Here is a 288358-nt window from a genome sequence, read left to right on the forward strand (position 1 = left end):
GGGCAGCGAGAACAGCACTGGACTATTGTACTGTAATATACTGCTCACCACAATGCAGCAGCAAGACTATGAGCACTGATGAGGATACTAGAACTGACACTGGGCAGCGAGAACAGCACTGGACTATTGTACTGTAATATACTGATCACCACAATGCAGCAAGACAATGAGCACTGATGAGGATACTAGAACTGACACTGGGCAGCGAGAACAGCACTGGACTATTGTACTGTAATATACTGGTCACCACAATGCAGCAGCAAGACAATGAGCATTGATGAGGATACTAGAACTGATACTGGGCAGCGACAACAGCACTGGACTATTGTACTGTAATATACTGGTCACCACAAAGCAGCACAGATAATGAGCACAGATATTGAGCTGATATTGAGCTGATATTGAGCTTTCCACTCAGAGAACGTAGTCACGTCCTCTCACTATCTCGACAATGCAAGAGAGAAAATGGCGGCGACGCGCTGCTTTTTATATGGAATCCGAATCTCACGAGAATCTGACAGCGGGATGATGACGTTTTCCCCCGTTCAGGTTTACCGAGTAAGGCAGGAAGAACCGATGCTGCCTCGGACCCGTGTAAACCACGTGAAGTTTGGGGGGTTCGGATCTCGGAGAACCGAACCCGCTCATATCTAGTTGGAAGTTGGAACTGTGTATGAAATCACGAGTTGGACGCAGTATGGTCTCCAATGTGAAACATTATGGTCCTGATTCAGAGGGTGCAAGCTGACTGCATGCAATGTTGTTGTTTGTGCAGTTGAGTAATTATTTGATACAGTGCATGCTCCAAATGTTCTGGAAACCCCTTCAGCCCATGCTTTGCCCTGAGTGCATACAGGAGAACTTGAGAGGCAAAGTGATTGGCGTACCTGGGCAGTGACTGCTAGGTGGTCTGAAGGGGTGTATAATGGAAGTATTGTTGTCATGACACTTGTGAGAGGGCTGTGTTCTCAGATGCAAAGCAGCTTCCACAGAGGCCATGTTCAGAGACAGATGCTACCATAGGCTGGTGCTAATGTTCATGGTAAATGCAATGGTACGCTGATGGTGGACTATCTACAACAACCGGTGGTGCTACTCAGGGACGTGCAGTGAGCTAAATGGCTCAGGAGGCACTGGCTAGCACCAGAGCCAGATTTACATGGAATATATGAACCAAAGGGTGCATGTGGGCATTATAAACAGGTGCAGCGGTATAAACTCCTGGAAATTTAGTGAGTTTTGATCAGAGATGTGCGGAAAAGGTAGGCTCTGCCTCACCTGCCATAGACTTTTTACTCCAGAGTTCTGCCTTTAAAAAGTATTAGAATAATGCAAAGAAGATAATTCAAACAAATTATTTGTATTTTTCATATACTTACAGTCAAACCTCTGGCACAAACGTTAGTATGACAGGAAAGGCTCTGCCTCACCTGCCTAACCTTACCACACGTCACTGGTGCTACTGCATGCAGGGGTGCTAAAAATGGGTGTCTCAGGGCTGGTACTGTATATCCAGCACATGCTAGTGCACTAAGGAAAGCCTGAAGCTAGCATTGGCATATTATCACAGCTGCTTCTCTGGCAACAGACACTAGAGCGGATGCAGCAGTGCCCGTCTCTAAATCTGACCATGTGCATCTGTGTTCACAACCATTTCAGTGACTCCCATGACACACCCATAAGATGGACCATATCCATCCGTCCGCATAGCCACCCCCTTCTCACCTCCCAGTCACCACCCAGGAACACCCAACACATTTTTAAGGCATTTCTGAAAGCTCAAACACAACCGCTACTCTGTGCACATGCGCAGTGTGACTAAGGGGTCTATTTACTAAGCCTTGGATGGAGATAAAGTCGCTGGAGATAAAGTACCAGCCAATCAACACGTAACTGTCATTTTTCAAACCCAGCCTGTGACATGGCAGGCAGTTAGGTGTTGATTGGCTGGTACTTATCTCCGTTGGATTTATCTTCATACAAGGCTTAGTAAATAGACCCCTTTGATATATGTGCAGAAGAATTGTGTCTAACTCAGAATCAGACCCACTGTGTGCCAGCTACGGATGGGAACCGAATGATATATAATTGGAACCATCAAGGGATTGGTTACGATGGACAACCTGCAATGGTGAGGAGCCAATGTTTTATCACCATTTCAATTTTTTTTTAAAGTGTCATACCAGTGTATTGGGGGTGGGGGCAGGCTCATTTGAGTGGCTCCTGTATATACAGCATATATGTAACTTTAAATCCCCATGTATTTAAAAGACAATTCTCAGCATGCCACGTATAGGTTTAGAACTCTTACAACCTCATATACAACAGTCTTACACATAACACACAGGGCATGATTCTGAGTCACGTGCAATCCACACGCAATGCTGATGATCACATAGTTGAGCGATTATTTGCAACTGTGCATGTGCAAAAAGTTTGGAGCACCCCTATGATACACGTTTTACTCATAGTGTATGCACAAAGGTGCTGTTATGATCGCGTCAGATGGTATCAGAGAGGAGGCAGAAAAGGGATGGACGTTCCTAAGCAGTGGCTTGTTGTGAACGCAATACAGGTCCATCTCACTGACATGTTATGTGAGTGTCATGGGCATTGCAATGCAAGCGGTTGAATTCATAGACGCACAGCTGCAAGCACAGGAGGCCATAGTCAGAGAGAGAAACTGTTTTCGATGGTGTGACTGATGGTGGTGTACAGGGACGCAGCAGTCAGTATTACAACATGCATGGGTGCTAGAAGTGGGCATCTCTGTCATTGCACATTTGGCTGGATGGATGTAAACAAGGGAGTTTGTATGTCATTTGCATAAACTCGCAGATGGGCGATAGCCAGTAGACACTGCTGCATCTACTTTTGCATGCAACACAGAATCAGGCTGAGAATCAGAATGGGGTTGTAATCGTCAGTTCTAAAAATGGCAGCTAAGCAGATCTTTTTAATGTGTGGGCAGACTACATTAGGACCAAACAATGGGCCTGATTCAGAGGTGCTGGATACAACTTGGGTCTGTGTTGCGTCTTTGATAGCAGCAGATCTGAGAACATATGAAAATTATGACAGAGCCATGTTTTGTAAAAGACACACACCATCCACTTCTCAGATCTGCCACTTGCACCACTGAGCAGCCATGCCTATTGCAGCTGAGATGCCGAGGCCAGCAGCACTTAGGGGGTAATTCCAAGTTGATCGCAGCAGGAATTCTGTTAGCAATTGGGCAAAAGCATGTGCACTGCATGGGAGGCAGATATAACATGTGCAGAGAGAGTTAGATTTGGGTGGGGTGTGTTCAATCTGCAATCTAATTTGCAGTGTAAAAATAAAGCAGCCAGTATTTACCCTGCACAGAAATAAAATAACCCACCCAAATCTAACTCTCTCTGCAAATGTTATATCTGCCTCCCCTGCAGTGCACATGGTTTTGCCCAACTGCAAAAAAATTTCCTGCTGCGATCAACTTGGAATTACCCCTTAGTCCGAAGATGCAGATGCTAACTGCAACACTCCCCAAAATGGTTCGGACATTTCTGCGTTTTAGTTGGCACTCCTTGTTACCTCCACTAAAGTCATTAGCTGTCAATCAAACTGCGTCTAAATCCACACTGTGATTGCCATCGCAAGGAAAGCGGTGCACATGCACAGACATATACCTACACAAAACAAAGCTCATGACATAAATCTGGCACATATGATATGCTTGTATTGAGGATCTGAAAATATGTTCTGAATGTATTTTCCAGTTGCACTTTACCATTTCTAGTGCCCAATTTCAAATCTTTATATATTTAGGGGTCTATTCATGAAGCAGTGAAAAGAGTGGAGAAAATGACTAGTGGAGAAGTTGCCAATGTCAACCACGGTGCACTAATTGGGGTTCCCCGCCACTGTACGAAGAAAAAACGGCACCAAAAAAAGTTAAAAAAAACCTCATGTCGACCTTTTTACATGTCGACCCAGTACACGTCGACCTAATGACCATGTCGACCTAGTGACCATGTGGACCCAATGCATGCAAACCAATAGTGGTCGACATAATGACTGTCGACCTAAGTGTGGTCCACCTAATGACCGTATCCCCATGGTTTATATGTTCACCATAATCTGAGTTGCTGAACATAATATCATAATTACATCAACGTTAAACAAAAACCGTTCTTATATGTGAAAGCTAAGTAACATTACTGGAATCTGCCATACTCAGTCTCTGTGCACATTAGAAAGCAGAAGTAAACTGTAAGCTGACATACCACTGTTTCTGCTTCCCTATTTTGGGGGGGGTGGGGGTGGGGATGACTAGTTACTATGAGTGAATAGTAAAAATAAGATCATTCTGCATTGTCTTTATTGGCATAAGACATCACGCGGATCAGTGGATAAAGAGGCAGAGCTGAAACTCACGGTGAGCAACTATAAAGAAATCTGTTGGAAAAGTATCCTGTAACGTAAATGATTAAGGGGTCTATTAAGCCTTGGAGAGAAATATAGTGGACGGAGATAAAGCACCAACCAACCAGCTCCTGTCATTTTTCAAACACAGCCTGTGACTTTGTAGCAGCTGATTGGCTGGTATTTTATCTCTTTCCACCCAGAGACGGAACTACCGCCAGTGCAACCAGTGCGTTGCACTGGGGCCCGCCTCTGTCCAGGGGCCCAAAGCATGTAATGAGTCAAACTGACTCATTACATGCCGCTGTGTGCTGCGGGCAACCGCTGCCCGCAGCACACAGCCGCCCAGAGAGCAGAGGAGCGCACTGCAGCGGCCACGTGGGAAAAGGAGGAGAAGGGAGGTGGAGGAGGGAGCAGCAGCAGCGCTTTGTTACTGGTGGAGGCGCTGCTGCTGCTGTCCCTCTGCTTCACTATAGGCTGTCTTCCGAGAACAGCCTATAGGGAAGCAGAGGGGCAGCAGCAGCGCCTCCACCAATAACACAGAGCTGCTGCGGCTCCCTCCTCCACCTCCCTCCTCCTCCTTCTCTCCTGCCCGGGAATCGTCAGAAGCTGCACAGAGGAGCCTGAGCCAGCGGAGAGGGTAAGTATAATTCTTTTTTCTTTCTTTCTTTCTTTCTTTCTTTCTTTCTTTCTTTCTTTCTTTCTTTCTTTCTTTCTTTCTTTCTTTCGTCTGCCGCAATGTGTAAAAAGGGGGGATCTGCTTGCCGCAATGTGTAAAAAGGGGGAATCTGCCAGCCGTAATGTGTAAAAAGGGGGAATCTGCCTGCCGCAATGTGTAGAAATGGGGAATCTGCCTGCCGCAATGTGTAAAAAGGGGGAATCTGCCTGCCGTAATGTGTAAAAAGGGGGACGCTGTCTGTCGTAATGTGTAACAAGGGCACACTGTCTGCCGTAATGTGTAAAAAGGGGACGCTGTCTGCCGTTATGTGTAAAAAGTGTACGCTGTCTGCTGCTATGTTTAAACAAGGGCACGCTGTCTGCCGTTATGTGTAAAAAGTGTACGCTGTCTGCCGCTATGTGTAACAAGGGCACGCTGTCTGCCGTTATGTGTAAAAAGGGGACGCTGTCTGCCATTATGTGTAAAAAGTGCACGCTGTCTGCCGTTATGTGTAAAAAGTGCACGCTGTCTGCCATAATGTGTAAAAAGGGGACGCTGTCTGCCATAATATATAAAAAGAGGAATCTGTCCGCCGTAAGGTGTAAAAGGGTCTCTACCTGGTGTATTGGTGCTACTGTGCGGCGTAATTTGAATAATGGAGACTACTGTGCACCGTTTTATGAATTGGTATTATTTTGTGGCCACACCCCTTCTCCACGAAGCCACGCCACTATGTATTTACGGCACGCACTGCCCCTGTTTTGCATGCAGGGGTGGGGCTCCGAAGCCGTTTCTTGCACACAGTGCTAAAATCTAGTTACGGCACTGTTGCTAGGTATCCATTTCTCTGGCCCTGAGCAGGTCCCCCTCACCAGATCCTCTCCAGGGGTGAGGGGGTGAACTAGGATGGGATGGGGAAGGGGGGCGGGGGGGGCAAAGCATTTTGTCGCACCTGGGCCCACCGCTCGCTAGTTCCGCCACTGTTTTCACCTTATCTCTTTCCAAAGTTTAGTACATATAACCCTAAGTATTATTTTGTTTCTGTATATGTCATTTTACTAAGTCCATAGACTTGTGCAGATTTGCTGCTTTGACCTTCTGTGTATTTAAACTTGTTGAATTTATTTATCCTAAAGGTAAATATAGCTTTAGGGATTTTTCAAATGTGTATATCCAGGAATATTTAAGTAAAGTACTTATTATAATGACAATGTTTGTGACATTTTGCATATACTTTGTCTTCTAATAGTCGATCCTTCAGATATTTGGTACACTCATAATAAGTGGAATGGAGATATAGAAGTACAGCAGTATATAGCATTATTTACAGTAAGCATTCCAATCAGGCAGAGAGATGAAGCATATGAGGTGCATGTATTGAACTCCATGTAAAGCAGAGTATACATGAGAGAAAAACCGTCAGATTATTTAAAATTAAAATAAAATTCTGCACCGCTTGCCTGCTTTAAAACAGAAAGACAAACATACATACACGTTTGACACACACACACACACACACACACACACACACACACACACACACACACACACACACACTATCTATATATATATTTTTATATATACATATATATATATTTATATCTATATATATATATCTATATATATAGTTGCAGAAATGAACCGTCACTCGTTGCTGTGTAGGAGTGCGAATGGTGCCTTCAGTAAATGAATAATAGCATGTGGAGAGACTGCGGCACTCGAAATTAATGAAAGTAAAAATGCTGTTTATTGAATAAACTCCGTCATATTCTTGCCATGCTAGGCAAGAATATGACGGAGTTTATTCAATAAACAGCATTTTTACTTTCATTAATTTCGAGTGCCGCAGTCTCTCCACATGCTATCTATATATATATCTATATATATATCTATATATATATATATATATATATATATACATATATATATAGAGGCGTTTCTAGAGAGGAGGGGACCTGTGTGCAGACTCCGTGTGTGGGCCCCCTCCTCTCCTGTAGCTGTCACCGCAGCTGCTAGCGCTCTCAGCACTGAGACTCTGGCAAGTGCCAGAGTCTACAGAGCATGCGCAGGACTCCGCAAAAATGTCAGCTGCGCCATTTTTTGGAGTCCTGCACATACGCTGTAGATCCTGGCACTGTCAACTAGATTTAAGGGCACTGTGCCAGATTCTCAGTGTGCTAGCAGCGGTGGTGACAGCTACGGGAGAGGAGGGGGCCCACACAGTCACCGATGGATGCCGGAAAGGTGAGTATAAGAGAAATGGGTGCAGTGTGTGCGGTGTGGGCCCCTTCTGGACCCAGGGGCCCATGTGCACCACTCACAGTGCACTCATTATAGATACGCCAATGTGTATATATATATATATATATATATATATATAAATATTTATACACACACAGTTATACAGCTGCACATATTAATTTTCGCGGGCCAGTCCCATGTTTTGGGCATTGTCCCACTGTCCCATCCGTGGGTTGCAGTGTTCCGCGGTGGGTATAGGGGGCAGTTGGGGGGATCCTTTCATTTGCAGCACTGCCATGAAGAGATGCTGCGTACTTGTGCACAGGTTCTATTCATGGGAAACAGAGGGGCTGGGGGCATGGCCAGCAGCTCTCAGAGCACTGAGTATGCCCCCACAGTGATGAAAAAGGTGGCGTGGCTCACAACCCCGTGAAGGTATAATAGTATGTGGTCTAAGGGTGCTCCTTTTCCTGCACTCAGGTCCTGATTCTATTTGTATGAAGCAGCTGTGCAAATCCGTACAAATAAAATGCAGATGCAGCAGGAGGCACCTCCTACATGCATCTGAGGACGCAGCATCGGATCACCGTGACTCACAATGGTAGCAGACCTTGGTAAGTCTGCATAAGTTGAAGCTTACACAGACTGGCTGTAGATTTCGGATAGCCGGGTCCAGGAAGTCTGTGTCCAACGACACAGACCATGTGCCCGGCAAGCCTACAAAATGGGGGCAACATGCCCAAGTTTTGAAGAATGGTGCCAATTGCCACCCCCCCACCACCACCAAAATACCACAGCATGTTAATCATGCTGCAGCTAAGGGTGGGGCTGGTAGCAATATCGCAAGACCTGTTCTGCACATGCGCACCTACACAGACCCACAAACATCAGATTTGTATTTAAAACCATCAGGCTTCCACATCAGGCTGCACTTAGGATTCAGAGATGGATGCAGATTGCTGCATAAGCAGCAAGATCTGCATCCATCTCCTCACACAAGGTCACCCTGCATGTGTGGCACCACCTCCCGATGCGTCCACATCGAATTAATGTTGACCCCAGGCAGCTCAGACTGGCTGCGCTGTCAGGTGCCATTTTTTTAATCGGAACAGCTGCGTGTGACATCACGCAGCCACCCCGAAAATGCTCCCGGTACAACCCTGTTTGGCCAGACAGCAAAACACAGCATCAACCCCCCCTCCCAATGGCCGCCGCTGTCAACCACCTTGCGGCTGCATCCTTGAAGAATTCCTTCCCAGGGGAAGCTTTGCCCAACCCTGGGGAGATAGGGGTGACCCCGAACCTTGCGGACGAGGAACACCTAGAGCCTTTTAATACCCTAAGGGGCCATTTAGCTGTGTTGACAAGGAGAGCCCTAACTTTGATGAAGGGTAGGGGGGGGGGGTCTGAAGGTTCATTTCCCCCCCTAATTGTAACCTTTTGGCTCTGAGGGTATGGGGAAAAACAGGGCAGTTCTTCTCTTTGAGAGGGTTCAAAGACTCAAGCCCCAGCACAGTTTTATACTGCACTGGGTGATTGGAGCGCACACCACCAAAAAAAACTAAAAACTGTACTGGATTTTGTTGTGGTGCCCATACATGCAGGACAAGCTCTACACATTACCCCTGAAATCATCGACATGTGATAGTATAACATAACTTTTCCAAGATTTCATAATAGACCACACACCATTTCTGCATTATGACACATCAAGCCCCACCCTTTAGTTATGCTACTCCCTTTTTTGAACTGTAATTTGCTTGTGTTCATTACAAAATACAACCCAGGACTGAGAAGGTTATCACAATGCTAAAGTTTAACTTCCTCAGCCTTGAGTTACTACTCTCAGTGGCCTGTACAGATCACAATGCACCATCTGTGATGGAGAACATGCTATGCACTGACTTGCCTATGAATGCGGAAGATACATTTCATAAGAGCATTCCACATTGATCTAACTTTGGGCAGAATATTAAGCCCAGAGAAGTGATAAAGTGGAAGGTGATAACGCACTAATCAGCTCCTGTCATTTTTCAAAGCAGCCTGTAACTTGACCGTTATAAGTTGATTGGCTGGTGTATTATGACTTTCCACTTTATCACTTCTCCGGGTTTAATACATCTGCCCCTGAATCCACAGTCATTTGTTCAGTAGTTCACATGCTTTAGGCTGTGTCTGTCTAAGGCACCTTTATCATGGGTGATGAATTTTTCATTTTTAACATGAACTTGAGACACAGATCAGGCAGTGGTGAATTTCCCATCAGTCACATGAGGCACCTGCATAGGGGCTTGTTTCAGGGCCGGATTAAGCCTTGGAGGGGGGCCTGGAGCAATTTAGATAGGAGGGCCCAGGGGAAGGGTGGGGGTATATATTAGATTGTGCATGCCTCCCAACATGATCCATTCCAAAAGGGACATAATGCTCTATATCTGGACTTCCCTCTTAATATATGATTGGTGTCACCTGTGTTGAACTATTTAATTGATAAGAAGGTATTTCAGTACAGGTGATCGCATAAATTAAGATGGAAAGCATTTTGTCCCTCTTGGAATGGGTCATGTTGGGAAGTATAGATTGTGTTTATTAAATTTAAACCAATGGTGTTTATTAGATTTAATCTAATAGTTTATTAATGCCTGAGTGCTGTTTATAGCCCCACCTAATTGAGAGACAATTATTGTATAAAGTTTTCTTGTAGTAGAACAAAGACAACTTAAACAACCTTAAAATACACATAGAAAAATAAAATCTATAATTTATTTTGCAAAAATGCAATTGCAGCACTACTACTTACACACTGGGATAGGACTCAGGAGGACTTTCTTGTGTGTGTCTCTCTCTAGGCCCAAATGCTCTCATCATATGACAGGTTACACAGAACCCACACACCCAGGTGGGAAGAGGAGAAACTGAGATCCCTGGGTCACTTACAGCTCTCTCCCTCCCCGCCCCCTTCCCCTCCTGTCTATCCTCTGGTAGTTCATGAAACCTGATACTCCTGGGTCCCTGCCTGCACTGCATATTGTCCTGCTCACAAACTGGTTGCCTGGTTTTGCTGCTGAACAAGAGGGAGAGCTAGTGATGTTAGTGTAACCGACTGGGCGGCCCCCTTACAAAGGTGGGCCCAGGGTACAGTATACCCTGCGCCCCCACCTTAATCTGGCTATGGCTTGTTTGTGGGCAGCACTTGGTAGCTTGTGATGGTACCGTCAGCCCGAAATGTACCTGCTAAATATTTTCACTGCACTGTAGCATACTGTATGTCTTCGCACATCTTTACTATGGCTGTTTTCATATGAAAATGATTGCTGGTGTATGCACCCACGCTGCGATCTCAAGCACAACTGGCATTATATCTACGGGTAGCGGGATATCCTCACTGTGAGCCGCCAGGTCCCTCTCTATATACACGGCAGCGAAAGCTTCTCACTCCCGCAGCCTGGCCATTGCAGCCGTGCTGCTCCCACTCACGTAAAATCGCTTGCATATGCACGCACCCTCGAATGCCACAGCATGGCACATTCTTTGTCCGAAATGCGTTCGCATCGCAGGGAAAGATGTATATTGGCACGTCTGTATCTTGAATGGAGTGTAAATGGGTGGGACATGCACAAACTACCCCTATAAGCTGCCTAATCAGTAAATATGTATACATACATACAGTAATTAAGAATAAAAAAATATCCTAGTGGCTTTTTTATTATTTGATTCAATTGGTAATCATCAAATGAGAGCTTATAACTAGAGATGAGCGCCTGAAATTTTTCGGGTTTTGTGTTTTGGTTTTGGGTTCGGTTCCGCGGCCGTGTTTTGGGTTCGAACGCGTTTTGGCAAAACCTCACCGAATTTTTTTTGTCGGATTCGGGTGTGTTTTGGATTCGGGTGTTTTTTTCAAAAAACACTAAAAAACAGCTTAAATCATAGAATTTGGGGGTCATTTTGATCCCAAAGTATTATTAACCTCAAAAACCATAATTTACACTCATTTTCAGTCTATTCTGAATACCTCACACCTCACAATATTATTTTTAGTCCTAAAATTTGCACCGAGGTCGCTGTGTGAGTAAGATAAGCGACCCTAGTGGCCGACACAAACACCGGGCCCATCTAGGAGTGGCACTGCAGTGTCACGCAGGATGTCCCTTCCAAAAAACCCTCCCCAAACAGCACATGACGCAAAGAAAAAAAGAGGCGCAATGAGGTAGCTGTGTGAGTAAGATTAGCGACCCTAGTGGCCGACACAAACACCGGGCCCATCTAGGAGTGGCACTGCAGTGTCACGCAGGATGGCCCTTCCAAAAAACCCTCCCCAAACAGCACATGACGCAAAGAAAAAAAGAGGCGCAATGAGGTAGCTGTGTGAGTAAGATTAGCGACCCTAGTGGCCGACACAAACACCGGGCCCATCTAGGAGTGGCACTGCAGTGTCACGCAGGATGTCCCTTCCAAAAAACCCTCCCCAAACAGCACATGACGCAAAGAAAAAAAGAGGCGCAATGAGGTAGCTGTGTGAGTAAGATTAGCGACCCTAGTGGCCGACACAAACACCGGGCCCATCTAGGAGTGGCACTGCAGTGTCACGCAGGATGTCCCTTCCAAAAAACCCTCCCCAAACAGCACATGACGCAAAGAAAAAAAGAGGCGCAATGAGGTAGCTGACTGTGTGAGTAAGATTAGCGACCCTAGTGGCCGACACAAACACCGGGCCCATCTAGGAGTGGCACTGCAGTGTCACGCAGGATGTCCCTTCCAAAAAACCCTCCCCAATCAGCACATGATGCAAAGAAAAAGAAAAGAAAAAAGAGGTGCAAGATGGAATTGTCCTTGGGCCCTCCCACCCACCCTTATGTTGTATAAACAAAACAGGACATGCACACTTTAACCAACCCATCATTTCAGTGACAGGGTCTGCCACACGACTGTGACTGATATGACGGGTTGGTTTGGACCCCCCCCAAAAAAGAAGCAATTAATCTCTCCTTGCACAAACTGGCTCTACAGAGGCAAGATGTCCACCTCATCTTCACCCTCCGATATATCACCGTGTACATCCCCCTCCTCACAGATTATCAATTCGTCCCCACTGGAATCCACCATCTCAGCTCCCTGTGTACTTTGTGGAGGCAATTGCTGCTGGTCAATGTCTCCGCGGAGGAATTGATTATAATTCATTTTAATGAACATCATCTTCTCCACATTTTCTGGATGTAACCTCGTACGCCGATTGCTGACAAGGTGAGCGGCGGCACTAAACACTCTTTCGGAGTACACACTTGTGGGAGGGCAACTTAGGTAGAATAAAGCCAGTTTGTGCAAGGGCCTCCAAATTGCCTCTTTTTCCTGCCAGTATAAGTACGGACTGTGTGACGTGCCTACTTGGATGCGGTCACTCATATAATCCTCCACCATTCTATCAATGTTGAGAGAATCATATGCAGTGACAGTAGACGACATGTCCGTAATCGTTGTCAGGTCCTTCAGTCCGGACCAGATGTCAGCATCAGCAGTCGCTCCAGACTGCCCTGCATCACCGCCAGCGGGTGGGCTCGGAATTCTGAGCCTTTTCCTCGCACCCCCAGTTGCGGGAGAATGTGAAGGAGGAGATGTTGACAGGTCGCGTTCCGCTTGACTTGACAATTTTGTCACCAGCAGGTCTTTCAACCCCAGCAGACTTGTGTCTGCTGGAAAGAGAGATCCAAGGTAGGCTTTAAATCTAGGATCGAGCACGGTGGCCAAAATGTAGTGCTCTGATTTCAACAGATTGACCACCCGTGAATCCTTGTTAAGCGAATTAAGGGCTGCATCCACAAGTCCCACATGCCTAGCGGAATCGCTCCCTTTTAGCTCCTTCTTCAATGCCTCCAGCTTCTTCTGCAAAAGCCTGATGAGGGGAATGACCTGACTCAGGCTGGCAGTGTCTGAACTGACTTCACGTGTGGCAAGTTCAAAGGGCATCAGAACCTTGCACAACGTTGAAATCATTCTCCACTGCACTTGAGACAGGTGCATTCCACCTCCTATATCGTGCTCAATTGTATAGGCTTGAATGGCCTTTTGCTGCTCCTCCAACCTCTGAAGCATATAGAGGGTTGAATTCCACCTCGTTACCACTTCTTGCTTCAGATGATGGCAGGGCAGGTTCAGTAGTTTTTGGTGGTGCTCCAGTCTTCTGTACGTGGTGCCTGTACGCCGAAAGTGTCCCGCAATTTTTCTGGCCACCGACAGCATCTCTTGCACGCCCCTGTCGTTTTTTAAAAAATTCTGCACCACCAAATTCAAGGTATGTGCAAAACATGGGACGTGCTGGAATTTGCCCATATTTAATGCACACACAATATTGCTGGCGTTGTCCGATGCCACAAATCCACAGGAGAGTCCAATTGGGGTAAGCCATTCCGCGATGATCTTCCTCAGTTGCCGTAAGAGGTTTTCAGCTGTGTGCGTATTCTGGAAAGCGGTGACACAAAGCGTAGCCTGCCTAGGAAAGAGTTGGCGTTTGCGAGATGCTGCTACTGGTGCCGCCGCTGCTGTTCTTGCGGCGGGAGTCCATACATCTACCCAGTGGGCTGTCACAGTCATATAGTCCTGACCCTGCCCTGCTCCACTTGTCCACATGTCCGTGGTTAAGTGGACATTGGGTACAACTGCATTTTTTAGGACACTGGTGAGTCTTTTTCTGACGTCCGTGTACATTCTCGGTATCGCCTGCCTAGAGAAATGGAACCTAGATGGTATTTGGTAACGGGGGCACACTGCCTCAATAAATTGTCTAGTTCCCTGTGAACTAACGGCGGATACCGGACGCACGTCTAACACCAACATAGTTGTCAAGGCCTCAGTTATCCGCTTTGCAGTAGGATGACTGCTGTGATATTTCATCTTCCTCGCAAAGGACTGTTGAACAGTCAATTGCTTACTGGAAGTAGTACAAGTGGGCTTACGACTTCCCCTCTGGGATGACCATCGACTCCCAGCGGCAACAACAGCAGCGCCAGCAGCAGTAGGCGTTACACGCAAGGATGCATCGGAGGAATCCCAGGCAGGAGAGGACTCGTCAGAATTGCCAGTGACATGGCCTGCAGGACTATTGGCATTCCTGGGGAAGGAGGAAATTGACACTGAGGGAGTTGGTGGGGTGGTTTGCGTGAGCTTGGTTACAAGAGGAAGGGATTTACTGGTCAGTGGACTGCTTCCGCTGTCACCCAAAGTTTTTGAACTTGTCACTGACTTATTATGAATGCGCTGCAGGTGACGTATAAGGGAGGATGTTCCGAGGTGGTTAACGTCCTTACCCCTACTTATTACAGCTTGACAAAGGGAACACACGGCTTGACACCTGTTGTCCGCATTTCTGGTGAAATACCTCCACACCGAAGAGCTGATTTTTTTGGTATTTTCACCTGGCATGTCAACGGCCATATTCCTCCCACGGACAACAGGTGTCTCCCCGGGTGCCTGACTTAAACAAACCACCTCACCATCAGAATCCTCCTGGTCAATTTCCTCCCCAGCGCCAGCAACACCCATATCCTCCTCATCCTGGTGTACTTCAACACTGACATCTTCAATCTGACTATCAGGAACTGGACTGCGGGTGCTCCTTCCAGCACTTGCAGGGGGCGTGCAAATGGTGGAAGGCGCATGCTCTTCACGTCCAGTGTTGGGAAGGTCAGGCATCGCAACCGACACAATTGGACTCTCCTTGTGGATTTGGGATTTCGAAGAATGCACAGTTCTTTGCTGTGCTGCTTTTGCCAGCTTGAGTCTTTTCATTTTTCTAGCGAGAGGCTGAGTGCTTCCATCCTCATGTGAAGCTGAACCACTAGCCATGAACATAGGCCAGGGCCTCAGCCGTTCCTTGCCACTCCGTGTGGTAAATGGCATATTGGCAAGTTTACGCTTCTCCTCCGACAATTTTATTTTAGGTTTTGGAGTCCTTTTTTTTCTGATATTTGGTGTTTTGGATTTGACATGCTCTGTACTATGACATTGGGCATCGGCCTTGGCAGACGACGTTGCTGGCATTTCATCGTCTCGGCCATGACTAGTGGCAGCAGCTTCAGCACGAGGTGGAAGTGGATCTTGATCTTTCCCTAATTTTGGAACCTCAACATTTTTGTTCTCCATATTTTAATAGGCACAACTAAAAGGCACCTCAGGTAAACAATGGAGATGGATACTAGTATACAATTATGGACTGCCTGCCGACTGCAGACACAGAGGTAGCCACAGCCGTGAACTACCGTACTGTACTGTGTCTGCAGCTAATATAGACTGGTTGATAAAGAGAAGATGTCTATGTAACTATGTATGTATAAAGAAGACTGAAAAAAATCCACGGTTAGGTGGTATACAATTATGGACGGACTGCCTGCCGAGTGCAGACACAGAGGTAGCCACAGCCGTGAACTACCGTACTGTACTGTGTCTGCAGCTAATATAGACTGGTTGATAAAGAGAAGATGTCTATGTAACTATGTATGTATAAAGAAGAATGAAAAAAAATCCACGGTTAGGTGGTATACAATTATGGACGGACTGCCTGCCGAGTGCAGACACAGAGGTAGCCACAGCCGTGAACTACCGTACTGTACTGTGTCTGCAGCTAATATAGACTGGTTGATAAAGAGAAGATGTCTATGTAACTATGTATGTATAAAGAAGAATGAAAAAAAACCACGGTTAGGTGGTATACAATTATGGATGGACTGCCTGCCGAGTGCAGACACAGAGGTAGCCACAGCCGTGAACTACCGTACTGTACTGTGTCTGCAGCTAATATAGACTGGTTGATAAAGAGAAGATGTCTATGTAACTATGTATGTATAAAGAAGAATGAAAAAAATCCACGGTTAGGTGGTATTACAATTATGGACGGACTGCCTGCCGAGTGCAGAGACACAGAGGTAGCCACAGCCGTGAACTACCGTACTGTGTCTGCTGCGACTGGATGATAAATGATATAAAAAATATATATATATCACTACTGCAGCCGGACAGGTATATATTATATATTATATAATGACGGACCTGCTGGACACTGTCTGTCAGCAGAATGAGTTTTATTTTTATAGAATAAAAAAAAAAAAAACACACAAGTGAAGTCACACGACGAGTGTTTAACTTTTTCAGGCAATCACAATATAAGTATACTACTAACTATACTGGTGGTCAGTGTGGTCAGGTCACTGGTCAGTCACACTGGCAGTGGCACTCCTGCAGCAAAAGTGTGCACTGTTTAATTTTAATATAATATGTACTCCTGGCTTCTGCTATAACCTATAACTGGCACTGCAGTAGTGCTCCCCAGTCTCCCCCACAATTATAAGCTGTGTGAGCTGAGCAGTCAGACAGATATATATAATATTATATATAGATAATAGATGATGCAGCACACTGGCCTGAGCCTGAGCAGTGCACACAGATATGGTATGTGACTGACTGAGTCACTGTGTGTATCGCTTTTTTCAGGCAGAGAACGGATATATTAAATAAACTGCACTGTGTGTCTGGTGGTCACTCACTATATAATATATTATGTACTCCTGGCTCCTGCTATAACCTATAACTGGCACTGCAGTAGTGCTCCCCAGTCTCCCCCACAATTATAAGCTGTGTGAGCTGAGCAGTCAGACAGATATATATAATATTATATATAGATAATAGATGATGCAGCACACTGGCCTGAGCCTGAGCAGTGCACACAGATATGGTATGTGACTGACTGAGTCACTGTGTGTATCGCTTTTTTCAGGCAGAGAACGGATATATTAAATAAACTGCACTGTGTGTCTGGTGGTCACTCACTATATAATATATTATGTACTCCTGGCTCCTGCTATAACCTATAACTGGCACTGCAGTAGTGCTCCCCAGTCTCCCCCACAATTATAAGCTGTGTGAGCTGAGCAGTCAGACAGATATATATAATATTATATATAGATAATAGATGATGCAGCACACTGGCCTGAGCCTGAGCAGTGCACACAGATATGGTATGTGACTGACTGAGTCACTGTGTGTATCGCTTTTTTCAGGCAGAGAACGGATATATTAAATAAACTGCACTGTGTGTCTGGTGGTCACTCACTATATAATATATTATGTACTCCTGGCTCCTGCTATAACCTATAACTGGCACTGCAGTAGTGCTCCCCAGTCTCCCCCACAATTATAAGCTGTGTGAGCTGAGCAGTCAGACAGATATATATAATATTATATATAGATAATAGATGATGCAGCACACTGGCCTGAGCCTGAGCAGTGCACACAGATATGGTATGTGACTGACTGAGTCACTGTGTGTATCGCTTTTTTCAGGCAGAGAACGGATATATTAAATAAACTGCACTGTGTGTCTGGTGGTCACTCACTATATAATATATTATGTACTCCTGGCTCCTGCTATAACCTATAACTGGCACTGCAGTAGTGCTCCCCAGTCTCCCCCACAATTATAAGCTGTGTGAGCTGAGCAGTCAGACAGATATATATAATATTATATATAGATAATAGATGATGCAGCACACTGGCCTGAGCCTGAGCAGTGCACACAGATATGGTATGTGACTGACTGAGTCACTGTGTGTATCGCTTTTTTCAGGCAGAGAACGGATATATTAAATAAACTGCACTGTGTGTCTGGTGGTCACTCACTATATAATATATTATGTACTCCTGGCTCCTGCTATAACCTATAACTGGCACTGCAGTAGTGCTCCCCAGTCTCCCCCACAATTATAAGCTGTGTGAGCTGAGCAGTCAGACAGATATATATAATATTATATATAGATAATAGATGATGCAGCACACTGGCCTGAGCCTGAGCAGTGCACACAGACATGGTATGTGACTGACTGAGTCACTGTGTGTATCGCTTTTTTCAGGCAGAGAACGGATATATTAAATAAACTGCACTGTGTGTCTGGTGGTCACTCACTATATAATATATTATGTACTCCTGGCTCCTGCTATAACCTATAACTGGCACTGCAGTAGTGCTCCCCAGTCTCCCCCACAATTATAAGCTGTGTGAGCTGAGCAGTCAGACAGATATATATAATATTATATATAGATAATAGATGATGCAGCACACTGGCCTGAGCCTGAGCAGTGCACACAGATATGGTATGTGACTGACTGAGTCACTGTGTGTATCGCTTTTTTCAGGCAGAGAACGGATATATTAAATAAACTGCACTGTGTGTCTGGTGGTCACTCACTATATAATATATTATGTACTCCTGGCTCCTGCTATAACCTATAACTGGCACTGCAGTAGTGCTCCCCAGTCTCCCCCACAATTATAAGCTGTGTGAGCTGAGCAGTCAGACAGATATATATAATATTATATATAGATAATAGATGATGCAGCACACTGGCCTGAGCCTGAGCAGTGCACACAGATATGGTATGTGACTGAGTCACTGTGTGCTGTGTATCGCTTTTTTCAGGCAGAGAACGGATTATAAAGTAAACTGCACTGTCCTCACTAGTAAACTCTCTCCACTCAGTCTCTACACTTCTACAGTAACAGTACTCCTCCTAGTCAGCTCCAGTAAATCTCTCTCAGTCTCTTATAATCTAAATGGAGAGGACGCCAGCCACGTCCTCTCCCTATCAATCTCAATGCACGTGTGAAAATGGCGGCGACGCGCGGCTCCTTATATAGAATCCGAGTCTCGCGATAGAATCCGAGCCTCGCGAGAATCCGACAGCGTCATGATGACGTTCGGGCGCGCTCGGGTTAACCGAGCAAGGCGGGAAGATCCGAGTCGCTCGGACCCGTGAAAAAAAACATGAAGTTCTGGCGGGTTCGGATTCAGAGAAACCGAACCCGCTCATCTCTACTTATAACCAATCAATGAAAATAATAAAATTAGGCAAGGGAGGGGGGGATGGGGCAGCTGTTACTGCGTGCCTAGGTGCGCACTCACCCCTAAATCCGACCCTGAGTTCAGGTACTGTAGCCCTGACAAATTAATTGAATAGTAACACTTTCCTGATTTACTTTCTCATTTGTATCAGTCTACTGTATTTGGTGAAAAAATAATAATAATAATAATAATAATAATTAACACTGGTCATGTGACTCAGTATGTTTTTGAGAACCACTACACTAATCTTATAAGCAACTTTCCGATTAAAACATTCTACTGAGCATCTACTGTGCTTGCAGTTTTGTTTATAAAAGCCTTTGCAGATTGTCATTTTTATTTGCAACTACTGCAATTCTTCTATCTTGTTTTTCTAAATGGCGAAGTGTTGATTTCTTACAACAAGCATACTCTCTGCATTCCGGCTATGATTACATCATTTCTCTAGTTTTAGACCAGCTTTTTTTTAATTCTTCTTTTTTTTTTAAATCTTATTGTAAAACGTAAAGTAACTCCTGATTCCGGTATAACTTCCATATGGTTCATTAATACTCCAGTTTCAGGAAAGCTGCAAAAGTAGTAAAATTATTAGATGGCTATATTTTCAATTATTTTCAACTATTATACTTTTATACTTGAATTGACATGCTTTTGCATTTCTTAATGCCTTTTTTGAATTATCTGCTGTTGAATTTGGCTAGTACATACAGTTTACTATGCAAATGTCATCTTTCATTCATTGTAGTGTTTTCCATATATCTTTTGTTGTGTTTTATTTAGTAATATAAAATAGTTGGCCATCCACTAGTACCGTACAGTGAGCCAAATACTGCTTTTAGAGAAAAGACAATGGTCATGTTATAAAAAAATAAAATAATATAAATAAGAGAATTGTTTACAAGCATTTTAGACATTTTTAAAACTCAAGTGAAGTAGCACCCATTGCCTGCTTTCAGGGCCAAGTTAATGTAAAGGCACACTGGGCAACTGCCCAGGGCCCCATGATTCTAGAGGCCTTCAAGCAGGGGAGGGCTAGGCTGGAGAATATCTGTTTCCAAGGCTGATGTCTCAGGAACTTCTTGGGAGCTAGGTAGATAATGCTGCCCAGCAGCTCTTAATGGCTGTCAGCATGCTGATTGGTGGATTGCTGGAGCTTTCCACGAATAGAAGTGCACCATTCTCTACCTGCTTCCCAGCATACAGCCAGACAGTGAATGGCTGTCAGCATGCTGACTGGCGGATGGTTGGAGCTATCTACCTGAGTGCTGATCAGAGGCAGATTTACTGCTATGCAACCTAGGCATCGGCCTAGGGCCCAGCGGGTCTCAAGGGACCCATGGTCAGGCCCCCTGAAATCCAGCTCTGATCTGGGGTCCTAGGGCTCAAGGCAGACTACCCAGGCGCGTATAGCTCCACGCTGTAAGGGAGCCGTAGGCGCAGGGCCGGCTCCAGGCCTACTAGTACCCTGTGCGAGAACATGTAAAAGCGCCCCCCCCCCCCCATGCCTCTGGAAAAGTGGGCGTGGCCTCATAACTTTATATTATTAGACTATAAATAAATATATTTTCACCCCCCCTCTACGCACACAATTAGTAGCCTTACACATAACAGCCACAGTAGTGTTCCTTACACACAATGTCTCCAGTGTAGTGCCAGATACACATAATGTGCAGTGCCAGATAGACATAATATACCCCCAGCAGTGCCAGCTACACATGACATGCCCCGCAGCAGTGCCAGCTACACACAATATACCCCCCAGCAGTGCCAGATAGACATGACATGCCCCCCAGTGTCACGATCCGGGTATCTGGACGCCATTATTTGCCATTTAGATGTCTCCTGAGGCTGGCTCAGCGTTCCAGGGCCGGATCTCACCTGTGTTACTGATGTCCATGCTCTACATCTCCCTCTTGTCACTCTGAGACGCTGTCACAGCGGCATCACGTTTGGCGTCTCCAGCCTCTGCGGCCTCCGCCGCCGCTCCCCTGTTTCCAGATTACTGATTGTCAGTGTGGCGTTTCATGTCTGCCGCGATCTCCGCTGTCATCCATGTGGTTCCAGTGTGCAGGTTGCCAGTGTGACGTCTCCTGCTCTCCGCGGTCTGCGCGCCATTACTGCCGAATCTCTACATGGTTTCTCAAACTAACTTTCCCTCCAAGTGCTAACATGGGCGCAGCCATGTTGGTTTCAATCACATGCCTCAGTTTCCACCAATCCGCTGCTTCTGGAATCTGCATAATTGCCCAGCCAATGCCTGCCTTGCTGTAGGTATAAGTATCCTGTGCCTGGGCCAGGAAGTGGTCAGTGCTTTGGTTGTCAAACCTTGTTCCAGTCTCTCTCTCTCCTGTGATTATTTCTCCAGGTTTCCAGCTCCTGTTACCAGCAGCCACTAAGAGACCCGCACCTGCTTTCCATCTTGCGGTGCAGCCTGACTCTGCAGTCCTCCGTGACTACTCCAGCTTCCAGCTACAAACCATCTGCTTCCAGCGATCAGCTTCCAGCAGTATCCAGCTTCCTTAAAGTGCCGGTGTTGTTCCAACGGACACCTCCATATCAGCAGTATCCACAAACCATCGGTAACCACCTTTCATCTTTCCAGTATCCACGCTCCCTAGCTTCATCCTGTTACCGGGCTGGTTCCATCCAGCATCCACTCCGTGTTTTCATCATCTGGCTGGTTCCATCCAGCATTCACAGCAGTCCTTTCAGCTACAGTGATCCAGCTCCAAGAATTACATCTGCAGACGTGTTCCTCGGCTATCCTCACTACTACAGACAGGCCTGGTAAGGACAATCCATCTATGGGACTTTAACATCTAATCCATATCCTACCAGTGCTCTGTGGCTCCAGCCAAGGTCTTAGTGATCCAGGAACTGTACCATTTTATCACTGCTTATTCTTTATTTACTGCTGTGCAAAATACGGAGTTTGTTAATAAAACTTTTATTGACTTTTAAACCCTGGTTGTCATGGTCACACCTTCGGGTGATCCTTCTCCACTACACTTACATGTCCAGCGGTCTGATTAAACCTTTTAAGTTTAAGTTCATCCCAGCCCCTACAACTGAGGCTTCCAACTGTCAGCCCAGACCCTCAGTTGTGACAGTAAGCACTGACCATATGAATCCAGCCGGAGACCAGGATCAAGCGGCCATGCCGATGCAAGAACTGGCAGCCAGACTCGAACATCAGGAGGCTGCACAAGGCCACATTATCCGCTGTCTCCAGGATCTCTCTACTCGGCTGGATGGGATCCAAACGACCCTCTGTGGATCTGGCGCATCCGGTGTGTCCACCACAGTGACACCAGCTGTAACCCCACCCACCTTACCCATTTCTGCTCCACGTCTTCATCTTCCAACGCCAGCAAAATTTGATGGATCTCCAAGATTCTGCAGGGGATTTCTCAATCAATGTGAAATTCACTTTGAGCTACAACCCGGCAGTTTTCCCAGTGACCGTACTAAAATTGCCTATATTATTTCCCTTCTTAGTGGCTCAGCCCTTGACTGGGCATCACCTTTATGGGAGAAGTCTGATACCCTGCTATCCTCCTATACTGACTTTGTAACAACATTCAGGCGCATCTTCGACGAGCCAGGCCGAATAACTTCAGCTTCTTCTGAGATTCTCCGTTTACGCCAAGGAACGCGTACTGTGGGACAGTATCTTATACAGTTCAAGATCCTGGCATCCGAACTGGCATGGAACGACGAAGCCCTGTATGCTGCATTCTGGCATGGCTTATCAGAACGCATCAAGGATGAGTTAGCTACCAGAGACTTGCCCTCTAAGTTGGATGAGCTAATCTCTTTATGCACAAAAGTTGATCTACGGTTCAGAGAAAGAGCAACTGAGCGGAGAAGGCCTTCTACTCCAAAATCTTCTGCTCCTCCTCCTCGTCAACCGTCTCCATCCAAAGATGAACCCATGCAAATTGGTCGTTCCCGTCTAGCTCCTGCTGAGCGCCGAAGACGTCTTTCTGAGTCCCTCTGTCTTTACTGTGCAGCTCCGTCTCACGCAATCAATGCTTGTCCCAAACGTCCGGGAAACTTCAAGTCCTAGCTCGCCAAGGAGAGGGCCGGCTAGGAGTAATGCTTTCCTCTCCATCTCCTCATGATTGTAATCTCCCAGTCTCGCTTCAAATTGCTCAACGTTATAGGAACGTCATTGCCCTCCTAGATTCCGGAGCAGCTGGGAATTTCATAACTGAAGCATATGTTAAACGGTGGTTCCTACCCACCGAGAGACTTTCCTCATCCATTTCCTTGACTGCCGTGGATGGCAGTAAGATTTTTGATGCTGTTATTTCTCTAAGGACTCTACCAGTTCGTCTGAAAGTAGGAGTTCTTCATTCAGAATTTATTTCTTTTTTAGTGATTCCAAGAGTCACACATCCAGTGGTTTTGGGCCTTCCATGGCTTCGTCTCCACAATCCATCGATTGACTGGAAGACTACGCAAATACTAGCATGGGGTCCCTCCTGTGCTGAGACCTGTTTGTCCAAAGTGCTTCCTGTTTGTTCTTCCTCCTCTAGGTCGTCTGATGTTCCACCTCCTCCATATCGAGACTACACGGACGTGTTCAGTAAAGCTTCTGCTGACATCCTTCCTCCTCATAGGGAATGGGACTGTCCAATTGATCTCATCCCAGGGAAGGTTCCACCTCGAGGCCGAACTTACCCGTTATCCATACCAGAGACGCATTCTATGGAAGATTACATTAAGGAGAATCTGGCGAAGGGTTTCATCCCACCTTCTTTTTCCCCAGCAGGTGCAGGTTTCTTCTTCGTGAAGAAGAAAGACGGTGGCCTGCGGCCGTGCATCGACTACAGAGGCTTGAACGACATTACCGTTAAGAACCAATATCCTTTACCCTTGATTACAGAACTCTTCGATAGGGTTAGCGGAGCAACCATCTTTACAAAGTTGGATTTGAGGGGTGCCTACAATCTCATCCGGATCCGAGAGGGTGACGAGTGGAAGACCGCCTTTAACACCCGTGATGGACATTATGAGTACCTCGTCATGCCCTTCGGATTAAGTAATGCTCCAGCTGTCTTCCAGCATTTCGTGAATGAGATCTTCAGAGACATCTTATATCGCCATGTCGTGGTTTATCTAGATGATATACTCATCTTTGCCAATAATCTAGAGGAACATCGTTTCTGGGTAAAGGAGGTTCTGTCTCGTCTCCGAGTCAATCATCTCTATTGCAAATTAGAGAAGTGTGTTTTTGAAGTCAAATCCATTCTGTTTCTAGGCTACATTGTGTCCGGTTCCAGACTAGAGATGGATCCTGAGAAACTACAAGCAATCCAGAATTGGCCGATACCCTTAACCCTCAAAGGGGTCCAGAGGTTTTTAGGATTCGCCAATTACTACAGAAAATTTATACGAGACTTTTCCACCATTGTGGCGCCTATCACTGCGTTGACTAAGAAGGGTGCTAATCCGTCCAAGCGGTCTGAAGAAGTTACGCAAGCTTTTCATCTTTTAAAGCAACGATTCATCTCTGCTCCGGTTTTGAAACAGCCTGACATCGACTCTCCTTTCATCCTAGAGGTGGATGCCTCCTCCGTTGGAGTAGGAGCGGTGTTATCCCAGAGAGCTAAAGATGGTCATCTACATCCTTGCAGTTTCTTCTCCCGGAAGTTCTCCCCAGCTGAGCGCAACTATGCCATTGGCGATCAGGAGTTGCTGGCAATCAAACTCGCTCTAGAGGAGTGGAGATATCTGTTGGAGGGAGCTTCTCATTCAGTTACCATACTCACCGACCACAAGAATCTTTTATATCTGAAAGGCGCACAATGTCTTAACCCTCGTCAGGCCAGATGGGCACTTTTCTTTTCCAGGTTCGACTTTAAACTCCAGTTCTGTCCGGGCTCTCAGAATCGCAAGGCCGATGCCCTTTCCCGCTCTTGGGAGCAAGAAAATGAGTCGGAGTCTTCAGACAAGCATCCTATTATTAATCCGTTGGCATTCTCCACGGTAAGGATGGACTCTACGCCCCCACCAGGGAGAAGTTTTGTGAAACCGGTATTAAGGAAGAAGCTCATGCATTGGGCCCATGCTTCCCGTTTCGCCGGACATACAGGCATTCAGAAAACCCTTGAGTTTATCTCTAGGTCTTATTGGTGGCCAACTCTGAAGCAGGACGTCATGGAGTTTATTGCATCTTGCCCAAAATGTGCCCAACACAAAGTATCCCGCCAGTCACCTGCGGGGCAACTGGTTCCATTATCCGTTCCCCGTCGACCATGGACCCATTTGTCGATGGACTTTGTTACAGACCTGCCTATGTGCAACAAGTTTAATACCATCCGGGTGGTAGTTGACCGATTCACCAAGATGGCACATTTAATTCCTCTCACCGGTCTTCCGTCAGCTTCCAAGTTGTCTCAAGTATTCTTTCAAGAAATCTTCCGACTTCACGGTCTTCCTGAAGAGATCATCTCTGATAGAGGAGTACAATTTGTAGCCAAGTTCTGGCGAAGTTTGTGTCAAGCCCTCCAAGTCAAATTAAAGTTTTCTACAGCTTACCATCATCAGACCAATGGTCAAACTGAGAGGGTAAATCAGGACTTGGAGGCCTTCCTCCACATCTATGTATCTTCCTCTCAAGACGACTGGGTTCAACTCCTTCCCTGGGCCGAATTCAGCCATAACAACCAATATCATTCCTCATCTTCTTCAACACCATTCTTCATTAACTATGGATTCCACCCTAAAGTTCCAGAATTCCAACCGCTTCCAGCAACTTCGGTACCAGCAGTGGATATCACCTTACGCCAGTTTTCAAATAACTGGAAAAAAGTACGAGCGGCTCTGCTCAAAGCATCATTCAGGTACAAGAAGTGTGCGGATCGGAAGCGTAGGGCAGTTCCTGCTCTCAAGGTGGGTGATCGTGTGTGGTTATCTACGAAGAATCTGAGGTTAAGAGTTCCCAGCATGAAGTTTGCACCTCGTTACATCGGTCCTTTTCGAGTTGAACAAGTCGTCAATCCTGTTGCTTACAGACTCCAGTTACCCCCCTTCTTGAAAATACCTAGAACATTCCATGTTTCCCTTCTGAAACCACTGATTCTGAATCGCTTTCACTCTGCACTTCCTCCGGCTCCTAAAGTCCAGACTCAATGGGGAGTTGAGTATGAAGTTGCCAAGATTCTGGATTCACGTTTCCGTTACGGTCAGTTGCAATATCTTATCGACTGGAAGGGCTATGGTCCTGAAGAACGCTCTTGGACCAATGCTTCGGATGTCCATGCTCCTGCCTTGGTCCGGAATTTCCACTCTAAATTCCCTCAGAAGCCTAAGAAGTGTCCTGGGGCCACTCCTAAAGGGGGGGTGGGGTGGTGCTGTCACGATCCGGGTATCTGGACGCCATTATTTGCCATTTAGATGTCTCCTGAGGCTGGCTCAGCGTTCCAGGGCCGGATCTCACCTGTGTTACTGATGTCCATGCTCTACATCTCCCTCTTGTCACTCTGAGACGCTGTCACAGCGGCATCACGTTTGGCGTCTCCAGCCTCTGCGGCCTCCGCCGCCGCTCCTGTGTTTCCGGATTACTGATTGTCAGTGTGGCGTTTCATGTCTGCCGCGATCTCCGCTGTCATCCATGTGGTTCCAGTGTGCAGGTTGCCAGTGTGACGTCTCCTGCCCTCCGCGGTCTGTGCGCCATTACTGCCGAATCTCTACATGGTTTCTCAAACTAACTTTCCCTCGAAGTGCTAACATGGGCGCAGCCATGTTGGTTTCAATCACATGCCTCAGTTTCCACCAATCCGCTGCTTCTGGAATCTGCATAATTGCCCAGCCAATGCCTGCCTTGCTGTAGGTATAAGTATCCTGTGCCTGGGCCAGGAAGTGGTCAGTGCTTTGGTTGTCAAACCTTGTTCCAGTCTCTCTCTCTCCTGTGATTGTTTCTCCAGGTTTCCAGCTCCTGTTACCAGCAGCCACTAAGAGACCCGCACCTGCTTTCCATCTTGCGGTGCAGCCTGACTCTGCAGTCCTCCGTGACTACTCCAGCTTCCAGCTACAAACCATCTGCTTCCAGCGATCAGCTTCCAGCAGTATCCAGCTTCCTTAAAGTGCCGGTGTTGTTCCAACGGACACCTCCATATCAGCAGTATCCACAAACCATCGGTAACCACCTTTCATCTTTCCAGTATCCACGCTCCCTAGCTTCATCCTATCACGGGCTGGTTCAATCCAGCATCCACTCCGTGTTTTCATCATCTGGCTGGTTTCATCCAGCATTCACAGCAGTCCTTTCAGCTACAGTGATCCAGCTCCAAGAATTACATCTGCTGACGTGTTCCTCGGCTATCCTCACTACTACAGACAGGCCTGGTAAGGACAATCCATCTATGGGACTTTAACATCTAATCCATATCCTACCAGTGCTCTGTGGCTCCAGCCAAGGTCTTAGTGATCCAGGAACGGTACCATTTTATCACTGCTTATTCTTTATTTACTGCTGTGCAAAATACGGAGTTTGTTAATAAAACTTTTATTGACTTTTAAACCCTGGTTGTCATGGTCACACCTTCGGGTGATCCTTCTCCACTACACTTACATGTCCAGGGGTCTGTTTAAACCTTCTAAGTTTAAGTTCATCCCAGCCCCTACAACTGAGGCTTCCTCCTGTCAGCCCAGACCCTCAGTTGTGACACCCAGCAGTGCCAGCTACACACAATATACCCCCCAGCAGTGCCAGCTACACATGATAGTGTTCACTTTTTAGGGCACGGTGCTGATCAGTGATCACAGGGAAGGCACATTTTTAAGTTAGGAGGGCAAAATGATGTACATACTGTAATGCTTGGTGCTCATCTACCTACATGGTAAAGGATGGACAGTGCGCGCCAATGGCGCGCAGCTAAAATTTAGGGGCGTTGCTTCGTGGGAAAGGTGCGTGGCCACATAATAGTGGCAATTCGCATTACACCACACAGTAGTGCATTTAATACACACTGCACCAGGTAGAACCTCCTAGACACTTTGCGCCAGACAGAGCACGTTAGACACTTTGCGCCAGGCAGAGCACGTTAGACACTTTGTGCCAGGCAGAGCACGTTAGACACTTTGCGCCAGGCAGAGCACGTTAGACACTTTGTGCCAGGCAGAGCACGTTAGACACTTTGCGACAGGCAGAGCACGTTAGACACTTTGCGCCAGGCAGAGCACGTTAGACACTTTGCGACAGGCAGAGCACTGAGACTCATTGCGTAGCCACAGACGCCTAGCGGGAACACTACATGATATGCTCCCCAGCCGAGCCAGCTACACATGACATGCCCCCCAGCAGTGCCAGATACAGAAATGCCCCCACAGTGCCAGATACATAAATGCCTCCACAGTGCCAGATACGTCCCCACAGTGCCAGATAAATGCCCCCACAGTGCCAGATAAATGCCCCCACAGTGCCAGATAAATGCCCCTACACTGCCAGATAAATGCCCCCACAGTGCCAGATAAATGCCCCCACAGTGCCAGATAAATGTCCCCACAGTGCCAGATATGTCCCCACAGTTCCAGATACATAAATGCCCCTACAGTGCCAGATACAGAAATGCCCCCACAGTGCCAGATATGCCCCCACAGTGCCAGATATCCCCCCACAGTGCCAGATACATAAATGCCCCCACAGTGCCAGATATGCCCCCACAGTGCCAGATACATAAATGCCCCCACAGTGCCAGATATGCCCCTACAGTGCCAGAAATGCCCCCACAGTGCCAGATACAGAAATGCCCCCACAGTGCCAGATATGCCCCCACAGTGCCAGATAAATGCCCCCACAGTGCCAGATATGCCCCCACAGTGCCAGATAAATGCCCCCACAGTGCAGATATGCCCCCACAGTGCCAGATAAATGCCCCCACAGTGCCAGATACATAAATGCTCATTACCTAGCCACAGACGCCTAGCGGTAACACTACATGATATGCTCCCCAGCCGTGCCAGCTACACATGACATGCCCCCCAGCAGTGCCAGATACAGAAATGCCCCCACAGTGCCAGATACATAAATGCCTCCACAGTGCCAGATACGTCCCCACAGTGCCAGATAAATGCCCCCACAGTGCCAGATAAATGCCCCCACAGTGCCAGATAAATGCCCCTACAGTGCCAGATAAATGCCCCCACAGTGCCAGATAAATGCCCCCACAGTGGCAGATAAATGCCCCCACAGTGCCAGATACATAAATGCCCCCACAGTGCCAGATATGTCCCCACAGTTCCAGATACATAAATGCCCCTACAGTGCCAGATACAGAAATGCCCCCACAGTGCCAGATATGCCCCCACAGTGCCAGATATGCCCCCACAGTGCCAGATACATAAATGCCCCCACAGTGCCAGATATGCCCCCACAATGCCAGATACATAAATGCCCCCACAGTGCCAGATATGCCCCTACAGTGCCAGAAATGCCCCAACAGTGCCAGATACAGAAATGCCCCCACAGTGCCAGATATGCCCCCACAGTGCCAGATAAATGCCCCCACAGTGCCAGATATGCCCCCACAGTGCCAGATATGCCCCCACAGTGCCAGGTACATAAATGCCCCCACAGTGCCAGATATGCCCCCACAGTGCCAGATATGCCCCTACAGTGCCAGAAATGCCCCCACAGTACCAGATACAGAAATGCCCCCACAGTGCCAGATAAATGCCCCCACAGTGCCAGATATGCCCCCACAGTGCCAGAAATGCCCCCACAGTGCCAGATATGCCCCCACAGTGCCAGATATGCCTCCACAGTGCCAGATACATAAATGCCCCCACAGTGCCAGATATGTCCCTACAGTGCCAGAAATGCCCCCACAGTGCCAGATACAGAAATGCCCCCACAGTGCCAGAAATGCCCCCACAGTGCCAGATATGCCCCCACAGTGCCAGATACATAAATGCCCCCACAGTGCCAGATATGCCCCTACAGTGCCAGAAATGCCTCCACAGTGCCAGATATGCCCCCACAGTGCCAGACATGCCCCCACAGTGCCAGATATGCCCCCCACAGTGCCAGATATGCCCCCACAGTGCCAGATACATAAATGCCCCCACAGTGCCAGATATGCCCCTACAGTGTCAGATATGCCCCCACAGTGCCAGATATGCCCCCCACAGTGCAGATATGCCCCCACAGTGCCAGATAAATGCCCCCACAGTGCAGATATGCCCCCACAGTGCCAGATAAATACCCCCACAGTGCCAGATAAATGCCCCCACAGTGCCAGATATGCCCCCAAAGTGCCAGAAATGCCCCCACAGTGCCAGAAATGCCCCCCCCCCCACAGTGCCAGATATGCCCCCACAGTGCCAGATATGCCTCCACAGTGCCAGATACAGAAATGCCCCCACAGTGCCAGATATGCCCCCACAGTGCCAGATACATAAATGCCCCCACAGTGCCAGATATGCCCCTACAGTGCCAGAAATGCCACCACAGTGCCAGATACAGAAATGCCCCCACAGTGCCAAAAATGCCCCCACAGTGCCAGATATGCCCCCACAGTGCCAGATACATAAATGCCCCCACAGTGCCAGATATGCCCCTACAGTGCCAGAAATGCCCCCACAGTGCCAGATACAGAAATGCCCCCACAGTGCCAGAAATGCCCTCACAGTGCCAGATATGCCCCCACAGTGCCAGACATGCCCCCACAGTGCCAGATATGCCCCCCACAGTGCCAGATATGCCCCCACAGTGCCAGATACATAAATGCCCCCACAGTGCCAGATATGCCCCTACAGTGTCAGATACAGAAATGCCCCCACAGTGCCGGATATGCCCCCACAGTGCAGATATGCCCCCACAGTGCCAGATATGCCCCCACAGTGCAGATATGCCCCCACAGTGCCAGATAAATGCCCCCACAGTGCAGATATGCCCCCACAGTGCCAGATAAATACCCCCACAGTGCCAGATAAATGCCCCCACAGTGACAGATAAATGCCCCCACAGTGCCACCCATCCATAGATGTGCCTCCCCCCTCCCCCCCAAATACCGGCGGCGCTGAGAGGGGGAGGAGTACTGCTGTCCGATGGCGGGCGGGCGGATGGCCTGCGAGTGCGGGTCCGGGTCCAGGTGAGGGCGGACGGGCGGGCGTCCTCCAAGGCGCTTGTGTGCGCTATGCGCGCTGTGCGGTGCCGGCGTCTGACGTTAGACACCGGCGCCGCGCAGCGCGCATAGCGCATACAAGAGGTCACGGCGGCCGGGCCAACAATGCACAGAGCCGGCTCCAGCCTCGAATATGGCGGCGCCAGCGCGCGGCGCCCATTAAGGGTGGCGCCCTGCGTGGCCGCTCTATTTGAACATGCCTAGAGCCGGCCCTGGAGTGAGGCACAGTGTGCGTGGGCAGCAAGTGTGTGCAGTTATGGGGGTGATGTATTTGTGAGGCTATGGGGGCAGTGTTTATGGGGGGGGGGGTCTGCCTATTTTGTCAGTTCCTTGGCCGTTTCTTATGGCACCCCTACAGACTAGTCACCCAGACTGCTGCTACCTGCCCCTGTCTCCTGCCAGCCACCCAACGCCTCCCTGAGTGTGGACTGCAGAATGAGCTCCTCCAGGACACTGCTTCTGAGCCTGTGGTTGCATTCTACTGTACTAAGGTCAGTGACTGTGAACAGCAGGGACCGCTGAGGGGGTGTCACCCACTGTACTATCTCCCTGTCACCCATGCCTCCCTGGTCACCCACTGTACTGTCTCCCTGTCACCTCTGCCTCCCGGGTCACCTACTGTACTATCTCCCTGTCACCCAGGTCACCCACTGTACTATCTCCCTGTCACCCCTGCCTCCCCAGTCACCCACTGTTTTTCTCCCTGTCACCACAGACACCCACTGTACTATCTCCCTGTAAACCCTGCCTCCCGGGGCACCCACTGTACTATCTCTTTGTCACCCCAGTCGCCAACTGTACTATCTCCCTGTCACCGCTGCCTTCCCAGTCACCCACTCACTGTACTACCTGTCACCCACTATCTCCCTGTGTGGCCATGCCCCTTTCTTGTCAGACCACACCTCTTTTTGCAGTACGTGCCGCTGTCCATTTATAAAGCTTATTCCATCAAGGGCGCCAAAATCTCTTTTCGCCATATTCTCTCTCTCTCTCTATGTCTCTCTCTCTCCATGTCTGTCTATCTCTTTATCTCTTTCCCACCACATGCCTCCCTCTCTCCTCATGTGTCTCCCCCCTCCATTCTCCCCCCTTTTAGCTGTGTGTGTGTGTGTGTGTGTGTGTGTGTGTGTGTGTGTGTGTGTAAATATATATATTTCACATTTGAACTCCAGACTATACATAGCTGAGTGATTACTGTTGGTATTCGTAGGACATTGGGATAAACTGCTAAAGACCTCTAATTTAACCAGGGTCAGGTCCAGGCACATTCCAATAGAGTGGACGAACAGGGCGCCATACTTAATGGGCGCCGCTAGCTCGCGCCGCCATATTGGAACCTGCCCTGCCTGGAGCCAAGTCCCTACACTGCAGCCGCAGCGTCCGTCCGCCGGCCTGCCTCCCACAAGCACCTACATAAGCGGCGCCAGCCCGTGAGCCAATCAGAGCTCGCGGACCGGAAGCTGAGGCTCCTGATTGGCTGCCGGACTGCGAGCTTTGGTTGGCTCATGGACCGGAGCCTAATTGGAGCACCGCCGCCGGAGACTGAGGGGAAGGAGAGGCACACACTGCACTCTCCTCCCTGCCCTCACATACATGAGCAGCCGCAGCAGCTTCCCCGCTCAAGAGAACCATCGGCAGCAGCATCAGCAGCAGCAGCAGCGTGGCGAGCAGCACTTTGGGGGGGGGGGAGGCACTGTGTGGGGACATGTGTATCTGAGACTGGGGGCATATCTGGCACTGTGGGGCATGTGTATCTGGGACTGGGGGCATATCTGGCACTGTGGGGCATGTGTATCTGGCACTGGGGGAATATCTGGCACGGTGGGTCATATATGTATCTGGAACTGTGGGGGCATATATGTGTCTGGCACTGGAGGCATATCTGGCACTGTGGGGACATGTGTATCTGGCACTGTGGGGACATTTATGTATCTGGCACTGGGGGCATATATGTATCTGGCACTGTGGGGGCATATATGTATCTGTCACTGTGGGGACATGTGTAACTGGCACTACTGAGGGGCATATCATGTATATCTGGCACTGCTGCAGGGCATATCATGTGTACCTGACATTGCTATGGGGCATATCATGTGTAGCTGGCACTGCTGTGGGGCATATCAGGTGTATCTGGCACTGCTGGGGGCATATCATGTCTATCTGGCACTGCTGGGGGGCATATCATGTGTATCTGGCACTGCTGGGCAGCATATCAGGTGTATCTGACACTGCTGGGGGGGCATATCATGTCTATCTGGCACTGCTGGGGGGCATATCATGTGTATCTGGCACTACTGAGGGGCATATCGTGTATCTGAACCTGCTGCGGGGCATATCATGTGTACCTGGCACTGCTGCGGGGCATATCAGGTGTAGCTGGCATTGCTATGGGGCATATCATGTGTATCTGGCACTGCTGGGGGCATATCATGTGTACCTGGCACTGCTGTGGGGCATATCATGTGTAGCTGGCACTGCTGCGGGGCATATCAGGTGTAGCTGGCACTGCTGGGGGCATATCAGGTGTAGCTGGCACTGCTTGGGGCATATTGGGTATAACTGGCACTGCTGCAGGGCATATCGGGTGTAGCTGGCACTGCTGCGGGGCATATCATGTGTAGCTGGCACTGCTGCGGGGCATATCATGTGTAGCTGGCACTGATGGGGTCATATCAGGTGTAGCTGGCACTGCTGGGGGGGCATCTCAGGTGTAGCTGGCACTGCTGGGGGCATATCATGTCTATCTGGCACTGCTGGGGGGCATATCATGTGTACCTGGCACTGCTGCAGGGCATATCATGTGTATCTGGCACTGCTGCGGGGCATATCATGTGTACCTGGCACTGCTGGGGCCATATCAGGTGTAACTGGCACTGCTGGGGGCATATCAGGTGTAGCTGGCACTGCTGCAGGGCATATCATGTGTAGCTGACACTGCTGCAGGGCATGTCATGTATAGCTGGCACTGCTGAGGGCATATCAGGTGTAGCTGGCACTGCTGGGAGCATATCATGTGTACCTGGCACTGCTGCGGGGCATTTTGTGTGTAGCTGGCACTGCTACGGGGCATATCATGTGTAGCTGACACTGCCGGGGGCATATCATGTGTAGCTGGAACTGCTGCGGAGCATATCATGTGTATCTGGCACTGCTGCGGGGCATATTATGTGTACCTGGCACTGCTGTGGGCATATCAGGTGTAGCTGGCACTGCTGAGGGGCATATCATGTGTACCTGGCACTGCTGCGGGCATATCAGGTGTAGCTGGCACTGCGGAGGGGTATATCATGTGTAGCTGGCACTGCTAGGGGTCATATCATGTGTACCTGGCACTGCTGCAGGGCATATCATGTGTATCTGGCACTGTGGGGGGCATATCATGTGTATGTGGCACTGCTGCGTGGCATATCATGTCTATCTGGCACTGCTGCAGGGGCATATCATGTGTACCTTGCACTGTAGCGGGGCATATCATGTGTATGTGGCACTGCTGCGGGGCATATCATGTGTATCTGGTACTGCTGCATGGCATATCATGTGTAGCTGGAACTGCTGGGGACATTTCAGGTGTAGCTGGCACTGCTGGGGACACATCAGGTGTAGCTGGCACTGCTGCGGGGCATATCATGTGTAGCTGGCACTGCTGTGGGGCATGTCATGTGTAGCTGACTGCTGGGGGCATATCAGGTGTAGCTGACACTGCTAGGGGCATATCAGGTGTAGCTGGCACTGCTGGGGGGCATATCAGGTGTAGCCGGCACTGCTGGGGAGCACATCATGTGTATCTAGCACTGCTGGGGGGCATATCATGTGCATCTGGCACTGCTAGGGGGCATATCATGTGTATCTGGCACTGCTGGGGGGCATATCATGTCTATCTGGCACTACTGGGGGGGCATATGTCTATCTGGCACTGCTGGGGGGCATGTCATGTCTATCTGGCACTGCACTACTGGGGTCATTATGTGTATCTGGCACTGCTGGAGGGCATATCATGTGTATCTGGCACTGCAGTACTGGGGTCATTATGTGTATCTGGCTCTATACTGGAGACATTATGTGTAAGGAACACTAGTGTGAGCGTTATGTCATGTGTAAGGCTGCTAATTGTGTGCGTAGAGGGGGTGTGAAAATATATTTATAATTAGACAATATGAAGTTGTGAGGCCACGCCCACTTTTCCAGGAGCGCTCACATGGGGAGGTGGGGGGGGGGCTTTAAAATTTTCTCGCTCAGGGTGCTAGTAGGCCTGAAGCCAGCCCTGAATTTTACTATTTAAAGATAAAGTCAGGACTTAATGTCCCAAGAAGCCTGCATATTATAAACTCAGATTAAAAAACATCTTTCTGAAGAATCTAAATAGGATCACTTTATATATTCTAGCACAATTGTCTGCTATTGCCTTTGGTGTACTGTACTTATCAGTCATCTATGAATGAAAGCTATCTTCTAAACATGAAAACTTAATAATTCAGAAAAGTAACACCCTTGAAGAAGTCGCCTTAGACGAAACACATTGGGTGAAAGTTCGTTTATTACTAGTACGCTAACAAAAGTGAATGGGCACAAAAGCCTGCAAATTGTTTGATATCTTTCTGGTGAAAAGACGTTTGTGAAAATTAACTCTTAATTAATTGTTTGCTAATTGTTTTAAATATGTTTTAATAAAACAACTTTTATTATTATATGTTAATATATTGGGTGTATTTGTGCATAAGGAAGTAATAGTTCATTCTCTGTTCATATATGTTCATATATGTTTCTTAATGATCCAGCAATAAGCCTGAGATAATTCTAATTAGAGCGCTCCATGAAAAAAACTATTCCGATAACCTTTTTACTAGACCCACATTGGCAAGGGGCCTGTTTTTGAGGAAGCAGCCTAAGAAATTAATTAATTAAAATTGGCTAAATGCCAATTGTTGTGGTTTAAATCTTCCACGAACAATATATTTGAATATAATTACTGTGGCCAAAATCCATCATATATTCATATAGGATAGCGCATTAAGGTATATAATCTCATATCTGGACCCCAAAAACATTCTGAGGTTTGCCACTGATTACTTTGTGTGGTGAAAAAGGGTACATTACTGTGTTTGGAATAATGTGTAAGGAGCATAATGTGCAAGAGGCATTATGGTGCATAATGTGTAGGGGCATTATGGTGTGTGGCATAATGTGTAGGAAGCATTACTTTAAGGAGGAAAACTGCTGTAATGATGTAAGGGTCATGAATCAGCAACGTAAATATAGTAGTGATGTGCACCGGACATTTTTCGGGTTTTGTGTTTTGGTTTTGGATTCGGTTCCGCTGCCGTGTTTTGGATTCGGACGCGTTTTGGCAAAACCTCCCTGAAATTTTTTTTGTCGGATTCGGGTGTTTTTTTTTTTACAAAAAACCCTCAAAAACAGCTTAAATCATAGAATTTGGGGGTCATTTTGATCCCATAGTATTATTAACCTCAATAACCACAATTTCCACTCATTTCCAGTCTATTCTGAACACCTCACACCTCACAATATTATTTTTAGTCCTAAAATTTGCATCGAGGTCGCTGTGTGACTAAGCTAAGCGACCCAAGTGGCCGACACAAACACCTGGCCGATCTAAGAGTGGCACTGCAGTGTCAGACAGGATGGCACTTCAAAAAATAGTCCCCAAACAGCATATGATGCAAAGAAAAAAAGAGGTGCACCAAGGTCGCTAGATGGCTAAGCTAAGCGACCCAAGTGGCCGACACAAACACCTGGCCCATCTAGGAGTGGCACTGCAATGTCAGACAGGATGGCACTTCAAAAAAATAGTCCCCAAACAGCACATGATGCAAAGAAAAAAAGAGGTGCAATGAGGTAGCTGTGTGACTAAGCTAAGCGACCCAAGTGGCCGACACAAACACCTGGCCCATCTAGGAGTGGCACTGCAGTGTCAGACAGGATGGCACTTCAAAAAATAGTCCCCAAACAGCACATGATGCAAAGAAAAAAAGAGGTGCACCAAGGTCGCTGGATGGCTAAGCTAAGCGACCCAAGTGGCCGACACAAACACCTGGCCCATCTAGGAGTGGCACTGCAGTGTCAGACAGGATGGCACTTCAAAAAAATAGTCCCCAAACAGCACATGATGCATAGAAAAAAAGAGGAGCAATGAGGTAGCTGTGTGACTAAGCTAAGCGACCCAAGTGGCCGACACAAACACCTGGCCCATCTAGGAGTGGCACTGCAGTGTCAGACAGGATGGCACTTCAAAAAAATAGTCCCCAAACAGCACATGATGCAAAGAAAAAAAGAGGAGCAATGAGGTAGCTGTGTGACTAAGCTAAGCGACCCAAGTGGCCGACACAAACACCTTGTCCATCTAGTGTCAGACAGGATGGCACTTCAAAAAATAGTCTCCAAACAGCATATGATGCAAAGAAAAATGAAAGAAAAAAGAGTTGCAAGATGGAATTGTCCTTGGGCCCTCCCACCTACCCTTATGTTGTATAAACAGGACATGCACACTTTAACAAACCCATCATTTCAGCGACAGGGTCTGCCACATGACTGTGACAGAAATGACTGGTTGGTTTGGGCCCCCACCAAAAAAGAAGCAATCAATCTCTCCTTGCACAAACTGGCTCTACAGAGGCAAGATGTCCACCTCCTCCTCATCGTCCGATTCCTTACCCCTTTCACTGTGTACATCCCCCTCCTCACAGATTATTAATTCGTCCCCACTGGAATCCACCATCTCAGGTCCCTGTGTACTTTCTGGAGGCAATTGCTGGTGAATGTCTAGACGGAGGAATTGATTATAATTCATTTTGATGAACATCATCTTCTCCACATTTTCTGGAAGTAACCTCGTACGCCGATTGCTGACAAGGTGAGCGGCTGCACTAAACACTCTTTCGGAGTACACACTGGAGGGGGGGCAATTTAGGTAAAATAAAGCCAGTTTGTGCAAGGGCCTCCGATTTGCCTCTTTTTCTTGCCAGTATACGTACGGACTGTCTGACGTGCCTACTTGGATGCGGTCACTCATATAATCCTCCACCATTCTTTCAATGGTGACAGAATCATATGCAGTGACAGTAGACAACATGTCAGTAATCGTTGGCAGGTCCTTCAGTCCGGACCAGATGTCAGCACTCGCTCCAGACTGCCCTGCATCACCGCCAGCGGGTGGGCTCGGAATTCTTAGCATTTTCCTCGCAGCCCCAGTTGCGGGAGAATGTGAAGGAGGAGCTGTTGACGGGTCATGTTCCGCTTGACTTGACAATTTTCTCACCAGCAGGTCTTTGAACCTCTGCAGACTTGTGTCTGCCGGAAAGAGAGATCCAACGTAGGTTTTAAATCTAGGATCGAGCACGGTGGCCAAAATGTAGTGCTCTGATTTCAACAGATTGACCACCCGTGAATCCTGGTTAAGCAAATTAAGGGCTCCATCCACAAGTCCCACATGCCTAGTGGAATCGCTCTGTTTCAGCTCCTCCTTCAATCTCTCCAGCTTCTTCTGCAAAAGCCTGATGAGGGGAATGACCTGACTCAGGCTGGCAGTGTCTGAACTGACTTCACGTTTGGCAAGTTCAAAGGGTTGCAGAACCTTGCACAATGTTGAAATCATTCTCCACTGCGCTTGAGTCAGGTGCATTCACCCTCCTTTGCCTATATCGTAGGTAGCTGTATAGGCTTGAATGGCCTTTTGCTGCTCCTCCATCCTCTGAAGCATATAGAGGGTTGAATTCCACCTCGTTACCACCTCTTGCTTCAGATGATGGCGGAGCAGGTTCAGTAGTGTTTGCTGGTGCTCCAGTCTTCAGCACGCGGTGGCTGAATGCCGAAAGTGGCCCGCAATTCTTCGGGCCACCGACAGCATCTTTTGCATGCCCCTGTCGTTTTTTAAATAATTCTGCACCACCAAATTCAATGTATGTGCAAATCATGGGACGTGCTGGAATTTGCCCACATGTAATGCCCGCACAATATTGATGGCGTTGTCCGATGTCACAAATCCCCAGGAGAGTCCAATTGGGGTAAGCCATTCTGCGATGATGTTCCTCAGTTTCCGTAAGAGGTTGTCAGCTGTGTGCCTCTTATGGAAAGTGGTGATACAAAGCGTAGCCTGCCTAGGAACGAGTTGGCGTTTGCAAGATGCTGCTACTGGTGCCGCCGCTGCTGTTCTTGCTGCAGGAGGCATTACATCTACCCAGTGGTCATATAGTCCTTAGTCTGCCCTGCTCCACTTGTCCACATGTCCGTGGTTAAGTGGACATTGGGTACAACTGCATTTTTTAGGACACTGGTGACTCTTTTTCTGAGGTCTGTGTACATTCTTGGTATCGCCTGCCTAGAGAAATGGAACCTAGATGGTATTTGGTACCGGGGACACAGTACCTCAAGCAAATCTCTAGTTTCCTGTGAATTAACGGTGGATACCGGAAACACGTTCAACACCACCCAGGCTGCCAAGACCTGAGTTATCCGCTTTGCAGCAGGATGACTGCTGTGATATTTCATCTTCCTTGCAAAGGACTGTTGGACAGTCAATTGCTTACTGGAAGTAGTACAAGTGGTCTTCCGACTTCCCCTCTGGGATGACGATCGACTCCCAGCAGCAACAACAGCAGTGCCAGCAGCAGTAGGCGTTACACTCAAGGATGCATCAGAGGAATCCCAGGCAGGAGAGGACTCGTCAGACTTGACAGTGACATGGCCTGCAGGACTATTGGCGTTCCTGTCTAAGGAGGAACTTGACACTGAGGGAGTTGGTGGTGTGGTTTGCAGGAGCTTGGTTACATGAGGAAGGGATTTAGTTGTCAGTGGACTGCTTCCGCTGTCACCCAAAGTTTTTGAACTTGTCAATGACTTCTGATGAATGGGCTCCAGGTGACGTATAAGGGAGGATGTTCCTAGGTGGTTAACATCCTTACCCCTACTTATTACAGCTTGACAAAGGCAACACAGGGCTTGACACCAGTTGTCCGCATTTCTGTTGAAATAATTCCACACCGAAGAGGTGATTTTTTTTGTAATTTGACCAGGCATGTCAATGGCCATATTCGTCCCACGGACAACAGGTGTCTCCCGGGTGCCTGACTTAAACAAACCACCTCACCATCAGAATCCTCCTTGTCAATTTCCTCCTCAGCGCCAGCAACACCCATATCCTCATCCTGGTGTACTTCAACAGTGACATCTTCAATTTGACTATCAGGAACTGGACTGCGGGTGCTCCTTCCAGCACTTGCAGGGGGCGTGCAAATGGTGGAAGGCGCCACCTCTTCCCGTCCAGTGTTGGGAAGGTCAGGCATCGCAGCTGACACAATTGGACTCTCCCTGGGGATTTGGGATTTAGAAGAACGCACAGTTCTTTGCTGTGCTTTTGCCAGCTTAAGTCTTTTCATTTTTCTAGCGGGAGGATGAGTGCTTCCATCCTCATGTGTAGCTGAACCACTAGCCATGAACATAGGCCAGGGCCTCAGCCGTTCCTTGCCACTCCGTGTCGTAAATGGCATATAGGCAAGTTTACGCTTCTCCTCAGATGCTTTTAATTTAGATTTTTGGGTCATTTTACTGAACTTTTGTTTTTTGTATTTTACATGCTCTCTACTATGACATTGGGCATCGGCCTTGGCAGACGACGTTGATGGCATTTCATCATCTCGGCCATGACTGGTGGCAGCAGCTTCAGCACGAGGTGGAAGTGGATCTTGATCTTTCCCTATTTTACCCTCCACATTTTTGTTCTCCATTTTTTAATGTGTGGAATTATATGCCAGTAATATATCAATAGCAATGGCCTACTATATATATACTGCACAAAACTTAAATGCACCACAGGTATGGATGGATAGTATACTTGACGACACAGAGGTAGGTAGAGCAATGGCCTACTGTACCGCACTGCTATATATTATATACTGGTGGTCAGCAAAATTATGCACTGTCCTCCTACTACTGCGCACAACAACTAAAATGCACCACAGGTATGGATGGATAGTATACTTGACGACACAGAGGTAGGTAGAGCAGTGGCCTACTGTACCGTACTGCTATATATTATATACTGGTGGTCAGCAAAATTATGCACTATCCTACTACTATATATATACTGCGCACAACTTAAATGCACCACAGGTATGGATGGATAGTATACTTGACGACACAGAGGTAGGTAGAGCAGTTGCCTACTGTACCGTACTGCTATATATTATATACTGGTGGTCAGCAAAAGTATGCACTATCCTACTACTATATATATACTGCGCACAACTTAAATGCACCACAGGTATGGATGGATAGTTTACTTGACGACACAGAGGTAGGTAGAGCAGTGGCCTACTGTACCGTACTGCTATATATTATATACTGGTGGTCAGCAAAATTATGCACTGTCCTACTACTATATATATACTGCGCACAACTTAAATGCACCACAGGTATGGATGGATAGTATACTTGACGACACAGAGGTAGGTAGAGCAGTGGCCTACTGCACCGTACTGCTATATATTATATACTGGTGGTCAGCAAAATTATGCACTGTCCTACTACTATATATATACTGCGCACAACTTAAATGCACAACAGGTATGGATGGATAGTATACTTGATGACACAGAGGTAGGTAGAGCAGTGGCCTACTGTACCGTACTGCTATATATTATATACTGGTGGTCACTGGTCAGCAAAATTATGCACTGTCCTCCTACTATATACTACAAGGCAGCACAGATATGGAGCGTTTTTCAGGCAGAGAACGTATAATACTGGTGGTCACTGGTCAGCAAAACTCTGCACTGTCCTCCTGCTATATAATACTGGTGGTCCCCAGTCCCCACAATAAAGCACACTGAGCACAGATATTTGCAGCACACTGAGCACAGATATGGAGCGTTTTTCAGGCAGAGAACGTAGATATTTGCAGCACACTGAGCACAGATATTTGCAGCACACTGAGCACAGATATTTGCAGCACACTGAGCACAGATATTTGCAGCACACTGAACACAGAAACTGAGAGAATGCCAGCCACGTCCTCTCACTATCATCTCCAATGCACGAGTGAAAAATGGCGGCGACACTCGGCTCCTTATATAGAATACGAATCTCGCGAGAATCCGACAGCGGGATGATGACGTTCGGGCGCACTCGGGTCAACCGAGCAAGGTAGGAGGATCCGAGTCTGCCTCAGTCCCGTGTAAAATGGGTGAAGTTCGGGGGGGTTCGGATTCCGAGGAACCGAACCCGCTCATCTCTAAAATATAGTGCTATAGATTGTTTGAGGTAGGGGCCCCAAACCGGCATTTTGCCTAGGGCCCCATGAGGTCTAATCGGGCTCTGATGTCGATAGTTATTCACTGTATGGAAGCATGTGGAGAGAGGTGCAGGACCACAGGATGGGTAAGTTAGCATTTTTTTTATTTATTCCAGTGGAAGGGTGGGAAGGGCCCAAGTGCATTGTTTTCCCAGGGTCTACAATGTTGTTAAGATGGGCCTGTCTGCTTGTCTATTTTGATTGTACTGTAGTGGCTGTGCTGGATAATGGCTGTTTATAGCAGGCATTCGGCCAGACCCTCCAACATGACCCGCCCCACAAGGTACAAAATGCTCTGTTCCTGGACTTCCCTCTTAATTTATGATTTCCATCACCTGTGTTGAACTAGTTAAATGATAAGAAAGCTGTTTCTTCACAGGTGATAGCAATAATAAATTAAGAGGGAAGTCCAGAAACAGAGCATTTTGTACCTAGTGGGGCGGGTCATGTTGGAGGGTATGCATTCCCAACCACGGTCCTCAAGGCACACCAACAGTCCAGATTTGAGTGATATCCATGCTTAAGCACAGGTGATTTAATTAGTACTTCAGTTATTTTGTTTTACCCATCTGTGCTGAAGCCTGAATATGACTAAAACATGCACTGCCAGTGTGCCTTGAGGACTGAGGTTGGGAATGCCTGTTGTATAGGGACACACTGCACAGCGATGCATGCTGCACTATACTCTGCTGTACTGGCTGTGCTGTGTCCAGACTCACAAGTTGCTGTGCTGTATAGTGAGTGACTGTGTATAGGTGGCATGCTGCTATGTGCTGTGCTATACTCTGCTACATTGGCTGGGCTGTGTCCAGACTCACAAGTGGCTGTGCTGTATAGCGACTGTGTATAGGGAGCATGCTGCTCTCTGCTGTGTGCTGTGCTATACTCTGCTGTACTGGCTGTGCTGTATAGTGACTGTGTATAGGAGGAACATTGCTGTATGCTGCACTATACTCTGATGTAAATCATAGTTTGGTGTGCTTTGTTCAAGTGCATCTATAAGTCCTGTGATCCGCGCAGTTTGAATAGAGCTGCAAGTTTAAAAATAAAAAAATAAAATATATACAGGTTATAATATATCTATTGTTTTTGTGCAAGTTGGTTGGTGCACTTTACTCAATTGCATTTTGTTCACGTGCATCTATAAGCCCTGTAATCCACGCAGATGGAACCGAGCTGCAGGTTTAAAAATAGAAAAATAATATATATATATATATATAATATATCTGTTGTTATTGTACTGGTTGGTTAGTGCGTTTTACTCAAGTGCATTTTGTTCACATGCATCTACAGTATAAGCCCTGCGATCCATGCAGTTGGAACTGAGATGTAGGTATAAAAATAGAAAAATAAAATATGATTATTATTATTATTATTATTACATTTTATTTAATGGGCACCACAAGTGTTTCGCAATACCGTACATATGGCAGACATTCGAACAATAAAGGGAACACAGAGCTTAATATTACATTAACAGAAAAACTAAAACAGAGCACAGGTAATAGAGCATGGGAGCTCATTCCAGTGAAGGGGGCAGCATAGGTAAAATCTTGTATTTGCGCATGGGATGCAGTGACCAGAGTAGAGGAGAGGCGACACCGGAGTGGGCAGGAGGGAGTATGTAGGGAGATGAGGTTGGAGATGTAGGGAACAGTAGAGTTAGAGAGGGCCTTGTACGTGAGGGTGGGGAGTTTGATGAGGATTCTGTAGAGGAATGGGTGCCAATGCAGGTTTTGCCAAAGGGGAGTGGCAGATGTGGAGTGGTGGGAGAGGAAGATAAGTTGAGCAGTAGAGTTGAGAACAGATTGGAGTGGAGTGAGATGGGAGCATGGGAGGCCAGTGAGGAGAATGTTGCAATAGTCGAGCCATGAGATTACCAGTGAGTGTATAATATATCTATTGTTTTTGTACTGGTTGGTTTGTGCGGTTTACTCAAGTGCATTTTGTTCACGTGCATCTATAAGCCCTGTGATCCATGCAGTTTGAACCAATCAGCAAATTTGAAAATAGAAAAAAAAAAAATATATATATACAGTATAGATATATATACTGCTCAAAAAAATAAAGGGAACACTAAAATAACACATCCTAGATCTGAATGAATGAAATATTCTTATTAAATACTTTGTTCTTTACATAGTTGAATGTGCTGACAACAAAATCACACAAAAATTATCAGTGGAAATCAAATAACCCATGGAGGTCTGGATTTGGAGTCACACTCAAACTGAAAGTGGAAAAACACACTACAGGCTGATCCAACTTTGATGTAATGTCCTTAAAACAAGTCAAAATGAGGCTCAGTAGTGTGTGTGGCCTCCACGTGCCTGTATGACCTCCCTACAATGCCTGGGCATGCTCCTGATGAGGTGGCAGATGGTCTCCTGAGGGATCTCCTCCCAGACCTGGACTAAAGCATCCGCCAACTCCTGGACAGTCTGTGGTGCAACGTGGCGTTTGTGCATGGAGTGAGACATGATGTCCCAGATGTGCTCATTTGGATTCAGGTCTGGGGAACGGGCAGGCCAGTCCATAGCATCAATGCCTTCATCTTGCAGGAATTGCTGACACACTCCAGCCACATGAGATCTAGCATTGTCTTGTATTAGGAGGAATCCAGGGTCAACCGCACCAGCATATGGTCTCACAAGGAGTCTGAGGATCTCATCTCGGTACCTAATGGCAGTCAGGCTACCTCTGGCGAGCACATGGAGGGCTGTGCGGCCCCCCAAAGAAATGTCACCCCACACCATTACTGACCCACTGCCAAACCGGTCATGCTGGAGGATGTTGCAGGCAGCAGAACATTCTCCTTGGCGTCTCCAGACTCTGTCACGTCTATCACATGTGCTCCTGCTTTCATCTGTGAAGAGCACAGGGCGCCAGTGGCGAATTTGCCAATCTTGGTGTTCTCTGGCAAATGCCAAACGTCCTGCACGGTGTTAGGCTGTAAGCACAACCCCCACCTGTGGACGTCGAGCCCTCATACCCCCCTCATGGAGCCTGTTTCTGATCGTTTGAGTAGACACATGCACATTTGTGGCTTGCTGGGGATCATTTTGCAGGGCTCTGGCAGTGCTCCTCTTGTTCCTCCTTGCACAAAGGCGGAGGTAGCGGTCCTGCTGCTGGGTTGTTGCCCACCTACAGCCTCCTCCACATCTCCTGATGTACTGGCCTGTCTCCTGGTAGCGCCTCCATGCTCTGGACACTACGCTGACAGACACAGCAAACCTTTTTGCCACAGCTCGCATTGATGTGCCATCCTGGATGAGCAGCACTATCTGAGCCACTTGTGTGGGTTGCAGACTCCGTCTCATGCTACCACTAGAGTGAAAGCACCGCCAGCTTTCAAAAGTGACCAAAACATCAGCCAGAAAGCATAGGAGCTGAGAAGTCGTCTGTGGTCACCATCTGCAGAACAACTCCTTTATTGGGGGTGTCTTGCTAATTGCCTATAATTTCCACCTGTTGTCTATTCCATTTGCACAACAGCATGTGAAATTGATTGTCAACCAGTGTTGCTTCCTAAGTGGACAGTTTGATTTCACAGAAGTGTGATTGACTTGGAGATACATTGTGTTGTTTAAGTGTTCCCTTTATTTTTTTGAGCAGTGTATATATATATATATATATATATATATATATATATATATATATATATAAAATAAATTTAAAATAATATATTTAGCTTTTTTAAAAATGTAACCACTTGCCTGACATGGTCGTATGCGACCATGCCAGCAAGTGGTTTATCTGACCAGGTCGCACAGGATGCAACCAGTCAGATACACACTGTTTGCAGCTGCAGGGAAGAGAACCTTCTGCCTCTCCCCACCCTGCCCCCAGTGTTTTCCGTGCTGCCATTCACTACTGATCAGTCAGCATGGCAGGACCCCCCCCTCCCCCAGCACCTGCAGACAATAGCAGCCGCTGGGGAAGTGTAAATTAACTCCCCCAAGCCCCCCCGTGTACCTGGTGACTACCCGGGGGTTAAATGGAAAGTCGTGATGGTCGCAATGTTTCCAATGGTCACAATGTTCCGACGGTGCTGACCGATGTTCCGATGTTTGGGGGGAAATATTTTTTTTTCCACATATCAAAAAATTATATTAATTTTTTTTTTACTAAAATCATTTTTGATACCATTAAATACTAGAGATGAGCGGGTTCGGTTCATCGAGATCCGAAGCCCCCCGAACTTCACGTGTTTTACACGGGTCCGAGGCAGCCTCGGATCTTCCCGCCTTGCTCGGTTAACCCGAACGAGGCCGAACGTCATCATCCCACTGTCGGATTCTCGCAAGATTTGTATTCCGTATAAAGAACCGTGTGTCACCGCCATTTTAACTCGTGCATTGTAGATTGAGCGGAGAGGACGTGGCTACGTTCTCTGCCTGAAAAGCTCAATATCTGTGCTCAGTGTGCTGCATTGTGGTGACCACCAGTATATTATAGTAGTACAGTACAGTAGGCCATTGCTGTATCTTGCAGCTCTGTGTCAGACTCAGTTCTAGTATCCTGATCAGTGCTCAATATCTGCTGCATTGTTGTGTGACCAGTATATACTATATAGTAGTACAGTGCAGCATTTTGGTGACCACCAGTATATAGTAGTACAGTACAGTAGGCCATTGCTGTATCTTGCAGCTCCGTGTCACTTCAAGTATCCATATCTGTGCTGCATTGTTGTGAGCAGTATATAGTAGTACAGTGCAGCATTTTGGTAACCACCAGTATATAGTAGTACAGTACAGTAGGCCATTGCTGTATGTTGCAGCTCTGTGTCACTTCAAGTATCCATATCTGTGCTGCATTGTTGTGAGCAGTATATAGTAGTACAGTACAGCATTTTGGTGACCACCAGTATATAGTAGTACAGTACAGTAGGCCATTGCTGTATCTTGCAGCTCTGTGTCACTTCAAGTATCCATATCTGTGCTGCATTGTTGTGAGCAGTATATAGTAATACAGTGCAGCATTTTGGTGACCACCAGTATATAGTAGTACAGTACAGTAGGCCATTGTTGTATCTTGCAGCTCCGTGTCACTTCAAGTATCCATATCTGTGCTGCATTGTTGTGAGCAGTATATAGTAGTACAGTGCAGCATTTTGGTGACCACCAGTATATAGTAGTACAGTACAGTAGGCCATTGCTGTATCTTGTAGCTCTGTGTCACTTCAAGTATCCATATCTGTGCTGCATTGTTGTGAGCAGTATATAGTAGTACAGTGCAGCAGTTTGGTGACCACCATTATATAGTAGTACAGTATAGTAGGCCATTGCTGTATCTTGCAGCTCTGTGTTACTTCAAGTATCCATGGTGGTCATTCCGAGTTGTTCGCTCGGTACTTTTCTTCGCATCGCAGCGATTTTCCGCTAACTGCGCATGCGCAATGTTCGCACTGCGACTGCGCCAAGTAAATTTGCTATGAAGATTAGTATTTTACTCACGGCACTACAAGGTTTTTTCTTCGTACTGGAGATCGGAGTGTGATTGACAGGAAGTGGGTGTTTCTGGGCGGAAACTGGCCGTTTTATGGGAGTGTGTGAAAAAACGCTACCGTTTCCGGGAAAAACGCGGGAGTGGCTGGAGAAACGGAGGAGTGTCTGGGCGAACGCTGGGTGTGTTTGTGACGTCAAACCAGGAACGACAAGCACTGAACTGATCGCACTGGAAGAGTAAGTCTCGAGCTACTCAGAAACTGCACAGAGAAGTCTTTTCGCAATATTGCGAATCTTTCGTTCGCAATTTTGATAAGCTAAGATTCACTCCCAGTAGGCGGTGGCTTAGCGTGTGCAATGCTGCTAAAAGCAGCTTGCGAGCGAACAACTCGGAATGAGGGCCATATCTGTGTGCATTGTTGTGAGCAGTATATAGTAGTACAGTGCAGCATTTTGGTGACCACCAGTATATAGTAGTACAGTACAGTAGGCCATTGCTGTATCTTGCAGCTCTGTGTCACTTCAAGTATCCATATCTGTGCTGCATTGTTGTGAGCAGTATATAGTAATACAGTGCAGCATTTTGGTGACCACCAGTATATAGTAGTACAGTACAGTAGGCCATTGTTGTATCTTGCAGCTCCGTGTCACTTCAAGTATCCATATCTGTGCTGCATTGTTGTGAGCAGTATATAGTAGTATAGTGCAGCATTTTGGTGACCACCAGTATATAGTAGTACAGTACAGTAGGCCATTGCTGTATCTTGTAGCTCTGTGTCACTTCAAGTATCCATATCTGTGCTGCATTGTTGTGAGCAGTATATAGTAGTACAGTGCAGCAGTTTGGTGACCACCATTATATAGTAGTACAGTATAGTAGGCCATTGCTGTATCTTGCAGCTCTGTGTCACTTCAAGTATCCATGGTGGTCATTCCGAGTTGTTCGCTCGGTAATTTTCTTCGCATCGCAGCGATTTTCCGCTAACTGCGCATGCGCAATGTTCGCACTGCGACTGCGCCAAGTAAATTTGCTATGAAGATTAGTATTTTACTCACGGCATTACGAGGTTTTTTCTTCGTACTGGAGATCGGAGTGTGATTGACAGGAAGTGGGTGTTTCTGGGCGGAAACTGGCCGTTTTATGGGAGTGTGTGAAAAAACGCTACCGTTTCTGGGAAAAACGCGGGAGTGGCTGGAGAAACGGAGGAGTGTCTGGGTGAACTCTGGGTGTGTTTGTGACGTCAAACCAGGAACGACAAGCACTGAACTGATCGCACTGGAAGAGTAAGTCTCGAGCTACTCAGAAACTGCACATAGAAGTCTTTTCGCAATATTGCAAATCTTTCGTTCGCAATTTTGATAAGCTAAGATTCACTCCCAGTAGGCGGTGGCTTAGCGTGTGCAATGCTGCTAAAAGCAGCTTGCGAGCGAACAACTCGGAATGAGGGCCATATCTGTGTGCATTGTTGTGAGCAGTATATAGTAGTACAGTGCAGCATGTTGGTGACCACCAGTATATAGTAGTACAGTACAGTAGGCCATTGCTGTATCTTGCAGCTCCGTGTCAGACTCAGTTCTGTTCTCCGGATCAGTGCTCAATATCTTTGCTGCATTGTGGGGACCAGTATACTACAGTACAATAGTCCAGTGTTGTTCTCGCTGCTCAGTGTCAGTTCTCCGTAGTATCATCAGTGATCAGTATAATCAGTTATCAGTATAATTACTGCGCTTTTAGACTTGTGCCCGGTTTCCGCCATAAGTGCATTGGGATTTAGACAATTGATGAAGTTATTGTGTCCCCGGTACAAAATCCCATCTAGATTCCACTTCACTAGGCAGGTGATAGGAAGATTTCACCAATTAATATCAGTGATTTATAATTATTAATTACAGTGATCTTGCCAAATAATTCTAGTGATTTTGTCATTTTCTTCCAGTGATTTGGACCAATAATACCATTGATTAGAACGAATAATTCCTGTGATTTTGTCATTTTCTTCCAGTGATTTGGACCAATAATACCATTGATTAGAATGAATAATTCCTGTGATATTGAGGTGTTTGTGTCACTTAGCTTAGCCGTCCAGTGACCACAGTGCACCTCTTTTTCTCTTTTCTTTGCATCATGTGCTGTTTGGGGACTATTTTTTAAGTGCCATCCTGTCTGACACTTCCGTATATGTCCAGTGGTACTGCCATTTGATATAATTCCTGACATTACTGCCATTTAATTCCAGTGATTTTGTCATTTTCTTCCAGTGATTTGGACCAATAATACCATTGATTAGAACGAATAATTCCAGTGATTTTGTCCTTTTCTTCCAGTGATTTGGACCAATCACCGCACCGCGAGCTCTGATTGGCTCACGGATCGGCGCTGAATTAAACTGAGACACCCGCCGGAGACTGAGGGGAAGGAGAGGCGCAGGCTGCGCTCTCCTCCCATCACACAGACAGGACGGCAGCGGTGAGCAGGGAGGAGGGGGGGGGACATGTATACCTGACACTGGGGGATATCTGGCACTGGGGGGGGGGGGGGGCATGTATACCTGGCACTGGGGGATATCTGGCACTGGGGGGGCATGTATACCTGGCACTGGGGGATATCTGGCACTGGGGGAAGGGGGCATGTATACCTGGCACTGGGGGGGGGGGGGCATGTATACCTGGCACTGGGGGGCATGTATACCTGGCACTGGGAGCATATCTGGCACTGGGGGGGACTTGTGTACCTGGCACTGGGGGATATCTGGCACTGGAAGGACATGTGTATCTGGCACTGGGGGCATATCTGGCACTGGGGGGACATGTGTATCTGGCACTGGGGGGGACATATGCATCTGGCACTGTGGCCATATCTGGCACTGCGGAGACATGTGTATCTGGCACTGAGGCATATCTGACACTGGGGGCATATCTCGCAATGGGGGCGTACTTGTGTATCTGGCACTGGGGGCATTTCTGTATCTGGCACTGTGGGCATATCTGGCACTGTGGGGGCATTTCTGTATCTGGCACTGGGGGGCAATGTATATCTGACACAGTGGGGGCATTTGTGTATCTGGCACTGTGGGGCAATGTGTATCTGACACTGTGAGGCAATGTGTATCTGGCACTCTGGGGACACTTGTGTATCTGGCACTCTGGGGACATTTGTGTATCTGGCACAGTGAGGCAATGTGTATCTGGCACTGTGGGGCAATGTATATCTGTCACTGTGGGGCAGTTTATATCTGGCACTGTGGGGCAACGTGTATCTGACACTATTGGGGTCATACGTGTATCTGCCCCTCCCCCCATATGTGTATCACGCCCCCATTTTAATTTCCCACGCCCCATGTGGTATTTGGCCACACCCATTTTTTTGCACGCGCGCCTTCGTCGCGCACACACAGTACCCGTATAACTTTTTCTCTAACGTCCTAGTGGATGCTGGGGACTCCATAAGGACCATGGGGAATAGACGGGCCCCGCAGGAAACATGGGCACTTTAAGAAAGAATTTAGATTCTGGTGTGCTCTGGCTCCTCCCTCTATGTCCCTCCTCCAGACCTCAGTTTGAATCTGTGCCCGGACGAGCTGGGTGCTGTTCAGTGAGCTCTCCTGAGCTTGCTGTAAGAAAGTATTTTCTTAGGTTTTTTATTTTCAGGGAGCTCTGCTGGCAACAGACTCCCTACATCGTGGGACTGAGGGGAGAGAAGCAGCCCTACTCTCTGAAGCTAGGTCCTGCTTCTTAGGCTACTGGACCCCATTAGCTCCAGAGGGATCGTACACAGGATCTCACCCTCGTCGTCCGATCCCAGAGCCGCGCCGCCGTCCCCCTCGCAGAGCCGGAAGACAGAAGCCGGGTGAGTATGAGAAGCAAGAAGACTTCGAAATCGGCGGCAGAAGACTCCCTTCTTCACATGAGGCAACGCACAGCACTGCAGCTGTGCGCCATTGCTCCAAACACACCTCACATACTCCGGTCACTGTAAGGGTGCAGGGCGCAGGGGGGCGCCCTGGGCAGCATATGGACCTCTTTTGGCAAAAGTACACATATATACAGTTGGGCACTGTATATATGTATGAGCCCCCGCCAAGAAAATGTATATTTAAGCGGGACAGAAGCCCGCCGTCGAGGGGGCGGGGCTTCTTCCTCAGCACTCACCAGCGCCATGTTTTTTTCTCCACAGCACCGCTGAGAGGAAGCTCCCCAGCCTCTCCCCTGCAGATACACGGTAGAAGAGGGTAAAAAGAGAGGGGGGGCACATAATTAGGCGCAAAAATCAATATAAACAGCAGCTACTGGGTTAACATTAAGTTACTGTGTTATTCCTAGGTTAATAGCGCTGGGGTGTGTGCTGGCATACTCTCTCTCTGTCTCTCCAAAGGGCCTTGTGGGGGAATTGTCTTCAGATGAGCATTCCCTGAGTGTGTGGTGTGTCGGTACGTGTGTGTCGACATGTCTGAGGTAAAAGGCTCCCCTAAGGAGGAGATGGAGCAAATGTGTGTGTGAAGGGTGTCTCCGTCGACAACGCCGACACCTGTTTGGATATGTGTAATTAAGTGCTAAGGTGAATTTATTGCACAAAAGATTAGAGAACAGACAGGGAATCTACCCATGTCTGTCCCTATGTCGCAGTGACTTTCAGAGTCTCTCAATGCTCACTATCCAAAATAATAGACACTGATATCGACACGGAGTCTGACTCCAGTGTCGACTACGATAATGCAAAGTTACAGCCAAAATGGAAAGTATTCAATATATGATTATTGTAATAAAAGATGATTTGCATATCACTGATGACTCATCTGTCCCTGACACAAGGGTACACATGTTTAAGGGGAAGAAAGCTGAGGTAAATTTCCCTCCTCTCATGATGAAAAAGAGCGGGAATCTCCAGACAAGAGACTGCAGTTTCCCACAAAGACTTCTCAGGGAGTATCCTTTCCCTACTAGGGCCAGGATACAATGGGAATCTTCCCCTAGGGTGTCACGTTTGCCCAAAAGGTAGCGCTGACTTAACAGCTATCCTCAGGGATCCTGCAGATAGCGTGCACATTCTGGTACACTACTCAGACCGGTGATTGTGTCGGCATGGGTTTATAGCGCTGTAGCAGCGTGGACAAGTACCTTATCAGCAGAGATTGAGGCCCTAGTATATATATATATATATATATATATATATATATATATGTATATATATAGATATATATTTTTAAGATGCTGTCTTAAGATATATATATATATATATATATATAAAACATGCCCAAAGAGACATTAGTCTACTGGGTTCTAGAGTCAACGCTATGTCGATTTCTGCTTGACGTGTCCTGTAGAATATGCAATGGACAGGTGATGCCGACTTAAGAGGCATATGGAAGGCTGAGGATTGTGTGGAGAAGGGATCTCGGACCTGGTCTCCACAGCTATAGCTGGTAATTCTGATCTTTTGCCTTATATTCCTGCACAGCATAGGAAAGCACAACATTATCAAATGCAGCCTTTCGATCACAAAGAAACCAGAAAGTCTGAGGTGTGTCCTTTCTTGCCAGAGGCAGGGGCAGAGTAAAGAAGCTGCACAACACAGCTAGTTCCCAGGAACAGAAGTCCTCCACGGCCTCTACAAAATCCACCGCATGTCGCTGGGGCTCCACAGGCGGAGCTAGGCCCGGTAGGGGCACGTCTTCGTAATTTCAGCCACAAGTGGGTTCACTCTCTGTTGGATCCCTGGGCAATAGATATTGTGTCTCAGGGATACAGGCTGGACTTTGAGGAGATGCCCCCTCACCGACTTGCTCTGCCGGCTTCCCCCCACGAGAGGGAAATAGTGTTAACTGCAATTCACAAATTGTATCTTCAACAGGTGGTGGTCAAGGTTCCCCTTCTTCAACAAGGAGGGGGTTATTATTCGACCATGTTGTAGTCCCGAAACCGGACGGTTCGGTCAGACCCATATTGAATTTAAAATCCCTGAACATATACCTGAAAAGGTTCAAGTTCAAGATGGAATCGCTAAGAGCGGTCATCGCAAGCCTGAAAGGGGGAGATTTTATGGTGTCTCTGGACATAAAGGATGCATACCTTCATGTCCCCATTTATCCACCTCATCAGGCGTACCTCAGATTGGTGGTACAGGATTGTCATTACCAATTTCAGACGTTGCCGTTTGGTCTCTCCACGGCAACGAGAATCTTCACCAAGGTAATGGCGGAAATGATGGTGCTCCTGCGGAAGCAAGGTGTCACAATTATCCCGTACTTGGACGATCTCCTCATAAAAGCGAGATCAAGAGAGCAGTTGCTGAACAGCGTATCACTTTCTCTGGAAGTGTAACGGCAACACGGCTGGATTCTAAATATTCCAAAGTCGCAGTTGGTTCCTACGGCTCATCTGTCTTTCCTAGGCATGATTCTAGACACAGACCAGAAAAGGGTTTATCTCCCGATAGAGAGAGCTCAGGAGCTCATGACACTGGTCAGGAACCTATTAAAACCAAAACAGGTGTCAGTGCATCACTGCACTCGAGTCCTGGGAAGGATGGTGGCATCATACGAGGCCATTCCCTTCGGCAGGTTCCATGCGAGGACCTTTCAATGGGACTTATTGGACAAGTGGTCTGGATCACATCTTCAGATGCATCGGTTAATCACCCTATCCCCCAGGGCCAGGGTGTCTTTCCTGTGGTGGCTGCAGAGTGCTCACCTTCTCGAGGGCCGCAGATTCGGCATTCAGGACTGGGTCCTGGTGACCACGGATGCAAGCCTCTGAGGGTGGGGAGCAGTCACATAGGGAAGAAATTTCCAAGGTCTGTGGTCAAGTCAGGAGACTTGCCTTCACATCAACATCCTGGAACTAAGGGCCGTATACAACGCCCTACGTCAAGCGGAGACCCTGCTTCGCGACCAACTGGTTCTGATTCAGTCAGAAGCCACCAGAATTCTTCGCTGGGCGGAGAATCACGTAAGCGCACTGTCAGCAGTGTTCATCCCGGGAGTGGACAACTGGGAAGCAGGCACGACCTCCACCCGGGAGAGTGGGGACTTCATCAAGAAGTCTTCACGCAGATTGCAAGTCGGTGGGAACTGCCACAGGTGGACATGATGGCATCCCGCCTCAACAATAATAATAATAATAATAATAATAATAATAATAATTTTATTTATATAGCGCTCTTTCTCCAACAGGACTGAAGGCGCTTTACAGACATCAAAAACAATACACATGATACAGAGGATTTAAGTAATACAACAATAGATAAGCCACACATAAAAGAAAACCTTAAGCACACAGAAAGCATAATGCAGGATTGGTGTAGGCATTTTGGGTAATAACTTCCAAGGGTTGTGTATTCCACCCTCACAGGTACCAAGTGCGGCAGCCATCTTGGGCGCTCAGCGTAGGATTACCCAGAGTGGAATAGTCCACCCCTAGAAGAGATGACACAAAATGGGGGTGATTTCAGAGTCCTACAGTTTAGAGTAGGGTTCCAACAAAACCACAAGGTCCATGTATTTTTCATCCCATCCACAAGTGTACCATATGGGGCAGCCATGTTGGGCGCACTTTGAAGGTTACACTGTGGGAGGTGAGCCATACAAGGGCCAAGTTCATATATGGGAAAACTGATGCTTATGTAGTAGTATGATGTACCCTGCATGTAGGGCACAATGGAAAGGTGTGCAATCAGTGGAGGTAAACATTGCAGGAAAAACACATGGGGGTATATTTACTAAGGTCCCGATTTTGACCGAGATGGTGTTTTTTCTTCAAAGTGTCATCTTGGAAATTTACTAAACTCAAATCACGGCAGTGATGAGGGCATTCGGATTTTTTTGGAAGTCCTAGGAAAAAATTACGAATGAATACACCATCGGTCAAATACGCCTGGAATTTGGTAGAAATCGGTCATTTACTAAAAAGTGCAAATCACAAACACTGCCGACAATAGCCAAACACTGCCGTGATAAAATACAACTCGTGAAAAAGTGCTAAAAAAAACCAGACCTGCTTTTTTTTACCGTGTTCGGATAGGCATGCACGGATCCATGAGATCCGTGCATGTTTTTCAGTGGGAAGGGGTGGGAAAGTGTTAATTTAAAAAAAAAAAAATGCGTGGGGTCCCCCCTCCTAAGCAAAACCAGCCTCGGGCTCTTTGAGCCGGTCCTGGTTGTAAAAATATGGGGGAAAAAGTGACAGGGGTTCCCCCATATTTAAACAACCAGCACCGGGCTCTGCGCCTGGTCCTGGTTCCAAAAATACGGGGGACAAAAAGCGTAGGGGTCCCCCGTATTTCTGAAACTAGCACCGGGCTCCACTAGCCAGATACATAATGCCACAGCCGGGGGACACTTTTATATTGGTCCCTGCGGCCCTGGCATTACATACCCAACTAGTCACCCCTGGCTGGGATACCCTGGAGGAGTGGGGACCCCTTCAATCAAGGGGTCTCCAGCCACCCAAGGGCCAGGGGTGAAGCCCGAGGCTGTCCCCCCCATCCAAGGGCTGCGGATGGGGGGCTGATAGCCTTTTTGTCAAAAATTGAATATTGTTTTTAGTAGCAGTAATACAAGTCCCAGCAAGCCTCCCCCGCAAGCTGGTACTTGGAGAACCACAAGTACCAGCATGCGGTGGAAAACCGGGCCCGCTGGTACCTGTATTACTACTACTAAAAAAATACCCCAATAAAAACAGAAGACACACACCTTGAAAGTAAAAGTTTAATACATACATCCACACCTCCATACACACATACTTACCTATGTTCACACGTGGGTCGGTCCTCTTCTCCATGTAGAATCCATGGGGTACCTGTTGGAAAAATTATACTCACATAATCCAGTGTAGTTCGGTCCTCTTCTTTTCTATTTGTAATCCACGTACTTTGCAAAATAAAAAAAACGATACATGACCACGCACTGAAAGGGGCCCCATGTTTTCACATGGGACCCCTTTCCCCGACTGCCAGGAACCCCCCCTGACTTCTGTCTAAGAGGGTTCCTTCAGCCAATCAGGGAGCGCCACGTTGTGGCACCCTCCTAATTGGCTGTGCGCTCCTGTAGTGTATGTCAGGCAGCACACGGCAGTGTTACAATGTAGCGCCTATGCGCTCCATTGTAACCAATGGTGGGAACTTTGTGGTCAGCGGTGAGGTTACTCTCGGTCAAAGATCTGCAAGAAATGCTCACAGAGGACCCGTGGCCTCTTCCTCTAAGACAGGACTTGTTGCAACAAGTGCCCTGTATGTTCCAAGACTTACCGTGGCTGCGTTTGACGGCATGGCGGTTGAACGCCGGATCCTAGCGGAAAAAGGCATTCCAGATGAGTTCATTCCTACGCTGATAAAGGCTAGGAAGGACGTGACAGCTCAACATTATCACCGTATATGGCGAAAATATGTTGCTTGGTGTGAGGCCAGGAATGCCCCTACGGAGGAATTCCAGCTGGGCCGTTTCCTTCACTTCCTACAGTCAGGAGTAACTTTGGGCCTAAAATTGGGTTCCATTAAGGTCCAGATTTCGGCCCTATCCATTTTGTTTCAAAAAGAGCTGGCTTCTCTACCTGAAGTTCAGACGTTTGTGAAGGGAGTGCTGCGTATTCAGCCCCCTTTTGTGCCGCCGGTGGCACCTTGGGATCTTAACGTGGTGTTGAGTTTCCTGAAATCCCACTGGTTTGAACCACTCCAAACGGTGGAATTGAAATATCTCACGTGGAAGGTGGTCATGCTACTAGCATTGGCTTCGGCTAGGCGTGTGTCAGAATTAGCGGCTTTGTCACATAAAAGCCCCTATCTGGTTTTCCATGCGGATAGAGCAGAATTGCGGACCCGTCCACAATTTCTGCCAAAAGTGGTTTCATCCTTTCATATAAACCAACCTATTGTGGTGCCTGTGGCTACTACTGACTTGGAGGATTCCGAGTTACTTGATGTGGTCAGGGCTTTGAAGGTTTATGTAGCCAGAACGGCTAGGGTCAGGAAAACAGAATCTTTGTTTATCCTGTATGCTTCCAACAAGCTTGGTGCTCCTGCTTCAAAGCAAACTATTGCTCGCTGGATCTGTAATACGACTCAGCAGGCTCATTCTGCGGCTGGATTGCCGCTGCCAAAATCAGTTAAGGCCCATTCCACTAGGAAGGTGGGCTCTTCTTGGGCGGCTGCCCGAGGGGTCTTGGCATTACAGCTGTGCCGAGCGGCTACTTGGTCAGGTTCAACACTTTTGCAAAGTTCTACAAGTTTGATACCCTGGCTGAGGAGGACCTTGTGTTTGCTCATTCGGTGCTGCAGAGTCATCCGCACTCTCCCGCCTGTTTGGGAGCTTTGGTATAATCCCCATGGTCCTTACGGAGTCCCCAGCATCCACTAGGACGTTAGAGAAAATAAGATTTTACTTACCGGTAAATCTATTTCTCGTAGTCCGTAGTGGATGCTGGGCGCCCGTCCCAAGTGCGGACTTCTTCTGCAATACTTGTATATAGTTATTGCTGCAATAAGGGCTATGTTATTGTGGCATCAGGGTTGATCTGATGCTCTGTTGTTGTTCATACTGTTGACTGGGTAAGTTTATCACAAGTTATACGGTGTGATTGGTGTAGCTGGTATGAGTCTTGCCCTGGATTTCCAAAATCCTTTCCTTGTACTGTCAGCTCTTCCGGGCACAGTTTCTCTAACTGAGGTCTGGAGGAGGGACATAGAGGGAGGAGCCAGAGCACACCAGAATCTAAATTCTTTCTTAAAGTGCCCATGTCTCCTGCGGAGCCCGTCTATTCCGCATGGTCCTTACGGAGTCCCCAGCATCCACTACGGACTACGAGAAATAGATTTACCGGTAAGTAAAATCTTATTTTTTCTACTTGCACCACTGCCCTAGCGTGAATGTGTCGGTGTATACATGTGATAGGGAATATAGATTGTAAGCTCCACTGGGGCAGGGACTGATGTGAATGGGAAAATATTCTCTGTAAAGCACTGTGGAATATGTGTGCGCTATATAAATAACTGGTAATAAATAAATAAATAAATAATTATGAGGAGGACATAACAGAAATTAAGGATTTGTGGGTGGAAGTGGAACAGGATGAGGGGGATATGTGTGTACTACTGCTATCTGACACTGATGATGTTGTTTGTGTGAGTCTGCCACCGGTGGATGCAGTTGTTGACCATGATAAGAAGAAAGCCATTGCGATGCCTGGGCATAAGACCTAAGACATAAGACATGGTTTTGCCCAACTGCTAAAAAATTTCCTGCTGCGATCAACTTGGAATTACCCCCAAAGTTAGTAGAGATAGGAACATTGGGGGTAATTCTGAGTTGATCGCAGCAGGAACTTTGTTAGCAGTTGGGCAAAACCATGTGCACTGCAAGGGGAGGCAGATATAACATGTGCAGAAAGAGTTAGATTTGGGTGGGTTATTTTGTTTCTGTGCAGGGTAAATACTGGCTGCTTTATTTTTACACTGCAATTTAGATTGCAGATTTAACTCATCACACCCAAATCTATCTCTCTCTGCACATGTTATATCTGCCTCCCCTGCACTGCACATGGTTTTGCCCAACTGCTAAAAAAAATTCTGCTGCGATCAATTTGGAATTACCCCCATGGTTTTACCCAACTGCTAACAAAGTTCCTGCTGCGATCAACTCAGAATTACCCCCCATTAGCCATCTAGGCACTTACTCCATGTTACGTCATTTGCGGCGGAGACATTACATTTATTGTACAAGATTACAATGTAATTAATACCTCATCATCAACATCATCATCAGAGGTAGTCCTTTCTAAAAAAAATGTTTTATGCGGGCCCAAACAAACCAATAATTTTAGTCACAAGTGACCATCCCTGTCACTGAAATGATTGGTTTGTTAAACTGTGCGTGTCCTGTTTAATGCATACAACATAAGGGTGGGTGGGAGCGCCCAAGGACAGTTCCATCTTGCACCTCTTTTTTTTGCATTATGTGTTGTTTGGAGCATTGCTGACTGTGACAACAAACATTTGTATAGGTTATTAAACTGCCACCCTGTCTGCCACTGCAGTGCCATTCTGTTTCCTAGATGTGCCATGTTGGAAGTTTAAGTGCCACATTTCTGTGCCGGCCACTGCTGTCGCTTAGCTTAGTCATCCAGCTACCTCGGTGCAACCTTTTGGCATAAACTGGATGAAAACAATATTGTAAACTGTGAGGTGGTCAAAATTGACTGGAAATGAATGTTATTGAGTTTAACAATACTGCAGGAACAAAAACAGTCCCAATTCTGTGATTTTAGCTGTTTTTTATGATTTTTTTTCTAAAAAAAATACAGATCCAAAACAAATACAGATCCAAAACTCGCAACGGAGTTAGAGGTAAAAAAAATAACAACCAGATCCAGGGTTCGACTGGCCCACAGTTGTACAGGGGAAACCCGTGGTGGACCCCACTGCCTTTAGGCCCAAATTCTCCTCTAGGGATCAAGTTCTAGACTATGCACTTGAGTTATACATATGTTTATACTGTATAGGGCTATGATGTATTCACTCCAGAACATTGCTGTTATTATCATGCATGCACTAGTAGTATTTACTATATATATTCATCAAGGGGCCCATGCACTCTCTAATAGCTAACCAAAGTCTCTGGGGTGGCTGACCATACCCCTACGCATGGGTCCCTACTACTACATTTCCCTGGTGGGCCCTTCATGCCCCAGTCCGACTCTGTACAGATCCAAAACACAAAGGAGATACAGATCCAAAACAAGAACCCAAAACCCGAGATTTGGGCAAGTGCGCATCTCCAATGATTATACTGGTGTAGTATGTGATGCCAGCGGTCGGGCTCTCGGCGGCCAGCATACCGGCGCTGGCATCCCGACCGCCGGCATACCAACAGCTGTTCTAGCGCAAATGAGCTCCATGTGGGCTCGCTGCACTCGCCACGCTGTGCTTGCCACGCTGCGGGCACGGTAATGCACTACGTGTGCCACGCTATCTATTCTCCCTCCAGGGGGGTCGTGGACCCCCAAGAGGGAAAAAAAATCTGTCAGTATGCCGGCGGTCGGGATTCCGGCACCGGTATGGTGGTCGTCGGGAGCCCGGCTGCCGGCAACCTGAAGACCACCCAATTATACACTGTGATCTGACTGACAGTGTCACAGAAAAATGTTAGCATAATTTTTTTTGACATGATACATTTAGCTTTTAAATTGGCAGAGGACCCCTTTACTTACAACAAAGCATAGACCACCTACAGTGTCAGAAAATACATGATTATTAGAGATGAGCGGTTTGGTTCTCAGAGAACCAAATCCCCCTGAACGTCACACTCTGAGCCCCGATCCGAGTCTGGCTAGGAACTTCCCGCCAGACTTGGAAACCAGAATAAGGCAAAACGTCATCATCCCGCTGTCAGATTCTCGTGGGTTTTGGATTCCATATAAACAATTGTGCATAACCGCCATTTTCACTTCAGAGTTGGAGAGTGAGTGAGACAGACCTCTGTCTCTCTGTGGGTGGTGGCATCAGGGGGGGTCAGTGTGTGCTCTGTAGGGGTGCTGCTCCTTTCACTGTGCTGCACCTGTGCTGTTAGGGGTGCTGTCCTGGCTGTCACTGGTGTTTCATGTGCTGTTAGGGGTGCTGCAGCTGTACATGGGTGCTGTTGCTGTCCTGGCTGTCACTGTGTTGTACAGTGGGCAGGGGCACTGTCCTCCTGTATGCTGTAAAAATTCAGGGGTGCTGTTGTTAAAATAAAAGCACACTGGTCATGTATGCTGTTAAAATACAGGGGAGCACACACTGCAATGCCCGATACATTATAGCACATACAATGCCTGTGACACATTATGCCACACACTGCAATGACCTTGAGACATTATACCACAATGCCCGTGATATAGTATACCATACACCGTAATGCCTGTGACACATACCGCAATGCCCTGCCCGTTATACCCTATGCCACACATCGCAATGCCCGTTATGTATTATGCCACACTGCAATGACCCTGAGACATTATACCACATACCACAATGCCCGTGATATAGTATACCACACACCGTAATGCCTGACACATTATGACACACACCGCAATGTCCGTGATACATTATGCCACACACTGCAATGACCCTGAGACATTATACCACATATCACAATGCCCGCGATATAGTATACCATACACCGTAATGCCTGTGACACATTATGACACACACCGCAATGTCCGTGATACATTATGCCACACACCGTAATGCCCATTACACATTAAGTCCTACAGTAAGGCTTCTAATTACTTTTCAATTACCTGCTCGTTGTCAGGGGTTTCATGCACTGGGTGTCATGCTCGTTGCCAGGGGTTTCATGCTCTTGGTTCCATGCACGGTGCCAGGGGTTTTCATGCTCAGGGTGTCATGCTCGTTGCCAGGTGTTTCATGCACTGGGTGTCATGCTCGTTGCCATGTGTTTCATGCACTGGGTGTCATGCTCGTTGCCAGGTGTTTCATGCACTGGGTGTCATGCTCGTTGCTAGGAGGTAGTCCTTGTTGCTAGGGCTGTGCTCCCAGTGCCACATATGTCCCCAGTGTACTTACATGCCCCAGTGCCAAATATAGTCGTCGTCCCCATGTGCCAGGTACACATATACCCCCCCAGTGCCACATATGCCCCCAGTGCCAGATATTCCCCCCCAGTGCCACATATGCCCCCAGTGCCAGATATGCCCCCAGTGCCATATATTCCCCCCCAGTGCCATATATTCCCCCCCAGTGCCAGATATTCCCCCCAGTGCCAGATATTCCCCCCGTGCCATATATAAGCCCAGTGCCAGATATTCCCCCCCAGTGCCAGATATTCCCCCCGTGCCATATATGCCCCCAGTGCCAGATATCCCCCCCAGTGCCATATATGCCCCCAGTGCCAGATATTCCCCCCAGTGCCAGATATTCCCCCCAGTGCCAGATATTCCCCCCAGTGCCATATATGCCCCAGTGCCAGATATCCCCCCCCAGTGCCAGATATTCCCCCCAGTGCCATATATGCCCCAGTGCCAGATATCCCCCCCCAGTGCCAGATATTCCCCCCAGTGCCAGATATTCCCCCCAGTGCCATATATGCCCCCCGTGCCATATATGCCCCCAGTGCCAGATATCCCCCCCAGTGCCATATATGCCCCCAGTGCCAGATATTCCCCCCCAGTGCCATATATGCCCCAGTGCCAGATACCCCCCCCAGTGCCAGATATGCCCCCAGTGCCAGATATTCCCCCCAGTGCCAGAAATGCCCCAGTGCCAGATATTCCCCCCCCCCGTGCCATATATGCCCCCAGTGCCAGATATTTCCCCCCCCCCCCGCCGCCGTCGCTTTTTGGAGGGACACGGAGGGCACAGCTCGTCTCTCCTGTGTCCCTCCTGCTGCATCATCTCCGGCGGCCGCGGGTCTAATAGGGGGAAGTGCCGGTTCGTGAGCCAATTAGAGCTCACGGACGGCACTTCCCCCTATTAGACCCGCGGCCGCCGGAGATGATGCAGCAGGAGGGACACAGGGAGGCGCGCTGTCCCTCCGTGTCCCTCCAACAAGCGGCGGAGGGAAGGAGATTGCAGACTGACATGCGGACGCTCGTCCGCATGTCAGTCTGCTGTAAATCAGTGGCGCCCCCGCAGCCCCTCGCCCCCAAGCCACCGCGAGGACTGCGGGGGCAGTAGTTACGCCACTGACACTGGTCCTGTATGCTGTAAAAATTCGGGGGTGCAGTTGTTAACATAAAAGCATACTGGTCATGTATGCTCTAAAAATTCAGTGGTGCAGTTGTTAAAATAAAGGCACACTGGTCCTGTATGCTGTAAAAATACAGGGGTGCTGTTGATAAAATAATATTACACTGGCTCTGTATGCTGTAAACATTCAGGGGTACTGTTGTTAAAATAAAAGTACACTGGTCCTGTATGCTGTGAAAATACAGGGGTGCTGGCCCAATCTTGCATGCTGTAAAAATTCAGGGGTGCTGCTGTTGTTAAAATAAAAGCATACTGGCCCTGTATGCTGTAAAAATTCAGGGGTGCGGTTGTTAAAATAAAAGTACACTGGCACTGTATGCTGTAAAAATTCAGAGGTGCAGTTGTTAAAATATAAGCACACTGGTCTTGTATGATGTAAAAATTCAGCGGTGCAGTTGTTAACATAAAAGCACATTGGTCATGTATGCTGTAAAAATTCAGTGGTGCAGTTGTTAAAATAAAAGCACACTGGTCCTGTATGCTGTAAAAATACAGGGGTGCCATTGATAAAATAATATTACACTGGCTCTGTATGCTGTAAACAATCAGGGATGCTGTTGTTAAAATAAAAGTACACTGGCCCTGTTTGCTATAAAAATTCAGGGGTGCAGTTGTTAAAATAAAAGCAAACTGTTCCTGTATGCTGTAAACTACAGGGGTACTGTTGTTAAAAAAAAGTACACTGGTCCTGTATGCTGTAAAAATACAAGGGTGCTGGCCCTGTCTTGTATGCTGTAAAAATTCAGGGGTGCTGCTGTTGTTAAAATAAAAGTACACTGGTCCTGTATGCTGTAAAAATAAAGGGGTGCTGCTGTTAAAATAATATTACACTGATCCTTTATTCTGTAAAAATTCTGGGGTGCTATTGTTAAACAAAAGTACACTGGCCCTGTATGCTGTAATCATTCAGGGGTGCAGTTGTTAAAATAAAAGCACACTGGTCCTATATACTGTAAAAATTCAGGGGTGTCGTTGTTAAAATAAAAGCACACTGGTCCTGTATGCTGTGAAAATACAGGGGTGCTGGCCCAGTCTTGTATGCTGTAAAAATTCAGGTGTGCTGCTGTTGTTAAAATAAAAGCACACTGGTCCTGTATGCTGTAAGAATACAGGAGTGCTGTGAAAATAAAGGGGCACTGTTCTGTGTGCTGTAATAATAAAGGGGTGCTGTCCTGTGAAATGGAGAACAACAATTTGGAGGAAAAAATAGTGGAAGATCAGGTTACCACTTCCAGTTCCTAGTACTAGTGCTGAAGATGCTGCAGCCACCAGTCATGACATTGACGATGCAATTCCATCAACGTCGTCTGCCAAGGCTGATGCCCAAAAGAAATTATCTGACGAGAAATGTAAAATTGGCAATATGCCATTCACGACACGAAGTAGCAAGGAAAGGCTAATGCCTTAGCCTATGTTCATGACTGGTGGTTCAGCTTCTCATGAGGATGGAAGCCCTCCTCCCCCTCAAACTATGAAAAAAAATTAAGCTTGTTAAAGCACAGGAAAAAACAAATGTGCGTTCAGAGATATCACAAATTCCCAAGGAGAGTCCAAGTGTGTCCGCGGTTGCGATGTCTAGGGCTGACCTTCCCAAGACTGTATGGGAAGAGGAGGCTCCAACCACCATTTGCACGCCCTCTGCAAGTGCTGGAAGGAGCACCCACAGTTCAGTTGTTGATATTGAGATTGAGGATGTCACTGTAGATGTACACCAGGATGAGGAGGATATTGAGATTGAGGATGTCACTGTAGATGTACACCAGGATGAGGAGGATATTGGTGTAGCTGGCGCTGAAGAGGAAGTTGACGATGAGGATTCTGATGGTGATGTGTTTTGTTTGAATAAGGCACCAGTGGAGACAGTTGTTGTCCATGGGATTAGAAAGCCCATTGTCATGCCTGGGCAAAATACAAAAAAAGTCACTTCTTTGGTGTGAAATTATGTCTCCACAAATCCGGACAACAGGTGTCAAGCCGTGTGTTGCCTTTGTCAATCCGTAATATGTAGGGGTAAGGACGTTAACAACCTAGGAACATCCTGCCTTATACGTCACCTGCAGCGCATTCATCAGAAGTCATTGTCAAGTTCAGAAACTTTTGGTAAGAGTGTAAGCAGTCCACTGACACCTAAATCCCTTCTTCCCCTTGTACCCAAGCTCCAGCAAGCTACACCACCAACTCCCTCAATGTCAATTTCTTTCTCAGTCAGGAACATAATTAGTCCTGCAGGCCATGTTACTGGCATGACTGACGAGTCCTCTCCTAACCGGGATTCCTCTGGAGGATCCTTGATTGGTATGCCTACTGCTGCTGCGGTCGCTACTGTTGTTGCTGCTGGGAGTCGATCATCAACCAAGAGGGGAAGTCGGAAGACTACTTGTACTACTTCAACTAAGCACTTGACTGTCCAACAGTACTTTGCAAGGAAGATGAAATATGACAGCAGCTACCCTGTTGCAAAGCGGATTACTGAGGCCATAACAACTATGCTGGTGTTAGATGTGCATCTGGTATCCGCCATTAGTGCAGTGGAATTTAGACAGTTGATGGACGTACTGTGTCCCGGTACCAAATCATGTCTAGATTCCACTTCACTAGGCAAGCGATTCCTGGCCTGTACAGGGACATTAAGAAAAGTTCCTCAGTGTCCTGAAAAATGCGGTTGTTCCCAGTGTCCACTTAACCACTGACATGTGGACAGGTGGAGCAGGGCAAACTAAGGACTTCATTTCTGTGACAGCCCACTGGGTAGATATATTGCCTTCCGCAGCAACAACAGCAGCGGCACCACCAGCGGCATCTCACAAACGCCAGCTCCTTCCTAGGCAGGATAAGCTGTGTATCACCAGTTTCTGTAAGAGGCACACCACTGACAACCTCTTACGGAAACTGAGGGACATCATCGCAGAATGGCCTACCCCACTTAGACTCTCCTGGGGATTTGTGATAGCTGACAACACTACCAATATTGTGCGTGCATTACATCTTGGCAAATTCCAGCACGTCCCATGTTTTGCACATACAGTTAATTTGGTGGTGCAGAAATTTTTGAAAAATTACAGGAGAGTGCAGGAGATGCTGTCGGGGTCCCGAAAAATTGCGGGCCACTTTTGACATTCAGCCACTACGTGCCGAAGACTGGAGCTCCAGCAAACAATCTCGAACCTGCCCTGCCATTACCTGAAGCAAGAGGTGGTAATGAGGTGGAATTCAACACTCTATTTGCTTCAGAGGATGGAGGAGCAGCAAAAGGCCATTCAAGAAAAACACAATACTGCCTAATAGCGCCTGAGTAGAATAGAAAGATGGTATTACACTTCCCCTGTGCGCAACCGTAAAGGCACTGTGTATGTGCCTTTTAGATTAGAAAGCAAAAGAAAAAGAAAAAACGGCTGTGGAGGGGGAATGCACCTGACTCAAGCACAGTAGAGAATGATTTTTTGTGTTGTGCAAGGTTCTCCAACCCTTCGAACTTGCCACACGTAAAGTCAGTTCAGACACTGCCAGCTTGAGTCAGGTCATTCCCCTCTTTAGGCTTTTGCAGAAGCAGCTGGAGAAATTGAAAGAGGAGCTAAGATGGAGCGATTCCGCTAAATATGTGGGACTTGCGGATGGAGCCCTTCATACGCTTTTCCAGGATTCAAGGGAGGTCAATCTGTTAAAATCAGCCTACGTTGTATATCTCTTTCTGGCAGACACAAGTCTGCAGAGGTGCAAAGACCTGCTGGTGAGAAAATTGTCAACTCAAGTGGAACGTGACCAATCAACAGCTTCTCCTTAATTTTCTCCCGCAACTTGAACTGTGAGGAAAAGGATACATTTTCCTAGCCCACCTGCTGGTGGTGATGCAGGGCAGTCAGAAGCAAGTGTTGACATCTGGTCCAGACTGAAGGACCTGCCAACGATTACTGACATGTCTACTGTCACTGCATATGATGCTGTCACCATTGAAAGAATGGTGGAGGATTATATCGGTGACAGCATCCAAGTAGGCATGTCAGTATGTATACTGGCAGGAAAAAGAGGCAATTTGAAAGGCCCTTGCACAAACTGGCTTTATTTTACCTAAGTTGCCCCCCCTCCAGTGTGTACTCCTAAAGAGTGTTTAGTGCAGCCGGTAACTTTGTCAGCGATCAGCGTAGGAGGTTACTTCCACAAAATGTGGAGAAGATGATGTTCATCAAAATGAATTATAAATTCCTCCAGGAAGACATTTACCAGCAGTTGCCTCCAGAAATTACACAGGGACCTGTGATGGTGGATTTCAGTGGGGACGAATTAATACTCTGTCAGCATAAGGATGTACATGATGAAAGGGGTGAGGAATCAGAGGATGAGGACGACATCTTGCCTCTGTAGAGCCAGTTTTTGGATGGAGAGATGAATTGCTTCTATTTTGTTGGGGGGATTAATTGCTTCTTTTTTTGTGGGGGAACAAACAAACCAATCATTTCAGCTACAGTCATGTGGCAGACCCTGTTGCTGAAATGATTGGTTTGTTAAAGTGCGAATGTCCTGTTTATACAACATAAGGGTGGGTCTCCCCAAAGACAATTCCATCGCCACTCCCCAAGGACAATTCCATCATGCGCCTCTTTTTTGCTTTACATTAGGTGCTCTTTGGGGCCTAGTTTTTAAAACTGCCGTCCTGTCTGCCACTGCAGTGCCACTCCTAGATGGGCCACGTGTTTGTACCACCCACTTGTGTCGCTTAGCTTAGTTGTCCAGCAACCTTGGTGCAACCTTTTGGCCTAAAAACAATATTGTGAGGCGTGAGGTGTTCAGAATAGACTGGAAATGAGTGGAAATGGATGTTATTGAGGTTAATAATACCGTAGGATCAAAATTACCTCAAAATTCTGTGATTTTAACTGTCTTTATGGGTTTTTTTTTTTTCAAAAATCATCCAGATCCACAACCAAAACCCTAAAGGGTGGTTTTGGCAAAACCAATTCAGATCCAAAACACGAGCGGATATCCAGAACCAAAACACAAAGCACGAATATCTAATGATTATACACTGCAGTCTGCCTAGCATACACTGTGGTTTGGCACCAAATAAAAATATTTTTTTATATATTTTAAATGGTTTGTTATGTATGACTCCCAACTGTCCCGAATACAGCAGGACAGTCCCGCTAATTAGAGAGGGGAAAGCCAGTGATCACCGCTGCTCTGCACTGCAAAGCTGCTGGTGATCACTGAATAGTTACTGTGTTCAGCTAAGCACGCCCTCAAAATGACAAAAATGGGGTTCGCGATGCTAGGCCCCTCCCCTCTGCCTGAGGCCCCATCCACCCCTCCCAAGGCCTCACCCCCTTTTGGATGCACCTCTGTTGCGGCAGGTCCAGACTTTCTAGAGTCGAAAGTTGGGAGGTATGTATTATTTAACTGGTGCAGAGCACCCCTAGATTGGCAGAGGACCCCTTTTTGTACAACAAAACAGGGACCACCTACAGTGTCACTCACAATAGGAGTGGAAATAGCACCAGTCTCCGGACAGGGATCTTTATAGAATCCAAAACCTGCAAGATTCCGACAGTGGTAGGATGTGAATGCAGAACCTGTGAACGCAGACTAACATGGCGGCGTATCGATACGCATGGGCTTCAGTGCTCGTGTGTAGGGGGAGCATGGAACGTTACCTCTCCTGCTGCTGCTGGTGCCACTCCTGACTGCTGGTCCATCAGCCGCGGGGAGGCTCCAGTATTCACTGCAGGATCTTCTGGCGCTGACAGCGGGCGTCTTTGTGTAAGCTGCTGGCGGGATGTTCAATGCCATGGCTCTGGTCACGTCACCAGCTTTTAGTGCTGCACCCCCGGGTGGCGATGCTGGGGTCATCTGGGCAGCGTCTCCGGCTGTGCCCCCGAAGTCTGGCGTTACATCCCAGAGTAATGACACTGGAGTCATCTGGGCAGCTGCTTCATGCGGATCTGGGGCTCCTGCAGAGGAGGGCACCCGGGGAGAGAGTTCTCATCCCAGAAAGTAAAGGGGAGCTACAGATGTGCTGAGGGGAGCATTGGCAGGCGCACCTCCTGTGGCTGCTGGCAGCACTAAGGGAGAGAACTTTCATCACCGCAGCTGGCGGAGAGGAGATTATCGGAGCCGTGGAAGGTCCAGGCACTGGGAGGTGAGGCAGAGCTGGCAGCAATATTTACAGTTGAGTTGGCACTCCCAAGAGATCTCACTAACAAGCTGGATGAGATGAGACTGAAAATTGCCTGCAACTGGACATTTTGATAATTGCTCCTTGTTGATATTTACTGAGACTTGGCTAGGGGTGAGTGACCCGGATTGTCCTTTTGAGTTGCCTGATAGGACTTTGTTTAGAGTCGACAGGACTTTGGAGTCTGGAAAGAAAAATTGGCTAGGGGTGAGTGACCCGGATTGTCCTTTTGAGTTGCCTGATAGGACTTTGTTTAGAGTCGACAGGACTTTGGAGTCTGGAAAGAAAAAAGGCGGTGGTCTTTGCATATATATCCATGATAGTTGGTGTTGCAACGTGTATCTAATTGAGACCTTTTGTTCTGCTGATTTGGAATTTATGCTTATGTGGTGTAGGCCATTTTATTTGCCTCTGGAATTTTCAATGGTTTTTGTAGCCGCAGTGTACATCCCTCCGCAAGCAAATATCGCCTTGGCATTAGACATCTTGCTTATTTCTTTTTCTAAACAGCTGACTCTACACCCGGACTTTGCATTTATTGTTGCCGGAGATTTTAATCAGGAAAACTTAAAATCTGTGTTCCCTAAATTTGTACAGATTGTTTTGGTACCATTTTGGGGGCTAATACTCTCGACCATGTTTATACATGTTTACACTCATCACTCTGGTTAATTCCCAAATATTTGTCAGTACTAGGGAGGAATCGTCCAGCCACTAGGAAAGCTAAGATTTGACCAGAGGGAGCCTTATTAAGTATGTAGGGTTGTTTTGAATGCACTGATTGGGATCAGTTTATTAAGGAGGCTAAAGGGGATTTAGGTGTTAATAACGATCTACTGGCCTCAATGGTGTCACTGTATATTAATTGCTGTATAGAAAGTGTTACTAAGAGGAAGGTAGTTCGTATTTTCTCAAATGATAAACCTTGTGTCACACGCCAGAGGCGGCGTTCGCCGCGCTTACCCCTGCATGTCTGCTGGTCTGTGTTGCGGTCTCAGCCTTCGGTGGGCCACGGGCTCTGGTGTCTGGCTGGCGCGGCTCCCGGCGGTTCTTCAGGGCAAGGGCGCCGCCATGACACCCGGCATCACGTGGGCGGGGGGCAGGCGACGTCATCAGACTGTTCCGCCAATCCAGCGGTGGCGGGAGATTCAAAGTCAGACGCCGGACAGAGCCTCAGCGCCTGAGTATCGTCTTTCCCCTGAAGTGGATGCCAGTGCTCTTGTTCCCGGCGAGAATCTCTGAAGCTCTACTCCAGTGTCTCCGGCATTTCCAGGTGCCAGTTCGCTGCACAGGTTCCAGCGTTCCCAGCGGCTGGTGTGTCTCTCTGCGGTCCAGTCACCAGTACTCCTAGGAATCAGCGTGGGCTGCGGGCTCTAATCACCGTTCTCAAGTTCTGCAAATCATCAGCGACTTAAACCTCTGCACTCAAGTTCTTCAAATCATCAGCGTCTCAGTCACTGTTCTCAAGTTCTACAAATCATCAGCGTCTTAAACCACTGCACTTAAGTTCTTCAAATCATCAGCGTCTCAGTCACCGTTCTCAAGTTCTACGAATCATCAGCGTCTTAAACCACTGCACTTAAGCTCTACAAATCATCAGCGTCTCAGTCACCATTCTCAAGTTCTACAAATCATCAGCGTCTCAGTCACCATTCTCAAGTTCTACAAATCATCAGCGTCTTAAACCACTGCACTTAAGTTCTTCAAATCATCAGCGTCTCAGTTACCGTTCTCAAGTTCTACAAATCATCAGCGTCTTAAATCACTGCACTTAAGTTCTTCAAATCACCAGCATCTTAATCTCCGTTCTCAAGTTCTTTAAATCTTCTGTGTCTTTAACCACCGTTTACAAGTTCTTCAAATCATCAGTGTCTTTTAAACATCGCTCATAATTTCTTCAGTCACCAGTATCTTTAACATTGCTCACAAACCCTTCAATGGGCCTGGACATTCCCTCATAAGTTCCCTTTATGCTATATGACTTTGAGTTGTTCTTTTCCTGCAATAAAGCTCTTCAATATTTCACCAAACCTTACTGTCAGAGTCCTGTATGAGGAAATCCTATATCAGGTCACCCCTGTTCCGGCCCAGTTGTGGTTCCTCTTCCCAACCATCGGAAGAATCCCCGAGTTCACAACACCCTCAATCTAGGTCAGTGACAGTATATTCAGGCCCCATGGACCTGGGGAATCGGAACCCAGAGGCAAGCACCATGCAGGACCTGGTTTCCCGAGTACAGAGTCAGGAAGCAGCGCAGAATCAGGTGATGCATTATCTCCAGGAATTATCTGGCCGGCTGGATCAAATCCAGACTTCTCTGGCTTCAGTGGTTTCAGCTCCAGTTCCAGTATCCGCTCCAGTGGTTGTCTCTAGCAATGTTCCGTCCTTGTCTGGAACCAGGTCACGCCTTCAGCTTCCTACTCCTCCTTGTTATAACGGGAATCCAAAGAATTGCCGTGGTTTCCTCAATCAGTGTGAGGTACATTTCGAACTCCTTTCACATAACTTTCCTACTGATCGATCTAAAGTGGCATACATTATCTCTTTGCTTGAGGGTTCAGCGTTGGAGTGGGCGTCACCGTTATGGGAGAGATCAGATCCGTTGGTTTCTAGTTATACCGACTTCATCACGTCATTCCAAAGGATCTTTGATGAGCCCGGCAGGATGACCGCTGCCTCTGCTGACTTGCTCCGTGTTCGACAGGGCTCTCGTTCAGTGGGACAGTATGTGATTAATTTTCAAACCATAGCTTCAGAACTGTGCTGCAGGGCCGGCTCTAGGCATGTTCGAATAGAGCGGCCGCGCAGGGCGCCACCCTTAATGGGTGCCGCGCGCTGGCGCCGCCATATTCAAACATGCAGGCGCTTGTGTGCGCTATACGCGCTGAGCGGCGCCGGTATCTAACGTCAGACGCCGGCGCAGCGCACACAGCGCACACAAGCGCCTTGGACGCTTCCTGGCCTCCCGCCCACACCCGCACCCGGCCGCCCGGCCGCCCGCCAGCACGCCAGCACCCGGACCCGGACAGCAGTACTCACCCTCCAACGCCGCAGGTATTTGGAGGGGGGGGGTGTGAATAATTTAAGGATGGCACTGTGGGGGCATTTATGGATGGCACTGTGGGGGCATTTATGGATGGCACTGTGGGGGCATTTATCTGGCACTGCGGGGGCATTTATCTGGCACTGGGGGCATTTGTCTGGCACTGTGGGGACATTTATCTGGCACTGTAGGGGCATTTATCTGGCACTGGGGGCATTTGTCTGGCACTGTGGGGACATTTATCTGGCACTGTGGGGCGCACTGTGGGGGCATTTATCTGGCACTGTGGGGACATTTATCTGGCACTGGGGGCATTTGTCTGGCACTGTGGGGACATTTATCTGGCACTGGGGGCATTTATCTGGCACTGGAGGCATTTATCTGGCACTGGGGGCATTTGTCTGGCACTGTGGGGACATTTATCTGGCACTGTTGGGCGCACTGTGGGGGCATTTGTCTGGCACTGTGGGGACATTTGTCTGGCACTGTGGGGACATTTATCTGGCACTGTGGGGCGCACTGTGGGGGCATTTATCTGGCACTGTGGGGACATTTATCTGGCACTGGGGGCATTTGTCTGACACTGTGGGGGCATTTATCTGGCACTGTGGGCATTTATCTGGCACTGTGGGGACATTTATCTGGCACTGTGGGGGCATTTATCTGGCACTGGGGGCATTTATCTGCACTGTGGGGGCATTTATCTGGCACTGTGGGGGCATTTATCTGGCACTGGGGGCATTTATCTGGCACTGTGGGGACATTTATCTGGCACTGTGGGGACATTTATCTGGCACTGTGGGGACATTTATCTGGCACTGGGGGCATTTGTCTGGCACTGTGGGGACATTTATCTGGCACTGTGGGTACATTTATCTGGCACTTTGGGGCGCACTGTGGGGGCATTTATCTGGCACTGTGGGGACATTTATCTGGCACTGGGGGAATTTGTCTGGCACTGTGGGGGCATTTATCTGGCACTGTGGGGACATTTATCTGGCACTGTGGGGGCATTTATCTGGCACTGGGGGCATTTATCTGGCACTGTGGGGACATTTATCTGGCACTGTGGGGACATTTATCTGGCACTGTGGGGACATTTATCTGGCATTGTGGGGACATTTATCTGGCACTGTGGGGACATTTATCTTGCACTGTGGGGCGCACTGTGGGGGCATTTATCTGGCACTGTGGGGACATTTATCTGGCACTGTGGGGGCATTTATCTGGCACTGTGGGGGCATTTATCTGGCACTGGGGGCATTTGTATGGCACTGTGGGGACATTTATCTGGCACTGGGGGCATTTATCTGGCACTGGGGGCATTTATCTGGCACTGGGGGCATTTGTCTGGCACTGTGGGGACATTTATCTGGCACTGTGGGGCGCACTGTGGGGGCATTTGTCTGGCACTGTGGGGACATTTATCTGGCACTGTGGGGCGCACTGTGGGGGCATTTATCTGGCACTGTGGGGACATTTATCTGGCACTGGGGGCATTTGTCTGGCACTGTGGGGACATTTATCTGGCACTGTGGGGGCATTTATCTGGCACTGGGGGCATTTATCTGGCACTGTGGGGACATTTATCTGGCACTGTCGGGGCATTTATCTGGCACTGGGGGCATTTATCTGGCACTGTGGGGACATTTATCTGGCACTGTGGGGACATTTATCTGGCACTGTGGGGACATTTATCTGGCACTGGGGGCATTTGTCTGGCACTGTGGGGACATTTATCTGGCACTGTGGGTACATTTATCTGGCACTGTGGGGGCATTTATCTGGCACTGGGGGCATTTGTCTGGCACTGTGGGGGCATTTATCTGACACTGTGGGGACATTTATCTGGCACTGTGGGGGCATTTATCTGGCACTGGGGGCATTTATCTGGCACTGTGGGGACATTTATCTGGCACTGTGGGGACATTTATCTGGCATTGTGGGGACATTTGTCTGGCACTGTGGGGACATTTATCTGGCACTGTGGGGACATTTATCTGGCACTGTGGGGCGCACTGTGGGGGCATTTATCTGGCGCTGTGGGGACATTTATCTGGCACTGTGGGGGCATTTATCTCGCACTGAGCGGGCATTTATCTGGCACTGTGGGGGCATTTATCTGGCACTGGGGGCATTTATCTGGCACTGTGGGGACATTTATCTGGCACTGTGGGGACATTTATCTGGCACTGTGGGGACATTTATCTGGCACTGTGGGCATTTGTCTGGCACTGTGGGGACATTTATCTGGCACTGTGGGGCGCACTGTGGGGGCATTTATCTGGCACTGTGGGGACATTTATCTGGCACTGTGGGGGCATTTATCTGGCACTGTGGGGGCATTTATCTAGCACTGTGGGGGCTTTTCTGTATCTACATATCTGGCACTGTGTGGCCATTTATGTATCTGGCATTGCTGGGGGGCATGTCATGTGTAGCTGGCATGGCTGGGGAGCATATCATATAGTGTTCCCGCTAGGCGTCTGTGGCTAGGCAATGTGTCTAACGTGCTCTGCCTGGCGCAAAGTGTCTAACGTGCTCTGCCTGGCGCAAAGTGTCTAACGTGCTCTGCCTGGCGCAAAGTGTCTAACGTGCTCTGCCTGGCGCAAAGTGTCTAACGTGCTCTGCCTGGCGCAAAGTGTCTAACGTGCTCTGCCTGGCACAAAGTGTCTAGGAGGTTCTACCTGGTGCAGTGTGTATTAACTGCACTACTGTGTGGTGTAATGCGAATTGCCACTATTATGTGGCCACGCACCTTCCCCACGAAGCAACGCCCCTAAATTTTTGCTGCGCCTTCGGCGCGCACTTTCCATGCTTTGCCGTGTAGGTAGATGAGCACCAAGCATTACAGTATGTACATAATTTTGCCCTCCTAACTTAAAAATGTGCCCTCCCTGCCCTAAAAAGTGAACACTATCGTGTAACTGGCACTGCTAGGGGGGCATATTGTGTGTAGCTGCCACTGCTGGGGGGCATATCATGTCTATCTGGAACTATACTGGAGACATTGTGTGTAAGGAACACTACTGTGGCTGTTATGTGTAAGGCTGCTAATTGTGTGCGTAGAGGGTGTGTGAAAATATATTTATTTATAGTCTAATAATATGAAGTTATGAGGCCACGCCCACTTTCCAAGTGGCCACGCCCACTTTTCCTGGAGCGCGCACGCCTTCGGCGCGTGCATTGGGGGGGGGGGGCGCTTTTACATGTTTTCGCTCAGGGTGCTAGTAGGCCTGGAGCCGGCCCTGCTGTGCTGGAATAATGATGCCCTTCGGGCTGCTTTTTGGAATGGGCTCTCGGATCGTTTAAAGGACGAGTTGATCACTAGAGATCTGCCAGATTCCTTGGAACAGTTAATCTCACTCTGTGTAAAGGTGGATCTTCGCATGCAGGAACGAGGTGGTGAACGTAGTCGGTCAGATCGGTCAAGATTCCGATCTCTTCCGTCTAAGCAAACAGTTATTCCGAGTCCAGACGAACCCATGCAGATTAATCGGTCTCGGCTGTCCCCAGAAGAACGTCAGCGTCGTCGTGAGGGTAGACTCTGCCTCTACTGTGGAGCTGCGGATCATTTTCTCAAGTTTTGCAAGTCTTGCCCGGGCAGTCCTAGCTTGTTCTGGAGAAGTCGAGCTAGGGGTTTCTTCTTAATCTTCTCCGGCAGTGGACTGTTTACTCTCTGTGTCTCTGTTTTCTGAGTCAGTAGTCAAAACCGTTAAGGCACTGTTGGACTGCAGGGAATTTTATTTCCCTTTCCTGTGCCCAGAATCTGGGTTTACAGTTACGGTCGGTCAGAGGCGTCACTAGGGTTGGTGTCACCCGGTGTGGTAACTCATGGTGTCACCCCCCTATGGACCATACGGCGCGTGCTCACAAAGTAAGATGCAATCGCATCCAGCTTATGCAAACACCTCTGCCTGATTTGACAGGCAGAGGAGTTCACAGGGTGGTGATGCGGAGTTGTGGGGTTATCAACTCGGCATTGCGGGGGAATGCCGCCAGAAATGGAGATGAGTTCGGGGCGGCCGTGTGACATCACACGCAGACGCTGCGATTGGAAACATGGTGGCGTGTTACCCTTAATCATCGATGCGATCACAATTGTATTGCGATTGCATCACTGACCGCCAATAGCACATGGAATGAGCCAAAATTCACATTATGCCTCAGTGAATGAGCCAAAAGTCACACGGAATGAGCCAAAAATAAGATTTTACTTACCGATAAATCTATTTCTCGTAGTCCGTAGTGGATGCTGGGGACTCCGTCAGGACCATGGGGATTAGCGGCTCCGCAGGAGACAGGGCACAAAAATAAAGCTTTAGGATCAGGTGGTGTGCACTGGCTCCTCCCCCTATGACCCTCCTCCAAGCCTCAGTTAGGATACTGTGCCCGGACGAGCGTACACAATAAGGAAGGATTTTGAATCCCGGGTAAGACTCATACCAGCCACACCAATCACACCGTACAACTTGTGATCTGAACCCAGTTAACAGTATGACAAACGTAGGAGCCTCTGAACAGACGGCTCACAACAATAACAACCCGATTTTTTTGTAACAATAACTATGTACAAGTATTGCAGACAATCCGCACTTGGGATGGGCGCCCAGCATCCACTACGGACTACGAGAAATAGATTTATCGGTAAGTAAAATCTTATTTTCTCTGACGTCCTAGTGGATGCTGGGGACTCCGTCAGGACCATGGGGATTATACCAAAGCTCCCAAACGGGCGGGAGAGTGCGGATGACTCTGCAGCACCGAGTGAGAGAACTCCAGGTCCTCCTCAGCCAGGGTGTGCCCCTGACCAAGTAGCAGCTCGGCAAAGTTGTAAAGCCGAGACCCCTCGGGCAGCCGCCCAAGATGAGCCCACCTTCCTTGTGGAATGGGCATTTACATATTTTGGCTGTGGCAGGCCTGCCACAGAATGTGCAAGCTGAATTGTACTACACATCCAACTAGCAATCGTCTGCTTAGAAGCAAGAGCACCCAGTTTGTTGGGTACATACAGGATAACAGCAAGTCAGTTTTCCTGACTCCAGCCGTCCTGGAAACCTATATTTTCAGGGCCCTGACAACATCTAGCAACTTGGAGTCCTCCAAGTCCCTAGTAGCCGCAGGTACCACAATAAGCTGGTTCAGGTGAAACGCTGACACCACCTTAGGGAGAAACTGGGGACGAGTCCGCAGCTCTGCCCTGTCCGAATGGACAATCAGATATGGGCCTTTGTGAGACAAAGCCGCCAATTCTGACACTCGCCTGGCCGAGGCCAGGGCCAACATCATGGTCACTTTCCATGTGAAATATTTCAAATCCACAGATTTGAGCGGTTTAAACCAATGTGATTTGAGGAATCCCAGAACTACTTTGAGATCCCACAGTGCCACTGGAGGCACAAAAGGGGGTTGTATATGCAGTACTCCCTTGATAAACTTCTGGACTTCAGGAACTGAAGCCAATTCTTTCTGGAAGAAAATCGACAGGGCCGAAATTTGAACCTTAATGGACCCCAATTTGAGGCCCATAGACACTCCTGTTTGCAGGAAATGCAGGAATCGACCGAGTTGAAATTTCTTCGTGGGGCCTTCCTGGCCTCACACCACGCAACATATTTTTGCCACATGTGGTGATAATGTTGTGCGGTCACCTCCTTCCTGGCTTTGACCAGGGTAGGAATGACCTCTTCCGGAATGCCTTTTTTCCTTAGGATCCGGCGTTCAACCGCCATGCCGTCAAACGCAGCCGCGGTAAGTCTTGGAACAGACATGGTACTTGCTGAAGCAAGTCCCTTCTTAGCGGCAGAGGCCATGAGTCCTCTGTGAGCATCTCTTGAAGTTCCGGGTACCAAGTCCTTCTTGGCCAATCCGGAGCCACGAGTATAGTTCTTACTCCTCTACGTCTTATAATTCTCAGTACCTTAGGTATGAGAAGCAGAGGAGGGAACACATACACCGACTGGTACACCCACGGTGTTACCAGAACGTCCACAGCTATTGCCTGAGGGTCTCTTGACCTGGCGCAATACCTGTCCAGTTTTTTGTTCAGGCGGGACGCCATCATGTCCACCTTTGGTCTTTCCCAACGGTTCACAATCATGTGGAAGACTTCCCGATGAAGTCCCCACTCTCCCGGGTGGAGGTCGTGCTGAGGAAGTCTGCTTCCCAGTTGTCCACTCCCGGAATGAACACTGCTGACAGTGCTAACACATGATTTTCCGCCCAGCGAAGAATCCTTGCAGTTTCTGCCATTGCCCTCCTGCTTCTTGTGCCGCCCAGTCTGTTTACGTGGGCGACTGCCGTGATGTTGTCCCACTGGATCAATACCGGCTGACCTTGAAGCAGAGGTCTTGCTAAGCTTAGAGCATTGTAAATTGCTCTTAGCTCCAGTATATTTATGTGGAGAGAAGTCTCCAGACTTGATCACACTCCCTGGAAATTTTTTCCTTGTGTGACTGCTCCCCAGCCGTTCAGGCTGGCATCCGTGGTCACCAGGACCCAGTCCTGAATGCCGAATCTGTGGCCCTTTAGTAGATGAGCACTCTGCAGCCACCACAGAAGAGACACCCTTGTCCTTGGAGACAGGGTTATCCGCTGATGCATCTGAAGATGCGATCCGGACCATTTTTCCAGCAGATCCCACTGAAAAGTTCTTGCGTGAAATCTGCCGAATGGAATCGCTTCGTAAGAAGCCACCATTTTTCCCAGGACCCTTGTGCAATGATGCACTGACACTTTTCCTGGTTTTAGGAGGTTCCTGACTAGCTCGGATAACTCCCTGGCTTTCTCCTCCGGGAGAAACACCTTTTTCTGGACTGTGTCCAGAATCATCCCTAGGAACAGCAGACGTGTCGTCGGAGACAGCTGCGATTTTGGAATATTTAGAATCCACCCGTGCTGTCGTAGAACTACTTGAGATAGTGCTACTCCGACCTCCAACTGTTCTCTGGACCTTGCCCTTATCAGGAGATCGTCCAAGTAAGGGATAATTAAGACGCCTTTTCTTTGAAGAAGAATCATCATTTCGGCCATTACCTTGGTAAAGACCCGGGGTGCCGTGGACAATCCAAACGGCAGCGTCTGAAACTGATAGTGACAGTTTTGTACCACGAACCTGAGGTACCCTTGGTGAGAAGGGCAAATTTGGACATGGAGGTAAGCATCCTTGATGTCCAGGGACACCATATAGTCCCCTTCTTCCTGGTTCGCTATCACTGCTCTGAGTGACTCCATCTTGATTTGAACCTTTGTATGTAAGTGTTCAAATATTTCAGATTTAGAATAGGTCTCACCTAGCCGTCTGGCTTCAGTACCACAATATAGTGTGGAATAATACCCCTTTCCTTGTTGTAGGAGGGGTACTTTGATTATCACCTGCTGGGAATACAGCTTGTGAATTGTTTCCAATACTGCCTCCCTGTCGGAGGGAGACGTTGGTAAAGCAGACTTCAGGAACCTGCGAGGGGGAGACGTCTCGAACTTCCAATCTGTACCCCTGGGATACTACTTGTAGGATCCAGGGGTCCACTTGCGAGTGAGCCCACTGCGCGCTGAAACTCTTGAGACGACCCCCCACCGCACCTGAGTCCGCTTGTAAGGCCCCAGCGTCATGCTGAGGACTTGGCAAAAGCGGTGGAGGGCTTCTGTTCCTGGGAATGGGCTGCCTGCTGCAGTCTTCTTCCCTTTCCTCTATCCCTGGGCAGATATGACTGGCCTTTTGCCTGCTTGCCCTTATGGGGACGAAAGGACTGAGGCTGAAAAGACGGTGTATTTTTCTGCTGAGATGTGACTTGGGGTAAAAAAGGTGGATTTTCCAGCTGTTGCCGTGGCCACCAGGTCCGATGGACCGACCCCAAATAACTCCTCCCCTTTATACGGCAATACTTCCATGTGCCGTTTGGAATCTGCATCACCTGACCACTGTCGTGTCCATAAACATCTTCTGGCAGATATGGACATCGCACTTACTCTTGATGCCAGAGTGCAAATATCCCTCTGTGCATCTCGCATATATAGAAATGCATCCTTTAAATGCTCTATAGTCAATAAAATACTGTCCCTGTCAAGGGTATCAATATTTTCAGTCAGGGAATCCGACCAAGCCACCCCAGTGCTGCACATCCAGGCTGAGGCGATCGCTGGTCGCAGTATAACACCAGTATGTGTGTATATACTTTTTAGGATATTTTCCAGCCTCCTATCAGCTGGCTCCTTGAGGGCGGCCGTATCCCTTTGGTCTTTCCCTGGAGACGGTAACGCCACTTGTTTTGATAAGCGTGTGAGCGCCTTATCCACCCTAAGGGGTGTTTCCCAACGCGCCCTAACTTCTGGCGGGAAAGGGTATAACGCCAATAATTTTCTATCGGGGAAAACCCACGCATCATCACACACTTCATTTAATTAACTGATTCAGGAAAAACTACAGGTAGTTTTTTCACACCCCACATAATACCCTCTTTTGTGGTACTTGTAGTATCAGAAATATGTAACACCTCCTTCATTGCCCTTAACATGTAACGTGTGGCCCAAATGGAAAATACGTTTGTTTCTTCACCGTCGACACTGGAGTCAGTGTCCGTGTCTGTGTCTGTGTCGACCGACTGAGGTAAATGGGCGTTTTAAAGCCCCTGACGGTGTTTGAGACGCCTGGACAGGTACTAATTGGTTTGCCGGCCGTCTCATGTCGTCAACCGACCTTGCAGCGTGTTGACATTATCACGTAATTCCCTAAATAAGCCATCCATTCCGGTGTCGACTCCCTAGAGAGTGACATCACCATTACAGGCAATTGCTCCGCCTCCTCACCAACATCGTCCTCATACATGTCGACACACACGTACCGACACACAGCACACACACAGGGAATGCTCTGATAGAGGACAGGACCCCACTAGCCCTTTGGGGAGACAGAGGGAGAGTTTGCCAGCACACACCAAAACGCTATAATTATACAGGGACAACCTTTATATAAGTGTTTTTCCCTTATAGCATCTTAATATATATAATCATATCGCCAAATAAGTGCCCCCCCTCTCTGTTTTAACCCTGTTTCTGTAGTGCAGTGAAGGGGAGAGCCTGGGAGCCTTCCCACCAGCATTTCTGTGAGGGAAAATGGCGCTGTGTGCTGAGGAGAATAGGCTCCGCCCCCTTTTCGGCGGGCTTCTTCTCCCGTTTTTCTGAGACCTGGCAGGGGTTAAATACATCCATATAGCCCCAGGGGCTATATGTGATGTATTTTTTAGCCAGAACAAGGTAATCTCATTGCTGCCCAGGGCGCCCCCCGCAGCGCCCTGCACCCTCCGTGACCGCTGGTGTGAAGTGTGTGACAACAATGGCGCACAGCTGCAGTGCTGTGCGCTACCTCATGAAGACTGAAAAGTCTTCTGCCGCCGGTTTCTGGACCTCTTCACTTTTCGGCATCTGCAAGGGGGTCGGCGGCGCGGCTCCGGGACCGGACTCCATGGCTGGGCCTGTGTTCGATCCCTCTGGAGCTAATGGTGTCCAGTAGCCTAAGAAGCCAATCCATCCTGCACGCAGGTGAGTTCACTTCTTCTCCCCTAAGTCCCTCGTTGCAATGAGCCTGTTGCCAGCAGGACTCACTGTAAAATAAAAAACCTAAAAACTTTTTCTAAGCAGCTCTTTAGGAGAGCCACCTAGATTGCACCCTGCTCGGACGGGCACAAAAACCTAACTGGGGCTTGGAGGAGGGTCATAGGGGGAGGAGCCAGTGCACACCACCTGATCCTAAAGCTTTATTTTTGTGCCCTGTCTCCTGCGGAGCCGCTAATCCCCATGGTCCTGACGGAGTCCCCAGCATCCACTAGGACGTCAGAGAAATTCACATTATGCCACATGGAATGAGCCAAACTTCACATTATGCCACACGGAATGAGACAAAATTCACATCAGGGACATAGGGACAGGGAGAGCGACAGAGAGAGGGACAGCAACGATATACAGAAGGGAGAAAGGCAGCAGTGTAAGATTACATTATCAGCAGCGGCGGTGTGGAGGAGGCTATGATTCATTGCGTAGCATTTGTTACGTTTAACAAATTACAAAATACACTGGTACTTTATGGCCTTTTTTCTCTCAGAGAGGGACGGGGTATAAACGGGAGGACTAGCATGGCTTCCAGGGCAGTGGGAGGCTAAAGTAAAAAACAGGAGCGTCCGACTAAATGCAGGAGGCTAGGCAAGTCTGGTATAAACATGTTAAAAAAAAAGTAAAATACACATACCTATTAATAATAAACACCAAATAAAACAAACAAAATAGTTCAGGCAAAATCCCGGCTCTCATTCTGAAGTACTGTTTTACTAGACATTCAGCACTGGAATTTTGCACCTGTGTATAGCAATGTAAATAACCAGCAATTGAAGTATATATGTGCACACAAAGAGTCTCTCCCCTTCCCCCCAGCCTGCTTATAATCGAGTCACTCACCATGAGCCCATGCACTCTTTCTCCAGCGTTAGCCTACTCCTCCTAGCTCCCAGACTCAATTTTTTCGCGCCAGGTCACTTCCCTCCTCACTCGTCACTCCCCCTCCCAACAGCAAGTAGCTCTCATTGTGCTGGGGGACAGGGGGAGGGATCTGTTGCTGCTGCCGCCGCCGCGCCCGTAGTGCACTAGTAACAGCTCTGCTCAGTGCAGCAACGGTGCCTGCGGTGCGAGGCCGGCAATCAAGCTCCGCCCCTCATCACGTCCGAAGTCGGCGGGGGTGAGGGGGCTTGGTGCCGGGAGGGAGTGTGAATGCTACCGCTGCGGATGGGATGGGGGTGCTAGGGTGTCACCCCATTGAAGGGTGACACCTGGGTGCGGGCCGCACCCCCCGCACCCCCCTCATGACGCCACTGCGGTCGGTCGAACGACCTATTACGTTGACTGCTATTAATGGTACCCAAATTTCTAATGGTCTGATTTCAAGTCGTACAATGCCAATCAAGCTGCAAGTGGGAGCTTTGCATCAAGAACATCTGGAGTTCCTTGTGATTCGGGAGATGCCTCACGATCTCGTTCTTGGTTTTCCTTGGCTCAAGCTTCACAACCCTCACGTCGACTGGAGGTCGACACAGATAATTTCTTGGAGTCCATTTTGTCATTCAAATCGTCTCACTCCTGTCTACCCGCTCCGTGTATCTTCCAAGTCGGATGAAGGGCTTATTCCAGAGGCTTATCGGGAGTTTTCAGATGTGTTCTCGAAGCAGGCGGCCGATCAGTTACCACCGCATAGACCCTGGGACTGTCCTATTGAGCTCATTCTGGGGAAAATGCCACCTTGGGGTCGCACTTATCCTTTATCAGTACCCGAGACTCAAGCTATGTCGGAATATATCAAGTCTAATCTGCAGAAGGGATTTATCCGCCCCTCTACTTCCCCGGCGGGAGCAGGTTTCTTTTTTGTGAAGAAAAAGGACGGAGGCCTGAGGCCATGTATCGACTATCGTGGTCTAAATGATGTCACCATTAAGAATAAGTATCCTTGCCGCTCATCGCCGCTCATCACGGAGCTTTTTGATAGAGTTCGTGGAGCCCGAGTCTTCACCAAGCTCGATTTAAGGGGAGCTTATAATTTGATACGTATCCGACAGGGGGACGAATGGAAGACGGCCTTCAATACTAGGGACGGGCATTATGAGTATATGGTAATGCCGTTCGGCCTCAGCAACGCCCCCGCCGTCTTCCAGGGATTCATTAATGAAATCTTTCGGGATATGTTATACCTAAATGTAGTGGTATATTTGGATGACATTCTGATATTTTCTAAGAATCTCACTGAGCACAGAGTACAGGTTAAAGAGGTACTTCTTCGATTGCGAGAGAACCATCTATACGGCAAGATTTCCAAGTGTACCTTTGAGGTCCCTTCTATTCCATTTCTTGGTTACATCATTTCGGGCACGGAGCTTCGTATGGATCCGGAGAAACTCTCTGCCATTCGGGACTAGACTCAGCCTCTTTCCTTGAAAGCGGTGCAACGATTTCTGGGGTTTGCAAATTACTACCGGAAATTCATAAGGGGTTTCTCTACCATTGTGGCGCCTATTACTGCCCTAACCAAGAAGGGGGCTGACCCAAGCCATTGGTCCTCTGAAGCTGTAGCAGCGTTCGCTCAGTTGAAGGCAGCCTTTATGACCGCTCCGGTACTTCAGCAACCAGACTTTTTAAAACCATTCTTTTTGGAGGTTGATGCTTCTACGGTAGGCATTGGTGCCTTGCTTTCGCAGTACGCTCCAGATGGGAAGTTACATCCATGTGGTTTCCATTCTCGCAAGTTCTCTCCTGCTGAACGAAATTACACCATTGGAGACAAAGAGCTTTTGGCAATAAAATCTGCCTTGGAAGAATGGAGATATCTTCTGGAAGGTGCTAAACACCTAATTACGATTTTTACTGATCACAAGAATTTGCTGTATCTCAAGACGGCCCAGTGCTTGAATCCCCGTCAAGCTAGATGGGCGCTCTTCTTTGCCCGATTTTCGTTTGTCATTAAGTACCGGGCTGGAACTTTTAACACCAAGGCTGATGCCCTATCCCGTTCCTTAACGGCTTCGGATGAGGAGAATTCTGTTGAAAAGGCTTTGATTCTCAGTCCAGTTTCTATTTCAGCGGCTCCCACCGCGTTGGGTCCTCCTCCTGAAAGGATGTCTGTGCCAGCTAAATTTCGACCAAGATTGTTGCAGTGGGCTCACATTTCCAAGTTTTCCGGTCATCCTGGAGTTCAAAAGATGTGGGAATTTCTACGAAGATCTTACTGGTGGGACACTATGAAGAAGGATGTTCAAGATTATGTCAACTCGTGTCCTCAATGTGCTCAGCACAAAATTCTTCGTCTGCCTCCAGCGGGGTTGCTGCACCCATTGTCCATTCCTAAGAGGCCTTGGACCCATATCTCTATGGACTTTGTTACTGAACTGCCCCTCTCTAAGGGTCATAACACGGTCTGGGTAATTATTGACCGTTTCTCTAAGATGGCACATTTTGTTCCGTTGACCGGGTTACCATCAGCTTCTAAGTTGGCTTTGTTATTTATCCGGGAACACTTCCGCCTGCACGGGTTGCCTCTGGAAATAGTCTCTGACCGGGGGGTACAGTTTACTGCAAGATTCTGGAGAGCCCTCTGTACGGCCTTACAAATAAAACTCAAGTTTTCATCCGCTTACCATCCACAAACCAATGGGCAAACTGAACGTGTCAATCAAGATTTAGAGACTTTTCTCCGTGTTTATCTCTCCCCCTCGCAAGATAATTGGGTGGAGCTGTTGCCTTGGGCCGAGTTTGCCCATAATCATCTATACCACTCTTTGACTGGTGAGTCTCCATTTTTTATTAATTATGGATTTCATCCCCAAGTTCCAGAATTACCCATTTGTCCTCCAGAAGAAGTTCCTGCTGCAGCCTCTACTCTCCGGCACTTCAGTCAAATCTGGAGTCGAGTTCATGCTAACCTCAAGAGAGTCTCCGGCCGCTATAAGTTCTTTGCGGATAGGAAGCGACGGGCAGCTACTCAATACAAGGTTGGTGACAGGGTATGGCTCTCTACCCGCAATCTCCGTTTAAAGGTGCCCACTATGAAGTTCGCTCCGATGTTCATTGGTCCTTACCCTGTGTTACAAGTCCTGAATCCGGTTGTTTGCAAATTGGGATTGCCTTCCCATCTCCGGATACCAAATTCCTTTCATGTCTCTCTTCTTCGCCCTCTTGTTTTGAACCGGTTTCATTCCAAGTCCCCAAGGCCAACCTCTGCAGAGGCTGAAGATGGTACGGACTTTGAAATCAAAGCTATTTTTGACTCTCGCTATCTTCAGAAGAATCTACAGTATTTGGTGGAATGGAAAGGTTTTGGCCCCGAGGAAAGGAGCTGGGTCAAGGCTACTGAAGTTACGGCTCCTCGACTGGTGCGGATCTTCCATTCCAGACATCCAAAAAAACTTGGAAAGTGTCCAGGGGCCACTCCTGGAGGAGGGGGTACTGTCACACGCCAGAGGCGGCATTCGCCGCACTTACTCCTGCGTGTCTGTTGGTCTGTGTTGCGGTCTCAGCCTTCGGTGGGCCACGGGCTCTGGTGTCTGGCTGGCGCGGATCCCGGCGGTTCTCCAGGGCAAGGGCGCCGCCATGACACCCGGCATCACGTGGGCGAGGGGCAGGCAACGTCATCAGACTATTCCGCCAATCCAGCGGTGGCGGGAGATTCAAAGTCAGACGCCGGACAGAGCCTCGGCGCCTGAGTATCGTCTTTCCCCTGAAGTGGATGCCAGTGCTCTTGTTCCCGGCGAGAATCTCTGAAGCTCTACTCCAGTGTCTCCGGCATTTCCAGGTGCCAGTTCGCTGCACAGGTTCCAGCGTTCCCAGCGGCTGGTGTGTCTCTCTGCGGTCCAGTCACCAGTACTCCTAGGAATCAGCGTGGGCTGCGGGCTCAAGTTCTGCAAATCATCAGCGACTTAAACCTCTGCACTCAAGTTCTTCAAATCATCAGCGTCTCAGTCACCGTTCTCAAGTTCTACAAATCATCAGCGTCTTAAACCACTGCACTTAAGTTCTTCAAATCATCAGCGTCTCAGTCACCGTTCTCAAGTTCTACAAATCATCAGCGTCTTAAACCACTGCACTTAAGTTCTTCAAATCATCAGCGTCTCAGTAACCGTTCTCAAGTTCTACAAATCATCAGCATCTTAAATCACTGTACTTAAGTTCTTCAAATCACCAGCGTCTTAATCTCCGTTCTCAAGTTCTTTAAATCATCTGTGTCTTTAACCACCGTTTACAAGTTCTTCAAATCATCAGTGTCTTTTAAACATCGCTCACAATTTCTTCAGTCACCAGTATCTTTAACATTGCTCACAAACCCTTCAATGGGCCTGGACATTCCCTCATAAGTTCCCTTTATGCTATATGACTTTGAGTTGTTCTTTTCCTGCAATAAAGCTCTTCAATATTTCACCAAACCTTACTGTCAGAGTCCTGTATGAGGAAATCCTATATCAGGTCACCCCTGTTCCGGCCCAGTTGTGGTTCCTCTTCCCAACCATCGGAAGAATCCCCGAGTTCACAACACCCTCAATCTAGGTCAGTGACACCTTGGATGAATAGCGAAGTGTGCTCCCTATTGAGAGCTAGGGATAGGGCGTTTAGAGCAAAGGATAACCTAGCCTATACAATTGCCCGTTCCAATTTAAAAAAAGGTATTCGTCTTGCTAAGGAAGCTTATTCGAACAGTATCGAAAACCATTTTAAGGAATCAGGTGACGCAAGGACGATGTGGAGAGGAATTAAATGCATATCTGATTATAAAGGTTCAACTTCTGCTAGGTCAGGTGGTCCTTCAGCTGATGAGCTAAACCATTTTTATGCACGCTTTGCAGAGGTTGAGCCTTCTATTGGTAATCCCTCTAGCTTCCATTCAAATATCTCTCTGACTCTGACTGAAGCTGAGGTTAGGAATTGTTTCAGCAGAACAAATGCCAGGAAGGCTCCTGGCCCAGATTGTGTTCTGGGCAGAGTCTTACGGGCGTGTGCTGGGCAACTGGCAGGCATTTTTAGAAACAGTTTACATTTTTCATTGAGTCAATGTATTGTCCCACTGTGTTTTAAAACTTCAATAATTGTTCCAATTCCCAAGACTGTGTCGGTCATTGGTCTGAACGACTATAGGCCGATTGCTCTAACTTCATTGATTATGAAATGTTTTGAGATAATTGTTTTGACCCATCTAAACAGTGTTATAACACTAGGATTTGACCCCAATCAGTTTGCCTATCGGCTGAACAGATCAACTGCAGATGCAGCTCTTATGGTTCTTCACAGGGTACTTTGTCACCTTGAAAATAGAGACTCCTATGTTAGACTGTTATTCGTGGACTACAGTTCCGCCTTTAACACGGTAGTACCAGCGGTGTTAATAAACAAGCTTTTAGAGATCAGATATGTTGGATTTCCTGTCGGGTCATCCGTAGACAGTCAGACTGGGCTCTGACTTGTCTTCGGAATTGGTATTAAATGTAGGAGTTCCGCAGGGTTGTGTTTTAAGCCCTTTTTTATGCTCCTTGTATACCTCCGACAGTGAGTCCAATACGGAAACGATCTCTGTGATAAAGTTTGCGGATTATACCATTTTAGTAGGTTTGATAACTAGAGGAGATGAGAGTAGTTACAGAGAGGAAGTGAGAAGACTCGCTGAGTGGTGGGTAAAAAATAACCTGTTGTTAAACGGTAAGAAAAGTAAGGAAGTTGTTATAGACTTCAGGAAGTCTAAAAAAAAACAGCATTCGTCCGCTGATATTGAATGGTGAGGAGGTGGATAGTGTTACCGATCTGAAATTCTTGGGGATTAAATTTACTGAGGACTTATCATGGTCTCTGCATATCACGTCAGTGGTTGGGAAGGCCCAGCAACATCTTTTCTTCTTACGGAAGCTCCAAGCAGCAGGTCTGCAGAAATCAACTCTTGTTCATTTTTACCACTGCATGATTGAGAGCTTGCTGACCTATGCAATCACGGTGTGGTATGATAATGCTAAGGGTTCTGACCTTGTTGCCTTAGATAGAGTGATTAAATCTGCAGAGAGGACCATTGGCCAATCTTTGCCTAGGCTGGCGGATGTGCTCACTGCAAGGAGATGATTGGAGATAGGGGTCATCCTTGTAATGTGTTTTTTTCCCTTTTGCCGTCGGGGAGACATAACAGGTGTTTAGGATGTTGAGGTAGCAGGTTGAGGAATAGCTTCTTACCTTCTGTGATTGTTAGCTTAAATTATCAGCTTTGCTCATTTTATTTATAGTGTATTTTTTAATATGACATGAGAGAACTGTATGTAATTTCGCTGTACATGTTTCATGCTGTAGTGACAATAAATTATTCTTATCTTCATATCTTCTCTCGTTTTGGGATCCAAGTCAGGCGGGAAAACCGAGCCGGACTCGGATCACTAAGTTCGTGTGGGTTCGTCTCCCAGAGAACCGGACCCGCTCATCTCTGTTAGTAACCAAACAGGTTGCTGCAGCCTTTGCCAAATAATGGTTAAAAAAACAATATTGTGAGCTATGAGGTAGTCAAAATTGACTGGAAATTACTGGAAATTAATGTTAAGTTAAAATACTCTAGGAACAAAAAAAGCTCAAATTAAGTGTGGACGCAAGGGCCCATGTGCATCGGACACATTGCACCCATGATAGAAACGCCAATGACTGGGGTGCTTTATGGGTGGAACAAGTGTTTTTAGGCTTGCAGGTGGGATTAGTCGGTCTGTTTACGCTTTTATTAGTCCTATAAATTGACCCAAATTGACTTAATGCTATTTCTATGTACCCTTATTTCAAATTGAGTACTTATTTTGCTGAAAAAATTAGCTTTTATAGTTTTTTTTTTCATTTAAAAAAAATGCATTTAATGGTCTTTTGACCCAATTTAAGTACCTCAAATATTATTAATATAAATTACTATAATATGACCTATAATACACTTCTATACTGTTGTCCTATGTTAATTAGGCATTTTTTGAGGTACAGTCTGATTTCCCTACATGCTTGGAATAGGACAAGGTGACAAATGGGAGTGCGCATAACCACGAAAAGGCAATTTTCGCACGATAGATGCAAAAAATTCATGCAAAAAATTGCCACGATTTTGCGGCTAATTTTATCCCACCCTATGTCTGTTCCAGTCAGGGGTGCAGCAAGGGCGGCTCCAATGGAGCTCTGGGTGCCCCAAAAAGCTAGAAGGTGTGCTGACACTCGCCACCCCCTCCAATTTCTATGGGCAGCTGTAGAGCAGGAGGAGGAGAGGCAGAAGGGGCGCACACTGACTTGGAGACTAAGTAGGGAACAGGCAGGCCAGAGGCCAAAGCAGACACTGACAGCCGGCACATGCCGGAGCTCTGCCTGCCCTCTGTATATGTCTCACTGTTTGTACCTGTGCACAGGGCCGGTTCTTGCCCTTGCGGCGCCCCGGGCAAAAGTTAGGGGCGTGGCTTAACATGGGGGTGTGGTCAGTCACGCCCCCCATTTGTAGCGCCGCTGGAAAAAAAAAGAAGAAAAAAAAAAGTATACTTACTGTACCCCGCTCCTGTTTCCAGACCCTGCAGACCGGCGCCGCTCTTCTCCTCGGATCTATGGGAGAGACGTCAGTCATGACGTCTCTCCCATAGCACAGCATAAGCGCTAGAGGTCAATTATGACCCCTAGCGTCTATGCCACAATGCTGTGCGGTGCGCGATGACGTCATCACCGCACACCAAAGGTCCTCTCCATGAAGGGAAACTAGACGCTTAGCGTCTGATTCCCTTCAGAGCGGGGGAGGACCAGCGCCACGAAGGGAAACCAGACGCATAGCGTCTGGTTTCCTTCTCACAGCGGGAGGGGGGGCACAGCGGGGGGACACTGCTGGGGCGCACACTGACAGTGGAGGATCTTGCCATGGTGCTGCGCCCTCCGGATGGCGCCGGCGCCCTCCGGAAGGCGGCGCCCCGGGCAAAAGTCCTGCTTGCCCGTGGCAAGATCCGCCACTGCCTGTGCAGCAGGGTTACTTCTGTCCTGCAGCACCATTCTGTGCCTCCACTGCTGCAGCATCTCTCTCTTTCCTGGAAGCTTCAGCACGCCTCTATGCCCCGGCTTCTGCAGAACCTTTCTCTCTTCCCCATCTGCTGCAGAACCTGTCTATACATTGATGCTTCAGCACCTCTCTTTGCCCCTCAGGCTGCTGTGGTGCAGCTCTCTCTGCCCCTCAGGGTTAATTTTTGTTGGGAGACAATTTTCCTGCCAGTATATTTTTGGATTGTGGGTGGAAAGTGGAGTACCCGGAGGGAAACCCATATCAGCACGGGGAGAATATACAAACTCCACACAGTTAGGGCCATGGTGGGAATCGAACCCATGACATCAGTGCTATGAAGCAGTAATGCTAACCATTACACCGTCTGTACTGCCATGCACCTATATTGTTGTTGCAAACCTTCAGCACGCACTGACCCTATTAAACATGGGGGGACCCAAAGGAAACTTTCGCCCTAAGCTCCACAAGGTCAAGAATCGCCCCTGTCCCCAGTGTAGAATATAGTCTCTCTTTAAATGTAGCATGCAACCACATGTTGTCTATGCCCCCAATCCAGTACAGGGGAGGGGAGCACCAAAAATACACTTGCATCCTGGCACCATGGTGCCTAGCTACACCTCTGGTCCCACTACAATGTATGCATATGGACATATAAACGGGATGCAGTTAGTATCCCGGTGGTCGTGATGCTGGCAATCAGCTGACCGATGCCGGAATCCTGACACCAGTCACTACCCCCTGTAATTAGTCGTAGCCGCCACCTCCACTATCTCAGCCCTAGGTGCCACCCCAGTCAGGTTAGGAGAGGGGGTAGGGGAGGGGTAAATTAGAATTAGTTACCCTGTACCCTGTCGGCATTCTAAAAGTCGGGATGCTGCAGTCGGTCATATGCCCACTTTGATCCCGTCTGCTGGCATTTACTATCACACCCATATAAATGGCTGCATTTCATCAATGTAGTATTTTTTTATTTTTTTTTATTTATTTTTTTATTTATTTATTAACAGTTTCTTATATAGCGTAGCAATTTCCGTTGTGCTTTACAATTGGAAATAACAATGATATAACAAACTGGGTGATAACAAACAGTAATAGAGGTAGGAAGGCCCTGCTCGCAAGCTTACAATCTATAGAGAAATAGGCATGTATACACAAGGAAAGGTGCTATCTATTGCATAGTTGTCCGTCAGAATGCAAAGGTTCTTGGTGGGCTGTATGATATGGTCATACAGCAATGATGAACCGGGGTCAAGAGGAAGGGAAAGTGAAGAATGAGAAGGCATGTGAGGATATGTGTGGACTGTACAGAGTGGATGCAATTTGATAGGAAGGATTATGAAAGTTATGTGGGCGGTTCTGGAATTTGATATGCTTGCCTAAAGAGGTGAGTTTTCAGGGAACGCTTGAAGGTTTGGAGACTAGAGGAGAGTCTTATTGTGCATGGTAGGGCATTCCACAGAGTGGGTGCAGCCCGATGAAAGTCCTGCAATCGTGAGTGGGAGCAAGTAATGAGTGTGGATGAGAGACGTAGGTCTTGTGAAAAGCGAAGATGTCGGGTTGGGAGATATTTTGAGATAAGCGAAGTGATGTACGTTGATGTAGTTTGGTTAATGGCCTTGTGTGCGAGTAAAAGTATTTTATATTGAATGCGGTAGAATACAGGTAAACAATGGAGGGACTGACAGAGTGGATCTGCAGACGATGAATGTCTAGCGAGGAAGATTAGCCTTGCCGCTGCATTCAAAATAGATTGTAGTGGTGAGAGTCTCGTTTTGGGAAGACCAGTTAGGAGACTATTGCAATAATCAATGTGGGAGATAATGAAAGCGTGGATTAGAGTTTTAGCAGTGTCTTGTGTTAGGTATGGTCGTATTTTGGATATGTTTTTTAGATGCATGTAACATGATCTTGAGACAGATTGAATGTGGGGAACAAAGGACAGATCAGAGTCAAGGATGACACCTAGGCAGCAAGCTTGTGGGGTAGGGTAGATAGTCGAGTTTTCAACAGTGATAGAGATATCAGGTTGGTACCTACTATTGGCCGGTGGAAATATAATTAACTCTGTCTTTGAAATATTAAGTTTGAGGTGGCGAGATGTCATCCAGGATGAAATGGCAGAAAGGCATTCAGTGACACGGTCCAGTACAGATAGGGACAAGTCAGGGGAAGATAGGTAGATTTGAGTATCATCTGCGTACAGATGATACTGAAATCCAAAAGAGCTGATTAGTTTACCAAGAGATGAAGTATAGATAGAGAAAAGCAGAGGACCCAAGACTGAGCCTTGCGGTACTCCAACTGAAAGAGGTAGCGAAGAGGAGGTAGATTCAGAGAAGTGAACACTGAAGGAGCAATTAGATAGGTAGGATAGGAACCAAGAAAGGGCTGTGTCTTTAAGACCTAGAGATTGTAGTGTTTGTATGAGAAGAGAGTGGTCTACAGTGTCAAATGCAGCAGATAGATCTAGAACAGGCCTGGCCAACCTGTGGCTCTCCAGATGTTGTGAAACTACACATCCCAGCATGCCCTGCCATAGTTTTAGCATTCCCTAATAGCAAAACTGTGGCAAGGCATGATGGGACTTGTAGTTGTACAACAGCTGGAGAGCCACAGGTTGGCCAGGCCTGATCTAGAAGAATAAGTAGTGAGTACTGGCCTTTAGACTTCGTAGTGACCAAATCATTAACCACTTTAGTCAGTGCTGTCTCTGTGGAATGTTGGGAACGAAAGCCTGACTGAAGTGGGTCCAATAAAGTGTATGAGTTAAGAAAGTGTGTGAGTCGAGTGTAGGCAAGTCTCTCAAGTAGCTTAGAGAGACAAGGGAGCTGAGAGACAGGGCGGTAGTTTGAGAGAGCACTAGGGTCAGAATTGTGTTTTTTTTTTTAAATGGGAGTAATCACTGCATGCTTGAAGAGTGAAGGAAAAATACCAGTTGAGAGAGAGAGATTACAGATGTTAGTTAAGGTTGGGATGAGCACCAGAGACAGAGCTTTACTTATTTGTGAGGGTAAAGGATCAAGAGGAAAGGTAGTAGAGAAGCAGGATGAGAAGAGTGATGATACTTCATCTTCATTTGTGGGATCAAATGAAGAAAGAGTGCCAGAGGGTTCAGGTAAAGAACGGAGCAGGTCACTGGCTGCCAATTTCATCTCGGATCTTATCGATCTTCTCCTTGAAGTAGGAAGCAAGATCCTGTGCCTTGATAGTGGCTGGTGGGGTAGGTGAGGGAGGATTCATAAGTGATTTAAATGTATTAAAGAGTCGTTTGGGGTTAGAGGCTTGAGCAGAGATAAGAGTTTAAGGTACTTCCCCTCCAAAAAGTAAGTACGGCTGTCACTTCAGTGGAACTGTTTCAGTCTCTCCCTTTCAGCTGCTTATCTCTGTATCTGTGTCACACGGCTCAGTGACGTCTCACAGCTCCCCTCTCTCCACACCTTCAACTGTCACCCCTCCAACTGATCTTTTTTCTTTTTTTAAATTAACTTTGGCCTAATTTGAATAGGATCTCACTGCCCACAAAATGGCTGTCATAAGAGTCGCCTGTAAAGCAATAGTTTGTGACCACAACATATTGGCCCAGATTTACAGTATCAAGACTTAGGGCGGGATGTACTTATGTACATCGCCGCCCAGCGCCACGATGCTGATTGCACATGTACTTACATATGCGATCAGCATTGTGGAGGACAGCTCTTCCGATAACAGCTGTTCTCCGCAATGCGCAGCAGCAGCCTTCTGGGATTCGGTCCTGGGAGCCAGTCTGCACATGCGCAGGGTGAAGGGGGCAGGCGCAAGGCATGCTGGGGGGATTCCGATCGGATCCCTCACACAGCGCTGCGGAGAGAAGCCCATTGGCTTCTATGGGGTATTGCCAGCAAAAGCTGGCGAACCCCGCCGCGGCGCTGACCTGGCGGCTGGGGTATAGTACATTAGGAAAATGCGGTAAACGGGGGTTTACTGCATTTTCCGTTTAGTACATCCCGTCCTGTGAGAGTGATAAATTTCACGGTTATAAAGTGCCAGCCAATCAGCTCCTAACTGTCATATTACATGCTGTGTTTGAAAAATGACAGGAGCTGATTGGTTGGTACTTTATCACCATGCAATTTATCACTCTCCAAGGCTTGATAAATCTGGGCCATTATCTGTGTGTGGGACAGGTCTCTAAGTGATAGCTCACAACTGCAGAGTACCACATACAGTATATGCAAGCAAAGGTATAGACTGTGGAGCCCTAATAGCACATTTCTAGGAATAGTATTTTAAGCTGTAATTGTTTTTGACTCTTAATAGATGCTGTGAAAGTTCTACCGCTAGAAACATTTCATGAGCAGTTATCAGCTAGCAGTCAGGTTCCCACCATTTGTTGCATATTTAGGTTTGCCATAATATCCCTTTAATTGGGACAGCTATAAGTTACACAGGATCTGTGGTTGGTTGATTTCGAGTCTGCAGTTTACCTGGTTTAGATCAGCCACAGAATGTGTAATTCATAATCAGGAGCAGATTCGGATATGTAAAACCAGCCTGGGAAATTTATGGAAGCAACCTATTGGAGGCAAGTTCACTTGGGGGGGGTGCGGACTGCCGGGGGGAAGGGGGAGTCCCTCATAGGGCCACATTGTTCACTGAAACCAAAACCAAAACTTTATAACCAGAGGTTTAAGTGAGCCGGAACAGGGCAGAACTGTGTTCCGTCAGTTCCATTTGGAGACGGAACCAGTTCCGCCTCCTCCGGCCCACCTAACGCGAAGATGCCCGAAGCTGCCAGGAGATGCCAGGCGCCCGCAGTGATTGTGTTACCAGAGGGTGCCCGGCTCCTTCCCTCAGTGGCAGCCGGAGGCAGGAGCTCACTCTTGAGCTCCGGCTTCCAGCTCTGTCAGTGTGCGTGCACTATAGGAGAGATGTAATGACGTCTCACCCATAGTTCCGAGGAGCGGGCGGCCAGGTGGAGGGCAGCGGTCCGGAAGCAGGAGGCGGCTGGTGAGTATTGTATTTTATCATTTAAGGCATATCTACTGTACTAGGAGCATATATACTGGGGGCATACAGTGCCTTGCTAAAGTATTCACCCCCCTTTGCATTTTTCATGTTTTGTTGCCTCACAACCTGGAATTAAAATGGATTCTTTGAAGGTTTACATCATTTCATTCATAGAACATGCCTACAACTTTGAAGATTTTTTTATTTAACGTAATGCAAACAACAAATATGACAAAATAACAGAAAACTTCAGCATGCATAAATATTTACACTGAGTGAATAATATTCCTACATAATAGTCAGATAATACGGAGATCTTGGTTGAGTATATCTGCAGATATAGGGTTAAGCCCCCAGGCCGATCGACAAGGCCTCTCCGTCACTGGGGGTCCCTAATATTGGGTATGGGTCCGGGGTGCAGGACCCCATAATGTCGGCACAGGCCGGCTACCCCAGGTCAGCACACAGGTGAGAGTTAATAGGGTTAATAAGAAGCACAGAAGTGCTATGTGAGTGGTGTGATTAAAATAATACAAAAATATATACAAAGTGATAGGGAAACTCATAAGTGTTAATAAAGTGTTAGGGTGTGCCGACCTGAAGCAGCCCAGCGATACCGACACAGGGGCCACCACACCCCACACCCACCCCACAAATAATTCCAAATATGTCTGGGTTGTATATATTTTTGTATTATTTTAATCACACCACTCACATAGCACTTCTGTGCTTCTTATTAACCCTATTAACTCTCACCTGTGTGCTGACCTGGGGTAGCCGGCCTGTGCCGACATTATGGGGTCCTGCACCCCGGACCCATACCCAATATTAGGGACCCCCAGTGACGGAGAGGCCTTGTCGATCGGCCTGGGGGCTTAACCCTATATCTGCAGATATACGCAACCAAGATCTCCGTATTATCTGACTATTATGTAGGAATATTATTCACTCAGTGTGCATTAGGGAACAATTGTTTTTTCCTTCACAGAATTACCCCTCCCTTTTAGCACCTGAGTGACATCACTATCTGATTGAGCAGTTCACCATTTTTTTGCATTGCATAAATATTTACCCCCCTAAAGTCAGTGCTTTGTAGATCCACCTTTTGCAGCAATTACGGCTGCAAGTTGCTTCGGATAAGTCTCTATCAGCTTGCCACATCTTGCCACTGGGATTTTTGCACATTCCTCAAGGCAAAACTGCTCCAGCTCCTTCATGTTGGATGATTTCTGATTGTGAACAGCAATCTTCAAGTCTGACCACAGATTCTCAATTGGGTTGAGATCTGGGCTTTGACTAGACCAGGGGTTCTCAAACTCGGTCCTAAGGACCCCACACAGTGCATGTTTTGCAGGTAACCCAGCAGGTGTACAGGTGTATTAATTACTCACTAACACTTTTTAAAAGGGCCACAGGTGGAGCTAATTATTTTACTTGTGATTTTGTGAGGAGACCTGCAAAACATGCACTGTGTGGGGTCCTGAGGACAGAGTTTGAGAACCTGTGGACTAGACCATTCCAACACATTTAAATATGTCCCCTTAAACCATTCGAGTGTTACTTTAGCAGTATCCTTCGTGTCATTGTCTGCTAGAAGGTGAACCTCCGTTCCAGTCTCAAATTAGAGGCAGACTGAAACAGGTTTTGCTCAAGAATATCCTTGTATTTAGCACTATCGTTCCCTCGATTTGAAACAGTTTGCCAGTCCCTGCTACTGAAACACATCCCCACAGCATGATGCTGCCACCACCATGTTTCACTGTGGGGATGGTGTTCTTGGAGTTATGGGATGTGTTGGTTTTGAACCAGACATAGCATTTTCCTTGGTGGCCGAAAAGTAATATTTTAGTCTTATCTGACCAGAGCACCTTCCTCCATACATTTGGGGAGTTGTTCACATGCCTTTTGGCAAACTGAAAACGTGCCTTCTTATTTTTAACACTAAGTAATGGCTTTTTTCAGGCCACTCTTTCATAAAGCCCAGCTCTATGGAGTTTACAGCTTATTGTGGTCACATGCACAGATACACCATTCTCTGCTGTGGAACTCTGCAGCTCCCTCAGGGTTACCTTTGGTCTCTGTGCTGCCTCTCTGGTTAATGCCCTCCTTGCCCGGTCTGTGAGTTTTGGTGGCCAGCCCCCTCTTGGCAGGTTTGTTCTGGTACCATGTTCTTTCCATTCGAAGATGATGGATTTGATGGTGCTCTGGAGGATCATCAAGGATTTGGATATTCTTTTTTTTAATCCAACCCTGACTTGTACTTCTCAACAACTTTGTCCCTGACTTGTTTGGAGAGCTCCTTGGTCTTCATGGTGTGATGCCGCTTGCTTAGTGGTGTTGCAGCCTCTGGGGCCTTTCAGAAAAGGTGTGTTTATACTGATAGATCATGTGACACTTAGATTGCACACAGGTGGACTTCATTTTACTAATTATGTGACTTTTGAAGGTAATTGGTTGCACCAGAACTTTTGAGGGACTTCATAGCATAGGGGGTGAATACATATGCACATGCCAATTTTCAAATTTTTATTTATAAAAATTATTTTTAGATACATTTTTCTTATTTCATTTCCCCAATTTAGACTATTTTGTGTAGATCCATCCCATAAAATTCAGATAAAAATAAATAAATAAAATTACAGGTTGTAATGTAACAAAATAGGTAAAAAGTAGAGATGTGCTGCTGGCACCTTTCGTGTTTTGTGTTTTGGTTTTGGTTTTAACTCCACTTTTTTGTTTTGGCTTTGGCTTGGTTTTGCCAAAACCACCCTTTTGTGTTTTGGTTTTGGATCTGGATGATTTTTGAAAAAAACATAAAAACAGCTAAATTCACAGAATCTGGGGGTAATTTTGCTCCTACGGTATTATTAACCTCCATAACATTCATTTCCACTCATTTCCAGTCTATTCTGAACACCTCACACCTCACAATATTGTTTTTAGGCCTAAAAGTGGCACAGAGGTGGCTGTATGACCAAGCTAAGCGAAACAAGTGTGCGGCACAAACACCTGTCCCATCTAGGAGTGACACTGCAGTTGCAGACAAGATGGAGTCAAGATGTAGAAAAAGGTTTTACAGTGCATATAGATTGGAAATAAAAATTCATTTATTAAAATAAATACATTAACAATCCATAACCACCGGCCGATTATCTGAACAACTCAATAATAATTTGATTTCTGATGAAGCCGCTGAACCCGGAGGGAGGCGGGGAAATGCGTTAAAAACTCATCATATTGTTATCCATACCACTGTCACCGAAGGTCTTCACCGCCAGCTGCAGCCCCAGCCATAGTACATCCTTTGCACGGATATGATCCTCCAGAGATGACTGCCTACAAAGGTTAAAGCACCAGCAGCCGGGAGGACTTCTCTGCAATTAAGGGCTGGAAGGAGCGGTGAGACTGAACTTTTTGTCTTGCCAGACGTTAAACTTTCATAATATATCATTCAGTTTAATGGATTCAAATTAGTGAATGAATTTCCCGTCACTCTGTGACTGCATAAGTATCGATTACAGATGGAAGTGACTTTCATTAGCTGCACAAATTAGTTTACAGTGTGCTATTTTGTTACATTTATCTACAGTGATACATTTAAGCGAGTTCAGATATTTTGCCTGTACAGGACTGGTTGCTGTTACATAAAAACTAGGCTGCATTTTAAAGTTTCTCAATTTGTTCTTATTGGTCTGTTCAAATAACTGGCCGGTCGTTATGGATTGTTAATGTATTTATTTTAATAAATTAATTTTTATGTCCAATCTATATGCGCTGTAATATCTTTTTCTACATCTTGACTTTTTCTATTAATAGGGTTGAGTAGCCCTATATTACTGGCAGCACATAGATTGGAGTGACAGAGCACTTGGCTACAAATCTTTTTGGTATCCTGTTTAGCAGACAAGATGGCACTATTCAAAAACTAGTCCCCAAACAGCATATAATGCAAAGAAGAAAAAAAGGTGCACCGAGGTTGCTGTATGACTAAGCTAAGCGACACAACCACCTGGCCCATCTAGTAGTGTCACGCAGTGGCTGAATGTCTAAAGTGGGCCACAATTGTTCGGTCCACTGACAGCATCTCCAGCACGCCCCTGTCATTTTTAAAAAATTCTGCAATTGGTGGACTCATACGGCAGTACCCCAGGACTAATACAGCAGTACCCCTGGACTCATACGGCAGTGTCAGACAGGATGGCACTTTTCAAAAGCTAGGCCCCAAACAGCACCTCATGCAAAGATGTTGAAGAGGTGCAATGAGGTAGCTGTATGACTAAGCCAAGTGACACAAACAATTCCCACTGGAATTATACGTCCAAATCACTGGAATTATATGTCCAAATCACCGGAATTAAATGGAAAAATCACTGGAATTTTACGTCCAAATCATTGGAATTATACGTCCAAATTCACTGGAATTATATGTCCAAATCACTGGAATTAAATGGCAGTACCACTGGACATATACGAAAATGGCAGACAGGATGGCACTTTAAAAAAAAATATCCCCAAACAGCACATGATGATAAGAAGAAAAAGAGGTGCAAGATAGAATTGTTCTTGGGCCCTCCCACGCACCCTTATGTTGTATAAACAGGACGTGCACACTTTAACAAACCAATCATTTCAGTGACAGGGTCTGCCACATGACTATGGCTTAAATGATTGGTTTGTTTGGGTCCCCACAAAAAAAGAAGCAATTAATCCCCCCACCAAAAAAAGAAGCAATCAATCTCTCCTTGCACAACCTGGCTCTACAGAGGCAAGATGTCGACCTCATCCTCATCCTCCGATTCCTCACCCCTTTCACGGTGTACATCCTCCTCCTCCTCACAGAGTATTAATTCATCCCCACTGGAATCCACCATCACAGGTCCCTCTGTATTGTTTGGAGGCAATTGCTGGTAAAGGTCTTCCCGAAGGAATTTATAATTAATTTTTATGAACATCATCTTCTCCACATTTTGTGGAAGTAACCTCCTACGCCGATCACTGACAAGGTTACCGGCTGCACTAAACACTCTTTCGGAGTACACACTGGAGGGGGGGCAACTTAGGTAAAATAAAGCCAGTTTGTGCAAGGGCATCCAAATTGCCTCTTTTTTCTGCCAGTATACATACGGACTGTCTGACATGCCTACTTGGATGCTGTCACTCATATAATCCTCCACCATTCTTTCAATGGTGACAGAATCATACGCAGTGACAGTAGACATTTCAATAATTGTTGGTAGGTCCTTCTGTCTGGACCAGATGTCAGCTTTCTCTCCTGACTGCCCTGCATCACCGCCAGCGGGTGGGCTAGCAAATCTTATCCTTTTCCTCGCAGCCCCAGTGGTGGGAGAAATTGAAGGAGGAGCTGTTGACGGGTCACGTTCCGCTTGACTTGACAATTTACTCACCAGCAGGTCTTTGCACCTCTGCAGACTTGTGTCTGCCAGAAAGAGAGATACAACGTAGGCTTTAAACCTAGGATCGAGCACGGTGGCCAAAATGTAGTACTCTGATTTCAACAGATTGACCACCCTTGAATCCTGGCAAAGCGAATGAAGGGCTCCATCCACATGTCCCACATACTTAGCGGAATCGCTCAGTCTTAGCTCCTCCTTCAATTTATTCAGCTGCTTCTGCAAAAGCCTGATGAGGGGAATGACCTGACTCAAGCTGGCAGTGTCTGAACTGACTTCACGTGTGGCAAGTTCGAAGGGTTGGAGAACCTTGCACAACACAGAAATCATTCTCCACTGCACTTGAGTCAGGTGCATTCCCCCTATATTCCTTTGCCTATATCGTAGGTGGATGTATAGGCTTTAATGGCCTTTTGCTGCCCCTCCATCCTCTGAAGCATATAGTGTTGAATTCCACCTCGTTACCACCTCTTGCTTCAGTTGATAGCAGGGCAGGTTCAGGAGTGTTTGCTGTCGCTCCAGTGTTCGGCACGCGGTGGCAGAATGTCGAAAGTGGCCCGCATTTTTCAAAAAATTCTGCACCAACAAATTAATTGTATGTGCAAAACATGGGACGTGCTGGAATTTGCCCAGATGTAATGCACGCACAATATTGGTGGCGTTGTCCGATATCACAAATCCGCAGGAGAGTCCAATTTGGGTAAGCCATTCTGCAATGATGTCCCTCAGTTTTCGTAAGAGGTTGTCAGCTGTGTGCCTCTTACGGAAAGCTGTGATGCATAGCGTAGCCTGCCTAGGAACGAGTTGGCGTTTGCGAGATGCTGCTACTGTTGCCGCTGCTATTGTTGCTGCGGGAGGCCATACATCTACCCAGTGGGTTGTTACAGTCATATAGTCCTTTGTCTGCCCTGTTCCACTTGTCCACATGTCCGTGGTTAAGTGGACACTGGATACAACCGCATTTTGTAGGACACTGGCGATTCTTTTTCTGAAGTATTTGTACATTCTCTGTGTTGCCTGCCTAGAGAAGTGGAACCTAGATGGGATTTGATACCGGGGACACACTATCTCCATCAATTCTCTAAGTCCCAATGAACTAATGGCGGATACCGGACACACGTCTAACACCAACATAAGTGTCAAGGCCTCAGTTATCCGCTTTGCAACAGGATGACTGCTGTCATATTTCATCTTCCTCACAAAGGACTGTTGGACAGTCAGTTGCTTACTGGAAGTAGCACAAGTGGTCTACCGACTTCCCCTCTGGGATGACGATCGACTCCCAGCAGCAACAATAGCAGCGGTAGCAACAGCACGTGTACCACTCAAGGATCCTCCGGAGGAATTCCGATGAGGAGAGGACTCCTCAGTCTTGACAGTGACATGGCCTGCAGTACTACTGACATTCCTGACTGAGGAGGAAGTTTACATTGAGGGAGTTGGTGGTGTGGCTTGCAGGAACTTGGGTACAAGAGAAAGAAGGGATTTAGGTGTCAGTAGACTGCTTATGCTCTTACCCAAAGTTTCAGGACTTGACACTGACTTATGATGAATGTGCTGCAGGTGACGTACAGTATAAGGGAGGATGTTCCTAGATGGTTAACATCCTTACGCCTACTTATTACAGATTGACAGAGTCAAAACACAGCTTGACACCTGTTGTCCAGATTTGTGGAGAAATAATTCCACACCGAAGAGGTGGCTTTTTGGTAGTTTGCCCAGGCATCATAATGGGCTTCTTCGTCCCACTGACAACAGGTATCTCCCCTGGTGCCTGACTTAAACAAACCACGTCACCATCAGAATCCTCATCCTGGTGTACTTCAACAGTGACATCTTCAATTTCAATATCAGGAACTGGACTGTGGGTGGTCCTTCCAGAACTTGCAGGGGGCGTGCAAATGGTGGAAGGAGCCACCTCTTCCCGTCCAGTGTTGGGAAGGTCAGGCATCGCAACCGCCGACACACTTGGACTCTCCTTGGGGATTTGTGATACCATCTCAGAACGCACAGTTCTTTTCTGTGCTTTTTCCAGCTTAACTCTTTTAATTTTCTAGCGGGAGGATGAGGGCTTCCATCGTCATGTGAAGCTGAACCACTAGTCATGAACATAGGCCAGGGTCTCAGACGTTCCTTGCCACTCCGTGTCATAAATGGCATATTGGCAGGTTTATGTTTCTCCTCAGACCATTAAAATATATTTTTTGGGGTCTTATTACTGAACTTTGGCTTTTTGGATTTTACATGCCCTCTACTATCACATTGGGCATCGGCCTTGGCAGACGACGTTGATGGCATTCCATCGTCTATGTCATGGCTAGTGGCAGCAGCTACAGTACTAGGAGGAAGTGGTTCTTGATCTTTTTCTATTTAATCCTCCAAATTTTTGTTCTCCATTATGTTTCTGGAGTTATATAACACAATATGCGGCACAGGAATGACTGATGGCTGATGGCCAAGACACTACCACTGGTCTGATGCAGCACAACACAGCAACATTATAAGGGATTTGTTGTTGTTGTTGTTATTATTATTATTATTATTATTATTATACGGCAGCAGTGAATATATAGCAGCAGCGTATACCACTGTGACTGCCTGGTCACTGGAATGACTGATGGCCAGGACACTACCACTGATCTGATGCAGCACAACACAGCACCACTGTAAGGGACTTGTTGTTGTTGTTGTTGTTATTATTATTATTATTATTATTATTATTATTATTATTATATGGCAGCAGTGGACATATAGCAGCAGCGTATACCACTGTGACTGCCTGGTCACTGGAATGACTGATGGCCAGGACACTACCACTGATCTGATGCAGCACAACACAGCACCACTGTAAGGGACTTGTTGTTGTTGTTGTTATTATTATTATTATTATTATTATTATATGGCAGCAGTGGACATATAGCAGCAGCGTATACCACTGTGACTGCCTGGTCACTGGAATAACTGATGGCCAGGACACTACCACTGGTCTGATGCAGCACAACACAGCAACACTGTAAGGGACTTGTGGTTGTTATTATTATTATTATTATAATAATACTGTAGCAGTGGACATATAGCAGCAGCGTATACCACTGTGACAGCCTGGTCACTGGAATGACTGATGGCCAGGACACTACCACTAGTCTGATGCAGCACAACACAGCAACACTGTAAGGGACTTGTTGTTGTTGTTGTTGTTGTTGTTGTTGTTGTTGTTATTATTATTATTATATGGCAGCAGTGGACATAAAGCAGCAGCATATACCACTGTGACTGCCTGGTCACTGGAATGATTGATGGCCATATCTACTGGGGACAAAACTACAGGGGGCATAACTACTGGGGACATAACTACGGAGGCATTACTACTGGGGGTAATATTACACATGGGCATTACTACTGGGGGCACTACTAATGAGGGCATTGCATAGGGAGCACTTAATAAGGGGCATCATTCCTGGGGACATAAGGGATACTACTGGTGGCACTGTATAAGGGGCACCAATACTATGGGCTCTACATAAGGGGCACTATAGCCCACTACAGTGGGCATTGCATTAGGGGCACTACTACTGAGGGCATTGTATAAGGGGCACTACTGCTGTGGGCATTATGTGTATTTGGGGTGCTACTACTTTGGGTTTTGTGTATAATAGGCGGCACTAATGTGTGTCATAACATGAATAAGGGACACTACTATGTGGTATAATGTGAATAAGATTGTGCTACAGTGCAGTGCAATTTGAATAACGGGATACTATTGTGTGACCACGCCCCTTTCTTTTTGAGACCACGCCCCCTTTTCCTGCGGCACGCGCAATCCCTTTATTACACAAGCATGGGGGCTGGGGGGTAAGTTCCACCACCTCTCTAGGACCACATTAAGCACTGTTTATAACTAATTAAATGTCTATCATGCGAAAACATGCCCCCCAAAAAAACGCTGCACTACACCAACTATACTACTTCCCTCCCACTATAAGGTCAATTTCTCCTCTAACTCCACCTAGCCATCAGCACTGCATGCATTACACTACATCCCACCACTATACGCTGCACTTCATAAGTACACTATTTCCATCAAACTACTGTATATGATGCTTTACACTTCCTTCTGACCACTACATGCTAGAATACACCACCGTACTACACCGCTGATGTTCCCCAACACACTGTTTCACAACAGTACATTACTTCACTATACCTATATGCTGCTCTATAATACAATATCCTGACCACTATATGCTATAATGCACTGAATTCAGTATGATATCCCGATGGACGGGATGGCGGCGGTCAGAATACCAACAGTGGAATCGCTGCCTTCAGAATCCCGACAGCCCCCCAGAAAGTAACCTAACACTCCCCTGCCCCCTACCCTAACCCTTTCTTGTGGGTGCCTATCCATCAAAGGTGGTGCCTAACCCTAACCTTCCCAGTTGGTGCCTAACCCTAACCCTCCCAGGTGGTGCCTAACCCTATCTGCTGCCTAAACCTAACACTCCCCACTTGGTGCCTAACCCTAACCCTCCCTGGTGGTGGCTAATGATAACCCTTCCCTGCTGCCTAAACCTAACACTCCCCGCTTGGTGCCTAACCGTAACCCTTCCAGGTGGTACCTATCCCTAACCCTTCCCTGCTGCCTAAACCTAACACTCCCCGCTTGGTGCCTAACCGTAACCCTTCCAGGTGGTGCCTAACCCTAACCCTTCCCTGCTGCCTAAACCTAACCCTCCCCGCTTGGTGCCTAACCCTAACCCTCCCTGGTGGTGCCCAACCTTAACCTTTCCCTGCTGCCTAAACCTAACACTCCCCGCTTGGTGCCTAACCCTAACCTCCACTTTTAAGTGTCTAACTCCCTCTCCCCGGTACCTAACCATCCCCTTCCCATCCTTGCACCCTAACACTAATTCCCTTTTAATGGCTAAACCTAACCTCCCACCCCACGCAGCAGGACCCGAGCTCGTCCTGCTGACAGAACATTTGTGATTCTGGGCGCTGGTGTTTTGACGCCGGGATCCCGACCCCATCAGTATTTAGACGCTGGACTTATGCCGTCGTTCAGGATCCCGGTGTCGGTATTCCTGGCAGCATTTTAACTGCATCCCAATGCACCACCACACTACACCTGTACATTGCTTCCCCTCCCCTAATTGCTATACTACAGAGGTAGACTACTACTGTACCTTCTACCTGTATGCTTCACTTCTCCGTTACACTATTAAATGCTTCCCTAGCAGCACACACTCCATTACTCTATATGCACACCAATACAGGGGATTCTTTTAATTTTCCGGCTATCGGATCCTGTCGGTCAGGATACCGATGCCGGAATCCTGACAGCGTACAATGCCGCCAGCCGGAATCCCAGCTAAACACGACTATCCCACACGTGGGTGTCCATGATACCCATAGAATGGGAATAGATACTGTTGCAAGCCCCGAGCCCGCAGCATGGCACCAAGCATCACCGCAGCAAGCCACCGAGCCCGCAGCATGCTGAGCACAGCAGGCCTGCAAGTGTACTCTTTGCGCTCACCCCGCTGCTGGCATACTGGCAGGATGCCGCTTTCGGGATATAGACAGCCGGCATCCTGCCCACCGGTAAATCATACTGAATCCCAATACACTACACTATTAACACACCACACACTCCAAAAATAAAACTATTAAACCACATCACAAACCAATAGTATACAGACTACCAGATTGTAACAGTTATAGAACCAATTCAGGCACTAATTTCTCAATAGATTACTATTATATTTAGTTGTTACTTAATTACAATTTGAGCTGTAAAAAATAGTCCAGCTGCATCTGTGTTCACACAGCTAGAAAAATTAAGCTGAGAGATCACCACTCTCCTGCTTCAAATATAGAACCAAACAAAAGATAATGACTGTATTGCGCATATATTAATCCAAGGTGCATATATGAATGAAATCACTCATTGACATAACAATTATCCAGTGTTTATTTCAATAATATCTGTATATAAAATTCATTAAAAACCTACATACAACTTTCAAGTGAGCTCACTTTCATTCCTTAACTATAAATTGTATACACTTTGTGCACATAAATATCTCCCGAACATGCACTTTATTAAAATGTATCTTAGTACTATGTTGAGAAAATCTTGTATATTAACCTGCAGTGCAAGAAATAAATTGAATAAAGTGCTGTCAGTCAGCTCTATAATACTGTTCTATTAATTGTAACACAGTCTCTTATAAGAAACCACACGTGGATATTCAGAAACAATGTCTCATTCCAACGTTTGCTCAATTAGCATATAAAAGCAAGTTACCGTCCCAGCTTAATTTATCCGGACAATACTGATGTATATTTCCACTAAGCACAGCAATGATTGATAACAACCTCTCACCCGTTCTTATCAGTTGTATCTGAATGTCCCAGGGTGCAGTGAACTGGAGCCACTTGTATATGGACGTATACACATATGACTCCTGCCGTCAGCTGGCTGCCCGCATCTCCACTGAAGGAGACCCGCCGGTGGTTCATTTGTGTGGAGTCCCGCCTGTTGTCCTTAGCTCCCAGCTCACCTGTGCTTGTCCGCTGTGCCTGATGATACCAAGCTACGCTGGAGCCGCTTGTATATAGACACCTTGCTGCCCGCTTGCGCCATCGACTGGCTGGCCACGTCCTTATTGAAGGGAATCTCTGAGGAAGCACCCAGGTACGAAACGCGTTAGAGGTAATCTGCTGATCATTCTACAAGTGATTATTCCACACCGGGAACCACTGTTAAAGCTGGGAGCTAAGGACGGCTGATGCGATTGTACATCTAACCGCCGGCTGGGATTCCCTTCAATAAGGACGTGGCCAGCCAGCTGACGGCACAAGCGGGCAGCAAGGTGTCTATATACAAGCGGCTCCAGCGTAGCTTGGTATCATCAGGCACAGCGGCTAAGCACAGGTGAGCTGGGAGCTAAGGACAACAGGCGGGACGCCACACAATTGAACCACCGGCAGGTCTCCCTCAGTGGAGATGCGGGCAGCCAGCTGAAGGCAGGAGTCATATGTGCATACGTCCATATACAAGTGGCTCCAGTTCACTGCACCCTGGGACATTCAGATACAACTGATAAGAACGGGTGAGAGGTTGTTATCAATCACTGCTGTGCTTAGTGGAAATATACATCAGTATTGTCCGGATAAATTAAGCTGGGACGGTAACTTGCTTTTATATGCTAATTGAGCAAACATTGGAATGAGACATGGGGGTAAATTTACTAACATTCGTATTTTCCAGTTTCAGGTCAAAGTTCAATCACGAATGACATCGAAAGTGTAAAACTGCAACTTTTTGAATTTGTTACGATGGATTTACTAAGCTGTCGTATTCGGGTTTTTCTTTTCTTCCGATGTCGATGTCATTCGTGTTTTTTTTGTGTTTTTTACGGCAGTGATTAGCAAAACACTGCCGACTTTTTTACAATTAATCTCGGCCGGATCTGTGTGATCCGTGCTGGGGTTCTATTTTTTTTATTTTTTTATTAAACACTGTAAAATTTAAAAAAAAAATTGCGTGGGGTCCCCCCTCCTAAGCATAACCAGCCTCGGGCTCTTTGAGCCGATCCTGGTTGCCGAAATATGGGAAAAAAATGACAGGGGTTCCCCCATATTTAAGCAACCAGCATCGGGCTCTGCGCCTGGTCCTGGTTCCAAAAATACGGGGGACAAAAAGAGTAGGGGTCCCCCGTATTTTTAAAACCAGCACCGGGCTCCACTAGCTGGACAGATAATGCCACAGCCGGGGGTCACTTTTATATAGTGCCCTGCGGCCGTGGCATCAAAAATCCAACTAGTCACCCCTGGCCGGGGTACCCTGGGGGAGTGGGGACCCCTTCAATCAAGGGGTCCCCCCCCCCCAGCCACCCAAGGGCCAGGGGTGAAGCCCGAGGCAGTCCCCCCCATCCAATGGGCTGCGGATGGGGGGGCTGATAGCCTTTGTTGTAAAAGAAAAGATATTGTTTTTAGTAGCAGTACTACAAGTCCCAGCAAGCCTCCCCCGCATGCTGGTACTTGGAGAACCACAAGTACCAGCATGCGGCGGAAAAACGGGCCCGCTGGTACCTGTAGTAGTACTACTACTAAAAAAATACCCAAAAAAACACAAGACACACACACCGTGAAAGTATAATTTTATTACATACATACACACATACATACATACTTACCTTATGTTCCCACGCAGGTCGGTCCTCTTCTCCAGTAGAATCCAAGGGGTACCTGTTGAAGAAATTATACTCACGAGATCCAGGGGTCCAGGGTCCTCGGGGAATCCAGGTGTAATCCACGTACTTGAAAAAAATAACAAAACGGACACTCGAGCCGCGCACTAAAAGGGGACCCATGTTTGCACATGGATCCCCTTTTCCCGACTGCCAGAAACCCACTCTGACTGATGTCTAAGTGGGTTTCTTCAGCCAATCAGGGAGTGCCATGTTGTAGCACTCTCCTGATCGGCTGTGTGCTCCTGTCCTAACTGACAGGCAGCACACGGCAGTGTTACAATGTAGCGCCTATGCGCTCCATTGTAACCAATGCTGGGAACTTTCTTGCTCAGCGGTGACGTCACTTTAGGTCAACCGCAGGGCAGAAAGTTCCCATCATTGGTTACAATGTAGCGCATAGGCGCTACATTGTAACACTGCCGTGTGCTGCCTGTCAGTGAGGACAGGAGCACACAGCTGATCAGGAGAGTGCTACAACGTGGCGCTCCCTGATTGGCTGAAGAAACCCACTTAGACAGAAGTCAAAGTGGGTTTCTGGCATTCATGGAAAGGTGACCCATGTGCAAACATGGGTCCCCTTTCAGTTCGTGGTCGGGACACCGTTTTGTTATTTTTTTCAAGTACGTGGATTACCCCTGGATTTCCCGAGGAGCCTGGACCCCTGGATCTCGTGAGTATAATTTCTTCAACAGGTACCCCTTGGATTCTACTGGAGAAGAGGACCGACCTGCGTGGGAACTTAAGGTAAGTATGTATGTATGTGTGTATGTATGTAATAAAATTATACTTTCACGGTGTGTGTGTCTTGTCTTTTTTTGGGTATTTTTTTAGTAGTAGTACTACAGGTACCAGCGGGCCCGTTTTTCCGTCGCATGCTGGTACTTGTGGTTCTCCAAGTACCAGCATGCGGGGGAGGCTTGCTGGAACTTGTAGTACTGCTACTAAAAACAATATCTTTTCTTTTACAACAAAGGCTATCAGCCTCCCCATCCGCAGCCCATTGGATGGGGGGGGACAGCCTCGGGCTTCACCCCTGGCCCTTGGGTGGCTGGGGGGGTGACCCCTTGATTGAAGGGGTCCCCACTCCCCCAGGGTACCCCGGCCAGGGGTGACTAGTTGGATTTTTGATGCCACGGCCGCAGGGCACTATATCAAAGTGACCCCCGGCTGTGGCATTATCTGTCCAGCTAGTGGAGCCCGGTGCTGGTTTTAAAAATACGGGGGACCCCTACTCTTTTTGTCCCCCGTATTTTTGGAACCAGGACCAGGCGCAGAGCCCGATGCTGGTTGCTTAAATATGGGGGAACCCCTGTCATTTTTCCCCCCATATTTCTGCAACCAGGATCGGCTCAAAGAGCCCGAGGCTGGTTATGCTTAGGAGGGGGGACCCCACGCAATTTTTTTTAATAAAATAACAACTTTCCCACCCCTTCCCACTGATATACATGCACGGATCTCATGGATCCGTGCATGCCTATCCAATCACGAATAAAAAAAAAAGGTCTGTTTTTTTTTAGCACTTTTTTACGAGTTGTAATTTTTCACGGCAGTGTTTGTTTGTTTTTTGCTTTGCACTTCTTAGTAAATGACCGAGATTCATACTTAAACAGCCGCGTTTTGACCGATGGTGTATTCATTCGTAATTTTTTACTTGGACTTGCAAAAAATTACGAATGCCCTCATCTCTGCCGTGATTAGTGTTTAGTAAATTACCGAGATGACACTTTGATGAAAAAACGGCATCTCGGTCAAAATCGGGAGCTTAGTAAATTTACCCCATTGTTTCTGAATATCCACGTGTGGTTTCGTATAAGAGACTGTGGGGTAAATTTACTAAGATTCGTATTTTCCCGTTTCAGGTCAAAGTTCAATCACGAATGACATCGAAAGTGTAAAACTGCAACTTTTTGAATTTGTTACGATGGATTTACTAAGCTGTCGTATTCGGGTTTTTGTTTTCTTCCGATGTCGATGTCATTCGTGTTTTTTTTGTGTTTTTTACGGCAGTGATTAGCAAAACACTGCCGACTTTTTTACAATGAATCTCGGCCGGATCTGTGTGATCCGTGCTGGGTATTTTTTTTTTTTTTTAAATTAAACACTGCAAAATATTTAAAAAAAAATTGCGTGGGGTCCCCCCTCCTAAGCATAACCAGCCTCGGGCTCTTTGAGCCGATCCTGGTTGCAGAAATATGGGGAAAAAAATGACAGGGGTTCCCCCATATTTAAGCAACCAGCATCGGGCTCTGCGCCTGGTCCTGGTTCCAAAAATACGGGGGACAAAAAGAGTAGGGGTCCCCCGTATTTTTAAAACCAGCACCGGGCTCCACTAGCTGGACAGATAATGCCACAGCCGGGGGTCACTTTTATATAGTGCCCTGCGGCCGTGGCATCAAAAATCCAACTAGTCACCCCTGGCCGGGGTACCCTGGGGGAGTGGGGACCCCTTCAATCAAGGGGTCCCCCCCCCCCAGCCACCCAAGGGCCAGGGGTGAAGCCCGAGGCAGTCCCCCCCATCCAATGGGCTGCGGATGGGGGGGCTGATAGCCTTTGTTGTAAAAGAAAAGATATTGTTTTTAGTAGCAGTACTACAAGTCCCAGCAAGCCTCCCCCGCATGCTGGTACTTGGAGAACCACAAGTACCAGCATGCGGCGGAAAAATGGGCCCGCTGGTACCTGTAGTACTACTACTAAAAAAATACCCAAAAAAACACAAGACACACACACCGTGAAAGTATAATTTTATTACAAACATACACACATACATACATACTTACCTTATGTTCCCACGCAGGTCGGTCCTCTTCTCCAGTAGAATCCAAGGGGTACCTGTTGAAGAAATTATACTCACGAGATCCAGGGGCCCAGGGTCCTCGGAGAAATCCTTGGTAATCCACGTACTTGAAAAAAAAAAAAAAAACGCTTACCCGAGCCACGCACTAAAAGGGGACCCATGTTTGCACATGGATCCCCTTTTCCCGACTGCCAGAAAACCCACTCTGACTGATGTCTAAGTGGGTTTCCTCAGCCAATCAGGGAGCGCCACGTTGTAGCACTCTCCTGATCGGCTGTGTGCTCCTGTCCTGACTGACAGGCAGCACACGGCAGTGTTACAATGTAGCGCCTATGCGCTCCATTGTAACCAATGGTGGGAACTTTCTGCCCTGCGGTTGACCTAAAGTGACGTCACCGCTGAGCAGAAAGTTCCCAGCATTGGTTACAATGTAGCGCATAGGCGCTACATTGTAACACTGCCGTGTGCCGCCTGTCAGTTAGGACAGGAGCACACAGCCGATCAGGAGAGTGCTACAACGTGGCGCTCCCTGATTGGCTAATGAAACCCACTTAGACATCAGTCAGAGTGGGTTTTCTGGCAGTCGGGAAAAGGGGATCCATGTGCAAACATGGGTCCCCTTTTAGTGCGTGGCTCGGGTAAGCGTTTTTTTTTTTTTTCCAAGTACGTGGATTACCAAGGATTTCTCCGAGGACCCTGGGCCCCTGGATCTCGTGAGTATAATTTCTTCAACAGGTACCCCTTGGATTCTACTGGAGAAGAGGACCGACCTGCGTGGGAACTTAAGGTAAGTATGTATGTATGTGTGTATGTATGTAATAAAATTATACTTTCACGGTGTGTGTGTCTTGTGTTTTTTTGGGTATTTTTTTAGTAGTACTACAGGTACCAGCGGGCCCGTTTTTCCGCCGCATGCTGGTACTTGTGGTTCTCCAAGTACCAGCATGCGGGGGAGGCTTGCTGGGACTTGTAGTACTGCTACTAAAAACAATATCTTTTCATTATCACAAAAGGCTATCAGCCTCCCCATCCGCAGCCCATTGGATGGGGGGGGACAGCCTCGGGCTTCACCCCTGGCCCTTGGGTGGCTGGGGGGGGGGACCCCTTGATTGAAGGGGTCCCCACTCCCCCAGGGTACCCCGGCCAGGGGTGACTAGTTGGATTTTTGATGCCACGGCCGCAGGGCACTATATCAAAGTGACCCCCGGCTGTGGCATTATCTGTCCAGCTAGTGGAGCCCGGTGCTGGTTTTAAAAATACGGGGGACCCCTACTCTTTTTTTCCCCCGTATTTTTGGAACCAGGACCAGGCGCAGAGCCCGATGCTGGTTGCTTAAATATGGGGGAACCCCTGTCATTTTTTTCCCCATATTTCTGCAACCAGGATCGGCTCAAAGAGCCCGAGGCTGGTTATGCTTAGGAGGGGGGACCCCACGCAATTTTTTTTAATAAAATAACAACTTTCCCACCCCTTCCCACTGATATACATGCACGGATCTCATGGATCCCTGCATGCCTATCCAATCACGGAAAAAAAAAGTAGGTCTGTTTTTTTTTAGCACTTTTTTACGAGTTGTAATTTTTCACGGCAGTGTTTGTTTGTTTTTTGCTTTGCACTTCTTAGTAAATGACCGAGATTCATACTTAAACAGCCGCGTTTTGACCGATGGTGTATTCATTCGTGATTTTTTTCCTAGGACTTCAAAATATTACGAATGCCCTCATCACTGCCGTGATTATTGCTTAGTAAATTACCGAGATGACACTTTGATGAAAAAACGGCATCTCGGTCAAAATCGGGAGCTTAGTAAATTTACCCCTGTGTTACAATTAATAGAACAGTATTATAGAGCTGACTGACAGCATTTTATTCAATTTATTTCTTGCACTGCAGGTTAATATACGAGACTTTCTCAATATAGTACTAAGATACATTTTAATAAAGTGCATTTTCGGGAGATATTTATGTGCACAAAGTGTATACAATTTATAGTTAAGGAATTAAGTGAGCTCACTTGAAAGTTGTATGTAGGTTTTTAATGAATTTTATATACAGATATTATTGAAATAAACACTGGATAATTATTATGTCAATGAGTGATTTCATTCATATATGCACCTTGGATTAATATATGCGCAATACATTCATTTTCTTTTAGATTGTAACAGTTACCTATTCAATGCTTCACAAAAAAAAATTCTTCCCCGGCCTAAGCTATAGCTAAACTACAGCACAAACATATATAATGCCTAAAAACATTACACTTGAGGGGCTATTCAGAGTTGGTTGCAGATTTTACTATTTTAACAAAATCTGTGACCACTAAAATCGCATGCTGGGGGCAGCCCAGCACAGGACATGGCCTCCCTGCATGTGTGGTGCCGTCCAGTGATGCAATCACAGTTCAATTGCTGTCATATTGTAAAAACCTCAAATAGAAGTTGACACCTGCCTACACAGCTTGACATCATCGGCCGGCCACAAAAACGGCCATGACATGCCTGTATTTCCTGGTGCACTCCCCTCAACGCAGCGTCGCCTACCCCTGTCAATCATAATACGATCACATCCTTCCGGGATACAATCGCGTAATGAATGATCATGCACATGCGCTGCGGCCACTGCACATCCACAGATGCCCAAAAAGCACCTGATCATAGCAATCACCAACTCTGAATAAGGCCCTTGTACCTTCTGTCTATATGCACTTCTCCACAACACTACAACCCAAACACAAAATACTGCACTCCACCATTATGCTTTACCCCTCACCCCCCCCTATTCACTGCAACAGTGCCTCTACAACCAAAATGAAAATGGATGGCCTCGACCCTCCTCTCCTCCGTCCTTCCCTAGTACACATACTAAAAAGCAGCAGCTTGTAATCGGTGATGCTGGGGTCTGTCTGTCTGCTGGGATCCACCGCAAAGTACCTTGGGGGGAGCTCCCTGTGGCTAGGCATGCTCAGCAGCCATGCGCAAAAGCTGCACTCTGCCTGGTCAGAGCTGAGCTTCGATCGTGGCAGCCAGCCGGCCGGCGGCTATGGTGAGTGAAGGGTGGCCACTGAGAGGGCAATGGGACTGGCCAGTCGAGGACAAGCCCGGGGTCCTGGCGTGTCAATACGCCCTTATTCATAGTTGTCCAAAATTAAAGGGATATCATTGACTACTTTAGCTTCTCTCTCATGCCACATCAACAAGTGGTATAATTTTTACTGTGGCATAAAAAATAGTTTTTTATGTGGAACCAACAGGATCAGGTTCCAAACTGTGCACTGGATTTATAAGGTACCTAAAATGTTTGTTACCTTATACTGCACAGGACTATGAAGTATTTTCTACAGTGCATTGTGTTATTAAGCTGATACATTATCATGCATGCACTAGCAGTACTTAAGATATATATATATATTTTATATATATATATATATATATATATAGAAGACTGGTCACGCCCCTAAACACGGGCCCCTACCACTGCACTCCCCCGGTGGGCCCTTCATGTCCCAGTCCGACACTGTGTGGGAATGAACTATGTGATGACAGCATTGTTTATGTAATGGGTTCAGATTAGTGATGTGCACCGGACATTTTTCGGGTTTTGTGTTTTGGTTTTGGATTCGGTTCCGCGGCCGTGTTTTGGATTCGGACGCGTTTTGGCAAAACCTCCCTGAAAATTTTTTGTCGGATTCGGGTGTGTTTTGGATTCGGGTGTTTTTTTACAAAAACCCCTCAAAAACAGCTTAAATCATAGAATTTGGGGGTCATTTTGATCCCATAGTATTATTAACCTCAATAACCATAATTTCCACTCATTTCCAGTCTATTCTGAACACCTCACAATATTATTTTTAGTCCTAAAATTTGCACAGAGGTCGCTGGATGACTAAGCTAAGCGACACAAGAGGGCGGCACAAACACCTGGCCCATCTAGGAGTGGCACTGCAGTGTCAGGCAGGATGGCACTTAAAAAAAAAGTCCCCAAACAGCACATGATGCAAAGAAAAATGAAAGAAAAAAGAGGTGCAAGATGGAATTGTCCTTGGGCCCTCCCACCCACCCTTATGTTGTATAAACAGGACATGGACACTTTAACAAACCCATAATTTCAGCGACAGGGTCTGCCACACAACTGTGACTGAAATGACTGGTTGGTTTGGGCCCCCACCAAAAAAGAAGCAATCAATCTCTCCTTGCACAAACTGGCCCTACAGAGGCAAGATGTCCACCTCCTCCTCATCGTCCGATTCCTCACCCCTTTCACTGTGTACTTCTCCCTCCTCACAGATTATTAATTCGTCCCCACTGGAATCCACCATCTCAGGTCCATGTGTACTTTCTGGAGGCAATTGCTGGTGAATGTCTCCACGGAGGAATTGATTATAATTCATTTTGATGAACATCATCTTCTCCACATTTTCTGGAAGTAACCTCGTATGCCGATTGCTGACAAGGTGAGCGGCTGCACTAAACACTCTTTCGGAGTACACACTGGAGGGTGGGCAACTTAGGTAAAATAAAGCCAGTTTCTGCAAGGGCCTCCAAATTGCCTCTTTTTCCTGCCAGTATACGTACGGACTGTCTGACGTGCCTACTTGGATGCGGTCACTCATATAGTCCTCCACCATTCTTTCAATGGTGAGAGAATCATATGCAGTGACAGTAGACGACATGTCAGTAATCGTTGTCAGGTCCTTCAGTCCGGACCAGATGTCAGCACTCGCTCCAGACTGCCCTGCATCACCGCCAGCGGGTGGGCTCGGAATTCTTAGCCTTTTCCTCGCTCCCCCAGTTGCGGGAGAATGTGAAGGAGGAGCTGTTGACGGGTCACGTTCCGCTTGACTTGACAATTTTCTCACCAGCAGGTCTTTGAATCTCTGCAGACTTGTGTCTGCCGGAAAGAGAGATCCAACGTAGGTTTTAAATCTAGGATCGAGCACGGTGGCCAAAATGTAGTGCTCTGATTTCAACAGATTGACCACCCGTGAATCCTGGTTAAGCGAATTAAGAACTCCATCCACAAGTCCCACATGCCTAGCGGAATCGCTCTGTTTTAGCTCCTCCTTCAATGTCTCCAGCTTCTTCTGCAAAAGCCTGATGAGGGGAATGACCTGACTCAGGCTGGCAGTGTCTGAACTGACTTCACGTGTGGCAAGTTCAAAGGGTTGCAGAACCTTGCACAACGTTGAAATCATTCTCCACTGCGCTTGAGTCAGGTGCATTCCCCCTCCTTTGCCTATGTCGTAGGCATATGTATAGGCTTGAATGGCCTTTTGCTGCTCCTCCATCCTCTGAAGCATATAGAGGGTTGAATTCCACCTCGTTACCACCTCTTGCTTCAGATGATGGCGGGGCAGGTTCAGGAGTGTTTGCTGGTGCTCCAGTCTTCGGCACGCGGTGGCTGAATGCCGAAAGTGGCCCGCAATTCTTCGGGCCACCGACAGCATCTCTTGCAAGCCCCTGTCATTTTTTAAATAATTCTGCACCACCAAATTCAATGTATGTGCAAATCATGGGACGTGCTGGAATTTGCCCACATGTAATGCCCGCACAATATTGATGGCGTTGTCCGATGTCACAAATACCCAGGAGAGTCCAATTGGGGTAAGCCATTCTGCGATGATGTTCCTCAGTTGCCGTAAGAGGTTGTCAGCTGTGTGCCTCTTCTGGAAAGCGGTGATACAAAGCGTAGCCTGCCTAGGAACGAGTTGGCGTTTGCGAGATGCTGCTACTGGTGCCGCCGCTGCTGTTCTTGCTGCAGGAGGCAATACATCTACCCAGTGGGCTGTCACAGTCATATAGTCCTGAGTCTGCCCTGCTCCACTTGTCCACATGTCCGTGGTTAAGTGGACATTGGGTACAACTGCATTTTTTAGGACACTGGTGACTCTTTTTCTGAGGTCTGTGTACATTTTCGGTATCGCCTGCCTAGAGAAATGGAACCTAGATGGTATTTGGTACCGGGGACACAGTACCTCAATCAAGTCTGTAGTTGCTGTGAATTAACGGTGGATAACGGAAACACGTTTCTCACAGCCCAGGCTGCCAAGGCCTGAGTTATCCGCTTTGCAGCAGGATGACTGCTGTGATATTTCATCTTCCTTGCAAAGGACTGTTGGACAGTCAATTGCTTACTGGAAGTAGTACAAGTGGTCTTCCGACTTCCCCTCTGGGATGACGATCGACTCCCAGCAGCAACAACAGCAGTGCCAGCAGCAGGAGGCGTTACACTCAAGGATGCATCGGAGGAATCCCAGGCAGGAGAGGACTCATCAGACTTGACAGTGACATGGCCTGCAGGACTATTGGCTTTCCTGAGGGAGTTGGTGGTGTGGTTTGCAGGAGCTTTGTTACAAGAGGAAGGGATTTAGTGGTCAGTGGACTGCTTCCGCTGTCATCCAAAGTTTTTGAACTTGTCACTGACTTATGAATGCACTGCAGGTGACGTATAAGGGAGGATTTTCCGATGTGGTTAACGTCCTTACCCCTACTTATTACACAGGCAACACACGGCTTGACACCTGTTGTCCGCATTTGTGTTAAAATAATTCCACACCGAAGAGGTGATTTTTTTTGTAATTTGACCAGGCATGTCAATGGCCATATTCGTCGCACGGACAACAGGTGTCTCCCCGGGTGCCTGACTTAAACAAACCACCTCACCATCAGAATCCTCCTTGTCAATTTCCTCCTCAGCGCCAGCAACACCCATATCCTCATCCTGGTGTACTTCAACAGTGACATCTTCAATTTGACTATCAGGAACTGGACTGCGGGTGCTCCTTCCAGCACTTGGAGGGGGCGTGCAAATGGTGGAAGGCGCCACCTCTTCCCATCCAGTGTTGGGAAGGTCAGGCATCGCAGCCGACACAATTGGACTCTCCTTGGGGATTTGTGATTTAGAAGAACGCACAGTTCTTTGCTGTGCTTTTGCCAGCTTAAGTCTTTTCATTTTTCTAGCGAGAGGATGAGTGCTTCCATCCTCATGTGAAGCTGAATCACTAGCCATGAACATAGGCCAGGGCCTCAGCCGTTCCTTGCCACTCCGTGTCGTAAATGGCATATTGGCAAGTTTACGCTTCTCCTCAGACGCTTTTAATTTTGATTTTTGTGTCATTTTACTGAACTTTTGTGTTTTGGATTTTACATGCTCTCTACTATGACATTGGGCATCGGCCTTGGCAGACGACGCTGATGGCATTTCATCGTCTCGGCCATGACTAGTGGCAGCAGCTTCAGCACGAGGTGGAAGTGGATCTTGATCTTTCCCTATTTTACCCTCCACATTTTTGTTCTCCATTTTTCAATGTGTGGAATTATATGCCAGTATCAATAGCAATGGCCTACTACTATATATACTGTGCACAACTGAAATGCACCACAGGTATGGATGGATAGTATACTTGACGACACAGAGGTAGGTAGAGCAGTGGCCTACTGTCCCGTACTGCTATATATTATATACTGGTGGTCAGCAAACTGTGCAAAACTTAAATGCACCACAGGTATGGATGGATAGTATACTTGACGACACAGAGGTAGGTAGAGCAGTGGCCTACTGTACCGTACTGCTATATATTATATACTGGTGGTCAGCAAACTGTGCAAAACTGAAATGCAACTCAGGTATGGATGGATAGTATACTTGACGACACAGAGGTAGGTAGAGCAGTGGCCTACTGTACCGTACTGCTATATATTATATACTGGTGGTCAGCAAACTGTGCAAAACTGAAATGCACCACAGGTATGGATGGATAGTATACTTGACGACACAGAGGTAGGTAGAGCAGTGGCCTACTGTACCGTACTGCTATATATTTGATAAAGCTAATTATTTATCTTATAACATTCACTATATATTGGTAAGAGACTCAATACGCAATGGGCGTACGGGGTACCGTAATGGTACGCACTTAGCGTAGCAGACGCTAGGCCGTGGTCGAGACGCACGAGCGGCACATTCGCTCACGGCTTACGCTGGGTATCGAGCACGCTATAGGCGGCCCGAGCACCGTAATGCTACGCTACTAGCGTAGCGGACGCTGTGTCCACGAGAGGAACACGAGCGGCGCAGACGCTCACAGGATGACACACAGTAAACCTTGTATGCAACACACTGAAAGGCTAAGCCTATACTGTAAACCTTGATCTAGTAATGTTAACACAATGTAACGCTGATTAACCTCTATTATATAAAAGCTGATTGAGCGATTGAGACGCTCAGAAACCCTCTATACTAGCTAGAGAAACACAGACACATTGCTGAGGTTCCAACACCTTTACTAACGAGGTTTAGCTATGTAAACAGGGGAAAACAGTTAACAGCTTATACACTACAGCACTAACATAAAACACCTAAACAGAATAACTGGACATAAATGTACAATAGCGTCTTAATCCTAAACAATAACAGTGAGAGAGAGAGAGAGTATGGCAAATACAGACAGAGAATAAGTTGGTCACAGAGAACTTACACACGTGGGGAATGATCGCTAGCGCAGTCCTGGAACCAGCTCTCTAGTTAGTCAATGATGAAAACCTTTGTGGAGAGAAGACTGAGCTGGCCCAGGCTGGCTGTTCTTATATACACAACATACAGTACACTACAAAGGGCCCTACAATCTCATTGTTCATTGGACACAGAAATCTGTCTTCACATTATAACGAAAGGTCATAGGTTGATTCAAACAGGTGGGCTGTGACTATTTCAAACTGCTCAGGTGGGAGGGAATCTCAGGATTCCCGCCGCATGGATAATGAACTGCAAATACAGTAAATGTCCATAAACTTCTTATAAACATAACTATACGCAGGAGCGATTAATCTCATTCAAACCAACACCGGAATGTTACTAATAATATACTCTTCCGTTGCATACTAAACACCACTGCTCAAAACCTGTCTGACCCTTCGTATCATGTAAAGAGGGATCTCTCTGTCCATGAACCTGTTACACTAAACAAACTTACTGATATTATTAAGGGGACCATAACCTATAAAATACACTATTTAGATTAACTATGTAATGATCGAGTCGCCCGCCAGATGCACACAAACTCTACCGTAAATGCGCATACCACGCGCCTGAACGCACGACGTGGAGGTGCCGTCACGCAACTGCGAATATGCGCACGCACGGGAGAGAATGTGCACGTGCAGCGGGCAAGCGCATGGGGTTAGTACAAGGCATCATAGGTCGTTATATTTTTCGACTTTGACATATTATATACTGGTGGCCAGCAAACTGTGCAAAACTGAAATGCACCACAGGTATGGATGGATAGTATACTTGACGACACAGAGGTAGGTAGAGCAGTGGCCTACTGTACCGTACTGCTATATATTATATACTGGTGGTCAGCAAACTGTGCAAAATTTAAATGCACCACAGGTATGGATGGATAGTATACTTGACGACACAGAGGTAAGTAGAGCAGTGGCCTACTGTACCGTACTGCTATATATTATATACTGGTGGTCAGCAAACTGTGCAAAACTTAAATGTACCACAGGTATGGATGGATAGTATACTTGACGACACAGAGGTAGGTAGAGCAGTGGCCTACTGTACCGTACTGCTATATATTATATACTGGTGGTCAGCAAACTGTGCAAAACTGAAATGCACCACAGGTATGGATGGATAGTATACTTGACGATACAGAGGTAGGTAGAGCAGTGGCCTACTGTACCGTACTGCTATATATTATATACTGGTGGTCAGCAAACTATGCAAAACTGAAATGCACCACAGGTATGGATGGATAGTATACTTGACGACACAGAGGTAGGCAGAGCAGTGGCCTTCTGTAACTGTACTCCTATATATTATATACTGGTGGTCAGCAAAATTATGCACTGTACTCCTACTATATACTACAATGCAGCCAGAGGCGTAACTAGGGTTTTTGGAGCCCAGGGTAAGATCAATAATGGCGCCCCCCCCGAATTATTTTTTTTTTTAATAAAAATAATAAATAAATGAAATGATAATAATAAAAAAAAAATACAAAAGGAAAGTATGTGCAGACGCCACCGGTGTCACTGCATATAAAGATGTCAGGGTGTTTATGTACAGATGTAGGTGCAGTGGTCGAAGTTGAATTTTTGAAGGCGGAATGAAAGAGTGCAGATAGCAATTATGCAATTATGCGCTCCGGAAAAGGGGCGCGGTCACTCAAAAGGGGCGTGTCCTTCAGTGTAGTAGGACCCCTTATACTATCTAGTACTGGTGCCCCTTTCACATTATAGCACACGGTATGAGCCGAAATTCACATTATAGCACACAGTATGAGCCGAAATTCACATTACCCCACACGGCATGAGCCGAAATTCACATTATAGCACACAGTATGAGCCGAAATTCACATTACCCACATGGTATGAGCCGAAATTCACATTATAGCACACGGTATGAGCCAAAATTCACATTATAGCACACGGTATGAGCCGAAATTCACATTATAGCACACGGTATGAGCCAAAATTCACATTACTCCACATGGTATGAGCCAAAATTCACTTTACCCCACATGGTATGAGCCGAAATTCACATTACAGCACACGGTATGAGCCGAAATTCACATTATAGCACACAGTATGAGCCGAAATTCACATTACCCCACACGGCATGAGCCGACATTCACATTATAGCACAAAGTATGAGCCGAAATTCACATTACCCCACATGGTATGAGCCGAAATTCACATTATAGCACACGGTATGAGCCGAAATTCACATTATAGCACACGGTATGAGCCGAAATTCACATTATAGCACACGATATGAGCCAAAATTCACACTACTCCACATGGTATGAGCCAAAATTCACATTACCCCACATGGTATGAGCCGAAATTCACATTACAGCACACGGTATGAGCCGAAATTCACATTACAGCACACGGAATGAGCCAAAATTCACATTACCCCACATAGTATGAGCCGAAATTCACATTATAGCACACGGTATGAGCCAAAATTCACGTTACTGCACATGATATGAGCCAAAATTCCCATTATAGAGTTAGGGGATCCTACCCCCAGAATTAACATGGCCTGTGGGGCACTATGATGAGGGGAGCCCACCCCCTTAATAGACTAATTGCAGTTTAGCAGCGGAAGGGCTGCAGCGGTTTCTCACCCCAAGCTGCGGCGCTTCTGCCACCTCCGACACTCCACATCTTCGGCACCACCCGGGATGCAGAGCACCGCACCTGGTATGCACCCTTTTCAGTGTGGTCTGCTGCGCTCCGAAGGGGTTCTTGTTTCATGCTGCAGGATCCCGATGTACGCCTTCCTCCCCGCTGTTACTGTCACGGTAAGCATTAGTATCGTTTACCGCAGAGGCCATTTTCTGAGGCATATGTGTTAAACCTCAGGAACTGAGATGCCCTTCTCACCATACAGCTGTGTGGCCGAGCCGGGCGGGGGGACAGCCAGCAGCAGCATGCTGGATATCAGCAGCAGAGGGTGCGGGCTGTACATACTTGAGGCAGCTGGTTATTCAACAGTGCTGAAAGCCTCCGGAGCCCGCACCCCCGGAGCTGCAGTACACCGGCAGAGGACACCCATCCCCCGAACCCTGCGTAGCCCAAAGCCGGAGATCAGCAGCATGTTGAATGCGGAAGCAGAAGCTGCTTATTGCCGGTCAACATGCTGCTGATCTCCGGCTTTGGGCTCCGCACGTGCCTTACAGCCCCCACCCTCGGCTGCTGATATCCGGCATGCTGCCCCTGCTGCTGGCTTTCCACCTGCCCGGCTCGCCCACCCAGCTGGATGGTGAGTGAGAAGGGCATCTCAGTGCCCGTGGTTTAATACATATCTCTCTTCGGTAAATGGCCATTAGTACATCCCACACACACTGATTACACACACACAGACTGGCCATTCCCAAATCCTACACACACCCACTCAGACTACACACACATTCTCATACTTTCCTCTCCCCCACACACACACACTGGACTGCAAAAATTTACACACACTGACACTGTTCCACACACACACAATTAACACACACTCACACTGTCCCACACACACAATTAACACACACGCACACTGTCCCACACACCAGTGGCGTGCGGTGAGGTCAGTGGCGTGCGGTGAGGCACTACAGCCATAATGTCTGCCGAATCCTGCGAATGACCCCTACCGCCACCGAGCGAATGCCCGCCACTGCCTCTGAGCCGATGCCCGCTGCCACCACCAATGGCTTACAAACTCGCCCACCATCAACTGACCCAGCCCTCCGCCACTAATTTGCAACTCAGTCCAAAGCCGCCAATGCCCGCTGCATGCCTGCTCATCATACTTGTGATATATTGTACATTTTTATAGAAAAAAATAATAATTTGTGTTTGGGACTGGGAAGGGAGTGGGAGGAGGACATGAATGCAATTTTGTTGTCCAGGGCTTCCATTAACTTAATGGAGAAGGGTCTGAATGGGTTAAAAATGTAAAAAAAAACTGCGTGAGGTTCCCCCTCCTAAGTATAACCAGCCTCGGGCTCTTTGAGCCGGTCCTGGTTGTTTAAATACTGGGAAAAAATTGGACAGGGGTTCCCCGTATTTAGACAACCAGCATCGGGCTCTTAGTCCGGTCCTGGTTCCAAAAATACGGGGGACAAAAGATGTAGGGGTCCCCCCGTATTTTTAAAACCAGCACCGGGCTCCACTAGCCAGGGACATAATGCCACAGCCGGGGGACACATTTATGTAGGTCCCTGCGGCCGTGGCATTACCCCCCCAAATAGTCACCACCAAATCAAGGGGTCACCCCCCCTCCAGGCACCCAAGGGCCAGGGGTGAAGCCCGAGGCTGTCCCCCCCATCCGTGGGCTGTGGATGGGAGGCTGATAGCCATGTAAGTAAAAAAAGAATATTGTTTTTTGTTGTGGAACTAAAAGGCCCAGAAAGCCTCCCCCGCTTGCTGGTACTTGGAGAACCTCAAGTACCAACACGCAGGGAAATAACGGGCCCGCCGGTACCTGTAGTTCTACAACAGAAAAAATACCCAAATAAAAACACAACTCACACACCGTGACAGTAAAAAATTATTAAAACACACTGACACACTCACACATACTTACCTCTATCCCACGCCGGTCACGTCCACTTGTCCAGTAGAATCCAAAAGGGGTAGCTGTAAAAATGAGAGACACATTACTTACCTACATCCCACGCCGGTCACGTCCACTTGTCCAGTAGAATCCAATAGGGGAATCTGTAAAAATGAGAGACAGATTACTTACCTACATCCCACGCCGGTCACGTCCACTTGTCCAGTAGAATCCAATAGGGGTACATGTAAATTAAAAATGATACTTACAAACTTCAATCCACAGGAGGAGAGAGAGAGAGAGAGAGAGAGAGAGAGGGGGGGGAGGAGGAGGAGGAGGAGGAGGAGGAGGAGGAGGGGAGAGAGAGATTAACCTGCTGCTGCTGCTGCTGGGGAGACCGGCACACACTGCAGGGCCACGACGGGAGGACGGAGCCGGCGGAGGAGGGGGAGAGCCGCACACCGCCGCTCCTGTCAGCGGCAGCGGAGGAGGACGGGGCGCACACTACAGACGCCAATAACCGCCGGGACAATTAACACACACACACACACACACACAATTAACACACACGCACACTGTCCCACACACACACACACAATTAACACACACGCACACTGTCCCACACACACACACACACACACACACACACACACTCACACACACACACACACACACACACACACAATTAACACACGCACACTGTCCCACACACACAAATAACACACACGCACACTGTCCCACACACACACAGTTAACACACACTCACACTGTCCCACACACACACACACAATTAACACACCCACACAATTAACACACATTCACACTGTCACACACACAATTAACACACTCACACTGTCCCACACACACAATTAACACACTCACACAATTAACACACACTCACACTGTCCCATACACACACACACACACAATTAACACACCCACACAATTAACACACATTCACACTGTCCCACACACACACAATTAACACACATTCACACTGTCCCACACTCACACAATTAACACACACTCACACACAATTAACACACACACACTGTCCTGCACCCCCCTCTCCCGACAGAAAAAAAATATAAACATAATTTGAAAGCCCGCTCACCTGTTAAGGCCCGCGCACCTCCGAGGTCGCGCGCACCTCTGAGGTTGCGGCTGCGCGCACCTCCGAGGTCGCGGTCGCACGCACGCGCGATCGTGTTCAGTACAATGTGCAGGGAGGAGGGGAGGCTCCTGGCTGCCGCTGCCTGTCCAGTGTGACAGGCACAGCAGCCGGGGAGACAGGGAGAGCGCCGCAGGTAGCCGGCGGAATCCCTGTCGCATGGGGTGAGCGGGCTGTGCCGGTGGCGCCCCCTCTCTGTTGGGGCTTCCACGGCGCCCAGGGCACGTGCCCTGCTCGCCCCGTGCTAGATACGCCTCTGAATGCAGCACAGATATGGAGCGTTTTTCAGGCAGAGAACGTATAATACTGGTGGTCACTGGTCAGCAAAACTCTGCACTGTACTCCTCCTATATAATACTGCTGGTCCCCAGTCCCCACAATAAAGCAGTGTGAGCACAGATATATGCAGCACACTGAGCACAGATATGGAGCGTTTTGCAGGCAGAGAACGTATAATACTGGTGGTCACTGGTCAGCAAAACTCTGCACTGTACTCCTCCTATATATTACTGCTGGTCCCCAGTCCCCACAATAAAGCAGTGTGAGCACAGATATATGCAGCACACTGAGCACAGATATGGAGCGTTTTTCAGGCAGACAACGTATACTGGTGGTCTGGTGGTCACTGGTCAGCAAAACTCTGCACTGTACTCCTCCTATATAATACTGCTGGTCCCCAGTCCCCACAATAAAGCAGTGTGAGCACAGATATATGCAGCACACTGAGCACAGATATGGAGCGTTTTTCAGGCAGACAACGTATACAGGTGGTCACTGGTCAGCAAAACTCTGCACTGTACTCCTCCTATAATACTGCTGGTCCCCAGAATAAAGATATGCAGCCCCCTGAAACAAAGTGAGAGGACGCCAGCCACGTCCTCTCACTATCATTTCCAATGCACGAGTGAAAAATGGCGGCGACGCTCGGCTCCTTATATAGAATCCCAATCTCGCGAGAATCCGACAGCGGGATGATGACGTTCAGGCGCACTCGAGTTAACTGAGCCATACGGGAGAATCCGAGTATGCCTCGGACCCGTGTAAAATGGGTGAATTTCAGGGGGGGTTCGGATTCCGAGGAACCGAACCCGCTCATCTCTAGTTCAGATATCAGGCTAAAATACATGGTATTATGTATTATAGGTAGTGGGCACATGGATCTATATAGTGGGGTCTAACCAGGGTTATTTCCAGGCCAGCACTGTTTACGATGCAAACGGGTACAGTGAGACTGGATGTCATCTCCAAGAGCTGGAATGCGGCTATCCCTATGCGGTGAACAGAAAAGGGGTTACTTGTTCACAATGCCCCTTAACCCAGGTTCTTCCAGGCACCAACCCGGTCAGCTACCCCGGTTGAATTGCTGAGTAACTGAACCCAGGTTCTTTTTTTGGAACCCTTTCACACGGAGCTGCAACCCGGGTAAACCCTGCAATAACCCAGCTCAAAGCGGGGGTGCAAGGGGTATTAATTAGTACCTCAGTTATTTAGATTTAACCACCTTTGCTTAAGCATGGGATATCTTTATAACCTAGCCTAATAAGCTGGGAACACACTAGACTAGACGATATATTAGCCGATACATTAATCCAACGAGGATCAGAATATCGGTCATCTACTGTTTGTTTACGCATGTCATGCGCGCTCCTGAAAGGTCACTAAAGACACTAGAGATGGGGGGGATGTTGCTAATAATTATATGCTGCAGAATGTCATGTGTCACAGCCCCCACCCCTCCAGTCGGACCCAGCATTGGCAAATGTTTATGCACTTGCTGCTCTACCGGTTTGGAGACAGTGGCAGCGAGTGCATCATGAGGCGGGTCACACCCGGAAAGTACCAGTGTACAGCTCCCAGGTGCAACCCGCCTCAGGTGGTCAGAAAGGGTTATTAGATATAGATACTAGAGATGAGCGGGTTCGGTTCGTCGAGATCCGAACCCCCCCCTCCCCCCCCCCCCGAACTTCATGTATTTTACACGGGTCCAAGGCAGCCTCGGATCTTCCCGCCTTGCTCGGTTAACCTGAACAAGGCTAAATGCCATCATCCCGCTGTCGGATTCTCACGAGATTCGTATTCTATATAAAGAGCCGTGTGCCGCCGCCATTTTCACTAGTGCATTGGAGATTAAATAGAGAACGACGTGGCTACGTTCTCTGCCTGAAATGCTCCATATCTGTGCTAAGTGTACTGCAAATATCTGTGCTCAGTGTGCTGCAAATATCTGTGCTCAGTGTGCTGCAAATATCTACATTCTCTGCCTGAAAAGCTCCATATCTGTGCTCAGTGTGCTGCAAATATCTACGTTCTCTGCCTGAAAAGCTCCATATCTGTGCTCAGTGTGCTGCAAATATCTGTGCTCAGTGTGCTGCATTGTGGGGACCACCAGTATATAATTATAGTAGTACAGTACAGTAGGCCATTGCTGTATCTTGCAGCTCCGTGTCAGACTCAGTTCTAGACAGTATCCTGATCATCAGTGCTCAATATCTGCTGCATTGTTGTGTGACCAGTATATAGTATACTATATATATATATATATATATATATATATATATAGTAGTACAGTGCAGCATTTTGGTGACCAACAGTATAGTAGCACAGTACAGTAGGCCATTGCTGTATCTTGCAGCTCCATGTCACTTCAAGTATCCATATCTGTGCTGCATTGTTGTAAGCAGTATATATATATATATATATATATATATATAGTACAGTGTAGCATTTTGGTGACCACCAGTATAGTAGCACAGTACAGTAGGCCATTGCTGTATCTTGCAGCTCCGTGTAACTTCAAGTATCCATATCTGTGCTGCATTGTTGTGAGCAGTATATATATATATAGTACAGTGCAGCATTTTGGTGACCAACAGATTATAGTTGTACAGTACAGTAGGCCATTGCTGTATCTTGCAGCTCTGTGTCACTTCAAGTATCCATATCTGTGCTGCATTGTTGTGAGCAGTACAGTATATATAGTAGTACAGTGCAGTATTGTGGTGACCACCAGTATATAGTTGTACAGTACAGTCGGCCATTGCTGTATCTTGCAGCTCCGTGTCACTTCAAGTATCCATATCTATGCTGCATTGTTGTGAGCAGTATATATATATATATATATATATATATATATAGTAGTACAGTGCAGCATTTTGGTGACCAACAGTATATAGTTGTACAGTACAGTAGGCCATGGCTTAATCTTGCAGCTCTGTGTCACTTCAAGTATTCATACCTGTGCTGCATTGTTGTGAGTAGTATATATATATATATATATATACAGTATATATATATATAGTAGTACAGTGCAGCATTTTAGTGATCAACAGTATTTAGTTGTACTGTACAGTAGGCCATTGCTATATCTTGCAGCTCTGTGTCACTTCAAGTATCCATATCTGTGCTGCATTGTTATGAGCAGTATATATACTGTATATATAAATAATTATATATAGTAGTACAGTGCAGCATTTTGGTGACCAACAGTATATAGTTGTACAGCACAGTAGGCCATTGCTGTATCTTGAAGCTCCGTGTAACTTCAAGTATCCATATCTGTGATGCATTGTTGTGAGCAGTATATATATATATATATAGTAGTACAGTGCAGCATTTTGGTGACCAACAGTATATAGTTGTACAGTACAGTAGCCATTGCTGTATCTTGCAGCTCCATGTCACTTCAAGTATCCATATCTGTGCTGCATTGTTGTGAGCAGTATATATATATATATATATATATATATATTGTAGTACAGTGCAGCATTTTGGTGACCAACAGTATATAGTTGTACAGTACAGTAGGCCATTGCTGTATCTTGTAGCTCTGTGTCACTTCAAGTATCCATATCTGTGCTGCATTGTTGTGAGCAGTATATATATAAATAAATAAATATATATATATATATATATAGTAGTACAGTGCAGCATTTTGATGATCAATAGTATATAGTTGTACAGTACAGTATGCCATTGCTGTATCTTGCAGCTCCGTGTCACTTCAAGTATCCATATCTGTGCTGCATTGTTGTGAGCAGTATATAGCAGTACAGTGCAGCATTGTGATGACCAGTATACTACAGTACAATAGCCCAGTGCTGCTCTCGCTGCTCAGTGTCAGTTCTCCGTAGTATCATCAATGCTCAGTAAAATCAGTGCTCAGTATAATCAGTGATTTATCAGTATAATTAGTCTCAGTATAATCAGTGCGCTGTTAGACGTGCGCCCGTTTTCCGCCATTAGTGCATTGGGATTTAGACAATTGATGAAGTTATTGTGTCCCCGGTACAAAATCCCATTTAGATTCTACTTCACTAGGCAGGCGATAGCAAGATTTTACCAATTAATATCAGTGATTTATAATTCATTATTAATTACAGTGATCTTGCCAAATGATTCCAGTGATTTTGTCATTTTCTTCCAGTGATTTGGGCCAATAATACCATTGATTAGAACAAATAATTCCTGTGATTTTGTCATTTTCTTCCAGTGATTTGGACCAATAATACCATTGATTAGAACGAATAATTCCTGTGATTTTGTCATTTTCTTCCAGTGATTTGGACCAATAATACCATTGATTAGAACGAAAAATTCCTGTGATATTGAGGTGTTTGTGTCGCTTAGCTTAGCCATCCAGCGACCACAGTGCACCTCTTTTTCTCTTTTTGTTGCATCATGTGCTGTTTGGGGACTATTTTTTTAAGTGCCATCCTGTCCAGTGGTACTGCCATTTGATATAATTCCTGACATTACTGCCATTTAATTCCAGTGATTTTGTCATTTTCTTCCAGTGATTTGGACCAATAATACCACTGATTAGAACGAATAATCCCTGTGATTTTGTCATTTTCCCAGTGATTTGGACCAATAATACCATTGATTAGAATGAATAATTCCTGTGATTTTGTCATTTTCTTCCAGTGATTTCGACCAATAATACCATTGATTAGAACGAATAATTCCTGCAGTGTCAGACAGGATGATAAGTACCATCCTGTCTGACGCTGCAGTGCCACTCCTAGATGGGCCAGGTGTTTGTGCCATCCTCTTGGGTCGCTTAGCTTAGTCATCCAGTGACCTCGGTGCATATTTTTGGACGAAAAATAGTATTGTGAGGCTTGAGGTGTTCAGAATAGACTGGAAATGAGTGGATATTATTGTTATTGAGGTTAATAATACTATAGGATCAAAATTACCCCCAAATTCTATGATTTAAGCTGTTTTTGAGGGATTTTTGAAAAAAAACACCCGAATCCAAAAAACACCCGAATCCGACAAAAAATGTTAAGGGAAGTTTTGCCAAAATGCGCCTGAATCCAAAACACGGCCGCGGAACCGAATCCAAAACCAAAACACAAAACCCAGAAAAATTTCCGGTGCACATCTCTGATACAGGGTTGACATAGACAGGGAAATCAGTTACATTACTTTTTGAGTGTTCTGTACTGCACCGTTACATTATTCCTGCCCCAACTATACCACAATATAAGGCACTGAAGCTCCCTGTTTTACTGTGTACTTTTTAAACTCCATGATCATTGTCTCAGCAATGTACTGTAAATAAAGTACGAGGAAAGGAAAGTTTTGTTTTTCCTTGATTGGTTGACTGTAGGGGATTTTCACTATTAATACTCTAAAATGATATACCATGCTGCAAATGCATCTACATTTATAATTTTGGTTTGGAACTATTGGCTAATCATGAAACAATGCTAATACCCTGTTATCCGTCACTGATCCACTTACAACTTCCCGGTTTTGATTCTTATTTCCTTTTAAATATTTATACAATAGTCTTTCTGTACCTCCTCCCAGCTTAGACCAGTAATGTATATAGGCTATTGCTACACAACCTATTTCCTGGCATTCTTAACCCTTTTGTGCAAATAGATGTAAAATATATTGAACAGATTAGCTATTTCTTTCTTTAACCCATTCACTACAAGGGATGAGTGGGGCACATCATTATTAAAGAAGAGCCGGTTCGGTTCCCTAAGAACCGAACCACCCCGAACTTCACGCTCTGAGTCCAGATCAGAGTCAGGCTTGGGTTTTCCCACCAGACTCGGAAACCAGAACGAGGCAAAATGTCTCGCCTGAGGAGAAACGTAAACTTCCTAATATGCCATTTACGACATGGAGTGGCAAGAAACGGCTAAGGACCTGGCCTATGTTCATGACTAGTGGTTCAGTTTCACATGACGATGGAAGCCCTCATTCTAAAAAATGAAAAGAGTTAAGCTGGCAAAAGCACAGCAAAGAACTGTGCATTCTAAGATGGTATCACAAATCCCCAAGGAGGGTCCAAGTGTGTCTGCGGTTGCGATGCCTGACTTTCCCAACACTAGACGGGAAGAGGTGGCTCTTTCCACCATTTGCAAGCCCTCTGCAAGTGCTGGAAGGAGCACCCACAGTCCAGTTTCTGATATTCTAATTGAAGATGTCACTGTTGAAGTACACCAGGATGAGGATATGGGTGTTGCTGGCGCTGAGGAGGAAGTTGACAAGGAGAATTCTGATGGTAATGTGGTTTGTTTAAATCAGGCACTGAGGGAGACAGTTGTTGTCGTGGGATGAATAAGCTCATTGTGATGCCTGGGCAAAGTATTTCTCCACAAATCCGGACAAGAGGTGTCAAGCCATGTGTTGCCTTTGTCAATCCGTAATAAGTAGGGGTAAGGGTGTTAACCACCTAGGAACATCCTCCCTTATACATCACCGGCAGCACATTCATCAGAAGTCATTGTCAAGTTCAGGAACTTTGGGTAAGAGCGTAAGCAGTCCACTGACACCTAAATCCCTTCCTCCCCTTGTACCCAAGCTCCTGCAAGCCACACAATATCACACTGATAGGTACTTATTTAAGCGAGGAAGTAGTCTGTGACCGATTAAAACATTTAAAGATTAATAAATCACCAGGGCCCGATGGTATTCATCCAAGGGTTCTAATGGAGCTTCACTCTGAACTGGCAAAACCACTATCTTTGATCTTTGAGGATTCAGTTATATCTGGTATGGTTCCCAAAGACTGGCGTATAGCGGAAGTAGTGCCTATATTCAAAAAGGGAAGTAAAGCTGAACCAGGTAATTATAGACCAGTTAGTCTTACATCTATAGTGGGGAAAGTATTGGAAGGTATTCTAAGAGATAGTATTCAGAAGTTCCTTGAAACCAATAAGGTCATTAAAAGGAATCAACATGGGTTTATGAAGGACAGATCCTGTCAAACCAACTTACTTGGCTTTTATGAAACAGTAAGCGCAAACCTAGATCAGGGTAAAGACGTGGATGTAATCTTTTTAGACTTTGCCAAAGCGTTCGATACTGTACCACACATGAGACTTATATACAAGCTACAAGAATCAGGGCTAGGAAGCACAATATGCACTTGGGTCAAAAACTGGTTAGATAATAGGAAGCAGCGCGTTGTGGTTAATGGATCTTTTTCAACTTGGACTGAAGTGCTAAGTGGTGTGCCGCAAGGCTCAGTATTAGGACCGCTATTGTTCAATATTTTCATTAACGACCTAACAGAAGGTCTAGAGAGCATGGTGTCAATTTTTGCAGATGATACCAAATTGTGTAAGGCTATAAATACAGAGGAGGATGCTGAGTCTCTTCAGAACGACTTAGTTAAATTAGAAGCATGGGCAGCCAAATGGAGAATGCGCTTCAACACAGACAAGTGTAAGGTAATGCACTGTGGTAACAAGAACAAAAATTACACCTACCTACTAAATGGGGTAAAATTAGGGGATTCTGTACTGGAAAAGGACTTAGGTGTCCTCATAGATAGCAAGCTAAGCAGTAGTACCCAAAGTAGGACTGCAGCAAAGAAGGCTAATAAGATATTAGCATGCATAAAACGGGGTATTGATGCTAGGGACGAGAGTATTATACTCCCGTTATATAAATCACTAGTGAGGCCACACCTTGAATACTGTGTACAGTTCTGGGCACCATACTACAAAAAGGATATCCTGGAGCTTGAAAAGGTACAGAGGAGGGCGACCAAACTAATTAAGGGCATGGAGACGATGGAATACAAGGAAAGGCTTGAAAGACTAGGCATGTTTACATTGGAAAAGCGGAGACTAAGAGGGGATATGATCAACATCTACAAATATATAAAGGGACAATACACAGAGCTTGCGCGGGACCTGTTTTTGGTTAGATCAACACAGAGGACTCGTGGACACTCGCTCAGGTTAGAGGAGAGGAGATTCCGCACAATACGGCGTAAAGGCTTTTTCACGGTAAGGACAATACGTGTTTGGAATTCCCTGCCCGAGGGAGTTGTAATGGCGGAATCTGTCAACACCTTTAAGAATGGGTTAGATAAATTCCTATTGGAAAAGGATATCCAGGGGTATGGTGCATAGTCATGCATTATAGTTACTATAAATAGGGATTAAATGCAATGGCTGACAGCAGCATCAGTCAGAAATTTTAGTCAAATCATCATGCATAGGACACCACAAATAGGTTGAACTCGATGGACAATTGTCTTTTTTCAACCTCAGATACTATGTTACTATGTTACACCACCAACTTCCCTAACATCAATTTCCTCCTAAGTCAGGAACGTCAGTAGTCCTGCAGGCCATGTCACTGGCATGACTGACGAGTCCTCTCCTAAACGGGATTCCTCTGGAGGACCCTTGAGTTGTACGCCTTCTTCTGCTGCCGCTGGTGATGCTGCTGGGAATTGATCGTCATCCCAGAGGGGAAGTCGGAAGACCACTTGTACTACTTCAACTAAGTAATTGACTGTCCAACAGTCCTTTGCGAGGAAGATGAAATATGACAGCAGTCATCCTGTTGCAAAGCGGATAACTGAGGCCTTGACAGCTATGTTGGTGTTAGACGTGCGTCCGGTATCCGCCATTAGTGCAGTGGGATTTCAACAATTGATAAAGGTAGTGTGTCCCGGGTGCCAAATACCATCTAGATTCCACTTCACTAGACAAGCGATTCCTGGACTGTACAGGGACATTAAGAAAAGGGTCCTCAGTGTCCTGAAAAATTTGGTTGTACCCAGTGTCCACTTAACCACGGACATGTGGACAAGTGGAGCAGGGCAAACTAAGGACTACATGACTGTGACAGACCAGTGGGTAGATGTATTGCCTCCCGCAGCAACAACAACAGTGGCACCAGTAGCAGCATCTCACAAACGCCAGCTCGTTCCTAGGAAGGATATGCTGTGTATCACTGGTTTCCGTAAGAGGCACACTCTTACGGAAATGGAGGGACATCATCGCAGAATGGCCTACCCCACTTAGGCTCTCCTGGGAATTTGTGATATCGGACAACGCCACCAATATTGTGAGTGCATTACATCTGGGCAAATTCCAGCACGTCCCATGTTTTGCACATACTGTACAATTAATTTGGTGGTGCAGAATTTTTTGAAAAATTACAGGGGAGTGCAGGAGATGTTGTAGGTGGCCCGAAAAATTGCGGAAGACTAGAGTGCCAGCAAACACTCCTGAACCTGCCCTGCCATCACCTGAAGCAAGAGGTGGTAACGAGGTGGAATTCAACACTCTATATGCTTCAGAGGATGGAGGAGCAGCAAAAGGCCATTCAAGCCTATATATCCACCTACGATATAGGCAAAGGAGGGGGAATGCACCTGACTCAAGCGCAGTGGAGAATGATTTCCGTGTTGTGCAAGGTTCTGCAACCCTTCAAACTTGTCACACATGAAGTCAGTTCAGATACTGCCTGCTTGAGTCAGGTCATTTCCCTCACCAGGCTTTTGCAGAAGCAGCCGGATAAATTGAAGGAGAGGCTAAGACGGAAGTTTCTCTTTCCTGCAGCTGCAAACTCTGTTTATCTGACTGGTCGCATCATGTGCAACCAGGTCAGATAAAGCACTTGCTGGTGGGGTCGCATCTGATGCGACCATGCCAGGCAAGTGGCTAAAGGGATAGTATGGCAAGCCTCAATATACACCCAGTGTGCCTGATTATGAGATGTAGTAAAGCTAAAAAGAGCAAGTAACGGGGCACCTGGACAAACCATGTCGCAGTGCACGGGGTGCAAATACGTTTATTATTTTGCATGCAGGGTAAGTACTGGCTGCTTTTTCATGTAGTACAAAAATGCCAGGTAGCTTTATTTTTACATTGCAGTTTATATTTGAGTTTGGACACATATATCTTTACATCTTAAGGTGCATACATACTGTGCGATTTTGGCAATGGCGGATTATGGCTATACTATTAATAGCTCATTGTAGATTGCAATCTTTCTAGTCAAAATTGACTGCACAGTCTATTTTTTCTTGCGATACCAACCACGCGAGAGCGCGCATCCGCAACGCAAGCTGTTTATACATGGATATATAGTCCATATCGGTAGTTCATATCGCACCTTGGGGGTAATTCAGACCTGATCGCTAGGAAGCTAGTTTTGCACTGCTGCGATCAGATAGTCACGGTCAGGGCCGGTTCCAGGGCTTCTGGCGCCCCGGGCGGCATTGGGGGCGTGGCTTCATACAGGGGGCGTGGTCATTCACGCCCCCTGTACAGACTGGAATGATGCGCGGTGCGCGATGACGTCATCGCGCACCGCACATCAAAGGTCCTTTCAACGAAGAGAAACTAGACGCGTAGCGTCTAGTTCCCTTCGTGGAGAGGACCTTGGCCGTGCGGTGCGCGATGACGTCATCGCGCACCGCACAGTAAAGGACCTCTCCACGAAGGGAAACTAGACGCGTACGCGTCTAGTTTCCCTTCCCAGCGGCCAGCGGCAGCAGGGCGACAGCGGGGGCCGGGGGGCACACACTGCAGCAGCGGATCTTGCCCTGGTGTGGCGCCCTCCGGAAGGCGTCCTGCGCCCTCCGGAAGGCGGCGCCCCGGGAAAAAGTACTGCTTGCCCGTGGCAAGATCCGCTACTTGTCACGGTACAGGGGAGTGTATTTTAGCTTTGCAAGTTTGCGATCGCATGTGTCGCAGAGCTGTACAAACAGATTTTGGGCAGTCTCTGCGCAGCCCAAGACTTACTCAGCCGCTGCGATCACATCAGGCTGTTCAGGACCAGATTTGACGTCAGACACCCTCCCTTCAAACGCTTGGCACGCCTGCGTTTTTCCAAACACTCCCTGAAAACAGTCAGTTGACACCCACAAACACCCTCTTCTTGTCAATCTCCTTGCGAACTCCCATGCAAATGGATCCTTTGCATAAACCCGTCGCTGACCGGCTATCCCCATGGCTGCAGTTCGTTGTGCCTGGGCATTGCTGTGCATACGCACAGGCAGTTCAGATCTAATCACCCGCTGTGCGAAAACGCACAACAGTGATCAGGGCTGAATTACCCCCCTTGTGTATGCACCTTTATAAATGGAAGTCTGTTTGTTTGTTTGTTTGTTTGTTTATTTGTTTGTTTGACTGCAGGAGATAAAGTCCAAAACCACTGAAGTGATTGCGATGCAGTTTTCATCACTTTGTAGGTCATTTCCCCATGCAGATCTTAAGTTACTGTAAGTATCATCACAATCGGTTGTCAGGAGGCTGTGGGTGGGGACTATATATATAAAAAGGTGTTATAATTAGAGATGAGCGCCGGAAATTTTTCGGGTTTTGTGTTTTGGTTTTGGGTTCGGTTCCGCGGCCGTGTTTTGGGTTCGACCGCGTTTTGGCAAAACCTCACCGAATTTTTTTTGTCGGATTCGGGTGTGTTTTGGATTCGGGTGTTTTTTTCCAAAAAACCTAAAAAACAGCTTAAATCATAGAATTTGGCGGTCATTTTGATCCCAAAGTATTATTAACCTCAAAAACCATAATTTCCACTCATTTTCAGTCTATTCTGAATACCTCACACCTCACAATATTATTTTTAGTCCTAAAATTTGCACCGAGGTCGCTGTGTGAGTAAGATAAGCGACCCTAGTGGCCGACACAAACACCGGGCCCATCTAGGAGTGGCACTGCAGTGTCACGCAGGATGGCCCTTCCAAAAAACCCTCCCCAAACAGCACATGACGCAAAGAAAAAAAGAGGCGCAATGAGGTAGCTGTGTGAGTAAGATTAGCGACCCTAGTGGCCGACACAAACACCGGGCCCATCTAGGAGTGGCACTGCAGTGTCACGCAGGATGTCCCTTCCAAAAAACCCTCCCCAAACAGCACATGACGCAAAGAAAAAAAGAGGCGCAATGGGGTAGCTGTGTGAGTAAGATAAGCGACCCTAGTGGCCGACACAAACACCGGGCCCATCTAGGAGTGGCACTGCAGTGTCACGCAGGATGTCCCTTCCAAAAAACCCTCCCCAAACAGCACATGACGCAAAGAAAAAGAAAAGAAAAAAGAGGTGCAAGATGGAATTGTCCTTGGGCCCTCCCACCCACCCTTATGTTGTATAAACAAAACAGGACATGCACACTTTAACCAACCCATCATTTCAGTGACAGGGTCTGCCACACGACTGTGACTGATATGACGGGTTGGTTTGGACCCCCCCCAAAAAAGAAGCAATTAATCTCTCCTTGCACAAACTGGCTCTACAGAGGCAAGATGTCCACCTCATCATCACCCTCCGATATATCACCGTGTACATCCCCCTCCTCACAGATTATCAATTCGTCCCCACTGGAATCCACCATCTCAGCTCCCTGTGTACTTTGTGGAGGCAATTGCTGCTGGTCAATGTCTCCGCGGAGGAATTGATTATAATTCATTTTAATGAACATCATCTTCTCCACATTTTCTGGATGTAACCTCGTACGCCGATTGCTGACAAGGTGAGCGGCGGCACTAAACACTCTTTCGGAGTACACACTTGTGGGAGGGCAACTTAGGTAGAATAAAGCCAGTTTGTGCAAGGGCCTCCAAATTGCCTCTTTTTCCTGCCAGTATAAGTACGGACTGTGTGACGTGCCTACTTGGATGCGGTCACTCATATAATCCTCCACCATTCTATCAATGTTGAGAGAATCATATGCAGTGACAGTAGACGACATGTCCGTAATCGTTGTCAGGTCCTTCAGTCCGGACCAGATGTCAGCATCAGCAGTCGCTCCAGACTGCCCTGCATCACCGCCAGCGGGTGGGCTCGGAATTCTGAGCCTTTTCCTCGCACCCCCAGTTGCGGGAGAATGTGAAGGAGGAGATGTTGACAGGTCGCGTTCCGCTTGACTTGACAATTTTGTCACCAGCAGGTCTTTCAACCCCAGCAGACTTGTGTCTGCCGGAAAGAGAGATCCAAGGTAGGCTTTAAATCTAGGATCGAGCACGGTGGCCAAAATGTAGTGCTCTGATTTCAACAGATTGACCACCCGTGAATCCTTGTTAAGCGAATTAAGGGCTCCATCCACAAGTCCCACATGCCTAGCGGAATCGCTCCGTGTTAGCTCCTCCTTCAATGTCTCCAGCTTCTTCTGCAAAAGCCTGATGAGGGGAATGACCTGACTCAGGCTGGCAGTGTCTGAACTGACTTCACGTGTGGCAAGTTCAAAGGGCATCAGAACCTTGCACAACGTTGAAATCATTCTCCACTGCGCTTGAGACAGGTGCATTCCACCTACTATATTGTGCTCAATTGTATAGGCTTGAATGGCCTTTTGCTGCTCCTCCAACCTCTGAAGCATATAGAGGGTTGAATTCCACCTCGTTACCACTTCTTGCTTCAGATGATGGCAGGGCAGGTTCAGTAGTTTTTGGTGGTGCGCCAGTCTTCTGTACGTGGTGCCTGTACGCCGAAAGTGTCCCGCAATTCTTCTGGCCACCGACAGCATCTCTTGCACGCCCCTGTCGTTTTTTAAAAAATTCTGCACCACCAAATTCAAGGTATGTGCAAAACATGGGACGTGCTGGAATTTGCCCATATTTAATGCACACACAATATTGCTGGCGTTGTCCGATGCCACAAATCCACAGGAGAGTCCAATTGGGGTAAGCCATTCCGCGATGATCTTCCTCAGTTGCCGTAAGAGGTTTTCAGCTGTGTGCGTATTCTGGAAAGCGGTGATACAAAGCGTAGCCTGCCTAGGAAAGAGTTGGCGTTTGCGAGATGCTGCTACTGGTGCCGCCGCTGCTGTTCTTGCGGCGGGAGTCCATACATCTACCCAGTGGGCTGTCACAGTCATATAGTCCTGACCCTGCCCTGCTCCACTTGTCCACATGTCCGTGGTTAAGTGGACATTGGGTACAACTGCATTTTTTAGGACACTGGTGAGTCTTTTTCTGACGTCCGTGTACATTCTCGGTATCGCCTGCCTAGAGAAGTGGAACCTAGATGGTATTTGGTAACGGGGGCACACTGCCTCAATAAATTGTCTAGTTCCCTGTGAACTAACGGCGGATACCGGACGCACGTCTAACACCAACATAGTTGTCAAGGCCTCAGTTATCCGCTTTGCAGCAGGATGACTGCTGTGATATTTCATCTTCCTCGCAAAGGACTGTTGAACAGTCAATTGCTTACTGGAAGTAGTACAAGTGGGCTTACGACTTCCCCTCTGGGATGACCATCGACTCCCAGCAGCAACAACAGCAGCGCCAGCAGCAGTAGGCGTTACACGCAAGGATGCATCGGAGGAATCCCAGGCAGGAGAGGACTCGTCAGAATTGCCAGTGACATTGCCTGCAGGACTATTGGCATTCCTGGGGAAGGAGGAAATTGACACTGAGGGAGTTGGTGGGGTGGTTTGCGTGAGCTTGGTTACAAGAGGAAGGGATTTACTGGTCAGTGGACTGCTTCCGCTGTCACCCAAAGTTTTTGAACTTGTCACTGACTTATTATGAATGCGCTGCAGGTGACGTATAAGGGAGGATGTTCCGAGGTGGTTAACGTCCTTACCCCTACTTATTACAGCTTGACAAAGGGAACACACGGCTTGACACCTGTTGTCCGCATTTCTGGTGAAATACTTCCACACCGAAGAGCTGATTTTTTTGGTATTTTCACCAGGCATGTCAACGGCCATATTCCTACCACGGACAACAGGTGTCTCCCCGGGTGCCTGACTTAAACAAACCACCTCACCATCAGAATCCTCCTGGTCAATTTCCTCCCCAGCGCCAGCAACACCCATATCCTCCTCATCCTGGTGTACTTCAACACTGACATCTTCAATCTGACTATCAGGAACTGGACTGCGGGTGCTCCTTCCATCACTTGCAGGGGGCGTGCAAATGGTGGAAGGCGCATGCTCTTCACGTCCAGTGTTGGGAAGGTCAGGCATCGCAACCGACACAATTGGAGTCGGACTCTCCTTGTGGATTTGGGATTTCGAAGAACGCACAGTTCTTTGCGGTGCTACTGCTTTTGCCAGCTTTAGTCTTTTCATTTTTCTAGCGAGAGGCTGAGTGCTTCCATCCTCATGTGAAGCTGAACCACTAGCCATGAACATAGGCCAGGGCCTCAGCCGTTCCTTGCCACTCCGTGTGGTAAATGGCATATTGGCAAGTTTTACGCTTCTCCTCCGACAATTTTATTTTAGGTTTTGGAGTCCTTTTTTTACTGATATTTGGTGTTTTGGATTTGACATGCTCTGTACTATGACATTGGGCATCGGCCTTGGCAGACGACGTTGCTGGCATTTCATCGTCTCGGCCATGACTAGTGGCAGCAGCTTCAGCACGAGGTGGAAGTGGATCTTGATCTTTCCCTAATTTTGGAACCTCAACATTTTTGTTCTCCATATTTTAATAGGCACAACTAAAAGGCACCTCAGGTAAACAATGGAGATGGATGGATTGGATACTAGTATACAATTATGGACGGGCTGCCGAGTGCCGACACAGAGGTAGCCACAGCCGTGAACTACCGCACTGTACTGTGTCTGCTGCTAATATATAGACTGGTTGATAAAGAGATAGTATACTCGTAACTAGTATGTATGTATAAAGAAAGAAAAAAAAACCACGGTTAGGTGGTATATACAATTATGGACGGGCTGCCGAGTGCCGACACAGAGGTAGCCACAGCCGTGAACTACCGCACTGTACTGTGTCTGCTGCTAATATATAGACTGGTTGATAAAGAGATAGTATACTCGTAACTAGTATGTATGTATAAAGAAAGAAAAAAAAACCACGGTTAGGTGGTATATACAATTATGGACGGGCTGCCGAGTGCCGACACAGAGGTAGCCACAGCCGTGAACTACCGCACTGTACTGTGTCTGCTGCTAATATAGACTGGTTGATAAAGAGATAGTATACTCGTAACTAGTATGTATGTATAAAGAAAGAAAAAAAAACCACGGTTAGGTGGTATATACAATTATGGACGGGCTGCCGAGTGCCGACACAGAGGTAGCCACAGCCGTGAACTACCGCACTGTACTGTGTCTGCTGCTAATATATAGACTGGTTGATAAAGAGATAGTATACTCGTAACTAGTATGTATGTATAAAGAAAGAAAAAAAAACCACGGTTAGGTGGTATATACAATTATGGACGGGCTGCCGAGTGCCGACACAGAGGTAGCCACAGCCGTGAACTACCGCACTGTACTGTGTCTGCTGCTAATATATAGACTGGTTGATAAAGAGATAGTATACTCGTAACTAGTATGTATGTATAAAGAAAGAAAAAAAAAACCACGGTTAGGTGGTATATACAATTATGGACGGGCTGCCGAGTGCCGACACAGAGGTAGCCACAGCCGTGAACTACCGCACTGTACTGTGTCTGCTGCTAATATAGACTGGTTGATAAAGAGATAGTATACTCGTAACTAGTATGTATGTATAAAGAAAGAAAAAAAAACCACGGTTAGGTGGTATATACAATTATGGACGGGCTGCCGAGTGCCGACACAGAGGTAGCCACAGCCGTGAACTACCGCACTGTACTGTGTCTGCTGCTAATATAGACTGGTTGATAAAGAGATAGTATACTCGTAACTAGTATGACTATAAAGAAAGAAAAAAAAACCACGGTTAGGTGGTATATACAATTATGGACGGGCTGCCGAGTGCCGACACAGAGGTAGCAACAGCCGTGAACTACCGCACTGTACTGTGTCTGCTGCTAATATAGACTGGTTGATAAAGAGATAGTATACTACTAATATTATATATACTGGTGGTCAGGTCACTGGTCACTAGTCACACTGGCAGTGGCACTCCTGCAGCAAAAGTGTGCACTGTTTAATTTTAATATAATATTATGTACTCCTGGCTCCTGCTATAACCTATAACTGGCACTGCAGTGCTCCCCAGTCTCCCCCACAATTATAAGCTGTGTGAGCTGAGCACAGTCAGATATATATATACATTGATGCAGCACACTGGGCTGAGCAGTGCACACAGATATGGTATGTGACTGAGTCACTGTGTGTATCGTTTTTTTCAGGCAGAGAACGGATATATTAAATAAAACAAACAACTGCACTGTCTGGTGGTCACTGTGGTCGTCAGTCACTAAACTCTGCACTCTCTTCTACAGTATCACAGCCTCAGGTCAATCTCTCTCTCTCTCTCTCAACCCTAATCTAAATGGAGAGGACGCCAGCCACGTCCTCTCCCTATCAATCTCAATGCACGTGTGAAAATGGCGGCGACGCGCGGCTCCTTATATAGAATCCGAGTCTCGTGAGAATCCGACAGCGTCATGATGACGTTCGGGCGCGCTCGGGTTAACCGAGCAAGGCGGGAGGATCCGAGTCTGCTCGGACCCGTGAAAAAAACATGAAGTTCGTGCGGGTTCGGATTCAGAGAAACCGAACCCGCTCATCTCTAGTTATAATGACAGAAATCCCACTAACATAATTGGACACACCAGATCATATGATCGTGTCATTTTTCCCAACTATAGCATGACTGTCACCAAAACCCCATCGTATAGCCACAGCTGTATCACTCCACAACTGGCACAACTGTCAGCAGAACATCTCTGCATCATTGACTGCAGCATACTCCTGCCTCAAAGACAGCAGCACATCCCTGCCTCACTGACAGCAGCACATCCCTACATAACTGACAGCAACACATCACCGCCTCTCTGACAGCAACACATCACCACCTCACTGAAGTAGCACATCCCTGCCTTACAGACAGCCGCACATTCCTGCCTCAGTACAGCAACACATCCTTGCCTCACTGACAGCAGCACATCCCTACATCACGGACAGCAACACATCACCGCCTCACTGACAGCAACACATCACCACCTCACTGACAGCAGCACATCCCTGCCTTACAGACAGCCGCACATTCCTGCCTCAGTACAGCAACACATCCTTGCCTCACTGACAGCAGCACATACTGACCTCACTAACAGCAGCACATCCCTACCTCACTGATAGCAGCACATCACTGCCTCACTGACAGCAGCATATCTCTGCCTCACATATATTAGCACATCCCTGCCTCACTGACACCAGCACATCCCTAACTCACTGACAGCAACATATCCCTGCCTCACTGACAGCAACACATATCTGCCTCACTGACAGCAGCACATTCCTGCTTCACTGACAGCAACACATCCCTTCCTCAATACAGCAGCACATCCCTGCCTCACTAAATGCAGTACATCCCTGTCTCACTGACGGCAGCACATTCATGCCTCAGTGACAGCAACACATCCCCGACTCACTCACTGCAGCATATTCCCACCTCACTGACAACAGCACATCACTGCCTTACTCACAGCAGCACATCCCTGCCTCACTGACAGCAGTACATCCATGACTCACTGATAGCAATACATCCATGACTCACTGACAGCAGCACATCCCTGCTTCACTGACAACAGCACATTCCTGGATCATTGACAGCAGCACATTGCCGTCTCACTCACTGCAGCACATCCCCACCTCATTGACAGCAGCACATCACCGCCTCACTGACAGCTGCACATCCTTGCCTCACTGACCGCAGCACATTCCTGCCTCACTGACAGCAACACATTCCTGCCTCACTGACAGCAGCACATCCCTGCCTCACTGACAGCAGCACATTCCTGGCTCACTGACAGCAACACATCCCCACCTCACTCACTGCAGCACATCCCCACCTCACTGACTGCAGCACATCCCCGCCTTACTGACAGCAGCACATCCTTGCCTCACTGACAGCTGCAGATCCATGCCTCACTGAAATCAACACATCCCTGCCTCAGTGACAGCAGCAAATTCCTGCCTCACTGACAGCAGAACATCCCTGTCTCATTGACAGCACATCCCCGCCTCACTCACTGCAGCACATCCCCACATCACTGACAGCAGCACATCCTTGCCTCACTGACAGCTGCACATCCATGCCTCACTGATAGCAGCACATCCCTGCCTCACTGACAGCAGCAAATTCCTGCCTCACTGACAGCAGAACATCCCTGTCTCATTGACAGCAGCACATCCCCGCCTCACTCACTGCAGCACATCCCCGCCTCACTCACTGACAGCAGCACATCCCCACCTCACTTACTGCAGCACATCCCCGCCTCACTGGCAGCAGCACAACCCTGCCTCACTGGCAGCAACACATACCTGCTTCACAGATAGCAGCACATCCCCGCCTCACTCACTGCCGCACATCACTGCCTCACTACATTAACACATCCCTGCCTCATTGACAGCAGCACTTTCCTTCCTTACTGACAGCAGCATATTCCGGCCTCACTGACGACAAAACATCCCTGCCTCACAGACAGCAGCACATCTCCACATCACTGACAGCAGTATATCGCCGCCTCATTCACTGCCTCACATCCTTGCCTCAATGACAGCAGCACATCGCCACCCACTCACTGCAGCACATCCCTGCTTCACTGACAGCAGCACATCACCGCCTCACTCACAGCAGCACATGCCTGCCTCACTGATAGCAGCACATCCCCGACTCACTGACAGCAGCACATCCTCGCCTCACTGACAGCATCACACCCCCGCCTCACTTACAGCAACACATCCCCACCTCACCTCACTACGGCACATCTCCGCCTCATTGACAGCAGCACATTCCTACATCACTGACAGCAGCACATCCCTACCTCACTGACCGCAGCACATCCCTGCTTCATTACAGTAGCACATCCTTGCCTCACTGAAAGCAGCACATCCCTTCCTCACTGACTGCAGCACATCACCGCCTTACTGACCGCAACATTTCCCTGCCTCACAGACAGCAACACATCCCTCCCTCACTGACAGCAGCACATCCCTGCCTCACTGACAGCAACACATCCCTCCCTCACTACAGCTACACATCCCTGCCTCACAGACAGCTGTACATCCCTGCCTCACTGACAGCAACATATCTTCGCCTCACAGACAGCAGCACATCCCCGCCTCACTCACTGCAGCACATCCCCGCCTCACTCACTGACAGCAGCACATCGCCACCTCACTTACTGCAGCACATCCCCACCTCACTTACTGCAGCACATCCCGACCTCACTGGCAGCAACACAACCCTGCCTCTCTGGCAGCAACACATCCCTACTTCACAGATAGCAGCACATCCCCACCTCACTCACTGCAGCACATCACTGCCTCACTACAGCAACACATCCCTGCCTCACTGACAGCAGCACTTTCCTTCCTCACTGACAGCAGCATATTCCGGCCTCACTGACGGCAAAACAACCCTGCCTCACAGACAGCAGCACATCTCCACATCACTGACAGCAGCATATCGCTGCCTCACTCACTGCCTCACATCCTTGCCTCAATGACAGCAGCACATCACCACCCACTCACCGCAGCACATCCCTGCCTCACTGACAGCAGCACATCACCGCCTCACTCACAGCAGCACATCCCTGCCTTACTGATAGCAGCACATCCCCGACTTACTGACAGCAGCACATCCGCACCTCACTGACAGCAGCACATCCTTGCCTCACAGCAACACATCCCCACCTCACTGACAGCAGCACATTCCCGACTAACTCACTAGGGCACATCTCCGCCTCACTGACAGCAGCACATTCCTACATCACTGACAGCAGCACATCCCTACCTCACTGACAGCAGCACATCCCTGCTTCATTACAGTAGCACATCCTTGCCTCACTGAAAGCAGCACATCCCTTCCTCACTGACAGCAGCACATCACCGCCTTACTGACCGCAACATTTCCCTGCCTCACAGACAGCAACACATTCCTCCCTCACTGACAGCAGCACATCCCTCCCTCACTGACAGCAACACATCCCTCCCTCACTACAGCTACACATCCCTGCCTTACAGACAGCTGCACATCCCTGCCTCACTGACAGCAACACAACCCCACCTCACAGACAGCAGTACATCCCCGCCTCACTCACTGACGCACATCTACGTCTCACTGACAGCAGCACATCGCCACCTCACTCACATCAGCACATCCCTACCTTACTCACAGCCGCACATCCTTGCTTCACTGACAGCAGCACATCCCTGCCTCACTCACAGCAGTACATCCATGCCTTACTGATAGCAACACATCCATGACTCACTGACAGCAGCACATCCCTGCCTCACTGACAGCAGCACATTCATGGATCATTGACAGCAGCACAATGCCGTCTCACTCACTGCAGCACATCCCCACCTCATTGACAGTAGCACATCAACACCTTACTGACAGCTGCACATCCTTGCCTCACTGACAGCAGCACATCACTGCCTCACTGACAGCAGCACATCCCACCTCACTGACAGCAGCACATTCCTGCCTTACTGACAGCAACACATTCCTGCCTCACTGATAGCAACACATCCATGACTCACTGACAGCAGCACATCCCTGCCTCACTGGCAGCAGCACATTCCTGGATAATTGACAGCAGCACATTGCCATCTCACTCACTGCAGCACATCCCCACCTCATTGACAGCAGCACATTACTGCCTCACTGACAGCTGCACATCACTGCCTCACTGACAGCAGCACATATCTGCCTCACTGACAGCAGCACATCCCACCTCACTGACAGCAGCACATTCCTTCCTCACTGCCGGCAACACATCCCTGCCTCACTGACAGCAACACATCTCAGCCTCACTGACAGCAGCACATTCCTGGCTCACTAACAGCAACACATCCCCACCTCACTCACTGCAGCACATCCCCACCTCACTGACTGCAGCACATCGCCGCCTCACTCACTGCAGCACATCCCCACCTTACTGACAGCAGCACATCCTTGCCTCACTGACAGCTGCAGATCCATGCCTCACTGATAGCAGCACATCCCTGCCTCATTGACAGCAGCAAATTCCTTCCTCACTGACAGCAGAACATCCTTGTCTCATTGACAGCAGCACATCCCCGCCTCACTCATTGCAGCACATCACCGCCTCACTCACTGACAGCAGCACATACCCACCTCACTCACTGCAGCACATCCCCGCCTCACTTACTGCAGCACATCCCGGACTCACTGGCAGCAACACAACCCTGCCTCACTGGCAGCAACACATCCTTGTTTCACAGACGGCAGCACATCCCCACCTCACTCACTGCAGCACATCACTGCCTCACTACAGCAGCATTTTCCTGCCTCACTGACAGCAGCATATTCTGGCCTCACTGATGGCAAAACATCCCTGCCTCACAGACAACAGCACATCTCCACACCACTGACAGCAGCATATCGCCGCCTCACTCACTGCATCACATCCTTGCCTCAATGACCGCAGCACATCGCCAGCCACTCACTGCAGCACATCCCAGCCTCACTGACAGCAGCACATCACCGCCTCACTCACAGCAGCACATCCCTGCCTCACTGATAGCAGCACATCCCCACCTCAAAGACAGCAGCACATCCTTGCCTCACTGACAGCAGCACATCCCTGCCTCACTTACAGCAACACATCCCCACCTCACTGATAGCGGCACATCCCCGACTCACTGACAGCAGCACATTCCTACATCACTGACAGCAGCACATCCCTACCTCACTGACAGCAGCACATCCCTGCTTAATTACAGTAGCACATCCATGCCTCACTGAAAGCAGCACATCCCTTCCTCACTGACGACAGCACATCAGCGCCTTACTGACTGCAACATTTCCCTGCCTCACAGACAGCAACACATCCCTCCCTCACTGACAGCAGCACATCCCTGCCTCACTAACAGCAACACATATCTCCCTCACTACAGCTACACATCCCTGCCTCACAGACAGCTGCACATCCCTGCCTCACTGACAGCAACACATCCCGCCTCACAGACAGCAGCACATCCCCGCCACACTCACTGCAGCACATCTACGCCTCACTGACAGCAGCACATTGCCACCTCACTCACTGCAGCACATCCCCACTTCACTCACAGCAGCACATCCCAGCCTCACTCACAGCCGCACATCTTTGCCTCACTGACAGCAGCACATCCCTGCCCCACTGACAGCTGTACATCCATGCCTCATTGATAGCAACACATCCATGACTCACTGACAGCAGCACATCCCTGCCTCACAGACAGCAGCACATCCCTGCCTCACTGACAGCAGCACATTCCTGGATCATTGACAGCAGCACATTGCCGTCTCACTCACTGCAGCACATCCCCACCTCAATGATAGCAGCACATCACCACCTAACTGACAGCTGTACATCCTTGCCTCACTGACAGCAGCACATCTCTGCCTCACTGACATCAGCACATTCCTGCCTTACTGACAGCAACACATTCCTGCCTCACTAACAGCAACACATTCCTGCCTCAATGACAGCAACACATCCCTGCCTAACTGGCAAGCAGCACATCCCCGTCTCACTGACAGCAGCACATCCCCACCTCACTTACTGCAGCACATCCCTGCCTCACTGGCAGCAACATATCCTTGCCTCGCTCACTGCAGCACATCCCTGCATCACTCACTGCAGCACATTGCCTCACTCACAGCAGCACATCCTTACCTCACTGACTGCAGCACATCCCTGCCTCACAGACAGCAGCACATCCCTGCCTCACTGACTACAGCACATCTCCACCTCACTGACAGCAGCACATCCCACCTCTCTGACAGCAGCACATCGCCGCCTCACTCACAGCAGCACATCATTTCCTCTCTGACAGCAGCACATCCCACCTCTCTGACCACAGCACATCACAGCCTCACTGACAGCAGCACATCACCACCTCACTGACAGCAGCACATTCCTGTCTCACTGACAGCAACATATCAATGCCTCACAGACAGCAACACATCGCTGCCTCGCAGACAGCAGCACATCCCTGCCTCACTGACTGCAGCACATCTCTGCCTCACTGACAGCAGCACATCACCGCCTCACTGACAGCAGCACATCCCACCTCTCTGACAGCATCGCATCGCCACCTCACTCACTGCAACACATCCCCACCTCATTGACAGCAGCACATCACCTCCTCACTGACAGCAGCACATTCCTATCTCACTGATAGCAGCACATTCCTGTCTCACTGACAGCAGCACATCCCTCTCTCACTCACTGCATCGCATCCCACCTCACTGACAGCAGCACATCACCGCCTTACTCACTACAGCACATCTCCACCTCACTGACAGCAACACATCACCGCCTCACTGACAACAGCACATCCTTGCCTCACTGACAGCAGCACATCCCTGTCTCACTGATAGCAGCAGATCGCTGCCTCACTGACAGCAGCACATCCCTGTCTCACAAACAGCAGCACTTTCCTGCCTCACTGACTGCAGCACATCCCCATCTCACTGACAGCAGCACATCCCCTCCTCACTTACTGCAGTACATCCCCACCTCACTCATACAGTACATTTAATGTTTTTACTGACTCATTTATTTTTAGCACTTCCTTGTTGTTTTTTCTGACCCTACCACCTACACCACCATTTCCTTCCCTAAACACTGTTTGCTGGCTCTGCTGTTTTGCATATTATTTTTATATTTACACTTTCCACAGGTCCTAATTTAAACTTTCTGTCAATCTCAAACATCTTCTCTTAAGCACAAATGCACATTGGACATTATTTAAATTATTTACAAACATTTTCTTTAAGAAATGCAGCAATGAGAGTCATACTCCTGTAGAGTCTGTAGCAGATTAATAGATTCTCAACCACAAATTAAGTTCTATATGCTCCTTGCCTTAAGATGTCAAATCAGAGGACCAGGTCCCTTAAACAGTACAGTAGCTCATACCGCTTTTATACTAAAATCGCAGGTCGCAGCCAGGAGACTGACACAGGTGCTACCCGGTTGAGTCCCACATCAGCCCCCTTTCCCACTGAAGTCTCTAACTCGGCATATTGCAGGGTTGGTGACATCAGCAGTGATGCGGCGGGGGTGGCGCTTGGAGATCACATGATCTCCAAACGCTGCCTTTACATCACTGTGAACGGGCAGCCGGGTCAATATGACCCGGCTCCCATTTACACTGCACAGTTTGTCGGGTTCTAACTCGTGTTCAACCCTGCAAACTACCCGAGTTGGAATAGTGGGTCACTCGACCCGGATTATTCTTATTTGACCCATTCTCTTACTTCCTAGAGGATGCTGGGGTCCACATTAGTACCATGGGGTGTAGATGGCTCCACTAGGAGCCACTGGCACTTTAAGAGTTTGAGAGTGTGGGCTGGCTCCTCCCTCTATTTCCCTCCTACCAGACTCAGTTTAGAAAATGTGCCCGGAAGAGCCGGTGACAGCTAGGGGAGCTCCATTGGAGTTCTTTTAGTTTTATTATTTTAAATAGAGTTTAGGCACAGGGAGGCTGCTGGCAACAGCTTCCCTGCTTCAAGGGACTAAGGGAGGGGAGTAGTGTCCGCCCTGCAGGGTCTGAGCCACTATTTCCGCTGACAGGACACTGAGCTCCTGAGGGGATCAAACGTTCCCCGCCACAGGGGATCGCTCACCCCAGCAGCATGCCGCCACCCCCTTACAGAGCCAGAAGATCAGTGGCAAGTTAGTCACTGGCCCCCCTGGCAGGTGAGGAGCCGGTGTGAAGATTGCGGCAACAGGTTATGTATGGAGCGCAGTACTAACTGCACTCAGGGGCTCAGTGGTACATAGTGCGGTGCTGTGAGGGGCGCCCTGAGTCAGCGCCTACACCCTACACTGACCACCAAGCCTGTCAGGGTCCCAGGATCGCTGCCAGCACTTTCCTCAGGCCAGTATAATCTTCAGAAGAGCGGGAAGTCAGCGCCATGAAAGGGGGCGGAGCTTTTCCACAGAGCGGACCCAGCAACGTTCAGCGCCATTTTCCTGCCTGCAGAAGCGCTATCAGTGAGAGCTGTCCCTCCAAATCAACTCCAGCTATCTTATACGGTACCAGGGGGTTGAAGAAGGGGGGGAGGCTTTATATCTGTATTGTGCAACCTATTAAGGTACACAGTAAGCGCTGGTTAGGGGTCTCCCTATCTTGAAGCGCTGTGTGTGGGTTGGCTCCATTCTCTGTGTCTCTCTTGCCATTCTTGGGGGAAAAGCTCTCTCTGCCCTTCCCTGTGTGTGTGTGAGGTGATTGTGGTCTCCATTAAGCTATGTCCATGGACTCTGAGTCATATGCTGCAGAGGATATGTCCTCTCAGGATGATCCCATTCCATGTAATCAGGATTGCACTGTGTTAGCGCAGGTCCCTGCAAGGGAGCCTGAGTGGTTAGCCTCTCTTAAAAGTATGATTTCTCAGATTTCTACTACAGTTGCACAAAACGAGTCTGCAACTCAGGTTTTACAGAACTCTATGGCAGTATGGTCCGGTTCTGTTACCTCAGGGCCCTCTAATGTACGCTCCCAAAAACGTGCTCCTGCCCAGATTATGCAAGATGACACGGATACCGATTCTGACACGGCAGGCGGTGATGGGGATATGCTGCAGGGGGGCGGCATCTCATGCAAAAGGGGTGCAGTTGATGATAGAGGCCATTAGAGATGTGTTGAATATCATTGATACACCTGAGCAGATTGAGGAGGCTTACTTCACTGACAATAAGAAAGCCTTGCTAACCTTCCCTGCGTCTAAAGAATTAAATGCTATATTTGAGAAAGCCTGGGAAATCCCGAAGTAAAAATTTCAGATCCCTAGAAAGGTTCTAGTTGCTTTCCCTTTCCCTGAGGAGGATAGGAAAAAATGGGAAAACCCACCCATAGATTCTCAAAAAAGGTGGTTTTACCTGTCCCCGTATCTACCGCGTTAAAAGAACCGGCTGATCGTAAGATTGACACTACTCTCAAATTCATATACACAGCTTCAGGGGCGATACTACGTCCTACTATTGCCTGTGCAAGGCTATAATAAAGTGGTCAGGCACGTTACTTGAGGATTTAGATACAATGGATAAAAGTGACGTTTAATTGTTTTTACGTAACATTCAGGATTCTGCAGGATTTATGGTGGAATCCATGAAAGACCTGGGTTCGATGACTGCAGGGATATCCATGCCTGTCTCTGCTCGTAGAGGACTGTGGCTGCCCCAGTGGTCTGCCGACACGGAATCCAGGAGAGGTGTGGAGACCCTACCCTACACAGGTCAGGCTCTCTTTGGGGAAGCATTGGATGCGTGGATTTCCACGGCTACAGCGGGTAAGTCACCTTTTCGTCCCTCAGCTGCACCTGCTACGAAGAAACCTTTTTCTTCAGCTGCATCACAGTCCTTTCGGGCTGCTAAAACACGAAAGGCCAAGCCGTCCAACACCTTCTTTAGAGGAGGTTGGCCAAAATCCAAGAAACCTGCTGCTGCGCGTTCCCAGGAACAGAAGCCTGCTTCAGGTAAGCCAAAGTCCTCTGCATGACCTGGAGGTGGGCCGGTGGGGGCGAAACTCAGACATTTCAGCCACGTCTGGGTGTCATCCGGCCTGGATCCCTGGGTGCAAGATATTGTGTCCCAGGGATACAGGCTGGAATTTCAAGATCTCCCTCCTCACCGATTCTTCAAATCAGGCTTGCCAGCTTTGCTGGCGGACAGGGCTATCCTACAGGAAGCCATCCAGAAGTTGGTGGAGTCATAGGTCATTGTACCAGTTCCTCCCCATTTGCAAAACAAGGGTTACTATTCAAACCTTTTCATGGTACCGAAACCGGATGGTTCGGTCAGGCCCATTTTGAACTTAAAGTCACTAAACCCCTTTCTGAGGGAGTTCAAGCTCAAAATGGAGTCTCTGAGGGCGGTGATATCAGGTCTGGAGGAAGGAGAATTCCTGGTGTCCCCGGATATCAAGGGTGCGTAACTCCACATTACGATTTGGCCGCTGCATCGAGCTTTTCTCCGATTCACACTGTTAGACAGTCATTTTCAGTTCCAGGCCCTGCCATTTGGCCTCTCCACAACACCGAGGGTATTCACCAAGGTGATGGCGGAGATGATGGTTCTCCTCCGCAGAGAGGGGGTGAACATAATTCCGTATCTGGACGATCTGCTGATAAAGGCATCGTCCAAGGAGAAGCTGTACTTCCTCAGCAGACACGATCTCCATCCAGGGGAGTGGGGACTCCATTCGGAGGTGTTACCAGAGGTAACAGACCTTTGGGGAGTACCTCAAATAGACATGATGGCCTCTAGTCTCAACAAGAGGATTCGGCGGTATTGTTCCAAGTTGGGGGACCCACAAGCCATGGCAGTGGATGCCCTATTGACTCCGTGGGTGTTCCAGTCGGTGTACGTGTTTCCTCCACTTCCACTCATTCCAAGAGTTCTAAAACTCATAAGTTCAGGAAATCCTCATTGCTCCGGACTGGCCAAGAAGGGCTTGGTATGTGGATTTTCTGGATCTACTGCTAGAAGAGCTGAGGCCTCTCCCTCTTCGGGAGGACCTGCTACAGCAGGGGCCGTTCACCTATCAAGACTTACCGCGGCTACGTTTGACGACATTGAGGTTGAACGCCAGATATTAGCTCGGAAGGGCATTCCGAACCAGGTTATTCCTACCCTGGTACAGGCTAGGAAAGGAGTAACGTCTAAACATTACCATCGTATTTGGAAGATATATGTATCTTGGTGTTAATCCAAGAAATTTCCTACGGTGGAGTTTCAACTGGGACGGTTTCTCCTCTTCCTGCAAGCAGGTGTGGATATGGGCCTGAGGTTGGGATCCGTAAAGATCCAGATTTCGGCCCTATCCTTTTTCTTCCAGAAAAAGTTGGCTTCCCTCCCTGAGGTTCAGACGTTTCTGAAATGGGTTCTGCACATCCAGCCTCCCTTTGTGCTGCCTACGGCGCCCTGGGATCTTAACGTGGTGTTACAGTTCCTCCAATCAGATTGGTTCGAGCCTCTGCCGGAGGTTGAGGTCAAGTTTCTCACGTGGAAGGCTGTCACTTTGTTGGCCTTAGCTTCTGCTAGACGTGTGTCAGGGTTGGGGGCGTTATCTTGTAAGAGCCCCTACTTGATCTTCCATGAAGATAGAGCTGAGCTTCGGACACATCAGCTGTTCCTTCCGAATGTTGTGTCGGCATTTCATATCAACCAACCTATTGTGGTGCCAGTTGCTACTGTCTCCTCAATTTCATCAAAGTCCTTGGATGTTGTAAGGGCTCTGAAAATCTATGTGAAGAGGACTGCTAATCATAGAAAATCAGACTCTCTGTTTGTCCTATATGATCCCAAGAAAATTGGGTGTCCTGCTTCTTTGCAGACGATCTTTCGCTGGATCAGGTTCACTATCCAGCATGCGTATTCTACGGCAGGATTGCCGTGTCCTACGTCTTTTAAGGCCCACTCTACTCGTAAGGTAGGTTCTTGGGTGGCTGCTCGGAGTGTCTCGGCTTTACAGCTTTGCCGAGTGACTACTTGGTCTGGGTCGAACACGTTCGCTAAGTTCTACAAGTTCGATACTTCGGCCTCTGAGGACCTTCAGTTTGGTCAGTCAGTTCTGCAGGAGCCTCTGCGCTCTCCCTCCCGTTCTGGGAGCTTTGGTACATCCCCATGGTACTAATGTGGACCCCAGCATCCTCTAGGACGTAAGAGAAAATAGGATTTTAATTGCCTACCGGTAAATCCTTTTCTCGTAGTCCATAGAGGATGCTGGGCGCCCGCCCAGCGCTTTGTGATCCTGCAGTGTTTACTTAGTTCAGTACTGCTTAGTTCTTGGAAGTTCAACATCCCACAGAAACTTCTGCTTCTCTTCTACTCCGCGATTGTGGAGTCGGTACTGTGCTCCTCGATACTGGTATGGTACAGCTCCAGCAGCGCGAGGGACAGATGCAGGCTCCAAAAGGTGGTCAGAACCACAGAGAAGATCATCGGGGCCGACCTTCCCTCAATCCAGGACCTGTACCTGTCCAGAGCTAAAAAGCGGGCAACACAGATTGTAAAAGACCAGCTACACCCCAGCCACAGCATGTTTAACTTGCTTTCTTCAGGCAGGCGATACAGGGCCGTCCCCGCCAGGTCCACCAGAAGCCTCAAAAGTTTATTTCCCCAAGCGGTCCATCTGCTGAACTCCTGAACATTGACTGACTAGACGTACAAGTAACAACTCACTTGTTGTGTCCCTACGGTATTCCTATCTGTATGACTTTACTTGCCCCCCACCTGCTTATCTGTTACCTACTTGGCTGTTGTATAGCAAACCGAAGACAAATTCCTAGTATACGCAAGTATACCTGGCCAATAAAGCTGATTCTGATTCTAGTTTATGTTTGATAATGTACCAGATTGGTGACTGCAATCCACTGTAGTGAATACACCATAGTCTAGTGCAGTATAATGTAACATATGTATAATGTATAATTAAAGTGCACAGCCTGGAACCTGGCCCTAATGTACTAAGCCTTAAAAAGTGATGAAGTGGAGAAGGATAAAGAGTGATAAAGTACCAGTCAATCAGCTCCTAACTGTCATTTTTCAAACACACTCTGTAACATTGCAGTTAGAAGCTGATTAGCTGGTCATTTATCACTCTTTATCCGTCTCCACTCTATAACTTTTTAAGGTTTAATACATTTGAGCCCTTATCCCTATAGGAGGGGGTGGGCCATCAATGAGCAGGGGCCACCAGGGGTTTCCCCCATAGGCGTGCGCAGCACATTTTATTAGGGGGTGCACCATCGGAGGGGTGTGTCTAGCACCGCCTTTTGGGCGTGTCTAGCACCATCTATTGACTGTCAACGCAATATAAAATATCCACCCTTGTACCAATCCTAATAAAGCAGATACATTGTCAGATGTTGTGGTGTGCACCAAAGAAGCACTCCTGATGGTACTCACTGCAATTATACTGCTCCTCCTCAGCCTGGTCTGGCTACCCCTCTCTTTCCCCTGCAAGCTGCAGCAGCTTACTTACAAGTCAGTCACTCACTGACACTGACAGTTGCAGACTAGTACTGCTGCTGCTGGAAATAGAGTGACGTGCCAAAGCTGCTGCCGACCGCCTGCCAGTATTGAATTTGTCTTCCTAAGAGGAACGCTGGCTGCATGCTGATCCTCATCAGTGACAGATGGCATAGCATAGAAGGAGAAAGGTGGCGGGTGGGCATGCGAGCAGCATGACGTAATCACATCACATCATGCTGTTTTTGTACATGGAGGTGGAGCCGGGAGTTTGAAACCCAGTGGCAGTGGCACCCTTGATTAACCCAGGCATCCAGTCAGTAATGCAGTCCTGACAGGGTGCAGCGCAGAGGGGGCAGTAATCAGCCTGCTCGGCGATCGCTGCATCAGGCATGTGAGATTGGGGTGCCAGACATTAGGGGGTGCCTGTGCGCACCAGGCACCCCCCCTGCGCACACCTATGGTTTCCCCTATAGCTCCGTGGGCCAGTCCGACCCTGATTAGCGGATACTTTTAATGGGACAGTTTTTGCACCTACCAGGAGCACTTTATATAGCAGGGCCATAACTATCGGTCTGCCAGTGGTGCTTGTCACACAGCGCAGATGCACCCGCCTGGCCGCTCTGCCACCGCTATACTGTGGGGTTAGCCCGGCCACTCGCCCGCCGTCACCGCTCAGCTGCAGTGCATTGCCCGACTACCTCTTCTCACATCGGTAGTCAGACAACACCGCAGCTCCCCTTCCTCACCTCCCGTCTCCCCCTCCCCCCCCCCCCCCCCCTCATATTCTGGGAGAGATTACCTCTCTCCCAGCCCACCCCTACCCTGGTGTAATGTTTGTAAATGGCACTACTGTGCAACATAATTTGAATAATGGAGACTACTGTACAGGGTAATATGCAATGGTATTATTTTGTGGCCCTGTTCCTTCCCAATGAAGCCACGCACCAATATTTTTGACACTCACTGGCCCTATTTTAAATATGAGAGGGGTACTGATGCTGTTTCTTGCAAACAGCGCTAAAATGTCTAGTGATGGCACTGTTATACAGTATGGGAAAGCAGATTTATAGGCAGAAATGAAATTGCCCCATGTAATACTGTTACAATCAAAAGAAAAACTAAATTAAAAAGTGCAATATAGACCTTCCCCTTTTCCAATTTCCTAACTTCATTAGGAAAAGCCTGTGGCTTCAACAAGCATTATTTTAGGAGAAAAAAATTGAGTGGGTGGTTCTAACACAGTAACAGTCAAACTTTGACGTGACATATTACTATAGCTTGCATGTCCTTTAGCCTGTGTGTACTGTACAAATACCTTGCAATTGGTTGCAAATTAATTTTCCCAAAAGTTGAGATGTGAGTGTGGACCTATTTATGAATGATTGATCAAATTTGCATTAAACAAAATGCTTTTTGTAGTTAGTAAATAACCAGCAATACCTGTCTGGTCTATCTTTTCATAACTACAATACACTCATCTCCATAAAATACAAATTGTTTTTATATGTCTGTAGCTCCATTAACCATTGGGGAAACTAATTCTGAAAAGGTGAAAAGCCACATTGCCATGGTAAATAGGTGTATCACTTCATCTCATAGATGTAAGGGGTCACTGCAGGATTATAACATTGCTTTCTTTCATGCCAATTAATGCTGTTGTCTACATTTATAAAGTATATTAATTTGCCTATTTGTAAGAGGGGCGGCGGTGCGTGTAGTGCCTGCTGCCGCGCAGGCGTAGGTTCACCACTTACCAGGCGCCGCACTCTCTCACCTTCAGGTACCGGAGCCTTCAACGGACCTGGAAATCTTCAGTCGGACCCGGACACGATGACCTAGGAGGAAGGAAATTACTGAGTGGCGACCTCCTGACTGTGGACCGAAACGCCCTCCGGAACCAAGGAAAATAGTGCTTTCGGGCTAGGTGAGGGTCATCCCAGGCGTTCGCCTCAGAGCCCGAATTTCACCTATTGGCACTCTCGCACCAGGTGGAAATTCTACCTTGCACCGGCGTGCAAGGCTCACCGTTCGCCCTGAAGGAAGGGAGACAGATAGGGACACACAGACAGATGTTACTCACCGTCCTACGTCTTGTACTCCGATCTTCTCCACTTACAGGTCCCTGTAAGGAGGCAAAGAGAGAAACAGCCGTGCAGGGCCTAACTCTAACCTAGTGTGCATCCGCTACACTAGCTACATAAACAAGGCCCTCAAACTGGCTCAAGTGTGGGTGGTGCAACACAAACTATGCACAAACTTTAAACAACACTTTGCCCTGCACGGTAACAACACACATACCAGAGTACAACATCAAATGGTGCTATTCCTTTAAATTCCTACCTACCGCTGGAAGGGGGTGGGCGCCACACAGCCTGCCCACCTCCTGTACGCTTCCTTCTATGGGGCTCAGGTCAAGCGGACCTGCCTACCTAAACACCTCAGGGTGGCCTGGGCCTAGTGCCCGGTGCCACCTTTATTCACCTCGGGGGAACCGCTTATCACCTGGGCCTATTGCCCCCTATTTGCACACAGGCCGTAGGCCTGACTTCACCCACGGGCCTAGCGCCCGCCTAACTCGTCACTCGTTGGGTGACCTGGGCCTAGTACCCAGCGTCACCTTATCTCCACCTAATTGGCCAAAATACACTAGGGCCTAATTCCCTCTAATGCCCCACAGGCCTATTGCCTGATATGCCCCTCGGGCCTAATGCCCGCCTAACCGGTGCCGTTGAGGTGGCTTGGGCCTAATGCCCAAACCACCTAATCAAATGGTGGCCCCAACCTCCTATCTGCGCCCCAGGCCTAGTGCCTGAATTGTGGCCCCGGGCCTAATGCCCGTCCCTTATGGTCTAGGGAGGAAAGGAGAGGGGGGTGGAAGTAGCCTCTCTGAGGCCTCACCTGCTGCGGGGGTCTCCGACGCCCTCTTCTGCCGCTGACCCGTCCTGGCCAGCAGCGCCGCCTCCGCTCTTCAGCGTCCAGACGCCGCTGGACATCTTCCTCCTGCAGGCCGACGTCTTCTGGCCTCTTCAGCGGCCACCGGATCTCTTCCTCCAACGGCCGCCGTCTTATCCTCTCGACCCGCTCTTCTTCTTCTCCGCTCCCGCGCGCGGTCTTCCTTCTCCGGGTCCCGGCCGCTCCTTCTTCGGTGCTCTTCCGCGCGCTTCGTGTCTTCAGCTCCCGCCCGGCGTCTGACGTCAGACGCCGGAGGCGGGGCCTATGACGCGGCGAGCGCAGATTGGCTCGCCGCGTCCTTCTCCGATTGGCCGCCGCTCCGGGAGCCGCGATTGGCTCCCGGAGGGCGCCAATATTTGAATGCCTCCGGTCCGGTGCAGGGAAGAGGCTAATCCCTGCACCGGACACCCGCCGCTCCTGCACACGGACAGGCGCTGGGGACAGACAAGCTGCCCCAGCGCTGCCATACACACTCTCCCGCAGGGGACACAGATCCCCTGCATGCTGCTGCTGGGATGTGTCCTGGGGTACAGGACACATCTCCACATATTCAGCTGTGTGAACATGTACTGAGTTATAGTGAACAAGGTGCTGGGGAATGACCGCTTATGAGACTGCTGAAAGTATCACACCACTCCTTTAGTATTTTTATTAGAGATGTGCATCTGGCCATTTTTCGTGTTTTCCCCCCCCCCCCATGTTTTGGTTTTGTATTGGTTTTGCCAAAACCACCCTTGTGTGTTTTGGTTTTGTTTTTTTTAAAAATTTTTAAATTATAAAAACAGCTAAAATCACAGAATTTGGGGGTGTTTTTGTTTTTACAGTATTAGTAACATCAATAACATTCATTTCCACTCGTTTCCAGTCTATTTTGAACACCTCACAGCTCACAATATTGTTTTCATCCAGTTTAGGCCAAAAGGTTGCACTGAGGTCGCTGGATGACTTAGCTAAGCGACAGAAGTGGGTGGCACAAACACTTGGCACATCTAGGATGTCATCTCAATGTCCTGACTGTTATGTTCTTCATTTGACCCAAATAAACTGGCTGTATGGAATGCTATTAAGCCAGTTTTCATGGTGCTGACTACTTGTTTCAATAAAACAGTTACAGTCAGTGGGTTTGCGATAGAGTTTAGTATGTAACCTATGATCCTATGTAAATACATTGGTCTAGGAATACTATCTCCTTATAGCTCATGGTTATTGTAAGTTTGATGTTAAAACTATTATTAAGGGAGTCACAGAAAAATTCTAATTCTTTCATACTTCCTTTCCGACACAAACAACAAGTCATCAATGTATCTCCACCAGAGCACCAGGCCCGTCCCCAGAACGCCACCTTGCCACATTCTTAGATCTTCCCAACAGGCCATGAATATGTTGGCATAATTGGGGGCGAACCTGGTGCCCATAGCAGTTCTGATAAACTGTAGGTAGTAGACACCATTAAATGTGAAATAATTATTAGTCTAGAATAAATCTGCTACTTTTATTTTAGAAATATTTCAAGTCGGTTGAGTATTCAGATTGATCTAAAAAATATTTCACTGCTTATATTCCTTTATCTTCTTGTATTATCGTATAAAGAGTTGAAACATCAGTACTGATCAAAATGTAATTTTCTTTACAAAATATGTAATTTAACTAGATTAGTACATAATCAATGTCTTTAAGATAAGACTTAGTTTTTCTAACCAATGGTTGCAGGTAATGGTCTATGGATAATAAATTGGACATAATGCTGTTACTACCCAATATAATCAGTCTTCCTGGAGGGTGCAGTGGATCTTTGTGTACTTTCGGCAAAATATAGATAGTAGGAACTGATGGATATTTAGTATTAATATATTCATGTTCAGATTTGGTAATAACATTTTTAGATAATGCCTCATCTGTAAGGATCAGTAATACTTTACGGATTTTAGCAATAGGATCGCCCTTCAGCTTCTATAGGTGTCACCTTCACTTAATTGATGGTCTATCTCTGCAATATAGTCCGACTTATCGACAAGGACTAATGCACCCCCCTTATTGGCAAGTTTGGCAAGTTTGATGATTAATTGGTCATTCTCCCTTAAATTTCTTAATGTCTGCCATTCCTTTTTGGTTAAATTACAATTATTTTGGGGTTTTTTTCGGATTTTTTCAACATCATCCAATACTAATTTGTTGAAGCAATCCAAGAAGCTTCCTTTTACATGGGATGATAAAAGGATGATTTAGGTCTAAACTGTTGGCCCGAGGGAACTTCAGTGTCATCAGCTAGACCATTATCCTTAGTTGCAAAAAACTTTTTTACAGTCAACTTACATAAAAACTTTTGTAAGTCTATGTAAAAGTCAAATGAGTCAGTCTGACTGGTAGGGGCAAATTTCAAGCTTCTTTTAAGAACTCTTTCCTCATCACCAGTTAATACCCTCATCACCTCATCACCAGTTAATACCAAATATGACATTAGAGAGCTTATAACATGCAATTCTAAAAATGTGATACATGCAATCGAATGCCAATGCACTCTTTTCTACGTTGGAAAAACAACTAGATGCCTTAAACAAGGTTATCTGAAAACTTGTACAACATTAAAAAAGGGTTAGAAACTCACCCTTTATCATCCATCTCATTTTAAACTTGTACATGGAAGTAGTTCGAGTGGGATAAAATCCTTCTGGGGAATACAGCTGATAAGCCCGACGTGGCATAGTAAAGATATAGAAATACATTTGGCAAAATCAGAGATGCATTGGATTTATAAGTTAGGCATTCTGATTCCACAAGACCTTAATAGCTACTTTGAATTAAAGTGCTTCTTTTATGAGCCTCCTCTATTCTCTTTTATCATGTATTAGCTGAGATTTGTAAATAATATACATATTTTAATGAACATATTTTAATTATTTTTCTATCCCTGTTTCAATTGTTTATGTACCCATTGGACCTTACACAAATGGACCACTAAATTTTGAGCACAAAGACTGTATTTTGTCTCCTCCGCTGGCAGAAGTGGTGGTTCGGTTACCAAGCAATGGAACGCAAACAGGAAATTGTTCTAGCAGTGTGGAATGCAGAAACGTCACTTCCTGTGATGCACTTCCTGTCCGGACCCCTTTCTGGATTCGTTTGTATTAGAAGCTTCATTCCGCTGTCAGCAGCAGAGCTTTGGAATGCAAATAGGAAGTCTTGATAGTGGCGTGGAACGCAGCAACGTCACTTCCGGTGACGTACTGCCAGTCCGTATTGGAAGCTCCATGGAGCTCTTCAGGTGGTCCTTATTTTGGAAGAATTGTGTTGGGTATATAGGTAGGTTTGTGTAATACTATGTCCCATGTTTCTGAAGAAGGTATCTAGACCGAAAGCACGTTTAAGCAGAGGGACATATTCTTCCAGTTGGACGCTGTACTTTGGACTCCTGGACTTCATACTGCAAAGGAGCTTTTTTCTTAGTTTCCGAGACTGAGAAGGAATCCTTGCTGTTTACATCTGGCACTCGCAGGTTCCGGGACTTGGGTGACAAGTGTCAATACCAGCGGGAAGCACCTCTTTTGGTGATATATGCTTTTTAGCATTATTTGTTTGTGAGTGCAATTATCTATTAAATTCTATCTGCTTTTATAGACTGTATTGCACTATATATGTATTTTTTAAGCCTATAGCACCATGCTGAATGCGGGTCTGGGACTGAGGGTCGACAGCACAAAGGTCGACGCCAATTGGTCGACACACCTTAGGTCGACGTGGACAAAAGGTCGACATGGACAAAAGGTCGACAGGAACAAGGTCGACATGGAAAAAGGTCGACATGAGTTTTTTATGTTTTTTTGGTGTCGTTTTCTTCGTAGAGTGACCAGGAACCCCAATTAGTGCACCGCGTCCCCTCGTATGGCTCGCTTCGCTCGCCATGCTTCGGGCATGGTGCCTTCGCTCCGCTACCGCTTCACTCGGCACACTTTACCGTTCCAATCGTAGTCCACGTGGATCGTTAAGTATGAAAAGGTTCAAAAAAAGAAAAAAATTGTGAAAAACTAATGTCGACCTATTTCCATGTCGACCTTGTTCCTGTCGACATTTTGTCCATGTCGACCGTTTGGCCATGACGACCTAAGGTGTGTTGACCGTTTGGCCATGTCGACCTAAGGTGTGTCGACCTTTGTGCTGTCGACCTGGTGTCCGGATACCGCTGAATGCATATTGGAGTCTGTAAGATACACTACATTAAGACTTTTGAGAAAAGGGAAAGAACCAGTGGAAGACGCTGTTCATCATTGGTGTTATATGCCTTTCATGTTTTTATTTATGTGAGTGCAATTGTGCATTAAATATAATTTCATTTTGAAACGGTATTGCACTATATATCTATTTCTTCAAGTTTACAGCCTCACTACGCATGTATTCTGGGATATTGGATCATATCATTTATGAGGATGATATGCACAAATTATTTCCATATACTGTATGTGAGTGGACCCTTTAAAAAAAAACCTAATTTGCTCATCATCTGGGTTGCACTGTTTTTTCCTTTTCTGTTCAGTTTCAGAACTAGGGAGAAAGAATTATTGTTACAAAAAGAATTATATATTTCAGAGTGTGCATTGTTTTTTTTTTTATGTGTAAGCATTCCCCTTTTTATTCAAAAGGTGCATTAGTGGAAAAGTAGCGCCACATGTTTTTCACTTGTATATGAAGACAAAGAGCATCCCTTTTTCAGATACAGCTGACAGAGAGAAAACACCCCTTTACAGATAAAGCTGACAGAGTGAAAGCACCCCATTACAAACACAGCTGACAGAGAGAGAGAGAGTACCCCTTTACATATACAGCTGACAGAGAGAGAGAGCACCATTTTACAGATACAGCTGACAGAGAGAGAGAGAGCACCCTTTTATAGATACAGCTGACAGAGAAAGCACCCCTTTACAGATACAGCTGACAGAGAGAAAGTACCCCTTTACAGAAAGAGCTGACAGAGAGAAAGCACCCCTTTACAGAAAGAGCTGACAGAGAAAGAGCACCCCTTTACAGAAAGAGCTGACAGAGAAAGAGCACCCCTTTACAGATAGAGCTGACAGAGAGAAAGCACCCCTTTACAGATACAGCCGACAGAGTGAAAGCACCCCTTTACAGATACAGCTGACAGAGAGATAGTACCCCTTTACAGATACAGCTGACAGAGAGAGAGAGAGCACCCCTTTACAGATACAGCTGACAGAGATAAAGCATCCCTTTATAGATACAGCTGACAGAGAGAAAGCACCCCTTTACAGACACAGCTGACAGACAGAGAGAGAGAGTACCCCTTTACATATACAGCTGACAGAGAGAGAGAGCACCCTTTTACAGATACAGCTGACAGAGAGAGAGAGAGAGAGCACCCTTTTATAGATACAGCTGACAGAGAAAGCACCCCTTTACAGATACAGCTGACAGAGAGAAAGTACCCCTTTACAGAAAGAGCTGACAGAGAGAAAGCACCCCTTTACAGAAAGAGCTGACAGAGAAAGAGCACCCCTTTACAGATAGAGCTGACAGAGAGAAAGCACCCCTTTACAGATAGAGCTGACAGAGAGAAAGCACCCCTTTACAGATACAGCCGACAGAGTGAAAGCACCCTGGCCCTCATTCCGAGTTGATCGGTCGCAAGGCGAATTTAGCAGAGTTACACACGCTAAGCCGCCGCCTACTGGGAGTGTATCTTAGCATCTTAAAATTGCGACCGATGTATTCGCAATATTGCGCTCACAAACTACTTAGCAGTTTTAGAGTAGCTCCAGACTTACTCTGCCTGTGCGATCAGTTCAGTGCTTGTCGTTCCTGGTTTGACGTCACAAACACACCCAGCGTTCGCCCAACCACTCCCCCGTTTCTCCGGCCACTCCTGCGTTTTTTCCGGAAACGGTAGCGTTTTCAGCCACACTCCCATAAAACGGCCTGTTTCCGCCCAGTAACACCCATTTCCTGTCAATCACATTACGATCGCCGGAGCGATGAAAAAGCCGTGAGTAAAAATACTATCTTCATAGCAAAGATACTTGGCGCAGTCGCAGTGCGAATATTGCGCATGCGCACTAAGCGGAATTTCACTGCGATGCGATGAAAAATACCGAGCGAACGACTCGGAATGAGGGCCCCTGTGAGGATATTGGGTTCAAAATCACTCAGTCACGGTGGTAGATGAAAAACCAACAGTGGTTTATTGACAGAATAGGTTATAACACAGCTCAGCACACTTCTGTGATCCAATTCTACACGACAATCCCTCCTGGAGCTCCTGACAGAACATTACTTCTTAGTCAGTCTCCTGCCTCTCTCTCAACTTCTCTCTCACGTCCCCTCTTTGCTATTATCAAACCTTTGTCTTTCCTACAATAAGGCGACACCCCCAGACAGTTTCAGAGCAAACCTAGTTTCACATGTACAGGCATGTCCCCTAGGCCACAATAGATGTTAATTAAAGTAACCTTACTTAATCTGATTGTGTGGCCTGGAATCCATTGTGTGGGGAAGAATGAGGGGGGTGTATGGCCTGACATCTGAGACTGGCTGTATCTACACAACAGCAAACACACAGGTTATCTGCGCAGTCATATGGGGGGACATTATTTGACAAACTATAACCCGATAACCAATACATTCATATATATACATCGAAAACATAACTGTACCCTTGTATCAATAACATCATACAATATAATACAATATTGCCTAATACATAGCCAAATACAGATCAACAATCAGTGTAGTCCATGGGTCAGACCAGGGCTAGGGAAGTAGCTGAGTGTCTTTTACCACTGTGTGACACAACGCGCCGGCTGTGTTGTCACATTTCCTCCCTCTACTTCCAAGCCCGGTGTCCTGGGTGGCTTAAGCTTGCTGAGAGTAATGGTATTCTCCTGTACCCTGGGTATTTGTAGCGAGGAATTTCCTGGGCTTGCTCGGCGCTTGGTCTGGTTCCTGCTGACGGGACAGGCCATCTGCGTTCCCGTGATCTCTGCCCTTTTTTTGAGAGATAGAGAAATTGTATAGTTGTAGGGCTAAGCTCCATCTCAGCAGTCGTCCATTGTCTCCGGCAGTGCGCTGTAACCAACTAAGGGGACTGTGGTCTGTTACCACTGAGAACTCGCGCCCGTACACATATGCCTGCAATTTCTTGAGTGCCCAGACTATGGCCAGGCACTCCTTTTCAATAGTGGCATAGGCTATCTCACGGTCCATAAGTTTTCGGGAGAGAAAGGCAACTGGGTGTTCACAACCATCCTCCCCTACTTGGCTCAACACAGCTCCTATTCCACAACCTGAGGCATCTGTTTGCACAATGAACCGCCGGCGGAAGTCGGGGGCTGCTAACACTGGGGATTGGGACAAAATGTCCTTCAGCTGGGAAAAAGCCTGCTCACACTCTGGGCTCCAGTCAATTTGTCGGGTGTACTTTTTTGTTGTTAGGTCAGTCAGGGGTTTGGCAATGGTGCTGTACTGGGGCACAAATTTACGGTAGTACCCTGCTGTTCCAAGGAAGGCCCGCACCTGCTTTTGGTTAGTGGGCCGAGGCCATTTCAGGATGGCCTCAATTTTAGCTGGCTCTGGACGAATATGGCCTCCGCCAACCCTATGCCCGAGGTACAACACCTCTGCCATCCCCATCTGACATTTGTCAGGTCTGATTGTTAACCCTGCCTTGCTGATCCGTGCCAACACCTGGGCCACATGCTGCAGATGCTCCTCCCATGTCTGACTAAAAATGGCTATGTCATCAAGGTATGCCTGGGCAAAGTCCTGACACCCTGTCAGTAGGTGATATATGGTACGCTGAAAGGTGGCTGGGGCATTCTTCATCCCAAAGGGAATGGCAGTAAATTCAAAGAGCCCAAATGGGGTGCTGAATGCAGACCTCTCCTGTGCCTCCCTGGTAAGGGGTATCTGCCAGTATCCTTTGCTAAGATCCAGAGTGGATACATAGCGTGCCATTCCCAACCTGTCTAACAGCTCATCTACCCGGGGCATGGGGTATGCGTCTGTCACTGTCACCTCGTTCATCCTCCTATAGTCCACGCAGAAGCGGGTACTGCCATCTTTCTTGGGCACTAGGACTACGCTGGCGGCCCAGGGACTATGGGATGGTACAATAACACCAAGCGCCAGCATTTCATCGACCTCCCTTTTGATCATATCAATCACCCTGGGGTTCACCCGATAAGCGGGTTGCCTAGTGGGCCGAGCCTCCCCGGTATTGACATGATGGGACACTACATGAGTGCGCCCTGGCCTGCTTGTGAATTGTGGCCTCTCTACCTCCAATACCTCCCTCATCTGTAGGGCCTGGGTTTCTGTTAATTGCGAGCCTATGGGAACCGCCTCCACTCCTAGGTCCCTCTTGGTGGCTGCTAGAATGTCAGGGATGGGGTCAGTCTCTGGGTCATCCATAGGTGGGCAACAGATTGCCACCGCCCCAATCTCCCTGGTGACATATTTCTTTAACCTATTTATGTGGTAGGTACCCACCCGCTTCCCTGTTTGGTCTAGGGCAATAATGTAATTTACCCGTCCCTGCCGATCCACTACAGTATAAGGCCCTGCCCAGGTCGCCTGTAACTTATGCTTTCGGGCAGGTACTAGCACCATCACTTTCTGTCCAACCTCTAGTTCCCTGTCCTGCGCTCGTTGGTTATAGTACCGGCACTGTCTTTCCTGCGCGCCCAGGGTGTGGTCATGCGCAAGCTGCATCAGCCTGTGCAGTTTCTCCCTCATTTGGACTACATATTCCAAGATGGGAACCTCAGGTTCCTGAAATGACCCTTCCCAGCTTTCCCTGACTAGGTCAAGTGGTCCCCTTACCCTTCGGGCATATAGTAACTCAAAAGGAGAGAATCCGGTTGAATCCTGCGGCACTTCGCGGTACGCGAATAATAGCTGTTGCAAGGACTTCTTCCAGTCTCCCCCCTCCGATTCAGCAAATGCCCGCAGCAACTGCTTTAGGGTCGAATTGAATCTCTCACAGAGACCATTAGTCTGGGGGTGATAAGGGGTGGTGCGTAAGGGATGGACCCCAAAGTTGTCCCATACTGTCTGCAGCAATTCCCCTTGAAATTGCGTACCCTGATCAGTAACTACTTCTTGGGGAAATCCTACGCGACTAAAAATATCCATAAGAGCCTGGGCGATATGTTCAGCATCTATGGATGCCAGTGCCACTGCCTCAGGGTATCTAGTCGCGTAATCAACTACAGTCAGTATGTATCTCTTTCCTGTTCGGCTCAGTTTCTTAAAAGGCCCCACAATGTCCATGGCCACTCTCTTAAATGGCTCACTTATGACAGGCATGGGTTGTAGGGGAACCCGGCGTGGGGGTCCCCCGAGGCGTTGGCAGACCTCACATGACTCTCTATACTGTTTTACCTCCTGGTTAACCCCAGACCAGAAGAAATGTCGCAGCAGCCGGGCACGGGTTTTCCGAACCCCTAAGTGGCCTACTAAGGGAATGTCATGGGCAAGGGCCAGCAACCGGGCACGGTACTGCTGTGGAACAATCAACTGTTTTCTTAGGACCCCGGGCTCTAATGGGTCTGCTTTTGCTGGCACCCGGTACAGTCTCCCCTCCTCCCACATAATGCGATCCTCCTGAGGCCCCCAATCTGTTCGTCCCGCTGCCCTGCGGAGGCTAGCTAGGGAGGGGTCGGTCCGTTGGGCTTCCCTAAAGGCTACCCTATCTACTTCCCCCAGATTCTCATCACAGTCAGGCAAGTCTGGTACAGGGTTACTTACCGCCAACGGTTCAGGGTTTGTGGCTGTCACTTCCACAGAGTCTCCTGGTGCTGGCATGAGAGGGTCCTCATGCACTGTCTCCAACGCCTGTGCTTGGCTTCGGGTGATAGCTCCCACAAAGTAACTAGCCAATCCAGCACTCAGATCGTTGCCCAGAATGACGTGAGTGGGTAATCCATCCAAAAGTCCCACATTTACCTCTCCAGAGTCCAGGCCCCAGTCCAGGTGTACCCTTGCCATAGGTATTACAGTGATCTGCCCTCCTGCCATGGAAATTTTAACTTTCCTTTTCTTCAGTATTTGGCAGGGGGGAATTAATTCTGAACGGATAAGGGTGATAGAAGCTCCAGAGTCTCTCAACCCTTGCAGCTCCTTCCCATTAACTTTTACAGGTTGTAGGTGGGTCTTCATATTATCCAGGGTGGATTTCCCAATAGCTGCTACCACCTCTACTTGGTATGCTACTTCCTCCGCCTCTGGCGCATCAGGAAAGTAGTCCGCCTCGCCCGTTCCAAATGATTCGTGGCACACAGCCACCCGCGACATGGCAGATTGGGTACCTGGGAATGGCCGTCTTACCCGTGTACAGTCACGAAGTAAATGCCCCACCTGGTCACAGTTGTAGCAGCGTCGGCTTGCAGGTGACGCTGGTCCCCGAGACCTTGAATTTCTGGCTAGGGAAGCTGGGGTATGTATTGGGGCCGGCCGGTGGGGGAGCAATGGTAGATCACGATCCTGTTGGGGCCGTCGGAGGGTTGTCCTCTCCTCTGTATTGGCACCTCTCCACCGAGGCCTGTTAGCTGTGAACTCATCTGCTAGGTGTGCTGCTTTTTCCGGAGTGGTAGGGTTCCGGTCTGCCACCCACTCCCTGATCTCTGGAGGCATCTTGTTTAGCAGCTGCTCCAAAATAAAAGCATTTTTTAATGTCTGCTACAGTAAGGGCCTTCTTCACAGCCAGCCACTTATCACAGTTCCTCCGCAGCAAGTTATTGAACTCTATAAATGAGACATCTCCTTTCCGCGCCATAGACCGGAACTTTATGCGATACGATTCAGCGGTCACCGCATATCTGGCAAGCAGCACACTCCGTACCTCCTCATATACCAGGATCTGCTCTGGTCTCAGGGCATGGAATGCCTCCAGTGCCCGCCATCTCAGACTGGGTACCAAATATCGAGGCAACTCTGTTGCCTCAATTCCATGCATTATCATAACAGATTCAAACATCTGCAAATGAGTATCAATATCCGAACTGACCTCATCAAAAGGTGGGACCTCATTATACCTCAGCCGGGATGTCTGCCTTACCGCTACTGCCGGGGCGGTTATACCGGTTTGCGCCCCCAATGCGGCTCCCAGTACTGATGCTCCTTGTCCTAGGGCTGCCAGCAACTCCCGCAACTGATCTGTACTTCCAACGGCCAGCGCAGGGCTCGTTGTAGCAGTTCCAGTGGTTCCTTGACCCTCGGCCTGCTCTGGGATGCAGTCCTCATCATCCTCCTGCCCAGGGTGTTCTTGGTCCCATTCAGCTAGCTTTGCCATTAAGACTGCTCTGGTGTCCGATGCATTAAACTCAATCCGTCTTGTTCGACAGAGGTCCTGTAGTTGATCCTTCTTGCTGTATCGGTAGCATAGCGGGGCAGAATCCATTGCCTGCTGTGGTTTATACCTTTCTGCTGGTGTCTTGAGTGATCCCACCGCTGCCGCCAAATGTGAGGATATTGGGTTCAAAATCACTCAGTCACGGTGGTAGATGAAAAACCAACAGTGGTTTATTGACAGAATAGGTTATAACACAGCTCAGCACACTTCTGTGATCCAATTCTACACGACAATCCCTCCTGGAGCTCCTGACAGAACATTACTTCTTAGTCAGTCTCCTGCCTCTCTCTCAACTTCTCTCTCACGTCCCCTCTTTGCTATTATCAAACCTTTGTCTTTCCTACAATAAGGCGACACCCCCAGACAGTTTCAGAGCAAACCTAGTTTCACATGTACAGGCATGTCCCCTAGGCCACAATAGATGTTAATTAAAGTAACCTTACTTAATCTGATTGTGTGGCCTGGAATCCATTGTGTGGGGAAGAATGAGGGGGGTGTATGGCCTGACATCTGAGACTGGCTGTATCTACACAACAGCAAACACACAGGTTATCTGCGCAGTCATATGGGGGGACATTATTTGACAAACTATAACCCGATAACCAATACATTCATATATATACATCGAAAACATAACTGTACCCTTGTAACAATAACATCATACAATATAATACAATATTGCCTAATACATAGCCAAATACAGATCAACAATCAGTGTAGTCCATGGGTCAGACCAGGGCTAGGGAAGTAGCTGAGTGTCTTTTACCACTGTGTGACACAACGCGCCGGCTGTGTTGTCACACACCCCTTTACAGATACAGCTGACAGAGAGATAGTACCCCTTTACAGATACAGCTGACAGAGAGAGAGAGAGCAACTCTTTACAGATACAGCTGACAGAGATAAAGCATCCCTTTATAGATACAGCTGACAGAGAGAAAGCACCCTTTTACAGACACAGCTGACAGAGAGAGAGAGAGAGTACCCCTTTACATATACAGCTGACAGAGAGAGAGAGAGCACCCTTTTACAGATACAGCTGACAGAGAGAGAGAGCACCCTTTTATAGATACAGCTGACAGAGAAAGCACCCCTTTACAGATACAGCTGACAGAGAGAAAGTACCCCTTTACAGAAAGAGCTGACAGAGAGAAAGCACCCCTTTACAGAAAGAGCTGACAGAGAAAGAGCACCCCTTTACAGATAGAGCTGACAGAGAGAAAGCACCCCTTTACAGATACAGCTGACAGAGAGAGAGAGAGAGAGAGAGAGAGAGAGAGAGAGAGAGCACCCCTTTACAGATACAGCTGACAGAGATAAAGCATCCCTTTATAGATACAGCTGACAGAGAGAAAGCACCCCTTTACAGACACAGCTGACAGAGAGAGAGAGAGAGAGAGTACCCCTTTACATATACAGCTGACAGAGAGAGAGAGCACCCTTTTACAGATACAGCTGACAGAGAGAGAGAGCACCCTTTTATAGATACAGCTGACAGAGAAAGCACCCCTTTACAGATACAGCTGACAGAGAGAAAGTACCCCTTTACAGAAAGAGCTGACAGAGAGAAAGCACCCCTTAACAGAAAGAGCTGACAGAGAAAGAGCACCCCTTTACAGATTGAGCTGACAGAGAGAAAGCACCCCTTTACAGATAGAGCTGACAGAGAGAAAGCACCCCTTTACAGATTGAGCTGACAGAGAGAAAGCACCCCTTTACAGATACAGCCGACAGAGTGAAAGCACCCCTTTACAGGTACAGCTGACAGAGAGAGAGAGAGAGCACCCCTTTACAGATACAGCTGACAGAGATAAAGCATCCCTTTACAGATACAGCTGACAGAGAGAAAGCACCCCTTTACAGGTACAGCTGACAGAGAGAAAGCACCCCTTTACAGATACAGCCGACAGAGTGAAAGCACCCCTTTACAGATACAGCTGACAGAGAGATAGTACCCCTTTACAGACACAGCTGGCAGAGAGAGAGAGAGCATCCCTTTACAGATACAGCTGACAGAGAGATAGTACCCCTTTACAGATACAGCTGACAGAGAGAGAGCACCCCTTTACAGATACAGCTGACAGAGATAAAGCATCCCTTTATAGATACAGCTGACAGAGAGAGAGCACCCCTTTACAGATACAGCTGACAGAGAGAAAGCACCCCTTTACAGGTACAGCTGACAGAGAGAAAGCACCCCTTTACAGATAGAGCTGACAGAGAGATAGTACCCCTTTACAGATACAGCTGACAGAGAGAGAGAGAGAGCACCCCTTTACAGATACAGCTGACAGAAATAAAGCATCCCTTTATAGATACAGCTGACAGAGAGAGAGCACCCCTTTACAGATACAGCTGACAGAGAGAAAGCATCCCTTTATAGATACAGCTGACAGAGAGAAAGCACCCCTTTACATATACAGATGACAGAGAGAGCACCCCTTTACAGATACAGCTGACAGAGATAAAGCATCCCTTTATAGATACAGCTGACAGAGAGAAAGCACCCCTTTACAGGTACAGCTGACAGAGAGAAAGCACCCCTTTACAGATAGAGCTGACAGAGAGATAGTACCCCTTTACAGATACAGCTGACAGAGAGAGCACCCCTTTACAGATACAGCTGACAGAGAGAAAGTACCCCTTTATAGATACAGCTGACAGAGAGAAAGCACCCCTTTACAAGTACAGCTGACAGAGAGAAAGCACCCCTTTACAGATAGAGCTGACAGAGAGAAAGCACCCCTTTACAGGTAGAGCTGACAGAGAGCACCCCTTTACAGATACAGCTGACAGGGAGCACCCCTTTACAGATACAGCTGACAGAGAGCACCCCTTTCAAGTACAGCAGACAGAGCACCCCTTTTTCGTATACAGCACACTGGGCACTCCCACCCACCATATGCCACACCACACCACACCACAACACAACACGCAGTACTGAGATGGACACGTCCATCCAGTACACTCTCCAATGCCGTAGTGAAGATGGAGCCGATGCGCGGGGACTTATATAGAATCCTAAACCCACGAGAATCCGACAGCATGATAATGATGTTTTGCTTCAATTAAGTCATCGAGGCAGACGGGAAAGCCCAAACTGGGCTCGCAGAGCCGGCCCTAACCAATATCATGCCCTAGTCAGGATTTTGGCTGGTGCCCCCTTGTACCATTGCTAGTTCCGCCTTTGATCCTCCAACCCTTTTCCAGCTCCATCACCCTTCACACATAGCAGTCCTCATTTTGGTGCTCCTACCCCCTATATTTTAAATAGGAACAGTGCGCACATTTTGCGTACAGCTCAAAAAGGGTCTTGTTCTTGCTGGGAAGGGGCATGGCCACACAATAATACCACCAATTCAAACACGCCACACAGTAGTGCAACTTTATTCACATTTTTATCATGTGACAGTGTCCTTTATTCACATTACATCACACATTAATACCACTTTACCTCATATACGTTATTTCTCACAGTAGTGCCCCTTATTCACATTACATCACACTGAATTGCTCCTTATTCACATTTCACCACACTATATTGCTCTTTAGTCACATTAGACTACACAGTAGTGCCCTTTCTATACGTTACGCCACACAGTAGCCCTAATGCCCTTATACACATAATGTCCCTTACACATATGCCACACATTATCAGTACACTTATACACATAATGACACACATAGGGGGTCATTCCGAGTTGTTCACTCGTTGCCTATTTTCGCTATACTGCGATTAGTCGCTTACTGCGCATGTGCAAGGTTCGCTGAGCGCATGCGCTTAGTTATTTTACACAAAAGTTAGGTATTTTTACTCACGGCATAACAAAGCTTTTTCATCGCTGTGCTGATCGGAGTGTGATTGACAGGAAGTGGGTGTTTCTGGGCGGAAACTGGCCGTTTTATGGGAGTGTGCGAAAAAACGCAGGCGTTCGAGTTGTAAAACGCAGGAGTGGCTGGAGAAACGGGGGAGTGGTTGGGCAAACGCTGGGTGTGTTTGTGACGTCAAACCAGGAATGAAAAGGATTGAGCTGGTCGCAATGGCTGAGTAAGTCTGGAGCTACTCAGAAACTGCTAAGAAATTTCTATTCGCAATTCTGCTAATCTTTCGTTCGCACTTCGATTCACTCCCAAAGGGCGGCGGCTTAGCGTGTGCAATGCTGCTAAAAGCAACTAGCGAGCGAACAACTCGGAATCACCCCCATAGTGGCCCTTACACATATGCCACACATTATTAATACATTTGTACACATGTTACACATAATTCCCCTTACACATATGCCAAATACTACTGCACAATCAACCCACCCGCACACAGCACTCACATGGCCACTAACACTGTGAACTCTGGCTCTGCCTGGATCTGTCCTGGCGTGAGTCAGCTGGCAGCCAGGGCTATTTCTAGCCAATTTGGCTCCCAGTGCGAGATTTAAAAATGCGCCCCCCCATGACATAAAAAAATGTGCCCACCCCACACACACACACACACACACCTAGATGGAAAAAAAAACTTGCGCGCGCACCCGACAAGGGGGCGTTGCATCATCTAAATGGGTGTGGTCTCATTTAAATGGGCATGGCCTCGTCTGAAAAGACTACCTCACAATCCAGTTTTTGACCCTGCTCCAACAGATCACGACCACCACAGGAAAAAAAAATTCTACCATATTAAGCCACACACAGTAATGCCCCCTGCACCATATTATGCCACACACCGCAATGCCCTCGATACATTAAATCCCCACACTACGGCAGGCAAGAGTCCCCATTTCACACATTACGGCAGGTGTCCCCATTTTACACATTGAGAGAGAGAGAGAGAGAGAGAGAGAGAGAGAATACTTACAGAGGCGATTACCGCTCTTCGGCCCGCCTCACCAGTCGCTCCTCGCGCCGGCCTTTCCCTCTTCCTAACTTGGATCCCCCTCTGTACTCCGCTCGGGGGGGGGGGGGGGGTTCGCGGAGTGACAGGGTTGCGTCGTGACGTAACGACGCAACCGCGTCATTCCGTGAAACTTCGCCCCCCGAGCGGGTTACTCGGGGAGAAATAGGAGGGGGAAGCAGGGAGCCAAGGTTAGTGCCGCGGCGGGTGCCCAGTGCGGTTGCACTGCTCGCCTGCCCCAAGAAACGGCCCTGCTGGCAGCTCTGGTAACATCGTGCATCTTTTTGACGAAAAATGCGTCTTATTTACATTACTATGTGGCTAGGATGCCAAGCAGCTTCTTCTGATTAAAATGATATGCAGCATGCCTATATTCTGTGTGCGACTGTGGCTGTATCGGCATATGAAATGCTACGTTACAGTGATTTCCAGGAATACACTGTAATGTAGCATTTCGTATGTACAGTAGATACAGTCGCAGTCACACACAGAATATATGCATTAGAGATGAGCGGGTTCTTTTCTCAGAGAACCGAACCCTACTGGACGTTTCCTTACGAGTTCGGTATCGAGCCAGGCTTGTGTTTTCCTGCCTGACTCGGAAACCCGAACGCGGAAAATCATCATCATCCCGCTGTCGGATTCTCTTGGAATTTAGAATCCATATAAGGAGCCGCACGTCGCGGCCATTTTCACTCCAGTCTCGGAGAGTGTATTGAGAGGACGTGTCCTCAGTGTTCAGTGTCTGTGTGGGGGTGGGAAAGTGGGGTGGCGAGTCTTGTGCTGTGTTGTGCTGCTCAGTCCAGTCCAGTGTAGTCAGTGTATTGTGCTGCATCAGTCAAGCCAGTCACAGTGTTGGTGTCCTCTCCTGCCAGTGTAGCTGTATAAAATGGTGCTGTGTTGTGCTGTTCAGTCCAGTGTATTGTGCTGCATCAGTCCATCCAGTCACAGTGTTGGTGTCCCCTGCTGCTATATATCCAGTGTAGCTGTATAAAGTGGTGCTGTGTTGTGCTGTCCAGTCCAGTGTAGTCAGTGTATTGTGCTGCATCAGTCCAGCCAGTCACAGTGTTGGTGTCCGCTGCTGCCATATGTCCAGTGTAGCTGTATAAAGTGTTGTTGTGTTGCGCTGCATCAGACCAATGGTAGTGTCCTGTTCATCAGTCATTCCAGTGACGATATACGCTGCTGCTATATGTCCACTGCTGCCGTATAATAATAATAACAACAACCACAAGTCCCTTACAGTGTTGTTGTGTTGTGCTGCATCAGACCAGTGGTAGTGTTCTGTCCATCAGTCATTCCAGTGACGAGGCAGTGACAGTGGTATATGTTGCTGCTATATGTCCACTGCTGCTATATAATAATAATAATAATAATAATAATAATAATAACAACAAGTCCCTTACAGTGTTGCTATGTTGTGCTGCATAAGACCAGTGGTAGTGTCCTGGCCATCAGTCATTCCAGTCATTCCTGTGCCGCATATTGTCTTAAATAACTCCCAAAAAATAATGCAGAACAAAAATTTGGAGGATAAAATAGGGAAAGATCAAGAACCACTTCCTCCTAGTGCTGAAGCTGCTGCCACTAGCCATGACATAGATGATGAAATGCCATCAACGTGGTCTGCCAAGGCCAATGACTTATGTGATAGTAGAGGGCATGTAAAATCCAAAAAGCCAAAGTTCAGTAAAATGACCCAAAAAGAGAAATTGAAATGGTCTGAGGAGGAACATAAACTTGCCAATATGCCATTTACGACACGGAGTGGCAAGGAACGGCTGAGGCCCTGGCCTATGTTCATGACTAGTGGTTCAGCTTCACATGACGATGGAAGCCCTCATAACTGAGGCCTTGACACTCATGTTGGTGTTTGACGTGCGCCCGGTATCCGCCATTAGTGCAGTGGGATTTAGACAATTGATGGAGGTATTGTGTCCCCGGTACCAAATCCCATCTAGATTCCACTTCACTAGGCAGGGCGACAGAGAGATTTTGCCATTTAATTCCAGTGATTTGGATGTATAATTACAGTGATTTTGCCAATTAATGTCAGTGATTTATAATTATTAATTACAGTGATCTTGCCATTTAATTACAGTGATTTGGACGTATAATTACAGTGATTTTGCCAATTAATGTCAGTGATTTATAATTATTAATTACAGTAATTTTGCCATTTAATTACAGTGATTTGGACGTATAATTACAGTGATTTTGCCAATTAATGTCAGTGATTTATAATTATTAATTACAGTGATCTTGCCAATTAATTCCAGTGATTTGGACGTATAATTACAGTGATTTTGCCAATTAATGTCAGTGATTTAGAATTATTAATTACAGTGATCTTGCCATTTAATTTCAGTGATTTGGATGTATAATTACAGTGATTTTGCTAATTAATGTCAGTTATTTACAATTATTAATTACAGTGATCTTGCCAATTAATTCCAGTGATTTGGACGTATAATTCCAGTTGGAATTGTTTGTGTCGCTTGGCTATACAGCTACCCTTATTGCACCTCTTCGACATCTTTGCATGAGGTGTTGTTTGGGGCCTAGTTTTTGAAAAGTGCCATCCAGTGTGACACTGCCGTATGAGTCCAGGGGTACTGCTGTATTAGTCCTGGGGTACTGCCGTATAAGTCCACCAATTGCAGATTTTTTTAAAAGTGACTGGAGCATGCTGGAAATTCTGTCAGTGGACCGAACAATTGCGGCCCACTCTCGACATTCAGCCACTGTGTGACACTACTAGATGGGCCAGGTGGTTGTGTCGCTTAGCTTAGTCATACAGCAACCTCAGTGCACCTTTTTTCGTCTTTGCATCATGTGCTGCTAGGGGCCTTTTTTTGATATCTGCCCTCCTGTCTGCCACTGCAGTGCCACGCCTAGATGGGCCAATTGTGTGTGTCGCTTGGCTTAGTCATACAACTACCTCATTGCAAATTTTTTCTTCTTTGCATGATGTGCTGTTTGGGGCCTTTTTTTTTTATATCTGCCCTCCTGTCTGCCACTGCAGTGCACTCCTAGATGGGCCAATTGTTTGTGTTGCTTGGCGTAGTCATACAACTACCTCATTGCAAATCTTTTTCTTCTTTGCATGATGGTTTGGGGCCTTTTTTTTTATATATCTGCCCTCCTGTCTGACTGCAGTGCCACTCCTAGATGGGCCAGGTGTTTGTGTTGTCCACTTGTGTCGCTTAGCTTAGTCATCCAGCAACCTCGGTGCAACCTTTTGGCTTAAAAACAATATTGTGAGGTGTGAGGTGTTCAGAATAGACTGGAAATTAGTGTAAATGATTGTTATTGAGGGTAATAATACTGTAGGAGCAAAATTACCCCCAAATTCTGTGATTTTAGCTATTTTTATGTTTTTTTAAAAAATCATCCAGAGCCAAAACCAAAACCCAAACCAAAACATGAAAGGGTGGTTTTGGCAAAACCAAGCCAAAACCAAAACACAAAAGTTGAATTAGAACCAAAATCAAAACACAAAACACGAACAGTGCCAGCCGCACATATCTAATATGCATATCATTTTAATCAGTAGAAGCTGCTTGTGCATCTAGGCATACCAAATGCCCTAGGCATTTGCCTAGTTTGCCTATGCCTAGGGCCGGCTCTGCGGGCTCAAATCCCGGCTCGGATCACAAAGTTCAGGGTGTTCGGTTCTCAGGGAACTGAACCTGCTCATCTCTAATTTCTATTATGCATAAGGACTGAGGTGCATGCAGTTGAAGCCGCTAATGACGCAGCTGATGGGCTTCCTACTATGATACCCACTGGCTGGTGCTAATCCTCCTTTGTGCGTATTTAGATGCACTATTGGTCACAACATTAGAGAAGGCACCAGCTCTATGGAGATTCAGATTCTCCAGCAGAACATGGCCGTCTAACCACGACACGCACGTGACACACCAGCGTCTATGTAGCTACACTCCTGTGACCTTCCCAGATATGCCCACTGAAATTGCATTCCTCTGTGTGCAATTTTGATCTGCACCTTTGAAAGGTAACCTATGGGACGCATGCGCAGTGCAACTCGGACTGAAAACATTGGCCAGTTGGGTGCGACATCAGCACAGCTTCTACCTCTAATCAAGGCACTTTCATGAGCTCTGAAATTATAGCCAAACTTCTGTTTTGAAATCTTAGTAAGTAATTTATATGAAGTATTGCACAGCTCTGTGGAATATTTACAAACTTTATAAATATTTAAAACAATGCTAATACTCTTAGGGTGTGTACACACGGTGAGATAAATCTGTGAGATTTTGACTATATAGTCAAAATCTTATGAAAAGTTAGTGCATATCTCATGGTGCCAGGCAGCTTGCAATACAGATTCGATCCCGATGCGCGCTCCCGTGGGGTCGGTATCGTAAGGCTAGATAGACTGTGCAGGCAAGTCAATCTTGACTATCTAGTGTACAATCTAGTACAAAGTATAGTCAAAATTGGCACTTAGTCAAAATCGTACATAGACAAAATCTCAAGCACAGATAGTCAAAATCTGTACAATCTGGGCTCTGGGGGAGTTCAAGGGAAATCGCAGTCAAAATCGAACATAGCAGGGATCTCCTCACCATGTGTACACACCCTTACCTTAAACTGGGTATTTACTGGACGATATATCATGGGCGTGTTTGCGGGTGTGTATATCTGCAGATATATCTGCGCGTCATGCTGTGTGTGTACGGCGGTCTGCACATTTGCTGCAGAGGCTGTCTGCGACTGACATTACAACTGGGCGGGCACATGTAAATGCCTGCTCATTTGTGACATCAGATACAACACATCGGGCTGATGATCGGTAAGTGTGTATGCATTAACCGATTGTCAGATAGGTTGGCTTAGTGTGTACCCAACATTAATTACTCACTAATAATTGTTTATCATTTGTCATCATAATAATTCAATTTGTTGCCATTCTTTGCTAATTATTTTATTACTTCTGCATTTGATCACTCAGCTTTTCTTGACCCTTCATTTTTTTACTTTTAACTCCTGTGTCCACATATTCTATAAGGCATATTTGACAGTTTTCACATACTGTATGTTCTATTTATTTTCTTGACTCTAAACTATTTTCTAATTTAAGTACATAATTTATGTATCTGTAATGTTTTAATTACAATATTACTACTAATGGGAATTCCCCACTGATGTTATAAATGGACAAATATTAGCACATTCTTTTTCAGTTGATTTATTGCAACAAAGGAAGAAAACAGTAATGTGGATTTCCTTTGTTACACAATTTAATGCAATAAGTGTTTTGTTTTTGTGCAATAGCAAGAGCATTGTTTGAGACATACAATAGGAGATGTGTCAAATGGAGAGAGATAAAGGGGGTCATTCCGATCTGATCGCACACTGCAGTTTTTCGCAGCGCAGTGATCAGGTTACTACTGCACATGTGTATGCACCGCAATGCGCAGGAGCATCTTACAGGTACAAAGCGGATCGTTGCTGGGCGATGGATTTAACGAAGAATCCATTTGCACAGCCGATCACAAGAAGATTGACAGGAAGAAGGCGTTTATGGGTGTCAAATGACCGTTTTCAGGGAGTGGTTGGAGAAACGCAGGCGTGTCCAAGCATTTGCAGGGCGGGTGTCTGACGTCAATTCCGGGACTGGACAGGCTGAAGTGATCGCAGCAGCTGAGTCAGTTCAGGCCTACTCAGAAACTGCACAAACTATTTTTGTAGTGCTCGGCTGCATAGGCGTTCGCACACTTGCAAAGCTAAAATACACTCCCCAGTGGGCGGCGACTATGCTTTTGCACGGCTGCAAAAAGTAGCTAGCGAGCAATCGACTCGGAATGACTCCCAAAGTACTAACCAATCAGCTTCTATCTATATTTATTTTATTACAGGCTGTGTTTGAAACATGATAGTAAGAAGGTGATTAGATGGTAGTACAGTACTTTATCTCTTTGTTCACTGGACAATGTTACTCTATGTTTTCCATATATGAGGGTGGGCACTACATGCCCACTTACCGCCATAATGACACCAGCAACTGTATGGGCAACCTTATTTGAAAGAGGGGAGTCTGCTCTGTTGTCCACTAGTAGCTATGGTCGTCTGTAAAATTTTCCATATATCGGTGGGAGGGCACTAAATGCCCCATCACACCCAGAATTACATTGGTAAATTTTGTGTCAAACAAGAAAGAAATGGTCCTTTAATATGGCAGGCTGTTTAGATTTCATAGTAGTAGGCCTTGTTAGGCTCCCATATTCGTCCTACACATAGAAAGCATTCAAATAAACATTTGAAAATAAATGTATTTTCATTTTAAATGCGGATTTTTGTTGTTGTTAAAACTTACACGTAGAGCCCTGCTTTTTACTCATTTGAACAGGTGGATTACTGGCAAACAAGAATTACAAAGTGTTTCTTTGTGGTATTTATAAATTGAAAAAAAAAAATCACATTTGATTTTGGTTCCTTCTCTTGAAATTGCAATACAGAAAAAAAATATTTTTGTGCCCATTTGGATTGATTTTTTTTTTTTTTGGGTGGATCAAAAATCATTAATATAGAGTGTTACAAGCTCAAATGTAGAAAAAAATGACCTCAGCACAAGGGTGAGAAAAACCTAAGCTGCGAAGGGTAATAGTTTGCGTTGTCAGTGAGGGCCATCTTAATGTATAGGCACATTGGGGGTCATTCCGACCCGATCGCTCGCTGCAGTTTATTGCATGCCGTCATTGCCTAGCAATCGCCTCTGAGGCAGAGGTGGTCGCTGGACAGGAGGGGGATGGATGGCGGAGGTGAGCCGCCATTTATGGGGCCCCGTCCAGCCAACGCAGGCGTGGCCGGACCGTTGGGGGGGGGGGGGGCGGGCCGAGGTGGCTGCGACCCGGGGCAACGAAGAGGTTCTCCCGGCCAGCCGCAGAAGCTGCGCTGGCCGGGAGTAACTCCTGAGATGCAAAAGCATCGCCACTGTGCAATACTTTTGCATTTCTGCGGGGGGAAGCGGCACTGACATACGGGGCGGACTAGCCCTATGCTGGGCATCCCCCCGCATGTCTGAGTGCATGATGCTAAATTTAGTACAGCTACGATCAACTCGGAATGACCTCCATTGGGCAGCTGCCCAAACTACTATACTCATTGTGTATAGAGCGGTATTGTCTGTTGTGCCAATTTTCTACTTTACATCTTATTTACTTAGCCCTACAGTGACTCACAATCTATTTGAGTCCAATATATTTGTTTATACTCTTCTTCTATAGTGTAATTGCTCATAAGCTTATATCATCATCCCTCCACCCCCCCCCCCCCCCCCCCCTTTACTTTTGTTCATAGTGTACTAAATTATAGTGCATTTTTACAACAATAACAGAAAAAATTATTGGTATTTCTATTTTTACGCAATAGTCCCTAAACTCCATCCCAGCTAACTGGAGTTCTTATTGAATACTGTATTACAAATGAAATTCAAGAAGTCCATTAACAAGAAGGTATTATTATTATTTGTATTATTATTATGAGTTGCAATATTATTTGGTCAGCTAACTCAAATGCCCTGTCCCCAAAGAGCTCACAATTGACCAACCCAGGCAAAGTGTGAATGAGCACATATGGAAGTGCATTATCAGGGATACAGGGAGAGATGTACTAAGCCTTGAAAAGTGATGCATTTCGTGGTAGATAAAGCAACAGCCAATCAGCTCCTGACTGTCATGTTACAGGCTGGTACTTTATCACCATGAAATGTATCACTTTTCAAGGCTTAGCGAATATCGACCATAATATGCTGATAGTTCAAATGACACCAAACATATTTATTACAGCATCAAGCTGTTGGTTAGGTCCAATATATTAATGGAGAGGTATGTCTCTTGGATATGCCAAACAAAAATTATAGTATGTTAAAGGGATTGGACAAATTTTGGGCAAACTGTAATTCACACCTAAGAGAAATGTACTGTACCCCTTCTATTTCTTTATGTTCTTTGAGAGACCTTTCAGGGAAAATGTTCATAATATATATAGTTTTATATATATATATATATATATATATATATATATATATAGTTCACGTTTGCATTTAGGATGCATGCCCTTAATGCCAGTATTAACCCACTGGGAGTTCAGCACGCCCGATGGGACGTCCCAGGGAACGACGAGTGGGAGCGTGCGATCAGCTGTACCTGCTAACAAAATGGAGTAAATATTGGTCTGATCCATGCCGGAATGATGTATCGGATGATATAATTTATGATCTAATGTGTTACCAGCATTACATTGTGAGTGATTTTTGGAAACATTAATTGAATTGTAAGTTATCCACCTTTTCATGCCATTTCCAAGTACAGATTGTATATGATGTAAATTTTATACTCTCTGTATTTTCTCTTATTTTATCATTTTTCCCCCATGTGTTATATGTCATACGTAGTAATTATTTTCACTATATCAAATGTTCTGTACCTTGGGGGTCATTCCGACCCGTTCGCACGCTGTGGTTCATTGTAGCGGTGCGAACGGGTCGGAACTGTGCATGCGTGATGGCCGCATTGTACAGGCGTGTCGTTGCCCCGCACCGGCCGTCGCCATGCAGTGACGCCGCGTACTAAGAAAGCGGACGCTGCGGCAACCGCAAGAAGATTGACAGGAGGAAGGCGTTCTGGGGCGTCTACTCACCGTTTTCCGGGCATGGAGATCCAAAAGCGGGCATGTCCAGACGTTTGGAGGGCGGATGTCTGACGTCAATTCCGGGACCTTCATCGCTAGATCCATCGTACAGGGTAAGTAACTGCTTTTACACAAAACTTTTTTAGCATAGCAGGGCTGCACAAGCGATCGCAGCCCTGCTATACTAAAATACACTCCCCCATAGGCGGCATCTAGTTGATCGCACGAGCAGCAAAAAGTTGCTACGTGCAATCAACTCGGAATGACCCCCATTATTACATTAAATCAGAAATGGAATAAGATAATTTTTGGTTGATGGTGCCATTGTAACGGTGTGCTAGTTTGACTGTATGAACCTGTTGCATGCTAGGCAGGCAATGTGAACCATTTGAATGCTGGTGTGCTAGTTATTAAACAACAAGGAGCATAGTGTGTGCAAGTGGGTACATTTATGTAAAAGAATTCATGTATATATTCTTTGATTACTGTTGTGTGAATCGATAACCGTTTTGAATAACAACATGCATATTTTGTGTCAATGGTTATATTTTGCCTGCCTTCATGCAACTGTTGGTGGCAGATAATAGGTTTGAATTAGTGTGAAAAATATGTTTGGGGATTAGTCGGCCAGTCTGCAATTTAGCCATGTCTGGATGCAGTGATCAAAGTAGAATAGACTGTAATCTTATATGAGCAGGTCCCTCTCCCCTTTCTCTTCTCTACATAATTATACTAACTGCACACTTTTTCTGTGGGATCCAGCTCCCTTTGAGAGAGAGGAAAACAAGACCTGCAAATTCTGCACCTGCAGTGGAGATTTATAATTCTGGACTTTCTGAATTACACAACTTCAGCTGGAGAAACAGAGGTCCAGGTTTTCCAGCTCACCCAGAGACAACAGGAAGTCAGGGGCAGGAGAGGGGTTTAAAAATCCCATTTACATAGAGTTCTGTGCAATGATGCTTGTTAGAGGCAAGTTAGCAGGGAACAGGTTGTAGCTCCAGGGACTGTGGACATGGGGGGTCATTCCGAGTTGTTCGCTCGTTATTTTTTTTCGCTACGGAGCGATTAGTCACAAACTGCGCATGCGCAATGTACGCAGGGCGTCTGCGTCAAGTAAATTAGCACAAAAGTTTGGTATTTTACTCACGGCGTAACAAAGTTTTTTCATCGTTCTGCTGATCGTAGTGTGATTGACAGGAAGTGGGTGTTTCTGGGCGGAAACTGACCGTTTTCTGGGAGTGTGCGGAAAAACGCTGGCGTTTCAGGGAAAAACGCGGGAGTGTCTGGAGAAACGGGGGAGTGGCTGGCCGAACGCTGGGCGTGTGTGTGACGTCAAACCAGGAACGAAACTGACTGAACTGATCGCTATTTGTGAGTAGGTCTGGAGCTACTCAGAAACTGGTAATAAATTTCTATTCGCAATTCTGCTAATCTTTCGTTCGCAATTCTGCCAAGCTAAGATACACTCCCAGAGGGCGACGGCTTAGCGTGTGCAATGCTGCTAAAAGCAGCTAGCGAGCGAACAACTCGGAATCACCCCCATTGGCTGTGCCAGGAGGACATGGCATCAGAGCTGGATTAAGGCTTTGGGGGGCACAGGGTATTTAAGACAGGGGCACCCTAAGGTCTAAAATTGCCCAGAAGTACATACCCCCAGTGTCCCTCCTTAATCCAGCTCTGGGTATGGCGACTTCCACTATAGAAAGATCAACGTGGCACTCTCCAGTCTGGTATAGAATAAATAAATAAATATATATATATATATATATATATATATATATAAAATGCCAAGAATAAAATTTAAATAAAGCCAGCCTTACATATTTTGTTATGCTGCTTGCAGGCAGTACTGTACAATTGGTGACCGAGAGTTGGCTTTTCTAGGTCTCTCCTCCAAGGAAGAAAACACAGCCACAGCCTTCGGGGCTCCACTTGTCGCAAAGAATCCCTCCTCATTCTTCAGTGTAGCCTGCGGCATGCCAATGACTTGCTGAGCCAGACAGCATTTGGACAACTGAGCCGTCGCTCAGCTGCCCTGACTGTACAGCTCTACTATGGCACCAATGTTTGACAGGGCAGCGTGGAGCCGGGACTTGGGAGGGCAGCAGCGCAGATTGGATTGAAGAGAGATCTGATTTGCGGTGGGTGGCCCTTTTAGATAAGGGCGCCGGGGTACTTACCAGGCCCACATCTGTGTATGCTGTTCTACAGTGTCTGATGCCAGTAAAGAAACTGTGTTGTAACCGGAAAACTTGCCTGAGAGTCCTTATTTCACGTACATGTTTTACATTTGGTGGCCCGCATGGGGAGTGGTGCCAGAGTTCCGCAAACATCCACACCCACGAGGAACCACGTGCCTCAGTTCAGGAAGAGAGAGAAAGGGCAAAGACACTACATTAAAAGATGCCCAGTTCTCATCCACAGACCCATTACAAGCTCTGAAAAGACAACTGGAAGACCTAATGACAGGGTTGGCTGAGATGCACCATGAAATCAACAACCCTACCAAACCTTGATGAACGACAGAGTGGAGACGAACACCTAACAACTGGTGGAGTGGCCCCAGAGGAGGTGGGGGGAGACCAAGAGACCAGTTTGATAGTTTGGAGCGACTTACTAACGGCGTTAGAGAGCAGGCCACGTGGAAAAGAATTGCAGCTGCTCAGAGAATTTAAACTCGAATTCCTCGAATAGAACAAGATAAGTAGACCCAGAACAATGGGGGACCCAGTACGTTGGGCAGTGACGATGATTCTGGTCACCATCAATGGCTTAGAGAAACTGGTGATGCTGGATACCGGGTCACAAATAACCACCATACAGATTCTGACCTTCCAACAACATTGGGGGACAGACAGTTGTTTTTGCCTCCACCCTTCTCCCACAACAGGGCAGTCTGGAATCAGAGATGAGTGATGCGGAGGTTGATCTAAAAAAGTCTATCAAGGTGCTACAGGAACACCAAAGGTTCATATGTAGTGTCACAATCCTGACGTTTTTTCTCATGCTCTGTGGCTTACTTCTGCTTATTTTGCAAACAGGCATCTGCTTCACATACAAACTGCAGTCTTGATAACTTGCTGGTTAGCACCTGACCAGGAATTCCATTGTGTGTTTAATTGCCAAGATTCAGTGTTCAACAACCAGGCTCTCTGTTCATCACACTCAGCTTACAGTAAAGTCTTTACACATACACATACATCCCAACATGACCCTCTCCAGGAGGGACAAAATACTCTATTTCTGGACTTGTCTCTTATTTTGTGATTGTCGGCACCTTTTTTGAACAGGTTAATGGATAAGAAAGATGTTTCACCACAGGTGATGGTAATCATAAATCAAGAGGGAATTCCAGGAGCAGAGCACTCTGTCCCTCCTGGAGAGGGTCATGTTGGGAGGTATGTTTACATGCTCTTCTTGCATAGCTCTCTCAGCATAACGTCTGCTTCCTAGTGTTTGGGCCTACTAGGCCTCAATCCACAACAGAGCCTAAGCCTGGAGTATTGCTTTGACAAGTACTGATCACCTGACTGCAGCACAGCCAATTATGTAACTGTCTGAGCTTTCTTGAACCACCTGATTGTCCCGGCCAATCCCTGCACACTGGCTCCTATAAGAATGCTGGGTAAGGACAGCCTAATCGCCAGTGCTATGATTATATAGATGTTTGTTCTCGGCTGCTTCCAGGTTACCTTGCTCCAGGAGATTCCATTCTGCCCTGAGGCCTGAGTTCCATCCTGCTTGCAGCTCTGCCTGGCTCATCGGTGTTCCATCATCGATCTCAAGCTTCATCGGTATTCCACAATCGATCTCCTGCTACATAGGTGTTCCGCCATCGATCTCAAGCTCCATCGGTGTTCCACCAACGATACTCGGCTCCATCGGTGTTCCGCCATCAATCTCCTGCTACATCGGTGTTCTGCCATCGATCTGCCCCATCGGTGTTCCGCCATCGATATCAAACTTCATCGGCATTCCGCCATCGATCTCCTGCTACATAGGTGTTCCGCCATCGATCTCAAGCTCCATTAGTGTTCCACCATTGTTACTCAGCTCCATTGGTGTTCCGCCATCGCTCCTGCTCCTTCGGTGTTCCGCCATCGATCTCCTGCTCCATCGGTGTTCCAGCATCCATCTCCTGCTCCATCGGTGTTCCGCCCTCGATCTTTAGCTACATTGGTTCTCTGCCATCAATATCCAGTACCATCGGTATCCTTTCTCCAGTGGTCAGTAACATTGTGTATTCCTTTATATTGGACTTCGTCAATGGTATACACTGTAACTGCATCTGCTATTGTGTGCTCCTTATATTGGGATTTCATCAGTAGTTCACACTGCATCTCATATTATATCTTGCCATTGATGTTACATCTGCTACAGCATTACCCTTGTTCCTGTGCCAATGTTACTGCATTATATGTGATACCGATTATTGAGTCTAATACCATGTGTCGCTATCTGTACTATCTTGCGTGCTGAATAAAAGACTTGCTTTATTTTATATTCTCCTCCATTCTGGTCACGCCTTGGGGCCTACGCTCAAGTTTACCATATCCTGGTTAATGAATAAGAACTTTATCAAAGTTCCCAGATTCACATTCCAGTCGGACCCTACGCCTGAGTTATCCACTGGTCAGAGTCAGACTTCAGGCATGACACGTATAACTGGTGAAATTGGGAAAATCCAACTGACTGACAAGAAATCTGTCAATCTACGACCCAACTCAGAAACCATTTTGTGGGGTAAGACCCGCTGCGGGCCAAATGGATGAAATTATGAAGCCTTGTTTGAGCTGTGCCTAATCCTGGCTAAGCATGATGTAGTGGTAGCTGGCACATTGGTGACCATGGAGAATGGGAGAGTCTTGATGAGGATCCTCAACCCGCACAACCAAACAGTAAAATTGTATTGAAACCAGCCACTAGCCAAGCTTCTGTGGACCACCTTTCAACACATTGTCCACCAAGCCATCAGAGGCGGACAATAGAGTGTGTCAGTAGAGGACGGCGGTGAAGATGAGCCAGGTCCCCGGTGGTGGGAGGAAATCCAGGTTGAGGATGTCAGCACCTCAGAGGCCCAGAGACAAGGGGTCCTACAAGTGGTAAAAGGGAACACAGAAGCCTTCAGCCAGGGCCCATCTGACTTAGGGACCATCACAGTTATTCACCACCGGATCCTGACAGGAGATACACCCCCTATCAAGGACAGGCATCGGCCATTAGCCCCGGCCTTATACGAGTCCGTGAAGCAGATGCTAGAAGACATTAAGGCTACAAGAATCATCCAAGAGAGCCACAGTACCTGGTCGACACCTATGGTCCTCGTCCGCAAGAAGGATGGACAACTGCTCTTCTGCGTTGAATACAGAAAACTGAACAACGTGACACATAAGGATGTGTATCCCCTTCCGCACATCAACCTTAGATGTAACCAAAAGAACAACCAACGCCACAACAAATTGGATCCCTGGTGGGAATTTGTCCCATATCATGTAATCAAAGTATCTATGTCAGATGTGACTATCGCATAGAAAGAGAGGATGGCAGCCACCGAATTCTAATCCATTGAGAGCAGCTGAAATTACATCCTATTCAATATGAAGAGATAGAAACGGAAGATAGGCAACAAATATCAAGAACAGGTCAGATGATCAACCTGCAATGGGAATGCCTGACAACCCATTGGATCTCCTAATATGCACACATTGGCCATTAGTATTCAGTGTCACCAGCCCGAGGCAAATTAAGCAGCAAGAAACCCAAGACATAGACTATAGACCTTCGGGCCTATAGTCCTGAGCCAAGACATTCAATGAGAAGCACAAAAAGGACACTGCCTGTTACAGGCTATAATGTGCTCGATAGTTCTATAGTGCCCTTGCAAGTTATTAGTTTGTATTGACAGACTTTAACATGTGCAGTTATGCTTGATTTGAAAATGCTCAATCCAGAACTGGTTCATTCACTGTTATCTATTGCTTTAGAGTTTGTGGATGTATTGTATGCTAGCAATATTGTTGATGTTATGCAATTACTCAGTATTCACCCAGGAGGTTTTGGAATGCGCAAGGGCATGCATTATTCAAGCCGGCATGAATGTGGTAACCCCGGATTGCTGTGGAACTGCAAGTGCCAGAGTGTCTCTGGGCTGCAAATTGCGGAGACATGCAGTCCACATCCCTATGGTCCCCCTCCTTGTTGACAACCAAGAGGCATGGCCAATATTCCCCAGGGACTGCAAGGGATAACTCCCTTTTAGGTGCCCTTTTTACTGTGAACAGCATGAGGCTGCAGTGAGCTCTGAAAAGAGGAGGACCCAGAGCTGTCTGCAGGGAAAGAGCACATGTGAGCAGCCTGTTGGAACATGAAGTGGGGGAGAGAGTCAGACTGCACGTGGAGCATGGTGAGCTTGGAGAACTCTAATGGCAGAGTCGGTAGTGTGCTGAGAGGGAAAGCAGGCATGTTGCAAGCGTGAGCAGCAGTGTGCAGAGTGAGGCAAGACGGACCGTGAGGAGCACTGTTCACAGGGCCTGCTCAAGGCACTTTCCAATAGAGCGGCCGCGCCGGGTGCCACCCTTAAAGGGCGCCACATGCTCGTGCTGCCATATTGGAGCCTGCCTGGAGCCAGGTCCTGCAGTAGCACCGCAGCGTCCGTCCCAGCCCGCCTCCCTAGTGCTAGCAGCAGTGGCTATGTGTGACGATGAGGGAGGGGGGGTGCTGTGGGTGGGACAAAGCTAAACTACTCTGTGCATGCTGTGCGGCGCTGGCATCTAACGTCAGACACTGGCGTTGCACAACTCACACAGAGTAGCTTAGCTTTAGTCTGCCCACAGCACTCCCTCTCATCGGCACAGCCACTGATAAGACTCAGGAGGTGGGCCATGGGACGGACGCTGCTGCAGACTCAGTGCAGCTGTCCCTTCCCTCCCACGCACTCTGAGGGTAAGTGTAGCTGGCACTCTGGGGGCAAATGTGTCTGGCACTCTGGAGGCACGTGTATCTGGCACTCTGGGGGCATGTGTATCTGGCACTGTAGTGGGCATGTAAATCTGGCACTCTGGTGGCACGTGTATCTGGCACTCTGGGGGCATGTGTATCTAGCACTTTGGGGGCATGTGTATCTGGCACTGTGGGGGGCACTTGTATCTGGCACTGTGGGGGGCACTTGTATCTGGCACTGTGGGGGGCACATGTATCTGGCACTGTGTATCTGGCACTGTGGGAACACGTGTATCTGACAATGTGGGGGCATATAATGTGTATCTGGCACTGTGGGGGCATATGTGTATCTGACAATGTGAGGGCATATTATGTGTATCTGACACTGTGGGGCACATGTGTATCTGACATTGTGGGGGGACATGTGTATCTGACAGTGTGGGGGCATATTACAGTATGTGTATCTGGCACTGTGGGGGCATTTTACAGTATGTGGCACGGTGGGGGCATATTATGTGTATCTGGTTCTGTGGGGGCATATTATGTGTATCTGGCACTGTATCTGGCACTGTCGGGGGGCATGTGTATCTGGCACTGTGGGGGCACATGTATCTGACAATGTGGGGGCATATTATGTGTATCTGACACTGTAGGGGCACATATGTATCTGGCACTGTGGGGACACATGTATCTGACAGTGTGGGGGCATATTACAGTATGTGTATCTGGCACTGTGGGGGCGTATTACAGTATGTGGCACTATGGGGGCATATTATGTGTATCTGGCATTGTGGGGGCATATTATGTGTATCTGGCACTGTGGGGGCATATTATGTGTATCTGGTACTGTGGGGGCATATAAAGTGTATCTGGAACTGTTGAGGCATATAATGTGTATCTGGCACTGTGGGAGCATATAATGTGTATCTGGCACTGCACTTCTGGGGGCATATGTGTATATGGCACTGCTGAGGGCATATTATGTGCATCTGGCACTGTGGGGGCATATAATGTGTATCTGGAACTGTGGGGCATGAAATGTGTATTTGGCACTGTGGGGACATGTATGTATCTGACAATGTGGGGGCATATGTGTATCTAGCACTGTAGGGCACATGTGTATCTGACAATGTGGGGGCATATTATGTGTATCTGACACTGTAGGGGCACATATGTATCTGGCACTGTGGGGACATATAATGTGTATCTGGAACTGTGGGGCATGAAATGTGTATCTGGCACCATGGGGACATATAATGTGTATTTGGCACTGTGGGGGCATATAATGTGCATCTGGCACTGTGGAGGCATATAATGTGTATCTGGCACTGTGGAGGCATATAATGTGTATCTGGCACTGTGGGGGCATATAATGTGTATCTGGCACTGTGGGGCCATATAATGTGTATCTGGCAATGTGGGGACATATAATGTGTATCTGGCACTGTGGAGGCATGCACTGTGGGGGCATATAAAGGGTATCTGGCACTGTGAGGGCATATAATGTGTATCTGGCACTGCACTGCTGGGGGCATATGTGTATCTGGAACTGGTGGGAGCATATAATGTGTATCTGGCACTACTGGGGGTGTATGTGTATTTGGCACTACTGGGGGTGCATGTGTATCTGTCACTGCACACTATACTGGATACATTATACGTAAAGTACACTACTATGGGCATTATGTGTAAGACTGCTAATTGTGTGTGTAGAGGGGTGTGAAAATATATTTATAGTCTGATAATATAAAGTTGCGAGGCCATGCCCACTTTTCCATGGGGGGGGGGGGGGCACTTTGAAATTGTCTCACTCAGGGTGCTAGTAGGCTTGGAGCTGGCCCTGACTGTCCCTGACTGTTTGGCTCCAGACCAGCAGTGGTAGTGTACCTGTCTGCCAGTGTGGGGACCCGCAGGATGCAGTGATCTTAACCACACTCCCCTGTAGCACAAAGTGTGAAGCATGGAGAAGAGTGGGGGCAGCGGCTGCAGAGGAATCCCTGCTGTAGAGAAAGTCAGTGAAAAGGACTCAGCATTTGAGTGCCTAGTGCCTTTTTATCCTGTACATTGTCAGTATGTTTTGCCCTGTACACTCATATTGAACACTACCCCAGACCATGGCCACCTACATACCCTGGGGTCTAGTGACAGGCAAGACTGTCCAACACACAGAACACTTACCCTAAGTGTTAACACCCCCAAACAAGAAGTGGGAGAAAGGAGCCTTATGTCAGTAGGTCTCCCAGGGGTATGCCGATCTCTGTGACTCAGTAACATTTCAGCTACACAAAGTCAATACAACGGTAAGTGTGGGGAAAGTGAGTAACTGGTATTTATCCCACCAGTCAGCAGGGCCTACGCAAACGCGGATTCTAATTATAGTATTCAGCGTGGCTGTGGTACAGGTCGCAGGTAGTCTCAGCTACAGGACATTGGGGGTCATTCAGACCTGATCGCATGCTAGCTTTTTTTGCAGCGCTGCGGTCAGGTCAAAACTGCACATGCATATGCGACGGGGATTGCCAGACAGCGACAAAATGAACAAAGAAAGCGATCGCACGAAGATTGACAGGAAGAGGCCGTTTGTGGGTGTCAACTGACTGTTTCCAGGGAGTGTCCGGAGAAACGCAGGCGTGTCCAGCCGTTTGAAGGGAGTGTGCCTGACATCAGCACCGGGCCGGATCATCGCACTGGAAGAGTAAGTCCTGAGCTGTGCAGAGACTGCACAAACTTTTGTTTGTATAGCTCTCTGCACTTGCATTCGCACACCTGCACAGCGATTGCCCCTCCCCCTGTAGGCGGTGACTACCTGGTTGCAGCAGTGCAAAAAACGCCTGCTTGTGACGGTCTGAATTAGGCCCTTTGTCTGTATTACAGTGCCTGGGAAAACTGTGGGAATAGCACCATCTAGTGCGTGGATTCAGATATACAGCTACAATTGCTTTGTCTTACGTAAACCAGTGGAGTACATTTAATTTTTTCTTGTTGAGCTACTAAGACAGTTATATTTCCTCCTTTTGCATGGCGAGGATTATTTCACCACTACCTTAGCCAGGAATTCCTTTGTTGTTCACGGAACTAAGCCTAAAGAGTCAAACGTGGCTTTTGTATATGCATATATATCGCAATTCAATTACACTTGACTACACCATTGGTATCTCTTGTTAAACCTGGGCCCAGGTAAAACTGGGACAATTTGGTAATAATGTTTGTATTCCCGCAATGTTTAGATGTTATCGGGTAGAAGAGAATAGAAACATTTAATTATTTCCTTAATGTATCTAACTTTGGTTGATTAGCTAGTGTATTAAATATGCATGACTTTAATTATAAGTTGCATTTAAGTGTGAAATGACTACTGTACATTGTTTTATCTGTGCACATATGGTTAACATTTATGAGTATCTACTTTGCGGGTTGTGTCCCTTCCGTTTTCTACTAGTTCAATAAAGCAACCTCCAGTTGAGGTCTCTAACCCGCATCATCGCAGATTCAGCCTGTATGCTTTTATCCTCTGCAGGGAGAATTGTCGCGATCACCATGCCGAAGAACGAGAGATTCTGAATTAACAACCGGTTTGTACGTCACATACACACACCTGACTGTACTCAGCCGAATATCACATTATTACTAGGGGTCCCAATTCGGAATCAGGTAGCAGAACTTGCCAGACAAAGGCGGAGTTGGCTCCAGAAAGAAGATCGCACTACCGGTCAGATTGTGGAGATGATGGGCGGAATATGCAGCGCTGGGTCATACATGCTGATCCTCAGAATTTAGAGGACTTAACTACAGTATTGGAGCGGTATGAGACCTCAGGAAATATGGCAAAGATGTCCGAAAAGAAACAAGGGAATGAGCCCTTACCAGTTAAGTTGGTACCCCAGTGGCCTGGAACCCACCTGTATCCCCTCCTCAAGGAAACACTGCTGGAGATGCCAGCGTTGTTTGTTATGAATGTAAAAAGGCTGGTCACATAAGGTGGGACTGTCCCAGAAAAACAGAGCCTATGGCATGTGGAGATGCCATTATGGGCACTACGAGTACGTATCCAGCTTTTTGCCCAATATTACCCCGGATTACAGCCCCCATTAGTGTGGTAAAATGTGTTGCTAAATGACTGAGAACTCCCAGCTATTATAGATTCAGGGAGTGAGCTGACCCTGATCTCAGAGGCTGTCCTGCCCAAACCGGTGGAAAAGGTGCCAGGGTTAGTTGAAGTACTTGCGTACATGTGTCCATGGAAAACTTCTCCTGGGTGTGTGTGAACCTCACCATGATTGGGCACGCTTGTAAGGTGGTCGCCGCAGTGGGTCCTAAGCTCTCCTATTTTGGGACATCATTTTGGGACGTCAGTAACATTTCCACTAAACCCAGGATTTAGTGAGCTCTTAGAGGAACCATAGAGACAATACTATGGTAAAGGGAGAAGAATGGGAAAGCATGGCCAGACCACTTTGGAGAGAGAACCTCTACGTATCTTTCTGGTTCACCTGGACCTATGAAAGTTCTGTTGGTAGATACATGGTCCAGTAATGCATGCAGGGGGGGTTTCTGAGTACCTATACACCCCCATGATGGACCAATTTTTTTGTGGGGGAGTGAACAGAGGCAGTTCTGTCCTTTACACACTGCCATGTGCTGCTCCTCTTATTGAGAGCTTGGCTCATCAGACGTCGCTGTGCTATTTTTATGTACGGTTTGTGAATACAGCTATACTATATTAGGGATGAGCGGTTTCGGTTTCCTGAGAACCGAACCCACCTGAACATCACGTCCCGAGCCCCGGAAACCAGAACGAGGCAAAACGTCATCATCCCGCTGTCGGATTCTCACGGGTTTTGGATTCCATATAAGGAGCCGGGTGTCGCCGCCATTTTCACTATGTAATTGGAGAGTCCAGTGAGAGGACGTGTCTCCTCAGTGTCTGTGCGGGAAAGTGGTTTGGCGCATGTGGTGGCGACCTGCACCTATGTGTCATTCCAGTGCTGTCTTGTGCTGCATCAGTCCAGTGGTGGTGTCTTGTGCGGCATCAGTCCAGTCACAGTGGTGGTGTCCTGTGCTGCCATAAGTCCAGTGCTGCTGTATAAGTCCAGTCCAGTGCTGTGTTGTGCTGCATCAGTCCAGTGGTGGTGTCCTGTGCTGCCATAAGTCCACTGGTGGTGTCCTGTGCTGCCATAAGTCCAGTAGTGCTGCTGTATAACTCCAGTGCAGTGGTGCTGTGTTGTGCTGCATCAGTCCAGTGGTGGTATCCTGTGCTGCCATAAGTCCAGTGGTGGTGTCCTGTGCTGCTATAAGTCCAGTGGTGCTGCCGTATAGGTCCAGGGGTACTGCCGTATAAGTCCAGTCCAGTGGTGCAGCCATATAAGTTCAGGTGTACTGCCATATAAGTCCAGGGGTACTGCCATATAAGTCCAGTGGAACTGCCGTATAAGTCCAGTAGTAGTGCTGTATAAGCCCAGTCCAGTGGTGCAGCCGTATAAGTCCAGGGTTACTGCCGTATAAGTCCAAGGGTACTGCCATATAAGTCCAGTGGTACTGCTGTATAAGTCCAGTCCAGTGGTGCAGCCGTGTAAGTTCAGGTGTACTGCCGTATAAGTCCAGTGGAACTGCCGTATAAGTCTAGTAGTAGTGCTGTATAAGCCCAGTCCAGTGGTGCAGCCTTATAAGTTCAGGGGTACTGCCGTATAAGTCCAGTGGTACTGCCATATAAGTCCAGTGGTACTCCCATATAAGTGCAGGGGTCCTGCCGTATAAGTCCAGTGGTATTGCCATATAAGTCCAGTGGAACTGATGTATAAGTCCAGTGGATCCTTGAGTGGTGGGTGTCGATCGTCATCCTAGAGAGGAAGTCGGAAGACCACTTGTACTACTTCAAATAAGCAATTGACTGTCCAACAGTCCTTTGCGAGGAAGATGAAATATCCCAGCAGTCATCATGTTACAAAGCGGATAACTGAGGCCTTGACAGCTATGTTGGTGTTAGACGTGCGTCTGGTATCCGCCATTAGTGCAGTGGGATTTAGATAATTGATGGAGGTAGTGTGTCCCCAGTTCCAATTCCCATCTAGATGCCACTTCACTAGGTAAGCGATTCCCGGACTGTACAGGGACATTAAGAAAAGTGTCTTCAGTGTCCTGAAAAATGCGGTTGTACCCAGTGTCCACTTAAACACAGACATGTGGTCTGTGACAGCCCACTGGGTAGATGTATTGCATCCCGCAGCAACAACAGCAGTGGCACCAGTAGCCGCATCTCACAAACGCCAGCTCATTCCTAGGCAGGCTACGCTGTGTATCACCGGTTTCCGTAAGAGGCACACCGCTGACAACCCTTACGGAAACTGATGGACATCATCGCACAATGGCTTACCCCACTTAGACTCTCCTGGGGATTTGTGATATCAGACAATGCTACAATATTGTGCGTGCATTACATCTGGGCAAATTCTAGCACGTCCCTTGTTTTGCACATACAATTAATTTGATGGTGAAGAATTTTTTTTAAAATTACAGGGGCATGCAGGAGATGCTGTCGGTGGCCAAAAAAATTGTGGGCCAATTTTGCCATTCAGCCACTGCGTGCCGAAGACTGGAGCGCCAGCAAACGCTCCTGAACCTGCCCTGCCATCACCTAAAGCAAGAGGTGGTAACGAGGTGGAATTCAACACTCTATATGCTTCAGAGGATGGAGGAGCAGCAAAAGGCCATTCAAGCCTATACATACCCATAGTTCTGTGCACTTATTGCTGTTGGAGGCCAGTGAGCAAGGAACAGGTTGTAGCACCAGGGACTGTGGACATTGGCCGTGCCAAGAAAGCATGGCATGTGTGGCTGCAAGGCGCTGGAGGAGAATGACTATTGAGCACAGGAAGTGCTAAGACCTTTTATGTTTTTCTATTTATTTTCTGTATGTACCTGTGTGACCAGGCCAAAGCCTATTGTAACCAGAAAACGCGCCTGAGAGTCCTTATTTCAAGTACCCGTTTTACATTACCTATGTGAACTTGTACTGTCTGTATTAGTCTGTACTTATATTTCTTGTTGTCAGCTGTTTTCTCCTTGTGCATTGCTACAGAACCCTTGTTGAGCCAGTTAGTAGTAATGATAATAATAAAAAGAGAGGGGATTTCTGAAAAAACTAATTTAGTTAGGTTGGGACTTTCATGATCAAGCTTATCTTACTAATGTTTCATGTGGTGATATCTAAAGAGATGTCAAGATGGTGCATGGTACATTCCAGTAAGGGCACAGTGGGCCTAATTACGAATACTATGTTTGGGGGTTCTGCGCAGTGGCAAGACCCGTTCTGCACATGTGCACAATGGGTCTTGGGATGTTGCTCGCAGTCCCATCAGCCGCAGCTTGATTGACATGCTGCGGCATCTGGGGGGGGGGGGGGGGCGGAGTGGGGGCTACACTGTTCTTCAAAACGGGGGTGCTTTGTTGGCACTGGCACCAAAAGTGGTGGATTTGTTCAACAGAAAACCTGTCACTTCTTTAAGTATGAAGGGTATGTGTACCAAGATCCATCAGGAGCCTTAGAATACATACATACATACATACATACATACATACATACATACTGTACATATATACAGTACATACATACATACTTTGACAATGTCAATACATTTCTATTTTCCTCTGACTCTTGTTAATCATGCTCCAAGTCAGGTGCCGCATTGCACTAAGCTGCCCATATCTTTATCTAATCACTTACAGTACCTAAATTTAAAACGTATGAGCGCACAGATATTCAAAAGTGGTTAATTAGGCTGCTGGTTTGGTAAATAAAATATATTTTTATTAAAAGAACAGCAAACTAAATAAACATTCATAGATATAAAAACATCATGCTGGAAATCGCAGAATAATTAGTATCATACTTATAATCACTGCATGAAATTCAATAGATACCCCCGCATTAGCCAATTGGACTTATAATTAATTTAAAGCATGCATGCTTAATTGGTTAGCTGGTTAGTTAGTTGGACCAGTAATCAGTCCCAGTATACAGTCCTGGTTGTTAGTAACTGTTAATCCCTCCAGGGATTTTGTTATATTGATGTTAATAATTAGTTTGGTTAGATAGACAGAAATGTCCCTGGGTATATATGTCAACACAGTCCTTTTAAGATAGTGAAACTTTCTTCTGGTGATATTTCTGTGCCAGTTTATTCCATATATTGTAATATTGAGAGATTTACATAACCACTTAGTAACCCGTCGTGGCACTCATAGGGGCACTGCTTACCCTCCACTCTGCGGCGGTATTGGTGTCCACGATTGACGCGTTTCTCCGCCTTTTGTGGGTGGCGGTTTCTTCAGAGGTTTTTTCAAAAACCTCTGAAGAAACCGCCACCCACAAAAGGCGGAGAAACGCGTCAGGTGACCCTAACGACGTCAAGTGGAACGCAGCTGGAGCGCATCGTAAGCCGGAAGCTTTGCACAACCCGGAAGCCGCGACACGCGGCCAAGCGCTCCCAGCCACACGCAGGCAGCGTGTCACCGCCTCAGCCAGATAGGAAACTTTCCAGCTATACAGTGCCTCAACCCAATCGTGGACACCAATACCGCCGCAGAGTGGAGGGTAAGCAGTGCCCCTATGAGTGCCACGACGGGTTACTAAGTGGTTATGTAAATCTCTCAATATTACAATATATGGAATAAACTGGCACAGAAATATCACCAGAAGAAAGTTTCACTATCTTAAAAGGACTGTGTTGACATATATACCCAGGGACATTTCTGTCTATCTAACCAAACTAATTATTAACATCAATATAACAAAATCCCTGGAGGGATTAACAGTTACTAACAACCAGGACTGTATACTGGGACTGATTACTGGTCCAACTAACTAACCAGCTAACCAATTAAGCATGCATGCTTTAAATTAATTATAAGTCCAATTGGCTAATGCGGGGGTATCTATTGAATTTCATGCAGTGATTATAAGTATGATACTAATTATTCTGCGATTTCCAGCATGATGTTTTTATATCTATGAATGTTTATTTAGTTTGCTGTTCTTTTAATAAAAATATATTTTATTTACCAAACCAGCAGCCTAATTAACCACTTTTGAATATCTGTGCGCTCATACGTTTTAAATTTGTGTATAGGGACAGTTCCCTTTGTTCAGGAGGACTTCCAGATCCTCCTTGTGTGAGCTGCAATTACTATTTAAATTTGATAGTACAAACTTAGCGCCTAATATATATTATTTATACTTACAGTACCTTATGTGAGTAGCTTTTCCAGTGATATCGCTGAGTTGCCAGGGCTCTGGAGGAGCATGAGAAAGGGCAGCAGCAAAGTCCTGGTATAGGCAGTTGTTACCGTTATGACATCAAAGCATGACCTCACAGAGAGACGAACAGAAATACAAACAGACCAATGTATTTTCTATATGGATTTTTGTGATTGGGGCCCTGGCCGTGCAAGGGGTGGATTTTTTCCCTTGAAACCCTGGCAGTATTTTAACTTGGATAATGAAAACTATGTGTACCAAGTTTAGTCCAGATCCATCAAGGCATGTAGGAACCTATGAGGAACAAACAAATATACATACTTTGATTGACTTATATCCAGTAAAAGCATTTAAGTTGGACAATTATGGCATATGTTGCCATGTGTAAAATAATAATCACTTCTTGCTGAGTTTGTGAGTTCATTGGAGCAAACAGCACAAAGAGTATAGATAGACTGTTGACCAGTGTTATGGTCAAATAAGTCCCTCTTCACCACATGACCAGACATCAGTACAGAGGTTCGATATACTGGGTGGAATTCAATTGTCTGAAAAGTCTGTTGGGTGTCTCTTTTTCCTGTCTATTAGATAGGAAAAAACAGACACCCAATTGACTCTTCAAACAACTGAATACCCCCGACTGTGTCTACAGTCATTATGTCATCGATAACTCTGTAGACACTAGGGTGTAATGGGGGAGTGATCGGGGCGGATGCGTGACATCACACGCAGCTGCTGCTATCAGAAACATGGCGACGAGGCTCCTGTGGGCCCAGCTAATTTGTCCCAGCAGGAGGCAACCTTAATTTGTGCTAACAAGCAGAACTTGGGATGTAATCTTAATTTCTGCTTGTTGAAGGGGGTGTCGGCGGTCAGCATGCTAGGTGGCCTTGCCCTGCTATGGGTGGACCCCAGCATGCGAACAGAAGGATTGCAAATTCTGCTAATTAGTTTACTGAATTAGGCCCTTTGTTTGGAAAATAACACAAAAAATAAGTTTAATTATAATGTACATACATGTATATAGATAAGAAGTGTGCTAATAATGATGTGGTGAAAGGATATCACATCATACCCAGAGCCAGATTAAAGGGGGTGCCCAGGGGACACATTGCCCCAGGCCCCCCTTATATTGGGGCCCCCCTGTCTGCCATCAAGCACAGGACATTTACACTGATTTATTTATTTATACATATATAACGTTCTGCCATTGGTGGCAGTGGCGCAGAACTACCCCTCCAGCGTGGGCCAAATTTGTTTTCAAGAGATGGAGACAGCCCTGTCTCCCTCTCTGCACCGGCCGGGCACACCTGCAGTCACTGACTATCAGAGCAGCCGCGCAAGCATGGACGGCTGCTCCTCACAGAGAGCTCTGATCAGCAGAGCTATCTGCAGCACTGGATACATTTGCAGACAGCAGAGGGAGCTACTGAGTATGTGCAGCAGCAGCTCCGCTCACATGGACTCGTGCAGTGACAATCTCCTCTGCTCTCTTGGTTAGTGACGTGTATGTATGCTGTGTGTGTGTGTTGTGTATGTACAGTATGTATGTTGTGTGCATGTATGCTGTGTGTGTGTCTATAGGTTTGATGTGTGTGTGTGTGTGTGTGTCATGTATGTAGTACAGTATATATGTTGTGTGTATGTATGGTGTGTGTGTGTGTGTGTGTGTGTGTGTGTGTGTGTGTGTGTGTGTGTGTGTGTGTAAGTATGCTGTATGTGTGGTAACAGTTTTCTTCTTGAAGCTATTGTAACCAGCAGCTTGTGTGCCCTTAGACACTTGCAGAGGGTACCCCCACATCATACTAACACCACCTACCGTGTGACAGGTTTGGGCTGGCCTTGTACCTTGCAGACCAGCTTCAACATTTGATTCTCTGAGTCCAGCTGAGTACCACAATGTGATATTGTTTTGTTTTGCTACGTTGGACTCATTGGCTTTCTATTTTTCTGTTCAATAATATGTACTATAACAGCATTCATATATATAGTGTATGGAATCCCCCCCTTCCCCCCATATATATATATATATATATATATATATATATATATACTACAATTAGCCCTCAGGGGGCCCCCTTGTCTTAAGTACCCCGGGCCCCGTGGAGCCTTAATCCGACCCTGATCATACCTCATTGTAGCAAGGGGGAAAAAATCACAGCAAAAATATAGAATATTTGGGAATATGGATCAAAGCTTGCAGAAAGATAAAGTGAAGAGAGAAAGTACCAACCAATCAGCTCCTAACTGACATGTTACAGGCTGTGGTATGATTTATCAAGCAGTGATAAGAGTGGAGAAGTGGACAGTGGAGAAACCAATCCGCTTTGTGGAAGCCTATAGCAAGTACAATCTATAAAATGATAGGTGTTTATTAGAGTTAAGCGGGTTTGGTTCTTAGAGATCTGAACCCCCCCGAACTTCACACTCCGAGCCGGGAACTGAGTCTGGCTCAGGACTTCCCACCAGACTCGGATACCAGAACAAGGCAAAACGTCATCATCCCGCCGTCGGATTCTCGTGGGTTTTGGATTCCATATAAGGAGCAGCGTGTCGATGCCATTTTCACTCCGGACTTGGAGTGTGAGGGAGACAGACCTCTGTCTCTCTGTGGGTTGTGGCATCATGTGGGGTCAGTGTGTGCTCTTTAGGGATGCTGCCCTGTGTGCTGTTAGAGGTACTGTCCTGTGCTGTTAGGGGTGCTGTATATGGGTGTTGGTGTCCTGTCACTGTGCTGTACAGGGGCACTGTCCTGTATGCTGTAAAAAATACAGGGGTGTTGTAAAGGTACAATACAGTGGTCCTGTCTTGCATGCTTTAAAATTACTGGGGTGTTGTCAAAATACAGGGGTGTTGCCCTGATCTGTATCCTATAAAAATACAGTGGTGTTGTATAACTAAAGGTACACTGGCAATGTTTTCTATGCTGAAAAATTACAGGGGTGTTGTTAAAATACAAAGGTGCTGGCCCTGTCCTGTATGCTGTAAAAACACAGGGGTGCTGTATAAATAAAGGTACACTGGCCCTGTCCTGTATGCTGTAAAATTACAAGGGTGATGTTAAAATACAGGGGTGCTGTAAAAATAAAGGGGCACTATCCTGTGAAATGGAGAACAATAATTTGGATGAAAGAATAGTGAAAGATCAGGAATCACTTCCAGTTCCTAGTACTAGTGCTGAAGCTGCTGCTGCCACCAGTCATGACATTGATGATGCAATTCCATCAACGTCGTCTGCTAAGGCTGATGCCCAATGTCATAGATGGCATGTAAATTCCAAGAAGCAAAAATTAATAACCAAAAAAAATTATCTGATGAAAAACGTAAAATTGACAATATGCCATTCGCGACACAAAGTGACAAAGAAAGGCTAAGGCCTTGGCCTATGTTCATGGTTCAGCTTCTCATGAAGATGGAAGCCCTCCTCCCTCTAGAAAAACAACTGTGCATTCAGACTCAGAGATATCACAAATCCCCAAGGAGAGTCCAAGTGTGTCTGCGGTTGCGATATCTAGGCCTGATCTAGACACTGTAGAAGTACACCAGGATGAGGAGGATATTGGTGTAGCTGGCGCTGAGGAGGAAATTAACGATGAGGATTCTGATGGTGATGTGGTCTGTTTGAATAAGGCACCAGTGGAGACAGTTGTTGTCCATGGGATGAAAAAGGCCAGTGTCATACCTGGGCAAAATACCAAAAAAGCCACCTCTTCGGTGTGGAATTATTTCTCCACAAATCTGGACAACAGGTATCAAGCCATGTGTTGCCATTGTCAATCCATAATAAGTAGGGGTAAGGATGTTAACCACCTAGGAACATCCTCCTGTCACCTGCAGCACATCCATCATAAGTTATTGTCAAGTTCAGAAACTTTGGGTAAGAGCGTAAGCAGTCCACTGACACCTTAATCCCTTTTTCCTGTTGTATCCAAGCTCCTGCAATCCACACCAGCATCTCCCTCAACGTCAATATGCTCCTTAGTCAGGAACGTCAGTAGTCCTGCAGGCCATGTCACTGGCATGACTGACAAGTCCTCTTCTATCCGGGATTCCTCCGGAGGATCCTTGAGTGGTACGCCTACTGCTGTCGCTGCTATTGTTGCTCCTGGGAGTCGATCGTCATCCCAGAGATGAAGTTCGGAAGACTACTTGTACTACTTTAACTAAGCAATTGACTGTCCAACAGTCCTTTGCGAGGAAGAGGAAATATGACAGCAGTCACCCTGTTGCAAAGCAGATTAGTGAGGCCATAAGAACAATGCTGGTGTTAGATGTGCATCCAGTATCCGCCATTAGTGCAGTGGGATTTAGACAGTTGATGGATGTACTCTGCCCCTGGTACCAAATACCGTATAGATTCCACTTCACTAGGCAAGCGATTCCTGGACTGTACAGGGACATTAAGAAAAGTGTCCTCAGTGTCCTGAAAAATGTGGTTGTACCAGTGTCCACTTAACCACGGACATGTGGACAAGTGGAGCAGGGCAAACTAAGAACTATATGACTGTGACAGCCCACTGGGTAGATGTATTGCCTTCCACAGCAACAACAGCAGCAGCACCAGCAGCAGCATCTCACAAACGTTCCTAGAGAGGCTACGCTGTGTATCACCGGTTTCCATAAGAGGCACACCACTGACCACCTCTTACAGAAACTGAGGGACATCATCGCACAATGGCCTACCCCACTTACTCTCTCCTGGGGATTTTTGATATCTGACAGTGCACCAATATTGTGCGTGCATTACATTTGGGCAAATTCCAGCACGTCCCTTGTTTTGCACGCACAATTAATTTGGTGGTGCAGAAAACTTCTTAAAAAATGACAGGGGCATGCAGGAGATGCTGTCGGTGGCCCAAAAAATTGCGGGCCACTTTCGACATTCAGTGACTGCGTGCCAAAGACTGGAACACCAGCAAACACTCCTGAACCTGCCCTGCCATCACCTGAAGCAAGAGGTAGTAACGAGGTGGAATTCAACACACTATATGCTTCAGATGATGGAGGAGTCGCAAAAGGCCATTCAAGCCTCTACATCCACCTATGATATAGGCAAAGGAGGGAGGATGCACCTGACTCAAGCACAGAGAATGATTTCCGTGTTGTGCAAGGTTCTCCATCCCTTCGAACTTGCCACACGTGAAGTTCGTTCAGAAACTGCCAGCTTGGGTCAGGTTATTCCCCTCATCATTCTTTTGCAGAAGCAGCTGAAGAAATTGATGGAGGAGCTAAGATGGAGTGATTCTGCTAAGTATGTGGGACTTGCAGATGGAGCCCTTCATTCGCTTTGCTGGATTCAAGGGTGGTCAATCTGTTGAAATCAGATCACTTCATTTTGTTCACCATGCTCAATCCTAGGATTAAAGCCTATGTTGAATCTCTTCACAAGTCTGCAGAGGTGCAAAGACCTGCTGGTGAGAAAATTGTCAGCTCAAATGGAACATGACCCATCAACAATAACAAAAACAATAAAATTTCCTAGCCTACCTGCTGGCGGTGATGCAGGGCAGTCAGGAGCAAGTGCTGGCATCTGGTCCAGATTGAACGACCTGCCATCAAGTACTGACATGTCTTCTGTCACTGCATATGATGCTGTCACCATTGAAAGAATGGCGGAGGATTATATCAGTGACAGCATCCAAGTAGGCATGTCAGACAGTCCGTATGTATATTGGCAGGAAAAGAGGCAATTTGGAGGCCCTTGCACAAACTGGCTTTATTTTACCTAAGTTGCCCCCCCTCCAGTGTGTACTCTGAAAGAGTGTTTAGTGCAGCCGGTAACCTTGTCAGCAATCGGCGTAGGAAGTTACTTCCACAAAATGTGGAGAAGATGATGTTCATCAAAATGAATTATAAATTCCTCCAGGAAGACCTTTACCAGCAATTGCCTCCAGAAAGTATACAGGGACCTGTGATGGCTGATTCCAGTGGGGACAAATTAATACTTTGTGAGGATGAGGATGTAAACACTGAAAGGGGTGATGAATCGGAGGAAGAGGATGACATCTTGCCTCTGTAGAGCCAGTTTGTGCAAGGAGAGATGAATTGCTTCTTTTTTGGTGGGGGCCCAAACAAACCAAACATTTCAGCCACAGTTGTGTGGCAGACCCTGTCGCTTAAATGATTGGTTTGTTAAAGTTTGCATGTCCTGTTTATACAACATAAGGGTTGGTGGGTGGAAGTGCTCAGGTGGGAGGGCCCAAGAACAATTCCATCTTGCACCTTTTTTTCTTTGCATCATGTACTCTGTGGGGCCTAGTTTTTAAAACTGCCATTCTGTCTGCCACTGCAGTGCCACTCCTAGATGGGCCACGTATTTGTGCTGCCCATTTGTGTCACTTAGCTTAGTCATATAGCCACTTAGGTGCAACCTTTTGGCCTAAAATCAATATTGTGAGGTGTTCGGTGTTCGGAACAGACTGGTAATGAGTGGAAATTAATGTTATTGAGGTTAATAATACTGTAGGAACAAAAAAAAACATTAATATTCTGTGATTGTCGCTGTTTTTATGTTTTGTTTTTCAAAAAAATCCAGAAGCAAAATGCGAAAGGGTCGTTTTGGCAAAACCAATTAAGATCCAACACACAAACGGAGATCCAGACCCAAAACCAAAACACAAAACCTGAAAAGTGTCCGGTGCACATCTCTAATGTTTATTGATTGCTTTGGGCAACTTCTCCACTTCACTATTTTCACTGCTTCATACATCAGTCCCATGGCTGGATTAACAATGGGGTGGATGGAGCTGCAGCTCCAGGCCGCCCCATCAAAATAGGCCCTCAAGATCTGCTGCGCTGCTGTATACAGGAACATTTTTCTTTCCTGTTACAGCAGCCGCCTAAGGCCCCATCTACTAAAGCTGCAAACTGCCCTCCCACACTTTCCAGATGTTGAAAACCGGACATAAGAATTTTGCTCATAGAGGCGCAGTGGAAGGATTCACGGCCCTCCCTGCACCGCACAGTACCTGCCTATCAAGCGGGGCAGTGCCGTGATGTCACATCAAACCCCGACATGTGACATGACACCAGGCGCCGCCCACCACCGTGTACAACTGCAACAACCAGCTCAGCCTCAGCTCCGTGAAGGTTGCCTTGATTGCTGCCTGTGACTGAGCTACCCAGCTGCCGATCATCGGTGACAGGCTTCAGCTGTCAGGGAAGGGGTGATCAGGGAAGAGATGTCAGTATCCTGCAGTGCCTGTGTAAAAGGTATTGCATTATATTTTGTTTTATATATATATATATATATATATATATATGTGTATGTATATATTAGAGATGAGCGGGTTCAGTTCGTCGAGATCCGAACCCCCCCCCGAACTTCACGTATTTTACACGGGTCCGAGGCAGCCTCGGATCTTCCCGCCTTGCTCGGTTAACCCGAACGAGGCCGAATGTCATCATCCCGCTGTCGGATTTTCGTGAGATTCGTATTCCATATAAAGAGCCGCGCGTCGTCGCCATTTTCACTCGTGCATTGGAGATTGAACGGAGAGGACGTGGCTACGTTCTCTCTCTGAAAAGCTCCATATCTGTGCTCAGTGTGCTGAAAATATCTGTGCTCAGTGTGCTGCATTGTGGGGACCACCAGTATATAATAGTAGTACAGTACAGTAGGCCATTGCTGTATCTTGCAGCTCCATGTCAGACTCAGTTCTAGACAGTATCCTGATCAGTGCTCAATATCTGCTGCATTATTGTGTTACCAGTTCACTATATAGTAGCACAGTGCAGTATTTTGGTGACCACCAGTATAGTACAGTACAGTAGGCCATTGCTGTATCTTGCAGCCACGTGTCACTTCAAGTATCCATTCCATATCTGTGCTGTATTGTTGTGAGCAGTATATATAGTAGTACAGTGCAGCATTTTGGTGACCAACAGTATATAGTTGTACAGTACAGTAGGCCATTGCTGTAACTTGCAGCTCCGTGTCACTTCAAGTATCCATTCCATATCTGTGCTGCATTGTTGTGAGCAGTATATATATAGTAGTACAGTGCAGCATTTTGGTGACCACCAGTATATAGTTGTACAGTACAGTAGGCCATTGCTGTATCTTGCAGCTCCGTGTCACTTCAAGTATCCATATCTGTGCTGCATTGTTGTGAGCAGTATATAGTAGTACAGTGCAGCATTGTGGTGACCAGTATACTACAGTACTATAGTCCAGTGCTGTTCTCGCTGCTCAGTGTCAGCTCTCCTTAGTATCATCAGTGTTCAGTAAAATCAGTGCTCAGTATAATCAGTGATTGATCAGTATAATTAGTCTCAGTATAATCAGTGCGCTGTTAGACGTGCGCCTGTTTTCCGCCATTAGTGCATTGGGATTTAGACAATTGATGAAGTTATTGTGTCCCCGGTACAAAATTCCATCTAGATTCCACTTCACTAGGCAGGCGATAGCGAGATTTTACCAATTAATATCAGTGATTTATAATTAATTATTAATTACAGTGATCTTGCCAAATGATTCCAGTGATTTTGTCATTTTCTTCCAGTGATTTGGACCAATAATACCATTGATTAGAACAAATAATTCCTGTGATTTTGTCATTTTCTTCCAGTGATTTGGACCAATAATACCATTGATTAGAACGAATAATTTCTGTGATATTGAGGTGTTTGTGTCGCTTAGCTTAGCCGTCCAGCGACCACAGTGCACCTCTTTTTCTCTTTTCTTTGCATCATGTGCTGTTTGGGGACTATTTTTTTAAGTGCCATCCTGTCTGACACTTCCGTATATGTCCAGTGGTACTGCCATTTGATATAATTCCCGACATTACTGCCATTTAATTCCAGTGATTTTGTCATTTTCTTTCAGTGATTTGGACCAATAATACCATTGATTAGAACAAATAATTCCTGTGATTTTTGTCATTTTCTTCCAGTGATTTGGACCAATAATACCATTGATTAGTACAAATAATTTCTGTGATTTTGTCATTTTCTACCAGTGATTTGGACCAATAATACCATTGATTAGAACGAATAATTCCTGTGATTTTGTCATTTTTTTCCAGTGATTTGGACCAATAATACCATTGATTAGAACAAATAATTCCTGTGATTTTGTCATTTTCTTCCAGTGATTTGGACCAATAATAATATTGATTAGAACTAATAATTCCTGTGATATTGAGGTGTTTGTGTCGCTTAGCTTAGCCGTCAAGCGACCACAGTGCACCTCTTTTTCTCTTTTCTTTGCATCATGTGTTGTTTGGGGCCAATTTTTTTAAGTGCCAATCTGTCTGACACTGCAGTGCCACTCCTAGATGGGCCAGGTGTTTGTGCCGCCCTCTTGGGTCGCTTAGCTTAGTCATCCAGCGACCTTGGTGCAAATTCTAGGACTAAAAATAGTATTGTGAGGTGTTCAGAATAGACTGGAAATGAGTGGAAATTATGGTTATTGAGGTTAATAATACTATAGGATCAAAATTACCCCCAAATTCTATGATTTAAGCTGTTTTTGAGGGATTTTTGAAAAAACAACACCCGAATCCAAAACACACCCGAATCTGACAAAAAAATTTAAGGGAGGTTTTGCCAAAATGCGTCCGAATCCAAAACACGGCCGTGGAACCGAATCCAAAACCAAAACACCAAACCCGAAACATTTCCGGTGCACATCTCTAGTATATATATATATATATATATATATATATATATATGTATATATATATATATATAATATATATATATAGTAACTTATTGCTGCCCTGCTTATCATTTTTTTCCAAATCTTAGCATATACTGTACATATATATATATATATATATATATATATATATATATAAGCAAGAAAGTATCCGCACTAAACTGCCCATCAAAGTCCACATGAGATGGTTCTCCACTCCAAGGAACGATTAATTCCAACAGGCAGTCATTTGTAAAGGAGGGCACTCACCAATTTTTTGTAAAAAAAGTCGATGTAGCTTTAATTATCAGATCATCAAGTCGACATTTCGATCACATCCAAGTGATCTTTGTCAAGACATCACATAATGTTGTAAACAACAGGACACCACAAGCAGCATGTCCAACCAGTTCACATATACTTGTGTGAACATATGTTGTGAAAACCAAGAGAGGTGGAGATCGTTACAAATTATTATGTAAACAAGAACTTTACTGGATGTTCAGGTTGAACACGATATATCCCTCTGGTTTAAATGAACAGGTCGAATTGAATCCAGTACTATGAGCTCGTGACCTGCTCCCTTTAGACAGTTCCTTGGTTTGTGTATATTTGTATCTATTCACCCCTGATAGGGATGTATACTCCATGTATGTACACATTTGCTATTATACTCCTTTTCTCTTTCTTATTCTCACCATTTGTACCCTTTTGATGTCCAGATTCTATATATGTACACATATTATCCTCTATTTCATATGGATAAATTTGTTATTCTATAATGTATATTGATATCAACATCACTAATTATTGCTCATTATAGAAGCTATTAATATACTTATTGAACCTCCTGGTCCTACTTCTCCATCTCCTTGATTCAATCCGAACCTCTGATCGTGACTATTTTACATATTCTGACTATTATACAATTGTCCCTCTGATGTGGATCCTTGGTTTCCGTGGGGATGGGCACTGCGGTGTGTGTTACCTAGGCGACGCGCACATTGATGTCCGTTGCCACGGTAACCCTCACGCCCACAAGTCATCGCGGTCACGTTCAGATGACACACAATTCCCTGCCGCGCACAGCCACTGACGTAGGCTGGACTTGACGAGCGCGTCAGTGAACCGGATGCGGCGGCTGATGACGCACCCTGTAAGGATTCTCACATGCCGTCGCCCGGACTTCCCGTCGCGGAATAATGACGTGCCGCCTCTATGTTAGGTATAGGTCCCCCATCAAGGGACTTCCTTTTTTCACCTGCTCATATTCTGGCCGGTCGAATCTGTGTAATACACGGACAACGACCCTCAGTTAGACTATCAAAGGACCAATAGTAGTCTCTTCTTAACCCATTTCGGGTTTTACATTACCCCGTTTCCCTACTGCATTATGCGAGTCATGTGACTTGTTTCTTAGAGAAACGAATATTTTTCAAATTATGAATAACAAGGTATAATATACATATGATTAATTATGTGTTGATTTTGCAACATTTTACATTTTTTGTCTGTCATTATTTGGTCATTAATGAGAGGATTTGGTCACTGTCAATCACATATGCAAATGAGTAACCATATTGGTAAGGGTATAAAAACCCTGGTTAGCAGCACTATCAATACCTTGAAAAAGTTGCGTGAACGCAACGAAACGCATTGGTGATTGCTGCTGTGCGTGCCCACTGTTCACCCTCCAGTTTCCTGAGGAACTTCTACCTGGACCAGGTCCCCACCATTGCCTCCATTTGCGGACCCCGTTAGAAGGACATCTTTCCATCGTGGAACTTTTACACAGTCATACAAGGGACAAGCTCCTGCGGATGCCAACCGCTTAAACACCTTGGACAACTGCTGGTGGTAAATATTTACACGATGGATTACTAACGGGACACCCAGAGTTTATTAATAGGGGACTGTTCTTTGGAACAGGTTTGAACTTCACTCACTAATCTCCCACTGAGATTGAGAGGGGCACAGCTATTTTTGAGATCCAACACTCATTTGTGTTCTCCAAAAAACTTTTTTTTGCATTGTGCATTTTTAAACAATTTTACTTTCTTTTAATATTCAAATAAATGTGTGATTTTTCATGTGACCTTCTTCTCTCATATATGACCAATTAGCGCTTTAATTTTCCTTTTGTATATTGCAGTTCACATATACAGATATTTATACCCCTGCTAATTGAGCACACCTAAGACACACCCACTGCCACTCTCTGTACAGGGCCAGATACAAAACTATAATCCAACTCAGAGAGTGAGTTCACTGACTCTAGGCCACCACAAGGGAATTTTTTAGGACGTGCCACTCGCAAAACTACACACCCTCCAGAAAAGCGTCCCCTAAACACCCGACAAGGAGGGGCGGGAGGAAACACACGAAAGGGAGGGGCTTCAAAGACCTAACAACTGTGTTTAACTTGTCTTCATACACTTTATCTGATACTGAAATGGAGGTTTTGTCCCTGGGTCTTTCTTTCGTTCCAACAGTAAAACATGACTCTTTTCAATGGTCAGTTGACCATTTCAAATTTGGAAGAAAATTAAGACTCAGGGAATATTTTGCGACTCAGTCGACTGATCCATTACAGGATAGAGTTTTTTCTAGACCCAGTTCTTTTGACCCCATTTCACAGAATGCAAGTATTAAATCTTTTCTTAGACTAACGGAGCATGAGATGAGGACACACAGGGTGGATAGACCATATGACAATTTGAATAAGCAACAAAGGATAGCATTGCAGTCTTTGATGAAAAATGATCAAATTGTGATCCGCTCAGCAGATAAAGGCGGTGCGATAGTTATACAAGACTGGATTATGTATGATACTGAGATACGCCGCCAGTTGTCAGACGGCTTGACATATCAGAAAGTGATCTCTAACCCTATGCCTGACATCAAAAAAGTGGTTGATGCTACCATTAGTATGGGACTTCAAAATGGATGGATTGATGACAAAATTGCTGCTTATCTAGCGGTCGATCACCCTGTGTGCCCAATTCTCTATACGCTCCTGAAAATCCACAAATCGCTAGATGTGCCCCCGGGTTGCCCCATCATCAGCGAGAGATTCAATCCTGCAACCAATTGCTAAGTTTGTTGACAGTTTTCTGCAACCCTTTGTTAGTGGCATGTCGAGTTACATCAGAGATACTGGGGATTTTCTACACAAAATTTCCCAAATGGGCAAAATCACTGATGACATCTTGCTGGCCTCACTAGACGTCAATTCACTTTATACAGTGATACCCCACTCTGCCGGTTTGGGTTCGCTTCGGACGGTGCTGGGGCAGGGTGCACATGTCGGCCCCCCTGTTGAGTTTTTGTTGGCATTAGCTGAGTTGGTTCTTAGCAAGAACCATTTCTGCTATGGTAATGAGTTTTTCATTCAGAGCACGGGGACCGCCATGGGTTCCAACCTGGCGCCGTCCTACGCGAACCTATTTATGTATGAATATGAAAATACATATATTGCCCCAAAATTTTGTGATAAACTTGCCTATTTTGGGCGTTATATTGATGACATTTTTATTTTATGGAAGGGTACCGCTAGTGAATTCTGTGACATGGTTCAGTACCTCAACTCAATTGATAGTCCCATTTGGTTCACGTACCAAGTAGACCACGACTCAATGAATTTCCTGGATGTAACGATTTTTAGAGAGCATAAACATTTAGGATCCACCCTATTTCGCAAACAAACTGATCGCAACACATTGCTGTTTGCCACCAGCCACCACCCTGAGAACTTAAAAGAAAGCATGCCAATTTCCCAATTCTTACGTGTGCTGCGCAATAACTCCTCTCCAGAGATTGCAGAACACCAATTGACAGAAATGTCTGAAAGGTTCCTGGATAGAGGGTACTCACCATTGGTTGTCTCCAGATGCCTTAAAAAAGCAAAAGTTAAATTCAACAATAGTGTTGAGAAGTCATCATCGACCCTGGACACAAGCAGACTAATATTCAAATCAACTTTTGATACCAACGCAAGAATTGCTGAAAAGGCCATATAAAACATTGGCCGATAGTTGCAACGGATGCTAAATTGGAAGGTTTAAGCCATAGACCTCCTATGCACTCATACCGCAGAGGACCAAATCTACGGCAACTGCTGATGCATCCAACTTTACAACCTCAAAAAATCAACACAACCTGGTTGACGATAAGAAAAACCGGTTGCTTCCGTTGCCCAGACTGCACCACTTGCAGGTCAATGACCAGCGGTTCCTCGTTTGCACATCCACATAGTGGAAAAAGTATCTCCATCAAACATAAGTTATCTTGCATGTCTGATTTTGTTATTTACATCATTATTTGTCCATGTGGACTGTATTATGTCGGGTTAACGACGCGTTGCTTTCGTGAACGGATGGCCAACCACCGTTACTCCATCCGTCAGGCACTGGAAACAAATAAAACAGATAAGCCAGTAGCAAAACACTGGCTGCAACAAAAACATTCCATATCCAGCCTTAAATGCATGCTGATCGATCATATTCCCCTTTCTATTCGTGGTGGCGACAGGGAATTGAGACTTAAACAACGTGAATCAAGGTGGATCTTTGAATTAGGGACTATTACTCCTCAAGGACTTAATGAAGCTAACCCATATGGAATTTTTTTATAAATTCTCAAAATAATTTTTTTGTCTTTTTTAGTACCAACAGCAGAGCCTTTTCATTCTTTTTCTTGTTCTTTTGTCTTGTTTTTTTCTTTTTGGGAATATTGTTGTTCCATTCAGTTTAGATAATTTTTAGTGTTTAGCTATACCTGGCTAGTCTTGTGGGCATATGGCTTGGCTGGTGGTACTGACATCACCATTATGGGTGGTTCCGCCAGTCGGCCGCGGTGCAGTCTCCATTTTTAATAATAAAGGTTACGGTTTTAGTGATACATATATGTAGTTTGATATATGATAGTTATGTGTAGGAATTGTTTCCCCTGCTGTATGAGACATCGGACACCCCCCTGACACTACATGTACTAAGTTTAGATCTAGCATGCACCGTCTTGCTAGCGGGTGTGTATAAACAAATTCTAATCATTTGTTTTCCTGTTGGCCAGTGGGTGTTTGTTTTCTCTATGACAACGTTACCAGGGGGCGGCACTGCCGCTGATGGCTAGGCCGTTCCCGATGTCCTTTATTATTTCCGGCTATATTTTCAAAGTCTCTATGGCAACGGGACGTCACTTCCGCCCCGGGGTATACTTCCGTTCGGCGCGTGCGTTCCACGGTTGTTGGAACGCACGAGCACTTCCGGTTGTAAGATTTAGTTGTTTTTTGGTGTTTTTACAGTACTGTGGGTGGCGTTTCTGGCCCTGATGGGCTCACCAGCAGTCATTGCTGTCAATTCTATAAATTATTTCTATCTACAGATGAGCTTTATTATAGTTTTGTATCTGGCCCTGTTCAAAGAGTGGCAGTGGGTGTGTCTTAGGTGTGCTCAATTAGCAGGGGTATAAATAGCTGTATATGTGAACTGGTTGGACATGCTGCTTGTGGTGTCCTGTTGTTTACAACATTACTGTATGTGATGTCTTGACAAAGATCACTTGGATGTGATCGAAACGTCGACTTGATGATCTGATAATTAAAGCTACATCGACTTTTTTACAAAAAATTGGTGAGTGCTCTCATTTACAAATGACTATATATATATATATATATATATATACATACTGGTGCCATTCCCTTTCCTCTAGCCCACTCCTTTCTAAAAACCCCTTCCCCAACAGCATGGTTCCGCACATCCATCGCAAATCTTCTCAAACCCTTCCACGTCACAGTTCCGTCCAGAACCACTTGTTCCCATACTAAAACCAGCGGCATGTCTTCTTCTCATAAGGGTGTCCCACACTTGGCGCGCGCATATTAGGAAGATGGGACAGCCTTACACAATTGTTATATATATATATATATATATATATATATATAAAGTTCTGGCATGGACCAGCACTCCCACTGTTAGTGAAGTAATATGCCCTGGTGACCTCTGGTATCAATAAGTAAGGCGAAAGCGGTAAAGCAAACAGCGGCACTCAGGGTCTTAAGCAATGAAAAAGTGTATTGAAAATCACTTCATGAATCCCAACGTTTCGGGACACGCAAGTCCCTTTGTCCGGGTGAATTCACCTGGACAAAGGGACTTGCGTGTCCCGAAACGTTGGGATTCATGAAGTGATTTTCAATACACTTTTTCATTGCTTAAGACCCTGAGTGCCGCTGTTTGCTTTACCGCTTTCGCCTATATATATATATATATATATATATATAGTTCCAAGAAGAGGGACGGCACTCATAGGATTTTGCAACAAACATATTGTATTCCAATAAAAGAAAGTTTCAGAGATTACATCAACATTTCGGTGTAGAACACCGTCATCAGGATGTACAGAAATCACATACACGAACAATGGTGAAAATACATGTATCAGCAACTTACCACCCTTATAAAGACCAGTAAATGACAACACCACTAACACCTGTGCCGCCGCGCCAGCCCGCCAGCGTAGCGGGGACGCATGCCAAAGACGTCATCCTCATGCACGCCCAGGCCGCGTCCCGCCGCCATCATGACAACGGTCGCGGTTACCATGGAAGCCCAAAATGCAGCCGCGTCATTGAGCTGGACGGCCCGCGTCACGCCGTCGTCAGAACTGTGGGCATGGCCAGAGCGTGTCACCCATATAAACAATAACAAATAAAGTTTAAAAACAACACCGGATCACCAGTGTGTAAAAGCAGAGAATCATGGAACCCACCATAGACACAGGACAGCAAGGACACCGTTTAGAACCCAGTACACATGTATTATATTGCAAATCACATGCTAATTTTAGTTAACTAATCCACAACCTCTAAAGGCTGATTATAAATTAGCAATCACATATATAAAAAAAGAAGATACATTGTAAACACCACAAATGCAAATAGTATCAAGTAAGGCTGTTCCAACAAATTTTTTCATTTAAGCCCCGTGGGGTGACAGTGTCCAGCCCGACAATCCATCTTGCTTCCATAATAAGTAATTGTTTGTTTCTATCTCCACCACGTTTGAACTCAGGGAGATGATCGATGATCATGCACTTAAGACTGGCCAGGCTGTGCTTTCTATCGGCGAAATGTTGAGCTAACGGTTGTTCACTCTTGCCAGAAATTAATACTGTACGAATGGCTTACCGATGCTGGTTGGCCCGTTCACATTTTACAAGTGTCACACCCAGGATTAGAAACCACGACCTATTACACTGGAAGCAAACACCTTACTGATGAAGCTATTTGCTCCTGTATAGGAAATATGAGAATTTTAACTATATGAAGATACTTCTCTGACAATTACACGTAACTTCATAAAGTTAGAATTCTCATGCTTCCTCTACAGGAGCAAATAGCTCCATCAGTAAAGTGTCTGCTGTCAGTGTAACAGGTCATGGGTTCTAACACTGGGTATGACTGCTAAGAAATGTGTCATTTAAAATAAAAGACAATTAAATGTATAAATACAGAATATAATTTTCTTTTCAGAACACTTCACACACACACATATATATGTGTGTGTATGTATATATATATATATATATATATACTAAAACATCAATCCGGCACTCTTGAAAACTTGCATGTAATTGCGCCGGTGCCTTCACAGAAAATTTCAAATAACTCACAAACCAGTGCGGCACTCAGCAATAATAAAATGGAAACAACTATCAATGTAGTAACTACATTGATAGTTGTTTCCATTTTATGATTGTTGAGTGCCGCACTGGTATGTGAGTTTTATATATATATATATATGTATATATATATACACGCACATCTACATACATATATTTATTGTAATATAGTAAATAGGGGGGCACCAATATTTATCTTGCCTCCGGGCAACTGGGACGAACTTACGCCACTGGTCCGTACTAATAATAGGCCATAATGCTTTAGTAGCTTGAGATGTAATATTGCTGCTAGTTGTAAACAGAGAAGGCCACATAATTCTGTTAGACTGATGTTGTTTACGGTTACTGGGAAGGAATAGAGTTTCACGAGGAATGTCAAGCACTTTCTTTTTCTGTTGTAACAGTAGTTTCTCCGGATACCCGCGACAGACAAATTTTTAAACCATGTCATCTAGTTGCAATTCTAACATGGCTCTATCACTATTAATTCTGGCCACACGCAGCATTTGTGAATAGGGCAGTCCTTCTCTCAACGCTGATGGATGATGGCTGGAAAATCTGAGCAGGGTGTTACGTTGTGTGGGTTTGGAGTAAACTGATGTCACCAAATGACCCTCATGGTTGGTCAGTTTGACATCCAGAAACTCAATTTCCTGGTAACTCGTTCTGTAGGTGAATTTAATAGAACCCTGGGCAGTGTTAATGCTGTCAATAAAGGAACAAAAAGCTTCCTGAGGGCCTGATCAGAACACAATCAGATCGTCAATATATCGTAGGAACAATTTGGTGTGATGCATGAACTCCGGCTGACTAAGGAACAGTCTGTTCTCCTGAATAAACATGAATATGTTTGCATAGGTTGGTGAGACATTCGATCCCATTGCACACCCGGCTGTTTGAACATAATACTGAGAGTCAAAGAGAAAATAATTCCGGTGTAATACTAGTGAAAGCAGTTGAAACACAAACTCTAGATCTGGCCCACTGTAGCTGCGATTTCCCCACAGAAATTGCGCAGCCGCCGCAAGACCTTCATCGTGCGGAATTGAAGTGTACAAACTGTGTACATCCAGTGTGCACATCAGTAAATCAAAAGGACCCTTGGTGAATTCACACACAGCAGCCAAAAACGCAGATGTATCTTTAAGATAGGTCATCTCATGAACAATGCACGGCTGTAATAAGGTGTCCAGATATTGGGATACAGGCTGATACAAGGAATCCCGCGCTGATACAATGGGACGTCAGGGTGGAGCCGTAGGATTTTTATTAATTTTGGGAATGGAATATAGGATTGGAGTAATGGGGAAATCCTGAGACAGTGCTTTGAAAACTCTTTCAGATATGATCTTATTCTGTTTAGCGGAAAGGAGGATTTGGTCCAGCTCTTTTTTGAACACAACAGTTGGATCCCTTGGCAACTTCCTGTATACTTGTTGGTCACTTAGTTGTTGTAACATTTCATTGCGGTAGTCATGGGTATTCATGATGACTATCGCCCCGCCCTTATCTGCGGGGCGAATAACAATGTCCTCATACCGTCCCAGATTAGTGAGTGCCATCCTCTCTCCACGCGTGAGATTAAAGCGCTCGGATCTGTCTTCAGCATTATATTTTTGAATAGAATCGTCAAGAAGTCTGGTGAAACATCTAATGGAAGGGTTTGTCACAGGTGGATCAAAGGAAGATCTATTCTTCTGCCTGCAAAATTTATCAACAGGATCTTGCTCGGTGTTCATGTCCAAGGGTGCTGAATTGGAGAAATGTTCGCAAAGTCTCATTCTTCTGCTGAACTTGTGCAAATCCCAACTCCAATCGAAAGGGGAGTGGTTGTTTGTAGGGACAAAGGCCAGCCCCTTATTAAGGACCGTCTGTTCATCTGTAGACAGCACCCTGTTAGAAAGATTAAAGATCACTTGTACCTCTTCCACGGGGGTCTTCCTACCCCTCTTTTTTTGACCACCTCTTCTTGTACGGAAACGTTTGTTTTTTGGTTTGTCATGCGTGGACGTGCCCCTAAAGGGACAGTCTGAGAATTCCCCATATCCTCTCCCTCTGAGATAGCGAAGTCACTGTCACTTTGTGAAGTCGTGACCTCACATGGTTGTCTCACTGAACGTTGTGTTCGCTGATTTCTATTAAAATGTCTTGAATATCTGGGATTGTCCCCGTTAATCCAACGGTACACACGGTTGTCCTCGTAGTCCTGTAGTACCTTCAGACGTTTGACCTTTTTAAACCTAATAAGATCCTGCCGATATTTGTCACACTGATTACGTAATTGCGTGAGCCAATCATGTGAAGATTCTGTTTGTAATGTGTTGAAATTGATTCTCTCAAATTCTGCGATCTTAGATTTGACAATTATTAATTCCTTAGACGCCTCTTCTACCACCAATACCATGAGGTCAAAGGAACACTTGTTAAGTATTGCCACCCACTTACGGCAAAACTCAGGACTATGACGGCCGATAGTGGGGGTGTTCCTGACCCTAAAACCTCGTGGGATAAACTTATCTCGGTAATAGTCAGATAAAGTCAGGCCATGCAGAGTATAATCTATCTCACGTTTTTTCATTCTGAACAGAGATTGAAATAATTCTTCACAAGAATCCACTTGATTGATGTATTGTGGATCCCCCAAAAACAGAATCTTATCAATTTGATCAGTGGTATAGCTTAACATTTCCCCCAATGGCAACTCAGGGTGTTGAGGGACTTCAGACGTAATTTTGAGCAGAACAAAACACACCCAGATATAAATGAGCAATTCCGTCCTCAGGAAAAACAGTGAGTCACACAATTCTCAACAGCTGATAAGTCACCTTAAAAAATTTTCCACGGTGCCATATATTGTTCGTGTATGTGATTTCTGTACATCCTGATGACGGTGTTCTACACCGAAACGTTGATGTAATCTCTGGAACTATTACATCTCAAGCTACTAAAGCATTATGGCCTATTATTAGTACGGACACTGAGTTAAGTGTGTTGAGAAACAAGTCCCCTATGGCTTGTTATCGTCGTGGGAGAAATATTTGCTACATGGTTGTGCGTACCGACATTTCTAGGTTTAAAAACGAATCCACCAGAATGTTGTCCAGACGCAAGGCCGGATGCTATAGGTGCATCAATTGTGCTACCTGCAATCATCTTGATGTTGGCAGTTCATTTAGACATCCGCACAGCGGTAAATATATCCCAATTAGACATGTGGTAACATGTACAACCACATTTGTTATCTACATAATACGGTGCCCGTGCGGGTACTATTATGTAGGAAAAACCATCCGCCATCCAGCATCGGTCAGCCATTCGTGCAGCATTAATTTCTGGCAAGAGTGAACAACCGGTAGCTCAACATTTCGCCGATAGAAAGCACAGCCTGGCCAGTCTTAAGTACATGATCATCGATCATCTCCCTGAGTTCAAACGTGGTGGAGATAGAAACAAACAATTACTTATTATGGAAGCAAGATGGATTGTCCGGCTGGACACTGTCGCCCCACGGGGCTTAAATGAAAAAATTTGTTGGAACAGCCTTACTTGATACTATTTGCATTTGCGGTGTTTACAATGAATCTTCTTTTTTGATATATGTGATTGCTAATTTATAATCAGCCTTTAGAGGTTGTGGATTAGTTAACTAAAATTAGCATGTGATTTGCAATATAATACATGTGTACTGGGTTCTAAACGGTGTCCTTGCTGTCCTGTGTCTATGGTGGGTTCCATGACTCTCTGCTTTTACACACTGGTGATGCGGTGTTGTTTTTAAACTTTATTTGTTATCGTTTATATGGGTGACACGCTCTGGCCATGCCCACAGTTCTGACGACGGCGTGACGCGGGCCGTCCAGCTCAATGACGCGGCTGCGTTTTGGGCATCCATGGTAACCGCAAAAAAGCTAGTGTATTGCGCTTGATACACTGATTAAATAAATAAATAAATATCTACGGTTGTGTGTCTGCTTTTGCTCAAATTAACACACATGGAACTTGCTTTCATAAAATCCAACAAAAACTTTTAATAACAGCACACATACATATAGCATAAATACCAAGATTAAATGAGCTAAACACACTGAGAAAGTCGCTTTAGCTATTTTGACACAAATTAGTTAGATAGTAATGGTGTCCATAAACAGTATCCAGTGGACGGCAACAGTGTATCGTATAAAGTGCTAAACAGACATACCTCGTCTGTTACGTACAGTGTATCTCAGTTTGCAACAGTTACTAATGCCTATGTGAATTTATATATAATGTCTCCAATCCCCCTGCTACTGGCGTCCCAGTGCAGAGGAATGCTGCTTGAAATATATTTACCCGAACCTGCGGGATTATCCTCATACACAGCGCAGATTTCCAGGGAGATATCCTTATGGCATGCAGCCACAGCGTCCTCCGCCGGCTCATTTAATCTTGGTATTTATGTTATATGTATGTGTGCTGTTATTAAAAGTTTTTGTTGGATTTTATGAAAGCAAGTTCCATGTGTGTTAATTTGAGCAAAAGCAGACACACAACTGTATAGTGTTATTTATTCAATTTAATTAGTGCATCAAGCGCAATACACTAGTTTTTTTCTGTTTTGTGTATCTTTGAGGATGTTGCCAGTCCTTTAGTGTGTGCAGCTGGTGTACTGAGAAATATTAACTACAGATTCAATTATATTTGCGCCAGGAGTTGGGGTGTTAATCACTCCTAAAATCTTGTTTTTCCATGGTAACCGCGACCGCTGTCATGACGGCGGCGGGACGCGGCCTGGGAGTGCATGAGGATGATGTCTTTGGCATGCGCCCCGCTACGCTGGCGGGCTGGCGCGGCGGCACAGGTGTCAGTGGTGTTGTCATTTACTGGTCTTTATAAGGGTGGTAAGTTGCTGATACATGTATGTTCACAATTGTTCGTGTATGTGATTTCTGTACATCCTGATGACGGTGTTCTACACCGAAACGTTGATGTAATCTCTGGAACTTTCTTTTATTGGAATACAATATGTTTGTTGCAAAATCCTATGAGTGCCGTCCCTCTTCTTGGAACTATCTAATCATGGCTACCCCATGATAGGACTGGATCACCAAGGTATTTGTGTCATTTTTTCTCGTGCCGATATACATGGTTATATATATATATATATATATATATATATATATATATATTTATTTGTAATTGTGATTGACCAGAGTGCTCCCTGCCTATCTTCTAAATAAAAAAAATGCACCATACCATTTTAGGGAGTGTCACATTGATTGTATAATCAGCGCTGATGTGGACACTACCTGATGCTGAGCACGGCTATCTGGGGGGAGGGGGGGCTGCCACTGCCCGTGTTGCTTGGTCCCTGCCGCCTTGTCCCCACAGCTGGCAAGGTCCCGGCACCTGCGAAATATACCTGATAGGCATCAGGACCGGCGCATATGCACTAGCGGCGGTGGTACTGTGCGTGCGCAAATCCCTGGCTTCTGTAGACTTCAGCAGCAGCAGCCCATAGAAGCCATCTGGTCAGGGAGTGGCTTCCTAGAGGAAGCCAGCTCTCTGCTAATTGCAGCCTGTACTGGCAGTCCCAGAGGGAGAAAACACCTCCCAATGGGACTGCCTCTCTTGCGGATGACTGACAGGTAGGACTTCCAATGGGAAGTCACTGCCAGTCACAGTGTAGCCAGTGCAGTCTCACAGACTGCATCTTACTCACTGACATGAGCTGAGGTGGCGGATTTTACGGGGGGGGGTCTGCAGTACACAAGTAAAATCCTCCACTGGTTCTCATTATGGTGCATATTTATTAACCAATTCTGCCCTTAAAATATGCTAAAACTGCTATTTCCACATGTTAAAGGGGTGGTGTTCAGTGTGCCGGCTGTTGGGATCCCGGCGCTCAGTATACCGGTGCCAGAATCCCGACACCCAGCATACCAACAACAATTCTCCCTCTTGTGGGTCCACGACCCCCCTGGAGGGAGGGCTAATTTGCGCTCGCCCAGCTGTCGGTCGGGATCCCAGGTGCACAAATTATCACTATTGTGATCTATGTAACATAATGTGAAAACTTAGCATTGCTTTTACAACAGAAATACCCTACCTAGTTTTATCTATTTTAGGGGGACATGTACTAAGCAGTGATAAAAGTGGAGAAGTGAGCCAGTGGAAAAATTACCCATGGCAACCAATCAGCTGTTTTGTATACTTTTATAGCATGCAAATTTCAAATGTCACGTCAATGCTGATTCGTTGCCATGGGCAACTTCTCCACTGGATCACTTCTCCACTTTTATCCCTGCTTAGTACAGATCCCTATTAATCTGAGAACACAGGAAATTCTATTTTTTTGTACTGAAGAATCCCTGTACATGAGAAAACTGTTGTTGCCTTGTACAGTACATTATTTACTCTTAAATCAATACTGGAAATCTTCCTGCTACAATGTTACATATATAGGCATAGATTTATCGAGCCTTGGAGAGTAAATTGTATGGTGATAAAGTATCAGCCAATCAGCTCCTAACTGACATGTTACAAGTTGGGTTTGAAAAAGGACAGTTAGGAGCTGATTGGTTGGTACTTTATCACCGTGCAATTTATCATTCTCCAAAGCTTGATAAATTTGGGCCATAGTTACAAAGAGTAAGAGAAAGCGTGTTACTTTGCACAAAAGTGTTTTTTGAGATTTGTTTACTACAAAGTATATTTTATTACAAGGTCATCATATAATTACATTGCAAATGGTTGGCCAAAGGAGCAAAGTTGAATGTGCCTAGCAAATACTGTAACATCAAAATTCTACCAGTATGGGCATCTGAAAATGCCAGTCTCCACTTCTGCTCAGCTAATGTTATGCGTAAACTGGAGATATTCATAAAATAATACTATAGGTCATGGGCACTAGTGTCAGCTTTGTCTAGGGAGCCTGCAGTTTAACTAAAATCTGATTTGTTACCTCGTGCATAGAGATGGGGGTGACTCAGACACTGGGGGGACAAAACATACAACTATCACATAAACCACTGTGCTTCTGAACTGTTAACAATTCTCACTAGAACAATGAAACAAATAATTTAATGATCATTGATTTTCTCAGTCAGAGATCATGACAACTCAGTGGTGGTTAAACTTGGTAACTCATGATTGCATTAAATATTTAATATGGTCAATTCAACTCAGGGACGGATCTAGACTTTTCTTTAGGGGGGGGGGCGGTTTACTGTTTAATATTGACTCCTCCCTCTACAGTCCCAACTCCTCCCATCTGCAATCCTAACTCCTCCTCTCTCAATTCTGACTGAACTTTTTGAGTGAGACTGAGATAGAGCTTTGATATTGTTCTATGTACATGTGACTGTGCTATGGGGTAATTGTAATTATTAGCCCTAGTACCCACACACCAGCAAGTGAGGGGCAAATGCTCTGTAACCCTTGCTCTCCTGGCTCCTCTGTGCTGCTGTGGTATAAGCTGTAGCACATCATTCTGCCTCAGGCTCTCCCAGGAGAGCTCTCTTCTACTCAAAAGTGGGCGTGGTTATGACTGTGTTAGGTGGGGGGCGGTTGCCACCACCCCCCCCCATCCCCCCTAGATCCGGCCCTGATTCAACTGCAGAAGATAGAAGGCTTGTACTGGCTGTACATAGACTTTGCAACATCATATCCCCGGGATGGTATTAGGATACCAGAACTTGGGATGCCAGAAGTCATAATACAGAAAACGGCATCCTGATGCTCAGGATCCTGACACCTAGTAGGTAGGGGGTGGTCTTCAGGTTGCCGGCAGTCGGAGTCCCGGCGACCAGTATACCGGCGCCGGAATCCTGACCGCCGGCATACCGACATATTTTCTCCCTCTTGGGGGTCCACGTCGGGATTCCGGTGCCAGTATGCTGGTCGGCGGGACCCCGACCGCCGGAAACCACACTACACCCATAGGGGGTGGTCTTCAGGTTGCCGGCAGTCGGGGTCCCGGCGACCAGCATACCGGCGCCGGAATCCTGACCGCTGGCATACCGACATCTTTTCTCCCGCTTGGGGGTCCACGACCCCCCCCCCGGAGGAAGAATAGATAGCGTGGCGCGTGGCTTGCCGCTATGCTGGTCACTGGGATCCCGACCGCCGGCAAACCATACTACACCCGTAGGTAGGTATTCTATCCCTGATCTCCAAACCCCTTAACCCTCCTTTTCCACAGCCTGACTCTAACTCTCCTTTCCCGAGAGCCTAACCCTACCCTTCCTCCCTCACAGCCTAACCCTAACCTTCTCCGGGGGTGCATAACCCTAAGTCCCCCTCCCCGCAGCCTAACCCTAACTGTCCCCCTCCCTGCAGTCTAACCCCTAGCCCTCCCCCAGCAGCCTAGACCTTCTCCCCCTTCCCCTGCAGCTTACCTCTCTGCAGCCCTGGAAAACCCTCCTTTCAACATCCCAGCAGTCGGGATCCGACACCGGCATTATGAGCAGTGTCGGGATTCTGGCATCGCCATTTTGACTGTTGGAATCCCAAAAACCGGGATCCTACCCAGATCCCCATGTTCCCAGAGAGCAGAACTTTCGTCGATGTGCAGAACTGCACATCACTATCGTATGTTACCAAGAATGAATTGCTATCTCCAAGTGCTGAAATACACAGTGCCTAAAATGAGGATGCTCACTTCGTTACTGAGTGAACATTTATTAGGAATTTATTTTTTTGTAATCTCAATGCATCCTAGACCTGTTTGGGTGTCACTAATAGTTTGTGTTCATTTTTGTCAATTTTGTAATTATTATTTGAAAAAAAAAACCCCAATAACAAATAACAACAACATATTCTTGTGCTTTATTCCACAGGAGAGAAATGTGGCCAGTAATAATGGTGATGAGCTGTCTGTACACACTGTCTATGCATACTGCATACTGCATATGCAATAGGAGTCAGTGTGAAAATGAGTCTTGCCAATTGCTTAAATGGTCAGATTATCAGAGCTGTCCAAGTCTAAACTTAAGCAACAATAACATCGTGCAAATTGAAGTTGATGAAAAGTCAGATTATTCTGCTCTCACCGATCTGGATATGTCTCACAATAAAATTACAAATTTTAAAGAAGGCTTTCTATCTAATGCAATTGCTTTGAAAGTAATAAACCTACGCAACAATAATTTAGGACAGTTACCAAATATGTTTCTTGCCAATTCCTCTTCTTTGCAAGTGGTGAACCTTGAGGGAAATGAACTATCTGAAATTCCTGCTAGTGTTTTACATCCCAGTCTTCTTACCTTGACTGTAGACTGCAGCTGCGATGTGGGCAACAGTATAAAAATGCACCTGAGTCAAAATGAAAAAAACTATTCAAGCCTTTCCATACGCTGTCAAATGTCTTCAAGTTGGTCCAGTCTTAATGATTTCTATGCAATTAATTGTGGAATGACAAGATTATTGGTCCTTTATATTGTGTTGGCAATAGTGGCCCTAGGCTTCATAATTGGAGGAGTGGCTCTGTACATGAGGAATAGGAAGAAAAGGTTAGCTGCGTTTGAAAACAAGGCTACAGCAAACCAATCCCCTGCTCATGGGCAACCACGATATACGTCAAGGAACATGGATAGCATCGCAACAGCTTCAAACCAAGGCCAGAGGCAAGACTACGAGAATGTTTTTGTTGGTCACTTGGCAACTAAAGAAATAAAACCTTATGATTATTTGGAAGAGCAGAGAGTGCCAGGTGCTCACAGGTAAGACTTGTGATTTTTTATATATATATACATATATATATATACACACACACATACATATTAATCTTACAATTTTTAATTAATCCTAGGTTTATTCAGCTGATATTTCTATTTGCCAGTCCCATTGAAAGAGATGTACAGTCTGCAATATATTTTTGTGCTGCTACTTTTAGGACCACATGCACAGCCCATAACTAGAGGTTTGGGAGATGGGACCTCCTGCTGCTAGCGGTCCCGCCTTCTCTGCATGATGTCATTAAGCTATGGGCTTAGGAGGCGGGCTGGCACAGGGTGATCAGGAGACCTGTTATACTGTTGTACTTTACAATTAGTATAAACGATCCCCATTGTTGGCTGCTGTCCATTGGATAGGTTGTGGCAAACACGGAGGGCTTGGCAATAAAACAACAGCAACAAAGCATACAATACTATGCTGTTTTTCCTTTACATTAACTTGTTTAATAAAATACATGTATATAAACATATATTAAAGATAAAATACGTTATCATTCACACTGTTATCTATGGATCTTTAATGTCAGTGTCAGTTTACAGCATAAACAGGAACTGTTATAATAATTTATTTTACATAACTGCTAATATACACATGCATAGTCTATGGATAATAAGAGTAATTTGGCAGAACCATAGGTGATCTCCAGACATCCTGACAATAGGCCTGATTCTGAATTGTATGCATCAGCGTCCACTTTACCATACAGCCGTGCCAGCCTTCCTGCTACCTTATGCTAATGCACGAATCCACCCATGTATGCTGAGTGTCTGTGCATCTGCATGTGGAAGACAGGTCCACCTATTATTTTTCCATCCACAGCCGCAGTCATTATAATTAGTGTCTAGACTTGCACCCCATGCTGCAAAAGGTCTGTCTTAGGCCGAATACACACTAGGGCAATATCGGCACAATTTGCCATATCGGAACAACAAATCGTGCATATCACCTAGTGTGTATGCCCGATTGTGACATCATCTGGTTGGCTGTGCTGCATTACAAATAGGAAGATATCGTGTGACCTGGTGCAGTGCAATGAAGGAGGAAACAAGGTATCATTCCGTTCATTACATTGTGCAGTGTGTACCAGCAATCACTGCTGGTACGGACGATTGCTGGTCAGAATTTGTAACTAGCCTTAAACAGACATCCCATCTCTGTCATGTGCTCCAAACCAGCATAGATGTCGGCCTACATGTCTATGACACTCCCATAACACTCGCATTACAAGGAACAGCTCTGTGCAACTGTAAGGGCGTCAGCCAGATACACCCATTTTGCAGAAAAAGTGGTCCATTAGCAGATGGCTCAATCTGTCCGCACACTCAGTATACGTCCGCATGTCCATGAATCGCCTGGCGCATTTACAGTTGGCAATTTCTTTATATGGCACATATGCAGATACTGTATCTGTGAGGTCCATCCACATTTCCATATATATCTCCAACCCAGAATAAGGTCCAATATGCAAGTGCTGGAAATCTTCTAGATTAAGTAAATGGGAAGGACATAGGGAAGGGAACCCCAAAAAAGTGATTTTAATGGAAGGAAGGAGAATCAGGGCATGGTTTCTTTAAAGGGAAAACATTTAATAGTATCCATTTACAAACTACCATATACATTTCCGTGTGTGTTCTGTGCACATTAAGAGAAAAATTTCTGTCTTTCTATTTTTACATAGTCTAACAAATTGGTAAAATAAATGATTTTTTTTTTATACATTTAGAATAAAATTTCTATTTTTTTTAATTTAACTTCTTTTATTTTGCTGCCTTCTAAAACTTTCCTCAGGTTGCCTCATTAGTAAAAATGTATAAATCACCTCCAAGGCACGATCCAAAAGATTTACACCTGTGCTCCAGGATTATCCAGTTGAAGATGCACAATGCTGCTCTGCAACCTAGACACTGAGGACCGTGCCGCTATAACACTTCCTGCTTTGCCTCATTACCGAGGTGAAGCAGGAAAGGACATCGACAAGATGTATAAACATCTTGTCTGCAGAAGTGGGGGAGCGAAAGCGAAAGCTCTCCACCACTGGCGATGCCCCCCTGAGCACACAACACATCACCTTAGTGCTGATGCGCTGTCTCAGTGCCTGGCCGGCTCCACTGCACATGCTTGGGATCTTGGTACTCCCGCGAGATCCCCTGCACAGTCCGTAGCAGCCACCCGCCACACACAGGGACAGCTCTGTCCCTTTGGTGTATGGGCATCGGCACCTGCAGCTGTCGAAATCAACAGCTGCAGGTGTCGGAGCGCTTAGAGATGCTGACCGGTCATGCGTTGCCCCCTTATATTGGCCTGCTATCTTTTAGAAAGCAGCGCTGATATGGACCTGTGACTGAGCCTGCTGCGCCACTGTAATACATGGGGGAGAAGTGGTATCAGCGCACATAACGCTTCTCACCCATAATGCTGCATAATACATTTACCCCTCAATTCCTTGATGTGTGGCCAAAGCTATACATACTGTAGATTTGAATAAATTAACTTTCAAACATTTACCATCTAAACCAGTGGTTCCCAAACTTTCTGGAATCATGGTGCTCTGGAATATCAGCATATTTCTCAAAGCCAAATGTTTCATAATTAAGTAATTATGCTTGCCAGTCAGTTCAGTTATGTGGTGCTGAACAGGGTAGTGCATGTGTATGTCTACATATTTTATGATTGGCAGCTGCCAGCACTTGTTTTGCCTATTACATTGACCATAAATAATTTGATTTGGTCCTGGAACCACCAGCCTGTGGCACCCCTGAAAGTGCTCTGCAGCACCTAGTTTGGGAACCACTGAACTAAACTACTGTTAAACAAATCTTGAATGTAGTAGAATGTTAGTACATTAACATATATGGCAAGATGTCTGCACTGTAACAGACATTTATTTTTTGAAAGCACTTTAAACTGTGAAATACCATGCTGCCTTGATTCCATCAAATTGTCTATAAATACAGTTGCATATAGTGTATCCTTAGAGACCATTATCCTAAACATGTACAACATACATTCTACATACATGAACACTGACATTAACATCTGTTTTTATCTTGCCAACAGCAAACACACAGTGGAAGAAGATATATATTTGGAAAGTGATGTTAATGAGGGCGACCAACCAATTTACAGCAATACTCAAGTTTATTATGATTACTCTGATTCTAGTAAAATCAACAAAGAAGATGATGATGTCTACATTTTACCAGATCAGTAATCAGAGCTACTGTATCACCAGGAATCTGCAGTCATCATTGCATTAATGTATTCTTGTCTTGCTATTCTGACCAATTCAAACACTGGATGTAAGCTTTTGTACTGCTTACACTTCCACCTTCTCTTTCCAGTATCTTATATTGATGTTAGTATTTATGGAATGCATAGGCCAGTTTACTCTATGACAATGACATTGTTTCAAAGCATAATGCAAACAATATTTTATAAATATGTTGACAAGTCTCTTCCCAGGTTTGTGTCATGCTTCCACTATTTCACATCAACTCTCATTATGCTTCCCCAACCTAACCCTCATCCCAACATGATAATTATCTCTTTTGCTTTTAAACGCTAATAGTATTTTTTCAATATTTTTTTTTACAAAACATTTGTAACATTTACGAGCTTTTGTTTTTATCCAGTTTACAGAACCAGGCAAATTGTGTAGACACTGGCAAGAACAATTTTGAACTCCATTGAAGTCTATCAGGAAGCATTTAAATGCAATTTACTACTGTTTTAGAAACTAGCAAAACAACAAAAGATGACTGAAATAAATGTTGACATGGACATGTCCTTAGTGACCAGCAGGATGGTCTGGACACATCTCTCATGTTATGCTGTTTTTTTCTTCTAAGATTACTCATTTTGTTACTACTAAATTGGGCATCCTTACTTGATTCTGTTAATTATTTAAAATGTATCACTTCACAAGTACATTTAAAATAAAGATAATATTCTGTTCTGGTGCTTTATAAGGCCATGGCATTTAATATTTTTGTCAGTTGTGTTTTTCCAATATGAAAAACACAAAATTCCACTATAGGCATCTCACAGCCATTGTACAATGCATATTGTGTTGGGAAAATCCAGGAGTGGGATTTAGAAGTACACAACACAATCATCCTTGTATAAATACATGACACATTTTTTTTCTTTTTAAATCAGTTGTTTGGACATTTTGAATACTGTTTTGGAGTTAATGAAATTTGTCCCAACATTTCATGCAAACTGAATTTGGCAGAACAGATATTTTCACAGATGCAAAGTTCTCCTTTTCTTTCACCATTTAGCTGATAAGGTTGAAAAAACATTTGATACAATTAAGCATGATTTTTTTTATTTTTTTTTACGGGATGCCCACAGTAAATAAATGCTATTTTTTAAACGAAATAAATATACCTCATAACTATATTTTATCCTAACCTACAAAAAATTCAATACATCAAGTGCTCTATCTCATTAATACTTTTGATGTCTAATATATATTTATATATATATATAGATATATATAAACTGCACATCAGTTTAAATGTTTTTCGACTATAAATTACTAACGGTTGCTAACTAGCATGAAGTTATTAATTTTCTAAAAAATTATGTGTTTTGAACAGAATTAATGGCAAAGATTACTTATTATCATTTTTTAAGGAAACTGTAATGATGCCACTCATTGAATAATGATAGTAAGAAACTGCAGCTACTGTGGTATTGATATTTAACATTTGATTTCTGTGTTTTTGTCATTTTTCCACTGAAAAGCATAATATGGAATATTTAATTTGTACATGGCCATACTTATCCATGTATAAAGACTGTGCTGGAAAAATGACAACAATTCATAGATGATTCAGAGTTGCACACAATTCCATTTTGTACAATTTTTAGCACTGTAAATGCCCTGTTGCATGCAACTAAGAGCAACTCAGACATGTTGCCACATGCTGCTGAATGGGTGTTAACACTGCGGCTAAGTGTTCTGCAGGTGTACTGTGAGTGTCTAGGCTATGTAGAGAGTGATCTGATTTCACATGGCTCTCTTGCATTAGGTGTATAGGGCTGGTACACGTGTGCCAATAGTGATGATGGTTACTTTCAAAAGGGTATAGATAGTGGAGGTGCAGCCACATAGATGCATGGAACTCTGCAAGTGGGTGAAGGTCTGCATTGCTTTCCATGCAAGCGGTGCAGCCAAACTTGCGGCCAACTTACACGCTACTTCGATTCAGTACCTTAATATGTAACTAAAGCATTGTATGAATCTGGTGTTTGTCTATGTTTATTATAGAGTTTAAATAAATATAATTAAAAAAAAATAAGATTGTCAGACGTTTATTTAATTTAAATATTTCAGCAAGGCTTTGTTCACACTTAAGAGTATTTCCAGGAATGCAGAAGTGAATATAATCAGGTAGAAGTCTGAAAAACAGTATACAGGGCTGTAACTAGTGGTGGGCAGACAGTGCTTTGTACACAGCGCATTTGTCCTTTGGGCACACTGTTTGCATCCACTGCTATTGGCTGTCTTTGTACTGTAGGTGAGGAGAGCTGCAGCGTTGTCCACTGTAGATATGACAGGAGGCAGAGTGACTCTCCCATGTGTGTGTTCGGACCTCCCTCTTGCTGTGCCAGTGCTGCAGATATCAGATGAGGCAGCACTGCGCTGTTTCCTCTAAGTGGCCCCCCACCACCACCACCTTGCATTGTTCTGGAAACACACACCCCTTGTATAATAGAATTTCTAATATAATTAGACAAATTTAAATATTATTTATTGTACATATAACTTAATACACGTCAAATAATTTGGGCTCATCTTTTAACTACCCTGTCAGCATAAAAAGCTACTTGAAGGTGCTCCTCTGTGGTGTGACATGTACAGTATAAAGGCCGTGGCGCTATTGTGGTATAACATATATATGGGGTACTACTATGGTGTAACATTTATAAGGGGTACTACTGTGGGGTAAGGTGTATATGGGGTACTATTGTGGCATAAGTTGTATAATGGGTACAACTATGGTGTAAGGTGTATAAGGGGTACTACTGTGTGGTGTAATGTGAATAGCAGGCACTACTGTGTGGTACAATGTGACTAAAGGATATAAAGCCACACCCCTAGATGTTTTACACTTCCTCTGCACACACTGTCCCTATTTTATATATGAGGGGGAGGGGTGTCATGACTGTGGTTTTTGTGATCCCGGTGTTAGTGAAGTCTGTGCGGGTGACTGGAGGACTATGTGAATATTAGGCTGGTCTGTAGGAATCAGTGAGAAGAAGGAGCAATCCCTGACCGGGGATCGAACCCGGGCCTCGGCAGAGGAAGCCGTATCCTGACCACTGGATCACCAGGGACTGGGTGTTGATAGCAGGATGATGAATGTATTGGTGAGATTGAACTGGATATAGTATCACAGGAGTAGGTGCTTATGTACTCAAGGTTACTGGTGAGATAGTAAGCTGGACTTGTTACTGGTGAGACTGAGATCCGGGCTGGTTACCGGTGAGACTGGGACGCAACTGTAATCCGGGCTGGTACCGGATATAACTGGAAACGCATCTAAAAGTAGAACGATGACTGTGGCTGTGACTTTAGGACAATTTTGAAGAACACTGCAGCTGTGGCTTTAAGATGAGACTGTAGAATACTGCAGCTGTGTCTTTAAGACGAGACTGTGGAATACTGCAACTGTGACTTTAAGATGAGACTGTAGAATACTGCAGCTGTGGCTTTAAGATGAGACTATGGAATACTGCAACTGTGACTTTAAGATGAAACTGTAGAAATACTGGATATCAATAGTAACACAACTGTAATCCAGACTGGGTAGCAAAGGAGCAAAGTTTTACAGGAACCAAAGTACAAGTGTTACCTTTAGGGAGCTCAGCTTCTAAGCTCACACAGAGCTGTGTGTGACACGAGGAACTGGCAGAGTTTCCAACTCAAGTCTCCTGACTTATACTTCCTGGTCCTTGGTGATTTGTGAGCAGTATCAGGTGATTCAGAAAGTCTCAGGCTGGCACAGGATTGGACAGCTCTGGGTCAAGTGAACAGTCACTGTCATGTGAGTATCCTAGACTAGGCTGTGATGTGGAGTGAGGCCTAGCAGGCCGAAAGAACACTGAAGCCTGAACTTCTGCAAACAAACAGAGGATGCTGGCTTTTAGGCCTAAACTTCAGATTGCTGAATTCAGACTCACACAGAAGATTAATCACCACAGGTGGAGCTCGTTAACTCTTACCTTCCAGGCAGAGTACTCAGGACTCAGGAAACTCATGGTATTAGTAACATAGTAACATAGTATCTGAGGTTGAAAAAAGACAATTGTCGATCGAGTTCAACCTATTTGTGGTCTCCTATGCATGATGATTTGACTAAAATTTCTGACTGATGCTGCTGTCAGCCGTTGCATTTTATCCCTATTTATAGTAACTATAATGCATGACTTTGCACCATACCCCTGGATATCCTTATCCATTAGGAATTTATCTAACCCATTCTTAAAGGTGTTGACAGATTCCGCCATTACAACTCCCTCAGGCAGGGAATTCCAAACACGTATTGTCCTTACCGTGAAAAAGCCTTTACGCCGTATTGTGCGGAATCTCCTCTCCTCTAACCTGAGCGAGTGTCCACGAGTCCTCTGTGTTGATCTAACCAAAAACAGGTCCCGCGCAAGCTCTGTGTATTGTCCCCATATATATTTGTAGATGTTGATCATATCCCCTCTTAGTCTCCGCTATTCCAATGTAAACATGCCTAGTCTTTCAAGCCTTTCCTTGTATTCCATCATCTCCATGCCCTTAATTAGTTTGGTCGCCCTCCTCTGAACCTTTTCTAGCTCCAGGATATCCTTTTTGTAGTACGGTGCCAAGAATTGTACACAGTATTCAAGGTGTGGCCTCACTAGTGATTTATATAACGGGAGTATAATACTCTCGTCTCTAGCATCAATACCCCGTTTTATGCATGCTAATATCTTATTAGCCTTCTTTGCTGCAGTCCTACTTTGGGTACTACTGCTTAGTTTGCTATCTATGAGGACACCTAAGTCCTTTTCCAGTACAGAATCCCCTAATTTTACCCTATTTAGTAGGTAGGTGTAATTTTTGTTCTTGTTACCACAGTGCATTACCTTACACTTGTCTGTGTTGAAGTGCATTCTCCATTTGGCTGCCCATGCTTCTAATTTAACTAAGTCGTTCTGAAGAGACTCGGCATCCTCCTCTGTATTTATAGCCTTACACAATTTGGTATCATCTGCAAAAATTTACACCATGCTCTCTAGACCTTCTGTTAGGTCGTCAATGAAAATATTGAACAATAGCGGTCCTAATACTGAGCCTTGCGGCACACCACTTAGCACTTCAGTCCAAGTTGAAAAAGATCCATTAACCACAACGTGCTGCTCCCTATTATCTAACCAGTTTTTGACCCAAGTGCATATTGTGCTTCCTAGCCCTGATTCTTGTAGCTTGTAGATAAGTCTCATGTGTGGTACAGTATCGAACGCTTTGGCAAAGTCTAAAAAGATTACATCCACGTCTTTATCCTGATCTAGGTTTGCGCTTACTGTTTCATAAAAGCCAAGTAAGTTGGTTTGACAGGATCTGTCCTTCATAAACCCATGTTGATTCCTTTTAATGACCTTATTGACTTCAAGGAACTTCTGAATACTATCTCTTAGAATACCTTCCAATACTTTCCCCACTATAGATGTAAGACTAACTGGTCTATAATTACCTGGTTCAGCTTTACTTCCCTTTTTGAATATAGGCACTACTTCCGCTATACGCCAGTCTTTGGGAACCATAGCTGATATAACTGAATCCTTAAAGATCAAAGATAGCAGTTTTGCCAGTTCAGAGTGAAGCTCCATTAGAACCCTTGGGTGAATATACCATCGGGCCCTGGTGATTTATTTATCTTTAAATGTTTTAATCGGTCACAGACTACTTCCTCGCTTAAATAAGTACCTATCAGTGGGATATTCTCATTATTGAGATTGTGTGTCAGTCCCTGAATTGGGTCCTCTCTAGTGAATACTGTTGAAAAAAACTCATTTAGTGTGTCCGCTATGTCATTATCATTTTTGCTTAAGACTCCCAACTTGTCTTTTAAAGGGCCTATACTCTCCTTCTTTAATCTCTTGCTATTAATGTATTTAAAGAATTTTTTGGGATTCGCTTTGCTTTCCTTTGCTACTAGTTTTTCAGTATCTACTTTAGCCGCTCTTATTTCCTTTTTGCAAATTTTGTTACATTCCTTATAGTGCTGAAATGACTCTGCTTCCCCGTCAGATTTGTATTTTTTCAATGCTCGCCTTTTCTTGCCCATAAGTTCCTTAATCTTTTTGTTAAGCCACATCGGTTTATGATTTTTATTCAATTTTTTGCTGCTCATAGGAATAAATTTGAGTGTATTTTTAGCTAGCAGGAATTTTAGTACCTCCCATTTCTCCGTAGTATTTTTTCCTAAAAACAAACCTTCCCATTCAATATCCCTGAAAAATACCCTCATCTTATCATAATTTGCTTTGCTAAAGTTTAGAGTCCTAGTTGAGCCAGTATAGGGCTGTTTATGGAAACTGATATTGAATGTGACCATATTGTGGTCGCTGTTTCCTATGGGTTCCCCTACTATAATACCTGATACCAAATCCCCATTGTTTGTTAATACCAGGTCTAAGATTGCATTGTACGTAGTTGGTTCCTCAATTAGTTGGACTAAGTAGTTATCATTAAGTGTGTTTAAAAACATATTGCCCCTAGCAGTATCACATGAATCGTTTTTCCAGTTTATCTCTGGATAGTTCAAATCTCCCCCCACTACTATGTCTCCTACTCCTGCTGCTCTTCCAATTTGCTTTAGTAACAATTCCTCATCAGATGCGTTGATACCAGGCGGCCTATAGCATACACCCAATACTAATTTTTTTATTCCTTTTTCCCCGCATGCAATTTCTACCCATAATGTCTCGACAGTGTCTACAGTCCCCTCCTGAATATCTTCCCGTATATCAGGTTTTAAAAACGGCTTTACGTAAAGACACACCCTTTTTATTTAGTCTGTCTCTCCTAAACAGTGTATAGCCCTCTAGATTGACTGTCCAATCATGAGATTCATCCCACCAAGTTTCAGTAATGCCTATAATATCATACTGTTTGCTTGCTGCAAGTATTTCTAGTTCACCTTTTTTACCAGTAATGCTTATGGCGTTTACATACATACAACTAAGATAAGTATTTTCCCTTGCGTTAGGGACATCTTTCACCTTATGTAGCAATGATGACCTGTAATCGTCATTGGTTAGTGCTTTGGTAAAATCTCTTTTAGTACCCATGTTAGTAACCTTACCGCCTGCTCTTACCCTCCCCTCAACTTCTCCCCCATTTCGTTTTACTACCGCCATCCCCACTATTCTCACTGCATGACCCGTAGTTTCTAGCTAAACCCTCCCCCCAGGCTCCTAGTTTAAAATCTCCTCCAACCTTCTAACCATCCTTTTCCCCCAGCACCGCTGCCCCCTCCTCAGTCAGGTGCAATCAGGTATTGGCAAGCTGTTTATCCCAGTGAGCAGAAATATGCAGGATCCAGGACAGAGATGGCAGAGGTAAGTCACCAATATGAGAACTACAGTGAGGATCGTGACAGGGGGGAACGACCAATTTTCTTTTTGGCACAGGGCACCAAAATGTCTGGGGTCCACAGTTTTTTTTTTCACAACATGTTTGTTGTGCTTCATGTGCAACTTTGTATGTGTTTAAAACTCATTTCTGTGTGGTTAAAGTTGCAGCCCAACATCTGTAGTACACTGTGAGTGGTGTTTTCCGATGCAAATAATATGCATCATCTCATGCCAGGTGTCTCTCCAATTTATGGCATGATGAGGCTAGGTTTATAATTACACATCTGTAGTATTCCAATATATGGGTAACCAAGAACAGGGTCTCCTTGAGTTTCCACAATAATAATACTAAAATGTATTAACTACAATTATTAAGGGAATGTACAACTGTTATTTTGTGACTTTTATAAGACACATTCAATTTTAGAATTGAGTATTCTAATACATTCTTTAAGTGTATATAATTGTATATTATTAGCTACTGTATGTCATTCTGTTTTTAATATTAGAAGTTTTCATGCTGATTTTTTGGATTCAATTAATAAGTGCAGTCTGATTTTTCTGACTAAAACACATATCTTTACGTAAGTCTTCGATGAGACAGGTTTAATTTGCACATAGGCCCTCATACAGATGTGGTTGGAGATGCTTACATAGAAACAGCAGCAACAGCACTAACATGGTAATGCTGTGTCATGCCTCCTGCTGCATTACTTATCCAAACTGAGTCCCAGTATCCGATCTACCCCGGAACCATCGACCGGCTGCGCGACCTAGAGAGCAGGGTCAGGGTCACACCTACAGACCAGGAAATCTCTGTCCTCTTACAGAGATCCTGGCCTTGTCCCTCCCCTGCAACGGGGGCGGCACGCCTCTGTTTGGAGAAACGAGGGCCATTGCCGCCCTCTTCCTGCCCCCAAACGGCATCAGACGGTCAGTCACTGGCAGTCTGATTCCAATCTGCTTCTGTCATCACAGGACTCATTAGCACATGCTCAGAATGGGTCCTGCATGTGTGCAAAGTACCGATAATCAGCAGTTTGCGATAGACACAGCACCTCCAACCACATCTGAATGAGGGCCGTACACACTGGGCTTTACATGTTTTGGGTCAGATTTACAGTAAATAAACTCATATTGATTAAAATGCACATTGAATTGCTATTAAATTCGCAAAGGACAGCTCTTCTGAAAAAATGATAGGATTTACAGGTTTATGACTGACACACGAGCGCAGGGGTCAATGGGAGGAAGGAAGAATGCGATAAGAAGCCCATAGGCTTATATTAGGCAACACCATTTATAGATGGCATTGCCTACCAGGTACAAGCTCCAGCAAGTTTTGCTATCCGTAGTTTTATGATGAATGTGGTCAAAACTCAAAAAAAGTTTTTCGAAGTTTTGACGCATTTTAGCCTTAGTACATCATGCATCAAGTATAAAACCCAAAAACTATATAACAGAAAATTCACAAGAAAAAGGCTGATTTAAAATAAGCAGAAGTAATCATCAATTAAGTATCTACACATAGAAGAAATTTCTATCATAAATAGAGATATATAAACCTCATTATGAAGATAATGTAATAAGCCAACCATACTTTTTTTTATAAACGTATATTCAACGTTAACCTTGCACTTATAAACATATTATGGGCCTGATTCAGAGGTGGATGTAACGCACGTCGCCACTGTGTCTTTGTACAGAATTGGCTCCAACACTTAATTAGGCCTAATATTATAAATGAGTATGAAGTGTTCACAGGCTGCAAACAGCAATGTATGATTGGTCAAATTGTGAAACACATCACTCATAAACATATTTCCCACACAGTTATACTCCTTCAGCTGCAAGTGGAGATACAACTGAGTTGCATATGGCGTCGAAGCACCAGGATACATTCAACCCTTCAGTGAGACTTGTTGGCAGCAGGATAAGCATTGTGGTACAGGTTGTCTCTCATATTCAGAATGCATATATGTTTTCTACACCTTACACACACCGCCAGAAGATAATTGTATACAATATTTGTAATGCTTTTATGCATGAAACAAAGTTTGTACACACTGAACAATCAGAAAGCAAAGATGTCACCATCTCTTCACACTTAAAAAATTCTATATTTCGGATTATACAGTTTTTTGGAAATTTTGTATATGGGAGACTCAACCTGTATTTGTATACTGCATAGGTTCCTAAACTAGGTAAAATAAATTATGCATTGAGTTTATGAACGATGGGAAGGTTGGGTAGACCAAGCAAGGCCCTCCTTCCAGTCCAAGTACTGTGCTTTGCTCTGCATTATGGACAGAGCCATCAGTGCAGATCAGTAGCAGAGATGAGCAGTATCCCTGTAAGTCTGACAATTTCATTTGGAAAAAAGCACTATGAAATTTTTTTTTATTATATTATTATTATTATTATTATTATTATTGTTATTATCATCATCATCGTCATCATCAGATGGTTGAGTATAGAAACACTGATTTTCGTTTTACCCTTACAAAGTACACTAAGTACCCTATAGAAGAAATATTAATTATTGACACAAAAGTTATAGTTAAACTTAAACGCCAACATCAATCGTAAGTCCTATATGACTATATGTCCACATTCTGAGTTCTAAACATCTATGTGATCACACGTCCTCAAGCCTTTTAGCTGCAAGAGCAGTCATCATTATTAACTCAATCAAACTAAGTATGAACGTAATTTTGTTGTAGGTTTTAAAAAAAACTGAAATATTAAATTCCTTAGTCAAAAACTACAACTTATATAGTAAAAGTAGGGACTCTGGTTTTCAGTTATAAGTGAAAATGCCTAAATCTGATTGCCGGTCAGCGTCCTTCAGGCCCACTTTCTGCTATAGTCTTGCATAGAAACAAGATGCACTTTTCTATTATAGGAGCAATGCATCCACTTCCTGTTTCAGTATAACTACAGTGGTATCAGGGTCATACAGTCAGGGCCGGATTAACAATGGGGCAGATGGAGCTGCAGCTCCAGGCCCCCCATGAAAATAGGCCCAGTCAGTACTGGTAGACATTGGTGACAAGAATATTTTTCTGTCACCACCATCAGTGGCCACCCAAAGTCCTGCCCACTGCCTCCCTCACCCACTCCACCCCACTCCACCCCACTTAGTGCTCACATATACTCCAGTAGTGCAGCACAGTGGAATGCACTCCATGCATGGATACAGTGCTAAGAAGCTGGCCGCTGGCTCAGACGGCCCTCCTCTCATGTTCCCTCCCCGTCCTCCTCTCGGACGCTGCTGTGTGCAGTTGCCACAGCTCAACGCCGCAAGATCAAAACGATAGGGACCCGCTGCTGCCACTGCTAAAGTCTGGAAGCCGCTGCTGCCGGCAATAAAGACAGGGACCCGCTGCTGCAGGCGCTAAAGACGGTGATCCACTGCTATTGAAGGTACAAAGTGCTGCCTGTACGGGGAGAGGGGGTGTGTTAGGGGATGCTGGTCACATGATACCAAAGTGCACCTATAAGGGGGGGGTTTAAAGGCACCTGCCTAGACCCTTTCTCTCTCTACCCCCTTTTCTCTCTCTCTCTCTGTCTCCTCCCCGCTCGCTCTGACCCCCTTCTCTCTCTTTCTGTGTCTCCCCCCCATTTTCTTTCTCTCTGTATATCCCCACTTCACACTCTCTCTTGGTCTATCTCTGTATCTGTGTCTCACCTCTTCTCTCCCTCTCTCTCTCTCTCTCTCTCTCTCTGCTCCTCCCTCTCTCTTGCTCTCTCTTTGTCTCCCCCTTCTCTCTATGTGTCTCCCCATTCTCTCTCTCTCTGTTTTCCACTTTCTTTCACTCTGTGTCTCCCCCTTCTTTATGTCTCTCTGTCTCCCCCCTTCTCTCTCTCTCTGTGTCTCCCCTTCTCTGTCTCTCTGTGTATCCCCTTTTTTTCTCTCCCACTTCTCCCCCTCTCTCTCTGTTTCTGCCGTCTCTCTCTCTCCTCTGTGTCTCCCCCTTCTCTCTCTGTGACTCCCCTTTCTTTCTCTCTCTGTGACTCCCCCTTCTTTCTCTCTGTGTCTCCCCCTTCTCTCCCTGTGTGTCTCCCCATTCTCTATCTCTGTGTCTCTCCCTTCTCTCTCTGTGTGTCAGTCCCCTTCTCTCTCTCTCTCTCTCTCTCTCTCTGTGTCAGCCCCCTTCTCTCTCCATGTCTCACCACTTTACTCTTTCTCCCTCCCCCTTCTTTGTGTCTCGCCCCTTCTCTTCCTCCCCCTCTCTCTCCCTGAGTCCCCCCTCTCTGTCTCCCCCCTTCTTCTTTCACTCTGTATCTCCCCATTCTCTCTCTCTGTCTCCCCCTTATCCCTCTCTCTCTGTATCCCACCTTCTCCCTTTCTCTCTCTGTCTCCCCCTTCTCTCTCTGTGTCTCTCCCCTTCTATCTCTCTCTGTATCCAGCCTTCTCTTTCTGTGTCTCTCTCCCTCTCATCACCTCTATATTCCCCTTCTCTCTCTAACACTTGTCCCCCTTCTTTCTCTCTCTCCTCCGTGTCTCCCCCTTCTCTCTCTCGTCTCCCCCTTCTTTCTCTCTCTGTGTCTCCCCCTTCTTTCTCTGTGTCTCCTTTTTATTTCTCCCTCTGTGTCTCCCCCTTCTCCCTCTGTGTCTCCCTATTCTCCCTCTGTGTCTCCCCCTTCTCTCTCTCTCTCTCTGTGTCTTGACCCTTCCCTCTCTGCATCTCTCCATTATCTCTCTCTCTGTCTCCCCCATTCTATGTCTACCCACTTCTCTGTGTCTACCCCCTCCTCTCTTCCCTCTCTCCACCCTCTCTCTCCCCCTCATCACTCCTCTCTCCCCCCTTTCTCCCACTTCTCCCTCTCTCTCTCTCTCTCTCTCTCTCTCTCTCTCTCTCTGTCTACCCCATGCTCTCTCTTTGTCTCCCACCTCCTCTCTCTCTCTGTGTTTACCCTTCTGTCTCTCTCCCCTTTCACAAATATAAGTATGGCAGGAAGGGTAAGGGTTAGGCTGTGGGAGGGAAGGTTAGGTAGGGGCACTAGGGCGAAGGTTAGTGTTAGGCTGTTGGAGGGAGAGGTTAGAATTAGGTTGTGGAAGGGGGAGGTTAGGGTTAAACTGCATGAGGAGAGGGTTAGGGGGAGGGTAAAGTGTAGGGTTAGTTTACTTACAAAGCAGTGTCAGTATTCTGAACGCCGGCATCCTCACTGTTGGGTTTCCATACCCAACCCATAGATGGGCACATATAGAAATAGGCATACGGACATACAGAAGCACATTCAGACATAGACACATAAAGACATAGCAGAGCACATATAGACACACTACAGGCACATACGGACATACAGAAGCACATACGGACATAGAGGAACACATATGGATATAGGCACATACGAACATAGAAGGGGGCACATACAGACATAGAGGAGCACATACAGATATAGACGACCACATGAGCTCCAAATTCTAACTTGCCACTGGAATGACTTTACACCCCTGGATGCTGCCTCACAGCACAGGACACACCCTCACATAACTAGCCACACGGCCACAGCACTGGTCATACCCCTGTGGTGGCACACAATAGGTAATTCAGCAATTTCAGCTCCAGGCCCATGTGGACTTTAATCTGGCACTGCATACAGTGATCCATGGTCTTCCCTTGACAGGCATGACTCAGCATTGGACTCTAATACCAATCAGCAGCTATGTTGAAACACAAATTGATACAGTATGCTACATAATATAAAATTATCCAACAAATATGAGGGAATTGTTATATAAGACACTGTATATCAGCACAATCCAACTAGTGGCTTGTGGTCCAAATTTGTCCTGCAATACAAAGTACTGTACACTGGCCCACGAAAAATAGTGCCTCCTCCATCAACGCATAATTTGCCAAGCACAATTGGGCTTGCTTATCCTCAGATTCACTTTCTATTTTGCCCTAAGGGATTGCAGTTTTGATGTGCATTTCTTCTCTGTCTTTTTTGCGCATGACAAGTGCACCTGTGGAACATGAGACTGATGTCATGACATCATATTATGTCATCCAAAATGAATAGAGAAGCCAAGTGGTGGGGAAGTTAAGAGTAGAGAATCTGAAGAACAGAAGAAGAGAAGATAAAGATATAAGGGAAAGCAAGAAGGGGGGTTGGTTTCTGAAAATCAATAAAGCTATATAAAGAGGAGTGCACAATATCAATAAAACAAACTAAATGGGGGGCACAAAAATGAATAAAGCTACATAAGGGGGGCACAAAAATGAATAAAGCTAAATAAGGGGGGCACAAACTCAATAAAACTATGTAACGGGAGGTTGTGGGGTTGTACAAGATCAATAAAGCTATATAGAGGTGGATCAGAGAATCAATAAATACGATATTTATTTATTATTTATTTATTAACAGTTTCTTATATAGCGCAGCATATTCCGTTGCGATATAAAAGTTGAAAGGCACAAAAAAAACTGGAATGTATTGCCTGCCAATCCCACTCAAAATAATAAGAATATTGGATTACATGGAATACTCCTGCTATAGATTATGCTACAGAGGCTCATAGTCATATGATTGCACTCAGCTTTCCTGCAAACATTACAAAACTGGTCTTCACCTATAGCAGCCCGCTTTCCCAGAGAGCGAAACAAGTTTACCAGTACTCAGCTGACCACAGGTCTTATGTGCATGGTACTGTAGTATAGGTTTACAGATAAGGCTAAATATTGGAGACAAAGGCCCTCATTCCGAGTTGTTCGCTCGCTAGCTGCTTTTAGCAGCATTGCACACGCTAGGCCGCCGCCCTCTGGGAGTGTATCTTAGCATAGCAGAATAGCGAACAAAAAATTAAACTGCTACTAAATAATTCTTAGCAGTTTCTGAGTAGCTCCGGACCTACTCACAGATTGCGATCAGCTCAGTCCGTTTAGTTCCTGGTTTGACGTCACAAACACACCCTGTGTTTGGCCAGCCACTCCCCCGTTTCTCCAGACACTCCCGCGTTTTTCCCTGACACGCCTGAGTTTTTTTACAAACGCCGGGAAAACGCTGAGTTGCCGCCCAGAAACGCCCCTTTCCTGTCCATCATTTACCGAACAGCAGTGCGACTGAAAAGCGCCGCAGAAGCCACAGCAAAACTACTAAGTTTTGAGTTAAATAACTAAGCGCATGCGCCCTGCGTGCCTTGCGCATGTGCAATTTGCTACAAATTGCAGCATAGCAAAAATCGGCAACGAGCGAACAACTCGGAATGACCCCCAAAACCTCTAAACAATATAATTGTGAACACCTGCAACATAGCAATAAATGGTACACTGAGATAGCAAACAAGACTAAATACTTGGGACACGCTGGGTGATAATAAACAGTATGATATACCCAGTGGTGCAAGTAGAAATATTTTCTTAGTGGTACTGAGTGCCGAAAAATGGGCGTGGCCATGTGTTGTCAGGGGGCATGGCCACATGCTGCTAGTGGGAGTGGCTACATGACACTAGCGGCATGGCCACATGACAGCCCCTTTTTTGGGGGTATCTGGAGGCAAGGCTAAAAATATATAGTAATGCCTCCAGTTTAATAACAATATATAATAATGCCTCCATTATAGCAGGAAAATACAGCCACTGTCGCACTCCCAGTAACCCTGACAATGTGGGAGGAGCCGTCATGCTGCCAAGCACCATGGTCTTGCTGCTTTGTGGAACATTGTAATTGTGGTAATGGCAAAGTGTGTGGCAGGTGGTACTGCGTACCCGCTGCCAAATTCTTAAGTGTACTCCATACCCAAGCGTACCCGCACACTTGCACCGCTGAATATACCCCATGAAAGGTCAGGTAAAAAGTGTAATAGACAGGTGGCCCTTGAAACAATAACAAGCTAATGTGTAATAATGGATAATGGCAGATAGCTAGAATATTATACAATAACATGCAAGGGTTGTGGCAGGAGGAACATGTGAATAGCCCTTAATACTAGAGATGAGCGCCTGAAATTTTTCGGGTTTTGTGTTTTGGTTTTGGGTTCGGTTCCGCGGCCGTGTTTTGGGTTCGACCGCGTTTTGGCAAAACCTCACCGAATTTTTTTTGTCGGATTCGGGTGTGTTTTGGATTCGGGTGTTTTTTTAAAAAAACACTAAAAAACAGCTTAAATCATAGAATTTGGGGGTCATTTTGATCCCATATTATTATTAACCTCAAAAACCATAATTTCCACTCATTTTCAGTCTATTCTGAATACCTCACACCTCACAATATTATTTTTAGTCCTAAAATTTGCACCAAGGTCGCTGGATGACTAAGCTAAGCGACACTAGTGGCCGACACAAACACCTGGCCCATCTAGGAGTGGCACTGCAGTGTCACGCAGGATGTCCCTTCCAAAAAACCCTCCCCAATCAGCACATGACGCAAAGAAAAAAAGAGGCGCAATGAGGTAGCTGACTGTGTGAGTAAGATTAGCGACCCTAGTGGCCGACACAAACACCGGGCCCATTTAGGAGTGGCACTGCAGTGTCACGCAGGATGTCCCTTCCAAAAAACCCTCCCCAATCAGCACATGACGCAAAGAAAAAAAGAGGCGCAATGAGGTAGCTGACTGTGTGAGTAAGATTAGCGACCCTAGTGGCCGACACAAACACCGGGCCCATTTAGGAGTGGCACTGCAGTGTCACGCAGGATGTCCCTTCCAAAAAACCCTCCCCAATCAGCACATGACGCAAAGAAAAAAAGAGGCGCAATGAGGTAGCTGACTGTGTGAGTAAGATTAGCGACCCTAGTGGCCGACACAAACACCGGGCCCATTTAGGAGTGGCACTGCAGTGTCACGCAGGATGTCCCTTCCAAAAAACCCTCCCCAATCAGCACATGACGCAAAGAAAAAAAGAGGCGCAATGAGGTAGCTGACTGTGTGAGTAAGATTAGCGACCCTAGTGGCCGGCACAAACACCGGGCCCATTTAGGAGTGGCACTGCAGTGTCACGCAGGATGTCCCTTCCAAAAAACCCTCCCCAATCAGCACATGACGCAAAGAAAAAAAGAGGCGCAATGAGGTAGCTGACTGTGTGAGTAAGATTAGCGACCCTAGTGGCCGACACAAACACCGGGCCCATTTAGGAGTGGCACTGCAGTGTCACGCAGGATGTCCCTTCCAAAAAACCCTCCCCAAACAGCACATGACGCAAAGAAAAATAAAAGAAAAAAGAGGTGCAAGATGGAATTGTCCTTGGGCCCTCCCACCCACCCTTATGTTGTATAAACAAAACAGGACATGCACACTTTAACCAACCCATCATTTCAGTGACAGGGTCTGCCACACGACTGTGACTGATATGACGGGTTGGTTTGGACCCCCCCCAAAAAAGAAGCAATTAATCTCTCCTTGCACAAACTGGCTCTACAGAGCAAGATGTCCACCTCATCATCACCCTCCGATATATCACCGTGTACATCCCCCTCCTCACAGATTATCAATTCGTCCCCACTGGAATCCACCATCTCAGCTCCCTGTGTACTTTGTGGAGGCAATTGCTGCTGGTCAATGTCTCCGCGGAGGAATTGATTATAATTCATTTTAATGAACATCATCTTCTCCACATTTTCTGGATGTAACCTCGTACGCCGATTGCTGACAAGGTGAGCGGCGGCACTAAACACTCTTTCGGAGTACACACTTGTGGGAGGGCAACTTAGGTAGAATAAAGCCAGTTTGTGCAATGGACTCCAAATTGCCTCTTTTTCCTGCCAGTATAAGTATGGACTGTGTGACGTGCCTACTTGGATGCGGTCACTCATATAATCCTCCACCATTCTTTCAATGGTGAGAGAATCATATGCAGTGACAGTAGACGACATGTCCGTAATCGTTGTCAGGTCCTTCAGTCCGGACCAGATGTCAGCTTCAGCAGTCGCTCCAGACTGCCCTGCATCACCGCCAGCGGGTGGGCTCGGAATTCTGAGCCTTTTCCTCGCACCCCCAGTTGCGGGAGAATGTGAAGGAGGAGATGTTGACAGGTCGCGTTCCGCTTGACTTGACAATTTTCTCACCAGCAGGTCTTTCAACCCCAGCAGACTTGTGTCTGCCGGAAAGAGAGATCCAAGGTAGGCTTTAAATCTAGGATCGAGCACGGTGGCCAAAATGTAGTGCTCTGATTTCAACAGATTGACCACCCGTGAATCCTTGTTAAGCGAATTAAGGGCTCCATCCACAAGTCCCACATGCCTAGCGGAATCGCTCCGTGTTAGCTCCTCCTTCAATGTCTCCAGCTTCTTCTGCAAAAGCCTGATGAGGGGAATGACCTGACTCAGGCTGGCAGTGTCTGAACTGACTTCACGTGTGGCAAGTTCAAAGGGCATCAGAACCTTGCACAACGTTGAAATCATTCTCCACTGCGCTTGAGACAGGTGCATTCCACCTCCTATATCGTGCTCAATTGTATAGGCTTGAATGGCCTTTTGCTGCTCCTCCAACCTCTGAAGCATATAGAGGGTTGAATTCCACCTCGTTACCACTTCTTGCTTCAGATGATGGCAGGGCAGGTTCAGTAGTTTTTGGTGGTGCTCCAGTCTTCTGTACGTGGTGCCTGTACGCCGAAAGTGTCCCGCAATTTTTCTGGCCACCGACAGCATCTCTTGCACGCCCCTGTCGTTTTTTAAATAATTCTGCACCACCAAATTCAAGGTATGTGCAAAACATGGGACGTGCTGGAATTTGCCCATATTTAATGCACACACAATATTGCTGGCGTTGTCCGATGCCACAAATCCACAGGAGAGTCCAATTGGGGTAAGCCATTCCGCGATGATCTTCCTCAGTTGCCGTAAGAGGTTTTCAGCTGTGTGCGTATTCTGGAAACCGGTGATACAAAGCGTAGCCTGCCTAGGAAAGAGTTGGCGTTTGCGAGATGCTGCTACTGGTGCCGCCGCTGCTGTTCTTGCGGCGGGAGTCCATACATCTACCCAGTGGGCTGTCACAGTCATATAGTCCTGACCCTGCCCTGCTCCACTTGTCCACATGTCCGTGGTTAAGTGGACATTGGGTACAGCTGCATTTTTTAGGACACTGGTGACTCTTTTTCTGAGGTCTGTGTAAATTTTCGGTATCGCCTGCCTAGAGAAATGGAACCTAGATGGTATTTGGTACCGGGGACACAGTACCTCCAACAAGTCTCTAGTTGGCTCTGCAGTAATGATGGATACCGGAACCACGGTTCTCACCACCCAGGATGCCAAGGCCTCAGTTATCCGCTTTGCAGTAGGATGACTGCTGTGATATTTCATCTTCCTCGCAAAGGACTGTTGGACAGTCAATTGCTTGGTGGAAGTAGTAAAAGTGGTCTTACGACTTCCCCTCTGGGATGACCATCGACTCCCAGCAGCAACAACAGCAGCGCCAGCAGCAGTAGGCGTTACACGCAAGGATGCATCGGAGGAATCCCAGGCAGGAGAGGACTCGTCAGAATTGCCAGTGACATTGCCTGCAGGACTATTGGCATTCCTGGGGAAGGAGGAAATTGACACTGAGGGAGTTGGTGGGGTGGTTTGCGTGAGCTTGGTTACAAGAGGAAGGGATTTACTGGTCAGTGGACTGCTTCCGCTGTCACCCAAAGTTTTTGAACTAGTCACTGACTTATTATGAATGCGCTGCAGGTGACGTATAAGGGAGGATGTTCCGAGGTGGTTAACGTCCTTACCCCTACTTATTACAGCTTGACAAAGGGAACACACGGCTTGACACCTGTTGTCCGCATTTCTGTTGAAATAGTTCCACACCGAAGAGCTGATTTTTTTGGTATTTTCACCAGGCATGTCAACGGCCATATTCCTCCCACGGACAACAGGTGTCTCCCCGGGTGCCTGACTTAAACAAACCACCTCACCATCAGAATCCTCCTGGTCAATTTCCTCCCCAGCGCCAGCAACACCCATATCCTCCTCATCCTGGTGTACTTCAACACTGACATCTTCAATCTGACTATCAGGAACTGGACTGCGGGTGCTCCTTCCAGCACTTGCAGGGGGCGTGCAAATGGTGGAAGGCGCATGCTCTTCACGTCCAGTGTTGGGAAGGTCAGGCATCGCAACCGACACAATTGGACTCTCCTTGTGGATTTGGGATTTCGAAGAACGCACAGTTCTTTGCGGTGCTACTGCTTTTGCCAGCTTGAGTCTTTTCATTTTTCTAGCGAGAGGCTGAGTGCCTCCATCCTCATGTGAAGCTGAACCACTAGCCATGAACATAGGCCAGGGCCTCAGCCGTTCCTTGCCACTCCGTGTGGTAAATGGCATATTGGCAAGTTTACGCTTCTCCTCCGACAATTTTATTTTAGGTTTTGGAGTCCTTTTTTTACTGATATTTGGTGTTTTGGATTTGACATGCTCTGTACTATGACATTGGGCATCGGCCTTGGCAGACGACGTTGCTGGCATTTCATCGTCTCGGCCATGACTAGTGGCAGCAGCTTCAGCACGAGGTGGAAGTGGATCTTGATCTTTCCCTAATTTTGGAACCTCAACATTTTTGTTCTCCATATTTTAATAGGCACAACTAAAAGGCACCTCAGGTAAACAATGGAGATGGATGGATACTAGTATACAATTATGGACGGACTGCCGAGTGCCGACACAGAGGTAGCTACAGCCGTGAACCACCGTACTGTGTCTGCTGCTAATATAGACTGGTTGATAAAGAGATGTCGTAGTATGTATGTATGAAGAAGAAAGAAAAAAAAACCACGGTTAGGTGGTATACAATTATGGACGGACTGCCGAGTGCCGACACAGAGGTAGCCACAGCCGTGAACTACCGTACTGTACTGTGTCTGCTGCTAATATAGACTGGTTGATAAAGAGATGTCGTAGTATGTATGTATGAAGAAGAAAGAAAAAAAAAACACGGGTAGGTGGTATACAATTATGGACGGACTGCCGAGTGCCGACACAGAGGTAGCCACAGCCGTGAACTACCGTACTGTACTGTGTCTGCTGCTAATATAGACTGGTTGATAAAGAGATGTAGTAGTATGTATGTATAAAGAAGAAAGAAAAAAAAACCACGGGTAGGTGGTATACAATTATGGACGGACTGCCGAGTGCCGACACAGAGGTAGCCACAGCCGTGAACTACCGTACTGTACTGTGTCTGCTGCTAATATAGACTGGTTGATAAAGAGATGTCGTAGTATGTATGTATGAAGAAGAAAGAAAAAAAAACCACGGTTAGGTGGTATACAATTATGGACGGACTGCCGAGTGCCGACAGAGAGGTAGCCACAGCCGTGAACTACCGTACTGTACTGTGTCTGCTGCTAATATAGACTGGTTGATAAAGAGATGTCGTAGTATGTATGTATAAAGAAGAAAGAAAAAAAAACCACGGTTAGGTGGTATACAATTATGGACGGACTGCCGAGTGCCGACACAGAGGTAGCCACAGCCGTGAACTACCGTACTGTACTGTGTCTGCTGCTAATATAGACTGGTTGATAAAGAGATGTCGTAGTATGTATGTATGAAGAAGAAAGAAAAAAAAACCACGGTTAGGTGGTATACAATTATGGACGGACTGCCGAGTGCCGACACAGAGGTAGCCACAGCCGTGAACTACCGTACTGTACTGTGTCTGCTGCTAATATAGACTGGTTGATAAAGAGATGTCGTAGTATGTATGTATAAAGAAGAAAGAAAAAAAAACCACGGTTAGGTGGTATACAATTATGGACGGACTGCCGAGTGCCGACACAGAGGTAGCCACAGCCGTGAACTACCGTACTGTACTGTGTCTGCTGCTAATATAGACTGGTTGATAAAGAGATGTAGTAGTATGTATGTATAAAGAAGAAAGAAAAAAAAACCACGGGTAGGTGGTATACAATTATGGATGGACTGCCGAGTGCCGACACAGAGGTAGCTACAGCCGTGAACTACCGTACTGTGTCTGCTGCGACTGGATGATAAATAATGATATAAAAAATATATATATATCACTACTGCAGCCGGACAGGTATATATATTATATAATGACGGACCTGCTGGACACTGTCTGTCAGCAGAATGAGTTTTTTATAGAATAAAAAAAAAAACACCACACAAGTGAAGTCACACGACGAGTGTTTAACTTTTTCAGGCAATCACAATATAGTATACTACTAACTATACTGGTGGTCAGTGTGGTCAGGTCACTGGTCAGTCACACTGGCAGTGGCACTCCTGCAGCAAAAGTGTGCACTGTTTAATTTTAATATAATATGTACTCCTGGCTCCTGCTATAACCTATAACTGGCACTGCAGTGCTCCCCAGTCTCCCCCACAATTATAAGCTGTGTGAGCTGAGCACAGTCAGATATATAATATATACATAGATGATGCAGCACACTGGGCTGAGCAGTGCACACAGATATGGTATGTGACTGTCTTGTACTCCTGGCTCCTGCTATAACCTATAACTGGCACTGCAGTGCTCCCCAGTCTCCCCCACAATTATAAGCTGTGTGAGCTGAGCACAGTCAGATATATAATATATACATAGATGATGCAGGCATGCAGCACACTGGGCTGAGCAGTGCACACAGATATGGTATGTGACTGAGTCACTGTGTGTACCGTTTTTTTCAGGCAGAGAACGGATATATTAAATAAAACAACTGCACTGCTGGTGGTCACTGTGGTCAGTCACTAAACTCTGCACTCTCTTCTACAGTATCAGCCTCAGGTCAATCTCTCTCTCTCTCTCCTAATCTAAATGGAGAGGACGCCAGCCACGTCCTCTCCCTATCAATCTCAATGCACGTGTGAAAATGGCGGCGACGCGCGGCTCCTTATATAGAATCCGAGTCTCGCGAGAATCCGACAGCGTCATGATGACGTTCGGGCGCGCTCGGGTTAACCGAGCAAGGCGGGAAGATCCGAGTCGCTCGGACCCGTGAAAAAAAACATGAAGTTCGTGCGGGTTCGGATTCAGAGAAACCGAACCCGCTCATCTCTACTTAATACCCCTTTCACTCTGCTTTCCAGGTACAACCCACCTCAGGCCCCTTTACAGCAGTGACGCATATGGGGGCTGTGCTTGGAGATCAAATGATCTCCAAGTGCTGCCCATCATTACAGTGTGAACGGGAAACGGGTCGCATCGACTCGGCAACCCGTTCACACTGCACAGTGACCAGAGTTGAAACTGTGATCAACCCTGGTAGCTACCAGGGTTAAAACACTGGGTCACTCGACCCGGGATATTTCCAGTGGACCATTTCAGACTGCACAGCAACCTGAGTTATGCGCGCTCATGTGCAATAACCCACATTAAAAGCTGGCGGTCTGAAAGGGGCAAGGCTAACTCCAGGACTACTAGCGCCCATAGCGAAAAAAGTTCTAAGCCCCCACCCCCACATGCGCGTGCTGAAGGCAAGTGTGCCCCTGGAAAAGTGGGCGTGGTAATTTTATATTATCAAACTATAAATAAATATATTTTCACACCGCCTCTATACACACAATTACCAGCCTTACTCATAACACCCAGTAGTGTTCCCTATACATAATGTCTCCAGAATAGTGTCAGATACAGATGGGTCCATGTTTATTTTGGCCTTTAATAGGATTAACTGAGACTGGGCAGTCGGATTTAATCCCCTGCTGTAATGACTTAATCCCCTGCTGTATAGTTCTCTGTATTATATTGCAGTTGAGAACAATAGATGAAGGGTTTATGTAAATAAACCATGGTGTGCCTAGGATCTATCTGTACACATAATGACCCCAGTAGTGCAGTGAGAACAATAGATGTAGGGTTTATGTAAATAAACTATGGTGTGCCTAGGATCTATCTGTACACATATGCCCCCTGTAGTGCCAAATACACATACACCCCCAGTAGTGGCAGATACACATTATATGCCCCCAGCAGTGCCAGATACACATATGCCCCAAGTAGTGCAGTGCCAGATACACATTATATGCCCCCCACAGTGCCAGATACACATTATATGCACCCAGCAGTGCCAGATACACATATGCCCCCAGTAGTGCAGTGCCAGATACACATACGCCCCCAGTAGTGCCAAATACACATACACCCCCACCCCAGTAGTGGCAGATACACAATATATGCCCCTAGCAGTACCAGATACACATATGCCCCCAGTAGTGCAGTGCCAGATTCACATATGCCCTTTAGTAGTGCCAGATACACATTAAATGCCCCCCCACAGTGCCAGATACACATTATATGTCCCCAGCAGTGCCAGATACACATATGCCCACAGTAGTGCTGAGCCAGATACACATTATATGCCCCAGCAGTGCCAGATACACATATGCCCCCTCAGTGCTAGAAACACATATGCCCCATGCCCTCCCTAGTGCCAGCTACACATGACCAATAGAGCAGTGCCAGATACACATATGCCCCCAATTGTGCCAGATACACATATACCCCCAGCAGTGCCAGATACACATATGCCCCCAGAAGTGCTAGATACACATATGCCCCCAATAGTGCCAGATACACCCCCCAATAGTGCCAGATACACATGACCCCAGCAGTGCCAGATACACATATGCCACCAGCAGTGCCAGATACACATGACCCCAGCAGTACCATATACACATATGCCCCCAGAAGTGCCAGATACATATGACCCCAGTAGTGCCAGATACACATATGCCCCCTGCAGTGCATAGTGCCAGAAACACATGACCCCAGCAGTGCCAGATACACATATGCCACCAGCAGTTCCAGATACACATGACCCCAGCAGTGCCATATACACATATGCCCCCAGAAGTGCCAGATACACATGACCCCAGTAGTGCCAGATACACACATGCCCCCAGCAGTGCAAGATACACATATGCCCCAACAGTGGCAGATATATATATGCCCCAACAGTTCCAGATACACATATGCCCCCAATAGTGCAGTGCCAGATACACATAGGCCCCTACAGTGCCAGATACATATATGCCCCCAATAGTACCAGATACACATATGCCCGCAATAGTGCCAGATACACATATGCCCCCAATAGTGGCAGATACATAGATGCAAATAGTGCCAGATACACATATTCCCCCAATAGTGCCAGATACACAGATGCCTCCAATAGTGCCAGATATACATAGGTCCCCAGTAGTGCTACTCCTCGCCACCGCCACTGTCTGCCGGGCTCTGCTGCTCCCACTGCCGTGCTCCGCTGTTGCTGCTGTGCTGTGTTTGAGGGTCCAGGTGAGTTTGGAGCTCATGAGGGAGAGAAGGGAAGTCCATATCACCCAGTCCAGGGAACCACTTCTTGTCCAGGCAGCTGCAGTTCAGGGCCTGTAGGTCCCAGGCTGGAAGGATGGGGAATGGAAGGCAGGGGCCAGGAAGAGGTGGGGGCAGACAGCCCGGGGCCAGCAGCAGCAGCAGGGCCCAAAGCACCTTGACAGTTTAGCCCATGTTCCTCATCCAGGCATTCACTCACACAACTTCTCCTACAGATGCTTATGTGCTGCGGCTGGCTGCCCGCTCCTCTGGCTGTGCTGGGCTCAGCGCCATCACCACTGCACAGTACAGTACTGCAGTGAAAGCAGCTCTGGCTGTCGCTGGCAACATCCTGATTCCAGGTCACCTCCAGTGCCCGGCCCTGCCCCGCAGCAGACTGCTCACCAGGAACACCTCCTTGGTGTTGAAGGACAGCGGCTCCTGGCACAGGGAGATAGGAAGTCCCCTGATTGGCTACCGCTTCACAAGCTCCCTTCGGTCATGGGAGAAGCAGTAGGTATCACAGGGGAAGACGTCAGGAGAGTGGAGTCCGGCAGCGGGAGGTGGAGGACCATATCGCTGCAGGAAATGGCCAGGCACTCTTAGAAGTCCAGCACCCCGTGTGGCCACTGCTATCGAAATGCTGGAGCCGGCATTAGAAAGGGGTAGAACAATCTGGAGTCAGAGCGCATGGCAGGCAGAATAGTCAAAACAAGAAAAGCATGGTCAGTGACGAAACAGACAGAAAGGAAACTTTATAACTGCCAAAGAGTAGATACCACTGACTTATAAACCCACATGGAAACACCTAAGAGTTAATACTGCCCATTTATTATCTCTGACCCTGGCACTACTTCTGACACATTGTTAAATAATTCTACATTTTATGTTTATCTTATTATCCTATCTATAGATAAAATAAAGTTATACTTTTTGTTTTTCTGTTTGTTGCGGCATCACACTAAAACTATTGGATGAATTTGGATGGTATTTTCACTATTGAATAGTTTAGTGACCTAGAAAGAAACTAAAGTATGTATCTAAAGGAAAAAACAGACCCATGCCACTCGTGCAGTATGCATGCTCCTCAAGTCCAAAATGACTATGGGCCTAATTCAGAGTTGATCGCAGCAGTAAATTTGTCAGCAGTTGGGCAAAACCATGTGCACTGCAGGGGGGGGGGGGGAGGGCAGATATAACATGGGCAGAAAGAGTTAGATTTGGGTGGGGTGTGTTCAAACTAAAATCTAAATTGCAGTGTAAAAATAAAGCAGCCTGTATTTACCCTGCACAGAAGCAAAATAACCCACCCAAATCCAACTCTCTCATCACATGTTATATCTGCCCTACCTGCAGTGCACATGGGCCCTCATTCCGAGTTGTTCGCTCGCTAGCTGCTTTTAGCAGCATTGCACACGCTAAGCCGCTGCCTACTGGGAGTGAATCTTAGCTTAGCAGAATTGCGAACAAAAGATTTGCAATATTGCGAAAAAGATTTCTCTGTGCAGTTTCTGAGTAGCTCGAGACTTACTCTTCCAGTGAGATCAGTTCAGTGCTTGTCGTTCCTGGTTTGACGTCACAAACACACCCAGCGTTCGCCCAGACACTCCCCCATTTCTCCAGCCACTCCCGCGTTTTTCCCAGAAACGGCAGCGTTTTTTCACACACTCCCATAAAACGGTCAGTTTCCGCCCAGAAACACCCACTTCCTGTCAATCACACGCCGTTCACCAGAACGAAGAAAAAACCTTGTAATGCCATGAGTAAAATACCAATCTTCATAGCAAATTTACTTGGTGCAGTCGCAGTGCAAACATTGCGCATGCGCAATTAGCGGAAAATCGCTGTGATTCGAAGAAAATTACCGAGCGAACAACTCGGAATGAGGGCCATGGTTTTGCCCAACTGCTGACAAATTTGCTGCTGCGATCAACTCTGAATTACCCCCGTTATGTCTGTAAGTATACATTTTTGGGGAGAAATATACTTCTAGGGACTGTTTATGTAGATGCTAGTGCAGAATGGATGGTGTAATGGTTAACATTACTGCCTCACAGCACTGAGGTTGAGGGTTCAAGACCCACTATGTCCCTGTGTGGAGTTTGTATATTTTCCCTGTGTTTGTGTGGGTTTTCTCCGGGTTCTTTAGTTTCCTCTCATAATCCAAAAATATACTGGTAAGTTAATTGGCTCCACACAAAAATTAACCCTAGTGTGTAAGTGTGTGTGTAGATGGGCTGAGTGTTTCTTATCTGCCATCAAATTCTAGGTCTATGTTTCCAGTTAAATATAATAGGGATCTGCAAGCTTTACTGGATAAAGTTCTAGCAGAAGGAGCAATATCGAGGAAAAAAAATCTGTTTTTATATACACCACATTCTATTTAAATCCTGGTGGTCACTTAAGTACCGGTGTGCATATCAGGCACTAAGGTAACAGCGGGTGGCTGTTATAGGCAGAAGGCCCTCTCATGGGCTCTAGGGGTCTTACACAATTGAGCTGGAGTTCCCTATCACCCTGGGGTATTTTATTATCTATAGTGTTGGGTTCCTAACCACCAATCTATCTGCATTTGTAGATTCTTATTTTTGCAGTCAAGTTGTTTCTCTGAAATCTTACATTGAAGGCAGTACCCATTTTGAGAATCATATTCATATCCCTCACATATATTTTTCTCACTAGCTACATCAAGTGAGTATACTGTAACATTTGAAGCAAATAGTGAATATATGCAATATATAGTTATCTATTTAATAATCCACATACATTGAAAGCACAATGAGAGTTCATTTTAAAGTGTATTCCATTTATTTCAATTTTGAGTCTGCATTTAATTTAGACATTTGGTACTTCCATGAGCATCACCTTTACTCCAAACATTACCAACTTACTGTATATATGGGATATTACATGTCAGGAATTTGACTTTCAACATTAATTTAATGTACTAAGTGTTTCATCACATACCTGTTCCTCAGGTCAGGCTTTCTTTTTGCACTTGTGTTGTGGAGCTAATGCATGGACGTCACCATATTGGATCTTGTCAGCTGACAGCATCTCCTCCAGTCAGAGTGCTTTTGGCCTCAGCTGACACTGACAGCCAATCTGTGACCTACAGCTCCAATGTAAACCTTTCCTTACATTAGCTCACTGCCAGAGCAATAAGTCACATTGCTGAAAACCTTGCTCATGTTTAGCAGTAAGTCTGCAGATCCTAAGTTTCAAAACAGTGTCTCAGTATTTCTGGGTTGCTTTCCTAAAAGCTTCAGCACTGTTGCAGCTTTCCAACCCTGTGTTTCCACTGCATCTAATCAGCAAAGCCCCAGTATTTAAAGTTACAGACATTGCCTGTTACATTTGTCTCTCAAGTTAATATTGCTTCCAGCTGCACTTCACTAATTTCAAGATTCTACAGTGAGTTCAATTTATCTGCCTGTTGGAACCTGCTACTGAAATCTACAGAATTGTTTGTAAGACTACATCATAGTTCTGATGTGACTTTCTCTCCTTATTTTGCTTCCACCTGAGTGCTTCACCTTGTCTACTACAGAGTATCTCTGATTTCAAGCACTGCAGTGCTCAGTCCTTATCTGCCAATAACCAGCAGCATTGTACTTTTGGAACAGTACATCCTTTGCTTCCTGAAAAACTCTGCAATCTTGGTGTGCACTTAATCTTTCATACACCAAGTAAGTTGTTTATCTGCTTCATGTGCAAGTATCTCCTACTGAATGCTCATTCTAAAGGACATTATTATCTCTGTTCTGAGCTGATAGCACATAGTGTTCCTGATATCTCCAGCATTCTCCTGCAGCAAGCATTTATTATTTGTGTGTGCATTCCCTCAACTTCCTACCACAGTACAATTACTAATACATAGACTCACAGACTCACTCTTTAAGTGTTCTGAGGCTGCTACATTACTAGTCCAAGCTCAGTTTTAAACCTGCTCTGTAAGCACTACTGGACCGAGCAATACCCTGTTACAAGCACAGCTGGTTCCAGCCCAGCATCAAGCTCAGCCGGTCTCAGCCAAACATTCAGCATATCTTGTCCCAGTCCGGTGTCCAGCTCAGCTGGTTACAGGCCGGCATCAAGCCTAGCTTGTCCCAGCCCAGCATCCTGCATAGCCAGTCTCAGCCCAGCATCCAGCTCAGTCAGTTCCAACCTGACATCCTATTTGTATTCCAGTTCCTGTCCAGAATTTGGTTTCTGTCTGTAATCCAATTAATGTCCTTAGTCTGTTTCCAGAGGTAATCCAGTTTCTGTTTTCTGTTTATAGACCGGTTCTATGGTGCCAAGCATCACCGGTTCTGGCCCATTGTCCAGCTCACTTACCACTGGTCCCAGCCCAGTGTTCAGTTCCACCAATATCAGCCAAGTCTTCAGTATTCCAGCATTAGCCCAGAGTCTACCCTGGCAAGAAGCATCATTAATGTTTTTAGTTATTGTCATCTCAGTTCATTGGTCCCACCCAATTCCTGTGCCCATAGACACATGCTGATTCAGATGGGTCCAGACAGTAAGGATCCTGACATTACACACAAAGAGGGGGGGGGGGGTGTAATAGGGTGTGAGAATCAGAAACTAAGAGATTTTGGTAGATTTTGCCCACTCTCCCTTTCTCCCTGCCCGCCCTGCGCTCCTGTCCTCCCGCCTGCGCTCCTCAGTATCTCGTCTCTCCACGTATGCCCTACCCTGCCATTACAAGGACACACGCTAGCAGGACAGTGAGTGGACTGGACACAGCTGAGCTGAGCCTGGCTAAATCTGACACAGAGAGTGAGTAAGTCACCGCTTACTGGCCCTCATTCCGAGTTGTTCGCAGCAGTTCATCGCATCGCAATCGGCGAAAAGTTGCAAACTGCACATGCGCAAAAGCTTCAATGCGCGTGCACAGAGCCAGTGTTACGACACTTGTGCAAAAATACAAATGGATTTTCAGAACGCACTACTCTAACAAAAACAGGCTGTGCCGGAGACGGTGCAGAGGCTTGGCTTTGCAATCTAACGAAATGGGCGTGTAAATGGGCGGCTAGTGTGGGAGTATGCAAACGGCAGTAGGCGTGTTTTTTGCAGAAATGTGAAGCTGATGGTTATAAGTACACAAGAAATGTTCGCTAGGTGAACGAAGCCTAGGAGTTAAGGTCCATACACACGGAGCAATATAACTGAGCAATTTTGACTATATAGTCAAAATCGCTCAGAAAGTTAGTGCATATCTCTCCATGTGTACACAGCCAGCGATAGCAATGCGCGTCCCCGCCAGGTCGCTATCGCTGCTAAAAATAGACTGTGCAGGCAAGTCAATTTTGGCTAGGTCGCTGGAAAAGAAAAAGCATCCCCTTGCTTGAATGAGTTAGCTGAAATCGCCCATAGCCAAAATCGCTGGAAAAGTTAGTCAAAATCTCTGGTAAAGTTAGTCAAAATCTACTGCCAGTTCAAGGGAAATCGTTCAGTCAGAGCCGGCCATAGGCATAGGCAAACTAGGCAATTGCCTAGGGCATTTGATATGCCTAGGGGCATCAGCAGCTTCTGCTGATTAAAATGATATGCGGCATGCCTATATTCTGTGTGTAGCATTTCATATGCAGACACAGCCACAATCTCACACAGTATATAGGCATGCTGCATATCATTTTAATCAGCAGAAGCTGCTTGTGCATCCTAGCCACATAGCAATGCATTTTCATAAAAAAAGGTGCCCGACATTAGCATTGAGGCAAGATTTATGAGGACACATCTGTATCCAAGCAGAGGCAGAGGTCACAGTGTTAGTGGCAGTGTGAGTGCTGTGTGCATGTGAGTGGGTTGGTTGTGCAGTAGTGTTCAGAATATGTGTAAGGAGCATTATGTGTGTCATGTAAAAATTCATTAATAATGTGAAACATATGTGTAAAGGGGCACTATGTGTGCCATTATGTGTATAAGGGCATTAATAATGTGCGGCATATGTGTAACAGGGTACTACTGTATGTGTGTCATTATGTGTATAGGGGCACTAATAATGTGCAGCAAATGTGTAGGGGGCACTATGTGTGTCATTATGTGTATAAGGGCATTAATAATGTGCGGCATATGTGTAAGGGACATTATGTGCAAAAGGGCATTAATAAAGGTTGTCATAATGTGTAAGGCACATTATGTTTATAAGGACATTAATAATGTGTCTCATATGTGTAAGGGGCATTACTGTGTGGAATTATGTGTATAAGGTGCTCTACTATATGGCGTTGCGTATAGAAAGGGCACTACTGTGTCGTCTAATATGAATAAAGAGCAATAGGGTGTGGTGTAATGTGAATAAGGAGCAATTCAGTGTGATGTAATGTGAATAAGGGGCTCTACTGTTAGGACTTAGGAGTAATGTTTATAAGGTAAAGTGATACTACTGTGGGATGTAAAATGAATTATGGACACTATCGCATGATCAAATGTGAATAAAGTTGCAGTACTATGTGGTGTAATTGGAATTGGGGTTACTATTGTGTGGCCATGACCCTTGCCAGCAAAAACACACCCCTTTTTGGGCTGTGCGCCAAATGTGCGAACTGTTCCTATTTAAAATATAGGGGATACAAACACCAAAATAAGGACTGCTATGGGTGAGGGGTGATGGTGCTGGGAAAGAGGTGCAAGGTCAGAGGCGGAACCAGCGGTGGTTCTAGGGGGCACCAGCCAAAATCTTGCCTAGGGCATCATATTGGTTAGGGCCGGTTCTGCGTTCAGTCATAATCTCTCATAGTCAAAATCTCTCCATGTGAATGCATCTTAAGTCTGCAGCTACTCAGACTTTGCTAACTTCTGCTACAAGTGTGTTAGGGCATATTTAGCTGTTAATTGGCAATCTAAGTCACCTGCTTAGCAAATAATTGGCAAACACTGCAGTTACAAATGACTCTTACCAGTAATTGTTTTTACACATACCAATTTACCATTTACCATGTCAAAATCTGACACACTGACAAATATTGTACTGGGTTTTTTTGGTTTAATTTTTTAACTTTGCTGTTAAAAGCATTTTTTTTTTATTTGTTAACAAATATTCTCCTTGATGAAGTGTGAATAAAGCAACTTACAAACTACATCTGCTTAATGCAAACATGCCATGTTTTCTAGATTGTAATCTTCCTTTGGACATACCGAACAACATGAGCCACATAATGCAGCCTACGCTTAATGATACTTACTAACACACTGTTATTATTGTTTGGTAACATGTGACCATTTCGAATACTATGGCATGTTGCCCCTAGTAACCCAAGTTTTTTTTTTTAATTAGTTATTTTTCTAGGCACAGTTAACTGTTGTGAAAGCAAACAAATTTGCAAATAAGAATATTCAATGTTTGTTCCCTTGGTCCACAAATGTAAATATGCAATGTAAAAGTTTAATGTACACATTTTTCTAGAATGCATAACCTTCAAATAAACACACAAACAAGTTTTTTTTTTTTACTGAAGAAATTAAATAAATTCTATAAGCCAACATGGCTAGAAAACAATAGCATGAAAAATATGTTTTTACATATCTGCTGATTTCAATCATGTGCAAATATTTGCTTACATGGCAACAAACAGCTGCCAGTGGTGATTTTGACATCACAGAAGCCAGTACTATGGTTCCCCCATCTACTGGCCAAACAAAATTTAAATGAAAAAAAATATCTGTTGTGCACCCCCAGCCACAGGATACTGTTGGTCAAACTGAGGTAGATTCTTGGCACAATACACAAACCCAAACAGACACAGCACGCTAGGAAGAGGAAGATGGATCAAGTGTACAGGAAAAAAACTCACAGGCTACAAACCAAAAGAGAACACAACAACCCCCTTTCAGCATGAGGGAGTTGTCCATTCTGGCCACACAAGCCAAAACAAATACATAAAGGCAACATGGAAAACATGGGTGCTGGGCAATATTGACGCATCTGAAGAGACATTACTTTCTCTTCTTTGCCTGACGTGGTTGGTCACTGCTAGGTCTGCGAAGTGACCTTCAAGGGCCCTGCCCATTGGGATCTTCTTCCTGGGCAGGGGTAGGGGAGAGAGCAGGTGTGCCAGGCTCCCTGCCACTGTGGGCAAGAAGGCCAGCGATGTCCTGTAGAGCTTGGACAACAGAGCTGGAGAGTTGTTGTACCGAGGAGGTGTGTTCGGCTTGGTCCTGCCTGATCTCTACCAGTCCTTGGCAGAGTTGAGCCACACCTTGCCCAACACAGGTCGTGTTCTCAGTGAGCCGGACAGATATCTGGCTTACCTCCCGGATCATCTTGTCCTGAAATTGAGTCAGCCTCTCACCATGACTGTCAATTTCAGTCAGAATCAGCGGGATAGCAGAGGGTTGGGTGGGGGGGGGGGGCCAGTGTGTGTCTGGCCAGGTGGAATCTGCCGACCCACACTGGAGGACTCACTAGGTCCCCCCACCTCAGCCGGATACCCCTCCTCTGACTCACTCACCCTCCTGTGCTGTGTTATGTAAAAAGCAAATATAAGAATGAGAGACAAAAGGACAGAAAAAATATATAAATAAGTCACAAGTTATAAACAAACACTTAAAAAATTCTATTCTATATGTGTGTAAACTTACCTGGCAAGCAGAGCCGGCCATAGGTATAGGCAAACTAGGCAATTGCCTAGGGCATTTGATATGCCTAGGGGCATCAGCAGCTTCTGCTGATTAAAATGATATGCGGCATGCCTATATTCTGTGTGTAGCATTTCATGTGCAGATACAGCTGCAGTCTCACACAGTATATAGGCATGCTGCATATCATTTTAATCAGCAGAAGCTGCTTGTGCATCCTAGCCACATAGCAATGCAAATAAGATGAATTTTCATTAAAAAAAAGGTGCCTGATGTTAGCATTGAGGCAAGATTTATGAGGACACATCTGTTTCCAAGCAGAGGCAGAGGTCACGGTGTTAGTGGCAGTGTGAGTGCTGTGTGCATGTGAGTGGTTTGGTTGTGCAGTAGTGTTCGGAATATGTGTAAGGAGCATTGTGTGTGTCATGTAAAAATGCATTAATAATGTGCAACATATGTGTAAGGGGCACTATGTGTGTCATTATGTGTATAAGGGCATTAATAATGTGCGGCATATGTGTAAAAGGGTACTACTGTATGTGTGTCATTATGTGTATAGGGGCACTAATAATGTGTTGGGGGCACTATGTGTCATTATGTGTATAAGGACATTAATAATGTGCGGCATATGTGTAAGGGACATTATGTGTAAAAGGGCATTAATAAAGTTGTCATAATGTGTAAGGCACATTATGTTTATAAGGACATTAATAAGGTGTCTCATGTGTAAGGGGCATTACTGTGTGGAATTATGTATATAAATGCGTTACTAATGTGTGGCATTATGTGTATAAGGTGCTCTACTATGTGACGTTGCATATAAAAAGGGCACTAATGTGTCGTCTAATGTAAATAAAGAGCAATAGGGTTTGGTGTAATGTGAATAAGGAGCAATTCAGTGTGATGTAATGTGAATAAGGGGCTCTACTGTGAGTAGTAACGTTTATAAGGTAAAGTGATACTACTGTGGGATGTAATATGAATTATGGACACTATCGCATGATCAAATGTGAATAAAGTTGCAGTACTGTGTGGCGTAATTGGAATTGGGGTTACTATTGTGTGGTCATGCCCCTTGCCAGCAAAAACACCCCCCTTTTTGGGCTGAGCACCAAATGTGCGAACTGTTCCTATTTAAAAGGGGGTCCAAACACCAAAATAAGGACTGCTATGGGTGAGGGGTGATGGTGCTGGGAAAGAGGTGCAAGGACAGAGGCGGAACCAGTGGTGGTGCTAGGGGGCACCAGCCAAAATCTTGCCTAGGGCATCATATTGGTAGGGCCGGCTCTGCTGGCAAGTCATGTAGGTTGACAATTTCAGGCAGGCCCGTGTCCATCCAAGACACCCCACCCATCTCCTCGTAGCTCACACAGTCCATCGCCAGCTCCTCCAGGTCTGTATACTCCACAGTAGCAGCAGGACCTACCCCTGTTGCCCCTGAGGCATTCCACTCCGCAGACCTCTTGCCCTTCAGGTGGGACTTGAAGTTGGCCCAACTACATATGTGATTAGAATTAGGGGAAAGGGACAGAAAAATTATAAATACCTGTTTCGCTTACTTATTGTACACATTTTATGTATTTGGTTGCTATAGGCAACATCACATATAGGCAAGTTTTTTTCTTACAAATTAAATTATATTGTGTGTCAATATTCACTTACCGTCTTCTAACTTCCTGTGGGGTACGGACAATTGAGCCGACTTCATTTACGCAATCCGTAATGTCACTCCAGATGTGGTCTTTTGTCGCAGCACCCATGTTTTTGCTGCCTCTATGTATTTTGTCCATGGCTTGTGTGACCAGAACTCGCAGCTCCCTCTTTGTAAATGCGGGCTGTCGCCTTCTCTTTTTGGTCGTAGCCTGTGAGGCCTCGTCCTGTACCTGCTCACCATCTTCCTCTTCACTTGCTGGGTGGCTTGTTTTGGTTTGTGTTAGTACTCCAGAATCTACCTCAGTTTCCCCAGTATCTGTCTCTGGCAGGGGACTCACAGCATACCCCTGTGTGTGTTGGCCAGAAGAAGGGGTTCTGCCAGTACTGGGTCCTGCTATTTCTCCATCACCACTGGCAGCTCTTAGCATCTGCTGCCGTAGCTCAAACCTTCTGGCCGTTAGAGTGGCCATCTGCTGCTGCACCAAGCTTTACTCTGCAGATATTTGCTCTGGAGTAGCCATGTTGCTGATGGCATGTGCGTTGGCACAGCTGTCTGGCGATTTATAGCTGCATGTGTTTGTAGTGCGGGAAATCGCACAGGTGCTAATTACACTAATTTTTCCAGTAATTGCAGTACTGGCTATTTATACGTCCTGCATGCGGCTTTGTTTGTGGGTGTTTTGATTGAAGCCGGACGTGTAGGCAAATTACTATTTAGTTGTGTACGTTTTTACGCTGTACATTGCAAACTACTGTGCGTTTGCTATATTGCTATTTTTTAATGTTATGTAGCAGACGCCATGCTTTTTTTAAATTTAAAAATGGCTAATAAACATTTTTGTAATAAAAACAAGAGTATGTAGGGGGTGAACATTGATGTTTTTTTTGTACAACAGTTCATGCAATATAATCTTTTTTGAAGTTTTTTTCTGTATATATATTTTTAAGCTAATTGTTTGAAGTTTTTTTCTGTATATATATTTTTAAGCTAATTGTTGCTTAACATGTAACTTGCAGTGTTAGCGTTTTAGGGGTTACAGTGTGTTTGTCCCAATTCTCAGAGTGTATTTCTTTATGTTGTAGGTAGCTTATTGATTTTTTCTAATTTGTGGAGTGCCAAAGTTGGCCTTTTTGTTTATTTCCCTAAAGTGAGGATTTTTGTTTTTCTGAGCAGGTAAGTAGCCTGTCCAATGATGACCTGGTGTTGGAGGGGTTTCAGTGTGTTTGGGCCTATTCTCAGAGTCTTTTCCTGTCTCCTGTAGGTTGCTCTTTAAGTTTTCTTTGGATTTTGGAGTGCCAAAGTTGCCTTTTTTGTTCATTACCCTTAAGTGAGGATTTTTGTTCTTCCTCTGTGGACCTATTCTATTAGTTTGTAAGTTGCATGTCCTTACCATTGCTTGCTTAATATTTTATGTTTTATTTTGTAGTAGTCCATACTTTGTAAGTTAATCATATAAGTTTGTGTTTGTCAAACTAGTAGATTTTGAATATTTGTGCCTGTGTTTTGTTTTAATTTTTTGTTACAAGGACAACAATGTTGTTGCTATGTAGGGAATGTTTATTTAACTGTATTGTGTTTGTTCCTGTATTTCCACATGAAGATATGGTATACGCTCCTGAAGTAAGTATTTGGACTGCCATACCCAGAAATTCTTTTTTTGCAATGTGTTTTGTTAAATGATTGTGTGTTTTAATGTTTCATCCCTTCATTTGAAGATGCAGATGTCCATATATGTGGCTGCGGAAGCCCTCCCACCCCAACCGGCTCCTCATCCTCCAAGGCAACGGAGGCGTGTAAGGCCACCAATTTACCGTACCCGTGTCACCCTTTTTGGGATGCCTGATGATGTGGTTTTGCGCAGATACAGGCTGCCACCTCATATCATCCTAGACACTCTCTCCATAATAGAGAGTGATCTAGAACAATCAATTAGGTATACCAGCATTGACACAATTCATTGCTGTGTTACATTTTTTGGCCACAGGATCGTACCAGCATGTGGTTGGTGATCTGGTTGGCATGTCGCAGGGCCAGTTCAGTAAGGTCCTGCGACGTGTGATCAACGCTTTTCTGTTCCGAGTTAAGCAGTTCATATCAATGCCTTTGGATGCTGGTGCCCTGGCTGTGGTGAAGCGGCAAATTTCAGGAAGGGGGTAGTCACTTCCCACACGTTTTTGGGGTTGTGGATGGGACACATGTTGCCATTGTTGCACCAAAACATAATGAAGAAATATATAGAAACAGGAAACTGTTTCATTCTCTGAATGTCATGGTTGTTTGTTGCCCATCCCTCCAGATCCTGTCCCTGAATGCTATGTTCCCCGGGAATTCCCAGGACTCACATGTGATTAGGCAATCAGGGATCTGGCAAAGATTAAGAATGATGGAAGGCCAAGACATGTGGCTATTGGGTGAGTGTTTTTTTTTTGGTGTTTTAGAACACTCATATTGTACTAATTAAATTTTTTTACTCCCCCCCCCCCCCCCCCCGCCAAATCTAAAATAGGAGATTGTGGATCTCCTTGCACCCACTGGCTCATGACTCCTTACAGCAAAACCAGGCCAGGGCCACAGTCGGCATTTAATTCTGCGCTTACTGCCACTAGACAGCTGGTGGAGCGCACGATTGGGGTTCTTAAAGGGCGGTTTCGTGTGCTCCACCGCACTGGGGGTGACATCATGTATTCGCCGGAGATGGTAAATAAAATTGTGGTCCTGTGCACTATACTACATAACATTGCTGTAAGTAGTCGCCTTAAGCTTCCGCAGTCGGAGGAATTGCCGGATGAGGAGCCAGGGGTTGGACGGGTCTTCCGTGGCAGGACCGAAAGCCAGCGGGGTCATGCTGTAAGGGCTAGAATTGTACAGGAATATTTCAGGTATGCTTATGTTATGATACTAATATACTTTAAATGTTTTTTTTTTAATTCTGTGTTTACGTGTAGTTTTTTAGTTTATTTTTGTTTTTTTGTAGCTTGGGTAAGTTGCAAGTGTGTTGTTATTGTTTTCAGAGTTTGTGAAAAAGTGCCTGAGAACTGATTTTTTGTGTACTGTTATCCTTAACATCTGTATTTAGATGTGCTATTTCTCAACAATGGGAATACTGTTCCATTCTGTTTGATTATATGCAGTTGTGCAAGCACAAATTTTGTACATTAAATTTGAAAAAATTCATAATGTGTAATTGTGTTAAAAATTCATATTCACACCACCCTTAACATTTTTGTTTTAATAAAATACTATTTTTGTTTGGCTCTGTTTACCTACCAAATGCCACAACATCTGCCCAACAAAACTCAACTTTGTGACTTTGTGTAGCTGATTGGTCTTGCAAAATGTGGTGAGTTAACTGTATCAAACTATCTCTGTCTGTAGCATTTTCTCATTGTCTATGCGTGTGTGTGTGTGTGTGGATTGTATAATAGAACTTTTGTATTTTTAGTGAACCCGTAAAAATATATATATATACATATATATATATATATATATATATATATATATATTTAAGTGTATAATATATATAGAGGAATATATATATATATATATATATATATATACTGTATATAGAAAGATTCACATACATACATACATACATATATATATATATATATATTGAGATATATGTAATCCTTACAAAATTATGTCTATTTGTAATTTAATCTAAAACCAAAAAGAATGCAAATTTAGAAGCTGGATTTGTAGTGTAAATTTTTTTATTTTTTTTGGTGGTGTCTGCTGCGAATAATTGCTGTTGCGAACTAAAGGGAGCACATCAAATAATGTTTGTAACATGATATTGTACACAGATCAATAAAGTTAAATAAAGATGACACCATGACATTTTAACCAATGAAATGCGACCACACACTATAAATATATGCCCATGTAAGGAAAATGCCATAGGCACCATGCGAGCATCCGCGTTCAGCCACCGCAAACTGCGGGTGCTCACCGCGGTTATGGACCGCCACGTAGGCCGCGCGGGACCGTACATCCCAAATCGCGTCAAGCTTGCGGCCTACGCGGAGGTCCACCGCATATTGCGGACGCGAACACGGACACGGCGGACCATAGTCCAGTTGGAGCGGCGGTGGAGCAACCTCCGCCGCCGACAGCCCGAGTTGCTGGCGCGGCTGCGCCAGCAAATCCGCAGACGAAGTAAGTTAAACGCATTACAATGTGTTTACATGATTAATTAACTGAGATTATTAGCACTAACAAAAATACTAAATATTGTATTAAAACACCAAAAAATTAGTGCATACATGTGATAAAGTGAGATTATTAGCATACAATAGTATTACACTAAAGTACCCAATACATACCAAACTTAACCAGTTTACAGAGTGTGTGTGCTTAGGGCTTGCAGGACAGACTGGGAAGCAGAGTGCTTAGGGGATAATGTTTAGTGGTGTGGTGAGTCAGCACACAGGCTGTTGGCTTGAAACATTTTTTAAGAATTATTTGTACAAATAAAAAGTTTAAAAAATAAAACATGGAACATGCTTGGTTAAAATTTCTTTATTATTTTTGATCCTATGGCAAGCACAACGACGTAGGCGAGGCCCAGTACAAAGGGAAGGAGAACACACTCCACCAAACACCGTCACCCCCTCAACAGCCCCAACCCCTAATTCATTCCTCCCCTTCATCTGCATCTTCCCCCTCTCAATCCCCCTCCCTTTCCCAAATTCCCTCTGAGCCCACCTCACCCTCCCTTTCCCAATCTCAGCCCCCCTCCCCCTCTCTGGCCCAACCCACCTCTCAGCCCCCCTCCCCCTCTCTGGCCTAACCCACCTCTCAGCCCCCTCCCCTTCTCTGGCCCAACCCACCTCTCAGTCCCCCTCCCCTCTCTGGCCCAAACCACCTCTCCGCCCCCACCCCCTCTCTGGCCCGAACCACCTCTCCGCCCCCCTCCCCCTCTCTGGCCCAACCCACCTCTCAGCCCCCCTCCCCCTCTCTGGCCTAAGCCCTCTCTCAGCCCCCATCCCCCTCTCTGGCCAAACCCACCTCTCAGCCCCCCTCCCCCTCTCTGGCCCAACCCACCTCTCAGCCCCCCTCCCCCTCTCTGGCCCAAGCCCCCTCTCAGCCCCCCTCCCCCTCTCTGGCCCAAGCCCCCTCTCAGCCCCCCTCCCCCTCTCTGGCCCAACCCACCTCTCAGCCCCCCACTCCTTCTCTGGCCCAAACCACCTCTCCGCCCCCCTCCCCCTCTCTGGCCCAAACCACCTCTCCGCCCCCCTCCCCCTATCTGGCCCAAGCCCCCACTCAGCCCCCCTCCCCCTCTCTGGCCCAAGCCCCCTCTCAGCCTCCTTCCCCCTCTCTGGCCCAACCCACCTCTCAGCCCCCTCCCCCTCTCTGGCCCAACCCACCTCTCAGCCCCCTCCCCCTCTCTGGCCCAACCCACCTCTCAGCCCCCCCTCCCCTCTCTGGCCCAAACCACCTCTTCGCCCCCCTTCCCCTCTCTGGCCCAAACCACCTCTCTGCCCCCCTCCCCCTCTCTGGCCCAACCCACCTCTCAGCCCCCCTCCCCCTCTCTGGCCTAAGCCCTCTCTCAGCCCCCATCCCCTCTCTGGCCAAACCCACCTCTCAGCCCCCCTCCCCCTCTCTGGCCCAACCCACCTCTCAGCCCCCCTCCCCCTCTCTGGCTCAAGCCCCCTCTCAGCCCCCCTCCCCCTCTCTGGCCCAAGCCCCCTCTCAGCCCCCCTCCCCCTCTCTGGCCCAACCCATGTCTCAGCCCCCTTCCCCCTCTCTGGCCCAGGCCCCTTCTCAGCCCCCCTCCCCCTCTCTGGCCCAACCCACCTCTCAGCCCCCCTCCCCATCTCTGGCCCAACCCACCTCTCAGCCCCCCTCCCTGGCCCAACCCCCCTCCCCCTCTCTGGCCCAACCCCCCTCTCAGCCCCCCTCCCCCTCTCAATCAGACCCACCCTCTCTAAACACCTCACCCAGCCATCCTCCTTCCCTAATCCAGCCTCCTTCCCCACCCACTGAATGGGCAGCAGAGGCCCCCGAGGAGGTGGAGGGTGCTGGTCATGTGGAAGAAGATAGTAAGTTTATTAAAATTACAAATGTATTTGTTAGCTAGTTTAACTTCAATTACAATTACATGCAGTGTTGTACTGGGGCCAATCTTGGCCCACGGAAAATTGCTTGTCTTCTTCATCATGGTGTGGATGTTGCATTTACATTTGTGTGTGGATCATTAGATCGACAGTGTCTAGGTCTACAATGTTTAGGTTGTCCACTCTAGGACGACAGTCATTAGGTCGACAGGGTTGCCAGGACAACAGGGTTTATATGTGCTAGGTTGTCAGGTAAAAAGTTAGACCTGAGGGTATTTTGGTATGTTGTCCTTTTTAACTTAGAGTGCCTGGGTACCCCAATTCTTGCGCTGTGTCACCTCGCATGCTTCTCTTTGTTTGCCAGGCTTAGGAAAAGGTGACTCGATACACTACCGCTTACATCGTAAGCAATTTCCACTGCAATTGGAGTACACGTGGCGCATGAAGTGATAAATCATTTTTACATTTGTCATGTATCCATAAATAATATGTTGAGCTTGTGACATGTAGAACTAGCACATGTCGACCTACAGAGCCTGACGACCATCCAAAGCTCACAAAAAAATGACTGCCTAACAATAGTGTGTTCCAAAAACAAACTTAAAATATACAGTGTAAGATGTAAGGGGTGTGGATCATTAGATCGACAGTGTGTGGGTCGACAATGTTTAGGACCACCAAAATGCCCCAGTCAAGAGCACAGTCTGGAACCTGATCCTTAGGCTGTTCACGGATGAAATTAGGGCCACTGGTGCTTTCCCCTGTACCCCTGTGTGACAGTCCAAGTCTGGGGACATGTGTTGTTAAAGTGTGACTTCAAAAATGTTGTTTGACAAAACATAACAAGACCTATCTCACCTTATGTAGTAAGGCAGGCTTTCAGGGAGTGGGGGCATGCTAGTATATGTAGTCCTTCTGAAGATGTCGAGATGCAGTATGCTGAGGCAGGGACAACCCCAAAAAAGGCAAGTCTGGGTCACTCCAGATGTGAATGAATCCCAGCATGGTGTGCTACACTTTGAACATGTTTTTTAAAAAAACAAAACATTGCAGATCATGCTTGTATGTGTTGCCCTGCTACTGATTTAAAAAAGAAATAACCATAATGTAGTTACTTTGCCATTAAAGTGTGCTTTGCGCCTTGCTTCTATAATATTTAATGTGAGTAAGTTATTCATTTTTCTTTTTTCCATTCATTTCAGATGGTGTAGTTGGAGATCCCACAACAATTGCTGCCATCCTGGCACGCCTAAATGGCAATCTGAGGGCCTTGCTGGCTGATGTGGAGGAGATACAGAAGTTTTTTTGAAAAAAATGTGTTTTTGTTAAAAAAAAAAGTTGATTAAAAGCAAAAAAAAATTGTTTGGAAAATAAAAACAAAAAACTTTTCCAATTTAAGCGGGTGTTGTGTTTGTTAATGCAATAAAGGTACAGCAGATCGACGTCCTGAAATTGGTAACCTTAAACATTTTACACATCTTACTTAAGAATATTAATTACATTAGTAAAAAAAAACACAGACTGATGTGTAACAGTTAGGAGCTGATTGTTTTGAAAAACCACTAAACACATTTATACATACACTACACCTCTACACAAAAAGCAGGAATTTAACATTAGGCCAGGCATGGATAATGCACAGTTTCAACATCTAAAACAATTATTTAAAAAAACAAAATGTTAATGGCCAATTATGCCTACAAAGTGTTCTTCAGGAAATCTTTGAAGACTTAATTGGTCAAGACCATTAAAAATCATTACACTAATTTGTATCTTAATTGAGGAAGGGTTGAAAAGTTAGAACTAAAAGTTGTTAAAAAAAACAAAACATTGCTGTGCATTTTTTAGCAAAAGAACAGAGCATGTGCAATATTGCGAAGGTTGTGCACATGTACGATAAGGTGTGATGGTTACAATGCAGTTTGTAGCAATGCGTTGGGAGCGCATTTTTGCGATGTCATTTGGCATACGCCTACTTTGTGTATTGCTGCGTACGTGATTGCAAAATTGCATTGTGGGCGTATGTTCGCAATTTTGCAACGTGTTTGCAGTTTTGCGTTTGCCTTGTGCGAACGTAAAAATTAGCGAACAACTCGGAATGACCACCACTGAGTGCTGCAGGGACCAGCCGGGGGGGGGGATACATTTCTGTATATAAAAAAAGAAGGGTTACCTCATGAGATATAATATATATATATATATATATATATATATATATATAAAGTATTAGCTGTGCCAAGCATTCAGTAGTTTCCTGAGTGCACCTATAATCTACAGGTGCACTCAGTAAACCACTGATTGCTTGACTCAGCTAATATATATATATACTGTGGATGGATGGATGGAATGGGATGGGATGGGGATGGATGGATGGATATAGAAATCTGTATTGTCAAAGTCAGAAAAATATCACGCTGCACATTGCCATATATGCACCTCATGCGTGTGCCCGCTGCACGTGCATGAACCCAACCGTGCTTGCATATACTCGCAGTCGCGTGCACTCGCAGGCGCACGGTATGTGCATTTACGGTAGAGTTTGTGTGCGTCTAGCGGGCGACTCAATCGTTACATATTTTAGTCATATAATGTATTTTGTAGATTATGGTCCCGTTGATAGAATCTGAAAGTTTAGTTAATGTAGCATGTTCAGAGACAAAGAGATCCCTCTTTGTTTGATACGAAGGGTCAGACAGGGGTGACACAGTGGTGTTTAGTATCCATCGGAAGAGTATTAAATTAGCAATATTCCGGTGTTGGTTAGAAACGGATTAATCGCTCGTGCGTATAGTTATGACTATAAGAAGTTTATGGACATTTACTATATTTGCAGTTTATTACCCATGCGGCGGGAAACCTGAGTTTCCCTCCCACTTGAGCAGTTTGAAATAGTCACAGCCCACCTGTATGAACCAACCTATGACCTTTTGTTATAATGCGGAGACGGATTCCTGTGTCCAATGAACAATAAGAATGTAGGGACCATTGTACTGTACTGTGTGTAAGTGTATATAAAGACAAGCCGACCTGGGCCAGCTCTCTCTACTCTTCTCAACGGTTCTCATCACTGATAATCGGGAGCTGGATATCCAGGAAGGCGCTTGCGATTGTTTCCCCTTGTGCGTAAGTTCTTTGCAGCCATTTTACCTCCTATTTGTTGTAAGCCATTCTCTCTCTCCTTCCCCTTAAATGTAATAGTGTTGCTATTGTATTTTAACGTGTAGTAATTCTGTTAGATATTTATGTTAGCCTGGTAGTGTATAAACTGTACTGTATATTCTTTTGCAATTGAACGTTCATTCTCTCTCTTAAAGGTGTTAGAACCTTAGACCGGTATTTGAGTGTTTATTATATTTCTAAGGGTTCTCTGAGCATCTCAGTCGCTCATACAGCTTTTAAACTAACAAGGTTACATTGCGTTGCATCTACACATTATCACTGCATAAAGGTTTACAGTATAAGTACATTCTTTAAGGTATAGTTATTAAGGTTTAATTCTGTGAGCGTCAGCGCCGCTTGTGATCTCCTCGTGGTCTCGAGCGTCCGCTACGCTGGTAGCGTATCTTTACGGTAATCGGCAGCCTATGGTGTGCTTGATACCAACAGCGTATTCTCGCAAGCGTTTGTGTCGCTCGAGCGGCTCGCTCCCGATACAGCGTCCGCTACGCTAAGGGCGTACCCTTACGGTACCTCGTGCGCCAATTGCGTACTGTGTCTCTTAACCTTTTATAGTGTTTAATATAGGGTAAATCTGTAGGCTTTATCAATTGGGGGCTCGGCCGCTCTTCACATATCTGCACTAGGTAACTTTAGCAGACATTATCGGTCAGCAAAGGGCGGGAAGGTGGTATCCCTCGCAGTGCTGACCAGATAAGCGTCTGCTTCGCTTAGTAAGGAGTGCTGAGGGAATCTGGAACCAGAAGGTAAGAACAGTACGTTATTGTCTTTTAAAACTGTTTAGTTTCTGTTTTGCGTACGTATGCATAAGCACACACACCTGTATTTCTTGCTTAGTAGTATTTGTCCGTATCTCATTCTCCTGATTGCCACATACCATTGATAACGTGCTGAGAGATTTGTTGTTATTAAAAGTTAAAAGATAAAAAGTAATATTTAAGGGAATAGTTGTAAAAGCACGCACACAGTCTCGCCTAGAAATACAAGGGAGATTTGGGTGGTGTCCAGTAAATGATTACACTTAAAGATCATTTACATTGTTAAACGTGTAGTTGTGTTACTGTGGACGTACTTGGTCTGTGTACACGTGTCCTTACAACGGCAGGGCGTACGCAACGCAAGGGTCGACGCACGGAGCGTATATTACGCAACGGAGCGTACGGATACGCCCACATAATACAAACCGCACGATAGTATTGTTTTTGTAGGCGATAAGGAAGTAACGCGATAATAACGCAAATCTATCTCAAATCCAAAAAAAAAAAAAAAGTTAAAGTTAAAAGAAAAAAACCTTCTCTGTTGCAATTCTTCTGGGTTAGGCTAATACCGAATGAAAGGAATTCTGTACAGAAATAAGAGTGTTCGAATGTAAGAGTGTGTATATATAAGATTTCTCTCTTTTTACGGACGTGGGAACCATAGGCCATTAGAAAGAGGTACACCAGCGAGAGTGATAGCGTGGGGTGGCTTGGGAGGCGTCCCTTGTTAGTCTCGACATATTATGAGCAGTAGAGTCTGCTGTACATAACAGACCAGGAGGTCAAGGACCAGGAGGTTCAGGTACAGCAGACTAGAAGTAGAGAGCACAACCGAAGAGGGTTGGTGCGAGACCCATATAGGCCAACAAAGCTCATAGCTGAAGGAATTCGCAGCCGAAATTTTCGATTCCACTGATCGTTCCGCACATAAGATTAGTTGCTTGTGTGCAGATACGATTGTACCGCATGTAATTGTGTGCATTAGCGTGTCTTGAATATTCATAAGAACGCTACTTGCACATTGTTAACGTGATTTGTGTAATTTTTTTTATTTTAAGGGAAGTAGCCTGATCACTCAGGGACATTCCAACGACTGATACTTGCTGGGGAGGGTAACATACTCCCACACGCCCGAGCAAGTAGACGTTCATAGGGGCCCTAGGTTGGGTACGGAACCTCTGGGAACTTTGGTCGCCGTATTGGCCAGCGTGGGCGGAGTTAAGTTGGCGGACCTCGAGGCAAAACCCCCACCGCAGCCTTACCCCGGACATCTTGGTTTTTGTAAGGGTTGCCGAAGACCCTGATTTGAAGTCAGAGGTAGTGAAAGCAGCACCTGCAAAGATGGGGGCCAGTTGTTCAGGTAAGAGGCGATCAACCGAGGTTCAGGTTGATTTGGTAAACCGACCAATCGGGTCGGCAAGGTATATCATGTGTGAGAAATATGGTCATCACACAGAAATGTTGTGCAATGAATGGGAAAGGATGACTGTGCATGACGGGGAGAAGTTTCCCCGGGTAGGTACTTTTAACCCAGAAGTGTTACAGAATGTAAAGAGAAGAGTTTGCCTGATTAAATCTTCAAAAAGGCGTATTAGACATTATGACTATTTAAAATTGTGGCAACAGGAAAGTGAAATGCAAAGAAATTTAACTTACATATCTGACTCTCATCTTGGGAAGAGAGACATGGCAATGGGGAGGATTATGGCTGCAGAGAATGGCACGATGGTGTACGATAAAAATGCACTTAGTAACTGTATTAAGACTGAAAGTAACAAATGTAATAATGTTTATAAAAATGAAAGTGTCAAAATTACAAATGTTAACCTGTGCAAGTTGCACCCCATGTTAAACTCCCCTCAGGATTACCAGCGAGAAAGTGAAACCAGCACGATGTCGGCACCGTTTCCAGTAGCCATCCTACAAGACATCCAGGTGGACGCGACCAAATCGGTAAAGGCAATAATCAAACCCCCTAACGGAGGGTCAGGTGAGGTCGTGTCCACAGGTACGCACGGTGTTATATATCACGCACAAACAAATGTACCTCATAAAGAAGAACCAACACAAGATGATGTAATTGAACTTAGCCCTGTCAGGGTGATCACAGTCCCCAATGGGGAGACTGACGCTCAGGGAATCATTCCCGCCAGGGACAGTGCAATGCGCAGTCCCTGGTCCCGGACAGAATTGAGATCAATCATGTCTGAATTCCCTGATCCTAGGGAAGATCTAGCTTCATGTCAGAGATTTATTAAAGAACTAGGAAACTCCACAGAACCCACCAACAAAGATTGGCGGACAGTGCTGAGGGCATATTTGCCCTCCAGTGTTGACCCTGCGAAATTTATTGCGGATTGTAAATTAGACACAGAGGTACCTTGTACGGAGGAACACAATCAGGAATGTATTAAGCAGATCAACCGAAAGTTGGAAGTATATTTCCCATCCATTGTGGAATGGGAAGAAATCTTCTCCATAAGACAAAGAGAGGGGGAAATCACTTCTAATTACTTTCATCGGGCACTGCAGGAAATGGCTAGATACACTGGTATAGAAGATATTAAGACAAATGTACACTACAGGAAAGTAGCAGTTTATGTGTTAATAAATGGTTTAAAGAAAGTATTAAGAACGAATATACAAGCCTCTCTACCTAACTGGAGAGATATCTCAGTGGCCGATTTGAAAGAGTCCGCTATTAATCATGACCGGAACATCAAAAGCAAGCCACAAACCCCTGTGAATAGGTCAAAAGTAAGAAGGTGTTACAACTGCTTAAGGGAAGGTCATGTTGCACGAGATTGTAGGTCTAAAAACACACACAAGGTATATACACCCCCTAGACAACGACATGACCATAATAGTCAAAGAACCAGGGAAACACAGGAAGAGCGGTTGATGGTGATGAGCATCCAAGCATTAGAGGAGGCATCAAATCAACCAAAACCCCAGGCTGCTGGCACATGGAGGAAGCCAAGGGTTTGTTATCTTTGTAAAAGAGAAGGGCATTATGCCAGTAACTGCAACAGCCCACATAAAGTCAGACCCCCTAGACAGAAACACGAGCAGAGTTACGACACTCGGGAGTATAATCAGGTATCACACATGTCAAATTTTGGTCCACACATATAATTTATGATTAGGAAAGTTGATCATTACCCTTGATAAAGCCTGAGGTAACAGTTAATAAATTGGGAGGTCATTCCTTGAAGACACAGGAATGACCGGGTAAAATTTGTAATGTATCTGTAAAATGTTTCTTTTTCCCCATCTCTGACGTTCACCACAACAGCTTCAACATCACCTGACTACCTGACCTTTTCAGAAGTCTACCAAACCCCAGTATGACCTACCAGCATCGATGTATCCTGGCCAGATACAAAGGATGAAGTATGGAAATACTGGTGGGAGAGACTATGCAAAGATACCATTGGACATGTAGATGTGACAGCCTGATGGTGAACGGAAGATCTGACAATGTTTTTTTCTCTCCTGAAAAATGTTTGAAAAAAAATGTTGTTGTTTTTTTTTCTGTTGTTGTTTATTGTTGATTTATGTGACGCATATATATATGAACGGTTCTCTCTCTCTTGTTGTTTTTTTTTTTTTTCTCTCTTCTTTCTCATGTTCTCAGGACGTTAAAGATGGTATGTCACACATCAGTTGGATAAATGGTAATGCAAGATTTATTCTCCTTACAGGAAGAGCACTGAGCTAGAAGAAATATTGTATCACCAGAATGTTTAGAAGACTGAGAGACAGCATCTTTGAGATGACAACAGAACAAGAAGAACAACAAGACTAGAGAACTAATTATCGTAACAAGTTTCTCTCCCCCTCAAACAGTTTTTTTGTACCCCATTACAAATTTCTCCTTTCTCCTCCTGTAAGATGGACTTGCCCCAAGAGACTGTGATATGGATTTTCCTGTTGACCATGATGTTGACCAGAGCAGTCTGTTTCGGTGAGAGTACCAGTGAGGTCGAGAAAGGATCCAGAATGGGTTTCTGATGACTGAGACGGAGGTGTAAATTTCCAATAACAACACAATCACCGAGCAAAGGCGAGTACCGGAAAACGATCTAGCAGCCATGTTATTCGTAAACATTGTAAAGGATTGTTAGCTAAAGAGAATTGCATCTGTAGGCATTGTGATAACTTAGTTGAGGATGGGTGCATCAAGAAATGTCAGTCCAGTTTTAACATTAACATGGACCGGCATCCATTGGGTGACTATCACTCATTAGTGGGTAAGGTGTTAAACCAAACAGACTGTTGGGTATGCTCTCAAGTACCTCAAGGTCACAGCAAGTCAGGACTAGTACCATTTCCTTTAACGATAGGGGAGGTACTTGAGTTAAGTGGTGGGAGGCCGGTGGACAAGAGGTTTAACATCTCTAGTCCTCCTAGTTTGAAGCTCCACCAATACCATGTGGATAGGTCCTTAGTGTGTTTTAACATTTCCAATCCCCGAAAGCCGGGAAATTGGGAAGTGTCATGGAATAACAAAACCATGACCTTTTCATATAGAGCCGATAGAATGCCTACAGATACAGAGCTTATACGCCACATAGCCGATAGTGGAAAATATTTCCGATATAGGTATACCCTAGGAAGTAGGACCATGAGAGTTGGAGAAGTATCACCAGGATACTGTGCACATATCGTACAACCGGATACGTGTACTAGACAGATGGGAGAATTAGGGTTAGGAGGGTTCACATGGAAGATGTGTAACATGGTTCTAACATATTCAGTCCCATATGTTCTCCCCGATGATGCATATTTCATATGCGGGAGAAAGGCGTATAAGTGGCTTGCCCCAAACTCAGAGGGATTGTGTTATATTGGAAAAGTATTGCCTGAGGTAATGACTGTATCACATACCAAAATGAAAGATATTCACCGCAATGCCCCAAGCTCCTTATACTCACACTCATTACGAGCACATCGTTAAACGGCACCTGATAGAAAGAACAGAGCATCCGGCTTCTGACCTGATCCATGAATCCACTGGGATTCAATTCCTAATCGCGTTAGATATCACTCGTACCGCCAGAGGAGTGATAAATTATAAATATATATCTGCACTTGCAAATTTATTAGACAATATCACTGAAATGTATGATGACACATTCAGGTATACTGGGAGAGAGTTACAAGCCTACAAAACAGAACTGGTTCAGCATAGGATGATTCTCAATTATCTCACGGCTGTGACAGGCGGGTATTGTGTTACCCTAGCGACTCAGTATGGAATAAAGTGCTGCACGTATATTACAAACAGCACTGAGGACCCAGCCGAGGTCATAGACCAAAAGATGGATGACATTTTGCAATTAAAATGGGAGTTCCGAAGGAAACACAATCTCACCCTTACTGCTGTGGGTAATGAGCTGACCGGTTGGGTGTCATGGTTGAACCCACGAAATTGGTTCTCTGGTTTAGGAGAATGGGCTCAAGGAATTATAATGGATGTAGGTAAATTTCTTTTGTGTATTCTGGGTGTCATCATATTGGTCGGTCTGATATTTAGATGCGTTCGGGTTTTAACAAAGTGTAAACGTAGCGCCCGAGTGATGAGTTTAAGAAGTGAAGATACTTTAATAACGACTGATTTGATTTACGACCCAACCATTGAGACAATGTTGTGATGAAAATGTGATTCCACGGTCCGTTTCTTTCACCCGTTTCTCCTTTGTTTTCCTCCAAGGTAAAAAGACATCCGCTTGGAAGAAGAATTTGACAACCTTTTACACAGACCACTGATGGACAATGCCATAGACCCCCCATATCCCTAGTGACTTTAACTTTACGCTAGCCCAACACTTCTAAAGAAAAATTGTAAGTCTATGGACATTGAGAAAGCTTTTTGCTCGCATTTTGGCAAAAGCCCAAAGAGACTACAGTCAACATGTACATCAAGACAAGACACCAGACAAAACTTCAATCAACAAATGTATATTAAACTCACATAGTTTATGACTGCATTTACCATAATTGCTCCTTATCTTCATCTCTACAACCTTCAGGTAATGACACACATAGTCGATAGGGAATATAGGCACAGATATCAGCACTCACATATCCCCCCCATTCATGTATCATCAACTAAAATGTGCTCCCCCATTTTGTTGCAACCAAAAGTCGAAAAGAGCTCGGTAAAGTTTGACAGCCCATCCACAGACCCGTAATACGGGATAAGAAGGAATTCAAATGTATACTTCGTAATACCTCGAAGCTTGATCTAAAACACGTACGGCATGATACATGACCCCTCAAACATGGACTTATACATACATGCTTCTACTATCTCACTAGGTCATACCTTTTTCCCACCTTCTTCTCTTCTCCCTTACCCAATCATAGAAATGTATTATACATGACATATATTTTTCTCTTTTTGAACTGTTTTAGGAAGTGGCAGTTATTGGTGACTGCCAAAGGGTGGACTGTCAAAGTCAGAAAAATATCATGCTGCACATTGCCATATATGCACCTCATGCGTGTGCCCGCTGCACGTGCATGAGCCCTCCCGTGCGTGCATATACTCGCAGTCGCGTGCACTCGCAGGCGCACGGTATGTGCATTTACGGTAGAGTTTGTGTGCGTCTAGCGGGCGACTCAATCGTTACATATTTTAGTCATATAATGTATTTTGTAGATTATGGTCCCGTTGATAGAATCTGAAAGTTTAGTTAATGTAGCATGTTCAGAGACAAAGAGATCCCTCTTTGTTTGATACGAAGGGTCAGACAGGGGTTACACAGTGGTGTTTAGTATCCATCGGAAGGGTATATAATTAGCAATATTCCGGTGTTGGTTAGAAACGGATTAATCGCTCGTGCGTATAGTTATGACTATAAGAAGTTTATGGACATTTACTATATTTGCAGTTTATTACCCATGCGGCGGGAAACCTGAGTTCCCCTCCCACCTGAGCAGTTTGAAATAGTCACAGCCCACCTGTATGAACCAACCTATGACCTTTTGTTATAATGCGGAGATGGATTCCTGTGTCCAATGGACAATAAGAATGTAGGGACCATTGTACTGTACTGTGTGTAAGTGTATATAAAGACAAGCCGACCTGGGCCAGCTCTCTCTACTCTTCTCAACGGTTCTCATCACTGATAATCGGGAGCTGGATATCCAGGAAGGCGCTTGCGATTGTTTCCCCTTGTGCGTAAGTTCTCTGCAGCCATTTTACCTCCTATTTGTTGTAAGCCATTCTCTCTCTCCTTCCCCTTAAATGTAATAGTGTTGCTATTGTATTTTAACGTGTAGTAATTCTGTTAGATATTTATGTTAGCCTGGTAGTGTATAAACTGTACTGTATATTCTTTTGCAATTGAACGTTCATTCTCTCTCTTAAAGGTGTTAGAACCTTAGACCGGTATTTGAGTGTTTATTATATTTCTAAGGGTTCTCTGAGCGTCTCAGTCGCTCATACAGCTTTTAAACTAACAAGGTTACATTGCGTTGCATCTACACATTATCACTGCATAAAGGTTTACAGTATAAGTACATTCTTTAAGGTATAGTTATTAAGGTTTAATTCTGTGAGCGTCAGCGCCGCTAGTGATCTCCTCGTGGTCTCGAGCGTCCGCTACGCTGGTAGCGTATCATTACGGTAATCGGCAGCCTATGGTGTGCTTGATACCAACAGCGTATTCTCGCGAGCGTTTGTGTCGCTCGAGCGGCTCGCTCCCGATACAGCGTCCGCTACGCTAAGGGCGTACCCTTACGGTACCTCGTGCGCCAATTGCGTACTGTGTCTCTTAACCTTTTATAGTGTTTAATATAGGGTAAATCTGTAGGCTTTATCAGTATAGAGGCACCCAGACACCAATTCTCGCAACAGCAGGAAATTTGACATCAAAATTGATGTAAAAATTTCCTGCTGTTGTGAGAATTGGTGTCTGGGTGCCGCCTATACAGATTTCTATTTTGAGGTTTCTTGCTGTGGAGTGATTAGGAGGGCACCGGCAAAGGTATTTCTTATTGGGAGTGCTGCTTCCATCCTCATCTTAGCAGGACACTCCAATCCATATACAGGTCAATGTTTCATTTTATTACATTAAAATGTCGTATGTCCTGACAAAATTTTATGTTTTTATTGTGTAAGGGGCACATCTACAGTGGGCATTGTGTAAGGGGCATGACTACTGTTTGGGCATTGTGTAAGGGGCACGACAACTGTTTGGGCATTGTGTAAGGGGCACGACTACTGTTTGGGCATTGTGTAAGGGGCACGACTACTGTTTGGGCATTGTGTAAGGGGCACGACTACTGTCTGGGCATTGTGTAAGGGGCACGACTACTGTGTGGGCATTGTGTAAGGGGCACGACTTCTGTGTGGGCATTGTTTAAGGGGTACTCCTACTATGAGCGTTGTGTAAGGGGCACAACTACAGTGAGCATTGTGTAAGGGGCACGACTACTGTGTGGGCATTGTGTAAGGAGCACTACTACTATGGGGATTGTGTAAGGGGCACAACTGCTGTGGGTATTGTGTGTAAGTGTCAGTAGACACAGAATGAAGGGAGATGGAGACTGAGGCACAGAACGAAGGTGCACAGGCTAAGAGACAGAGTGAAGGGTGGGAGGCTGAAAGATACAGATTGAAGGGGGGCAGGCTTAGAGGCAGAGTAAAGGGTGGGAGGCAGAGAGGCACAGAGTGAATGGGGAGACTGAGAGACACAAAGTGAAGTGGATTGTGAGAGATGCATGGCAGGGAGACACAGGCGGAAGGTGATAATGGTGTGGCTGAGAGACGATGCAGGGAGGGGAGGAGATGGTGTGGTAGAGAAACGCAGGCAGAAGATGAGAGTGGCTGAGAGACACAGGGAGGAGATGATGGTGTGGCTGAGAAACGCAGAGGACAGTAGGTGATACAAGTCTGGTTGAATCTCTATTGCATGATGATGATCTTGGTTATATTCCTGCACAAACAGGCATCTTCTGGACCATGGGATCTCATACATGAATAGTGGTCCCCGAATGAAGATGCCGTCTGCCCGGGGAGGACATTTCTTCAGAGGTTCCCCATTGAGAGAAACCACCATATAGGTAAGGTGCATATGTAATGGAAAGGAATGCTCCCAGAGTAATGAGAAACAGGTATCATGTCATATTGACACTCCCCCATTTGCAGTGGCCAGGCCTAGTGGCATCGAGAGAGGGGGGGAGAGGGTACATATTACCCGGGCCCAGGTCTGATAGAGGGGCCCAGGTCCACGCCTCCTTTGATTAGGCCATGCCCCCTGAAAAGTACCTGGGTCCAGCCAGGCTCTCTACTACCCTGGCTTGGAGGCATGCCATGCTTCTGTGAGTGGGTGCTTCTGATGTGCTAGACATGCCCCAAAAGAGGAGTTGCCATGCCCTCTGCACGCTGTGGTCACACCTCCTTCAGTGGGGGCAGGGGGGCCCAGAATTTCTCTTGGCTGCCCTGGCCAGGCCTCTTGTGCTATGTATTTTATATTGCTTTGAGTGTCAATAGGCACTGCTAGACACGCCCAGTAGGTGATGTTAAACATGCCCCTCCGACCGTGCACCCCCTAATAAAATGTTCTGCGCACGCCTATGTCTACATGGGACAGTCAACCTGGTTTGCCATGTAAATTATTGCCACTTTAAAAAGACAGGAGAAATCTCCCAAAATCTCTCACTTTCTGATTTTCACACCCTATTACATTCCCCCCATTATGTGTGAAATAGTCCCCTTTGACTGAATCTGCTGCTCTATGATTTTCCTCTGATTATATTAAACAAAAATGGTGGAGAAACGCACCAGTCATCAAGAATAAGAATGGAACATTGTGATTTTGATTATGATATGGACATTGCTATCTGAGTATTAAACCAGCAAATACATTTTTAATTTCTCTGCCTGAGTACACTGTGTAGCGTGTGTACTTTTACAATGTTGTTAGTCTAGCTGGTCACCACACTATTTGATCTGAGATTAATAGACAGACTGCACTAAGCCTCATTCTGCAAATTAGCATTCATTTATTGAGTAGATGCTTTAAAAATATTTGCATTTTAATTTCTGTAAATCCTCCTTTAATTGATCTAACTTTGTTAATTATCAGATACAATCAGTTCATGTTATTTGTTATGATGGATTTATTATCTAACAACTTTATTGTACTCTCGATTTTTGTCCTTACACTCATTAAAGAAGAAAGACTTGTTTTGGTCCCTCTTTTTACTTTCAGAGTTCTTCAATCAGTATTTGTCCATTTGGTTTTTAACAAGTTTCTCCACCAGTGTTTGTACATGCATTATTTTTAGGCCTCCTGTTTAAGAACTGTTTATATACATAATTTCTCCGTCTTATTATATGTATCTATAAACTTCTTGTTGCAGCCACAAGATATGTAGCTTTTAATTAGTTTATTAATATTTATAATTGTATCTTTAATAATAATAATAAAGTGTTTTAAATGATTATTTACAGTATATATAGGCTGAGATGTGTGTCTATCTAGTCTCTAGTCTTATCAAGAAAGTGGTCAGCTCTTATGGATTTTTTATTTAGTGGTTTCTGAGTTTGGCTTTACACCAATGAGCTGTTGAAGTTAACAAGGGAGTGTGATTTAGATGCGATTTTTCCTGTAAATATATGCTTGTTCTATACTGTTACAGTTGTGTCATCTCAAATGCCAAATTGGTTATTAAGCTTGTACGTGTGAGGCAGTGGCGTAAGTTCGCCCCAGTCGCCCGGAGGCATGATAAATGTTGGTGCCCCCCCTACATACTGTATACATACACACCCTTCATATGTAGCTATCCGGCACTCATGTTGAACAGTAGTAGCGTGCTCAGGTGCCTTTCCAAATAGTAATATAGATACACA

The 288358-nt window shown here is 46.1% G+C and overlaps 1 protein-coding gene across 1 annotated transcript; it reads left to right on the forward strand.

The window, feature by feature from the left end:
- The first annotated feature begins 4359 nt into the window (after nucleotides 1-4359).
- Nucleotides 4360-233887, forward strand: LOC134933819 (uncharacterized). The gene is made up of 3 exons (XM_063929347.1): nucleotides 4360-4417; nucleotides 228546-229427; nucleotides 232501-233887. Exons 2-3 carry the CDS (start codon nucleotides 228553-228555, stop codon nucleotides 232652-232654), a joined length of 1029 nt encoding a protein of 342 aa, XP_063785417.1. The 5' UTR covers nucleotides 4360-4417; nucleotides 228546-228552; the 3' UTR covers nucleotides 232655-233887.
- The last annotated feature ends 54471 nt before the right edge of the window (nucleotides 233888-288358 follow it).

The sequence above is a fragment of the Pseudophryne corroboree genome, chromosome 1 (assembly GCF_028390025.1).
Source record: "Pseudophryne corroboree isolate aPseCor3 chromosome 1, aPseCor3.hap2, whole genome shotgun sequence".
In the NCBI taxonomy this organism is placed as follows: domain Eukaryota; kingdom Metazoa; phylum Chordata; class Amphibia; order Anura; family Myobatrachidae; genus Pseudophryne; species Pseudophryne corroboree.

Bases quoted from the DNA above. Each gene is read 5' to 3' on its own strand.
- LOC134933819 (XM_063929347.1), top strand. From the start codon at position 228,553: ATGTGGCCAGTAATAATGGTGATGAGCTGTCTGTACACACTGTCTATG. The intron at 229,428-232,500 runs GTAAGACTTGTG...TCTTGCCAACAG, and splicing joins AGAGTGCCAGGTGCTCACAG to CAAACACACAGTGGAAGAAG.